The sequence below is a fragment of the Phymastichus coffea genome, unplaced genomic scaffold (assembly GCF_024137745.1).
Source record: "Phymastichus coffea isolate CEN01 unplaced genomic scaffold, Cenicafe_Pcof_1.1 PCOF00075, whole genome shotgun sequence".
Classification (NCBI taxonomy): domain Eukaryota; kingdom Metazoa; phylum Arthropoda; class Insecta; order Hymenoptera; family Eulophidae; genus Phymastichus; species Phymastichus coffea.
The window spans coordinates 1-277,500 of record NW_026706886.1 but is presented as its reverse complement, the minus strand read 5'-3'; the positions used below and the strand labels follow the sequence as shown (position 1 = coordinate 277,500).

The 277,500-nt window shown below is 38.7% G+C and overlaps 12 protein-coding genes across 51 annotated transcripts; 3 read left to right on the top strand and 9 right to left on the bottom strand.

Moving 5' to 3' along the window:
* Positions 1-46,179: 46,179 nt before the first annotated feature.
* Positions 46,180-48,662, bottom strand: LOC131668215 (seipin). Its single transcript, XM_058942181.1, has 5 exons — positions 47,979-48,662; positions 47,759-47,904; positions 47,402-47,604; positions 47,049-47,331; positions 46,180-46,961 (listed from the first exon to the last, which is right to left on the bottom strand). The coding sequence occupies exons 1-5, from the start codon at positions 48,200-48,202 to the stop codon at positions 46,792-46,794; spliced, it is 1,026 nt and encodes a 341-aa protein (XP_058798164.1). The 5' UTR covers positions 48,203-48,662; the 3' UTR covers positions 46,180-46,791.
* A 1,300-nt stretch (positions 48,663-49,962) lies between these two features.
* LOC131668204 (synaptogyrin) lies at positions 49,963-55,461 on the top strand. Its single transcript, XM_058942159.1, has 4 exons — positions 49,963-50,120; positions 51,440-51,666; positions 51,751-51,898; positions 52,007-55,461. The coding sequence occupies exons 1-4, from the start codon at positions 50,019-50,021 to the stop codon at positions 52,202-52,204; spliced, it is 675 nt and encodes a 224-aa protein (XP_058798142.1). The 5' UTR covers positions 49,963-50,018; the 3' UTR covers positions 52,205-55,461.
* A 274-nt stretch (positions 55,462-55,735) lies between these two features.
* LOC131668203 (DCN1-like protein 3) lies at positions 55,736-61,746 on the bottom strand. Its single transcript, XM_058942158.1, has 4 exons — positions 61,360-61,746; positions 60,279-60,439; positions 59,890-60,197; positions 55,736-59,786 (listed from the first exon to the last, which is right to left on the bottom strand). Exons 2-4 carry the CDS (start codon positions 60,355-60,357, stop codon positions 59,196-59,198), a joined length of 978 nt encoding a protein of 325 aa, XP_058798141.1. The 5' UTR covers positions 60,358-60,439; positions 61,360-61,746; the 3' UTR covers positions 55,736-59,195.
* A 535-nt stretch (positions 61,747-62,281) lies between these two features.
* LOC131668185 (lipid storage droplets surface-binding protein 2-like) lies at positions 62,282-65,039 on the bottom strand. The gene is made up of 4 exons (XM_058942124.1): positions 64,923-65,039; positions 63,353-63,703; positions 62,951-63,200; positions 62,282-62,870 (listed from the first exon to the last, which is right to left on the bottom strand). The coding sequence occupies exons 2-4, from the start codon at positions 63,683-63,685 to the stop codon at positions 62,596-62,598; spliced, it is 858 nt and encodes a 285-aa protein (XP_058798107.1). The 5' UTR covers positions 63,686-63,703; positions 64,923-65,039; the 3' UTR covers positions 62,282-62,595.
* A 1,506-nt stretch (positions 65,040-66,545) lies between these two features.
* On the bottom strand, positions 66,546-69,130 carry LOC131668186 (lipid storage droplets surface-binding protein 2-like). Of its 3 annotated transcripts, none has more exons than XM_058942125.1 (4): positions 68,973-69,130; positions 67,660-67,978; positions 67,281-67,527; positions 66,546-67,076 (listed from the first exon to the last, which is right to left on the bottom strand). In XM_058942125.1, exons 2-4 carry the CDS (start codon positions 67,957-67,959, stop codon positions 66,814-66,816), a joined length of 810 nt encoding a protein of 269 aa, XP_058798108.1. In that variant the 5' UTR covers positions 67,960-67,978; positions 68,973-69,130; the 3' UTR covers positions 66,546-66,813. The 3 variants fall into 3 exon arrangements, with proteins under 3 accessions (XP_058798108.1, XP_058798110.1, XP_058798109.1); XM_058942127.1 differs by having other exon boundaries at positions 67,660-68,024; positions 68,973-69,010; XM_058942126.1 differs by lacking the exon at positions 68,973-69,130 and adding an exon at positions 68,073-68,212.
* Positions 69,131-70,541: 1,411 nt separating this feature from the next.
* Positions 70,542-77,781, bottom strand: LOC131668184 (lipid storage droplets surface-binding protein 1). Of its 3 annotated transcripts, XM_058942123.1 has the most exons (9): positions 77,721-77,781; positions 77,495-77,630; positions 74,944-75,164; positions 73,993-74,190; positions 73,585-73,777; positions 73,280-73,464; positions 72,916-73,173; positions 71,339-71,437; positions 70,542-71,238 (listed from the first exon to the last, which is right to left on the bottom strand). In XM_058942123.1, exons 3-9 carry the CDS (start codon positions 75,070-75,072, stop codon positions 71,104-71,106), a joined length of 1,197 nt encoding a protein of 398 aa, XP_058798106.1. In that variant the 5' UTR covers positions 75,073-75,164; positions 77,495-77,630; positions 77,721-77,781; the 3' UTR covers positions 70,542-71,103. The 3 variants fall into 3 exon arrangements, with proteins under 3 accessions (XP_058798106.1, XP_058798104.1, XP_058798105.1); XM_058942121.1 differs by lacking the exons at positions 70,542-71,238; positions 71,339-71,437 and having other exon boundaries at positions 71,523-73,173; XM_058942122.1 differs by lacking the exons at positions 70,542-71,238; positions 71,339-71,437 and having other exon boundaries at positions 71,523-73,173; positions 73,280-73,461.
* A 2,010-nt stretch (positions 77,782-79,791) lies between these two features.
* LOC131668231 (calcium-activated potassium channel slowpoke) lies at positions 79,792-161,659 on the bottom strand. 27 transcript variants are annotated; one of them, XM_058942225.1, is made up of 28 exons: positions 160,815-161,659; positions 143,178-143,239; positions 141,771-141,800; positions 140,841-140,937; positions 139,837-140,100; positions 138,807-138,974; positions 121,308-121,399; positions 117,194-117,304; positions 113,912-114,017; positions 110,669-110,821; positions 110,014-110,169; positions 106,748-106,860; positions 103,846-104,001; positions 103,651-103,727; positions 97,004-97,054; positions 96,110-96,139; positions 92,106-92,168; positions 90,828-90,860; positions 90,616-90,754; positions 89,311-89,373; positions 87,766-88,162; positions 87,095-87,272; positions 86,951-87,016; positions 86,747-86,883; positions 86,562-86,674; positions 86,328-86,489; positions 85,437-85,530; positions 79,792-85,368 (listed from the first exon to the last, which is right to left on the bottom strand). In XM_058942225.1, the coding sequence occupies exons 1-28, from the start codon at positions 161,187-161,189 to the stop codon at positions 85,288-85,290; spliced, it is 3,567 nt and encodes a 1,188-aa protein (XP_058798208.1). In that variant the 5' UTR covers positions 161,190-161,659; the 3' UTR covers positions 79,792-85,287. The 27 variants fall into 27 exon arrangements, with proteins under 27 accessions (XP_058798208.1, XP_058798204.1, XP_058798210.1 ...); XM_058942221.1 differs by lacking the exons at positions 96,110-96,139; positions 121,308-121,399; positions 141,771-141,800 and adding exons at positions 94,353-94,373; positions 103,090-103,125; positions 132,550-132,641 and having other exon boundaries at positions 87,089-87,272; XM_058942227.1 differs by having other exon boundaries at positions 86,951-87,272; positions 160,815-161,075; positions 161,299-161,659.
* Positions 161,660-162,356: 697 nt separating this feature from the next.
* Positions 162,357-166,022, top strand: LOC131668248 (set1/Ash2 histone methyltransferase complex subunit ASH2). Of its 2 annotated transcripts, none has more exons than XM_058942267.1 (12): positions 162,357-162,469; positions 162,828-163,079; positions 163,275-163,436; positions 163,517-163,695; positions 163,770-163,942; positions 164,014-164,149; positions 164,548-164,756; positions 164,867-165,044; positions 165,102-165,246; positions 165,341-165,476; positions 165,548-165,799; positions 165,883-166,022. In XM_058942267.1, exons 2-12 carry the CDS (start codon positions 163,057-163,059, stop codon positions 165,985-165,987), a joined length of 1,698 nt encoding a protein of 565 aa, XP_058798250.1. In that variant the 5' UTR covers positions 162,357-162,469; positions 162,828-163,056; the 3' UTR covers positions 165,988-166,022. The 2 variants fall into 2 exon arrangements, with proteins under 2 accessions (XP_058798250.1, XP_058798249.1); XM_058942266.1 differs by having other exon boundaries at positions 164,014-164,188.
* Positions 166,023-166,259: 237 nt separating this feature from the next.
* Positions 166,260-167,256, bottom strand: LOC131668250 (DNA-binding transcriptional regulator BolA). Its single transcript, XM_058942274.1, has 4 exons — positions 166,998-167,256; positions 166,610-166,836; positions 166,472-166,540; positions 166,260-166,400 (listed from the first exon to the last, which is right to left on the bottom strand). The coding sequence occupies exons 1-4, from the start codon at positions 167,023-167,025 to the stop codon at positions 166,320-166,322; spliced, it is 405 nt and encodes a 134-aa protein (XP_058798257.1). The 5' UTR covers positions 167,026-167,256; the 3' UTR covers positions 166,260-166,319.
* Positions 167,257-167,762: 506 nt separating this feature from the next.
* On the bottom strand, positions 167,763-255,319 carry LOC131668249 (uncharacterized). 6 transcript variants are annotated; one of them, XM_058942268.1, is made up of 6 exons: positions 254,786-255,319; positions 205,207-205,266; positions 197,825-197,851; positions 181,114-181,207; positions 171,508-171,874; positions 167,763-170,021 (listed from the first exon to the last, which is right to left on the bottom strand). In XM_058942268.1, the coding sequence occupies exons 1-6, from the start codon at positions 254,883-254,885 to the stop codon at positions 169,851-169,853; spliced, it is 819 nt and encodes a 272-aa protein (XP_058798251.1). In that variant the 5' UTR covers positions 254,886-255,319; the 3' UTR covers positions 167,763-169,850. The 6 variants fall into 6 exon arrangements, with proteins under 6 accessions (XP_058798251.1, XP_058798252.1, XP_058798255.1 ...); XM_058942269.1 differs by lacking the exon at positions 254,786-255,319 and adding an exon at positions 232,387-232,679; XM_058942272.1 differs by lacking the exon at positions 254,786-255,319 and adding an exon at positions 207,600-207,636.
* A 6,434-nt stretch (positions 255,320-261,753) lies between these two features.
* On the top strand, positions 261,754-270,905 carry LOC131668230 (receptor-mediated endocytosis protein 6 homolog). Of its 4 annotated transcripts, none has more exons than XM_058942204.1 (17): positions 261,754-261,936; positions 262,027-262,581; positions 262,771-262,916; positions 263,139-263,804; positions 263,883-264,203; positions 264,289-264,688; positions 264,778-264,956; positions 265,032-265,185; positions 265,300-265,897; positions 265,971-266,053; positions 266,125-266,546; positions 266,703-267,189; positions 267,473-267,702; positions 267,821-268,077; positions 268,154-268,365; positions 268,584-268,969; positions 269,137-270,905. In XM_058942204.1, the coding sequence occupies exons 3-17, from the start codon at positions 262,785-262,787 to the stop codon at positions 269,266-269,268; spliced, it is 4,659 nt and encodes a 1,552-aa protein (XP_058798187.1). In that variant the 5' UTR covers positions 261,754-261,936; positions 262,027-262,581; positions 262,771-262,784; the 3' UTR covers positions 269,269-270,905. The 4 variants fall into 4 exon arrangements, with proteins under 4 accessions (XP_058798187.1, XP_058798185.1, XP_058798186.1 ...); XM_058942202.1 differs by having other exon boundaries at positions 267,803-268,077; XM_058942203.1 differs by having other exon boundaries at positions 265,285-265,897.
* Positions 270,906-271,941: 1,036 nt separating this feature from the next.
* LOC131668196 (calmodulin-like) lies at positions 271,942-276,074 on the bottom strand. The gene is given in 4 exon segments (XM_058942140.1): positions 271,942-275,380; positions 275,499-275,646; positions 275,648-275,742; positions 275,863-276,074. Coding segments are annotated over 4 exon segments (342 nt in total). The 5' UTR covers positions 275,933-276,074; the 3' UTR covers positions 271,942-275,351.
* Between the last annotated feature and the right edge of the window lie 1,426 nt (positions 276,075-277,500).

Here is a 277,500-nt window from a genome sequence, read left to right as displayed (position 1 = left end):
AAGCGGCTGTAATTTGGACATTCGACGAGGCAGCCGCAGATTTTTTTATTCGGAAACTCGCCGAGTAGCGCGCCGCGCGGCGCATAGTGCAAATTTCTGGCGCAGGAACTCGTCGCATCAGCGCGACCGCAACCTGTCTGTCCGCGGCGCGTCAGCAAGTGTCTCGCGAGTGACTGCTGCTGCCGCGGACCTAGCTCGCTCCCCCCTCTCCCTCTCTCTTCGCTAATGAATTTCCTGAACTGTTTTCGTGCGGCAGCCTCTAAGCACGGTACACGCTGCTTATATGTGCCAAGTAGTCCGGTGTTCGCCGAGAGCACGTAACTGTGGTTAGCTCGGCAGATTTCGGGTGTCTGCCAAACTGCCACGGCTAACTGCTTTCAAGTACTCAGTGACCAACGATATTGATAGAATCTTCTTCGGATCGCTCGATATTTATATTGATCATCGAAAAGCTCTACTCATGAATATTCGCAGTAATTAGTACTAAATGTTAATGTGAAATAAATCAATGCGATAAGAGAAAACGAGCAATGACGCATAACTATACGGTTCTCAAAATGTATTCAAACGCTATCTCGTTGGTGAGATCTTAAAAGCTCGTTATCGCGAAATCGACGGTAAATGTGCGTATCTGTCTGGGGCAGCGTGGCACCGAGCAGCAAAGCACCCCGTCGCGTTAATTCCGGTCTGGTGTACATGCAACAAAAGCAACTGCAACAATCTCTCTCTCTCTCTCTCTCTCTCTCGCTCTTCCGCTTTATGGCAGTCTAGAGAAATCATCTCCTTCACCGATAAGGAGCCGTACCATGATGTATACAATTGTACTCTGCAAGTGTGAGAATGAGATGAGAGGGTATCGATGTATACACAATATAGCAGACAATGCCCTCTCTTTCTCTCTCGCTACAACTCCTATCTCACGCGCGTACGATGCATATTCATTCGATGCTCGCTCCAGTTTTCAGTGCGGTAGGCTGTGTGTGTGTGTGTGTGTGTGTGTGTGTACACCTCGCTTACACCTCGATATGTAGCTGTCGCGTGAGTTCGTTGTCAACTGGGCCAACAAGAAACGTGCTGTCGTAATGGTGTGTTTGTATGTATATCGTTTGGCAAGATACTAAGAGCAAGATGAAGAAAGAAAAAAACAATTCTAGAGGAAGAAAAACTTCGACACGGAAAAGAAAATAGATAAAAAAAAGGGAAGGAGGAACGAGCGTAATTCGATATTGATCGTTGCAGCGAAGCATCCTCTTTGTCGGACGAATTGCCCTTATCGATCGTTCGGGCGCGCGCCGCGCCACTTACTCTGCAATTATAAGTCTCTCCGAATAAAGCCAAGCAAGAAGCGGCATTTCTTTAACCCCCTTCTGGGAATCTCCAAGCAGTCGTTTACACAGCTTTTTCGAACGATCGCGTGGCTCTTTCATCGCTCTTCTCTCTTTCTTTTTTTTATGTTTTGTTCTTCTCGGCACCAAACTGTCGTGCGTGCGCGCGTGTGTGTGTATTTGTGTGTTGGTATACAAGACGGTGGAGAGTAAATATGGGTAATTTGTTGAGCCTGAAGAAGCCTAAAGACTAGGTCTTCCGAGTGTTCACGCTACTCCGTGTTTGCCTTAGTTCGCGACAATGTTTTTGTTGCTTTTTAGTAGTGTACTTCGGAAATTTGAATGACCTACATTCTGTTTATCTTGATCGTGTTGTTTGAACAACTTCAATTATGCTATGGCCTTCGCTGAAACTTACGTAATCAGAAAAATAAGATTTTTAAACACTAGCATTCAAGGCTAATAACAGGTTTATATTATTTCCATATAAAGTAACTTTCTCGAATAAAGTTTTATAGCTGTATAATTTGTTCAAACTTGTAGAAGCTCCAAAAAAAATACTGTGGAAAAGCTTTCTATGTGCTAATATCTCCAACAATGTATAGAAATTTTAAAATTAATATAATTAACTAATGTTCTTCTGCATCAACCATTCCAATTTCTGAAGAATAATCTCCCGTGCTATTTACAGCAAGCTCATGAACTTCCAATGTTTTACGATATTTTCGAACGTTTTCATTTTCAATAAAAATTGAAAAATGACGTTAATCGATACATATTTATTTATGAAGTTAATTTCATTCTTATAATGCACACTTGAGGACTGAAGAAAATAACATTTCGATCTTTCATACGCTTTCTTTGGAATCAAATAATAATACAGGTCTGCAAAATAAAAGACTATTTTTACTCTAAGAATACCAGTAATGTACCCCAAAGGATTTTGATGCGCCTAACATGAATCTAGCCTCGAAATTGCTCGATCACGTTTCACTTTCAAGATATCTCAACTTCAAAGTACAAAAAACACGTTTTTCGACTGTATTTGAGATTTTACTACATCACATGAATTTTTTTCTAAAACGACCTATACCATCTAAAAGTACAACTCTTAACCTTCAAAATCCATTTCTCAGATTTAGAATATCTTTTTTTTTTCATCGAGATATCGTTAATTGAAATTAAGTATTTTAGTGCTATCTTAACATCGCAAGGGTGATTTTTTTATCTAAGCCGATACACCAGATCTTGCAGGTGACATTATAAGAATATATAAGGATTTTTTGAAAATCTGAAAAAATTAGATATATATTTTTTAGATTGATGAATTTAAATACATCATTTGCTTCATCCTACAAGGTTATATAGAGGTTAATTAAAGGACATTCAAGGATCAGACAAACAGGACAACAGGCTTAGATAAAGCAATGCGGTGTAGAGATACCACTAAAATACTTAACTTCAATTAACGATGTCTCGATAAAAAAAGAGATATTCTAAATCTAAAGAATGGATTTTGAGGGATAAAAGTTGTACTTTTAGATTATATGAGTCATTTTTAGAAAAAAAATTTTCTCACGATGTAGTTAAAACTCAAATATAGCCAAAAAACGTGTTTTTTGCACTTTTAGGTTAGAATATCTCGAAAGAGTGACGTGATAGAGCAATTTCAAGAACGGATTTGGGTTCAGCGCATCAAAATTCTTCGGGATATATTACTGGTATTCTTGGAAAAATTTCATGTTGAGCTGTGTAATTATTCAATCTGAAGATTTAATAAGCGAACTGGATAATTTATATAATGTACACGACAAATTTTCAAGTTTTCCCATATATCGCTAATAACATTCGATGGGCAATGCATGTAGAAGCACGTAAATTTGTAGACTGGCATAATTGTCGGCAGTCAGCAAAGATATATTTGGCGTAGGTAAAAAAAGCTTGGCGACGAAACCCCTATCATTTGTTTTGACAGCGACAATTTCCATAATCTATCGATATTTTACGACATGCGACAAGTTCGCCCTGGTTTTCTTTCTTGCTTGCCTTTTCTCTCTCTCTCTCTCTCTCTCTCTCTCTCTCTCTCTCTCTCTCTCTCTCTCTCTCTCTCTCTCTTTCTCTTTTGGCGTGTCGGTTTGAGAGAACGAAAAAAGAAGTTGCACTGTAAGACGTTCGAGCGTGCAACAATCACGCCTCGTTTTCTCTGTTGCCGGCGCTGCCGAGTAAATTCGAGCACAAATAACGAGAGCCATGAAAAGGGAGCAAGGCGATGAGGCGCGCAATGGTATAAATCCGAATATTAAAAAGGACGCCCGTCTTTTCGCAGCTTCTGCATAGTCGCGTATATGAAAGCCCAGGGGAAATCGCGTGCTCTTACCTCATTACGATTCATTATGCTGTCGCTTGTTTCGCTACTACGGCGCGCAATGCACACGAGCGCGCGTGCTCTCGCAGACGCCTCCTTTTTCCGTGGCGACGAACTCTCATTAAATACGAGGGGATCTGCACGCGAGTGGGTCAGCCCCGAGACCGGAGGAGATGCGACCTTTTATAGGAAAACTTCCTCTAGGCGCGTCTCGGCGCGTCTCGGCTCTGTTGATTTTACAAGAATCTCCGCGTGAAGGCCCTTAAAACGCCAAATTGCCCATAAAGATGACAGCTGCGCTGCGGACGCGGATTCTTTGCGCGCGCCAGAAGAATTTGCTGCCGCAATTTTAACGTCTTTCTGCGCGCGCTCGAGCCCCATGGAGAACAGCCTGCGATTACCGCAAGCGCAAAGGTGTGCGGCAAAGGGCTTAGCCGACTTTTTCCGTTTTCCCAGCAAGCTGAAGTCGCTTTGTCGCTGCAGCGCGACACACTTAAACTGATTTTCGACTAGCTTTGCAATACCCGGCCAAATTGATTCGCGTCACGCCTGCGAGTGCGTCATTAAATATTCATTTTAAGCGGAGCTCCGGTGCCACTGGAAATTCGAAAAAAGAAAGTTCATCGCCTGAATCGATTCGTTATATGAATCACTTCAAAAAGCTTCGTTAAAATTTTGATAATCCACGCGGAATACTGATTTATCTCGCCCGCGTCACATACATAATCCATTTTTAATACCCTATGTTTTACAAAATTCTTTTTTTGTTATATGTAATTCATTGACTTTACGAAATTTAAATTCAGCAGAAGTAAGCTATTTCGAGTCTCTCGAGATAGCTGGTTGTGATCGTAAAGTTGGCTATAGCGCTTCTGCGTTGGCTCTGAGCTAGAATCCCTCTAAAATAACTACAAATGACGTACTGCAGAGTTTCAAAGTAGACTACTGGCACTGTTCCAGAAAGTCTTCAAATCAAAGCTTCAAAAATGAATTAGGATTGTTATACTAAAAATTGATCTCTGACAAAAAGATTTATTTTCAATTTTACATTGATATTACTGATCGCACAAGAACATGAAAATAACCGTAGGCTATTTGTCTCGATGCAGAAAAACGAAAATTACCGTTGACATTCCATGAGAGTAGAAAAATTCTCTTTACGAATATTTCTGGGAGATCGACCATCTAAATAGCAAGACACAAAGTCAATACTGGAAACCATGGATAAAAAAGGAAAGAGAAGAAAACAACAGAGAGAGAGAGAGAGAGAGAGAGAGAGAGACGAACCCAAAGCAACCGCAAATTCCTCGGTCGTTCGGTCCTCTTGGTCTCTCTCTCTCTCTCTCTCTCTCTCTGGCGCGCGCGCTCGCCACTCTTGGCGCATGATAATGATGCACGTACTGACTTATACGCTCTTGGCTTGTCTCGTTTTATTTCGCGATGAATCTGCGGTAGCTGAAGGAATGTCGCGAACTCTAGACGTAGAGAGTATGAAAACGCGAGGGGAAAGGTGGCTAGCAAGAGGATGCATTTCACGCACGCAAGGCATTTTCGAATCTATCACTCTAGAAACCCGAGCACAAAGTTGAGTGCACTAGCTTTGTGAAATTTTGCCACGGTCGCTTTGAAAAAGGCTCGCCTAGAATACCTATTACGTCCCTGGCATTTCGTTGTGTTCGATAAACGAAGTACATGTATGCACATAATTCTATAACATCGTTATGAGCAATTCATAAAAGTTGGGAGAAGATCGTTTGCAGTGATAAAGCTTGTATAACGTTGAAATCGCGCAAGATTGCCTTTTTTTTTATTTTTTTAGAACATCTTAGATGAAAAATGCGGCAAGTGGAAACAGCCGGCTAGCGTCGGACTTGAATATGAGCGTCTCTCTCTCTCTCTCTTGCTCTCGCAACTATAAGACCTTGTGGCTCGCACCTGCCGCGCGTGCGAAAAGCCCTTGGCCAATTATCGAAGAAGGCTGAGCAGCTCTTTCTCTCTATCTCTCTCGTTTCGAATTCAACGCGTCCACGCAGTTGAAATTAAAAGGTCTCGGTACGAGAACAAAAAAGAAAACGAGAAGTTAGCTGAAAATTATCCCTCCTTTGCTTTTTTCTTCTATCGCGAGAGAATCTGGCGCCCAGAGAACTAACTTTTTAAAAAGTTGGCAGGCCGCCCTAACTGTGCGGCCCAACGACGACGACTACGGCAATCTGGTCTAAATTTTTTGGCTTTCTAGCTTTTGAAAAAATTATCGGCTTACCCGCTTGCTGACCCACTAAAAAAGTGAGCAGAATCAAAGCAAACAAATGAAAAAGTAAGCGAAGGCGAGCGAGGCAAAAAAAATGAAAGAAGAGAAAGTGAAGGCGAAGGGCGAATCGGATAATGAATGTGAGTGTGCGTGCATGTGTATATAAGGCGGACTATCCCACGGCTGGGGTGCAGCTGCAGCTTCATCGAGTATGCGACGATGCCAATCGCGGCAATACGCATGCCGCCGATATTTCTCTCAATTACGAGAAAGAAAGACTGTGTCAGCAAGAGAGAAAGAGACGAGATTTGAAATCTGCGACGTCATTAAGAATAATTTAAACCCGGCTCACGATTGATTTACCTGAGAAAACTAGTTAAACAGCCTTTCGTACGGGTTGCCAATGCGCGTTTTGCTGATACGCGATATTTATACGCAGCAGCATGACGTTACAATGAGATTTGCCAAAATCACGAGATACGTATCAAAAATATTTTCCGTAGAGTGAAGTTTTGACTTGAAATTAGTTTGGACGTTGTTACAATCCCATTAATTATATACACGTAGCTGCGATGTACTGAAAAGTATGAATGGAGATATCATAATTACACAAGATACTCGGAGTAAAAAACAAAGTTTTAGTTCGTTTGAATAGTAATAGAACATGTCAGCTCCATCTTGAATGAGTCTGCAGATAGCAGCCTTTCACACAAAACTAAGAATAAGGTTTCTTGTTAGTACTAATTCTACTGCAATTCGGACCAGAATCGAAACTGATAAGTGGACTATATTTGAATCTATTGCTTCAAAGAAACTAGAAATAATTTTCATTCAGCGTAATATATTAGCTACGATGATTTACTGCACGTCGAGACTAATGGAAAATCATATCATTGCTCTGCATCATGTGCAAGATTACCCCTGAAACATTCTTCGCGAGACGTGGACGTCTGCACGATATCACACGTTACTCCAAATGCATCAGCACGAGGGCGATTGACGTTCAGTTTCTCGCGGCTGTCATTGCAGTTCTATATAACCACAATCAGTCACCACCATTTTTTACAGTTTCTGGTTTGTGCGCGAACCAAGTAAAATATTGTATTGTTCAAAGCTTAAAACAACACAACAAAATTTATAGATATCAGCTGCAATTCAATGTCTATTTCGATCTCAGCAAGTTATAGCAAAAATCAAACATACGTATACGTACGCACCTACCAGAATCTCACGCACGCTATCCATGCGGAGACAAGACATTTGGCAGGCAGACATCGATATATTGGCTGTCGATGCAAAATTTAATGGCGATCGCAATAGCAGCAGCGGCATCGTCGTTGTCGTCGTCGTAGTCACAGTCGTCCCGTGGCCTCTGGGCTTCATGCGGCCACAATGGATTTACGCTGGCGCATAGCGCAATACACGTACTGCGCGTTCTCCGCCCGGCCACACGTCTAATAACAGGGGCCACTCTCCGATGCTATACGCGCACGCTTCGCTCATGGCGAGTAATTGAATTGTTTATGCGCGTTTGCACTGCCGACAGAGAGAAAGTTATGTATGTTCGTAGTTGCTGCTGCCTACGATCCATCTGTGACTGAATTACACCCATGTACTGGTACGGCTGCAAGCTCACGGGCACGATATCTGCTTAGCGTGCTAAAAATTAGCCAATACGCGCGCATGAGTGTTTCATTGAAAACCATATGCACACGCGAGGATCAAAGGTGTCGAGAAGTGCGTGCCTTGGTTAGTAACGGCTGCAATCGCGCCAAATCGATTGTCAAGACGACGCGAGTTTCTCACTCTTGGCTTATGATTGATCGTACTTAGTGCCCGAGGGCGTGTGTCGTTGACCGGCGCTTTTCTCACGATCAGCCGTGTATGCCTGCGCGGCAGCTGAACGTCGAAATGACATTGATAGGCCGCGAAGGGGAACAACAAAGACTTTGCCGTATTTTAATTAGTAGAAAAATGTTTTAAAGGGCAGGAAAGCGCACAGGCAACTCACGGGCAAACAGCGGAGAACCTTCCTTTCATAAAGCAGTATAGCGGCAGTTAACTTTTACGATAAAATTGTTTTCTAAAAGTGCCAGAAAATTATGAGGGCAATTTGCCACGAAGCGGGCAACCTGAAAGAAGTTGATTTGCAAAAGAAGCGAGCGAGCGAAATGAAATACCTCGGATTCTTTCTGCGTCTCGCAAATGTTTCGAAGCGCGAGGCTCAAAAAATCATATTACTTGAAGGCAGCGAGCAGCAAAATCGGAGTACAGGAATAATGAAGTGCACGCGAGCCCTGGGTTGAGGTAAAGTAGCGCGCAGTTTATACTATAGCTAATTTATACAGGATTTCGCGTACAGAGGTGCGTGCTCCTTAATTTTGCCCATGTTGTGGTATCACTTAGCCAACTACTTGCTGTACGTGGGTGTGCGTCTTGTTATGTATCCAGCGAGACCGGCAGCAGCAGCACGACGCCGTTGGGGATTTCGGTTGTTCAGTATAGCTTTACCTCCGAGACAATCGGCAAATATCGATCGAACATATACGTATATCGACAGAGCTATGTACCCTACGCTTAACATTTAATTAACACAAGTGACTACCTCCTTACACTACATGGCCTTCCCTTGTGTGCAACACCGCGGGCACCAGCTCCGATCTCAATTGAAGAGACCGAGTCTCCTGATGTGTATAAGCCGAATCACTCGCTAGATTTCATCGCTAATTCAAACTCAATCGGTTAAGGCTTACTGTATATAACGATTAAATAGACCTGCTGACGCTATCAATTACACGCACGCACCGCAACTTTCGTTCCCGCCTCCATTCATTCAGCGAGAGTCGACTGAGGAGGCCACTCTCGGAAAAATACCGCGGGAAACTTTGGTAATTCGATCAAACGGATCTTTCGATATCATCACTACTGAAGAGGAAAAGTTGGCGTTGGCAAGTGACACTGTCAATTGCAGATGATGCCATTCGTTCGCTCGCAAATATATCTTACCCCATCGATTTCACTGATTTTTTCACTATCCTTATCCCAAAGATAGATAGCATTTTGAGATTTTCATCAAATAATAACATTAATTTTAGACATCCGGTTTTCTCAGACAAGTTCTATTCGAAAATGAACTTTGTTATTGATGATCTCTGACAAAATAACAATATCGAGAATATCACCACAGCTAACCAATAGTTAACGTGAATTCCAGAATTAATATCATCCATAGAGCTGTTACAGCTTCCGGCATTAATATATTATAAAATTCAATTAGACATTTTCGAAAAAAGAAGTTATAAATTTCCCTCGACTCTCAGATCCCAACTCTTCTCTCAAAGTTCTAGAGTAGATTCCAAGCTAATAAAATTATAATTAACTTCGAACTCAGTATTCATACAAAGATCTAAATTAGTACGTCGTATGTAAAAGTGATTTTTCGTTAAGGCCAAAAATAGTTTGTGAATTTCCACCGAAAAAATTCAACGTTTGAAATCTATCTCTCGGAAACGCAAAAAAAAACGAATCGGACAAAATACCGACCAAAAAGAAATATCATTTTTCCGTTAAAAAATAATCCTCAAGCCAGCATAGAGAACAAAAAAAACTGTCCGAGAGCAGTCGAAATGGTAGCTTGTATGAAAGAGGCCCTATAGCGAGAGAGAGAGAGAGAGAGAGAGATACCTCCCGGCTGCTGCACTCGACAAGCCTCTCTTCTCTTTCGCGGCAGCTTCTCGCAGCAAAATCGGGAAGAAGCCGGACGTCTGTCGGATACCGGTTCTACCGCCGGTGGATACTCCTCCCTCCTCTCGCTCTCTCTCGTAATCCTCGGGCGCACATCTGCAGAGCGCATCGCCCCGGAGTGCACTTGGTGAAAAAAAAAGTTCTCGCCGCACGCTCTCCGCGCTCGTGAGAAAATTCATAAAATCGCGCTTGCACCGCCGCCAAGCCGATTAGGTTCTTTTTTCACTCCGTTTTTTGCTTTTTCCTTCTTCATCTCTCTCTCTCTCTCTCTCTCTCTCTCTCTCTCTCTCTCTCTCTCTCTCTCTCTCTCTCTCTTTCCGTGCTAACCAGCTAATCAGTGCTATTTTATTGGCAAGAGCTTGCGCGTGCGCGAAGGGGAGCAAACTAAATGAAATCGCTCTTGATTTTATGACTTTAGGCCTCGTAAAAGGCCTCACTTGATAGCAATTGTTAGAGAATAGAAAGAAGGGTATATGTAATAGATAGGAAAAAACACACGCATCGCATTTTCCAATTCAGTCGCGCGCGATGAAGGGGAATAAATCTTTCCCCCTCAGTCTCTTGCTCCTCCGTCGAAAAATCTCAACTAACGAGAATTTTTACGTTCCATCGCGCTTGAAAATAAAGTTGAGAGTCGCATAGGTATATCGGCGACCCATCGAAAATGAGGAATAGGCGGCGCCTATCTCTCTCGCTCTTTCTCCTCGTAGAAAGAAATATCTTGAATTTACATCTGGTAGGCCTTTAAGCGTCGGAACTTCCAAGTACAATTTGCATTCCTCATACGCTACGCTAGATTATCCACGACAGAGGGACAAAAAAAAACAGAAAATAAAAGTCTGTCCTGAATATTCGACAGCTTTTCCTTGAGTATTACTCTTTGTTTCTTTCTATTGCTTTTTCTTGCTCAGCAAACAGATTCGCGCTTGAATTTAGTTAAAGTTTCACTCGCGCGCCCAATCGAAATCACTTCAGTGGGGTCATCCTGCTATAAATTACTAAGAACTTTCTAAAGTTTCGTGAAAACCGATATTTGAATGAATTGAAATATCTTCAATTGTACTATATCCTTCCATCTGAATCCAATAAAAAAATTTTAAACTTTCGATTTTATACCTTTAAATAAATATTTCAATAAACGCTATTATTTTTAAATATCGACCACTAGAAACGTGGGTTATAGGTTTTTTGTGTCGCTCACTAAAATCTCGATATTTTTAAAAAGTTGGGTTATTGGGTTATATAGGTTATATGGGCGACTCTGGACGTGGAAATAAAACAAACACACGGCATAACGCGCAAAAATATGCGACCAAAATGTCTCTTGGTATACAGAAGCTCCGCAAAAAAAGAAACGTGGGCACTCAATCCAGCAGAACCATCTCTAAGGTGAAAAAATCTGGCAGCTCCCGTGGCACATTTGAATTTCAAATAACGAATCCTCCCTTAAACAACTCTTTCGTTGGGCGGCTAAAAATGTTCGGTAGCCATACATACCGACAGAATGTCGTGAGTTAGCGGGACAGGGGGGAGGGTAATAAAATAAGAACCTTGTGCTGCTGGCGGAAGCGTCAAATGAGAAGCGAGCGTTATTAAGCCATTAGTTCTTTGGTAAAAAAAGGAAGGTCCTTTCTCTCTCGGGACCTCTCACACCGACGTTTAAATTCCCATTACCTCAGCGAAAGTCTAATGCGCCGCGATGGGTAATCCCCATGCCAACGTTGTCGTCGCCATCGCATTGGCAGCTGATTGATAGCGTTAGCTGCCGCACGCTATCGCTGCGAATTTCGATCTGCGGCACACCAGCAAAAAATACAAGTGAACGGGATGAACTGCTGATGGGCAAGCGGAAGATAAGTACGAAAAGTCGTGAACTGAGTTGGCCGTTATTTTGGATTACCCTCGAGCTATGAATAAACATCGCCGAATCGTCATTTCTTCAAATTGTCCCGTTTTATAATTCATCAAAGTTTTGCGGCAAATTAATTAGGCAACGGTTGTACCAAGTTTTATCGGCGACAATTTCATTTTGAATAATTGCTTTTCTTCTTGATGCCTGTTAATTAGATTGTCGCGTTAACATTGGTAAATCCATCAGAAACTTGTTAATAGTTCTGCATTGAACTTTTTAAATAGACTGAGGTTGTTGCGCACCTCCCATTTCCCTTAATATTTCGATTAAGAGTACACGAAGATACAGTCAATTATAATAATTAACTTTAAATATTGATTTGAATATGCATCAATTAAACATACCCCTACATAGATTATCCATTTGCAAAAACCATAACGTATTATTAAACAATCTGTCGTATCAATTTAGTAACGGATAATTCCAATATCTCGAGTAACCCATAGTTCACACATACATCATATATGTATAAGAGTAGTCTTAATTTTACAAAATATAAATCAAACTTCAGCCTTTCTTATAGTAAAAAAATTAAGAGAAAATAGCAAATTCAATGTGCATTAAACTCGTAGACACTCATACGATTGAGATTACAAAGCTCGCCTGCTCAATGAAAGATCATTGTGACACTAATGAAATGAAAATAAATAACCAAACTAATTTTGCTCGTAAATGCAACTTAAAATGCATGTTGCGGAAAGAATTAATTTTTTGTGAAGAAGTCTTAAGATTCGACCTTACTTGCAATCAAATATTGAAAATCATGAAAAATCGGTTAAACAAAATTTAATCTCGATCGAAGATATGGACTTGAAGAAAACAGTCGAAAAACCGGATCGTAAATCTTCAAACGTAGTATAAGAATCAAGAAGGAAGATAATGAAAGAAAAAAAAACGAACAACCTTGCTGACGCGTTTGCTTTCACTGTTTGGAGTGTATAGACGCACTGTTGAAGAGAGTCGAGATTGGACACCTGTGCCCCACATCGATGGGCATGTATGCGTGTTATTTTATTTGTGTTTTTTTGCTTCATTCGGCCTCCGTTTTTAAATCCCATCGGCGCCCGGTAATTCATTCGTCATTTAAAGCGCCCTCGGCTGCAGGTGCAGGTGGTGGCGGCGGTGGCGGCGCATTATATGGGAGGCATGTAATTCCAAGCAGAGTGAGCGCCGGGGGAGGAGAGTAGCAACTCTCTGTCTATCTCTCTCTCTTTCTTTCTCTCTGTCTCTCTTTCTCTCTCGTCTCGTCGTCAGCGGGACAAAGATCGCTCCCCCTTTTCCCATATACAAAAGTGAGTGTATAGGAAAGAGATCGCTTGCCTCAAGCAGGTGGCTCTCTCTCTCTCTCGCTCTCTCTAATGCTCCTTTCACACTGAAACGCCGCGCCGCCCCGTTGCTCGTCACAGTTCATTACCCTGCGATGCTCCGACGGTGATTAGGATTATACTTCTGTGTGTGGCGTTCCCGCATTGACCGACTTTGTTATCCGCGCTAATTATGTATCTCATTTGAGTACTTTTTTAGGAAATGATATCCAACTTTGGAGGCCCGCAAACACACACCCGCGCACGTGTGGCATTAAAATATTGCTTTAAGTGCTTAAGATCAGATGCACAGTTTTTCGTCCTAATCGCTGTTCACACTCCGAAATTTGGTTTAGAAAGGAGTTTGAAACCATACTATAATTTAGTTATATCTACAGAATAGTTGAATAGCTCAGAGTCACGGAAAAACTTGGCTCACATGGTTGTTTCAATACATTTTCTTAAATTTTTATCTGAATATTTTCCAATAATTGTCGGCATTAAATATTTCATTATAAAAAACATTATTGTAGTTATACTCTTGACTTTTATTTCGATTGAAACTACTACTACTAATACATCAAAATTAAAATAGAACCATTATTTTAAAATGAAAATACCGTATAAAATGGCATGCTGATGAATGAAAAAAAAAAATAATCTACGGAAATTTCGTTGAATGGACATATGAAGGCAAGGCAGTGGAAAAATCACTGGCAGCGCCGCTCGTCAAAGATTTTATATCGTAAGAACTACGTCGATCGATAAAGCACGGATGAGCGATGTATGTATTTCCTAATCAGATGTATAAGCTGGGAAAAGAAAAGCTGTGAAGTCAGCGTGAAGGAGGGGAAAGGAGGGTAGGTAGAAAATTGAAAACGACAAAGATCGATAAAATGTGAAAAGAGCCTAAGTCATATGGGATATATATGAAATAGAGAGAATGAGGATCACTGGCCGGACACACTCGCGGCTGCACGTCCATCCTGCAGCCATAGGCGTTCGCTCGGCACAACTTGGAGAGCAAGTCTCAGTTGTGCAACCGGTTCCGCTCTCCCGTGGGGCTTGGCTGCTCGCGTATATGTGTATACAGGCACACTACACGACCGCAGTCAGCAGGATTCCCCTCTCCCCTCCCGCCCTCCTTGCGGCCACTCGAAGGAAAGTTGCAGGCAGCTTCCGCGATACTCCGCTCGCGCTCGCGCACACCTGTAAACACGTTGGATTTTTAGCCCTGCCGTGTGCAGCAGCAGCAGCAGGCCAGCAACAGCTCTCGGCTTCTCTCGGCAATGTTCGGGCACGCGAGAACCACGCGCATCAAGGTCGGGGCCGTCTACCTCGCTCGCGCGCCTATGCTTCGTCTCGCTCTCGCGAAAAACACGAAGAAAAAGGGTCGAGGCGGCCGGAGGGAGAGGGAATAATTGCGCGCTCGCGCCCAAGCAGCTCCAGGGCGAATGAGATTAAAAGGAGTCGAGGAAGCAGCCTCTTTATCTCTCCGCACACGCAGCTTGCAGCCTCGCGCAGAACTAATCGTCAAAATATATGTGCTAGGAGCTCCGCGCGCACACCTGCTCGATTTCGCCTCTCTCTCTCTCTCTCTCTCTCTCTCTCTCTCTCTCTCTCTCTCTCTCTCTCTCTCTCTCTCGCTCGCTCGCTCGTTCTGTGTGTAAGCCGCTCGGCTGATTATGTTACGGGGGTATTTTTTAATGAGCTACAGATGAGCCGATAGCTTGCACAAGCGCGCGTACACACACACACTCTATCTCTCTCACAAACGGGCGTGATTTTTCTTTTTTCATTTTACGAGATTGAGCTTACTGCGTGTGCCGCGAGTGGAAAGGGAAAAGGATTGAACCTCTGATCCTCGGTAATACTATATCAAAGGTTGTTTATCAAGGTTGAAGATGAAATTTTCTTGGAATATTATGTTCACTTGGAAGTTGAAAGTGTAAGTAGGTTCTATATATAGGAAAGCGCTAGCCTTCATAATAACACCAATTTAATTGAACTTTAATTAAAACTAAGAGAAATTTAATATATCATTGAAGGACGAAGAAAAGCTCTCTTGCAAAAGAAAAGAACTTTATTCAATCCTCAGCTTGCATAGACTTTAAGTAATACTTCGGCTTAATTAAGCTTCAGCTTAAAATTATTGATTAATTAACAGAAATTAATATCGCCAATTCGCTTGCACAATGGGAATGCTAACAAAATTATCCGCAGTAAAAGCAAACAATTCTTTTGTTCCTTCCTCGTAGCTAATTCCTTTCTAATTTTCTATCACTAGAGTATGAAAGAGAATCAAGCTCAAATTTATCCTCAACTCATAGAGATCCAACAATTCCATGATTTTTATCCCTATTATACTGTCGCACTAGTCGTCAAATTCACAAGGTGCGCACCAAATTAAAGTGGCGCACAAGCACCAGAAAACTTTTAAAAGTCTCCTAGTCTCTCCTGATTTATTTCGCGCACCGGGAGCGTGGGAATAAAGGGAATCGTGTAATTGAATGGCGAAAAGGACATCGGAGAAATAAAGCGCCAGTAAGCAGAGCTTGCGCGCTATCTCTTCTTTCTTACTCCCGCTCTTTCTGTTTTCGTTATTTATCGATGTGCGTCGCCGCGGATAATCGGCGGTGAAAGCATTGTTCATTGATCTCTTGCGCCGGGGGGACAAAAAAATGCTGTTGCTGAATTATGCCCTTGTTTCGAAGACATCTTTAAGTGGGATCACATATTCTTGTCAGAAATTTTCACGAGATTTATTAATGGTTCAAGTACGACAGAATTGAATAATGTACTTAATGAGCGAGTTAAAAAGACCCAGGATGTTTCATCTGCATAACAGCACTGTCAACCAGATTTTACGTGATTTTATCTGACTGGAATTCGCCAACCAAAAAGTCATTGAATTTGATGATTGATCAATAAAACATGATAAACTACTAAAAATGTATATTCCGTCCATGGACAAGTTTTTCTGCGATATTCTAAGAAACCCAATTCGCTACGCAGAGTCCTTGGGAAGAGAAAAATAAGACCTCCCAATTCTGTCGGTCGTCAAGTTGACCACGAGTTACTTGCTAATTTGGATTCCCTAAAAAAGGTCAGCAAGACTAATCTCCGTTGCTCTCTCCCTCTCTGACACTTACACACTCTGTTTATAGTGTTGACCAGCCAAAAATCGCGAAGAAGAAGTAGAAGAAGAAGAAGAAGCCAGGTGGGCCGAAGCGTATAATTTGTTTGATCCCCAATTCGGTCCGTAGTATAGGAACCACCGTGATTCCGTCCAATTATCGGTGGGGCTTCTACTCTCACCCTTTCTCTCGCAAAAAAGTTTTCGCTCTTAAGAAGAAGAAGAAGAAGAAGAAGAAGAAGAAGAAGAACTCGCCAAGTCAAGTTGATTTCCGGCCGTAGTATTCTATCGCTAATTTCAACAGCCGGTCAAGACTAGTAGGAACAAATTGATTTTTCGTTTTTAATTTAAGTTCCGCGACGCTGAGCCATGAATGGAATTCCTGCTCGCTCGCACTGCGTTTCTTTTTCCCCGTGAATGGACAGCGCCGCCCGCCGTCATCGTAGTTTCTTTTCCCCACCGCGCACCGCACACGGAAGTTAAATTACTTTCTCGTGAGATTTCGCTGTGGATCTTGCAGATATAATCGATTGTACTCGGCGGCGCACTAATCGCTCGACAAAAGGAATCGGCCGGCGATCGAACGTTCATCTCGCGACGGATGAATAATGGTGATACATTGTATTGGGTCGCGGAAACGTACAGAAAATGCACGTATGCATATCAGGTATCGCACGAGCGAGGCAATAAATTTGACGCGCTATTATCGTAAAGGGATCGCACGCGCGGCGAGCACGGCTTTATCCCGGGCGTACGCGTAAAAATTGCATTCATTTCCCGCGATTCTTTATGCCCCCGCGTATTCGTGCTCTCGCGATTCTATCCGTGTAGCCGTAAGGCTTAACAATACATTATACTTGCGGCTCACGCCTCAGATTTTAATGGATTTCGAAGACGCGAATGAAATAGCTCGTGGTTCCCGTGATATGCTTCTTACAACGTATATATAGCCGTGCTATACCTTTTCACTTGAATTATTCGATAATACTGCCACACATCTCTTAAACTATTCCGGGCCAACTACCTGCATCCTGTCTTTAACTGTGTAAGCCGCTGAATTTCTGTCGTCGTATATAAAAATGCGAAGGAGCTTTTCTTATGTTTGTGCTATGAAATTTGAAAAGTACTGATGAAAATAAACACCCATGAACGAATCGATGCAACCACTCACTTAATAATATTCAAGAAAATGTTTCTTCCCGCAAGCCGCACGAGCTTTTGTCAAATTTCAAAGGCTCTATGTCAATTGTATTGATTTCGAAACGCAAGTTCTACATAAACGCCAATATTATCTAACTCGCCGAGCTTTGCTCTCTCGTACGAGAAACAAGTGCAATTATATCGAAAATTATGTAACTGACTCAACCGTTCAACAATAAATGTGCGCGCGTACGGATTCTATCGATTATGTCGCAGTGAAGTTTCACAGTCGAAAGTTTTAACTGCTGGCAGAGCGAACCGATAGAGAAACAGTATCTGATAAAAAGAGCTCTCGCTAATCTGCACACGCGAGATCTCGTCACGTAAATTGCAGGGATATGCTTATAAGCGAGGGAGGAGAGAGAGAGAGAGAGAGCAAGATTTGCGTCGCTAACAGCCGCAGCAACAGCTTGCTCATAGCTCAACTGTCGCGAATTCCAATGGCGAGATCTTGGTGGTCTCTCTCGCCTGCACGCGCGGATATCTGCTGCATAGTTTTCTCTCTCTCACTGCTCGCAAATAAGCGACGCCCCGCGGAATATTGGCCTATTTCCTTGCTGCATTACTACACGAGCAAACACGATGTTTCCCTCTGTCCCGACAAAAAAATCGTTAAAGGAAGCGTGAAAGCTCTTATGCCAGGGAATGCCTAACTATTGATGGACAAGTTGAAGTTTTAAGCATTTTTCTTACACTCCGTGCGGTACTCAAAGGACGAAATAGGCAATTAAGAGAAAGCTATTCTAATTACACATGTCAGATAATTGGTATTGCAATTTGTTAAATTTCGAATGTAGTGATTGAAAAGTAGGAAAGTAGTTGAATTTGTCAATTTGAAAGATTCAAATTGTAATTATCGAGCAACTGATAGTCTACTATAAAGTTTTTCAAATTAGTGAAGAATCGTTGAGAATTAAAAAAATTTCCTCGAGTATAAAATGTCGATCAACTTCGAAAATTGTGCGAAATATCGCAAAGAACTGGTAAATTGTACTCGGCTTACCGCTCGATAAGCAATCGCGTTTATTGTTGCTGACAAATGGTAAATTGTTCATTTCCGTATGGCTAACGCATTTTTCGCACGCGTCGATTGCGGCTTAACGTGCCTGGACGAACGCTTTGTAAAATTAAAAAGCCAAAAAAGTTCCTCTCTCGAAACTCGTTGATTGGAAGGTAGTCGAGAAACTGACTGATAAAATTGCTATCTCTTTATCTCGCAAACAATGAGAGTCGATCGTACATTTCAATTCTGAAAGTATTCAATGATAAGAAAATAAAAACCCATTAAAAACATCATTCCGGGCTTTTGTTTGCAATTTAAAAAGCCAAGGGACACTTTGAACGCCAAAAAACTTGGGCAATGTAATTAGATGAGGTTCAGCCAAGGGAAAATTACTAGTTCAAAAGGCTAGGCTACAAAGCAGCTTAACGCTTTCTCTGGAGAAGTAAAAACATCAAAAGCTGCAGCGATTATGGAATTTCTCGATTTACGCCCAGAGCTACGTAACGTTGATGATTGTACTTTTGGCTAATTAAAGGCAGATCGATTTTGTCCTTCAACTTCAAACAATGTATCTGACGCATAACCCCGTGGTGAACGCCTATAATTAGAGGCCAGATCACTCCCATTTGGCTTTGAATATCCACACACGTTTCGCGCGTACCTGAAAATCGCGTTATTTGCTTCTTTTTTCTTCTTTACAACCTTTCTTCTCTTTGACCGATACTTTAGCCACTTTTTACACGCCGGACTGAATCCGCGCTTTGATGTTCTATATTTCAAATGGGACTTTTCCCTTTCCAGCAAGGAAAGAAAGAGGGAGAGAGAGAGAGAGAGAGTGAGTTCACATGAGGAAAAGTCAAGTCGAAGGGTTGCTGCTGCTGCAGTTGTGACGGAAATTGGAACTCTTTCATTTTTATACACGGACTCTTCAATTCGTAGCCGTCGCCTGTGCTCTACAAGAGGTGTTTTTTAAAGCGAGAAACGATATCCCTCGTACGCGAGAAATACGAATTTAATTCGCCCCTGAGAAAGTCTTGACGCGACTATATGTATATATAAAGAGGAGAGAAAAAGGAAAGAAAAGCGCATTAAAGGCACTCACGGAGAGGCCACACAGGATTATAATTTGTAGCGCACCTCCGTGGCGGTTGCCGCTGCGGTCGCTTCTTGGCAATTTCATGAATTGCCCCTTCCTATCCCGCATCGATGTATAGAGAGTGGGGGGCTCCGGGCGCGTGCGGGAAGAGAGCGCGAGGGCAGGGGAAAAAAAAGAGGAACTAACGCAGCGGACTCGCGTTTTAATGCAGTCGCGAGAAAATAATTTATCGGCCGGAGTGAGCGCGGTTCCGCGCTGGCATTGTTTCAAAAGGATAATGGGGCTGTGCGCGTGCGGGTTTTTTTTTTTCCTTTTCCTTTCTTCTTCTGCGGATAATTCGCGTTCACTGGTTAGCGCTCTGTCTCGGCTTTGCAGCGATCGCAGCGGCTGATTGCTGAATGTTTCATGGAAATCGGATTAAGCGGGGCCTCTCTCCGTCTCTCCGTGACATTCGTGTACATTTATACTTTTCTTTCGTCTGAATTATTGACGAAAGGGAAACCGGCGCACGACACAGCTCGCGCAATTCGCCGTGATAGAAATCGATGTTGAAAATTGCACCGCTGCAAGGTAAAGATCGCTTTCGCTTATGTTCGCGAATCGCAAAACTTGGAAATCGATCCTAAAGAATCGTTGGCGGTCAGTCCATTACGTAAAATGTGAGCGTGCGTGCGCGCTTACGGCAGCAACAGCGAAATTCTCGCAAGCAGCAAGAGCAGCAGCGGCGATAAAGTATGAAAGTAGCAGCGGGAGGCACATAACCCCGCTAGTCGATGGAAAAAAAAAAGTGCCAGGCATAAACACATATCTGCACGAACGTCCGAGCGAGTAGCAACAACAATAACGGCGTGGGATAATAAAGGCAGACTTTATACACATCCCAAAGCGCTGACCACGCCTAAAGAGCTTGCGCGCCTCTGCACGGCTTTTTACGAGGGAATATTAATGTCAATGCGAGCACGACGCCGCCGCGGGCAGTATCTTGCCTCCTCATCCTCCCTCCTTTCTCCTCTTCTCTTCTTCACCACTGATTCCGCTGCTGTTGCTGCCGCTGTCGCCGCTGCCGCTGCCGCTGCAAAGGAGAACAGGTTGTGCGCGCGCCTCTCTCTCTCGCTTTCTCTCTCTCTCTCTCTCTCTCTCTCTCTCTCTCTCTCTCTCTCTCTCTCTCTCTCTCTCTCTCTCTCTCTCTCTCCTTTGTTTCGGAATTAATGCCTCGAGGGGGCTAATTGAATTCGGCTGCTGCCGCTGTTGCGACTACAGCGACTGTGCTCTTCTCTCTTTTTTGCCCGTGAATTCTGAAAAGTCGCGTCCTTGACGGATACTTCCTCTCTTCCAATAAGCATCTCCTTTTTTTTGCTGGAGCGGCGAGTGCCTTTTGTACTCCGACCGGAAGTTTCTGACGAGATGTGCTTTGCTCTTTCGGTGTTACGCTGCAATTAAACAGATCGACTTTTAGCATGGCTTCGGTGCTTTTGCTGGAGGAATTTACCTCTCGATATAAATTATTGAAACGTTGCGCAAAATACGCTCGTAACGAATATTTTCGTATAAAGCTCGTCGAATCTTTAAGCGACGCATTAAAAATCAATATCATGCAAATACCCCACAGCGATGGCAGCGGCGTCGTTTCTAAAAAAACCGACGAGTCTAAAGGTGATTATTAATATCTAAGATGAAGTATTTCTCGGCGGATAGCTCTTTTTAATTTCTTTTTTATCTACTGTAGATGATGACCTTTTTTTCGTCAAAATAAATGGGTCCAACGAGTTTATATTTTTTTTTCCTCCAAATACCTAAGAATCTCCATCATCTTTCTGCTCCTCCCTCTCCGTCTCTCTCTCTCTCTCTCTCCTTCTCTCGAACTGTCGAAACCAGAGTATCAGTTAATACCAAATATAACGTAATAAGCACGGGCACGCGTTTCGCGAAGGCTGTCTGCGCGCGGCGTTCGAGCTGACGCGCACAAAGAGCTCTGAGCGAGCGAGAGAGAAAGCGAGATGCTCTACAGTCCAGCAGGCTGCTGCTGCGGCTGGGAAACAGCGTGAAACAGGTTCAAAGGCTAATTTATGTGCATTGATTAATAGAAATTCTGTTATAAGCCTAGCCTCCCTCTAAAACGCTATATACCAGCATATTTTCTTACTGTGCTTCATCTCCTCTACTCAGTTTCGTCTTTCCATCTTCTTTTTCTTCTTTTTATTTCTTCAAGAACGTTATGTGCACCTGCGTTCCTGATGGAGATCTCTTTATTGCTACGCCGCAAGCATTATATGTGTATACAGAAGAAAAAGTAACTCGAGTGTTTTTAACGAGCGTGCGAATATACAGTGGCGTATCATTTGCTGAAATATCGCGCTCGCACAAAAAACCAGAGTATTATTTTCGAATATAAAAATCGTGTGCGCGCGCTCCATTGAAAATTTTCAAAGATGAGCATTGCGCAATGAATACACGCTACTACGTAACGAAAAATGAAGAGGCGAAACTATTGTTAGGGATCTCTCCGGTCGGAGGTTTCTTCTCTCTCCTATTCATCGAATATTTAAAAACCCATAAAAGATACATGATACCAACAAAAGCGTATACTCGCGCAATGGAGTGATGGTCCTTTCTCTCTTTTTCCGTAGCTCCTCGTTCCGTTGTTTGCGCTATGTATACTCATCGGATTTTCGAAAAGTCGGTTGCATGCTTGGCCAACCTATGAATATCAGCATCAATTTGAAAAAATTTGCTAAATATTTAAAACAATACACTCGTTTCGCTACGGCTCTCGACAAAAAGCATGGCTTTAACAAATATTAAATTATTGTTATATCGATTAACTCACCAATGTGGTAGATCGCAAAAGGAGCTCAAATCTTATTTCTCCAAGCTAAATGCGCGTTCGCTCTTCAAAGATCTTCGAAAGAGCCGAAGAAGATAAATTAAGAAAAAGTTTTCCAAAATTATATGTTTCTCCGTAACTATATTTACTGTCTATTCTTTTAAAGCAGCCAAAAAAAAAATTTGAGAAACAGAAATTGATCCTTCTAAAAAAAAAGAATCACGTAGCGCGGATTCCAAGACGAGCCGCAGGTTAATTAGAGCACTCACGTGCCAACAGCCCTTGGTACCGCGTGAGAAAGGCAAGCGATGTCGATTCTGCTCATATCTCGCGGCTCCATTCTTGCCCCCATCAGCCAAATAGAATTCGACGGCAGTGTGCGCGCGAAAACTCATCTGCGCTATGCCGCGAGTGCGGCCTCGAATCCCGCTGATGTAACGGATAATGGTTAGTTTGGCATCGGGTGAGAGTAGAGGCCCTTTTGGCATTAATTCATCGTGGCATCGATCGTACGCCAGCCAATTCCCTCTCTCTCTCTCTCTCTCTCTCACTCTCTCCCGCGTGCTATTTGCCTCCCGAGAGCAAGCTACTCTCCTATACATGCATCTCGAGACGTACAGATAGGCTGTGCCGCACGCCGCAAATATTCGATATCGTGCATTAATTAGTCGATTGATGTTGACGGCCTTAATTGGCTCTCAGTGTAGCGCAGCAACAGTATCAGCATGCGGCGCTGAAAATTTTAGCAGCAGCAACAGCAGCTATACCTACCGTACCCGCTGCACACACCAAGGTGCATTACCCAATTTCCAAATTGCTTTTCATTCGTTTATACGTCGTGCAATTAGAAGAGATACAGCGCCAAAGCGTCGGAGTCAAATAGACGCGTCGTTCAACACTCTACGGGGGGCCTGTATTGATTGCTGAAATTCACACTGGCTTATTTGATCGTATGACGTTATATCGAACCTGTGGCTTATTACAACACGTGTCATTTGCGAATATCCCGGCTATCATCGTTTCGTATATACGCTCGGTTTTGTACGCATTATTTGAGGTCGAATTCGTAAATGCAGCTCGTGACGAACAAATATAGCGCGATTAGCCGCAACACTTGATCCACGCGACACACAAAATGGAAGTGTGCGCTTCTTTTGGACGGAGCATCATTCGTGAGCCGCGAAAGTTCCGACTCGTTTCCATGCCAATACCACCAGACTAAATCCGCTTACGTGGTATACGAGAACTTGTCTTGAAAAGGCTCACCCTCTTTCGTCGGCTATACAATGGGACGAGGAGCGCGCGCAACAAACGTCATTAGCCCAAAGCGGTTTCCTTTTCTCTGTTTGCTTGCTAATTATTTGCTCGCTTGTGCGCCCACTACTAGCTTCATACATCTTCTGAGTCTTTCTTCTAATGCTAGTTGCTTATTGCAAGAGAGTTATTATATGCATTGAGTTATACGTTGCCGAAGACGTGAGCGGACAATTAAGGCTATTGAATTTTCAACGGGATTGTGTTAAGAGCTTCTGCTAACGACCAAATTCTAAATACGATTATGCAGAACTTGGTTACGTGCCATAACTGTCAATGAATATTGATTCTAAGGCGATGCCGCAGCGCTATCGCTCGACAAACGCATGCTAAATCAGCAACCGCGCGCGGGCTTCGGCTAAAGAAACCAAATTTCGGCAGAGATTGAATTTTTTCATTTACCTTGACATACATGCAGCGTGTGTACCCACGAGTGCACGAACCTTTGCAACGCACCACCAGTCCCCCTTTGCTCCGGTGCAGCATCCCCCTTTCAACCTTTACCTCGACGCAAAAGTCGCTGCTGTGCGCGAGTAAACGTTTATTTAAAAGATATGATCTATGCCAGCCCGGTCAAGCCTTACGCTGCCGTAATCTGGGCCAAAGCATGTTTGTTCGTGGTAACGCGCGATCGGAGATTGCATTTAATGCACCGTCACCGTCTTTTTTTTTCCTTTTTTTTTTTTTTTTTTTATTTTATCTCTGCGCGCTCGCTCATTTTGCCTTCGACAGTGCACTCTCTCCCTCTCTTTTTTACTCCGCTGCCTTTCAGCTCGGCTTGATATTCCTTCGTTCTTTTTTCGCCTGCTTTTTTTATCGCCTCCCGAAGACTGCCGCGGTCTACATGAATGCGCGCCACTTCGTCGGTCATTGGGAGGCTTTTTTATACGTTCGTGCGAGATTGTTCTGCGCGTATTTGGGTAGTTGTCTCGAGACGGTGTAATCCGATTGAGTGAAACTTCTTATTACCGTAACTTTCTTTTTTAAGGTTGGTCGTTGCTTTATTGTACTATGCGAAAAAAGTATTTGAATATTATTTAATGATTATTACTGGTTTTAGACGATTGCAGTATGGATTTGTTTTCGTAATTTACCTACGATCAATTCATTTGACAACTGATTTTATTCGTCCTTAGAACGACGGACTTCGTAAATATATACTTTATCTGGCTTTCTCAATGACAATCCTGTAATGGAATTCATTAATAACCGCAGGAGAATAAGATATCCAATATTTTTCGCGGCACTACTATCACTTATAACGCTAATCATCGTCATATCCAACAACGGTGGCTTGGGAATCGACATACTTACATTTGGCACAAGGCCAACTTGGTGTACGTATCTTGCACAAACATAATCTATCCAGCTGAAGACCAAAATTGTAACTGCACTCAACTTCACTTTGATATAAGAAGTAATGCGATATTTCAAATTAAATAGCGCGCGGAATTGTTGTTATGAACGCTCGTTAAAGTCGGTGTTAACTTACATAGGCGCGTTGCGTAAATTCTCATTTGTAATTTTATTGTGAAAAATTTAATCTAAAGACTGTTCCTAGGACTATTCCTTAAAGAAAAATTCCTATTGATATTAATTCGGCATTGACAATTTTATCAGTCTACTCGCAAATCGAGATAAAGCTATTGACAAAATAACAGCTAATAAATCTTTAATCATCTTATTAACAACTCGATTTCCTAATAGTGGTCGAGTGCTCCGAACAAACTTCGCAGAATCCTGGATAAATTGAATGTCGAGCATGGAAAATCGATTATATACATAGAGTTGTAATTAAGCGTTTTCCCCGTCAGACTTTCTGTCGGTATAGTGGCGGAATTCAACAGTCTCACTCGAGCTGCTCTCGCACTTGCGTGAGTTTCTGCGCTGCACTCTTGTACGACGAGAAAGGAGAGCGATCATTAATTTGCGAGCTGAGGGGGCGAACGTGAATTCTCCTTTTGTAAAACTCCTCACCGAGGCCCCTTACACCAACTGAAAAGCCAGCTTTTCGTGATTCATTCGTCTTTTTTTGACGTTGCTGTCATCTGGTATACTACCCACTTATCCGCTGGTAATTAATTAATACTCTTTACGATTAATACCGTCTCTCACCCTCTCATGCGACTTTTTCACCTCCCCGATATAATTACGCGCCTTTTTATCTCCACTCGATGAATAGAGTCGAGAATTGCTCGTGAGAAATGAAGAAGAAACGTTGAAATCGCTGTTTGCTTTTGACAGATGATACTTTTGAGAAGGATTCAAGAGAAAACGAGAGACTTTCAAAATTTAATTAGCTACGTTTTTATTTGAAGGTATGAAGCTTTCCTTAGATGCAACGTAAATACCTAAGCTTCAAGGTATTTTGTAATGATAGGGCAAGATAAATCATTCGGCACTGTATTGATGTTTTGTTATTCTTCGACTATTGAATAAATTTTCAAACATTTAACGACGTAAATTCTGTTTATGCAGTACATATAATTATTTATTTACAATTAATTGTTACTATTTATTATTATTACTTATTTCCGAGAAGTTTAAAGCAGCAATGTTGCGGAATAAACTTTCGGAAAAAAATCACTTTACAATAAAAAGGGAACGTTCCTTTCAACAAGAAAGGCCTCGCGGTATTCAGGCTTACGAAGCGTATTCCATATATTCCATATAACAACGAGCCGACAATTTTCACAATTTGCGTCAGTCAAAATAGAACAAATTGCTTGAGCGCATACGCCGGCAACAATAGTCGCGTATTGCGCGCGAGAAGAATAAAAAATAAAAAAGAGACTGGTGGTACATGAAATATAATGCACGTGTAAACTCTTGGTATGCACGCGTGTGAAAGGCGACGTATAATAAACAAAATGTGCTGCGCGCTCGTGCGACACGGGAAAAATAATTTTCGAAAGCATAGAAAAGAAAAAAGAGAAAAGTGTAATTACTCGGAAAGCCATCCGCGATAGCGAGATGACGGTATAGGATATATACGAGCGATGGGCGCACGCATGGTGAAATATACTTAGGACGATGACGTGCCACATTGGCGACAATGGAGCTAGGCGCGAGCGTTCATATTTCACCGAGTAGAAATGTATATAACGTCATTGGTTTGACTACCTCTTTTTTGCGTATGGTCTACTCTTGCGCCGAGAGAGCCGCGAACGTGCGAATGTGAATGTATGTGAAATAGATTCGATGATTTTTTGAACGTGAAACAACGACTTTTTTTACGTGTCGATGGCGTTGCGGCGCAGCGTTCGGATTTTTTTTTTTTTTGTTAAAACTGCATGAAGTGCCATAAAAAGAGAGGCGATAGTGTATCAAAAATCTCGTAAAGCTAATAAAAAAGATTTATTGAAAAGTCCGTATATTGTCGCGCATGTAATCCAATGAATTCGTAGCTGTGCGTAAACGAGATTTAAATCGCCCAGCTACTTTTTTCTAATAATCGAGCGGAAAAATCCTCGTGGGATCAGTTTTTCGAGCGTGGGCTTAAATTTGTATGCGCGTGCTTCTCCCGAAAGTTTGGCTGGACGTGATTTACTGAATTGCAAAGTTTTTGTTAACTATAAGCGAAATGAAAGCAAAGTTCGTTCGAGACTTCTCGAATCGCACGGGAAATATAAATTTTGAGGGATAATTGCCAGATAGCGGAAGCAGCAATCTCCAAAAGAAAGAAAATACAAGATTAATTAGAAGAGAGCCAGATAGATGTACAATACACACGGATCAGTAAGTCAAACAGCGCGTTCGCGGAGATGAACAAAGAGCAGGAACGATTATACCACAATCATCATGGGCTAGACACTAAAAGCAATTGTGACAAGAATGAGTCTCCGAAGCGCCAATTACACATCAAATATGCAAGCGGAAGGTATAATTTATTCAGATGTAATTTCGCGTTACACCGTTCTCGCTCTGAATAATTCGGTTCCTCTATCCACGTATGCGGGACATAGAAATTCAGAGATAATCCTCCGCGGCATAATCAGAGCTTCTAATATCGTTCAGTATACACGATGAAAGCCATCGTTCGCTGGCAGCCAAAACGATAAAATGCACGACTGTCGTGCCAGAACGTTAATATAAATAATAGTACGTCGCAGTATCAGGTAGAGGTAAAAATATGGCGACGACGAATATGATTATGCACCGTGGCTCGTATTAAAAAGCAATAGGGTGCCTTTTTCTCCCCCCCCCCCATCCCTCTCACTCTCTCTCTCTCTTTCTCTCTCGTCATTAAAACCCACACGGAGGACGAGAGGCCTATTAATGAGAGACTGGAAAGACTGGAAAGTGCATACTGGAATTTCGCTCGCGTTTTTCCTCCGTTAATGCTCGCTGCTGCTTCTCGACGCGAGGAGAGTAGTGCATATCCGTGCGCGCGTGCGAGAAGGATCACACTTACCCGGGAATGTAGTAAGAAGGTGCCCGGTGGTGGGGGGAATAGCTGGCCGGATTCGATATAATGCTTGATTGCAAGCGCGCGCGCGTGCCCGAGCGAGCGCGACTTTTCTTTCTTTTTTCCCAGGTGCTCGCTTCTGCCCCGGAGCAGCCCTGCTGCTGCGGCTGCCGAGCGAGCCAATCACTGTACGCAGATATATCGAGGAAAGAAGATTTAATTATCCGCAATTATGAAATCATTATACGGACGGCGTCGGGTTCCCGTACGCGCCCGCGATCGCTTCCGCTCGACTTTCGTTTGTGGCCCAGTATATTTGTTCACTAGGGCATATAAATGTGCGTTTGCGTATAGCAAGCCAATCATGCGAGATACCGGCACCAAAGTGTTTGCATCGCGGGGATGCGATCGCGCGCGTATACAGGAGTAAAAATCTGCCGTCGCCGTATCACCGCGCGCTCGCAGAAGTAAAAGTGTCGCCGTGATGGCGCTTAATTGCACTGTATTTATGTCATTCGCACGTTCTAACGAATGTAGGACGAAGCTCCGCACTCAATTTTACCGCATGCAAAATATATATTGATGAATCTACGCGCGATGTAATGTCTCGATTTATGGTACTTATAACTTATTATTTATGGTATTTATCCAGATCGCGGACGATCGTTTCGACCGAAATAGAAAATAGCCGAGTGCATGTTGCAGATGATTATTGCGTAGAATTATTAATCCGCGCTACTTTCCGCGCGGCAATTATTTTTCAAGGCTGTACCGATGCCTATGTCTGATTGGAAAAGTAAAAATGATGTCCTTATTTTCGTGGCAAGCACTGGCTAACGGTAGCTTTACGAAAAATCAGCTTACATTACAAGAGTCATGATTTCATGTGTATTGCCGTAATACTGCACACGCCACCTCTGACTCGGCTCAAAATCGAGATCGGCGATAACGACTTCTTTGTATCGCAACGCTCCTTCGCTCTCTGTCTTAAAGGTAAAGGAGAAGAAAAAAGACAATTACACGGAGCACGAATTAATATCTTATACTCGGGATACATTAATTATCAATGATCGTTTTTCATGGTGAGCTTATACCATAGCTACGTATATGAGATAACTGATTCTGTTTTGTTGTTTCTCCGACGCTAGGCGAGGGCACACACACGCACACACAAAAGGAAACACGTATACGCATGTTACACGCCCCTTTTTAATTATGTAAAGCGGCTGCGTAATTGTAGGCGACTTTCTAAGCCATTAGACTGCCAACCACACTAGGATTTCATATGAGCGAACCGCGAGATTGAGACATGCATGTGCGTACACGCGACGATCGGGCGTTTGTGCTTACAGTTACGCGGGAATGATGGGGTGACATCTTATCGAGGATGTAATTTCGTTACAGGTATTAGCTTTCGCTGGCAATGCGATTGAGGTTCTCTCGAAAGATCCACTTAGCTATGCAACGTGCCGTATCAATTACACTGCCTTACGAATCATATCATTTTCTCGGCATCACCGCTGTCGTCGTCGTTGTCATCGTTTCTCCTTTTCTTTCTTTTCTCCTGCGTAAGAATGCAACGAATTCATCAGTAATTTGATCGTTCGTTTACTATCGCACTTAATTGAGCCCTGTATCCGTATGACTGCGGAAAATCGAAAGTCTTCTAGATCCATTTGATTCGGTGTGAGGTATGAACAGGAGAAAAAGCGAATGATTAACGAGCAACCTGTCTTATCCTTTCGTAATTTTTTATAAAAACTAGATAATAGCTTTAGAAATGCACAAGTCCGATGGAATCTGGCGTATCGAAATAATTATTATCGTGTAATTTAATTTTCCAATCGACACTCTTGTGCAAGCTGCTTGGAGAGAGATACACAGATAATAAGTAAATATCTTTTTCGATAAGTTTGAGTGTGAAAATTTCAAATAAATGAAACATCAACGTTTCGAAAACATCTCAAGATTTTCCTTATCAACTTTACAGCATCGATCGACATAATATATCGGAGAGCCCCGTAGAATTTCGAAAAAAAAAATAGCGGAAGGATTGGGCGAGGCAAGTTCTCGGGCAGTCTTGAAAAATTCAGAATTCAGCATGTAGTCGCGAGAAAGAGCGTCTGTTAGCACGTCGAATTTCCGTATTTCCGACGTCGTCGTCATCGTAGTCGGAGAGGAGTGCATTGAACCAGCTTGTCGCGCCAAAAGCATATGTACATGCATACGTAACGCGAGGAAAAGTTCTCTCTCTCTCACGAGCGATGGCGGCGGCAGCGCACAGTCGAATAATCAATCGAATTGTCGAGAGAGAGAGAGAGAGAGAGAGAGAGAGAGAGGGGCGAAATTCTCGAAGAAATTTATATTTTCCCCAAATCGAGCATCGAGGAGGTACAAAAATCCACGAGTGCCAGTGGAATTGGATCCTCTAGGCCGTCTGTATCCACGATATGAGATAAGCCGTCGAAGCGTGGCCAATAATGCTCTCTCTCTCTATCTCTTTCTCTCTTTTTTCTTCTGATCGTCGGCGCATAAAAATATCCTTTTTCCCTCCTGGCCGCCACACTGCCCGGGAAATATGACTCGAGCCAATTCCCAAACACGCAAAGCTCTTTCTCTCCCTTTCAAATTCAAATGCCGTAATAAGAGCGCCGCCTCGATGACGATCGAGTGTCCGATTGATTGATTTCTGTTTTGAATGTAGGCCCGATAGTCCCGGGTATGATTTTCCTTATTTCCCGTTGGAGTGCCCGTCGAGCTTCGGTTGAGACGCGCGCGCGCGCTCGTGACGTCGCCCGAGAGCAGGCGCGGCGCGGCCGAACATAAATAATTGAAATTAATTTAGCGCTCGAGGACGCTGTTGCGATCGTGCAAGCCAAATAATGAGGATAATCGCATGAATTATGATGCGGTACTCGCGGGGCGCGCCGCCAATCTTTCCTTTTTCAATGTGCTCCCCAGAGGTATCAGTCCTGCATACATATAATCAAGCCAAGAGAGTACGCCGTACGTACGATCTGGCGCTTCCGGACGCGACTCGCAAAACAAGTAACAGGTGCGAATAGGCGGATTTTTTTCCCACGCGCGCGCGCGCGCGCTCGTGCATCAAGAACAAAGCGGCCGGTGGTTTCGGTTCTATAAATACATAGTCGGTCATTACTCGGAGAACGCGAGCGAGAGAGCGCGCGCGCCACTGGCACCTGTCGTGTGGCTACGACGCAGGTAGAAGGAGAAGAGAGAGCGAGAGAGGATTTACGAGGCGCTTACGGAGAGAAGGAGAGGTACGCAGAGAGGGAGGCTGCTGTGCTCCGTGGCGCACGCCGCGAAGCTGCTGCTGCTAGCGAGGGAACCGGTCCAGGAATCCGGGGCCACGCTTACGATACAGTGGCTATCAACCTCCGTCTCACTCGCCTGCTTTCAGACTCGCCTAGTCATGTAGCCATAGTTATTATTTCTTATGAGTTTTCAGGCTGACCAGACGGAATTTCGAGTGGCTACCAGCAGCCCAATCATTTTTATCCACAAATTTTTTGAATGGAGACGGCCTGGCGATCTGTTTAGTGTGTTGGACGCGACAGCGCGATATTACCCGATTGACGTGATTCTAACTTTCATTAGCATACATTTCCAAAGTGGACGAGATTGTTTTATCTCTGACAAGGATACTTTTCTGATTTTGATCGATTAACTGTGTCGCTTCAGAATTGAGGCGAACACTGTATGCATACATTGCAACACAAGTGCCGCTTTTCAATGGCTCGACGTGGTATACGGAAACAATTCTTGCTGGCGATTGCAAAAATGAATTCGTTGTATAACCTTTCGAAATGAACGAAAATTCGAGGAAAAAATTGCTAATAAAAAGTACCTCGGCAAAAGTGCACATATCAGTTGGAAAAGTAAAAAGAAGAAGGAAACTCTTCGAATCCTCAAAAATGCAATCGACAGCATCTCAAGCCCGAGAATCCGATCGGCATCGACACAAAGTGATTCTTAAGAAAGTCATTGCTTGTGCGGAGAGAGGCGGCAGCACCAGCTGAAAGGTACATTTCACACAGCAAGAAGTAGCGGAGATCTCTGCCCCCCCCCTGCTTTCGTACAGTATACCTGTAGTCTCGAGCAAAAGGAGAAGAAGAAGACGAAAAAAAGAGAGCACGTGCGTGAGAGAGAGAGCAGGTTAGCTTCTCTCTATCTCTTCTCTCCGCGAGCTCCACTTCCACAGAGCGCCTGCTTACAAGCAGGTGGATTCAATTGCGAGTTATTTATGGGCTTTGTGCACCAGAGAAAGAAAGAGAGAGAGGAAGAAAGAGAGAGTGAGTGCGGAATCTTTTTTCGTGGAAGCGTTGCGATATATGTTGAGTTAATAGGGAAAAATGCGCTCTATTTTTTTCAAGCAACCGTTCTTCTCTTTTCTGATTACAATTTGGGATTCTTTATTTCTGTTTGCCGACCATAGATTTTAAAATCATCACAAGAGGTATACGATTATACGATTTATTATGCAGCACGGTCGAACGTAGATCATGACCATTTTTATAAGCATTATGACATGTGTCATAATGGTTATTCGATACATCTATACATCTATATTCATGAAGCTATCGATCATAACGTTTCCGTACGCGTAATAAATTTCTTCGGTTTGTCAAATCTCCTATACGAAGAACAATTAAAAGCGATTTCTATTTTTATCTTCTTTTGTTTAGTGTCGACAGCGTTACTTAATAATTAAATACACATAACGCATTGACGGAGTTTCCTGGAAAATTACAACCCTTCAAAAATGCGCTCACCTTTTTATAGCTCTGACTCTTTCTCTCTCACTCTCTCTCCTTCTCTTTATCGCGCATTTCCACGAAAAAGCTTCCCTCCTCGCGACTATTATTAAAAAAAAGGGAAAAGGCTTTTTTTCCGAGACACTTCATCAAACCAAGTGCAGCAGCACCGTCCATTAAATCTTCAATCTCCAGCTTTAAGAGGAATGCGATCGGCCGTAAATGCAAGTCGATTTGTATGTAGCCGAATGGACGAGCGCAATTAGTGGCTTAACGCCAATTTCGCGTCGGCGTCTCGCCAAGCTCTCGATTATTCCGCAGAGCGATTCCCCCCACTTCTCCCTCCTTCCATCGATCTATCTATACGCCTTTGTGTACGGCAGCGATGCATTACCAGAATGCGAGATACGTAACAAGAGAGAGAGAGTGAGAGAGAGAGAGAGAGAGAGAGAGAGGCCAACGTACTCCGACTGGATAAAATTGAATTGGGGTCGAAACTGACTGTTGATGCGACACATGGGCGTTAAGTTCATTTTTCGGATTTTGCAAAATTCATTTTTTTACTACATTATATTTGATTAAGTTACTAACTTGATTTTTCTTCCTTGAAAATCGTTCTCATGCATTTGAATTACATATTATAAAATGTAATTGACATTTCTACGGCACGAAATTCATGCGGCATACATCTCACGGTAGCTGATTGAACTTTTATTGAAACTTTGGTCGATATATTATTTCAAATAAACGTCATTATGACAGTAACATAATACAAATAATTAATTACTCTCGTAACCAAACCAGTGTTACATTTTTATAAGAAAATAAATTATGCATTTGTCAATTTACTACGTTTCAAGATTGTCATAATTAATACCTAGCCAATATATAAAGCAAAAATTGTATGAAATTATTATACCTCAAAACAAATAGAATTCTAATCCCCTTCTCCTACTCGCCTGGCTGGCACACTTCTAGTAAAAAAAATTTGCATGGACGCCCTTATTTAAAATGGTAAACGCCGCGCATCCATCTTGGAGTACCAGCCGTGGCGAAGTAGTAGCACTTCGACGTTCCTGAAAAAAAAAATAAAAAGAGAGAGAGAGAGAGAGAAAGAGGAGGGGAAGAGCAGAGAGCGAGAAGCTAAGCGAAGTCATAAAAAAATTGCTCGGGAAAGAAGATAGCGAGAGCAGCAACACGAGTGGTGGTAGCGGTAAGAGCAGATTCTCGCCCTAATAAAGACGCCTCGGCGAAACTCATTACGCGACCGCGGAATAAAGAATTTTATACGTAGCGTCAGCTTGTTGTGCGTATACATACACGGTTGCGCACCCCCTGGTCGCGCTGCCATAATATTATTCTAGTGGCTATTACCAGAGAAATAGAGAGAGAGAGAGAGAGAGAGAGAGAGAGAAGCTGCATAAGACAGCTTGATCCGGGGGGTCGCCCGTGTCATTTAGCTGGAGCTTTTTTATTATGCAGTTTTCATTTTCATATGGAGAGATAGCGAGTAGAGGGGATAGGGTGTACACAATGCCTTCTCTGCCGTGCTAGCAACGTCAGCAAACTTCCGCTTTTTACGCCCTTGGAACCATTGTTGTTTAATGAAAATTCATAAATTGGCGTCACTCCACCTGGCTTCCTCGAATTAATTCTAGCATAAACACTGCTTAATACTTTCTTCAAACTTTCATCCTATTACAACTTCTTGTATAATTTATTTTTTCATTCTTTTATTTTTTCCTTATTTAGTCTTAATTCACTTAACGAATTGTACCGTCTCCTACCACTTGCCTACAGTAATTATATTTTAACATATATTTATGCAAATTACTTTTCTATATATCACGCGTGACGTCAATTTATTCGGTTATGTCCCTGGATATATGTACGACAAATTTATCATTTGCATTGTAAACATTTTCAATTGATAACAGTAACGCAGCTAATTATTCTTCTCAATAAATATACACATTGTTAGGGACATTACAATGCCATTTGAATCGCCAAACGTTGGGGCTGTAATGGTCAATCATTCGCTTCAATGATCGTCAATGAAAATTCTCATAAAGTTCGATATGTGAGTAAGCTGCGGGGAATTAAGTAGTGGAAACCAGACGTCTCACACCGAGGGCTTGTAATAACATTGCAACTCTCTATCTCTTTCTTTCTTTTACTCATAGACATACACACGCGACGCAGGGGAGCTAACGCACAATTTCTAATAAAGTGTTACTCATGCAAATGAATTACAGTGGCGAGAGCTTTGCCTACAAAGCGCTCTATACATAGCAGGTGTGTGCATGCACATTTATCGACAAGCTCGTACCGTCGATGAATTTACACGTGACTTTGTGCTTTCGCATTCTTGTGTACCATATCCTCTGCGAACGTGCCACCACGAGGTCTAAGATAATTTAGATTTGCGCACGTAATGCCATCGAAATTGCCAACAATATGACGCTTGTAACTTCATCTCATTAAACTTTGTTGGATATATCTCGTGCCTTATCTTGTTTACAATTGCACGTTGGTTTTGATGCACATCTGCGTTCAACTGAGTGAAAATAATTTTACGTGGCTGTGAGGTTGATCTAGCCAAATATTTCAAGAATACAGTGCATTTTACGATCGTTTACGTGCATTATTCTTCTTTTTCTTTTTTTTTTAATGTTTTACACGCGTTGAATTCCTGATGATTTTGCATCAGCGTAATACCGCCACTAAAAGAGACAGTAAAAACTTTTGTGCTTAACTTTATAACTTTGCCGCGTAAACGGCTCACGTCGCAACCCTTCACCGCCCATGAAGCTTATTTCCCGAAACAATACATCGAGAGAGAGAGAGAGAGAGAGTCAGAGAGAGAAAAGCGTCTTTCGTAATGGGAACAAAGCGTCCGCGAATTTACGACATCAAAGCTCCGCCGAGAGAGGAAAGAACGTTCCGTCATTCGGAATAAAATCGCATTCTCTGTCTCTCTCCCTCTCCTTTCTATAAAACAGTCGGGTATCGTTATATAGATCCTGTGTCGCCTTGTAACGGTAGCGTGTGCAGCTTCGTTAACAAGACATACAGCAACCTTTTACAAAGTAAATTTAAGCTCACCACGCGCCTTTACAAGCAAATTAAGCGATTAATGCGCGTGAAGTGAATGTGAGGCAGATTTTTCTGTACAAATGGCTCGTAAAGGCATTCGTAAAATGTTTGTCGAGAACTTAGAAGGAGGGGGCGACGAGCGAAGAGGAAGAAAAAGAAGAAGACACTGAATTCATTATTTTTTCAGGTAGCGTACACGGGGGCTCGTTTTACGCCGCGATAAAGCATGAATTTATGCGGTGATAAAAAGTGCTCAGGAGAAGGATGCAACCTACCCGCCCCCTTTCGGAAGGTGAACCAACCAAGATGAAGATTACTCGCGAGCGCCTCTCTCTCTTTCTCGCACGCGCGTGTGTATATAGTCCTTTGAGGCTTTTTCGGCGAGTAGAGTGCAATTGAAATGCGATTCCAATCAAACCCTCCTCCTTCTCCTCTTAGACACAAAAGGCACGCGAAGTAAACTTAATCTCGAGCGGCGAATGTTTTCATTTTGCCGAAGATGCTGCGCGAAAGTTTCTCTGCGCGGCTCGACCCCAGAAAAAAAAAGAACAAGTAAGCAGCCTATGCAGGCTCGCTGCTCGGAACTGATTAAAACTTGAAAGCAGCGACACAACTATCCGAAAAAAGCTGGTAAAGTTTTCCAAACGAATTTCCTTTCCTGGTATCGGCTACTGTAAACTTATGTTATTGCAAGTGAAAAAGAAATATCCCCTATACTACTTGCGGTTTTCGTGCACCGAAATTTGGCTTATTAAAAATGTGCTTGCGTACCCGCGCACGTGTGTATGTGTGTTTGTTGACCTGCTGGCGTTGCTGATCGAATAGAGCAGCTGCCGGCGCGAATGAATTGCAACGTGCTGCTGGTGCAATTTTTCGCATGCGGGCTACAGACAGGAATTGAATTTCATGCAGTGATTGAAGAAAGTTGCCGACTGAAAATTTTTCCACGAGCTTTAATTTTTCTCGTACTATATTATATAGAGTTTACGGCAATCGTTTTTGATTTCGCGCGACTGATTTCAAACTTTACTAGCAAGCTTCCTGCATTGGCAGATATTGTTGGCAAGGTTGTCTGACTATACGCGGATGTAGCTACTTAATCGGAATTAATTCAAATTATTCGTATATTCAGCCATTTCCATAAATTTTTATCACGATGAAAATAGCAAAAAAATCAAATAATTAAATTAATTATTCAGTTTAATCTTAATAAGCATAACAGACTTATGTACATATAAGATCGTAATTTATAATAGTAACTTAATCGAGCAAAAGCAAACAACTTGCTCTCCAATCAATCATCATACAACCGTTAAGCAAACAGCGAGCGCGGCGAACGAACAGCCTATTTAAGAATACAAACGAATTTATTATAGATACGATAATTTTCAAAAGACTTCGTCCTAATATAGCTCGATCCATTAAAATTTCATCTTCGTCTAGCTGCTAAATGAGTTTCTTGAAGTTTCACTTTAACTTTCTTGTCAATACACCGACTGTCCTTATTTTTTTTTATCTTATGATTGCTTTAACAATTATCCGAAATGAATGAAACTTAATAATGAATGGTGAGTCATACGTTACTTTTTGAGAGCGTAGATAAACGTATAATAGTGAAATCATTTAATTTGAACGTCATATAACCTTTGTTAAAGAGATTGCTTAGTATATATATTACTGACATTTTCAGTTCAATGAGCGCATAGTTCATTAATGACTTTCCTTTTGCCAGAATATATTAATATGTTCCATGAGATTTTGTCTAAAATAACATGGAACATAATCTCTACAATACTTGATAACGAAAATTTTTAATAATCACAAATTTTTTCACGCCATAGATTACGCTTTTGCTGGAATTGTCGATATTAGGTAAAACGAGCTAGAGATCATTTGAGAATTGTTTTGTATATTAGGAAAAGGTAATAAATTGTCACTCAGTTGAGTAAATAACAGAAAAAAAGTCTTAAATTGATTTTGCATGCATTTTTTAAGTCATTCAAATAACCTATCAAACTTCATGAATCCAGTGTCAAAAGAGTAAATTTTCATGGACGTTTGAATCAATCAAATAAAATTAAGATTTTCAATTAAAAGAAGCCAACTCCGAAATTTCGTATGGATTAATGTTATTCGTACATTTTCGGGGAAATTAGTTTCGAATTAAATTTTAAAATACTAATGACGAGAGATAAAAAAAGAGAGCCTTTTTTGTGAAAATAAATCTTGTTTAATTCTGTATAGAATTTACTCGATTTAATTACTTTTTCTACGTGACCTCTAAATGAATTTCCGGCGTCATTAGTAGCTACTAGTCAAAGTTCAACCGGGCCGCTGTAATCAAAGACTGGCATTCGAAAAAAGAAGAAGGCGCGTATAGCGTTGACTTGTTTAGACGTGCACTTTGATAATAGTTGCGGGCAACTGAATAGTAGTACCAAATCCAATGCGCACGAAAATGTAGCTGTATGCTTGCAAATGAGCGTGTGGGCGTGTACACAGGTTGTTGTGTTTTTACAACTACTGGACGATAGGGATTAAACGCACCGCTGATCACACACGTCGGGCAAATAAAATAATTTTATTTAAAAGTGAAACTGAGCCCTCTATGCGCGCCCGCTCGCTTCGTTATCTCAACTGATTCATTACGATTAACTTAATGTACTTACATAGGAGGCTATCGTGACTAATGGCAAACCAATTCGTCAATTATACCAACTACATTTATTTTGCGTAAATAAATACTCGTGTACACGTGTTACTTTGAAGCTAAGTTTATTTTCTAACTCTTATAATGCCACTTATAAAGTTGTAACTTGTCACGCGTTCGCGAACGCGATAAAAGTTGATTTTGGATAAGCCCGGGGAGGAATAAATTATAGGTCCCCGTGAGCTAGCGCACAGCTTTTATCAGTTTCGTCTAGATATTCGAGACCTTTGAGGCAGCGCGACGGGTAAAATCGCGTAACTGGAAAATTCGAACTTTCATATCTGATCCCTCTCTTCTCTCTCTCGCTCTGTAACTTTACGGTTCTACTTTGAAAATACATTTTGTAGGCCCTTTGTAGAGAGACATCTCGCGACTCTCGCTCACTCGCACACACCAGGATCGAATTACTAGTGCATCCCAACTTTGACAGTGAAAAATCACGTTACTTTTATTTCGAAAAATTTGCCGTGTCTGAGTGAAGGCATTAGTCACTATCTAAGCGCGCTGGCTTTTTTTATACCTTGGAACACATTATATCCATTAGGCGATACGACAATGATAATAAATAGCTCTTTTGTTTTGCAATTTATCGGTAGAAAAATTTATCGGCCGCGAAAAAAAAAAACGAATTCCCAACAAACTGATTATTCCATGCAGTCGACATACAAATATTTTGCTTCCAAAGTTACTACACATTATGCGAAAGTAATATGAATCTCGCTGTCAGTTCTCATAAAAAAGAAATGCAAGTTCATCAAGAAACCGAGCATCGAACGTCGCTCAATCGCCCGTAAAAAAATATTTTTTTTGTATCCCGATCGTAAAAACTTGAACTTTTGCGATAAGAGCAGAATTTATGGAGGAGAGTGTCGTTTCAATATGCATATAATGCACCATATTGAATTATATTAGCCAGCAATAACGTTTTACGGCGAATTACGGGAAAAAAAGAATGTTTTTTGCTTAAAATCAGAGACTTTTTTTCGGTGAAGATATTTGGTATTTTTACATGTAAAAACATCGCAAAATATAATTAACATTCCAGCGACAACCGCTAATATAAATACCAGCTAAGAACTACATCCAGTCACGCGTGGAATCGTCGGATAGGCCTAGATAAAAAGGGAGAGCGACACATCAATCCATCTATGGAATTAACGTTTCTCTGATCAAACGTCGGCGCCGAAGATTAAGTCCTCGCGCAGATTTGGACGGGCCATTAAACGGGGCCGCGGACTTTATGGCGCGGTGAGGCATTAGCATGATCGCTCGATAAATTATCGTCTTGCCGCGAGCGAGCAGTTCTTCCCTCCTTCCCTCCTCCCGAAAATGCGTGGATTAGCCGACACTTATGTATATACACACTGTTCTATATGCCACACGGCCACCGTGAGTACACGAGTTGTTTACGAGCAGCCAACTTGCTTTGTGCTGATCCATTTGCGATCGAGTAAACTTTTCATTTGGGAATTACAAGCTCAATGTTTTATTTCGTCAACTTTGGAATATCGATTGGCAAGAATAACCACAAGTTTTCTTTTAATGATTTGTTGAAGTTATAAATTCGAGCTTTTGAGGTGCATATAAAAAAGTTTTACGATTTACTTAAACTAAACTACGTATACGTATTCGAGAGTTATTAAAAAAAATAAGGCAAGCAAGCAAACATGGAGTTTATGTATTTATATAATAAAACAAATATTTGTTCAGAGCAGTGGCGGCTTTAGGGCTCGTAAAAAGAAAAGGATGAGAAAGAGGAAGATCATAATGTTCCATCAGAAGAGAGGGAGGGGGAGGATGCAAATGGGTTGTATTGCGAACGATGCATAAACACGCGGGCATTTTATGAGCATCTATGGGATAGGCGCGCGAGCGGAAGATGCGCAACAGCTCTACCAGTCGAACGTATACACGCATAATAATAGCATGGCGATTTGGAGCTAATAGAACGCGCATAGGCTTGTATAGCGCCCTATCCAAGCTCGCCATACGGCCTGCAGAGAGTTTCGGAACGGGACGAACCCGTTAGCGAGAAACCCAATAGGCCCGTATCCATCTACACCGAGGTCGCGGCACACAAACTTATTCGCGCTTATCCCACCTGGCTTATGAGCTCTTGTCTGTGTGTGGAACAGCGCTGCGAAAATTTTTTTCTCTCTCGTCGGCGGGATTAAGATGTTGCGTGGAAACGATGTTTTTTTTTCCTCTCCTACTCTACCGCTGTGTTTGGCTTATCTCCGCTGTTGCGACATCGAGTTATGAGGCAAGAAATCACTGGGTGGGCTTTTTTCATTTGCTTTATTAACGGTGTTTCAGCAGTAGCTCGACTTATTGGCACTTTGACAGTCGAATTGTAGTTAATTAGATCTTTTTCTCGTTTATATTTTTTCGCAGCTTTCGAAACATTTTATTTTAATGTATGTACATTGCGTAGAATTGCCGTATATCTAGTTTTTCTCATTTTCATCGTCAGTTCTCTATCATTCAAGTCCAATGTGATTAGTGAATTTGTTAAAAGTCTTTAACCCTTAAAATGCTTTAAATATTTTAGGTGAGCTAGTGCCTCATTTTATATTTTTTTACAAATTGTCGTTTAATTAAAAACATTACAAAGACATTAATTTTTAAATTTATTAGTCGCGACGGGAGCATGAATAAATTTCATTTAGACGCGGGTTTTATAGAATGTTTCAGAGTTAATGAAGCGGCATCGTCAAAACTCACCGCAATGATTTATTCATACACAATATCGACTCGATTCATTAGAAATTAAGATACTCCTAACTATAATTTTTACAGATAATAATCAATAAAGACATTCAAATATTCAATTCCTGATCAGACCTCGATAAAAATTGATCAATCACCTTGTACCTTGATTTCCGTCTAATTTTTTAAGCTTACCAGTTAAAAGTTCAAAATCATCCCATCGTAAGTTACGAATTTGTGCGCGAATGAAAAACTGACCGTGCGGGTACACAACTAATTTATTTTCAGAAGAAATCGTATAATCATGTTAATTCCTTATCACGAATCAGAAGAACAGAGCATATCAGAATTTTTAATATATTCATAAAAACGATTCCAGTCGTCAGTTACCACAATGACATGATATCTCAAAATCTGACCTAAGACTAATCTTAATCTAACATGACAAATTTTATTAGGTAAAGCAAGTTATTCGTTATATGATATAATAACTAGTTTAAAACAAAAACAACGTTACTTGGAACATTGTGTATAAATTTGTTAACCAATTTCACGTTCAGCTCAAGCGTATAGTTGAAACGTATAGATCTCTAGGAATGGAATAGTATTAAACGTCCTTTGAAAAGTCCATCCTCCGAACTCGCCTCAGGGTCGTAAAAGGGAAAGGCGCTTGGGTCCTTTAGTCCGAAAGATCAGTCTGTATCCAAGAGACAACATCTAAGCTAAGTCGTAGTCGCTAAAGGAAATGCAATGTATAGCGCGAGTGTCTGCGATAAATAATAAAGTCTTAGTTCAATGTAATTCCTTTCAATTTTTCTATCATTCGAAATTCCACAAATCTATGGAAAATTCAATTTGAACTCAAGATTTGGAAAAAATTTTATTACATAGAATTTTATGAACAATGAAACACTAGATTAACCTCTTTTGATCCTCAATTAGATAAGGCTCGAGATCGTCAAAAAAGCATCAAACCTACCAATTATAGGCAGCTCACGAAAAATCCCCATCGATATTCCAAACATCCAGATACACGCGCATACGCATACACGCACGAAAAGTTCAAATTCCCAACAGACGAGGGAGAGGGAAGCTGCACAAGTTCGATCAACGTGATTTGAGGCTGGCAAACTCGAATTAAGATCCGATAACATCCAAGTTCTGCACGCATGACCGAGTCAAGCTATTTTCGCTGGCGTACGATATTCTTCTCCTTTTTCGTACCCCTTCCCTCCTTTTTTCAAGGCCCGACCGATCGAATGTCCTTAAGGCAGGCTATTTTACGAAAACTGCATGAGTTTTTTTTCTTATTTTTTTGCTTTGAGCGGCGCCACTCGTTGAAAACTTACGACGTGTCGAGCTGTGCGAAATTTTTAACGGCCTATCCTCTTACACAACTAAACTTTTTGTCGCTTTCCAGCAGCTCGCCGAATAACTATCACACTGTTATGTTAACTTTTTTTTCTTTTATCCGAAGGGAATGAAAGTTACGCGGGAAAAGATACACGGAACGCAACGAAAAAGATACTGTTATTATCGATGATGACTTCATTATACCGCGATTTGAGTGATAAGAATACCGCACGTTCTGATCGGATTTTTATGATTAAATTTGTTTTTTTCTCGTTGACTTGTGATGACACTACGTGTAGCTCCGTAATTGGACGTCTAATTAGCAGTTTCTATTTGATAGTATATTTTATAAAAAGGATTTCGCTGAATACACGCGTGAACCAAATAAAAGGGAAATAGAATGCTCGTAAAATAAATTACGCTAACAAGGTTCTAAAATATAAAATAACCGTTTATCGAGCTACTTAATTATCAAGCAGATAAGAAATTCAAGGAACACTTGGTTTTCTAGAAGTGAGACATAATCATCGAAACGAAATCTAACGGTAAAATCATATAATGGCAGACCATTTCTATGAGTACGAAGAAAATAATTTTCAACTACAACGTATAAGCTGAGAGAATGGTTTTCAGCAACAAATAATCAGAGTAAAAATCACAGATCCATCAGCATCACTGGGCATGGTTAGATGAATAGCGATTTCACCAACCATGCATTATGACCATTCAATATCCTCTCGTCGAACGTCGATAAGAAAAAAACTAAGACAACTAGCTCTCTCGTGCGCGCGTAATTACCGACGGAGAAAAATTTTTTTCTCTACTTCCTCTCCCGATGTACTTTTTTACTGCGAGCAAGCGCAAAGCCGCCAATTATGACCGATTTGAACCAGCACTATATACAGCTCATTACACACGGCTCGCGCGGAATATTCCGAGATATACTTTCACAGGAAGCACTCTCACAGCAGTGAGAGATCGAAGTATTAGGAAGGTGCGCGGCGGCGGCGTTTCTAACGGCATCACGCGGCTTCCGCGCGACAAAACGGTAAACGAAGCGCGCGGATTACGGAAAAGCCCCTTGTTAAATGGAATTGTTAATCCGGCGGGCTCGCCCAAGCATCTGCCCTTTTGTGTGCGAGCCTCCACTGTGCCCATTGTAGATGTATACGTATACCTATACGCGCGCCTTGTACTGGCAAGCATCCCTTCGAGCCTTCCTCGCTGCTTCTTTTTTAATTTATCCGTTCTCGACTTCCCCCCACCCCCCCCTCTTTTTCTCGGTTACGTGCTTGCTGAGACTTTTTTTCCGTCTCTTATGCATTCTCGGAGGCTTTTCTTCACGACGACCATCAACGTTGCTAATGCTGATTGAGTTTTTTGATTATTCATTCGGTGCTTTATTTCTTTTTTTCATAACGGCTCCCGACAAAGTTTTAATTACATTGAGAGCGTTACCTCGGTAAACGAGGATGTTCGAAAACGATTTCGCTTACATACTACAAATTGAATTTCGACATCATGGATAGCTATATATATATATATATATATATATATATATATATATATATACGTAGATATTGATTGACGTAACATTCGTACATACCATTTGGAATCCATACAGTATCATACGTGTTTCAGAAACCTCTCTGAATGAAGTTGTTTTTGCGAGGCGCTCTATCGTACATCTTTTACCGTGAACCACGGCATAGTTCTCTAAAAAATAGGATAGGGCCATAAATCTGGCTTTCGGCTATTCCGATCGATTTGCCATTCGAATTAAACAATTTTAATTTAAAAGGATGAGCCTCGGTTTGTAGGAGCTCATAAATACAAAGCGAAAAGGCGTGTCAACAATATCCCCAAAACATGGAGCATTTATGAGCCCCAGGGATATAAAGCGGTAAAGCACTTAGGTAATCGTAAAGAGGAACGAATCTCGAAATGAAAACAGTATAGATGCGCAAGAAGGGCGCAGGCGAAAACCTCGCTCGAGTGATTTGCTGCAATGCGAACCGCTCCGCTACAGTGTATTATTGTATGTTAATTACTTCACACGTGGTTGGTATAGCACGAAGAAGAATCTCTGCTGTCGGCATGACTGTTCTGCAGCAGCTCTTCGGAGAAAAACACGTGAGAGGGAGAAGGAGTAGCGATGGAACACCTGTCTGAATCTCGAGTAACGAGGCGCGCAGCCAGCCAAAGAAGGAAGAAACATGGGGCAGGAAGCCTTGGTCGATTTTTCGTTGAGTGGGGTTTCGTTCGGTCTATGGAGAAATATCTTTCAAGTGCGTTCACAGCTCAGATTTTTCTTCTTCTTCTTCTTCTTCTTCTTGGACTTTATGATGATTAAGCTGTTGACTTTAGGAACCGATGGTACTTCAGTGTGATTGGTGCAAGAAAAATCTGTTACGAACATAGGTATACATCTCATTTTTTTTTGTTTTTTTTGTTTCGTTTTTTTTTCGTAATTGTGCTGTATCATGCATCAAAATATTGATTTTTTATCTTTGAATTAAAATTAATTACGTTGAGCTTTTTATGTCATGCTACATCGTGAATCATAAAATTAATTTTATAATTATTTTTCACCACTAATTTGTGAATTTCATAGTGATGAATGTCTGAGTTACCGGCCGCCCATGTATAATTCCAAATAAAACTTGTATAAAATCAGTGAAATCATGCAATACTTTCAGGAGCAATTCAGCAAAGTGATTAATCATTTATAATTGTCTCGAAAACCAGAGTGACAAGACTATAATATGGCACGAGCAGCTTTTTACGCGGATATTCATGGCATTACATCAACACGATCAAGCAAAAAAATGATTCTTAATGCCGATTAGAAATCGTGCCCACATGCAGCTGCTACCTCTTGCCTATATTTTCCCAGTTGGTGATCGTCCATTTTTCATTCTAATTACCATCTCGGCCATCACCGCATTGGGCGCTTATCTCTCTTCCCTCTGTTAAACTCATATATAAACCATTAGTTTGCCAGAAGCGAGAACAAAAACCACATCGAAGGGTAACATATCGGTATCAAAAACAAAAGCCTCCTTCGCATATAATAACGCACAACGACGGCTGTTGGCGATAAAAGATCGAACTCCAATATATATATATATATATATATATATATATATATATATATACATATATATACCTATATACACTGTCCATCGGCATCCGTATGCGTGCGCTCGTTTTCTCTCTTTCTCTCTCTCTCTCTCATTCTCCCAAGCCGCCGCCTCACTCGCGTACAACCGGTTTCTGGATCGCGCAAGGATAAATAAATAAGGTTTCCTTTCGCTCAGCTTGTGTAGCCCTATACGTTTCTTTGTTAGGCGCAATCGACCGTGCACAACACATACACACACACACACGTATGCAAGGACTGAAAAATCGTATCCTTCCAAGAGAGGCATTACATACGTTGTGTGTGTGAGAATTCAGACCAACAAAGGATAGGTGCTACTATGTACTGGATATGACGATTAATTCACATTATTAAAAGCGAAAAGAGAGTCAACTAGTGAATTATTGTAATTTTTTTTACGACGTCGATTAAAGAAACGTAGATTATTCACATTTGATCATTGATTGTTTTATAATTTGTTTTTAGAGCGGACTAAATAAGTTTCGAATTGCATTTTGAAAAAATATATATTATACGAGGATTATCACAAAAATAGTTATCAAATTTTTCTGACAGAAAAAGAAACATACTATTTATAGATACAATATAAAAATTATAATAATTTAAAACTTATTAATCTTAAAACCTTTGCGACTTTATGCAAGAGTTTGACTTGTGTAATAAATTTTTAAGTATTACAAATCTAATCATTTTTGTTACATAGCTGTTGCAATTAAACTTTACTTGAGAACAAGTGAAACTTTCAAAATCTATTATACCATGATTCAAAAATTAATCATTCAATAAATGTCATCTTGTCTTAATATTTAATTTGTCATTTTGATATAAATTTATAGTTAAATTAAAAACCGAAAAAAATATAGTTTACTTGATCTGAAGTAATAACAACAACGCATTACTAAATACATAAATTGTAACAAATGTTTAAATGCTTTGCGAAATGTACAAAAATCTTCAGGTACTTTGAAAGATAAATATCACAAGATATCAATCTTATCAAGGATTGATTAACTAAAAATGCCATAGAAATTGATCCTCGTTCGCATAAACCTAGGTCTTTTCCCTTTTTTCTATACATTAGAAATAAGAATAATTGAAAAATATGTTCATTTGTTGAGTTCCTCTTTGGTTGATTCTGACATTAGTGATAATTCTTGAATATAACTAGATTTACTTAAGACAGGATCTGTTGAAGAGAGCGAAGGACTGTCATCTTGAGATTTTGGAATGTCTTCTAATAATGATGTGTCTTCAATAGAGGAAGTATCTGAAGTTGCTGCAACGTAGAATATTAGTTCAGAAAGAAATTTTATTTACAGAAATAACAATTTCATAAAATAGTACAATTTCAGTCATTATTTACCTGGAAATTTGAGATCTCTGTCTTCTTCCGAGGAGTCACCTTTTTCATAACTAAAGCTTTCATCGGCATTTTCTTCTTCACTAGCAAAATGTAAGTATGATAAAATACATACAAGTACTATGAAAAACAAGTTGGTACTAATGCCGACAATTGCTGACAAAATGGGCCAATGAAACATTAAATAGCGTAGGCCAGACAAGTGAGCATTGATCATTATGTTGGCTGAATAAAATTCAATATGCCTAGATTGAATCTCAACATAAATAAGTGTTACAGGATGACTCTACAAAAAAAGATTATTTTAATGATAACAGAAAAATAAATTATAAATTAAATAAATAATTTCTCCTAACTTGATCTTCTTCAAAATTTCCAAATAATTCTAGGATAATATTTTGTTTTTCTTCAGTACTACCAAAAATCATCATGGGTGAATAAGTAAGAGTAGTCAGCATGTGCAATAAAGTACTGCGATAATGTAACATGGCTGATCTGCACGCATGATCAACAAGTACTCCATCTCGACTGCGTAACTGCGCACAAACCATAAACATACCTACAAAATACAATCAAATAAATTTTGCTTATGAAATAGATTTCATCGAGAACAAAATTTATTTGTGATGATTATAAATAAATCAGGTTCAAAAATACAACATTCTATTCACGAAAGAAAGTTTTCATTAAGAAGAGTATTGAAATATCATTACCAAGCTCTTTATTGGCTGGAGATTCTGGCATTTCTAATTGCAAGTTTACTTTGTACGGCTGACCAACCATGAGTAACTGTTGCTTCTTTGTCAATTGTACATGAGCCGACGGAAAGCTACATACACCTCTCTCTTGATCACATGATCTATAAAAAAATATGTTACTTATTATAATGTATTGAGAGAAAAAGAAAATTAAATTAAAATTAAATAAACTTACTTAAATTGTAAATGTACAGGTCTTGAATAAGTCATACTTGGCATGTAGGCATAGTAAAATGCAGTATAAAGAAAAATTGATATCCATACTATGAGTATACCAGTTATTATAATCAATCCACCACGAAATACAGCATCTCTGGCCGATTGCACTCCTTGCGTCGTTTTTTTTTGCACAGTGAACCATTTTTCATGAACTTGTTGAATAAGACTTGAAATGAGCATGTTATAGCCGGCTTAATGGCAACGCCTTTGTAAAAATGTTCAGACAAATCTATTTGCCGGATCAAGCAACCGAGACTCCAGCATTAGATAAGATAATCTGTCAGTTTTCGTGAATTTATATAACTTTATAGTGAATTACATGATTTTAAGCATTGCTGATAATATGTATATCTACATTATTTCTGTTTACATATATTTAATGGTGACCTCTAATCATGTTTTGCATCGTATTTTTCATTTATGATTCTCATTACAATTTCTTACACATCTACCAGTACAGCTGATGTGAATTTTCACACTAATGCGTAATCATTCATTTAATTAGCTTGAATGTAATGAAAATAGTCATTGATAAATAAACTGACGCTTTAACCTCTACCAATTCCGAATTCACAAGATACCAAATTCACAAGGAGCTAAACCTAAGGTAGCAGCCGACCCTGCCGACCATACCAATTCCAAAGTGTGCTCCATTCGGTTGCCGCTCTCAGGGACCCTAGAAATTCCGGCACTAGATTTCTGAATGTTGGGTTGCGTCGGCTGCTCGACCAGTGCCGTATTCACCTTCAACTAAAAACCCACCGGTGCCACTGCTCGTACTTTTTTGGTAATAAATAAACATGACAATGTTATTTATTGTTGACAATTAAGATCACCTTCATCGATTCTGCAATTGAACTAGCCTGCTGCGTGTTCATTTTAGATAAGTGCTTACTCTGATTGAATGTATAACCTCAGAGTTTGTTATTTTATGTACCTGATAATTTAATTTTGATTTTATTACTTTGCGCGTAATTTATTTATTACAGGATTTAGGTGATTAAGTTTAACTTCAATTATGCACAAGAGCTGGCACTTATCTAAAATGAACACCAGCAGGCTAGTTCCATTGCCAAATCTACGCAGGTGATCTTAATTATCAATAATAAATAACATTGTCATGTTTATTTATCACCAAAAAAGTACGAGCAGTGGTACCGGCAAATTTTCAGTTGAAGGTGAATACGGCACTGGTCGAGCAGCCGACGGAACCCAAATATAAAAAAATTTAGTGCCGGAATTTCTAGAGTCCCTGAGAGCAATTTTTCCAGCGACATTGCTTGACAAGTGACAATACTGACGGAACACCATTGGCGCTCTTTTTTGAAATTATTTTCTAGACCAAAAGTATAAACTTTAAATTCATTTATAATGTCGTTAAAATTCCATAAAAATAAGCCATGAAGAGTTGTTATAAATTTGTGATATTCGATAAAGAAAAATATTATAAGAAAATTAAGGCATTAAATTATAAAAATATTGTTAAAGTATCGAACGAGCATGGCATTTTTGATACTTGAAAGTGATTGCATTTAGAGAAAGAAAACAATATACACTCTATAGAAAAGGAAACATGAATGTAAATTAGATTCTATAAACTCTTTAAACTCAGCACTCTTGTAGAATAAGACGTGTATGTATAGTATACCTGTATGGTTGATTTTTTGTCTATGCAAAATTAATAAAATCTATGAAGAAAATGAATTTAATTGAAAATCTTTTTCATACCATTCATGAAATGAATATCACGAAGAAGGATCTGAATGAACATCGTAAAATTAAAAACTGGCGCTTTAATGAAAATCGATCGGCAAGACAAACTGAGGAATAAAATAAAAGAAACAGAGCCTAGAAATTGGTAGACCTGTGGCATTATAAATGAGCGCGTGCGCTAAGATGCGCGTGTAGGCGCAGGATCGAAAGCTCCCTCTCTCGTGCAGAGCTTTCGAAAGTTACCGTGGGCTCACGTCGCGAGTAGAGTGTCAGTCGCGCTAAAATGGACGGTGGTGGAGCTTACGGAGGCGGCAAAGCCGGAGCCCCATTCGACCCTATCACTTTCGTACAAAGGCCCGCAGTTATCCTTCGAGGGTTATGTATCGTAAGTCTCTCAACCAGTTGACTTAATTAAGCGCTCACTACTAATTCACGCGATATCCGCCATTGCCTCTTTTTTGACAGCAAGCGAACTACACGCTGTGCCGCTCCCCCCTCCTACGTCTCTTTTTCTCCCGGATGGGGCTGTTCTCTATATTGATTTTCGTGTGGATTAGAGTGAGATGGACAAACACTTGCCCCCCTCCCCACCGTTTTCCCATAAATGGCCAAAGACGTAGACTCCAAATGAAAAAAGTTGAAAGAGGTATAGTACCGAGTTCGATCTGACAATTCGCCTCGCCCATAAGATTCAGGACGCGCTAGCCTAGTGCTCACGATCGACCGGCCGAGAGGATCCTTGAGTGCGCGTGAAGGGAGAGAGGGGTGGTAAGCTCTTTCGCGCGCGCAGCTTTATCGTTTTCTTTCTCTCTCCCTCGCTCACATCAAACGTCGAGGACACACAACCGTACGCTACTTTTCCATTTCTTTCCTTTCTCAACATACTTTAACAGTAACGCAGTGTTTGCATTACATCGGTATTTTGGGTCAGCCGTTGCGGAGGCCGATTTCTCACCTCATTGCCCATCGATTGATCGCGCGGTCCCTCATTTGGCCTTTGCTATTTTAGAGAAAAAAGAAAGAGAGAGAAAGAGAGAGAGGGAGAGAGAGAGAGAGTGAGAGAGATGGAGAGGCAAGGTCTTTTTAGTTGTGCCCCAACGCGACGAGGACATGTAAATTTGATGCTCCACATATTGTGCTGAGCTCGAGAAATATAGATGAGTTGTCAAGACATACTGCTTATACTTTTGATTGATTGCTATTTTTATAGTTAGAAACGTGGAATTATTAGGATTTTCCTTCCTTCGGAAACATTATAGTATACGTAGGTAGACGCGCGCTGACCTGAATAAAAAATGATAATTTTTACCAGACTTTCAAGATATTGATTAATGCCACTTGACTGGCAATGTAAAAAGATTAAGCTTATTCAGTGAACTATTTCAGGCTAGCTGTCAAGTATTGATTAAAATTCACATTTGAATGAACTGGATGAGTAGGCTTGTTAAGGAGCAGCTGTCAATTACATCTAATTGATGGATGATTTGCCGTGTCAATGTCCACCTGAATCAAAGACGTTACGCTCTCAAACAAAAGAGATGCTGATTTTCACTATTGATTTTCCGTTAACCTTTGTAAAGAAGGTTTTAAAAACATTTCTCTGAATAGCAATCCAAACTATTGAACTGTTGCAGTGTGGGAGTACTTTGAATTGGTGAAGAGTACTTTGAATACCGTGATAACATTTACGAATTTTTGTTTCAGCTGTTTGCAATCATTGTATTTGGCTGCATAAGTAGCAAAGGATACCGAGAAGAAAATGGAAGAGAAATTTGTCTATACAATAAAGAGTCAAGTTCACCTTGCAGCTATGGCACAGCAATTGGTGTGATTGCCTTCCTGGCGAGTATTGGCTTCCTGGCAGGCGAATACTTGTTCGAACAGATGTCCTCCGTGAAAACTCGAAAACATTATGTTCTTGGTGATCTGGGGTATGCACGACTTTCTAAAGCACTGTATACCGAAAGATACAGTGCACGTATAAATCTTACAACAAAAATGTTCTATATGTTCAGTTTCTCTGGATTCTGGGCTTTCCTTTACTTCGTTGGATTCTGCTACTTGTGGAGCTCGTGGAGCAGTGCTGAACGACCAAAGGATGGCGTTGGTGTAAATAATGTACAAGCTGCTATTGCATTCAGCTTCTTTTCTATCTTTACATGGGTACGTTCGAATTTTCATCTCCTGTTATATTTCATTCGTCTGCAATGTACGACCAACTGACACGACGCATTTAACAGCCAGTTGCATAACAATCATCGTTTATTACAGGCTGGTTGCGCTTGGTTCGCGTTCCAACGATTCAAGCAGGGAACCGACGCTGCGTTCGCTCCTAGTTACGAGGCTGACCCAACTGGAGGTCAAGGTTACACGAGCTATCCAGATGCTACCGATGCTGCTTATCAAGATCCTCCATTCAATCAACAACAACAAAGAGGTATGGGTGACTTCCAGGCTCCAGCTTACTAAAAAGGTCATCCATATAATGTCGTTATAAATAATATATATTCCAAGGCCACCACAGCGAACTAATAATGATAGGAGTTTATTTGTTAATTATACTTATCTGTTATCCTTACGTTTAATAACAATAGCAACAAACTGCAACACAAATCTCATGTACTGTCGCGTATCGTGATCTAAGAGAAGTATTAGTATTTTACATAAACTCGCTTGTTTCTCGCCATTTATCTTCCATCTCATCCATCTATATACAAAGAACGTTGTAGTTCAATACAGGCATGAGTAAGGTTTTCTTTACTAACCAGTATTAAAAAAAACTGTACTATACCTATATAGATATATATTCTTAGATTGATCAAACAATCTTATTTGTAACTGAACATTTCTATGCCTACTATTGAATGATTTTCGTCAAGATTCTTAATAAAATAATATTTAAGTTTTTTTCATTTATTTCAATGTTATTTTTCAATGAATATACCAATTTCTTTTTATTATTGAAGATTAACGATTATTCATGTCTTATTAAATTGCATATTAGCTGACACAAAGGCCTCTCATAAAGAGTTTACTCGTTCATAGCACTGAAACGCTCCTGTCGCTAATAGATCGTTATAAATATTTGGTCTAAAATTGAGTCTGCATAGGGAGACGCAATTTGAAATAAAAATCTACCTGTTGAACAATGGCAATGATTGTTAGCCACTTGCAAGTTGTACTTAAATGTGTGTGCAAGAAGAAAAAATAAGAGATAGAATGTCTTTAAAGCTAGATACGCGAGGCACTAAACAAAAACTACTACGACCATTTCTTTAGTTGATACAGGAGAATTAAGAACCATTCAGTATCATCAAAAAATTGATAATGATACGTGTATATTAATAATACATATTAGTACATGCACTGGCTATATATATATATATATATATATATATTTTATTGTCGTGACGTGTTCAAGATTTGAAAACGAGGCATATAAATTATAACACTACGTGATATTTAGAACGAATCAACGAAGTGGTCGTTATAAGTCTGCTTAAATAATAAAGTCCTGCATTGTTAAATAAGCGCCGATTAATGTATGTTTATTTATTTGTTTTAATTATACTTTTCGATTATTAATGAAAAATTATCGCGTTTCAAGCTATTGCTAAAAGAAATGTTTTATTTTGCGACAAAAAAAATAGATAAAAAACGATGTTACCAAATAATTATACAGTTAAGTAAATCTTTTGTTTGCAGTAAAATTTTTGTTGTAATTTTCTTTTCTAGATTAATTGCTATATTATGTTTACTATTTTTACTGCGTCAATGGATTATCTTATACAAGGTAAAAATATTCATAGTGTTAAAATTGTTTTGCTTGTATTGGCTTGTATTTTTACACAATATTCAATAATTAGTTCGTATTTGTTTGTGGCCACCAGGAATTCAAACCAGTTGGTGAATGAAATATACTTTATAGGTACAGTTTCCGAAAAACATATTGGTAACGAAAAAAATATTAAATATTCTTATGAAAAAGCAAGTGCTTCTAATTTGGTCTATTGATTATAAACGTGTATAGTATCATGAACGTAAAGAAGAAATAGCATTATAATCGTAAACCATTGAATTATCAAAGTTCTGACTTGAGTTGATTGAGTCAGCAAATAAATTTGAGAAATGATCAATAGAAATTCTTATTATGTTTTAAAAAATTAATGCTGAAGTCTGCTCTGGTAATCAAATTCTATTTGATAAATAAATGTACAAATTTAATGATAAAAAGTATTGGTGGTCGATAATAACAATAATAATATACGTTAACAGGTAAATTAGAAATTCTAAAGTTTCAAGTTCTAATTGATATAAAGAATATTTCAGATAAATATCTGAACAATTTCAATAAAAGAAAACTGTTTCCGAGTGCTCTTTGAATGATTCATCCTTGGATACAATTTAACACTGTAGATGCTTTAAGCTTTGAAAAACATTCGGAAATGAGTTCAGGTTTTAAAGGAAATCAATGATTTAAATTTAATCAAACAAAAATAATTTATATTGCAAATTTCGCGAGTCACTATAATGAAATGTTTGTGCCAGAGAGGAATTCGCCGCGACAATATGAACCTTTGAATCAGAAAAGCAACTGTATTTAAATTGCAATGAAAATTACTACTATAGTGTGTATAAAAAACAAAATTAAAACTTCTATTAAAATTATATAAGTAATTTATGAAGATTTAAAAAAAATATATATACTTACTAACGTAGCCAACCCGCATTTATTCTAGTTCTGTAAGAGATGCCCCTGTGCAGTGCAGAGATCTCAATGTTTACATACAAATCTAGTTTAATATATATATGAGTTATTGTATAATAATTGTAATTCACGTCGCATTATAATTTATAATCTATTCGAATTTGATTCTGAAAAAAAGCCACAGCTAAAATAACTTTTCACAACAAGCGTTTTTTTTTATTTTAATCAAAAGTCATTGGTTGTGGAGTCTCCATATTGACGAAGTGAAACATTTTTGTATCTTTTTATACAATTTATGTTGTACATACAGAAGCGCGTGCATTTATGAGATGCTAGTGTGTGCACTCGAATGACATTGTGGATTTGTTACATTTGTTTATTATACAATATGACATTTCATTGAGGCAGCAGTCCAATGAAAATGCCTTCTCTTTTTTGTAGACAATTTGAAGTATTTCATTTTTTACCACGCGAGCTTTATTTGCATTGGAAATGGAAATCATTATTATCAAATGTAAATAAAATCTACGATAAATGTCAAGGTAACCCATATCCATCCCATAAATGAAATCGAAGCTTCCGTAATCTTGATAAAGAAATGGGCTACGCTCGTAACACTGAAAAAATGGGTGTAAATTTCAAGCAATACGCGGAATTCCGAAGTTTAAAATCTGGATGCATGGATAGTTGTGTTATTTCATTACTTGTTCATACACTGTAAACATACCTTTTTTTAATCCTAACAATGAAACTGTATTATACATCGTAATGTCAGAACCTATCCTGAATTGCAAATAAATGTTATTATTTATTGTGTTAATGGTTCTGGTTTATCATTATCAAAACCTGAAAAATCTTAAGGTCGCCCTATAAATGTCTGTAGTACTTGAAAAGGAAGAAATTGTCATGGCATCACAGATTACATGTCTATAAATATTCAAGAAGAAGAAATTGAAATATTTGTTATAATGTATTTTTTCATTTTTATATGCTACAGACATATATAGAGAGAACTTGAAACTAAAGAATATTTTGAAAAATATCAAATAATCAACATTTACTGATTAAAGGACCAAAAAGGAGTTCAAGAATTGTAAAATTGCTTGTTAATGACAAATAAAAAATTGATAATTAAAATTCGATGTATTAAATTTTTTTAATTGCTAAGCCTAGTACAAAATGTCTACTAGCATAAGAAGTAATAAGAAAGAAGGAGACTTTGGAATAAAATTTTTTTACAAATACACAGATTTATTATATCATGTAATCAGTAAGCACACATCACTCTGTAGGCTTAATATTAACATTCCTCAGCTCGTTGGCACTTTCCTTTATAGCATGTAAATGTAAGTTCAATTGATGCTCCATTAAATATTTCGCATTTTTCCGTAACTTTCATCTCTACCCAATGAATTTTGCACGCAAAAAATCTGTTCAAGCTCAGTAAATACACGCGTTAATTGTTAACTTTAAGACATTTTTATGATATATTTACTATATTAATAGAGCTCTCTTTGCCGATACATTTCTTATCCATTTTTTGCATTCAGCATTATATTCTGTGATCATGAAGGCCACAAATATTTTGTAAAGAATCAATTACGACTATTTAGGAATTAGCTGACATGTCGATCTTACAAGATCATCTTGATTTTAAAGAGGCAATTTTCCGCAGTACGAATTTTTATGAACCCTAAATAATTTTTATATTTACATTACAAAAATCGCGCCTTCAATTTTATAGTTTTAGCTAAACCTAACTAAGATATTAAATTTTCAATTAAAATATTAAGATTTGCGAAAAATTCAATTGCAGTGAAAAATTAGATACCATGAAATTATTTAACAAAAATGTAAATTTCATTGCTTGATGCTGTGGAAATGAAAATTTAATATAATTGATTTGGAATTATTGAAAATTTTAATATTTTAAAAATAACATTTGTTGTGTTATTTCAAGAACTAGAAAGTGATAGGTTTTACATGTCATAAAATTTATAAACAGTACTGTACATTGGTGTACTTCATAACTCTAATATAATAATAGTCTAGACATAAATTAAAACAAATAATATCATTATAAGATTGCATAAAAATAATGTGACATCTTTCATATTGCAGTGCACATACTTAAATTTCTTAATATTATAAACTTATAACTAAGTTCAAATGAATAATATTGTCCGTATGTTAAAAATACTACGTTTAAAAACAAGCGGACAAATAAAAAAAGAATACAAAAACTTTCACCGTGCTCAAGCAGATTAAATTGATTAATAAGTCTAATTGTATTCAATACAATTAGAATATGTACATTGCTCGAAAAGCATATTTAATAAATTCAGGCAATTCCCTCGGTGAAAATTTGAGTTAATATTGCGTCTGTTCAGTGCTACATTCTAAAACACTGAAAATATCTATTTTGTCATTAATTCAGATGTACACATAATATATTTATCGTTATATTCTGTTATCACATGATTTTTCATTTATTAATAAATAGTTCATTATTCCATAGCCGAAAATTCGATAAATGATACGCATATACAAGTTAAAACTTTTCCATAATATACAAAATTTCGACAGTAGTCTTTTATAATCTAAAGCTTCATCATTTTCATCTTATTCATAGTTATATGTGAATGTGTACATCGTAACAATTTCAATAAAACGAAAAGATATTTATAAACTTCAGAGCGTAAACCACGTAAATTGATCGATCCCAATGTTAAATAATCGTGCGCATTCGGAATTTCTCAGTTAAGCTAAAATAAAGTTCAGTTATAATACTATACTTTTTCGATATTAAATGATATTATTATGTAATGTTGGCAAAAATTCTCATCACTCGAAGCAATACTATAATCCATACAAAATTTAATTTATTTAGACAGATGTTATTTAATGATAAGAAATGCATATCTAAATACTATTGTTACAAAAGAAAGCACTCCCTTACTGTTAAAAATGTGAGATCAAAATTGTAGCTAGAAAATTAAATTAAAATGAATCTGAGAGCTGAAATATTCAAAAAGATTTTTTTGGCTAGACACTGTATGTTTTACACATTTCTAAATCTTGCTTTAAGAAATTCAAATTTTCCAGTTACCTTTTCTGGCAGTATATAACATTTTTTTTCTTACTTGCTTTAAAATATCGGACGTTAAACATACGTTAGAAATAGAATGATTTTAGGTACATATGATTGTTAGTCATAATAAAGTGAAATCCAATTCCTACTAATAAAGTTAAAATCAACTAATTCATTAGTTAGCTGTAATACTATGAGCAAAAACCAGTTTAAGCATTATGAATTAAACTGATATATTGATAAATTTTACCTTGCAGATATTTGACATAAAATGAAAATTTTCAAATACTAATATTGTTATATACTATAAATAAATTGCCTACATTATAATTGATTTATAACCAATGATACAAATACATTATAAACGAGAAACATAATATTTTTTGAATAAACGTTTCTGTGAATTATTTTTGTGATTGAATATAATGATTTACATTCTTTCTTAAAATATATTACAGGAATCAATCAACTAATCGCGTTAGTCTTTTATATAAAATACCACAAATATCTGACTACTCTCTATACAGTTTGATCTAAATTTCCTTTCGTTTCTTCCATAACTATCTTACACTTAGAGACAATATGTGAATGATAGATAAGTTCGAGCATGTGTGTATCACAAGTTTAGATCAGTGTAGTGTACAATTAAATATCTGCACTGCTTTTGTCAATATACTTCTTTATACATAAATATTTATACACACACATATATGCCGTGATTGTATTCATTAAAACAACGTGGATACTTATTAAAAATTGGAAGTATTGAAACATCAGAGGAAAGACAGAAGATATAGGTTATAAAAAAGCCAAATCGCAACAAAATTACAAATTCTGTGTAAATCTATACTTTGATAAGGCATCAACAGATATTTTTAGAAGAAAAATATTTTGCACAGCTAAATATTTTTTACTAAAACTTTCACGTTTTACATATATATGTGTGTTTATATACTTTTACGCGCAAAATCTTTATATAAAATTTTGTATTAAAGTAAATTTACTCATAATCGCTACTCTCAATAAAACTTTTTTCTTAGTATTCTATTATAAGTTTTGTTATTTATAATGCTCTATATTAAATCAGCATCGGTACTACATTTTTCAAAATTAACTATTTAAGGACATATTGTCATTAATGAAAAGCTTTATGTAATAAACAAAAGTCAATTGTTAATATAATTATATCACGGTTATCAAATTGCTAAAAACTTCGTAACTTCACATTTAATAAAAAAATAATTCTAAGTAGAAAAAACAGAGATCGCAAGCTTATTTAAAAATTCATAAAAATTTTATTTGAAACTTGCACTTAAGTTTGAATGACTTTTGGACATTTTTACACTATTAGAGTTGAAAGACGAGCATAATTATATTTTGGGATATCATCAAATCTAATTGTTTAATCGATTGTAAATTTTGAATCTTCACAACAATAAAGTCTTAAATTTTTACATATTTAGCAACACAATCACTGGTAAAGTCTATACTCAGAATAACCAAACATTAATTATTTAATACTGATTAAAAGATTTGTTTTGCGTAAAATGATAATATTAAAAATTAAAGGTATTGATAAGATAACATCGTATTTTTCACTAAATGGTGTAAAAATTCCGACACAATAAAATAGAAGGTTTTTCTGAATAATCACAAGGTGATTAATCGTCGGCCGCCTTCATGAACTCGTCTTTAGTAATGTTCTGATTCATCTGATCATTTTCGTACTCAACAAAATCATCAAATAAACTTGGCCAAGCTTCTGCATCATCATAAGCTCCCAAATCATCACCTATGCTCTCAGCAAAATTCAGAAACATATTCCAAGTGTCTCTTGGGATACCTCTAACATGATGACATTCAAGAAACTTTAACCACCTTTGTAATAGTGGCGGTTCGCGAACCGTAAATACGAGTTTCCATAAAATAATAGCCATTTCCGCAGGTAAAATTCTTTGACCTGCGCTCACATCGAGTCCAAAACGAAATGTAAATCTATACAAATCCTTAAATAACTCGCCGTTTGTTGAAAGCTCTTGGACAATCTCAGGTAGCATAAGTTGAATGCTTCGAATGCTATCTACCTTCATAGATTTCAAGCCATTGATCCATTCCTGTCGTGTGAATTGGCACATTTGTTCTGCGTTCAATTTCCATGCAAATACCAGAATTTTAAAGTCATCTGGAGATAGTTGGAGATCCTGGCAAATCCGTTCTATTCCATCTGCTAATATAAGGTCCTCATTTGGTTCCTATAAAGTAAAACCATATAATTCGCGCCGAATAATTTATTTTTCTTCTAAAATACTTTTCAATTTTTTAGTCGCACAACTGAATCGTAGAAAATATGGTTACCTTATAATGATCAAACAACGCATTGAGTTTGATTTCAAAACGTTCTTTTAAATTTTTGGAGTCGTTGGTAAAGTTGACGCCAGGATTGGTTGTTGACCGCCCTAATGGTGGTATCCGAGAATAAAACCCTCGAGATAAACGTAGATTACCATGTACCATAGGAATGGTACCACAATTATCGGAACCCACGCCATTAAAAGTTGACATTGTAGTTATAGATGATTTTTTATTCCCATTAACGTGTGATTCTGTAGTTATATTATTTTGTCTGGTATGTTGAGGAAACAAGGTGCGTAATTCCATTGTTTCTAAAAAATATATTTATTTTACATTTTATTATTTCATTTAAATATTTTTAAATATATTTTATGTTAAGGATAAATTCATACCGTCTTTGTGCTCCAAAATAGGCGACTGATTAGTTGTTGGTGAAGGAGGCACCTTAAAACATAAAAAGCAGTTTCCCATTGATGCTGTCTATGTGCAATAATAACAGCAACTGTTCCTTGCATCAATAGATCAGTCTTGAATTGACAGTCTTTATCAACAACTGTAAATAATTAAGTATATTGTCAAATTAGTTAAAAGTATTGTAAAACTAATTAATTGAAAAATTTTTTTGGCTAAAAACTTCCAAAAATACTTGAAAAATATTCAAACACAAATGTTGTTATAAAAGAAATTTACTAAGAGCTAAATGGCATTTACAATAAATAAACAAAAAATCAAATACTCTTTACTCTGCAACAGCTTACTTTTATATCAATATATATGAAAATGAGGAGGTAGATTCAACTTAAAATACAAACATATATGTATTTTTAATCAATATTTATATAATATTGTAGTTTGTATAAAAAATTAATATTTTAGATGTATAAAGACAGTTAAAAGTATTTTACTACAGTCATTTTGAAAAACATAAATAATACAAGGATATTTAAAAAATTTTCAAATTTTTACTTATAGAAGTTTATGTTGTTATTACTCTAGCACTGAATCATACAATAGTCTAATATGCATGAAAAGACAATAAACTAAGTACAAATGGAAGTGATCACATATGGAAATTAAATTACTTAATAGGTACTTAGATCAGATAAATTATTCAGGCAATTATAAAAAAAATAATGAACAATAAAAATTGAACAATGTCATTGTCTATATTATTGCTTTAAAATGAATTTTTATTCACAAGTATGATAATGTCTAATACAATTATTGATCTTATTGTGGATCCATTTTATATCTAATACAATACATAGTATCTAATAATAATCTATTAAAGTAAAAATTGATATATGACTAAAGTAAGTGCAATAGCAATGGGATAGGTTAATAACAAAGTATTGAGCAAGCAAGTTGAAGCAAGATTATCATACTAAAAATTTACTAGATAAAATTCATTGCAAACGTAGCTGTAAAAAATATGAAAAAATATAGAGATAGCGTGAAAGATGAAAACAGTACCTTGTTGTTATGAAAGATATTGAAGCTAATGATGGTTCGGTAGCCTCGTTCAAGGCATCCCGGACGAAGCTTCGTCGTTGGAAACTGCATTAATGTGATTTCACGCTTCACTTTCCACGATAAAAAGAAAAAGGGCCGTCTTTTTGGCTTCGTCGTCGTGTAGATTCTGCCAGTCTGGCTCTACGCCATCAGCAGGTGTTGTACGAGCACTGCATACTCACTGTCATCATGATCATGATGGCCTTAGACCAAGGCAGTCAGCCTCTTTACTATCACTGCGTATAAATATGCCTTGGATTTTTTTTTACTTGTAAAAATACTCGCTAGTTTTTCGTAAACTAAGCTTAGAACGCGCGTCTTTGCCAACACTCACTAAATTTTTCCAATGAAAACACTCATCTTGGAGCTAGGGTCTATTACTATAAGTAGTGCTCACGTAGGTTGTGCTCCAAAATTATTAGCCATCTCTTTCTAACACGCGTTACAGCACTAACTGTATTCGTTTTGTCTCTCTCACTCTCGAACTAGGAGTGAGAGAAGGATAGTCGATAGAATATAGAGAAAAGAACGACCGACGCGCCACCATTGCATCTCAGGATTCTCAGGAAACACCAGATCGAGATCACCTGAAGCTGAACTATACTCGGTGCATGTGATAGTTCATGCTTCTTTGCGTTGCAGAATACAGCATTTAACTAAACTGTTAATTATGATGTATTTCCTGCACAGTAGCGACACTATTGAGAAATAAATATTTAAACTTCAGCGTTCAGTTCGTGCAGTAATATAACAATATTTAGTGTGAAAATTTTATTCGACGGTACATATATGTTATATTATAATAATATAATAAATCTAAAGTTCAAATATTTAATTCAAAGAATTATTCAATTATATAAAAGGTTTTTTCTTTTCAAAAATACATTTATTATAAATATTATGAAATATATTCATTAAAATCACATTAAATTACAAAAATTTTTAAGGTGATATATTTATAAAAAAATTTTCATAAAAAATATCCCACGTACTTTTAATAAAGTTGTCGCCTCCATCACACATTTGTAATTTAACAGTATTTGATTAGATAAGACTCTCAGCACAATTATAAAAAGTGATATAAACGAATATAAAAGTATATAAAAACGAGTAATATGGTAATTGATGACAATTTTTTTGTTCTTTAGTATTTTTTCTAAACAAATAGAAAATTTATAAAGTAAAATTATAGCGTTATTAGTTTTTTGGTTCGTTTTTTGCTTCGCTGTTAGAGCTACCATTTTCAGTCGCTGAACCAGTTGCTCCGTTTCCTGAAGCCTGTCCCAAGTTAATGAAGTTCGTCAAGTGAAGGATAGAGACAACACTAGATATATAATTTGCAACGTCTTCTTTCTTGATAGTCTTCAATTGCGCAGCTACGGAATGATAAACTCTGTTGGCGGTTTTGGTTGACAACTGACCTATAGTTTGAACAGCGTGTAACACTTTGTTCTCGTCAGCCGAGACTGGAGCTAAAAATTAAATAAAAATTACTTTTTAATCTGATAAGTCAACAATTAGTAAATTACAATAAACTAATTGCAATAATTACCTGGTTGAGCTTCTTCGCCTTCAACAGGAGGAAAATAATGATCCAGTAGACGACTCACGAGGACACTAGTGTTATCGACACCTTGTACTGCTAGAGCTCCGTAATGAGTACTGAGAATTTCATTAGCTTTGTTAACACTAGTTTCTTTCAATTGTTGCGCCTGAGTGGTTGCAGATTCTTTTGCTGCCAAAAGCTTCTCTATTGTCGGTTGAAGCGAACTGTTCATTACGTTTTTAGCAGCATCGTAAATCTATAACAAGAAAAATCAAAGTTATTAAATTAAATATATATTCATAGAATCCTTGAATTGTCTGGACTTTACTTTTTAATTCCTTCATTACAGCAAACTTAAATAAAAGTTAGTAAATTTCTACAATCCAAAATTAAAAGAAACGGACAAACCTGTTGAGGAGGTTGTTTAACAATCGGCACTTTCTGCTCGACAATGTCAAGACCCTGACAGAGCTTCTGATCGACGGTATTAATGGACCCCTCAAACTTTTTGGCTATTGGAGTAGCATATGGTACAGCCGTAGCCGTGGCGTAGTGCAGTCCAGCTTCTGCATAGTTGAGAGCCCAATTGATCAAGTGATGAGAGTCCTTGACGTACGAGTATATCGAGCCGGTCTTCTCGATGCCCGACTGCACTACTGGTATGTTCTTCACGCGGTCCAGCACCTCTAGTTGCGGTAATCCTGATTGCTCTTTCGATGGGCTTGTTGGTTGATCTGCCATTGTTACGATTTAAAGATCCTGGAAATAAAATTGAACCGGAAATGTTTTGATAGAATCCGTGAATATTTATAAGAAATAAAATTTTGTAATAAATTTAGTGTTAAATCAATCGATAATAAAATGACAAATTTTTAATGCATTATATAAGATTGAAATTAATGCCAAGTAATTAAAAAAAAAATAAAGTGCTATTTCCGTCACATATAAACGATAGTGAATTAAAGAAATATAACGGACCCTTGTAAACAAATTTAGCTTTACGCAGTAGATATCGAACCGTGCAAAGCTTTGAAAGATTTCTCGAGAAGTGAACCGATTCCAAATAGAAAATGTCATATAGATTTCAATGCACTGAAAACTGAGAGAAACCAATTTGAAAGTAAACTGACAATGAGAAATAGAAATTACTTGCAGTGAAAGATCAACTGTCGACTTGGCAGTTATATTATGAACTCGTGACCTATAGTCTAATTTTTTTTAATATATATTAACTTGTTAGCTGAACTTTTAAAAATAAATACGTGAAATACGTACTAAAAAGAAAAACATGTAAACTATCACGGTAATAATATAGTCGTATATTACGCTACTACAAATTATATAGAACCTCGCTTCACTCGGTCGGCAACATCACACGGTGCAAATCTATGCCTACTCTACTCTCGCGTTACTTGTTTTCCACACTTCTACGTAAATGTGTGATGTTACGCAGGCGACATAGGACTGCATTCACTGTCTAAAAATAAAGTGCCTCGTGTGCGCGCAATGCACTGTTTTGCGGAAAAGACGCATCGCGCAAGCACGAGATATTTTGTTTTCAGGTTGTTTATAATTCTGTACTCCCTACTAGAAGAGCGTACAGTCACCACTTTACGCGCAATGTGGAGAAAATATAATAAATGGCCGTATCGAAACTACTCATACCAATTTCATGATGCAATCCTTACTCCGATTCGCACAAAATAAATTAGATAATTTAAAATAACGACCGTTATAAATGCTTGTCACGTGGCTATACGAGTAGGTTATAATTATCAATAAAAGCTACTTCTCGTTCATCATCACCTTCAACTGTGAAAAAAACAACTTCATCTATACAACGTCGTGCGACGACGAGAAAATAAGCGTATTAACATCAAAATGCCGGTACGCAAATACACATGTTTTCCTGGCTCAATTTATTTCGAACTGTATTTCACTCCGTGGTGATATGATTGGAAAATGAGAGTTGAATTACCTTGCTATCAATTATTCACAAATTTTTTAGTAGCCTAGATGTTGCTTGTCACATGAAATGTTCTAGTACGTCTGCTTGAGTGAACTCTGAATAACTGAGCAACAGCCGCTGATCGCTTAAGTATATATATATATATATATGTGTGTGCGCATGGGTGTATGGGTGTGTGTGTGTGTGGTAACTACTATAAAAACTTCCCTCACTTCCTCAATATACAGTGCCGTACTTAGATTGGTAAGAGCCCACTTTAAATAAGTTGTTAAGCTAAAATTAATTTTATCATTTTTGCTTAAGTGGAAATATTATTCATAAAATTTAGCAGTCGTCTGTAGTTATAGTTAAGCTATTGTTAATAATAAGTTGTAGACCTAAAAATTTGATAAACGAGTTTTTTTACTTAATTAATTTAAAATCTTAACAGTTGTCGATTCAATAGTAACAATGTTTTCGAACTATAATTAAAATGCTCTTTAAATAATAAAAATTTATAGTAAAATTACAAAAGCGATACATACATCAAACATGATTTTAATATCTTATAACATTATAATTATAAATTAATAAAATAAAAAAAGAATATTTATAAAAATAATATTTTGTTGATCATTTTAACATTATATTTAATAAATAATGAAGATGGCTTTTATTTAGTCGGTCTTAACTATTTTTCCAGTTGTATCAATTATTTTTTTTAATTCGCAAGAAAATGAAAAAGTATTTATTGCACAGGTTATTGTGTTTGATGAAATTGCATAGACGGCACTGGATTGGAAGGTGACGTGGTGGTCGTCGCTTTGGAACTTATTACTCATCGGGACAAGGCTGAAATGACTAGCGGGTATAGAAAAAATATTGTGTAATCTTGCACGTAAATTGGTCAAAAACATCTTTCCAGATTCATTCATGATTATATAATGATTAATGACACAGATAGTGCATGGTGGAAAGTGCAAAGGTTAGAGCCACAATACCTTCGCAGTATTATACGAACTATATAGATCTCAGTATAAAACTCGTACATATATGTTCTTTTTTGTTCGGTAATGGTGATGGAAAGAGAGTACTTTCAATGTTCTTTCTTATTTCAGTAATATTTTTTTTACAAAAGAAATTTTCTAATGCTAAAGTGATATATAAATTGAAATTAATAAGTATAAGAAGCAGAAGATGTAAGGACGTAAAAACTATAAACATTTTTACAGTAATTTTATAAAAAAACATTTATTACGTTAACACAATTCTTACATGAATATGAATGTGAACTTATAATTTTTTTTGTTATAAATACGAAAATAGAGATTTTATAATCACGTTACATGGGTACATAAAATTTTTTTTGTTTTTCATGTCATAAACAGGCCAAAAACATTCAAACTTACAGAGAAAATTACATTTATAAAAAACATTTTTATGATCAACATAACAACACTCGACACTTAAAACATATAACAGATTAATATATTTGTATTATTTTTTAGTAAAGATACTACTTTACACATTATCGCCTAGACTCACAACAAATAAAGAACAATAGTAGAAATAACTCGTGAAAAAGAGTTGAACTATCACAAAAAATATACATAGAATAAAATACTATCAAAAATCTCTTTTTCGATTACTGAGCGTTTCAACGAGAGCGAAATCACCAGCGAATCGTGGTTCGTGTCTGGACTTGAAATAAGTGCTAGTACGTCTTTGCTCACCAGCCAACAAGAGCAACACAAAATGCACGACCACAAAAAGTACAAATGCAATGTCGAGGACGTACACGATGAGAAAATAATAAACCGAAGAAACTGGTCTTCGTGACTGCGTAGGATGATGATGAGGACGACGACGACGTTGATGATAATGAAGTACAGTATGATGATGAAAAATTTGATTTTGTCGATTATTGTTTGTGGTGGTGGACCGTTGTACTTGATACGGAACTCGACATCTCACTGGATGGCTTACAATTATAGTTGGCGTTGATGAAATTCGCCATCTGAAGAAACTCCACCAAGTTATTCAAATACTGACTAAGGTGATCTTTTTGCAGGATACGTAGGTGATGAACAACGTTGGTGAAAATACGTTTAGTCGCTTTGTTTGACAAACGACCAACTGTTTGTAGGGTAAATAGGAGTTTATCCCTTTCCATTGGCACTAATTCTGAAAATGGTTAAGTTATTATTAGTATTCATATGGACTTTCACTTTTTCTAATTGCTACAAGGTATATAAGCAAATATAAAATGTTGAATAGGTGAAATATAGGTTGGTAGTTTACTGTACTTAATTCTTTTTACTTAATTCAATAATTTTTAAAATAGAAATTTACATTAAGATGGAAGTTTTTTATTATCATTTGACGAACCTGGAAAATTCTCCTCGCCGATGGCTGGGAAGTACTTATCGATCAGCATCTCGACAAGGCAGACAGTGTTGTCAAGACTGGTTACTGCAGCAGTACCATAATGCGTACTGAGAATTTGATTTATTTTGTTCCAGCTGATGTCCTTAATGTTAGTAGCACGAGTAATCAGAAAATCATGTGCGAGAGAAATCGTCGTCAAAGCTGTTTCTAACTTTTCCATAGTGAAGATATACGACTTTTCCAAGATCTATAAAGTTCATTATTCGAAATTAGCATTAGTTAAATTGTAGTTAGGAAAAAATGTAATTTGCAGACAACAAAAACACGTATGATGAAACATCTATCAATGGCTGATAAATATATCATGTGTTAAGTTCACCATTTCAGGCTTCTCCTTGACAATGGGTATCTTCTCCTCAAACTTTTCCAATCCACGACAGAGAGTATTATCGACAAAGTGGATGGGAGTCTCGAGCTTCTTGGCGTAAGGTGCAGCTTTGCTCGAAGCCGAGCTAAGAGAAGATTCAGCAGTGCTAAGAGCCCAATGGACCAACTGATTGGAGTCCTTGAAACGGGTATACGTCGAGGTAGACTTATTGTAAGCTAACTCAATTACAGGTAACTCGAGTATTCGATGAAATACTTCCATTTGCGGTAGTTGGATTGATACTGTTGTCATTATCGCGGCTTGACTTTGGCTATGGAAAACGATGGTCAGCAATTGAGCTTGTGTATGTTGATTTTCTGATGATAACGACGTGATATATTTATCAATGACGCTTGTCTTCTTACCCCGTAAATTCTCTTATTGTGAGTAAACACGCGCATCGCGCTGTCTATCGAATATTTTCACTTTGTAACGACATTCTATTTTTCCAGGTTTAGGAATCGCGAGACTACAGATATACATGCACACATAAGTTCAGTAACTCGCGGGTGAAGCTATTAATATACATAGACAAATTCTCGGCTGTAACAATCAACCTATAACTTTTATGCGGTACAAAAACAGATTCGACTGAATATACAATGTAAACTAGAGATTTTTTATTCATTTTTAGACGTCGTTGGAGAAATACTGCTGAGAAAGTAGCGTCTGAAAATACGATAGAGCTATTTCGGCTTAACCTTTTACAGATATTATAACTTTATGAAGAATAAATTTTGACGCGTTATCATACGATAATATCGCATGACCTTACGAACATTTAATGATTGTAAGTCAAAGTTGATTAATCGTTATTATTTACTACGTTACAGCATCAAAAGTTCATCGATAAGTTGTATTTTTGAGTAAATAAGATTTCAGACACTGATTTACATTTAAGTACATTCAATATAGTGTAATCGCGAATGTTTATTGCACCAATATTTCAGTGTTTATCTCACCATCTAGGTCAACATTGATCGATAAAACGTTGATTATCTGCTTAAAATATTCCATCAATTGACAAAATCAACAAATTCGTCGAAGGCTTTCGTAAAACACGGTTATCGTCCAAAAATGAAACTCTTTTAGTCAAATAACAAATCAAAATATTCTCAAAATTTATCACAACAAGGAGCGCCGGCTGCTAATTTAACAATAAGTTTTTCCTCCCACCCTCCTATCCTGTTCTATAAAATGACGCACTAGAAATCAACCTTATCGTATTCAAAGGATTTCTTTAAATAAAAGGTCATAATACTCACAGAAAAAGAACTGCAAAAATTGTCGCTCCGATTTCTCTTCTTCTTCGCTTGGCGCATGAACCACACTAACTGATCAGCCTGAGTAAACACTTATAAGCGAACGTTTTGCTTGTTTCGGTCAACGAACGGTGGGAGAAGGAGAGAGTGACAAAGGCGACACTCGTTGGTTCAAAGTCCACACGGCGCTTGACACTCATTCGGCAGCGACACTTTCCGACAGTTGCACTGATAAGTGACTACTTTATTAATTTTCCGCGAATCAATGTAGGGGAAGCTTTCTCGTTTGATTCGAATTGTATTCAATTATTTGCCAGATAGTATTACAGTTGAGATGATATGCTGACAAAAGAAAAAACACGTGGTTAACCGCTGACTTTCCAGTTTTACAAAGGAGATATTATAGTTAGAAGTGTAATACTGATCGTTCATTGACTTGATATTTTTATTACATTATCAAATATACGTTATTGATTTATCGAACAAATTTTAATGGCGATCACATGTTTATTTGCATCTATGTTAATTTTTTCCACACGACCTCTGTCGGATTTTCATTATGTATATCATTAGATATTTTTTTTCAAATACTTCACTTTTAATAGTATTACAAATAATATCGAAATTCGCCTATTATACATTCTGTTCCAAAGTAATTATTTCTATATGTAAATCATATAAAAATCATAGATCATCCTAAACCCACATATTGACCGGTATCTATATAATTATAAGTAGATTCCATTTATCTCCCAGTTTAATTTATTAATATGGCTAAAGGAAAAGAAAAATTTTTCGAAGTGAAGTTTATTAAGAATTATGCCTGCAAAGATAATATCTATTATCTTGCTGTTTTCGCAACACAGTATAGAGATACATGACATGTAAAGTCATTCACTGGCGACATCAATTTGTCGCAGCACAAATCCAGACAAAATAAGAAAGAACCGAAGGAAAAGACGAAATAACAATTCCACTTGCAGCACGAACACGTGCGCGTTCTCTTATTTCCCTTTTTCTTTCCTCAACTCGTGGAGATCACAATGCACTTATCACGTATACCAAGCATGAAGCTCACATGCCATAGATTACGTATATATACAAATCTAGTATAAAATATATAACGCATTATCAGAATCTGGTCGTCTGGAAAAAATAGAATCACTCGGCAATTATAGTGATTCATTTCTCATTCTCCGTCTGTCTCATTCTCATTTTAATGATAAGCCACCTCGTCTGTGTCCGATAAACTTGTTGAACTGTTGTCATAGGCGAGGCGCCTCACGAACTATGTAGTTCTCACTAATACTATTACCTATTGACAGTCTAGGGTAAGTTTTAACTTTGAACTTGTTTATTTTTAGACAGGGACGTTTTATTCACTTGCAATAACTATTCGTAATTTTTGTTAACTACTTACTTATCAGAAAATCATCACCTATCTTAAAAAATGTTTTCAAATAACTTTAAAGCAGTCTGCACTATCCAAAGTAATCTTCAATTTCCATTGGGAAAAGGGTTCTTATAAACTATAATTAACAATACATTATCAATTTATTATAAACTATTTTATTAAGTTAATTTAAACTTTGATAACAATAAAAATTCCAAAGATACATGTAAAAAACATATAGTGTATATAGTAGAAATAGCAAAATATCACTTTTCCTTCAAACTTAGTCAAAAAAATTTTGAATATTTGTCACATGATTCACTTTGTTTTATCATATTACACTAATTAAAGAGGTATTTCAATCTTATCATTGATTTTTATTATCAAAGTCCAATATTTTGATCAGCCTTGAGACAATTTCATAAAGTAACATAATTGATTCACTTCTTGCAAAATAATTATTTACGGACACAACGTTAAATTAACTTTTGTTGCACAATGCGGATTCCCCTCTGCAAATCAATCATCTGCAAGAATGCCACGCATATATCAATTGTCTTTCTGATGATGACACAATAATATCAATTGAAACTTTAGCATATATATTTGACTTATGTCTCGATAATTAGTTTTTTGTTGAATTCGCCTCGACCAATGACAACTTCTTTGGTTGACATTCCGTCCGAAACTAATTGTGATTGTTCATTCAAGTCTGGCTATTGGAAAAATACTTATTACATGTTATTCAATCCCGTTAACAGGAGGGTTTATCGTGTTTGCCTTTTTTGTGTGATTGTTGTGATTCACTTGACGTATGGATGCTTTTACTCCTTTCTTAGATTTTGGACGACCAGCTAAATAGGCCGCTAACGCCTCCTACAAATTAATGCAGAAATGAATTAACATATTATATTTGTAAACTTTTCGGGAGTAACTTTAGATTCGCCTGTATATATTATAATAAGCGATAACTTACTAAATATTGATTTGTCGAAGAATTGAGTCTGCCAATAGCAATTCGCAAACCATTCATTTGCGCACTTGAGATATCGCGTTTTCCTGCATTCAATACCATCTGTAATATTGAATATCAAATCAAAAGAAATTTGAAACAATGCTGACCATATAATATTTTTAAAATGTTGTAAAAGTTGGAAATGACAAAACGTCTGATTTGTATGAAAATTGTTTATTAAGCAGTCACATAAAAAGTACATAAAAACAGTTAATAACCAAAACTTTAAGTATAATTTATATATACGTTATATGACGATATGTATTTGATGAACAATACTATAAAAATTGAGTTTGACGATAAACTGATATGCAATTATCACTTGAAATGATAAGAAAAACTTCAAAACTTTAGATCTCTTAATAAACAATTTTTCTACAATCACAGTTATACCTGGTTATGTTTCAAAATTTTACTGATTACATGTATAAGGTTATATTCATTGATGCAGAAAAAATTTATATGTTTCTTCGGCATTGTATCGTTCCAAAATATGGAGCAACTTTAAGATCATAGATTCTACGGATCTCTATCTTTGAATATAAAATCATCTACATAGCATGTTATCATATTTTGTAAAAAATAAAAATGATTGTATCACACAATGTATGACTTCATTATAATTCAAATTTTGATTGCAATATCAGAAACAGCTGGTTCCAATATCGACGGCACAGCGACATTCATACGACTTTTGATAGTCTTAATTGTAGCACACCCAGAAAACCCAACGTCTTCTTCATTTACCGTTAAAATTTACGTATATTATTCAATGTAAATAAAATATTAAAGCTTACTTACGAGATCTTGGTGATCTGAGTGTTTAATTCCCCTCGAGTAATACTAATATTACAATCAACGGTGTATATGATAAAGATTGCTTTTCACCAAATCAAATCAATGTTCTAAGTAAATGTCGACAATGAGAATAATCATGAATAATTTTACCAGGGAAATTATTGTTGCTGCCGAATTATTGGCAAAGGTTTAATTTTAGTGAAAAGAGGCATTCTTTTATCCACGTTGCTATTGACCTTCACTGGCAATATTGATTCTCCATTGTAAGCGATAGAGGTTTTAACTGGTATTTTCCTAACAGGTTTTTTAAAAACTGATGGGATCATTGCGCCATTATTTTTGGCGTTCAAAAAAAATTTGGAGCCAGCATTAGCCTCATTTGCTTCATTTGTATCATTGTCCTTGACTTCAATTGCATTAGCATCCTCATCATCATCCTCAGGGCTCAACTCCTCGATAAATGAAGACAATGATGATTTGGTATGGATTCGCGGCAACGAGACAATATTGATTTTAGCAATCAACGAGAGATAATTGCCAGTGAAGCCATTACCATCGATACCGGCACCGACGTTACACTTGTTACCAGTAGCGCAGACCCCGTTAGTTTGAAAATGAAGCTTGCGCCTCGGACGATCGCACGACTGACGACTGTCCGAGATAGCAATCAAGTGTTGACGGTACGAGCTCGTGGCTGATAATACATCTACAAGGATTCGGTAAATCGAGCGACTGGTAACCTTGAGGGCCTGCTCCGAGATGGTGATTAGTTGATGGTAGATCCTAATGAGGGTGCGGCCCAGACGACGCGGTGCTCGGGATGCCAAGTTTGCCGTACCATTCACCAAATGAACAATGCGACGTGCTGTCTCTCGCGTAAATAGAACCAACAACTGCTCCAGATTCGTCGGTCGGGCTTGATTCTCTGGTTCGGGAAGGCTCAGCGATGTCCACAGTTCTTTGGCCTTTTGCCACGCTAATTTTGGATCGGTTGCGATCTGAAAAAATTTTTTTCAATTGCAATCAATTCAACACTCGCGCCGTTTAATTGTCTTCTATCAATATATGCAATTTGAGAATATAAAGTTAACATTGGTGACTCACCAGTTCAACAACGTATAATAATACGTGAATGCATTCTGTTCCCTGTTCTTTGAGTGCTCGAGCTTCAGCTAATGTGCGACGAGTTAGCCTTCGCTGTAACTTTCGTGAAAATCTGGCGCCATGTTCGATTGTACGAACAGCTTTGTTGCCCGTCTCCTCAGGTTTGGCGGAGTCTGTGCAATCTACTGCGACAGTTGTAACATGCAAACATTTAAAAAGATACACACATGGAAGTATTCTATTAATTTTTTTCAATATGATAGAAAGTAACATTCTGATACTGGTACATAAATACAAAAGCTTACCTTCTGCACTTTTATCTGCAGGATCGGCTGGTAGATAGCGATCAACATATTGGTCAGCAACGTCAATGGCACCATTCAACCTATCGACGGCTGCGTTGGCTGCTTGGCTACCGATCAACTTTACGCTGTCTGCCCTTATCAAGACAGGCTTCACAAATTTATTGTTTACGTATTCTCGTGTGTTCCAGTACATCTGCAGAAATATTTATTTCTCTATCTTTTCAAATATTTTTATTTAAACATTTTTTTTTTTCATTTGGCTTAACATATTTCATCATTTTCTTTGCATATTATAACAAGATATTTTAAGGTTTAATTAGTTATTTTAGTTAAACTGTAAAATTCTGCAAGTAAAGCGTTGTAATAGAAGCCTAGTTACAATATAATAGGAAATTTTATGTTACTTACAAGATGTGGAGGAAGATGTATTGCTGGAACACGTTGCTCCACCATATCAATACCTTTGCACAATAGATGGTCAATTGTCATTATTGGCCCATTGAGTACGATCATTGCTGGCAACGCTGTTGCTGTTGCTGTTGCCATTGCTGATGCTAAAGAGGTCTCGGCCGTGTCAAGACCCCAATCTATTAAAGAATTTGAACGCTGTTGGACAAATAAAACAATAAAAAAAAAAGAATTATTATTGTATTTATTTTTTCTGTTATCTCCGGAACTCCATACATTTATTTCTTGGAATTCAGTATATTTGCTTTATGATTAAACAAATAAAGCTCTAAATGATACATACATACATACATACATACATACATACATACATACATACATACATACATACATACACACACACACATATATATAGCCAGTATATTTACACCATATTTGGATTATTCAATTTTATTCGGTTCATCAAATGGAATGAATTCTTCTTCATTACTCTCTCGTATCTTATACTGTTTGAACTTATCATTGAGTGAATATTTTTGAGCTTTATTATAAACTCTCAATTGAAAAGTATCAAATTATACAATCACTTGTGCATTAACTTTGTGTTTTTTACAAGTCAATGGCAAAATATGGAGTAGTAAGTTACTCGTAGCAGTATACGTACAGCAAACGTTGCATTATTCAAGCCACATGTGACGATAACGGTATTATTTTGATTATATTTATTGTTTTCGTTCGCTTTCTCGACCATATTATCGGGAAATTCACTCAAACTGCCACTTTACTGCTCATTACAACCGATAACGAGAGAGAGAGAGAGAGAGAGAGAGAGAGAGAGAGAGAGAGAGAGAGAGAGAGAGAGATACACAGTTTGCTCACATCATCGATAATAATATATAATTACATTCATAAATAATTATTAGGAAAAATTAAGAAAAAAGTAAACTGTACCTTGATCCTACGATAAACATTGCCGGCGATGTTGATACCACTTTCGACAATCGGTAGATTTGAGATCCTGGCGACAGACTCGAGCTGCAGCTCGGTGTGCCGTCTTTTGATGATGTTAGGCCGGGCCATGCCAGCACCACTAGATCCGAGTCTTCCTCGTCTTTCTCCGTGGCCAGCTCGCTGCACTCTTTATGCCTCGCGCTTCCGTTGCACCCGATGCACTGAAAAAGACAGACAGATATATACGCACATACGCTCCGTGATTCCGTTTATTTGATAGCGAGCGCTGCTCGCACTAATGGAAAAGAGGGAGACACAGAGAAACGCACAGACGACGAAACCAGCGTATAGCAAACTTTGCTTTTTGTGACTTTAACACTGAAATAGAACTAAGATGATGAGATTTAAGATGGGAATGACAAAACTGTGAATAATTTTAGATGACCTTTTTTAGTTTTCTTTCGACATTCTTGTTCAAATTGTGAAAAACCGATGACTAAAAGTCTAACGAAAATTCATATTACTCAGAAGTTCATGATAAACTTATAATGAATTTTATGGATTTTACATATATACTTTCATCTTACAAATAATTTTAATAAATTTATTTCATTCACGTGAAAAAACATTCAATAAATGATTTAGACGATTTTTGCATACATAATTTATTGCGTTCTCTTGGAGTAACAATCTGCAAGTGTATTTTGAACATTTGCTGCACAGAATAATGACGATACCAGTATCTAAATTTGAAGGAATCAGCGTTTGATAATGTTAAAATGTTTTGAAAATTTATTTTATTAATAAGCTATCTGTCATGTTTAAATACCTGTTGTTGAAAACTATGTACTACTATAATGCATTACTTCATAGAACTTGATTGTATATAACGTCAAGATCAAGCAATTAGCTTACACAGAAAAACATATAAATTTTTTTGATTAGTCGCATATCAACTTAGCGATTATATAAAAGTGTAGACATTCTGCGTTTTAAATGTCTGATAAAAGTCATAATATCAAAATGATATCAATGATTGCATCAGAGGCATTTGAGGATAATTCGATTGCCCAGACAATATAAAAAAAAGTATACGACAGCAATAGACGGAAGCATAAAATGCGTGCGGCAACACGTGTTTGCAGTCAGTAGACATATATTTGCATTCTGTGCGTCCATCCACAAGATGTACATCAAGAGAAAAGTTAGTGAGTCTGTGTGTTGGGGGGAGTGATGATAAGAAAGGTTATAATGTCATGCAGCAGGATATCGCTCGTCCAATGGTGGTTCGTGTCGAGGCTATATGTGCATATGCATATACATCCGAATATGTTTTTTTTTGGCGTTGTGACACATACTTACGATTAAGTTTCATTTGTTGTTTGATAAATTGAATTTGAGCATGTAATTGTTCCACATACAACGTTAATCAGGTTGTTATTGATGAGACTATTTATGATAATTATTAACATGAATACGACGACGATGACAAAGATAATGAATGCCAAAAAAAAAGCAGCTTAATCCATGGACACTGCGATAAGACTAATCACTTAGATACCTCAACTAAGGTGCAAAGTTCTTCGATGCATTATCTAATATCGATAAGGTTGCTCATTCAAATGTTAAAATTCGCAGCCGCTCGGCAGATTTCGACAAATTCCACACAATCAATTGCTTATCGCGTCTCATTAGCAGTGAATGTGTTCTTGTCTCTCAATAAAGATCGAAAAAACAAAGAAAGAAGAGACGATAATTCTAAACGGAAATTGATAACAATACCCGTTCTTTTTTGCGCTAATGGGGTAACACCATGATAGGGTACATTAATTAAACAACTAGATGATCAACAACAACAAAAATTCCACGGTACACAATCACGACAATAATTTTACTTTCGCTCTTTTCGTTTTTATCACACTTGATTAAGCAATCGATTAAGATTGCAGGAGAAAAAGAAAGCGATTACTGACAATTTAGAATATGGAAAATCAAAAATATTTGCAATAATACGTAGGAGATGGTAATTGTTTTTTGCACTTTTCTTTGTTAATTGACGATCGGTTGTTTAATGTTTTACGGCAAATTGTATTTAACAAGAGAATAATCATTCAACTCTAGACAATTATAGAATTTGTACAATCACTGTATTTGTATGAAGATAAAATCATCGATATTAATACATCTAATAGCGTAGTTGTATTGTTTTAAAATATATATTGTTTTAATGAAAATTAGAAACATTTATTATTTTAGCGGTGTCTTTAGGTTAATAATGATAAGTTTACGCATATTAAGATAACGCTAATAGAATGTTATGGATCATTTTTGCTCATCCTATCACAAACGGCGTCCACCTTAATATGAATTCGCTCTTATCATTCTCTACCAGTATTATATCGTGTCTAAATAGACATTATCTTTTTGTTCACTCGCGGTACCAACAATTCGCAAATTGAAAATAATAAAATTGAATAAAATAACAGCAAGTCTGATAAGCAAATGAATGAAAAGAACTGAAATCACTCACAACAATCGGAAAGTACATTACCCGTTGAAGAAGTGAATGCGTCCAGGAGGAGCAGAGTCCAATCGTGGTTACGCAAGAGCGTGCAGGCTTGCCACTGAAAAACACGTTGTCGACTACGCTTAGCGACCACGACGGCTGAGTATCTCATCTGCTTGACCTATGACACGTCGTGATTATTCGTTGTACTCTCTCTCTCTCTCTTTCTCTCTCTCACTCTCTCTCTCTCTCTTTCAGTTGGTACACTCACTTTTCTTAATTTCTTTTTCTCGACTCGTCTCGATTCGCGTCGCCGGACCTTCTGCTGCCGGCATGCAACTCACATTCGACACATTGACGCGCCTGCACGAACGGATCTCCCACCTTTTTCACGACTTTGCACTTTTCTTATACGTGCGTTGCCTCTGTATACTCACGTAATTGTGGCGACGAGCTCGCTGTATTTCAGGAGGTCTCTTTTAATTTTTTTATCGGTTGGCTTGGACGCTGACAGAGTTATTTATACGTAATCTCATTTTTATAACGTTCAAAACCTGATTTACGAGGTTCAACTGAGAATGCAAATTGTAATGTAACGTGAACAAAATACGTTTTGAAATTTCCTTTCACTTTTAAATATCAAGTTCCTGTATAAATATGCTTATACAACATTCAGCAATATTTTCTTTTCCTTATTAATTTATTCTTAATACCGAATATATATAATAATATTCTTAATACCGAATATATCAGTATTAATTACTAAAAATATCTTTTTGAATTATATTTATGTCTATGTATTGCCCAGCATATCATTTCAGAAACCAATATTAAACATATCAACCGTAATTATATTCATAAACTTTCCTGCTGATCTAATTAAACAGTTTGACCTCGAGTTAACTTTTGAAAATGTATCAATAATTGACATTATTTTTCTGTCTATCAATATAGTAGCTTGACAACAGTTAATTGTCACATGCTCGTAATGTAATTAATCCCGTGCTACATCTTGCGCGCGAGATATGTGTAGCCGAGAAATTATCTGTCACCGTACGGTAAACAATTTTCAATTACAGACGTTTTATACTGTATTAATAATTAAATGAATGAATAATAATCTATTCAAGTGTTAATACATCTTAAAGTGAAGCAATTATTTGCTACACCGAGCAAATGCATTGGAAAAATTGGCCATAGCGACGAAACGTATTATCCTCAAGTACACTAAAGCATTGGAGCATCGCCAACAAGTTTCCAGTTGAAGGATCAACTCCACGTGTGGCGCAGTCAAGTAGAAAGAACTTAAAGCTATCTGCGAACGGTTTCCACACTTGTTGATCTCCCGTCGACAGAGATAATTTTATTGCCCGTAAGACTTCCGATATGCATGCACACTTGCCTACTCTCTCTCAAAATACTGATTAGTAGTTCTTTATTTAGTGCCCGATTACAGTTTCATCCATTTGGAATTCATAAAAATTCAACGCTCGTTTTTCTTTGTACTTTAATGCGATTACTTTACGTTGTGATACATTAATTTATTTGTACTCATAACATCTATTGTTTACTTCATAGTTCTAATACTACTAATCGTTTTTTTTTATCAAACTAAAAGACTTATTTAAAAAATTAATGGCACATCTGTTTATTAATTATACGTTTCCTTAAAATATAATGTACAGTAATTATAAAAGGTGACCATTTTATTTCTGAATATCCTGAAACCACTAGGTTTAAAAAAATGCAATCAAGTTAAAAAAGTAAATCAAATTTTAAAAAAGTATAACAGTTGATGCTAATAAAATTTAGTATAGAATGAAAGTTTTAATTCTCGATTTCTTCATATTCTAATGAAACTATCGGAATAACATATGAAAACCTTCGACAAATATGAGCCTGTAAAATGCACGCACTCTTTACAGCGTAAAACACTCTGTAGATGTTTCTACGGAGCTAATATTAGGCTATATGTTTGGCAATGCAATAATTTTAGAAACAAAACATTACAAGCATTTTTTACAATAATGATTATTGTTGAAAAAGTCAACAACAAAATAAAAATTATAATAAATCATAATATCTTTACCAAAATAAGAAGCTTTTCCATTTCATCGTTGCCATTGGATGCATTCTTAGTTTTCGTTAAAAACGTTTAGTCTTAAAATCATGTGCTATTGACAAATTACGTGAAACACTATATATATATATATATATGTGTGTGTGTGTATATATATATATATATATATATATATATATATATATATATATATATATATATATATATATATATATATATAAAGGAAACAAATAACAAGAACAATAACTTTGTTTATTTTCACTTTTTTTCTCTTTATGTATATAATTATTTATATCATCAATTATAATGAATATAGTTATGTACAATATTGAATCTCATTCTTTAACAATAACATCAACAACATGATTAAACAACGTTCCTCATTGGTACACAAATTGTAAATGTACAGATAAAAAAGCATTAGATGAGGTTCAATGAGGCATATTAAAGGTGGCTCACGCTCTGCTCGCCTTTTTTATTATTCTTCACATATTAATCATTCATTGTGTTCCGTTACGTTATTTTAATCAGTTTTTTTTGTTCACACATTATAATAGCATTGAATCATTATTCTTTAATAACGTAGCGACATAAATCATTGCGTTACAATTAAATTTATCCCATTTTACAGCAAAATTTCACATTGTTTGTTACGCTTCTGTAAATTCTTATTTTATCGAAATAACATAAATCCGTAAATTTCCATAATTCCACTTTATTCTTAGTGTAATATGCGATCCACATACATGCAAAATACCCACCACGATCTACTTTAGTATCCACGTAGTATGCACAAGAGAATTCAATGGGATTAAAAGATGAATGAATCGATCTTAATTTGGTGCATGATATAATTAGTTAAAGAGAGTGCGTAAGTAACCCGTGCTTCGTCGTCACCGACAATCCCTCGGTTAGAATTTTTTTTCGTGTTTTTTTCTTTTGTTGTTTTTATTATTTTTTTATTTATTTATTCTTCTTTTTATATCAAATGATATTATCAGTCAAATGAAAGTTATGAATGCTGATTTCAGAGTATAAAATTGAGTATTAAAAATGAAGTGAATAATAGGAGAAATGAGCGTTATTTACATCATAATGATCGTTGGTAATGCAAAAAAGACATATGTTTAACATTGTTTAAAAATTATTTTTATTCAATGCAACAACTTGTATTTTTTTTATTTTTGCAATTACGTAAAATCCATTTATATATCATAAAAAAATCGATTGCTCGTTTGAGTAAACAAAGAAAGGATTCAAAATTCACCATGTAGGAATAACAAACAGAAATGAACAAAATGAAACGTTACATATTACTATCGACAGCATTCGCACATTTTTTTTAATTTTTTGTACATAGTTATTTAACGTCTCTTGCGCAATATACAACCATTACAAACGTAAATTTCGCACATATCTAAGCGAATACAAAAAAAACAATTAATATTCCTATGAACGAGTAGATTACCGAATTCTCGTGAGGGATCGTCGTGTGATGTATTGGGCGAAAACGCGATCTTTTCCTCTAACAAACTACACAAGGCTTTCACGATTGAATGATCAATTTGTACGAATTCTAATGCACGAATTTGTTTTTTTTATCTTTTTTCTTTTTTTTATCGTTTTTAATTATACTTTTATATCATCGAGGCGAGAGAGGTCAAAGCGATTTTACAGGAGTAGACGAGACAGGAAGAAAGAACAGTAAACGGATAAGTCGAGAGACGAATCTTTATATGTACGTTTATGTGTAGATCGACGATTTGCGCGACGCATTCTTTATTATTAAGTATGTGTAAGTGTGTGTGTGTGTGTGTGTGTATGATTTTATGAATGTTTAGGTATATCTAAAGATTACCTTGCGAAGGCTCGAGAAACTACGAGTTACGATCGATTTTGCAAAAATTTACTTAATTACCGTTACTTTATTTTACGATTCACGTAAATATATTTCAAGTCAGCAGTCTTTAGTTCCCCGATGGCTGCTCGGCGAATGGGTTGATGCTTATTTCTGATTCAGTTATATCTAGGCATCCATCGACAATGGAATTTCTTATTTGCAGTGAAAAATTTTTTGGTTGTAGTCTATTTTCTAAATGAACTATACATTTTAGTGTATAAAAATAATATAAAGCGTCGAGTCAATAAAATTGATCATTCAAAAGCATAAAATGTGCAACAACGAAAATTTCGAATTTTTTTCCCCTGCAAGTGAAAAAATTATTTCTAAAAGCTATAGTCTAATCTTCTAGAATGTCTAAATGAAATTTTAGAAAAATTTTGTAGGTCGAGACACGTCGAGGAACACACAGAAAATGACAAGGGCAAGACGGACTCTATGATTTTACATACAAGATAAATCTCTGATCAATTATTACTTAAAATAAAAGTTATTGTTGCGATTAACTACGTAAAAATGAAAGTTTATGATGAAAACTTGTTAATATTTGTCGAGTTATATCTACTAATATAATTTTCTTTGATCAATCACGGTATGTAAATTCATTAATATAGAGAGATTAAGATATATAAGTAGAGAGCTAGACCGAAGTTTTACTTATATAGATATATGAATCTCGACCGACCTCAAGATGATTATCATTTCACTTCTATCGCACGCTGGACCTCCTCGCCGCGATGTATTACAGCCGTGTGTACTTTTTTTACTTCATATCTTTGTCCCATGTGTGTAAATCTGTGAGTGTATAAGTATATAATTTCTGAAATATGTGGATCTGTGTGTAGAGGTATACAACTTTTATATGGTATACATTAAACAACACGAACTGCGGTGGCAGTGAACAGTGCACGTGGATATTGCAACAGCAGCAACAGCAGCGGCTTTTTTTAAATTCGCAATATACCATTTTGCTTTTTTATTAGATTTTTTTTAACGAGTTCGTTACGAATTCTCGTTATTTTTTTTGGTTTTTTTTTCATAAGATTTTCTATTGCGCAATTGTGATTGTTTATGCACCTTTGCTTTTCCATCCATTATCGTGTCCATCTGAGAGAGAAAATGACAATATAGAAATCGTGCAACATTTCTTATATATACCCTTAATCCTTCCAATGTTTATATTTTGAATGATTTTGATTAAAATTTCAACACTGATATATCGGTTTTTAAAAGTTGTTTTATAGTTTCGTTCATAGTTCTTAAAGACATTTATGATGTGAACGATTTATTATTTTATATCGATATTTATCAACAAGAGTTATAACCTATGTACATTAATAGTTAGTATTTTCTGCAGTAATCATATAATATTGCTAAAAATGAGCCATATTATTCATCAACAAAAAACCCATCTACATTGAAAAACTATTTAATCCGACAAAACCAAAATATTCTCATATTAACACATGATAAACTATTATGCGGGTATTTAACAACACGAGTACGTTACCGACGCTTTTAGATTTGAATTCACTACTTCAAATGAACAATATGTAATGAATAACATCGTTTTAATATCCAGATTATATTCAACAGTTATCGTCACAATTACTTTAGCTCAAAGCATAAAATAATCTCACTCTTGCAAGCGACTTTCAATACACTTCACTTTCTCTCTCATTACAGATTGGCTGACTATATCTTACTTGAACTACTTGTTATTACATGCGTTATTTACGTACTTGCGTTGCTTTATCGCTGCAGTTGTCGTGCGCAAAGTCCGATGTAGTCGTTTTTCATTACATTGCTTAGTTGTCGCAGCAGTCGCAACTGCTTGTGACTTTCGAAACACAAAAAATATTTAGTTCATATGAAGAAGCACTTTTTTCGTACTTGGACAGAAAATCTCAAATTAGAAATCAATAAGAAATTAGTAATGAAAGACGGCTACATCAGTTTCGCAGATAACACGCCGCTCGTTATTACAAATAGATCTGCTCGCGTGTTTCAAATATGTTAATTTTTTTTAAGTTTTTCATTTTAATCATTGTGTTTTTGGGGCTACACTTCGATTCGTGTCCTCTTCATACATGACTTAATTATTAAAGATATACGTATAATGCATCGTCGCATATTATAATGAATGTCCGTATATATACACACGTGAGTTTTCAAAAATATATAAAAGAGAGAGTGTCTATGTATACACATATATGTATATATATACGATGTGTGTGCATATATATGTATGCCGCATATATACCAATATACAACCGACTTGTTTGTCATTTTTTATACGCAAAATCGTGTGGAAAAGGGGTGTCTTTGCCTTATCGTTAGGGTTCATTTTATTCTCATCCCTCTTATTTATAATAATCATCTGTATATATAATATGTATATAGAACCTGTACAAAGTGCTTGATTGAGAGTCTTCATTTTGTCCTAAACAAGACACACGAGGTAAAGATTTATTTATTTTTATTTTTTTACGGTTTGCAGTCCCGCGTGCTTTTGCTAACGCGATTGTTATTATTTTTGTTGCTTGTTATTCTCTCGAAAAATTTTGCGCTTTTTATATATCTCTTTACTCTCATCTGTCGCACGCTTTTACGTATATATTATTTTTCCGTGTGGCTTTCACGGGCAGAATTATCTCTCGAGACTCGGAGGCATTCCGATGCTTCTTTTCGTTCGATTGATCGATCCCCCCCATTAATATTGGGTTCGTCCCGACCAATGGCCTAAGACGCCATCCTTTGCCGGGCTCACTTTGTCTCAAGGAACGCACTTCCTTGCTTATTTTCTTTAACAGTGACGATCGACGGCGTCTCTCGCAATCCTTCGATTCTCTGATCGGATTGTTTCTTTTGTTTATTTAATTTGTTATCGTTACTCAGTTGGTAGTTCGCTTGTGTCGCATTTATATATTGCCTTACCTAAGACGCGCTTATTTATAATATTTATATAATTTATACGACAAGCCGACGAGCCGCGCTTCGGAAAGCTGCGCGCTATCAATATAGCGAAACTCATAACATTTGCGCAAGCTACAACTATATTCCACCTTATATGATAGCATAGCATTACTTTATTAATCCTAAAGGACTCTAGCAAGTCCGAGTAAATCACAATGATGAAGAACCAAAAAAAATAGTAGTAGTCGCAGTAGCCCAATGCAATTTCCGAAGCAAATCGGATCGTCGGCCTTGTTCCTTGCGAAAGGTACACATGTACATACGTTAGATAGTGTCGGATTCGGATCTGCGTGTAGCAGCCCTCGGACCAATATAATCTTAAGTGCGATAGCGATCGGTTCGACGTGCCTGCATCCTTTTATCCTTTATGACCATGCGCGAGTTTTTGGTGTAAACTTCTATGGGTGTTGCGTTCATTTTCTATGTGTGTGCGCCTTGTCTCTTTCTCTCTCTTTACAATAAGGTTACAAGCGACGACATATAAAAGGGTTTTTTGTATGTTATTCTTGGTAGAGGAGCGAAAGAGATAGATAGATAGAGAGAGATAGAGGGGGGGGGGGGGGAGAGAAGGAGAGGAAAATCCATATAATAGGCCCATCTCCGTTAGGCATTGGCCGTACGTGCCCTCGTCGGGCCAGTGCCTGCATATGTGATGTATTCAGAATGCGATGGCTTTTTCGGATGTTGTGTTTCCATGGTTTTGTATTATCTCGAAATGATCGACGCAAAAGTGACGTTATGACAGGAAAACGGTCGGGGAGAGACGGGGCAGGGAAGATGGCACGAAACGCGATCGCAAGTCAGCGCTCTCGCTTGAGTGAGTGATTGCGCTGCTTAGATATACGAGTAGGGTCCGTCGGTGAGGGCGCTACACAGCAACAGTCAGGAGGCATCGTCTTTGCCACGCGCTCCACGGCTCGGTCTGTACTCGAGGCCTGGGTCGAATTGCATCAGGACAAAAACCTGCAAACGTTTCATTCGTCAGTCGGCGACGTTTCTTTTCCAGATATTCCGAACACCGATGTGCTTACCTGATCGGTCGGCAGCAACGTAAAGTCATCGGGAGGATTGGTAATGACGTATCGCTTCGAGGACGCTTCGCATGACGAGCTCGTATCGCGAAATCTACAAAAGACCATTGAAACAAACGTTAGTCTTAAAGTTTTCTCTTGACCAACCAAGCTTTTACACACAGACACACACATATCGTTTCTGATCTGTCCTAGTACAACAAAAAAGTTAAGCTATAAGCTGGAACTAAACAGATAAGTAGCTAAACTAAAAACTATGCGGCAGCAAACTAAAGGCTAATTTCTGGTATAATAGACATTGGTGAGAGAAAACAGGACATTGTGAGTTAGACAGAGAGTGTTAGATAGAATAGATATAGAGTTAGAGATAGATAGATAGATAGACAGATAGAGACAGAGAGGAAGAAAGACAGAGACAAAGACAGAGAGACAAAAAAAGTTTAAAAATGATATTTTTTGGATGGAGAAACTTACTGCGCGGTGGCTCACGACTTAAAAGTTTTTGCGTCAAACACTTTATACAATGTCAAACTTTCTTTTCTTTTTTTTTGCCAACAAAAAATAAACTCTTTTGTTTGTTCTCACTTGTGAATGCAAAAAACGCAAAAAATGCAAAAAGAGTGCGGCAAAAAATTAATAAAAATCATATGTAATAAATTATAGAGCAATTGTATAGAATAAATTGCGGCTTGAGAAGGAACAATATACAGTGGTGGCAAATGTAAATATAAATATAAGAATATAAGTAGTAGTAATAATATGTATATATATGCATATATATAATAAAAAAGAGACGACAGACGGCGAAGTGGGCCGTTGCGTTTATATTAATTTGAAAAAACGTTCAGGTAAAATCCAATAAATACCATCCAACGAAAGAAAGTCCGATACCTGTACCTGTATAGACCAATGCACAGCATTCCGTATGACTTTAATGCCGCGACAAAGAGGTCGCCGTACTTGCCGTTCTCGCCAAACTGAGCCAATGGCCCCTCGTATAATGATATTTGACCCACCCTGCACCTATCCCTATTCGCTAAACTGTCTGCGGTACTGCAACGACAAAGAAATCTCATTTCAGTCACTGAACCGTATAATAATGATTATCTAACAGCTTTCGTTTACCTATAACCACCCCTCAGTCCAGCTCCTTCAGCTAGAATCAACTCGAGTTCGGGCGTCGCACCACCAGTGATCAGGGATCGTATAAGAGTCAGTGCATTTTGGTTGAAGTAAGTCTGCAATAACACGTGTAACGATCAATAGTCACACCTGACGGAATTGAGTTTCTTAAAGTTTTGATCAAGTACCGTCGACATTAGAGAATCCAGCACGCTAACGGCGAAGGCAGTACCACAAGCAAACGGCTGTGTGAGGTAGAGCTCCGTGTCCGGGTCGTCATCGTCATCTTGATCGAGAAACTGAACGTTGCTATCGTTAACAAGTTCTGCAATGAATAAAAAGTCAGGTCATTAGCTTCGATTTTTCCATTACAAAATCACAAACTCACATACCCGTTATCATCGGCACGTTAGCTCCATAAACAGACCCTCTCCTTTGGAGTAACATGGGACTCCCAACTGCAAGCGGAAGCAAATGACAAATTTGAGTATGTTGAACTTTAGTAACGACGCTTAAAAAAGAAAGTAGACCTTGACTGAGCACGCCAATGGTGTCGTCAAACGTCATAGCCTTGATGTTGAGAGATGCGAGAATGGCCTCCTTGTCGGCGAGGGTGGGGTCATCGTTGCTAGGCACTTTTGCCGACAGGATACAACACATATCGCAAAGATTCACGTTCACGGCACGTAAGTCTGCTCTGCTCAGTGGAGAACCCTGCGTCATGCGCATCAATTTAGAATTACAATATGTTGCTGATAGTTTCGAAATAATTGAAAAGCTAATGGAGTCAAATTTTATGTTCTAACAATTGTAGTCAAATCTACATCATTTGAATTCACTTTCGATTCATCAATCTATAAACTTTACTTCAATGTAAATGTAAATGCCCAAACCCTGTATACAAATTTGCCTATTTCTACTGCATCTTATTTTCCACTTGAAGTATTCATGTTTCGAGAAATTCATGAAAATCATTGACGCAGTCTGGAACTCATGCCAAAGCTTAACATGGCATCAACGTAAATCCCTGACCGTCGCAAAGGGGGCAACGTTGTTACGAACGTAGCTTTACTCTAACCATCGGCAGAGCCATAAATAATTAATCCCCCAAGCCGAATCCAGCGTACGCTTTGACAATAGCAATGGAGGCGAGCTTATGCATGAAATATGTATGTGTGTACGTGGGTGGCGATGTGGTGGCACTTACGTTTAAGACCGAGATTTTGGGCAGATTCTGAAGCATCTTCCACTCGCGCCTAATGTAGTCCACCGAGCCGACTATCACAACGTGCTTAAGCTCGTGGTAATGGAAATTGGAAGCTCGCAACGGCATCACCAGATTCCTTAGTCCAATTAGAGGCGAGTCTGGATCAGCGAATAGACAGACGACAACGTGGCCGTTGAGAACCGTCATTGCCGCCTGATTACGATCCAGTATGCAGTCTTCGAGATTACGCGCCGGACTCCAATGGAACATCCCCGTCGAGTCGTACTTCATTTCCGTTTTCTCGAAGTCGAAATCCTTCGCTTGGTCGTCGGCAATACCCACTTGGACCGCATTGTTGTTCACACCACCCGAACCACCGGATGCTCGGTTCGTCGGCCTGCGTTTTGTTTTTTCGCGCAGGACGAGGAAAAAAATCCGTATTAGTTTAGTCATCGTTTCTCTTGTTAGAATTGAATTTTTTGCTTTGGAGATCCAGTCTAAACTTTTGGCTTAAAAAAAATGGTTGAGAATGGATCTGCTGGTGGTGTTACATGCACACACGCAAACACACATCAGATTCGGATTCAGGCGAACTATATTCATTTCTTGTTATAATGCTCCGATAAGTTACGATTTGTTATGTGGACAAGGTAGAATGCCAGATGGAACATGTGATCTTCTCCATTTTTAAATGTTAACATGTAACATCGAAATAATTCCGATCCATGACATTGAAAAGTATTGTTGAATCACGTCGAGTAATATGTTTCAACATTACTTTCCGCAAACACATCCATGGTGGATCATTATTAAAATATCGTGCATGTGAGATCACGATGTCATTTTTTATCACAGTTAACATTTGACGGCATATCTCTTGGTTAGTGGATGATGCAATATGGTTTTGTTAGTTAAATATTAGTTTAGTTATTTGTCCAAACTAATATACATCAAGCAGAAGCTACACTAATACAAAAGAGATTTGTAATCACTATACTACAATAATGAAAAGCTTACAAAATCAACGTCGATTTTATCAATGTTCGACAGACATGTAGCTACTCTACTGACATCATACAATAATGTCCAATTGTAAGTTTCGTTTAGGTGAATAAACGCTCTAGAAACTGCAGTTAGTATAAACTTTAATAAGTCAAACTACGCGTGTAGATATAAGATCGTGGAAAAAATGACGGATGGCGTCGGAAGTTTAAATTATCCTACTAATTAGAATTTCATCGGGGTGGTATCAGTGGAGAGAAGTCTGCTCTTTCGCGAGTACTCGCGGCCATTTACTAATGAAGTACATAAACTTGGCTACATTTTCCGTAGCTTTCAAATGAATTTGCCTCCGGCTCAAGCGCGAGCGTGTGGATTATAATTCCGTTAAGTGCACACAGACATACAGATTGGAAAGAGATATATCATAAGCGTATAGGCAAGCATAGATCACTAATCTACTAGGCATGCAAAAAAAGAAACTGTGTTGTTGTTGACTTTCGTTTGGTTCGTTTGTTACGACACGGCTTCGTTAAGTAAGCGTACATGAGTTTTTTCACTTCGTAGGCGAGATGGTAGCCGGCGTATACAGTCTCCTCCTGTTGCGGTCTGGAAAGGCAGAATGTCAACACACACGTTGGTTTTTTTTTCAGGCTCTCTATGTGCTGCTTCTTAGCTCTTAAATTGTCTTTGAATTTCTTTTTATTTTCTGTTTGCTTTTGAGAACAAGTTCTAGGCTACGTTTCATTGATTTCTGATTTTTCATTCAAAATTGATAAAGCGATGAATTGGACTTAGATTATACGATGAAAATGAATGGTTGGTTGACGATAAGTCATTGTAATCTAATTTGAACTTGCATGCACGTTTTTCAACCAGTAACTCGTAAAATTAAAAAAAAAAGTATAAACTGAACTTTCAACAAGAAAACTTGGAACGTTTGCAACGCATCACAAATCTAATTATTACAGAGAGTATAATGTATTTTATAAGAACAAGAATGCTTTATAATTCGTGTTTTATTATCTGCTTTTGCGATGATTTGCGTGAAAATGTTCTAAAACCTTACCAGTTTTATGCGAATCGTGCTTTTTTTTCTTAAATTAATGACAAATGATTATCATATCTGATCTTTCAATTTCAACAAGTAACGTTCCTAATATTACTCCGTTACAAGAAAAAAAAAAAGAGTAACACACAATCGATCAAAGACAATGATTACTCGCGTGCCGTAGAGTGACAGTATGCGAAAAATACGTGATGATAGTAAGGTGAGATGCAAGGTGCGATGGAAAGTGGTGACGAAAAATTGCTAAAATATTCCAAATTGTATTAGGACTTGCGAACAAGAAAATTTTTTCGTAAATGCTAGCGCGCGTTGATGACGACGCGTTTGCATTTCTAGTTATTTTTAAGTACTTTGTGTGTTCTTGACACGTCCTTTATCGTTAATGAAAATATGTTAATTAAATCATTTTGCACAATTTTTATTTAATTAAAAAGTAACCTAACAAAGAATTGTGACAAAAATCGGATGCATTATTCAGACACTTTTCAACGTACATTTTTATTTTAATTAAAAGAAATATTTATCAAATACTTTTTTAATAAAATGTAACTTGCAAAAAGTTCATATTTCATTTATTTCTCTTGTAAAAACTGCAATAATTTTCATCCCACAAAGCGTATAAACCTTTTGTGCGTGACGATGAGATGTAATAAAAAAACTACGAAAAAAAACTGGTGATGAAAGTCCGCGGTTGGTGAAAAATGGTAGGCATATAGTTATATCGGCGTATATAGTGTAGGCGATGCATTCATGATCGCGTATAGATGAATCGTAGAAAATACCTCTGATTGTATTGCGGCTGTTGAATGGGACTAGCGAGACCATCGGTCGATGTCCTATTGACGTTAGGCTTGACTTTATTGACCTGTTTGGTCGAGTTCATCGTCGTGATTCCCACAGAGTTGCGGTGATTACGCATAGCTATGTAACACGAAGAAAAAACAATGTCATTCGAAATAACCAACTCTGATCTTTTCGTTAACGAGCAACTTACCGTTAGGATCGTCACGATCGCGACTGATTTCACCTAGAACGTGAAAGTCAATTAGTGCCTATTGACAAAAAATTTTATTTGAAAAAAATAGTACGAGAATTTCGGAAAAATAAAAAACAAAGAAAAATAAAGTAGAATGAAAGTTTTATTTATAACCACACTGAGATTATAATCTACGTGTGGTAGGGAAACTCCCCCCGTATACTGCAACAATGCTCCATTAAAGTTGGTTGGCCCCTGTTCTTAGAATAAGGAAGCAAGCTTGCATATATCACGACCCATCGTTGTGCATGTGCTTCGTTTGCCGCATCCAACAGAGACGTATAACACACCTCGCTCTAGTTGGATTGCTTCATTAGAAAGCATCATCAGTGTTTAATTAGCTGAGAAATTTGAATATTTTCGACGCTAACTAGCCATCATAATTACTGTTGTGAACAAAAAACAGATGGCGAAAGTCACATCAAATTCATGATATCTTCCATTTTTTTATCATATGTGAGAAAGTAAATTGAGCATGCCACAGTAACGGGGAAAATTAGCTTTATATCCACTAAGACTTTTTATTATTGGTTTTTTTAAAAGAAATTATACACTTAACATTGTCTCTAAGGGATGTTAGAAAAAAAGTTTACATATCCATTTTAGCGAAGCACTTGATGAGAATAACTACATAGATAAATATTTTTAATTATAAATAACTATGCTAAAGGCTATGTTATAATTAAAAGTAACTATGATAACCAAACACTGACTGAAACAGTCTATTTATTAATGAAAAAGAATATTATGATCACTATAAACGTTAAAATTAAAAAAAAATATAAACTGGTAGTGATATGTTAAAGTGTGGATGATCGTGAGTTTAATGATTGCAGGAAGGGTTTGCTGTGAGGTTAAAAAGCATTAGATCGTTCAATACATTACGTTTTCTTTTTTTTTAACATTAAATATTCAACGCAGCTATTTATATCTGACGTTGTATGAAAAACTGCGTTGAATAAAACAAAAGTGAAAGCTTTTTTTTCATTTGACGTGACACACGCGATTTATATATATATATAAGCAGATCGAATCAGCCAACGGTGATGATATAACGATGGAAATGAATATTTTAGATTAAATAAAGATGAATGATAGAAAGCAACAGTGCCAATTATAAAAGACGCAAAAGTGAGGCAGATAAAGACAGAGAAATATATAATATATATATAGAGAGAGAGAGAGAGAGAGAAATTGCGAGACTGAAGCATGGTTTTGACTGAGGTGAAACTGTACCTCTCACGTGAACCATCTTGGGCAGTTCTGGCGGAGTGAATGTGGGGGGAGGATGGTGGTCGTCTGTAACAAATTACTACACATGTTAGCTACCCTAACTAGACAACCTAGCTGCCTAGGTTTTCACATTACATGTGCTACTTCATTACATCAACGCTGGTGCTATGCAAAATTTTTAATCTATCGGCTAGACCGCTACTAGCATATCACAAATAAAACTTTACTCAAACTCTTTTGAATTTCATTAAAACATTTGACTGCCAGAATATGTTGCTAGGAATACCATTCAAAAGGGCTTGATTTGATTCAATAACTAGTAATATAATGAGATCATATAACGATCTAAACATTAAACTATAATTACATAAATAACAACAATATAATATGAAATATAACAGAGCACACTGCGCATCCTTGATGCAAGTTCCACCACTTGGCTCGAGCTTTACCAAAACAATTAACTGTTTTCGTTTGCAGCAAATATTTGCCGCGGGTACAGCGTCGAACAAGTCTTTTACTCCCTTTGTAACCCGTACAGTCGCAGCCGTGTACTCTGCGTGAGCATGCAACGTGCATAAATTGAGGCGATTGGCGAATAGATCGAATTGCGCGAAAATTGAAATCGCACACACATAGAAACACAGTTAATCGATAACGTTGAAGTTTTTTTGCGTGCGGCTCCCAATTATCGCTTTCAATTTTCGCTTGTTCGCTTACCAATTGGCGATCCTATTTCGGTTACAGAACGTGATGGGAAGGGATGCTTTCATTAGCAGCTACATAAGATAAAATACGGTGTACTTTGCATGGCGACTTGCGCGTCAGTGAGTGCGCGTGATATATACTTATTCTGATTGTCTACTGCATTCTGATACAAGTCGCTGGTGATGATTGAGGCAGCGATAGTAAGAAAGGAAAAGAAACAATCGAGACGCAAAAAATTTCATGCCGTACATAAGCTGAAAATGTTTTTCTCTCTATTTGTGGCGCGACACCAATACAACTTGCTGAAACTTTTTTGGGGCAGGTAGGGAGATGAAACAAAATATAGAGTGCGGAAAGTATATAGATAGTGAAGATAGGTAAAGCAGCATAGTATAAGCAAGATACGATAGCACATAGAGTTAGAAGTAAGAAATTGCGCGGTATTATCGCATCGATAAGTCCTTTAACGTAGAAATATATACATATAGAAGAAAGCGAGAGAGAGAAAGAGAGAGGCAGAGAAAAATAGAAGTTCTGCGGTTGCGTGTCTCGATCGTCCAAGCCGCGCGAGAACAGACAGTTTATCATATTGCACCGAATATAAATTCTAAGTGGAAAGCTCTCTTGTCTCGAGTTCGTCGTATCATATATTTGCAGTAATGTGCACACACCAATGAAGCTTTCGCGATAAATATAGATTTTTTTTAAAAAAATATAAAAAACTAAAACCTCTCTGGAAAGATCAGTTATTGATATCAATAAAGTGAAAGCAAGAAAAAAATAATTTATAATAAAAGTATAATGATAACAATGGTGATTGCGTACAAACTCTCTCAACTGACTAAAGAAGCTCAGAAATAATAATAGAGGTATGAACGAAAAGTGAACAAAAATAAACAACAAAGAATTCAATAATATAATAAATTTATGCACGGTATACGAAAACGAAGCTACAATATAAGTCATGTGATAAGTACAAGAAAGCGCTTTTTAACGAAATATAAGACGATAAAGTCGTTGCCTACGGTGTTGTTTATAATATTTTTTACGAAAACACAAAGCAGCAGTTGAAAACAGTATGTCAAAATACTTTCGGTAGATGATAGTATATACCCCTACGAAACACCTAATTCATCAATGTAACAGCCTATGCAAGACGCCGAAAATTATATATATATATTGTTATATCGAATATATTACAATATATATTATAATTTTATCTAATGTATATGTGTGTGTATATATATATATATATATATATATATATATATATATATATATATATATATATATATATATATATATATTCGCATCTGATGTTAATAAAATATGAAGACTGCTTGTATAATATGGTTAAGTTAGCCTACAGTATTTCGAGTAATACGCCAGCGTTTGAAACATTATATAGGTTTGTGTACATATACGTAGATATAATTCGTCGTGTGTATATATATAGTTACATAACATAATATATACAAAAGTACTTTTAATAAATACATAGTACATATCCTGCAAAGAGAGAGGGTTGTGTTGCTGACTTACTTGGAAACGAGAAGTCGTCACCTGATAGATCGTGTGTGAAGGTGAGTCGGAGGAGAGCAAATAGAGAAGAGTGAGATAGACAGATACACAGACACATAGAGAAAGATGATTTTAGTAAATGACCTCATAAATACACTTTTCGACGTTGTTTAGATAGCTTTATGGTGTGTGTGTGTGTATGTGTATGTGTATACACACACACGCACATGTTTTGTATGTGATATGACCGTTTTGCGTGTACATTTGTATGTCAAAAAGGTAATGTCATGGGTTCATTAGCGATACCCCCTATCTTGTATACGTATATATCGGTGATATACAAATGCGTATTCATGAACGTGTTCTCGTGTATTATTATATTTATGTGGTTTATGGGATGAGATGCTGCAATTGTTATACCTTTTCTGTTGTGAAGACTAGCCCTTCTAATACTTGCAGAACTCAAGTAATATAATTATATATAAGTGCACACGTGCACTTTGCGTTGTATTTACGGGGCAATGATTTTTTCGTTTTCAGCGAATACTGATGTATAGTTAAATTAAAGAGACATTAAATGAACCGCTTTAAATATAAATAATTAGGTTAATGGATTTCGCCAGTACTTGTTCAAATTATATACACAGGGATAGTGGCCTAAGTTTATTATTAGTTGGTATTATTTTTTAATTTTTTGTATTTCAACGCGAAAATATTTACGAGTAAAATTATTTCTACCGAATACGACATGGTTTCTATATAATAACTAATACAGAATTACATATAAGAGTTATGAATATTTATATTCTTCGGATACTATTCTATGCAAGTACATTTACCACATCTGGTATTTTAAGTATACACTCATTATAATGTATATTCAAACAATTTTTCAATTAACAAAAATATTTAAAAATAAATATCAACATCAATGCAAGTTTCAGTAAACAATACACGCATACACTTATATCAATAAGAAACTTTATATCCATTAACAACATCTCAGTATTATCAACTGCATTAATATTTGGGTACGAATTACCAACATTTACCACTTAAGACACTTACAGACTTCCAAATATATATAGTATATAAAAGCTACATTCCTTACGACATCGATATATAGGTATACAAAATGACTGATATAAATCGTAGGTTGCAAGTAACCAGGAAAACATCACATCAATGGAAGTCTTTCAAAACACTAATGTATATTAGGTATATAGAAACTACTTCGGATATCCAATTAGAGTTTGTGAATGAAATTATTTTTTCATCAGTGCAAATCAAACTATCATGATCAGTTATGATAGATTATGAATTCGATATGCACTGACAATAATAAAATTTGGAAGACATATCACTTTTGTATGTTGCGCCTTTTCAATACCTATATTGAGTGATTTGTTTTAGTATTGATTTTTCCGCATGAACATGATATATTATTGAAATTAATGAAACATAAGGTGATTTTGAAGTGTGGGTGTATGAAAAAAGTATATACGCATAGCTAGATTAAAGTTACAGTGGATAACGTGAGAAAAAGTAAGTGAGTGAGACAAAAACATACAAAAGTTTTTTTAAATTTTCTTAAAGAATAATTCATCAGAAAAAATATTTTCACTGTAACTATAATCTGACAAGAATATCATTCCAGAAAAAGCAGATGCTGTAAAAGTTCCAGATTGACCATTTATTCCACAGGACAATGGTAACAATAACCAATGGAAATACGACAAACATATTCCATTCATTACAAGTCAAATGTGGTGACATACATCTGCTTTGTCTTCGATGGACATCAATTACTGTAATATTAATCATATAATTTAATTAAAAATTAAGATAATGATAGGGGTATAATGTGGGTTATTCTATGGATAGCGAGCACGTGAGAGATAAAAAGAGAGGGATGAATTAATGAATAGAGAGTAGTCTATTTACGTACTCGCTTGTGGGTAAATTTGGTCTTCGATCGAAAACTTTGGTTAACCCTCGCGAGCAAAAAGCCCTTTCATCCCTTCTTACTCTAGATTTCTTTTTTTATGACTTTTCGATTTCGCGTTTTAGTCTCTGAAAAAATTCGGATCATCGCACTTAAGTTCTCGCTCGATTAAATCTAGATTTTGTATCGTTTAAACGTCTGATTAATTTTTTTCCCCAGATTTAGATAAAACCAATGACTATACAACAATTTATTGCACTGCGTTTATCAGAGTGCCTAGACATAATCTGATATAGCTTCACTGTTGCTAATAACAAATCATTTGAGCGTGCTCTTTTTTCTATATTTACATTTAGGATGAACATCAATTTTCTGTGTAATTAATGTGCGAGTATAGAAATCGAAAATCAATATATCTATCTACTGAAAATAAATTAATCTAATAAGACATAATCGTTGTATTGACAATTGAAAGACCAAATGTGAACGTTAAAAGCGCGTCAATCTAAAAAGCAATATTTACAATATGTATCCGGCACAAATAAATGTATTTTCAGCGGTTTATCATTATAATCGAAGACCATTCTATGGGCGCTATTATGTATGTGCTTATATGTAAGTGGATCAGGATAATGAGAGACAGTTATAGATGAGCATGGTCAAATGGTATAATATTAACATTATCATAGATGAGAGACAATTCTATTTCTCGACGGGGGATACGTACTTGCTCTTCCGACCATTTGAACAGCCCGCACGCCTTTCCGGAATGTGGCCACTGCCCGACAGACAGGGAGAGAAGAAAGAATATCAGAGCTATTAGTTCTTCACATTTATTTCAACAAATCGACCCAGATGTAAGGGTCATTAAGCAAAAAATTCAGGGGGATTTTTCAGGGTAGCTCTGATTTTATTGTTATCTGTTTAAAGCCTATATATCATTATTCTGACCTCTATATCGACGCGTCTTCCAGCTACATTATCAGTTCGATAACTCACTTCTTGTAAGCACCATAAATTCTTTTATTGCAGTTAATTGTACTATTATTTTTCCCATTATCTAATCTATTAACAAGAATTGCATTAGAGAATGCATGTCGTTCAAGTTGAGCCTACTTTCAAGTTTAACTTTGTAGCCTACACTTTATATAAGAGGCCAATCGCATTGCAATCTGAACGATTTAGTAAATATAACTCATTTAGAATTGGAGCTTTGAGGTGACTACAGTCATCGAGATGGTTTACAAGAAAAATCGGAGAAACTCCATCAATATAATCAACACTGACACAAAATTACATTAATTCTAATAAAATATAAGAATTGATATGAGCTTACATTTCTTTTAAAAAATACTCTTGTAGAATCCAATACTGGTACAAAGATGAATATGGAATTAGGTTAACCTACAAATGTGGGTAATTTGTGACGTACAAGTGTCTTCTCATATATGAAATAGATGCTAATAGGATGTACAAATCCGAAAAGAAGACGATTTATTCGATGTGAGTATACGTGATGACGGTTTTGGCCTAGTCACTAATGATTAGTTGCCTTAAATGAAGTATATGCATTGATCTAGGTGAAATGCTTTGGTCTGTGTCTATGCCTCTAGTTTAGCAGGTTACGCGAAAAAATACCCTGATTACCAAAGACTTTGCTCGACTAATTTGACTAGAGCAGCAAGCTCGTAATGAACTCTCATTCAATTAACGTTTGCAGTAAATCAAAGTATTTTTTACGGGTTACTTTTTTTCCTTCGCATTACACATATAAAAAAAACGACGATAAAATTATCGATGATGGAAGGACGTTGAAAATGGAAGTAAACCCTGGGCATCAATTGAAGTACAATTTGCCGATCAACGCGAGCAGATGACTCTTTAGATTTGTCTAATAAATCAAGTTGAGATTAATCGGATTGATCGGCAGGGACAAGCGATTTTCCAGAGACAACATACACACATACAGACACATATATTGTGATCTATAGTGTGCGTACATACATATACAGTAGAGATCGCAATTTTAGCCAGAGAGATAGATTGGCCAAAATTCCGACCTGCAAATTCGCCAACGAGTCGCCAGGAATCATCTAGGGACTCGCGCTTCGTTTTTTGTTTTCCAGATGTATTTCATTTTGACGAAATATTCGTTCGTTTGCGCATTAACTTCATTACAAAAACTGACCTTTTAAAACGTGAGTTTGATCATCGACTTTCTTTTTTCAGTGATAAGAAATAAAGTTTAGCGAACTCATTAAAATAAAAAAAAGAAAGGTCGGATTTTGCTGCTGAAACAGAGTAACAATAGTTAGAGATTATTCGTTTATTATTGCATCAATGCGCATTAACATCAGCATGAACGCGTTTTCATTTCTCTTGCACAATTTTTAACTTCTACAGAGTAGACAATATGAATCTTGTACTGATTTGTATTTTCAACGTATGTTTAACGGAATAACTACATCACTAATGTATTTAAATATTATATGCGTGTAAATTTTGTCCATCAAAAAGCCACATTTGAAATGTATCAACTAAAAATTCAATATCAACATATAATTACCACTTAAATAAAACAATGAATAATAGTACTTCCAATGAACAAAAAAACAAATATATAAATATATCAATTTATTACGAATACGAAAGAAAATACAAAAACATTAACTGAAACACGGTAACATTATATAACGTGCGTGAACAATAATATGATGGAACTCTTCCAGTATTGCAAAGCTGTTGCGCTACGTATTGTTCTCATGTAATTCTGTTATTTCCTCTGTCACGTGAAATTAAAAATAAGAAAGAATAGTGTAAACGTATAATAAAAAACAATGCCAATTTTTAAGATTAAAAAGTATCTTTGGCTTGCTTGAATGGTAATATACATTAACAAAAATACATTGATTCCGCGAACGAATAATAGCGACGTTAATGCTGCATCGTGGCGATAGCCAAAAGCTTTCAATGGTTTACAGCTCCAACGAAAAAGCTCTTTTAAACGGTATAACATTTGTGTTCACATTGGGATCAAAAGGATTTCGGAAGTTGTTTTGAATACAATTTTTGCATGAGGACAATTGTGAAGAGGAGTCCGCGAAGTGGTGTAAAGATACAATATTTTTGAAGGAAGTATCCTTTGAGTTCACTGTTACATTTTGGCTGATCTTTTGCAAGTCACCGTTAAGTGACAATCAAAGAAAATCTTACATTCACTCTTTCTGGCTTCTGTCTCGAGAACTCCTCCAAAGAGAAAATAGGAAAAAAATTTATACACAGGCTGATTTACATTCACTTCATAAACTGAACTGTTAATTGAATGTGTAATATGTTACATAATCGAAAAGCAATCTGTTTATGTAAATTCAGCTTATATAACAAAGGAAAGGATTCGATAAGATATTGAAGACAAAGTGGATAAACTGTGTGTTAAAGCAGAGAACGGAAAATGGTCGTACCGTCGTAATATTGATGGAAGACGTTTGTCTTCACCATACCAGCTTGCATCATCATCATCCCCACATCTGCAAAAATCCAACGTTGAGGTATGTGCCCTTTGCTATGACCCAATCACATCGTTATATAGGGATAAAGGTATTATCAGATGACCTGAGTACACCTCAAATCAATAGTAACAATTCATTGTTTGGCTGAATTTCTTTATAGAAATATTTTAAACATTTTCCGTTTGTTTATACACATTTTTCATTTATGCTAGATTTATGTATAACTTTTAACAAAAATCTTTTAATGGTAATTAATAATAGCAGAACAATGGTTTTAATTCAATGTAAAAAAGTAATTTCAATATAATTTCATATATAATAAATTTAAATTCTTTTTTCCAAATTATTTTCCATTTTCTGAACGTGTTTTTGAGTCACTTTTACAAAATTGAAATTTCATATATACTTCCAATTTTAGATCAAATAAATATTATCTATTCACATACCACAAAAGTCTTAGATTAAAAGAAAAAAAAGTCTAAACAATTACAATATTGTCCCGAAGATGCAGTCGTTGGTATAAGGTAATAGAATGGAAGGAAGAGAGATAAGGATATGAAAGAGAGGTTAGTCTATTATACACTGATATTGTCGTCAAAGTTAAAGGGGAGCTTTCGCTGTTATTTGCTGGTTCCTTGTGCATTATTCCTGTTAGCCGTAGACACTTTCGTATTCCCATTCTAAGCATAAACACCGAGGAAGAGGTCAATCAATTTGAGAGGTATTGGAAAAACGTAGTAATTAACTGCATGCAGCATACAAATTTGGAGAGTTAAAGTTAAAATATAACGTGGACTTTGATTAGTATTACTCCTCGATGGCAAAATATATAGATTATAGTCACGTCAAACGCATATCGATATCTTCATCATTGTCGCTGTTGTCGCTGTTATTGCTGTCGCGTCAGTGCACATTACTCCCATAAGCAAACCGCCAGAAGCACTTTTCATCGTTAAATATTTCTATGAAAGGACGATATTAAGAAACTTGTGTAAAAACATTATTTTATGAATGACTGAATGAAGATTTTTTCACTAAAATTTTTTGTTCATTCAATATTGAAATATTTGTATCAACCTTTCGTATTGTTTTCGTTATCTGAAAATAATAATATTACTGAAAAACATTCTAACTGAGCACTGATAAGTGTATGAAAAGAAAAGTCCATGAGTTTTTCAATCAAAGCTTTTTTTCAATTTGCTGCAAAAATTAATTTGATAAAATAATTTCAGTGCTCAGTATACTGTATAATTATCAAAAGTGTCTCAAAAAATTATAATACATTTTGCTTGCCCAGGGTTTATGTCAGTGAGTTCAGTGAGTTGTATGTTTGTTACGTGTAACACAAAATATGTGCGTATTATTTGAAATATTTTCTCATTTTTACGCAGATTCTTTAGCCCAGTGATTAGATAGACTTTACATTCTGTAGTTTCTATTATAGATTTCTCCTACAATATTGCTAACTATATTCGTTCATACGTGAAGTAATATAGCCTTCTATTCAATTAGAAAGTGTCCATTCCATGGCCGTAGTAACATTTTGGAAACCTACTAAAAACCTAACGTTTACGTAAACGTTAACGTTTTGTAAACAAGGAATTTATTCTACACGTACTTACTTATAAATATTGAAACGTTTATAACATTACTCTTTGAACAGGAAATAGATCTTAAAAAAAGAATAGAGAAGAATTCTTAAAGTAGTTTGAGGTAAGTGAGCCGCGAAATGGGCGCTTATCGGACAATGTCCAAGTTGGAGAATATTAGTCGAATAGACTGGAAGAAAATGAAAAGAAATAACGTAACGCAGAAAATATATGGTTTCAAATAGTTGTGATGAAAATATTCATCGTTAACAGAAAGTTGAAAAATACAAACATAAATCATTGTAAAAATTTTAACCGTCTTGTCAATTTGGAAAGTAAGAAACTTCAACATATATTTAGAAAAACGAAGAATAACATGAAAAGAATAATCGTTTTTTTATACTGATCCGAAAATTACTTAATCGATAATCGATGCCACGTACCGAAATTAAATGCGCCACTGAAGCCGATTCGGTGGCAATGAGAAAAAAATATCGGTCACAAAAACCCATAACTATGTCATGCATGCTATGCGACGATAGAAAGACGCACAAAGAGCGGCAACATAAGGGAAAGAGAAGAGATAGTGAATCACTAGAGTGCAAATTAAATCGGTAAAGTCATGTCTTTTGGTATCAAAGAACGAACAAAATAAAAAATAAAATAGAACATTGGTCAGGTGGGCATGCGCCAGCTGACTGAAATCTCTAGGTTTTTAATAAAATATTTGAATATTTTTCAAGGGAATAGATATATTTAGAAAATACTAAAGTTACGTCAATCCATTTCTTGGTGTAAAACCAAAAGAATCTACTGAATTTGAAAAAAGATCTTGGAAAATATTCAAAACATTTTAGGAACATTTCAGGATTCCAGGGCCAGTGAAACGTGATCTCTCAAAGTGCCGCATATTTAACTTGGCAATTCGTGAAAGCAAATAACTAAAGTATTTGCTTTCGCGAAACATCGCATCATAACTATAGCTAATAACACTCTTTTAAATATAAATAACGTCATTGGAGTAGCATTCCAGTGATTTTTTAATTCTAATCTGAGTAATTGCCGGAAATAGAAAGAAAAGAATAAAAATAAAAGTAGAAGTATTAGAATTAAAGATTGAATAATGCAGAGCGCTTCATAACTAGCATCATGGCAATTAAAATCATGATAATCATTGCCACGACGAATGCAAAATGATTAATCAATATACATATCAAAATAGATACAAAAAAAAACTCTCATAGAAGGTGATATGAGCAAAAACGATTGCGAACTTCAAATGGTGTCTTGAATACGTAAAATATAGATGGAAGTAAGTAAAGCGACAGAGCGAGGATTCTGATGAGAAAAGGAAAAACAAAGGTAAAACAGCAATTCATCCAGACAAATGGTTAGTGGCGTTGATAGCAGCCTACTGAGAATAAAATTTCAATGTGGGTCCACAAGTAAGAAAGGGCGAGCGAAAAATAAAGGAGAATCTAACTGAAAGTAAATGGACCATCAGAATAACAACAATAAAATGAAAACTAAACGGCATATAAATTGGTGAGAGATGAAAGTTAAAAAAGTTTTTTGACCTAGTTAAAAGTTTTCATAGACGGCGAAACAGGAGAAAGAGAAATAGAGAAATAGAGAAAGATAGATAGAAAGATAGAGAAAAAAGTGAGAAGAATATAAAAGAAAAAGAGTTCAAGCGAGCGAGTGAGAGACGTTACCTAGGTCCCGGCCCCAGGAGCGCTGCTGCTGCCCCACTAGATCAATATATCACAACAATATTGTCACAACCATATCAGTTTTAATCATTCGTTGCAATTTAGTTTGCTTTTTTCACGGGGTATAAGTCTACTTTATTTGATTGTGATTTGTGCTCTCAATTGGACAAATCAGGGTTCAACATAACTAGATAGGACTAAGCTTTATTTAATCATTCGATTATTTTTTCTAAATTACTAATTAACTCTTGTTAGTTGTACTTTTTTCTATGTTAGATTACAAGCCATGTGCTCACTGAACTTATAATTTTCTTTGCTCGTTTTGTCGTATGAAATAAATTAAATTTTTTGAGAGTTTAAAATAATAATTTTGAAAAATGAACATATGGCTTTTTAACTATCGCTTGTTAACTTAATTTATTGACGCGTCGTACTCGAGCTAAATTTAATGGGGATCAGGGACAACTTAAATCAAATTGATTATTAGTTATGGCAGAGACATGACCAAACGGATCATCTTTTTTTAATCATCTCTTTTTAGTTGATATAGTTGGAAGGACTTACAGTTTTTGCATTTGCATTTCTTGATTAAAGTCTCGTCCTTGATGTCTTCGTGACAGGCTTTGCAGTAAAACCACGCACTGAATTGAAAGAAATATTTATTATTTCATGAATAAAACTAGTCATTTTTATGGAATTACGAAAATTACTAATAAAAATGCCCAATTATCCAATACACCATAAATCGCGTTAACATACCGCTTGACTTCGTCGGCCGATTGAGCAATAAAAAATCCCTGTGTGTTAGCAGCGATCTTGGCACCCCGTGGATTTATCGAAATCTTACTGTCGCTCGCTGCTTCTCCTTTGATTTCGATCGCCAAGAGCAACAGCTTAAGTTTCGTGAAGCACAACCTAGGGCGAAACCAAAACGTGATATCTTTGCTAATGGCATTGACCATCGATTCATTTTTAGTGTAAATTTTGTAGAAATACGTTTGATTGTTTATTTCCAGGTGTGAATATGCAAGTTTAAGCAAGAAAATCAGATTCGATATTTGATTATTGGGGTTTCAATTAATAATATAGTACGATAAAAATTTGCATCCCCAGTATAATAAATCTTATTTTCTTTTCATGTAAATTTAATATTTCTAAAATAAAGATCGTTTTTTAATAAATATTACTCTGTATAAAGTACAAAATTATTTTACCGTTAATTCCTGTGAAATTGCTAGTGGATAGTTATGTGAAGAAGTATACAGGAAACAATCATACATTAAAAAAACTAATGCTAGTCAGTAGTGCATTAATTTAATAAACATTCATTATGTAATTATGATAAAAATTATTGCAAGTTCTTAACATAAAAAATCAAATAAAAAAAAACATGTAATATCTAATGGAAATAATAATAAATAGCATTGGTTTATTGAATAAACAAAACTATAATATTGAATTGTTTAATGTACTTCTGACTAAAAATCAAATTGGGTGAAGTTATCAGAAAAGAGATTGGTAATATATATAATAGCTTAAAAATGAGGTGAAATAAATAAAGCTTCATATAAATATTAAATGTAAATTTTTTTCAGCACCAATCGCACAATGAAACTTTAATAATAATAATAGTAATAGTAATAATAATATTCAACCAAACTGAATTATGAAAACATATTATTATTAATTTTAATACTTTATTGTAATATTGATGCTGAAAAGCGATGAAAAACATGTATTAGTACATTAATGCAGACTCACAAATGAACACACGCATGCAAATATTTATGCAAGATCTCAGTCTCTAATGATTACAGCTTTTTTTGTATTTTGTTCTAAGCTACAAAAATATGAAAAACTAGTACATACACGCTGAAAATGAGGTAGTATAGGTTTTCGAATATACATCGGTATATTTTACAAAATTATCTACTACAAAAGTAATATAACATATTTTCGTAAGTATTGTTGAGATTATATTGTAAATAGTACAATCATAAGTAGGTACGCTTCCTCTAATAGGAAGTGAAGATATTTATGTCTGAAGAGAGTAAGTTATATAACAGAGCATATAAAACAAAATTCAAATAGAAGGACTTCTAAAACTTAAGGAACTCCCACACACGCAAACGGTAGATTTGTGAAAATATATAATAAAGAGACATAACTACAAAAATCTAAAAAAACTTTTCAAAAACGTTTGTTTGAAAGATAGTAAAAATGTGCTTGGAGAGTGCAAGAAAAAAAATTATCAAAAATAAGTGAAAATATTTTGATAATGAAATTTCACTATTTACGAATTATTTTAAGATAGCCCGTATTATAAATAACGAGATAATTTCTTACATATTACATAATGTTCTTGGTAATGAAGTAACCTAAAATTTACGAATAACTCACGAAGCTCCGTTTGCCTTTTAGCCGAACACGCACGAACAACAAAGCCATTCAAAACTAGTTCACAATTTAGAAACTGCGCCGGCGCGCAGAATGGCCGGACTTCGAACTATGTGTGTAAGCGCGCGCAGATAACTCGATGCTGCACTTTGACTATATATACGAGCCGTGCATGCTCGTTTTTGTCTGTGTGCGCTCGATCCGCAGTTTCCATTGACTTTCGCTCGTTCAATCGCCACCCTGATAGTTCCAGTAGAACAGGTACGGATACGGTAAGACAAACGGTGCTCATTTCAGTCCTACCTTTTATTCAAACGTATTAATTCTTGATAAGTTACATAAGCTTTGAAAAAAAGAAGTATTATTTCGAATGATCATATATGTTCGAAATACTAGAAAAGTGAAAGTATCACAGTTCTATTGAATGTTATAAGAAAATTCAGTTATTCACATTGGTTTATCGTAAATTGTGTACATCATTTTCTAGGGTTTGTGAACGGGAAATAATGTGCTTGATAAAAGATATAAATCTCGTAAATATGTGCAAAAACTATGATATAACACTCGTATACGCTAACAGGCCAAATTCATTCTAAAAAAATATTAGGAAATATAAATTCGTATACGAACGTTGAAAAATAAAAAAAAAAAAACAGAAAACAAAACAAAATAGATTTTCTCTACACTAAATGAAAAGAAGAAGAAAAAAATATGCTATTGGACGAGGACAGGATTATCTCTACATGGTACTGAACAGTCAGCAGACCGTAAAAAAACGAGGGGTTACACGTACAACAGACAAACAACAACAAAAATAGACAATAAACAAAACGGAAGAAAGATAGAAAGATATACAATGTTGTGTGTCATATTGTTTGATGACACAAAATGTGTCAAAATAGAGTTGTCGGAAGAAATGAGAAGAGGGAGAGAAATAAAACAGGAATTGAAGTCTTGACAAAGAGCTAAACGCACTCAACGAATGAATCGTTAATCGTTAAAAACTACTAAAAAAATACCCAAGTAGCAAAAAAGCTTAGCATTCCAGTAAAAAACAAAGAAAAAAGAAAAAGAAAATTCAAAACTAAAAAAGAATAATACTATAATTTGCTATTTTAGCAAATAACAATTCACTCACGTATAAACAGACTGACAAAGAAAAGTGACAGAAAGAAGAACGATTGGGGAAGGAGGGAAGACAGAGAGAGAAAAGTAGAGTAAAGTTTGCATGTGTGGCAGCCGGTATGGGCAGCGAGCAACTTACTCGCTAGCTTGGGGAAATGTCATCCCGGTAAAGGACGGGGACAGGGTTTCCGTGTACATCTCGCAGCCCGTGCCCTGCAGGTAATCGTTCTGCCACGCCTGAGTGTCCGGCGACTGAAACACCAACCAACCATGGTCTCCACGTCATCACCAACGTACGACACATTTTAAGAGAGATCAAGAGAAAAAAAAAGAAACATAACACAATGAAAATACCACCCAATTTCGTCTTTTTTCCCAGTCACGAGAAGAAACGAGAGGCTGACTCACAACTTCATTATTAAGAATGTAAAAACATGTTGTCGATTTACATCGAGAGAAAAATGTAGTGCTTTGACAAAAATATTATTCAACAAGTGTGTTGAAGTGCCTCTTCTCGTAGATGGGATATGTGAAAAATAGTTGTCGTGTGTTTCTTTTTTTTACATCAAAATATTGCAACCGTAAAAAATTTTGAAAAAAAAATACAATTCTGAAAAATATCTTCTTTTTATGTGACATTTTTGAAAAATAATGGTCTACTCGCTACAAAATACGAAACTACAAAAATTGTATTTTTCAGTAGTTTGTAGGTGTCTTCACATGTGCTTCAATTATTTAAAAAGAGTAAAGAACCTCTCAATTGGATAGAGAAACTGTGCTGACACGTACAAACTTGAAAATCTACATACCTACTGATATAAAATAAAAATATGTTGGAAAATATCTTTTACACGTATTTTTAAAATACATCAGAAAAAAAAATCGGTCATCCCTTTGTCGAGCAGCTGGGCGCCCCATCTGGAAAGTAAATTATGATCCTTCCAAATGTGAAAACATAAAAATAAAAAATTAAACACAAAACGGACGCTATGTTTTTCTTTCCTTTTGTCAAAATTCGTCTCGCAGAGATTAGTCTTTCAATAACTGAAGCCACTATGCGCTCTCGTCGATAATACGATTTCATTTGCCTCGAAATTCGAAAGTTGCCCCGCTACGTGCATACCCACCTTTGAGCCGTTAAACGGATAGAGAATGATGGGGGAAACTGATTAAGCTGGAATTGGGTCTCGAAACATACACTTCAAGGATAGTTCATAGCTTCGACTTGTTATTTTTAGTAGATTTTATCTTCTTACTGTCTGATTGAATATTTGTATACATTAATTAAAAACTATAATAAAATTTTCCTCATTTATAGTCTGAAAGTTATAACCTATTCGTTCAAAAGCATCAGACCTAAAATCAGCAGATCTTGCAATAAAATTAACGCATATTTGCTGATGTAACAGTTAAAATGATACGTGTGCTATTTTGAAATATTTAGTGAGCGTGTTTAATGTGAATTCTAATTTTTTTCATCAGCCTTATAGACAATCAATTAATTCATCAAAGTTTATGTTAAGATAACATTTTTTAAGCCTCTAAAAAATAACAGATATATATAGTTTTTATTAGCTTATTATCTGAAATAAGAATGGAGAGAAAGAGGAAAAAAATTAGAACGAAAATTTTTTCGATTTTGGCCACCAGAAAACGTGCTCACAGTAATGATTGACACTGAGTGATCTTCACAGAGACAGCAGCGGTTAATTCGACGGTTATTGATCATCACTGTTATATAAATTTCTATTTATATAACTATAATTAGCAAGTAAAGGTAAAAAAATAAAAAAAATAAAATAATTGACACTGTCAAAGTATCAGAAAAAAGTGAAATAGAGCACGACGAGACTGAAGCTGATGAGAGTGGTAATCACATCGATGAGGTGTTATATAGCTGGCACATAAACAATTGTCATATCTTATTTCCGCAAATAAATATAAATTTTATACATTGTTGACACGTTGAATACATACATACATACATACACACATACATTTATATATGTATGTGTGTATATATGTGTATAGGTATGTATCATACACGTAAGTTGATAAATAGAGATAGACAATTAAGGACACTGAGAAAAGAGTAATGATACGGAAATAGCTATAAAAAATATGTGTGGAGCTCAGTGAGGTATATTTAAAAGAGAGATAAAGAGACATTAGCAAGAAAGGCGGAAGCTTCATATATCCCTTTTCATCCGATTCAAGAGACTGACCCTTTACAAAAGTCGCGTCACTCATAATCTTTAACCGGACACTGCGCACTTACAGTGCAAACACTCGCGAAGATGAGAAAAGCTTTTTTTGTCAATGTTGCTGCACTGCTGCTGTTCACCTCACACGCGTTGAAGGCGTCCTCTTATTCATTGTACCGAGATTTTCTGTATTTATATGTCAGTGATGCACAACGTCACACAGGATAAGCGAAAATATCATTATATCTCTCGCATGTAAGTGAAAAATTATTTTCGAAAGCTTGCTCTTGTCAACATTTCTCACAAAAAAAGCAACAGTCATTCTTAAAAATAAATAAAAAAGAAAATTAGTAAAAGCGAGCTCTGTATTACTGCAGTCGAGTCTCTTAAATCGGTTAGTAGATATCATTGGTTAGTTATTTAGCAAGGCACGATTATTATTTGCTTTTTTTTGTTTGTTTTGCAAAATTGTTAATCACTATGAGATATTTTTTGTCTTTGAAACGTTTACTTGAGAATACGTTTAGATAAGAATGAAGTTTCTTAGCTTTGCTTATTACTTTTGCTTTGGAATGGTGTATGGCCAACTTACTCAGTGGCTTTGGCAAAAGGCATTCCGATGAAGGTAGGGCTCAGTGTCTCCGTGTACATCTCCATTCCGGTGCCGCGCAGGTAGTCATTCTGCCAAGCCTGCATTTACGGGCGACTCATACCAATTAAACAACTATTTTACACAATATTTGACGATCGCGCATATGCATGTATTGACTCGGAAGGTGGGCGGCATCCACACTGACTTGTGCCTCTTAATTATCTTTATCTTTTCGTCCCCTTTTATTCTCAAAGAAACTTTTTCATTAAAAAAAAGTATTTCTCTTTCTTTGAGAACAAAATATTTTTCCCCTATAATTTATAACTGCAAAAGTTGCTATTAAAAAACGTGTAAAACCAACAATTAAAAACTGTAGAAAAAAATACGACAAAATAGTGTACGTTAATGTATGATCCAGGTATGGAATTCTGAAAAAGTAAGCCTAACGTATAATAATAATGTGAATCATCACTGTGAACTTTAATGCCAATGTGATATTGGCCAAAAAGAATGTAAAAATAAAGGAAGTAGACACATGCATAGTTCATCATAACGTTACAAGAGATAATGATATAGACGCTATCAAATCAGCGAACGAGATTTACTGACCGTCTTGAAGGATCTCATAGCGAAGAGATTGGCCATCATCGTACTGAATCCTGGCGCCAAGCAGGACTGGGCGATGAAGCCAAGCTTTAATTCCGCTAGGCAAATTACGTCATCACCCTGCTTCCAGTCCCACGATGGAATGTTTAATAAATAGGCCTGTAATCGATGAACAACTTTAGTAAAATATTAATCGCCTTGTAAACTAATAATTACCATCAAATTTATACAGATTCAATATATATTACATCCTGGAAATGGTTACATTCTCGTTGATATGGGTATCACACTCAGTTGTAAATGTTGAAGTGGTCGATTGTATGATCTACCAATCTGACGAGAACAAGACTTTTCAGCTAAAAGAAAAACAAGCAACTTTTCTCCTGCAATGTTTTATCTACTAGATTCTGTCGGTCTTTACAAGCTTTTTATTATACACATAGCTGTAATTTATGTGCAATAAGAGCGTATGTCTTTTTTTTAATAAAAAGCTCAAAAAGATGGTTGACGAATTCTAGCCGAGAAACAATCACAATAGAAAATTCGATTGTTCTTCTTTCATGAAAAACCCTTTGCCCTCGTCAAAAAGATAAACTGTCCAATAGGTCACTTCGACATCATTATGTTCTCATTACTGAAATTACAAGTGGCATCTCACCTTATTGTGATATTGCATCAACTGAATGATAACACGTATATCATCCGAGTAGTTTTTGATAGAGATGACGCGCATAATGTTTGCCGCATCTTCAGCGTCTGGATCCTGGCAATATTTGTTGGCCAGGACCAAGCACGCGTCAGCTTCGTGAACCTAGAAAGTCAAGTCGTTTTTTTGCTCTGCCCTGCATATTCTTTCTTTTTCGTATGGAAAAGGCTTTGTGTGTTATATGTACATGGAGCAAGATATCAAATCGGGGACGTGTAAAAGGGCGGACTATGATCTGATAGATGAAGATATATAGGGTACCTCGTTTATTTTATTTTTGTACAGAGACTTGCGAATCTGAGTAGAGACCTTCATCACGAAACATTTGATTATTGTAGTTTTCTAAAGCTGTATGATGGAGGTCAAAAAAGTCTAAACTGTTTCCCGTTGAACGATTTTTTTTAAATTAATGGCAGTGTTAGTATAAACGTACTCATGCAACTTTGGCATATGGAAACATTAGTTCTTATCGATAATACAGAAAAAAGTAAGCTGAAACACCAAAGGCGCAGTTTAATAAGCTTCCGTTAAAAAAATAATTAATAGCGCATAGTAAATCTGTAGCATTTACATCGATAGCTTAGTTGTCATATTCTAAAAATGTTCTAAAATATTGTTCAGTATTTACAGCATGCGTTAAGTTTTTAAACAATAAAAAACGTATGAAATATCTACATATAGCGATACTATACATCACCAACTTCGTTCTATCCAATTCTCTCAAATCCTGATGAAAGACAAGCTTGTTGACGAATTATCACATAAGACTGGACTACTCTAGACAGATTAAGAAACACTTCAACCCTTGCCTTACTGAGTAAAAGAACCTTAATCAATCGAAAGACAAAATAAATTTGTCTTTTTCCAAGCTATCATACAGCATTCATTTTAGTGTAAGATAAAGTCTCACATCTTACTTTACTGTGTCTAAAATTGTAATTAAGTGCAAGAGTTAAATGTCAATTTTCTACATATAAACTGTCAAACAGAGAGGATAAACTTGAACAAGAGAGTGTAAGAAACAAGTAACTTGTGAGGAAGAAATCTTGACTCACTAAAAACAAAAAAGTCCCGACCGAAGTAGGGAAGATTAAAGCAAGAGAAAAAGAATGGGTAATATAATTTCCTAACAAGCGGTATTTCTTTTCAATGGTACAGAGACAGGTAATTCTGTAAAATAAGCTTCAACTTTGTATTCTCGAGTTGTATACATATATTAGAGAATAAAAAAAGTAAAAGGAAATGACTATTGTAGAGATCGCGAATCTACGCTAATTACTATCTTTTTCTAAAGCTTCCAATTATTAGGTACTTAAATTACCTCCAGCAGCAACGAACACGTTGTGAGTATGTAGCTGGGCGTAGGTGACACTTACCCACCTGATGTACTTTCTTCTTTTTATCTCCGCAACCATAGCTTTCTTGCCTTGATAGTGGTGATTTTCACACGGATTTCTTTCTCTATTATGTACTTTGTAAATTACGCCTCGGTGGCATTGTGGACATGGATGTGACGGTAAGGGTGAGAGTGTTTTTTGTTCACGAATTGAGTACAGATACTCGTGTCTTCTTATTCATTACATCACGGAGACAAAGTCAGTGTAGCTTCTTTAGTTTTCATAGTTCAATCACTTTTACATCGAAAACTCTGCTATCCAAACTTAAATACTAAATAGATATACACGACATCTCTTTTGTTTCCGTGAATGTAAAGTACACAATTAACTTCGAGTATGTACACGAGCGTGCGATACATATTGCAAAAACAAAGGGCCGAGCATACACACACCCATAGAGTGACGATGAATGAAGTTAAGCCGTATTTCGACGTGGTAAAACCAAAGAGAGTACAGGAAAAAAACAATATACTTTGCGCCTTTAATAATAATCAACGGTTCGATAGATCTTGAGGAGCAAAAAAATCGCGCATATGGATAAAGAGGCGAGAAAGAGAGTGTTCTCAAAGGAAAAGAAGAAAGTCTCGAGAGTGTCTTTGAGACGAGGACGCGGACCGATTATGACGGATATGATATTTTTATATCTTTATATATATATATATATATATATATAAAGAGAGAGAGAGAGAGGGGTGAGAGATCTAAACACAAAGAGATCTAAAGGCAGACTGGAAGATGACAGGGTCAGGAGTGTATGTAGGGCTTGAGAATTGAAATATACGCCAGTCGTCGTCTCGTTGACGACAACGACGCTTTCACTTCGTTGCCGATTAGAGTGTTAAGGATACTTGTACGATAGCGAACGAGACATTGGAAATAGCTAGTTTTTTATAATATCTACTCTTTTTATCTTGCATTATTTTTACGACAGTCTCGGTACTTGTTTTACTTTGAAAATATGAAACAAAGACTTCAGGCATTCTTACAACGAGATCTAGTGCAGTAATCGGTATTGAAAATTAAAAATTACTTAGATATTAGTGCTCTTTTGTTTTGAATAGTCACGCGAATTATCGATTAATAAAAAAAATTTTACTCCAATTCAAAATCAAAAAGTAGTCTTAGAATTTAAATTTGGAAGATTAAGGATTGATATGATTTGATATTTATCTTGATTGATTTAGTTGAAATAAAAAAACTAAAATGAGCAAAACAAAAAATATGTACAGTATTAAAACTGCAACAATTGGCAGGATACTGCAAATTGAATAATAGCAATGAATAATTATCACACGCATCATATCACAAATGCTTTTCAGACTGTGCTTAAAACTGTTACACAATGATAAAGAAGATGTCACAGTTACTGTTAAACACGTTAGAAAAATTAATTTTGACTACACTTATTTTTGTAATCTGTTTATACAATACGTAACTTTCACTGTGAGTCAAGTAAATTGATCTGATTCGGTTAATTATTATGCAACAATAAGTTTAATGTAAAAATAAACAATAACTGTGCACATCTGTCAACGAGCAGACAGGCGACAAAATTCCTCGACATCGTACCCCACAAATCCGTTAAACATAGTAACACTCGCATAATTTGTACGAAAAAGTAAATTATGAACGTCAATAATTATGAAAGACGGCTGTAACATAAAGAAAAGAAAAAGAAAAACAAAAACGGGTTACTTCGGCGGCAATTGTTAATTAGATAAAACTTGGCGTATTGTGAATGTAAAGATAGAGAGCGGAATACAATTGAGATTAGCGAAAGGAGATTATTTGTACTCACCTTGACCCGTTGAAGATCGATTGGGTTCATGATGGTGCCCTGAAAGAACTCCACGGTGGTGAAGTGCCGCTTGAATAGTCCCTCCAGCTCGAGGTCTGGTGGCTTCCTATATTTCATCGTACAGATATACATTCATCCGTTTAATTTAATTCGATAACCTTACTTTGCTTCTCATGCGCTCTCAGCTTCTTACGTATCATAGTCGCCCTCTTTCTCATTTATCTCTATAAAAATTCAGTACTTGAATGAATAAAAAAAAACAAGCGCTTGCTGCCATAATCTAATTCAAATATACTTGCTCTGAAAGTGTTATGGCACTGTGTTAAGTGGAGAAAGCTCGATAAATCAAGAAAAATATCACCGGTTAAAGTACAAAATACCCTAGCTTCGAAATTATTCCAGACAGGGACAAAAGGCAAGAAACTTTAACGCTGTCAGTTCTTGTTCAACACGCGGACAAGTATACCTCCATGCAGCGAAAAGTAGTGTAAGGCTTATCCTACTTAACCTATATACATATTTCATATCCTTTTCTTCCCAGCAAATAAAGAAGGCAAGCGCACTCGCTCTCTCCAAAACTTTCTTGCACTTCAAACAATGATATAAAGTAGCTGATTTCCTTTTGAGGTTGTAGCAGCACTACAGCTCGTTAAAATTGTAATCGGATCTACTTCCGCGTGATAAATCTTGCTTGTCTCCACGCAACACATAGCCACGTACATATATAATTCATAAATAAAACGTGTTGTAATCTAGTAATATAGTATCAATAATAATCATAATCATTGTATATATAATATATTGATAATAGAAAAAAAATAATACTACTTTGCAGGCCGAATTTTCGCCAGTCTCATATATAGCTCAATAAAGCAAATAATCCATGCATTTACTCGCAAACGCTTACTATTTCATCTATATACGCGTCACTGCCTTTTTCTCAGGCCCACGAAATTCTGCACGTATGTACACATGTGATGACATCTGCACGTGCGCGCGTATTTCCATCACATGCGCACACACGCATTTGATATGCATGAAGAGATGACGATGGCTCGACATGCCAAGTTGCCACTTTAACATCTCACAAGTTAGTTCTTGGAGAGAACTGCTGACTTGTTAGCCTATGAAATTTTCATTTATTATTCATGTCGCGAATTTCTCGTTAATATATTAGTTGTTGCCGGAGTACTTGAAAAAAAGGCACTGACGCGAAGCGCCGTCGTGATCGAGATTTATTGAAGAAAATGAATTACATATCGCTTTATATTTATACATGGTCAATCCAATTGTTAGGTGCTAAATTCATTTTTGGAAGTCTAATGTGAAATGAAATAAATTAGCGTCCTGTAATATTTAACCTACGTTGAATAACTAAATTAATGCTAAACCTATAGATATCTGTCGAATGCATATACATTGATGTCTATAGTAATTATAAAAAACGAGTATAATAAAAATAAATATACATATATAATAAATATAATAAAATAGTAATTATATAGTTTGAAAAACGCAAGCGTATAATTTTCTCACTACCTATGCAATACATTCTTATCGAAATAATAAAATGATGTATCATGTGTGTAACATTTACGAGAAAAGAAAAATGCGCTTCTATATGCAATAAGATAAAAAAACTGAATCATTAGTGTAAATACGTGTATAAACGTAATTAAAACTATATATATATATATATATATATATATATATATTTATTTATTTATATGTGCACATATCCCTATAGATAAGAATAACGATAAGAAACTATGCAAATAATAGAATAAAAGAAACAAATTAAGTAAAGACTAAAGAGTGAGGGGTTGATGTCTATAAACGACATTGCGAGTTTCTAGAAAGAAAGGAAAAAGAAATTAACCAATCGATCGGTCGTATATCGTATAACAAATGTGCGAGGAGGTAGTCTTGCCTCGGCTGTCGGAGGCATATCATTCATCGATCGGCTCGCCGTGTTATTCATTATCCACCTAGTCGAATGTGTCGGTAATGACCTACAAAGTATGTAGGCTGAGATGCGCGCGCGTGCTCGCGAGTTGGCATGTTGTGTGTGTGTGTGTGGGTGTATATGTGACTAAATAAGGAACAGGACGAACGGGTGATTTTTGTCTCATTATTTTTTCATCTTTCGCTGACGAAAAGTATTTTATCACTTGCAATTGTTCTTTTCTAGTGTTCTCCGCTACTGATTGAGAGATTTTGGAAAGTAACAAGAGAAATTGCGATGGAAAGAATATGGGTTGAGCTCGGAATGTAATTAACACTTTGTAAGTTATTGCTTTGGCTCGTGTCCAATCGCATGTCGATCTGCATTGGGCTTTAACAATCCTAAATCGACGGGAAATATATTTGCTACGATATTGGCTTTAAAATGGATTTATAAAGGACGCGAGAAATATTTTTTTTATCAGCGAATTTCATCGAGAATGTATGTGGAATTTAGTGTGCATGTGTGTATTTGCGTGTGAGGATTTTTGATGGAGACTCTTCAGGGTTCTCGAGGGTACCTTGACGCGCTCCAGATCCACGGCATTCATCATGGTGCCCTGAAAAAACTCCACGGTCGTGTAATGCCTTTTGAGGAGGCCCTCCAATTCGAGATCGGGCTCCTTCCTGTAATCACAGGCCAACGATCCTTTATACGACTGTCGTGTGTGATACTGCATTTTTTCCAATAACGAACTTTCTTTTCCTCGTATAGTCCTTATTTTCTCACATTTATCTCAAACGTAAATATACTTTTTTTGAGGAGTGTAATATGAAGAAAAATGATGTTACAGTAATGTTTTATGGTATTACAATAAAACAAAACTATGAATAGTGCAATCCAAAAATTCGAGAATGTAATTTGAATTTCACTTTCATTCTTTTGCAAAATTAATGCATGACAAAACAATACGATGATGATCTAACTGCTTTTAAAGAAGGATATTTACAATGGTAAAACATGTTAAAGGGTAACTATAATTTATTATTAATAATGAGCGTATCTGTATGAATTTTTATGATATTTTTTAGCCTAGCACATCTGTACAAGTCCTAGTAATATAATCTCGATATTTTATTCGTACGTTTCTATATTTACCTTATAGCTTGTAGCGAAATACTTACCTATTAGTTTCAAAACAACTTAATCTATACACTTTTTCATTTTGTAAATAATCTTGATTTATTGCAATCAAGATAACTTACAAGTGACGCTAAATTTTTACCTTTCTTCGAGGTTCTCCTAACTATATACAACATTACAGAAGACTAACGTACCTGTGTAAGAAAACCACCTCCACGTCGACATCTTCTCGGTCCTCATGTAAGAAATCCTTGAGGAAATGCGAGACGGACTCGTAAGTGATGTGGCCGCACACAACAATGTGTCTGACAAACACAAAATGTGTATTAGCTAGTGTTTCTTTATTTATTTATTTTTTTTTATTAACATCTATTTCTATTATATAAATTTTCAATTTGTTACACACTGATAAAAGAACCAATTTTGAAAAAAGTTACCAATAGTTATATCATAAAAACAAAAATGATACTTTACTACTTCAGAGATAGACAATTTTTAGTGCCTTTCATAATATTTTTTATTTCCGAAATCCAATATTGATGTCAATTAATAGATAGGTTATGAAAACAATTTATCATACAACAATTTGAAAGATTTGATACAAAATATAATAAAAAGATACATTCTAATTAAATAAAGAATACATTACAAATTGTTAAAATCAAAAGAACTAACCGAGTGTAACACAATATAATTTTATGTGTTATCGAAATTAGTCGTAGAAGATTAGTGATCTTTGATGAAACATTGGTTAAGAAACTTGAAAGCGAAATAAAGAAAAAGTAAAATAAACAGTTAGTAAAAGAATACACGAGAATTGGGACATCGATTTGCTACCATTTTAGTCTGCTCTCTCAAAACAAAAATAGAATTTATCGGCTTTTTCTTCATCAACTTAAAATATATATTTTCAAGTAATAGGCAGATTACTTGTTCTCTTCGACAAAATTGAAATATTCAAGTAAACCTGAAATTTTTTTCTATATATATTTTAATCCATCTATAACTAACTTACCGGGAAACGATAGGATATTTGGAGTGAGTCGTATTAGTATCGACTACTTGTTAATTGAACAATTAATGTAGCACCTAATACTCTATTCTATTCACATACAAATTAGTTTGGTGATTAATGTTAAAATTCAAACTATATATATATATATATATATATATATATATATATATATATATATATATTTATTTATTATATGTAAGATTAAAACAGACAAAAAACGTGATCCATATATAAGTGCAGGCTCGTTCTGGTGAATACGTAGTTCAAGCAGCTGTACATAATAAATTTAGTACTATTACTAAACAAATCTACGTAAATACTTCAAAATTACTACCTAAATTATAAAATTTATGGAAAATTTATCAACCGAATCGGCTAAGCTATTTATTATTGAAAAATCAGATAAACTCTAGCGTAAATCTACTTTTTTGGCGGATTCCTTAAATATACGTGAAAAAAGAACGAAAAATAGTGGATTTAGGGTGCTGGTATAATAATATAATTAGTTATAATTTTATATATCATATCATCTACCTTCTAAAAGTATGTAAAAATCAATTTATACGCTTGGCTTCGATATAATCAAAAAATTAAACAAAAAATGTCATACGCTTGTCATTCCATGCTGCCTGATCTACTTTATTGTGAATATTGTGTGTGCGCGAGTTACATCGTTGTTCACAACATTTTTCGGGCACGTGTTGAACGATCGTTCGGTATAGACGAAATAAGCGAAATAGTAAGAGAATGAATAGAAAAAAGTGTCACGGTCCGACGACGAAGTTGTGGACGGATTTGCTCGTTTAGTTAACGAGTCGGAAAAGTAGAAGCAAACGAGCCGGTAAAACAAAAAATTGAGATATGAAAGAACGGGAAGCGACGAAATACCCGTTGACACTTTTGAAAAATGCGAATACTTTCGCGCTTTACGCGACGGAAATAAAGAAGATAGAGATAGAAAGAACAGAGTGACAGGAACCCGAGATTATTATTGTGTTGTGTAGAAATGTATACGGAGAAACCCTCGTCAAACGCGGAAGTGTTAACCTAACCGTGTGTAAAATGTTATTGTATTCCTCCTTAGCTTATATCTGGTGATTTTTTTGCCTGATTTTCTTTTTATCTATTTTTTTTTCCTCTTTCCTCGTACAATATATTTTTTCTGTACACCGTTCGACCTGTCACAGATGGCGAACTCTGCTTGCGGTCATAGTGGAAGTCTGTTATCATTATTCTCGCCTACATACAACTCTGTGCGAGTATTGTAAAAAAAAGTTAAAAGAAACACACACAATGCTTTTCATATGTATATATAGACAAGAATAGAACAATATTGTGGTTGCGCTCTCGTTTGCGTTACCGTTACTTTTTATTTCTAGGTTTCTGTAACACTTCATTCGAAAACGGTTATAGTACTTGTGACGCGCGAATTCTTCGGTTATCGAGCTAACAATAATAATAGCTTATATCATGATACCGGCGTTATCCTGATTGATGTATGAGATAAAGTGCAGATCTGTACTTCAATATAATATACAACACGTAACATAAAGATATATAGTAATATATAGTAATGTAAAACAAATAATTTAATGTACAAGCCCTGTTAGTTGAGGATATTATTTCCCAAAAAAACTATATTCTCATAGTCATATAAGGATTTCCCACAAGCTATCAATAATGTAATGAAATACTGTCTAAAAAACATCAAGGTATTTTTATCTTCTGCCAAGAAACGCTGACGTAGTTACAACAATGTATAATAATAAAGATCGGCTGATGCATTCAATGTTGAGAGGTTATATTATTATTTTGTTACTTATGCAGGAAAGCATGCTTGGACATTAAAAGTTCCGTGCAACTCGTGGAGTAAATACCATTTTCAACTACTTGTCTCTCTTCAATTAAGAATACATTTTTATCGCGGCCAATGAATGAACGAGCGAATTTGAACATTCTATTCGATTGAATGCCAAATTTGATAGATCAGAGCGGTATTTGTTCCGAGTGCACATATACTTTACGTGTATTCATGAGTGTTTTAAATGTGTATGTGAGCGTGAATAAACAAGCGACACACCAGTGGATAATGTGGTTATTGGTACATCCGGTGAGTGATGGGATCAAGTTTATACATCAGCAAAAGTTTTCAAAAGGTGACTAGTGAAACGCCGGAGTCAGGCTCAAGGACTTGACACGTTGGCTTGTTGTAAGGTAGTATAATACCGCTGGAGAGATTTTGGATTGAGAATGCTCAAGCGGTGATTATACTAGCATGTAGCTATACACACTGGTTATGCGTATCAAAAGGCCCAATTCGTTAGCTGACTCATATTTACATAAATTATGAAAAATATAAAAACAACTACTTAAAAACAATAATCCTTGAGCCTATTGATTACGCCAGCTTTACTTGAGCTAATGGGAAGAAAGTTTGATAGCACATTTAATTATGGCATACTGTTAAAAATAATCCAATTTTCGACTATAAAACTTACATTATTAAGAATATATGTAATAACAATTTAATTTTCTTATTTTCAACAGTAAAATAGGAATTAAACAAATTCAGCAGAGTTTTACTAATGCCAAACTGGTGCACTTGTTGCTCATGAGTCGGCTCAATAAATTCAGTTTAAAAACGATGCTAACCGGCCACTATTAGATACGCAACACAGTTTAAAAAATCACAGTACTGGCAAACAAGTGATTTGTCGTTCGTATTTATATGGTAAAAAACGAAGTAATGTTTGATTTGGGTATAGGGATATGTGCAATGGATAGTGTCGAGGACGATGATGAGAGAAGTGTGAACACTTAAAATGAAGATGAAGAAGAAGATGAAGATGATGAAAATGATTAATATGATAAAGAGGTGGAGATGATGAAGATGACGTATGTTTTTTAATTCAATTCTTTATTATTTTTTAATAACAAAAAAGATATGCTACGTTAATATATAGTGTACTTAACAAATATATTTTCAAGAAAAGACACATCAGGCACACAAATAATGTTTCGATATACAGGACCAATGCCTAGACACGTGTTACGATCGTGTCTCGAGGTATACTTAGTTGGTGAATATTTATTTGTTAATAAACTGAAGTATACAAATGGAGAGCTAATAGAGAAAAGAATGACAATAAACAGAGAGATAGACAGAAAAAAACTCTGAAAAAACAAAGGAAACACAGGATGCGGATGTATACATAATTGAAACGTTTTCGTGACAATAAGGATTCATACGTAACTTGATGGGATAGCTATTTTGACTTTTTTTAGTGTCTCACCTGCGACCTCGCTCGTTCTTCAAAGTGCCGCCATACTTGTTTCGCGTCCCGATCAGGTCAATAATCTCGGGGATACAACTGGCGAATATGGCCTACACCACGTGATAGAAAAAACAGAATACAACACTCGCATCAATACACTTTACAGTGGGCATTATCGCTGCTTATTTATCTCATTATTAAATAAACTTTTTTTTCATTACTCATTGTCTTTTATCTTTGGTTTCTCATTCTTTTTATGTAAATCACATATTGTCACATATAATTTTATTTTTATTTTATTCATATTGCAATCTAATGGTCACGATTTTATTGAAACATAATATTGTGCTTATTAAAGGCCCTACAGGCCAAGAGTTCACAAGTCATGTTAAGTAGATAATAAACATGTTTCGCGGTGAACGACAGCAAGTTAGACAACAATCATCATTCATTAAAAAATCATTAATAAATTGACACGTGAAGTTAACGCGACAAATAATTTCCACTATATTCTCGCGGTTACTTTATTTTTCGCGACTCAGCAGCTACAAGGCAGCGCGGCAACTCATAGAGACACGATTAAACAGTGCTGTACCACTATGCGTGCCACGGCCCAACGACAGCTCTCGTGTGTGCTTGTGTTTATAGACATTATTCATTATGATAATCCAATTAAATATAGTATTGAATGAACAAAATTAAAAAGAAAAGTAAAGGAAAAAAATGAAGGATTTTTTTGCTTTTGTTACACAAAATCAAATTATATAGATAACAGCAATAAAGTTAGAGTCAAAACTGTAGCAGTAAATAAACGTTCTGACTGACGTTCAATAATAATAATAATAATAAAGAAATAACACAAGGGTCGTGAGTGGGGGTAACTTTTGAAATATCACTGATTAAGAAAAAAGTGGCTACGCCTAATCCTAATAACCTACATACTCAGCCTACACCTATGTTTGATTGAGTACGAAAGAGGGTAAACGGCGTGCTACACGTGCCAACACACGTTCTATTCCTATGGATGTTGCATAGGCGGGTTATACGGGTACACACGGTAGTACACAGTTTCAACTTGTCGTCGCACTCGTTAGCGTTTTTGCACTTTCTTTTTATCTCATATTTTTCAGAATTTCCTTTTCCCCAACTGCACTTTTCCTAAATCATTGCCTCCTTCCACTCCTATTCCTTTCGCTCGCCTCCTTTCCCTTTCCCGCGAATTACCGGAAGTATTTTCTGTGTTCCGAGTACCACCTCATTCTTTTTCATTTTATTTAAGAGGCACAGAAATTTTCTCTTTTGCAGCCACTTCACGCGAAATAAGCAGGTAAATGAAATATTGCACAGCCAACGCCCATGGAGGTTTATCTAAACTATTAATGTGTAGGTATGCGTTTGTGTGAATGTGAGGTACTTCACGGCGAGATAATTTTGAAGCGAAAATTTTTCCTAGCTTTTCGCTTTTCTATTGCCAGTACATTTCAGCCGGATCATACGATATCGAGGTGTTTTAGCGGGCAAATAGTTTTGACGAAAGTGTCTATTTATATCGAGTACATAACGTAATAGTAATAACAAGCGAATCGGTTAACGAACTAGAAATATAATCGAACTTTGAACGAATCGATCTTATTTCAGGACTTATAGATGGTTCGGTCTTTCGCAAAATTTACAACTTGTAGGTAACACGCGAGTTAGAGTTACCGCTGCTATCGGCTTATTTGCATGTTCATAATGTTTCGCAAAATAAAAAATTCTGCTAGAACAATCAAATTAATATAGTGGAACAATGTTTTCTTCAAAGAAAGAGAAATGTGTTTGCAAGTATATGCATAATGACCGTGTCATGCTAATCACAAACATCCGGGCAGAATTTATGTGCTTGGAAGCGAAGAATATGTAGAAAAATGGTAACAGAAATAAATAGAGGAAGAGAAAGAAACGTCAAGCGCGTCGAGTTTATGTCCCGACTGTGAAAGCTTAATATGTTACTTCCCTGACAATAGTATTTGCATAATTTTTCTGTATATATACATATGTACAGAGCGTTTAAATTGAAAAAAGATCATATGCGACTGGAACGACATAATACAGCTTTATTGTAATAATGGTAGATTGAAATATTAATATGCCACTAGTTGGACTAAAAATTATTAACTACTTTATCTTACGGTACGCAGAACGAACGCGGTAGGAAACTTTTTGTAACAATCAAATTTAGTAAAAATCAATTGTCTATACTACCTAGCATTTTTAAATATTTTAAAAATATTAAAATATTACTGACTATTATGAAAGGCTAAATATAATTTCAATAATTATGAACTAATTGCATTTTAAGTGTGCGAATTCTTCTTATACCAAAATCAATTTTATAACACTCTGTGGACGAATACTTTTAAGTACGCAACAATGAAATACTTACCTCTATTCATGAACTGGTAGCAAACATTTTAATTGTACAAGAAAATTAAAAATAATTTATTCAGACGTTTAGACTTGTAAATTATTATGAATGTCAATCGATTTGAAGACAATAACTTAATTACAAATTTTTAAGTATCGCTGCTTTATAAATATTTCATCAATATTTTTGTAATCTTCTGGATGATGTTTTTCAAATGCATTCATACAAAAGCGAGATTATTTCCACAGTGTTCGTTCATGCGTCTATCTAACTACTAATCTTTTCATTTATCGTCATAAGAATCATAATTAACAATATATATTAACTGAATTTTAAATATCGCTTCTAAGCCTGCACCCTAACTACTTTAAAATAAACAAAGAAAGTATTCAAAAATTATTATCTTTCTAACCTGCTTATATCGCACTACTAAATAGTTTAGTGTCGTGATCATGTGTATTCATGTGTGTAAATGCGCACTTGAATAATTCCGTACCGCAGGCAGTAGAAAAGTCAACGTATAGTCGGACGTCGCGTGTAGATTGACTTTGCAGCGTACGCCGAGTCACGTGTGTGTGTCGGTATATATGTGAAAACGAGAAGATGGATACGCGTAACCTGTTGAGGTAACTCGCGATTTGTCGTTGCTACACACAAGCATAAAAATGAACGAGATGTCGTCTATTAAATCCGTCATACCTAGCGCACACCATCAATTTCACATTCGCGGGAATGTGGTGCATGCTTTAGCATATATATATATATATATGTATTTATATATATAGAGAGAAAGAGATAGATAGAGAGAGAGAGAGAGAAAGAAAGAGAGAGAGGTTGTACTATGAACTATGGAAAAAAACGAAGACAGACAGATAGAGGAAACAGAGTTAATATAGATAGGCAGTCGAGAAGTAGAAATGTATACATATGAAAGAAAGGAAGTAGAAAATGTATAGAGCAGAGAGATAAACGCTTATTTTCGATATTATGCGATCAACTTTTTTTGGTAAAACTGCTTAACAAATAACCGAACTACGAATGTTTAGCTACGATTACGTTTGAAAAATTAAAAAAATAATTGATTTTCTATGACTACTGACTGGACATCATGACGAGTGTTTACGCAGACGCGTGCGCGGCATGCGAAGCGGATTTTGACAACTGTGATTCTACGTATACATGTGGCATTTGTTTTCGTGTTGGTTCCTCGATTGATAATAATTCATACGATGCTTGATTCAGCAGTGGAAATGAAAATTTATAACGAAAATTCGAATGATAATATTCGTAAATAGATTTTTGGAACAAAATAGATATTTTTTAAAGAAAGCTTTTCTATTATATAAAAAATATATATTTATAAATAAAATTGTAATAGCGTGTGTTCTGCGCAACGAAAAATTTAGCGTGCCAAAAATCTGATTATTATTTTGCGTGTTTAATAATGATATTAAATATGCCTCAATAAATCAAGATTTTGATAATCGTTCTACAGAGCACGTTTTTCAATATACACAACTGAAACTGTGTCTATGAGGAAATAAATTCGATAATTATGTTATGCCCACGTTTCACGTTTCACAGAAATGAAATTGTAAATATTAAAAATGTAACATTTCAGAGTAAACACGAAAGCATAAAAATTTGATTGTAAAAAAGCGAATTAATTGAAACAGAGAAGTGAAATTTTTATATTTATATAAAATTAAATTTATCCGCGCGAATTATGATAAAGATTACAGGAGTCAGTATAAATAAAGTTGAAGAAATCGTGGATATCATAGAAATAAAAAAGTATAGAGTAAAGAAGACATGTTAAGAAGAACTGAAAGAGAAAATAATGCAACGAGATATTGATTTAAGCAAATGAAACCTGTAGTAACAGATATAAATATAAATGCATCTTTGTAAAAATTCTGCACAATTCCACCATTACTAAATAACAAGTCCAGCTGAATTTCACGGTATACTCCAACTCGCGTTCGATCATACCTATACTGTGTTTGTGAGTGTATTGATCGCGTGATAATAACAAATACATATTCACGTCGTGAACACGTGATGTGTGTGTTTGTGTGGACGCTCAGTCTTTCGATTTTTAAAATAAATTCATTCGCAAGAAGGCGGTGATAATTTGCTGCTCCGTAAGCTTCAACACCAAAATAAACACGAAAATACGATGAAACGGTCATCTAGGTATGCGTGATGTACAAGTGTATTATATTCGTCATAACACGGCTCGGTGTGTGCTGTAGTGGTTCAATTTTTTTAATTTTCGCATCAAAATTCAAGCATAGTATCAGCGCGTGTACTGTATTTGTATATGTATATATATATGTATATTATATATATATATATATATATATATATATATATATATATATATATATATATATATATATATATATATATATATATATATATATATGTCCATGTCACTTTTTTCTTTGTAATATGCAATCCAACTAAACTGACTATGTATATATATAATTGGTAAAAAGGTGATAAAGTAAGCGGTGAGTCAACGCATGGGTTTCAAAATAGGGGGTTTTCTTCGGAGATAAAAGTACTTTCAATTGGAAGAAAACAAAAAACATAAATAACTCTTTTGATGCGATCATTCTAATGTACAATACACGGAGGAAGCTCTTTATGCTAGTCATAGAGTGAGTTTTAAGAATAGCAAATGTGGCAAACTTTGAACGATTTTAAACGACATTGGCTAACTTTATAAATAAAAATTACTAGAAAATTGATAACTGACATTTCGTTACGTTCAAAGCAAAATATGCATTTAACGACTGTGATGATGTGTACGAAATTAAATTGAACTCCGTTTCTACTATCAGTGGCGGACGATTCAGCCGAGGATTTGACGAGGATAAAACAATGACGTCGATGCGAAATTAAACGTTTTCACATTTCTGCAGAGCCCACACTACTATCTCTTTGCGCGAAATGGGTTACACGCTCGGCGACGCTACAGAATCATTTACGCGTCGTTATATCTCGTGACCCATAGAATACCCCTAGAATGAAAAATGCGGAGTTACACATCCCTCTATACTAGGTCTTCTTTATTTTTTTATTTTCCGTATTATTTTTTTCCATGCTTGACGTTCTTTTGTGTATATTTTTCTATCCTTTTCTTTGAAAACATAGTTGGAATGGAATATTCTACAAAAAAAATGCACGACGTTCCAATAACTTTGAAAAATGCATATTCAGTCAATTCTTTATATTTTAAAATAAAATAAGAACGAAAAATATATTGCTGTTTGCAAAATTAATCTTATCAAAGTCAACTTTTTACGCTTATTTGAAAGTTGTAATATAAAACGGCTCATACAATAAAATATCAATTTGAAAGCATCTTTAAGAAACTTTAAATGCAACAAATATTTCCAGCCACTTTGCTATTCGATTGCTCGCCTCTACCATTTGTGTATGCGGAACTACCAATGTAAAGGATCCAAGGAAAGCTATAAAAAGAATTTCAAAATAACAGTGTTACGTCATACATTATGGTACTAATTAAGAAAATAAAGTGGGTTTAGGGTTGTAAGTGATCTGCTTCTCAATCAATTTCATTAAGTATTAAAAAAAATAGAGATAGATAGAGGTAGAAAGATAAATAGATAGAGAATTAACGGCTATGTCATAGTCCGCCGGCGAGCGGCGGACATTGGATAATCATGGGGGGTACCTGCGTCCACGCTCGCGCTTGTACTGGCCACCGTACTTGCAACGGTTCGCGGCAAGCTCCGTGATCTCGGGTATCCAGCTGGCGAACACCGCCTACACATCCCACAATCACATCCAACGCAGTCAGATTTTTGTCATTATTAATTTTGGTTTTTGATTTTTTTTTTTTTGCATTATCAAACGAAGATTCACACCCCTAACGGCTTTCTGCTTATTTCATAAATGTTTTCTTTCTTACGTGTACTTATAATCATTTTTATTCTGTTCTAACTACTTAATATAGGTCTGTCCTGTGTGTATGTGCCGCTTACTTTCGTGAACACGCTTTCGTTCTACTCTTTCATGTTTTGTTCATATTTTTGTTCTACGTATAGTGGTGTGCACGATGTATGCTAATGCACAGTGGCACACGTATATATGCGGGTTTCCTTTTAAAGTAGGTTGCAGTTCAAGATACGTATGTAGTTAAACGAAAAAAACAAACCAAAGATACAAAAAAGAAAAAAAAACCAATTAAATTTTGCTTGCTCTTGCTAATCCGTTCAGGAGAAAAGTAAAAGATAAATGAGGAGTGATTCCGTGTCACTTAACATAAGCACACATCGTCCCAAATAAGAACTTTTATTTCTTTTTGGTTCTCTCTTCCAAATCTATATGCATTATGAAAAATTCGTGTGTTGCTGCTGCTGCACTTGCTTGCGCGCTCGCTCGCGAAGTGTTTATTTTCTCTGAATATATACGTAATATGCATAATAGTGGATTCGTGCAACGCGCCAGGGGGCTTTTTCGGTCCGACGCGTACTATTTGTCAATTTATTACAGGCTTACAGAGAGAAATAAGCTAATACGCGAGAATAATGGTTACGTGGCTACTTCTATTTATCCTGTCCTTTCGTGTAATTTACTCGAAAATCGCTTTCTTTTTCTCATCGCGTTACCACAGAACATTTTGATACGATACCGTGATATAGAAAAGTACAAATAAAAAAACGTTTTTTCTATATTTTATTAGTTTCTGGAGTAATGCAGTTGAAATTTTTATATAAAAGAAAAAAAAGAAATAGCTACACATTGAAGAAATATATTATTATTGAAACAATCTAATCTACTTTTTAATCTAATAGAGATGTTCTGATTTATAATGACAGTGTAATTGTCCAAAATTCGTACGTGGATAGAGATATGTTTGAAAAATCAAATATCTTTTTACAGAAAAATTTGCTTGTTTTTTTATGTTTCCATTTGCCTTTGTGACCGTTGTAGTCAAAGAACAAAATTATAAAGTTTAAACTGAGAAAATTATAAGGAGGATGCCCACGGGTGTAGATGCCGCCAATCGCAAGCGCACATCCAGACCAAGCCGTGTCAATGTTCAATGTTGGGCGCCAATTTACGAAAGTAGCAGGTTCATTTTATTCCAGGGAAAAAACGAAAAAGACGGCCATAGTGGAATGTTTACGAAACACTGCGTTCTTGCTGCACTCGTACACACTGGCAGATATGTTCCCAATAAAAAATTGACTGTTTTTCTTAAAGAAAGACAGAAGATGTAAGAATGCACCAGTCACAGTGGATGGAAAACTTCTCACTGCTCCATAGCTCTGTCAACTTTGCCCCCGAACAAAGCTAACCCAAAATTCCGAAGCACTTTGGCGTCCAGGACGCGATTGGAACTACTGCACGACTCCGTAAAGATTGTGCGCTGGCGAGCGACGGCTTTGTGAAGAAAACAGAAAAACTTTAATTCGTGATGTATCCAGTATTTGCTTCAGTTATATCGAGTGCTGATTTATGCTTAAATCTGGAAAAATCGTCTGCATAAATCGTTCGTCGGGGTTGAAAAGAAAGGAACGTCGTGCGTTTCCTCTTTCCTAAACGTCATCGTCAGGACGCAGTGAGGGATGAAGTCAAAAAACAAAACAAAAACAAGGTTATCAACATGGTCGTCGTTTAGTGATATAGTGTCTGCAAAAAAAGGAACGCACACACACTCCACAGGCAGCAAAAGAAAAAGGTATATTATTATGTACAATACATAAATACCGTTAAGAAACCAAAGGCACACTGGTTACCTGGACAAGTCCGAGGCATAATGCCGTGCAATAGCCGTTGCTAAGAGATCGGCTGACCCTGATAGTTCTAGCATAGATCGTGTCTCGATATGTATACGTGGCTTGCATTTGCCCGCGGCGTATGTGTGTGTGCGGGTGTGTCTATTTGTACCTACATATCTACGCGTGCGAATCGCAGCTGAATGATTTCGCTTAAAATGAGCTGGTATGATCGATAATTTGACCGCCGATTCATTGTTAAACTCCACTGTCACATACCTACGCTCCGCAATGTATTGTACGTATGCTGCTGTTGTTGATCTCTCGTGTTAACTGCAGGTGGCAGTTGGAAAAATGCGCGTTTTTTTTTGCCTTTCTTTCATCCACTTTTCATCTGACAGAGCATTCAATTACCTAGCCCAATTAAAACAAACTTGGTTGTCTTTGTTGAACAATCAAGAGAAAGTCAACTGTTCAAGTTTCCGCTACTTAAAAGAATAAGTTGTAATACTTAAAAGAATAAGAAATCTTTTGTACCGCGGAATATCTGCAATCGTGCAGTGTGAAAGTTGTTGTTGTTTGCTTGTTGTTGATGTGCTGTATTGCTAATGAATACGCCTACGATGTTTGAGCAGCAGACTAAATTGGTTACATACTCGGGGAGCAAGGGTAGGGGCGGGAAGGACTACGTTAGCGTTTGCGTGCATTTGTGTTGGTATGGATGTTTGGATGTATGTAAGCAAGCGCGCCGGCTCAACGCTCGCAAAACACCGGACAGAGACGCTACACGACATTTCTAGCTTTTTCTTCGATGCTTTTACGAGCGCTTAGACTTTTTTATCTCTTCAGCCGAACGTGTATGTGTGGATGCTGTGTTCAAGTTGACTACGTTGTGTGCTTGCAATGATTGCTGGTTTCTCTTAGAAAAATATGTAGATATAAATAATTTGATAAATATTTGTAAATTTTATCGGAATATTTATAACTAAGTAATATAATTAAACATTTAGATGTATACACGTAAATATAATGATTATAATATAAATAAGTTGAAAATATTTTTTTTTGTTCTTTGTTCAATTAATGTCAACTTTTATATTTAGAATAATAAATAATACCGGAAAAAGCTTATAAAGAAACATATACTAAATAACCTTTTCTTATAATAAAATTTATTCATGCAAAAACTAGGAGGAATTGAAGCTAGTACTGTATAATTGAAATCTAGGGTTGAGTATTGCACGTGAATAAGTGAACTCAATGCCGTAAAAGATCGCCGTGATATTTACGACCACGACTCGGCCAAAAGAAAATTCCACACTGTTCGAGTCCATTAATGCAGCGTCCTGAAAGGTCCTTCAAGTTTACCCAAGAGAAGCGTAATCCAAGAACTTCGAAATCGCGCGTCGAGATAATGATGCAACTTTGCGCGCCCCACGCTCTTATAGACAAAATAAGAGACTTTACTTTCATTGTGCATTTTACGCGACATTTGCTGCGAGCTTCAGTTCTTTTATATGCTGATTAAATTCTAACATCGTTACGCCGATTAAATGCTTTACATCTTCACGCTTTTCAATTTCAATGATTATCTCAGAACTAATATTAAAATTTATAGTCATCGACGGACATCCATTTTCAGTAGTATAAGTCAAAATCCAATCAGACATGTAATCACAACAAAAGGGATCATTGTCATCTAGAAATGTAATTTTCGTTTCTTCGTCGTTGCAAGACACTCCATCTTTATTGAGCACTCAAACTAGAATAGCTCGAGCGGCCCTTCCACAATCTCGTCGGCTCGTTCCTTATTGACGCACCGTAGGAAAATACGAAAAGGCAACTGTCCTGGAGAAAACTGCTGAGAAGCTTTTTGAAATTGCTTTCCCTTCGGAAAATAGTCCGGAACAATTGACAATCGGCAGTATTGGCTAGTCGCTCACGAATACGTCGATAATTCGGTTGGGCAATTTGCATGATAGCGTTGCGCACTTTCGACGGAGCAGCTGCGAACGCGCACACGTCCAAATCAATAGCAGCGACACCGACCGAGAAGCGCATGCACTCGCTTCCAGCAATACTAAAGACGAGAGCCTTTATCTATCCTAGTAGCGAAACTACGAACAGCTTATCGTTTAATCCCTTCTCCAGCACTGTAATTATATTTTTATTCGAGTAGTTTCAATTTGTACGAAATGCAATCATAGATTTTTACGGGCAATGTTCGGCTATATGGTACATCGAGAGTTTTTTGCTACATGTTAAAATTGAAGAACAATCAAGAGCTAATTGTCAGTGAAATCTATTTGTAAAGCGGTCCCGAGCTGATTCTATTTCTCTTCTGTAAAAACTTACGCTACAGTCCTACATGACCCGTCGTGTAACCAGCGTAAACTCTAATGTTAGGAGGATACCAATGTTGCTTTCAGTGCACCTCGTGCGTATACACACAGCTTCGTGATATAAACAAAATATCAGGATGCTATATTTCTCTAACTGAATAGAATAATTGAAATGTGAAATTTCATTCACATAGTTCACGTGCAATCCCAAAGCAGAATAATAATAATAATGAATCCTTGAATAAAAACAATAAAATAAAAACTATCGAGCTGCGTTCATTTCATTCAAGCAGCGATGGAAAAAAAAAGTTTACCGAACTCAATGCAGTGAAAGGGGATAAAAAAAAGGTCTTACACGCGGCACAGCGTATAGATTTTTAATGCGAATGCCGCAGCTAATGTAGCGCTCATTTATAAAAGCGTAAAGTCGGTCATTGCAGATATGCTAGCAGACCTGTGTGTCTAGTAATTTTTCTTACCAACTGGGCGAATTGTCTTTGTCGTATATATGTGTAGGTGTAAATGTTTAACGGTTTTGTTTTCAAAGAATAAGTAAAATATAATTGCAACAACTGGAAATTAACAGTTTCGTTGGATAATCTTGAGCAAGCAAACTTTTATGATATGAAGATGAAAGCATCGATTTTTATTGTATTAGTAATAATAAAATTCGTCAAGACAAAATGAAAAATTTGATTACTCAAGGCCGGTAATTGTTCACATATAAGTTTGAGTATTGAGTATGACAATAATACCTCTTTCCATGTTCCCGCTTGTATTCGCCGCTGTACTTGGACCTATTGCCTACAAGCTCTATTATCTCGGGTATGCTACTAGCAAACATGGCCTGCAAATACAAAACGATAAACTGAAAAGAAAAGGGGGAGAGAAAGAAGGAGGAAGCCGATTATGGCAGAAACCATCGTTTTGTTGCTCTCCCTACGATCACTATACTCTGCTGAATAATAACAACGCCAGATATGCATAATATATAATACGTACGTTTTTCCTTACTCGACTCGGTTTTCGTTAGAGATGCCTCGAGAGAGATAAAAACATAAATTTTTTTCATGCGAAAATTTCTTTTATCTTTATACACTGAGAGATAGATGGCTTTTTGATAAATTAATAAAACTAAATTAAAGACGAAAAATTATTTAAATGACACATAGAGTAATATTCAAATATTATTTTTATAATTTCTTTTTATTAAAAGAATTGGAAATATTAAGAAAATTAGAAGTAAAAAATTGATCTGAATGAGAAAGATAAAACAATAAACGGAATCAACGTCGATTATGAAGCAATGAATGCCGATTTACCATAACGCTCTCTGATACAAAAAAAAGATGAGAGAAAGAGAAAAAGAGATAAAAAGAGACACAAGAGTATGTGTGTGAAAATTGCGTTAATAGAGAGCGCCAAGAATCGCACAATGTGCGCATCGAGCGGCTGGCGAAATTCAATCACAAATAAGCGCACACAACGTCGGTGGCGATTTATTAGTACCAAACGCATCCACTCTCGTCACGAAACGGTGAGCAGATGCGTGTAGGCATACATCTCGATAGATATTTATGGCCGCTGCTCTGATACGATTAATATCGAATCGTTATAACATGACACAGGCATTATGAATTTTTTCGCGATAAATATTATTACTGAGGTACCATGAAAAAGAAGAAATAAGAAAAGATATCTTATCCACATAGACATTGAGAAAGGTTTATTCAGCGAAAAATATAGCGGGAAAAAAGCACCAAATATTATTTTTTCAACATATGACAGTGAGATATTGACTAACAATAGGCTGCGAAGCGTTGGCAAAAATATCAAAGCGGTAAAAAAAATCACTAATTTTTCTTTATTCTGCGTGCATTGCATTTTTGTCAATTTATAACATCTTAGATGATATATAAAAAGTCAAACGTCATAGTAAAGTATGATTAAATCTTTTTTTTTTTAATAGTTTGAGAAAACTTTTATTTTATCATAAGAAACACTGTATTTGAATATAAAATTAATAAACATAAGAATCATGCAACGTATACGATAAAAATTAAAAATCATGCTAAGTCAAAATGAGTTTTAATTTCTGTAACGTGATTAATAAATTATCATTGTTACTGCATACCATAGTACGATTATCAAAGTGATATAACACACATAAAATGTAGAAGTATTATTCATAATTTTCCTAAGATGGTGTATAAATTGTTTATATTACGTGTACGTGATGAAAGGAAAAGAAATCCCAGTCGTCGTTAAGGACGGAAAAAGTTAATTTCGCAAATGAAACTCAGGCCGCGTCTTGGGAGTAATTAACTTTGACTCATCGAATCAGAGATTACTCGTCGACGTCGTCGCTTCGTTAGTTCCTAATTCAAAACTCCTCCATTTCCCGTGAACTACATTCTTCGTCAACCAGTGTTAAGAAAACGCACATTTTTTTCACCTGCAGTTTTTTCTTTAGTATGTTCGTGTAAATATGCAAATGTGTTAAACCGTACCTATAACTGTAGAGTGTAAGATTGAGTTACTTCGTTAAATACGATTTTCGCAATTAGCACAGATGTCACCCGTGAGATATCGAGTAGATTTACACCGATGAATGTTACTTTTAATGGTGCTATCGTAATAACAGTAGCAGTAGTAGTATGAGTGGAGTGCAACTGGATCGTAATAAAGCTCGTTTTACTCAGCAGTCAATCATCAATCGTACGTTTAATTTATGTAAAGTGGGTGTTCTATTGTGCCCTTTTTAGAGTAAAAAACGTGTGTAGTACTTAACAGATGATTTATATAATCAATAGATCAGTCTTTTCTTTAGAATTGTCCAACAGTTCATGGACTCGAGATCGACGAGACGCAGTCGTAGTGTAAAATAATTCTTTTCAAGCCAAACCAAGTTAGAAGCATTCAAGTTTTGAGTCTGGGAGCAGTTATTGTCTTCTTAATTATTTTATAAAACTAAGACAAGACTTTAATGTAATTCAGGCAAGAATACTGCAGCGACACAGTTCGCAGAAAACACAGACACATAAATAGTGGAATAAAATCAAGATCAAGCTCGCTCACAAATTGTACAGCTTCTCATTAAGAAAGTTATTTTAATTATACTGTTCATTCAAATGCATGCTACACTTTTATTTCTGAATGTAGCAACGACTACTACCGGTTTAAACTATTTATTCGTACATTAGTAATTATCGTATATAAACGTGTAAAATGGTGTTGTTATGGCAGTGAAAATGCAATTGGCCTCGACAACTCAGCGCGCCAAACGCACCAAATTTTATTGCTAAAGTTAGGAAGGTTTTGAGTGTAGCAATTTCTCATTCGCTCAAGATATAATCCGTTTAGAAAACTTCGTATCTGAGCTGACGAGGCTAGAATGCAATCAAAAAGTCACTTGGTTACGTGTTATTAAATTTCTTGATGACTTTACAATTAATATCTAAATTGTTCTTTGATCATGTAAGTTTTCAGAGAAACGAGAAGGATTTTCTTATATACCAGCCACAAACTATATGGTAATCTCTTCCAACCTCATTATTGCCTGACTCAACGTTTGCCAAGCCAACGAAATGACTGCGAGTTGACTTTGCATATAAGACTGATATTCTATATTTTGCATTCGCAGTTCCGCGGGCATGACGATCGAATTCTCAAACGATCCCTAAGAATAGTTCACGATATTTTTAGCTAATGAGGCGCGTGATAATTTCCTCGGCAAATAATTGCCGACGAAATTTTATTAGCAAACTGCTTAGTTATACATTGCAATTATATGACTAGGAAATTTCCATGACTCGGGTCCAAAGTATTTGACGAAAACAGTCTTAAAAATAGAAAATGAATTTTAATTAAATAGTGACATCATAAAATTATAATGAGAAATTAACATTCAGAATATCACATCGACTGTTAAAAATGATATATTCGATAAATAACTCTCTTAAAATACGCTATACTAAAAAGAAATTGTTCATGGCTGGTATATATACACGTTAAGTAAAAGATGATAGTAAGCATTATGCGCCGGAGTTGTCCATAGCAAAGAGATGCTTCAAGCGTTCTTGAAGAGATTGATGAAAAGAAAGAAGTATTGAAAAAGGGAGGAGCACAAGTATACAAAAACTTCATACAGATACACACCGTATATAGCGCTTACACATAAGCCTGTTATCAAAAGTAAAGAAGTAGAAAAAGAACAACGCACTCAAAAAAAAAATTATTATTAATATTTGCAATTGGAATAAAAAAAGTTAAAATACACGTCAAAATGTGTCTTTCCATGTATTAATGGATGCCAAATGATGTTGTAATCATTATTAAAGAAAAAGTGAGAAAATAAATCATTCGTGGCTTTAGGAGATAGGAAGGTATATAGTAAAATGTCTCATGTATATATTGTGAAGTATTGATAGAAAAAATAAGAAGGCATTCATATACCTGCGAGCTGTGAAGGTATTGTTCTAGGTATAAATATATTTATTGAAAGATACAGAAAAAGAAAACAGAGAAAGAGCTAGGAAAGAGAGAGAGAGAGAAAGAGAGAGAGAGAGAGAGAGAGAGAGAGAAGGAAGAGAGAGTGAGGCGTGTGTGTATAGAGAGGAATGTAACATGTAGATTCAGTATTATATACATATAGAAGAGATGACAAGGCTGTCCCGTATTCGGATGCATTTCATCGCGCCGAGAGCCAGCCAATATGAAAAACAAGTAGCCCCATAAACGACTCGAACGATGCTAATCACGCGCAGTTACGTATCAAGCTTTTCCCGTATTGAATTTCAAAATTTATCGGCACGTGTGTGCAGGCGTACAGCTTCAATGCAAAAAAGGCAAAAGGCATCATTGGTGCAACCGAAAATCGCAAAGCATGTAATAGCATATCGAGAGCAACAATCTGCAGGCACGGAAAGTGGCAGTGTATATCTCGCGCGACGATCACGTGATTCTGACTCAACAAAACAAAAAAAAAAGAAAAAAAAAAGAAGAGGAAGAAGAAGGGTTACATACGAAATGCTTCACGTAGCACAAACTTCTCGCGTGTGAGCTGGATCGCAGCCAGAAACGAGAGCATCGAGTGGCGCTGTGCCATGTCGTTTTGCGTTATCGATGCGTCTTTCAGAGACCGGGATTTCTCGTTCTTTTCTTTTTCTACAATTTTTTTGCCTATTCCCGCCGAGAAAGATGTCCTCTTATTTACTTCGGCTCGGCGCTTTTCAAGTGTGCTGATTTTTTTCTTAAAATTTCGTGCCGCTTTTTTCGAATGCAGACACGTCAACGTTTACGAGTATTTTTTATTAAAATCTACACGCAAATTCCGCGATAGTTTCAACTTTTTTGAGAATGCCGAATACGGAACAGCCTCATAAAAAAATCACCTACCGCGACCGCATAAAGGTTATTGATGTTTAATTAAGGCACAGGTAGCCAGTGATGAATAGTTATTGTCTCTTCTAAATGAGTACGAGGGACAAAAAAATATGAAAAAAAATTATGTGCAAAAAGTCGGCTGTATCAGAACACTACAATATCATCTTGAAATCAATAACAAAAATAATAATAAATAAAATTATTCGAAAAATACCATTTTATTTTCACATTTGACAAATTAAAAATAAAAAAAAATAAGGGAATAAAGAATTTTTCGTACATGTGACGCACCTAAAGCACGCGACATTGTACGCGATAATGTGTCGCAAAGGAGGAAACAAATTGAAGCATTTATCGCGAGAACTGACGCGCGCGCGATTGTCATTTAGATATGCGGGACAGGGTAGCAGCACGGGATTCGAGGTGATTTTTTTTCGTTGACGCCAACTTCTTAATTTTATTTCTCGTCAACTAGAAAGAACGTTTCGGCTATCACTACATGTATCAGAGTATAGAGTGAAGCTTTATATCGATAGGTTTCTTTTTTTTTCTTATTTGCTTACGTTACTTTAACTATCTTCAAGCTTTGACCTATTAATCGTCAAACATCCGTAGAAGATTCGTCTTCTCAACATTGCAAATTCAAGAGAAACGAATGTAAACAGTACAAATTTTATGCACGGATAAGAAGGAAGCTTTTACGGGCACTCGACGTCGTTTATTGGCTACACAGGAGCGCAACGTTTCGCAGAAATATTTTTTACGAGGCATCTATAAATTTTGGGGTAGAAACGTTGCGCTTAAGCTGTCGCTCGAACGGCCATCTCTTAAACATCTAATATCGGGAATCTTGCCAATAAAGAAGTTTCGTTATACACGTCCCCCGACCACAAACTATAAAGAAAAGGAACAAAAAAAGTGGGACATGAGACGGTCCAAATTTTCGTACAGGCGTTCGAACGAGAGCTACTCGTATTGGCCTGCGTGCACCCGGGCTCGAGAAGCTTTTTTCCTTCTACAATGGGGCAAGTGCAGTCGAGCACGCGCGCACACAGCCGCATGTCGTGTAATTGCAACTTTCGTTAGGCATTGATTTATTGAATTGGAAGAAGCACGTGATTTTTAGCAATTACCGACTGTTTTGAGTTACGGTCGAACATGTAAAGCAAGTCTTTGTTATTTGTGAATTTTTCCAACTCTGGTGTTTATCATTATCTTCGAAATGAGATATTCTTTGAAAGGACGCATTGAGCGTAGATCGATCGATAAGCATTAACAGTTTTACAGACTATTCGTACATGTTCAATGAATAATTGCTCGGCAAGACTCGAAGATAAATGCAACTTGGACAGTCAGTTGGAAAAGCAATTTGCAAATTGTAATTGAAAGAAGCCGAGCAATTAACCGTAAAACGTGAGCGTAAACGCATTGTCTCGAGAACACATCTCAAGTGTCTAAACTGGAGATGCGTGCACGCATTTGTTCGTTTGGTCGTCGTTGGCTTTGTTTCTTTGTCTTGCGGCTAGAGTGGACTAGGCGATTTCGACGAGAGTAGTTAGAATAGAAGTTATGTCAAATAAAAGTGAAGTGAAAAGTAGAGAAATGCATTAGAATGAGGTGGGCTTACCAAGCCGACGAGTAGAAAAAATACTAGGAATGTGCGGCCGAGTACTGTCTGGCAGTAGACGTCGCCGTAGCCCACCGTTGACATCGTCACGATGAGGAAGTACACGCAGGTCCAGTACGACAGCTGTTGCGGGTTGGCAAAGTCGAATGGGTCCCCTGAGTTTTCGAGCTGCACGTGTGAGATACGTGCGCGCGATCGACGGACGGTTTACAAACAAAAACAAACAAAAAGAAAACGCCACGAAAACATCAGTTAACCAACATTGTTCTTTGCGAGTGTCCTCCTAATGCGGCTCGCTTTTTCTGCCGGCCTGTTTGCTTCTGTGCGTACGCACATGCGCATTTCTTTCGCTCGCATTGCTAAGGTGTGCGTTGGGAAATTGTCGTAATCTAGACTAGCAGGAAGCTCTAGAAGCTGTTTGCAAGAACGAATGACAATCGTCTACCACGACAGCTAGTAGTACCGATCGCGACGGAACTATGAGAGTGCGAACAACTACCCTCTAGTTAAAAACAAAGAGACTACTGTCTAGAAATGTATTATACAGTGGAGCTTTGCAAGTCCCACGCGACGTTTTAGCAATGCAAGGACATTGTTTTGTTTCCAATGAACGTGCCCTGGGTGAGGCGAGCCAGCCAATTTCGCCGATAAATTTTTCAGCTCGGCCAGAAATTGCCAGAGCGAAGTTTTTTAACGATTGGAAAAGTCGAGAAAGAGAGCGAGAGCCAATATTTGACACCGAACATGGCCACACATTTGTTCACGCGAAATTCGAGATATTTCCGCTTGGCAACAGCAAGCACTTTTTCCGCTGTCGGCGATTGATCGACCGACCGGCGTGCGCGAATTTCAACTTTTTTTCCAGCCTCCCCGGCAGCAAATGAAAAAAAATTAGTTTGAAAGCTGGCTCTGATAAATATTAGCTCTCCACCGAGGGCACGCTCGTTGCTTTTATCTGTTATCTGGAAGTAAGCTCTTGTTAAGAAGGTTACAGAACGAGGGTAGACGAGAATAAGATGCGTGTACGTACCAAATGAATGATACCAGCAGCGGTCAACCAGACGGAGATGAAGATGGAGACGAGTTGGGCGAGGCGAATGGAGCTCGATGTCTTAAGAATGTTTAGGTATTGGAGGATATCAGGGACCGTCATCAGTCTAAGGGCTCGGAGGAACCTCAGTCCGATCCACGTCCGATCCAGGTAGATCGAGACGAAAGACGGTGGTATCGTAAAGTAGTCCACGAACGAATACATCTCCAGCATGAACCACAGCTTGTCACTGGCGGCGATAAACTTTACGCCAACACACACCAACACTCGCATTAACGCCATGTCCCTACTAAATCCTCGCTATCTAACTTCCAACGCACAGATTTTCTATGTATTTTTTTTCTTTATTTGGAGACAATGCTACGCGTAACTCGAGTTTCAAAAGTCCAAATTATATAAGTGCCTTCCTTTCTAATGAAGAAGTATTTCTTATTATGCGGTCACAAGTCCACAATAACTAGTACTTTATTCTCCTGGAGCATTGCTACTTTTCTTCCGAATTAATTAACAAAGTTCGCTCATTATCAACGTAAGCGAGATTATTTTTACTTTAGTTTTTACTTCTGAGTTTGACTACAAAGGATTTGCTTAACTTTATCAAGCTAATAAGTCGCGAGAAATTCGCTTTCGCGAATGCTTTAAAAGATAAATTCAAAAAAATTCGATATCAGAATAGAAATGAAGCTCATTGAAAGCTTGAATAATAAAAGGCGAGAGCATATTTCCAATATTAGCATTTGAAATATTTAATAAAGTCTAGGTTCAGCCACCGGAACGAATTATCTTCGAGTTTCATATATAACAACGCGAGTGTAAATTGAAACCAAACATTTTTTAGCTTCTAGGTTAGCGGACTGTAAAATAAAACAAACCAGCTCGCTCGGCGCCAGATTGCGCAGCATTTTCTTCGTGGAAACGCAACAACAAAAATTGCACGCTCCGACGGGCAATAAAGCGTGGTTTTGATATACATGTATACTCACGCGTATAAAAAAGTAGACCATAAAAAATATATTGAAAGCTAAGTCTATCTGCTGAGTAATGTTTTCGCTCCACTTCTGGCAACGCTCCACCACATCGCTGCAACATAAAACACACGCGACATTTTTTTTCGTCGATTAGCCGACCCATGATGGCAGTCTTCTGTTGTCTTTTGCCGAGGGGATTGTTATGCTAGATGATATAGGTTTGACGGAGAACGGATTCGATAACGTTGTTTTAAATAACATGAACACAGTAACGATTACGTTATTCGTAATTTTTTTATAATCAACTTATCTTTCACGAGAAATTATGAATAATCCTATCGTTCATTTTTTCCATAATTTAAAACAACTTTACAAAATTCTGCTTCAATATCGCTTCGTCTTTCTTTTTTCGTGTATGCGATATTGTTAACTTCTTGCTTCATTCGTATTTACTGTAACAAATGCATTTCCAACGCGTACAGTCTGTTATTTCATACGAATGTTCGCTGATATTGTTAGTGTCTGTGTAATATTGTATCAAGTGTGACACTGTTAATAATTTGCACCTTGGTAAAAATTATTATCGAATTATCACGAATATCTAACCGTTTTCGGGAAAGCTGACTCGGTACTTAACGTTAATATGCTCTAACAGATTGCTAAAATTTCGGAACTCTCGTTCGTGTACCAAGCAATTTATTACTTTGATTATAGTATTTTGCCGTACAAACTAATGACGTAAATGTATATGCCACTGTTTAAAAAAAAATGCAAAAAGAATAAATAATCTCTCGATATAAAAGAGTACTACTTGGAAATTGCTTTTGCGCTAATGCTTAAAAATACACGACAATACACGCTACACCCTTTAACTGTATTACAATTGGGTTAGCTAGTAACATCGACATAGTCCGCAATCAAAAACTTTTTGTGTGAAGTACTTACCCAGAATAAGGTAAATTGTCGTTGACTGGACTAAAATAAAATAAGAAATAAAAATAAACATAAATTATATTTTATCGGTCACCGACAAGAGAATAGCATAAATAAAAACAAATACTCTTTTTCAACTTCACAAAGTAACAGAACAAAAAAATCTCACGACAAAGCACATAATAAATCTTGACGATGAGGTAAAGCAAGGAAAAAACAAACAATGTCGTATGCACGCATACAAAATAAATTGCATCTCGTGCTTTGAAGCAAAACCAACAGCTTTTTCGTGGAAGCACGCGTACACCGTGTATTTTTTTTTATTTCCGATATAAATAGTCGAGAAGAAACGTAGGTAGATCGACTCGGTCGTGCAGTAATAAAGATAAAGAAAGAGTCGAGCGCGTGTACTCGACTGGAAATACGACGGGACAGATGCACACAATGCCACTTCGATTTTAATGATCGAACGACGCGCGTGAAAGTGAAGAAAACGTGTCAGCTAGAACATGCTGTTACTTTCAGATCTCTTCAAATTGCTCGTTAACAACGCCGAGGTTGTCAACAAATCGAATTATTTTTCTCTGTTTACTTTTTTTCTTTCGAGTACGTGCACGTAACTTGCAATTCACGTGCTTTAAAAAATCGCTAGCGCGGGATCCCGGCGGGACACACAGAAAAACATGTCTCCACGTGCTGTTATTCTAATTTCAATATTCTCTTCGAGTGATCAGTACGTTTGGTGTGTTTGTGCGGTAAGTGTTGCGTTGATAATTGACTGCGATCGATGAGAAAAAGTACAATTGAAAATGCAAAATTATGTGAATTGGTGAGAATTGACTTTCTTGACGACAGAACAAATTTCAAGAGAAGCACATTAGTCAAGGAAGAAACAAGTGAGCGAGAGATAAGGAGAGCGAGAGAGAAAAGCATAGCGGTAGTTGCCTCAAGGAACGCATAATCCGACTCGCGTGCGCGTAATTCAGGCAGGCGAGCGCGCATGTATATGTGTCGATTTGCACGTGCTAACAATTGAATTGCTCGGAGAAGGAAGGAGGTGGGTTAGAAGAGGTGTCGCGTAAAATGTACTCGATTAATGGCACATGGTACAAGCCCTGCATATACATCACTACTACTGCATAATCTCTCTCTCTCTCCCTCTCTCTCTCTCTCTCTCTCTCTCTCTCTCTCTCTCTACAAGAATGATGTCGCAACGAATATAAAGATTTGCAATTCAAGTGTTCTTGTGTGTGCGTGGTATATATATATGGTGTGTATATTTATATTGTACATATATATATATATATATATATATATATATATATATACATGTGGCAGTGTTTTGCAAAAGTGTGAAGATTTTTTAATCTCTCATTTTGAAAAGCAATGGGAAACCGATCTTTTAAAGTTATGACTTACGTGGAGGCATCGATGAAGTATATTATAAGCGATGCTATGCTAAGGATGAAAACTAGCACCACCTGTAACAGAAAGAAAAGCCTTTTAGTGCTGTACTTCGCTTCGTTGCTAATAACTATAATAATTAAATTTCGATTATAATAATGCAATTTCGATCGATAAATTCCACGTTTTCACTTGAGCCGCGTCTGACAGGACAATTATTCAGATACTGTCGCGCGCGAGCGTACATCAAAAGAACGAATAATCCGAAAAAGACAGAAAACAAGGAAAAACGCGCGAGGAAGATAATAAATCAGTAAACGCTATAAAAGCGCGTGATAAATTTATCTTGCAGTCTAAATTCAACGATATACGCCTGACAGTCGCTTGGATAACGTTAAACTACGAAATAATCGAAAGTGGCATTATTCGCCAATATTTCGAGTGCGTTCAAGAAATGTCTGTCGGTATCGTGAACAATCACTGACTAAAATAGATAACGAAAGCATCAGCAGAGTAATTACAGTGAGGGTGGCGGAGGAGGGGGACAATAAGTATCTTGTTGAGTCTAGCAACCCTGTAAACTGTGTTTAATCGTGAAGGGAATTGAGTAAAGTGCCAAGGATGATCCCTTACCTAAAAACAAAAGCTTATCTCTGAAAGTCGCGCAATATCATCCTTGGCGATAAATAGCAAGCCCTTGTATACCGCGCTCGCAAAAAAAAATCTAAGATATCCCTGACGTCGTATCCTCTTGCGATATATAAAATTGCGTTTACAGTCCCGACCGTGCGCCTATTATCTTTTATTCCATGCGAGGCCTGTAAGGGGGCATCCCTTATTTTGACCAAGGCTGTGCGATAAGAATGGACATCCTTGACGAGACGCTGGCTTTATTTTACTTTTCGTGGTGAAATTTGAGAAATAATATTATGTCGAAATCCGATAAACGTCAACTTCCGCTCATTCACAGAAATATTTATATGAGTTGGTTACTGCACTAGAGAGAGAGAGAGGTAGAAGAAAATATGAAAGAAACGTCTGGTTTGAAACGTCATAGAATGTAATAATAGCTAAGGTACCGAGGTGAGAGTTGGTATTCGGAAGCCATACTAAAAATAAACCGTCAATTGATGAGCCTTCTCATAACCCAGCAAACCGTTTCTCCAGATTTGCCTGAAATCTATTTTCATTCGTCAATGAACAATCGAATAATAACAATCTGTTTACGTCGCGACAAAAAAAAAAGTGGAGTTTCGACGCACGCGGTTTCTTCGTCCCCGACCTCGGCCCTGCGAATGCACGCACGGCGCGTAGCGAGAGCGCATTGCAAAATCATTCTCTTAAAGCGCGCGCGTTCTCGGCGACATACCGGTATTCTTGGCGCTCGGCTCCTCATGAGAATGATACTAAAAATAAGCGCCGCGCCAAAATAGCCGGCAGATGTGTGCGTGCGCGTCTGTGGTGAAGCCGCTACCGCCGCGCTACCGCGAGGTCGTCGAGTTTATCGTCGCGTTCAAGCGAATCTCACTCACTAGTGTTTATAGGTCACTTCAAGATTGCACGCCGAGATTCGTTCTTTTCTTTTTTTTTTTCACCGATGTCAATGGACAACGAAACGATCGCTTTCCTTCGATCGTCGCGGTTTTTCAGCTTCGATAAACCTTTTCGTTCGCCGTTTCAGTTGGGGTTGCGGCGCAAGATTCGCGCGCACTATGTTAATTGACTTGGATCGACTGTGTCGTCGCGCTTGACGCGCTGATATTATTATTTTAAATGTTGGCCAGAGAGAGCTATTTTAAAAATAATAAATTACTAGACGAATTTAGATCTTTTTCCCAAGAGTGTAAGCGCTTACAACCGCATGATTTAGTCTGCAAGTGCGAATGTGAGATTAAAAAGAAACTCGTACTCTTTCTGATGAATGTTTAGAAACAAGATTTACTTCAGATTTTATCGACGAAATGAACGAACGCACGTACAATGTTACATCGTTGAGTTCGTGACAAAATGAACAGTTGACAATGATCGAAATGAATTTTGACGATGATAAAGTTTTCTTGAAAATCAAACAGTTTTCATTCGATAAGTCTTTGTTACGGCAAGCAATCTATAGGCAGAGCGTCTGCTAAATCTGTTAAGGCGTGGCGTACACGCACACACGAACACACGAGTCATTGTATTTTTAACCCGTAAGGGTGCCGAAAAGTAGCGGCAGCAGTAACAGCACCTGAGACTCAACGATCGATGGTTCAGGGTCAGGGCTGTGAGCTGCTCTCTGTGTCTTTCTCTCTGCAGCTGCGAGAAACAAAAACATATACCACTAAACTCATTGAAACGACATCGATTGCGGCTAATTTTCGAACAAATGACTTTCCTGTATTTGTTCTTTTCGTTTTTCTAAGAGTTTCGAGGAAATTGGTTTGTAATTGCAAGTTCCACCGATAGATTTACGAGCTTTACGATCTAATTGCGGTAGAGTTTGATTGAGTGTAGCGAGGGAATGTTTGATTATATAGGAAATGGATCTGAACATGAATTATTCGAAACTGTCTTCGGCCTCGTAATGGGACATTCAAAAGTAAGTCGTATCACTCACTTCCATTACGAATGAATATTAGTATCAAAGTTTCTTGTATCCTAAGAACAAAAGTTTACAGCGTCATTTAAAATGTTAATTCGTAGGTCCATTCTAATTTTTTATTTATCGATGCCCATCACTAACAAACTTTGACTTTCATTTTCGTCCCTCCATACGTTCTGCACATTAAATTATCCGGGTTAATATTTAACCTTATACGCCCTTAAAGACTTCACGATGATAAACGCGTTTTATGGTTGTGGGGTGATGAGGTGTCAGGCCCTTACTAACGATCGTCCGTAAACATTGCTAAACTTGAAATTCATTTCGGTGGCAATTCGTTAAGAAAAACCTAACGCAAAGCGAAAGAAGAACGTAATGTAAGAAGAGAGCAACAACAAGAAAAAAAACTCGGTCGGTGTCGTGCGATCGATCACCGAGGTTTTACGAGCTCCTCTTTTTCTTTGATTGCGCTAGAGACGAGCGAATAAAGCGCGACTTGGTGGCAAATAGACCGAAGTACCCTTCTTCGACAAAAATGAAACGGTTTGTGTGTGTATGTCGTCCGTTCAGCGCTGAGCTGGTAACTGGAAAGGACGCTTGTAAACACGCTTCTGCAAGTAGTTTTATCGTGCTTGCGATCGTTCACTTTTCTTGAGCATTGAACGGATCTCATTTCTCCGATGCAATCTTTGCGGCACGCGTAGTCTTGGTAAGAGAAAATAAAAGCGGAAAGAGGAAAACTCGAAAATCGAAGGAATCTCCACCCGTAAGAGGGCGCCGTTGTCACTGCGCACACGCGCATAACCAGAGAGAGAGAGAGAGAGAGAGAGAGAGAGAGAGAGAGAGAGAGAGCCAAGAAGGCGTTAATAAGTAAAGCGCCTCGGCTTGTGCATTGCTGTCAGATCGATTTCACCGCGACCCTGTTTCTGTACTCCGTATACTTGCTATGTATGGGGATGGACATTCGATTTTTGTGAATAGCTGTCTGCAGGGACCAAGTTTACTCGAGCTTTCAACACTTTCTTCGAGAGAATTTTGAAAAAAATTCTGGTAATATAGTTTGTCGTATTTCAAGAAATGTTTATACCGTTGAAGGCAAAAAACTAGCCTTGCAAGTGAAAACGCATAGCCTAAAATATTTCGATGCAATAAAAATGGTTCATCAGAACTCGCTTTTGCCCGTTATCCATAACAGAAAAAATAGAAAAAAAAATTCGCGCACAGCAATGTCGCTCTGCATCTTGAAAGCAAACTACGAGGCATGTGCAAAAGTTTTCAATGAGATAGTACGCCGCGCGCTTGGAATTCGTTTCGACGTTTCCTCGCGTACCTTTCAAGCACTTTTGTACTTTTGCGCTTAAGATATTTCTTCGAGAAGTTGTCATATTTTCGTCGGGAATGAAAAATATCGTGTTTATTCTATTGCCCGATGCAGCTGTAAATGACAAACAATTGAATTGAAATTGAAGTAACTCTAAAGTAGAACAGAACGTTATCTTGTAAGGAAGCTTTAATTCCAGTTTATCCCGTCTATAAGCTAACGGTCTTGAAAAACTATGACGGTACTGTAATCTCATTACAAAGCTTGGCTGAGCTTTATTACAATTTTCGCGGGCAGGTTTACGAGGACGAGCTCGGTTGTGACCCTTCTCCCTTCCTCGGACAAAAAAATTATTTTATCTCATCCACATTGAAATCGGCCGGCTAATGATTTCAACCCGCTCAGATACGGATGAAAGTGGCGAGTATCGCGTGCGCTAACGAGCAAAAAAAAAGCAGCGAAGAAAAGAACACGTCTAAAATGTTTTAAGGTTGAAACGCTTGGCGCCTAAGATAATGAGATACAAACATAGAGAGAGAGAGAGAGAGAGAGAGAGAGAGAGAGAGAGAGAGAGAGAGAGAGAGAGAGAGAGGGAGAGAACGCTTCGCAATGTTTTACAATAGGGAAACGTTTACGTGGAACAAGTAGTGTGCTGAGCGATACACTACAGTGCAGCGTCGTGCGCAGGTATATAGTGGAATGTGCCCCTGCCGACGTGTTATATGCACGGGCCATATGTGGGTTACTGGGTTATCGCGCGCACGGCTCTTAGTACTATTGCGCGTGCGCACGATTGATTCATGAGTTTTGGCTTCTGGCGACGACGACGACGTCGACGTCGCCCCAGCGAGAGAGAGAGTGACGTTTTCATTGGCTACCGAGCAGAGTTATGGGTCTGTTTGTCGGCGCTAAGTAGATGGCATTGCGACTTTTCGGATTCACTTTAATTAAAAAGCCTGCTTCTCGCCTCGTTCCCTGCGCCTCGGAAATGCTTTCTCTCCAAATGCCCCGAGTTTTCTGCTGATTACTTTGCTTCGACAACTTTCAGTTTTCATTTTTTTTTCTTTCAAACGTGAAGGCATGCTAATTATGATTTCGAGCTGCAAATTACTTGCTGTTATGTAGCCACTTGTCATTTTTTATTTGTCTCTGCTAGTTATGAGCGATTACGTGATTAAAAAACGCTTTCTAAGTACTTTTTAGAAATACATTGGCCAGAGCCATTCGCGCATGAAAGATATTGTGAAATTGTAAGATGCAGCTTGTCGCAATCGAAGCGATTGAAAAATCTAGCAATCGCGAAAATCGGCAAACTAAGTGCCACAAAGCCTCCCTGCAGATATCGTCCGCTGAAGCGAGAGCGTAAACGATGAAAAAATGGCAGCAAGCGCGAAACAAAAGCCTAAACATCGGCCAGCACGGATAAGCATTGAATCGAGCAGCAGCAGGCGCAGCTGAAGCAAGCAGCCCGGGGATAATTGATCAACGTACGTGCTTGCCTGTCGAGAGATGACTAGATGAGAAACGTCGTGCTCGTCGTCGATATTACGCCTACAGTCGCACAGTGCCAGCAAGATATAGCTCTTTGGAGGGATACGACGCGAACGTAAACCAGTATGTACATACGAGTATTATATGGGTTTGCAAAATATACATCTTAGGCGCAACGGGCAAGCTCTGTTACGGGCAGTCTATTATACGGGTCGCTTGATACCTTGAATTAACTTACTCCTTTGTGCCACGTTGATGTTACAACGTGATTAGTCACTATGATAAGATTGTACTTCGCCAGAGGAAGTCTTTCACTCTCTGCTCCCTCCGCGGATCCAGGTAATTTTACTCAACATATTATAGCGCAGAGGGAAACATTTTCGGACTTCTTTGTCGCAATCTGCGAGGTGAAAACTCGATTTTCTCGTGAGAACGGTATAAAACAAACTCTTACTCTCAACCGTAACTCGTCTAACTTTCTCGCGCGCAATCAAGCAAGGATTTCGACTGCTATCTCGCCGAGTTGCTGCCGAACTCGTTTTAAATGGCTAAATAAATTATATGGCCACTGCAATTCTCTCCGCAGCGTCATGAAGTAGTAATAGCCAAGTCACGCACCGACTGTTGCAGTGTACCCGCAGGAAATCTCGAACATTCACCCCTTCTCTCTCGCTCTCTCTCTCTCTCTCTCTCTCTCTCTCTCTCTCTCTCTCTCTCTCTCTCTCTCGCTGTATCGGCCGTGTGAAAATTTGATGACAACGGCGCATGCGCGCGCGAACTCTGCTTTATTTATAATACAACTGCCACCCGTGCAGCAGCAACTCGCATGGCAATACAGAAAAATAGAAAGAGCCTCGACGATAAATGGAACGGCCCAAGTTCACATCCTGCATTATTCAGAGTGCACACGCCTTTTTTTTCTTTTCTCTTTGATATTGTGGGCTTTGTTGCCCGAATTCATCGTCTTCTTTTGTTTCTTCAATGCAATCCACCAAATTCGATTTGAAAATTGAAATGCTCGTAGATTCAAGCTCTTTTATGATTTATTCATCGACTAAACCTCAATCAAAAGTTTAACCAGAGTTAGAGTCTCGTTTTGACAGGCATCTCATCGAGTTTCGTCGATGAAATTTGACTTTGGAACACTATCATTGTCAATCCTTAAAGCTCCATTAGAAAAAAGTATGTGACGATTCCTCAGACTCCGAGGAAAAACTTTCGAACGCTTGCTTTATATCGATCGTCTATTAGGAGAAGCTACTTTATGTATCCACGCATCCATGACCTTCATACCTCAACATTAATAAAGAAGAAAGTTCGTAAGAGCAGAGTTTCGTTGAAATATATATAGCAAGGCACGCGACACGCACGCCGTCTAACTTTAATAAAATGCCAACAAGCTTATAAAGCTCTATTTACACGTGTAGCGACCGTAGCAACGCTTTTGACATACGCTCGATTCCACGCTCGCTCCGGCTAAATTTAAGCGTGCCATCTCGTGTCTATGCGTTACAGCAGCGATCGACTTACAGTATATTGGCGTAGCTCGTAATGATTTGTATAAAGAGACAAAATAGACAAGTTTTTGTTTTCAATCTCACAAAAGCTTGCCAATTTTTCGGAGTATGACAAAATGGCGAATATTTTATCGACGCCATGACTGATAGACACTTCTAATTTGTTGTTGAGACTGAAATAAAAGAAAAAGTCTAATTTTTAATTAACAACTTTCTCGAAAAAATGTTAATTAAAAATGTTCTACTCAAAATCGAAACTTTGAAATTTAACTGCAGAGGAGGATTTGCCGAGAATAAACGACACTTTGTAAACTAAACTTCAAACTTGATGCTAATTCCGAAACGAAGTTTTCGAGCGAGAGAAGGATTAAATCAATTAATACTTCTCAATTGCGCAATGAAAAATTCTCAGGGTAAAAACTTAGCTCCAGCGTTCAATTATCCACCAAGGTAGAGAGAGAGAGAGAGAGAGAGAGAGAGAGAGAGAGAGAGAGAGAGAGAGAGAGAGAGAGAGAAAATAAAACAATCTCTCGTAAATTCAAAAAGAACTTGGCCAAAGTACTAGCCAAATAAGCAAAAAGCCATGCGGTGCTCACTGTGGGTTTATAAACTCCGGGAAGATCAAAAGTCAATGGCGTGGGGCAATAAACCGACGGTTTATATTCATTCGGCTATGGTTTCATAAATATCTTTTTATGAGATTTTCATTTCAGCTCGTGCATCTGTTTGAGAATATTCAAGAGTCAAGTGTTTTATTTGTTTTCAAGTTTTAAGTACTTAATCATTGCAAGCGGTAAGTTGAACTGAAAGCTTCATTCAAGAAACGCGTTGACAACTGTTTAATCAAGATAGACTTTTGCCCTCGAAAACAATGAGCAAACTAGTCCAATCAGTGAGTGCGGATCATACCTCAACGTTACGGATGCGCACGCCCCCGTAAAAAGTCCACAACGCGTGCATGCGAGGCAATGAATTCTAACAATACGCGTCTGTTTTTCTAAGCAGGCGCGCAGGCGTGTCGTTATTACGTAGAACGATCAAGTGATTATATCGTACTGCCTGAGTTATAGACTCTTCGCCGCGCGCGCGGCAAAACAAACTGGGCTAGTTTACCGTGGCCGGCGCGCAGCGCTTTGCTCTCAATTAATCTTTTCTGATCGCGAGAAAGTAGGCGATAAAGTATCCCCTGTGTTTTCTTTCTCATACACTTCTGAAAGTCTGAAAGTTATGTGCTTTTCATAGGCGTTGCGTAAACAAGCTCATCGAACTAAGCTCGTTAATGCGATAAAAAGCTTCGGCGCTTTTGAAAACTCGTTAAAAATTTATATCAATAAATTTTCTAATTATGAACTTGCAATCTTTCAAAAACAATAAGCACGATGATTAATAGCACAAATAAAAGCTCGCAAGTACATTTACAAGCACGGAAGAAAAATTGATGACGACAGGTCAAGTTTACCCACGCGCTGTAAGCAAAAAAAGAGAAAAACAAGAAGGGAGGGAAAAAAACGTACCCGAGAAAAAGCAAAAAGAAGAAGAAAATTAGAAGAGAGAGAAAGCGAGAGGGAGAGAGAGAATTCAAGTTCGACGCGTAAGAAAATTTTCTGACGATAGCGGTGCTTCGGCTCGGATGAGACAAGAAGATTGTCTGGAGACAAATCAACAGACAAATCACAAGCTGAGAAACCCAAAACATTGCTTTTCCTCCCTCCGTAACCGTAGTTTTATGCTAGTATGTATAATATTTATGTAGGTGTACACATACGTCGTGTGGCGCCAGCTTGAGAGACAATACAAACGCCCAGCCACACGAGCTGGTCAAGAGGGTGGATCGGCCTCGACGGAAGAGCGATGAACTCCCGAAACTTAGGTTGTGTATGTGTATGTGTGTGTGAGCGCGCGCGCTCACGCGTATGTTATAATGTACGAGCATCCGCACTTGTTATTAGAACACATACAACAACGCGCCCAACGACGACGAGCTTTTTGTCTTTGTCTTTATAGACTGTCGCTACTTCTCGGCACGAAGAACGATCGTTTACTCTTTGTATAAAGGCTATACGTGATGCTAATACGGAGACGTATTCTTTTCATTTTGTCTATAGAATTTCGTTTTTGTTTATAGAAAAACTTGTTTAGCTCTGGCAAATAAGTGATTCCATTGTTCTATTTCAAACAAAAAAAATGTATGGTAATGCTGAAGAAAATTCGCAAAAAAGTAAAAACAGCAGCAGTCTTAAGCGATGCGAAGAGATTGCCAAGTAGAAAATGCCGATTATGGTCAGACTGGTCTATGCTTGTTTTCTCCCGCTACAATCAAGTCCTACACGATATTATTGTGGTAGGCTGAATAAATTTACATCAAGAGAGTTGTTTTTTCGTGCAAACTATGCATCGGTACTCAAACAAGAAGTAAAAAATCGGGAAACACATTACACTGCTTTTCTTTTCAACGCGCACCTTCGCTAATCTTACGTTACGGATGCCGCTCGATATCCTTCTCCCTTCTGTATTCCGAGCCACTGAACTAGTTCTCAAAACTAATCTCGTAGTATCGTGCCACCTAATTCCCAGTCAATTGGAGTCGTGCAATTAAGCGTAACAAAGAAAAGAATTTTTTTTAATTCAATCCCGTGATTTCGTAAACTCGACGCGAGGTAGGAGCAATCCCAAATCAAATGTTTTTATTCTCGATACGTGTGAGAGTGCCTGGACGTGCTGTGAATCAAAAATTTCATGTAAACGTACTTTCACGGTTTGGATGACTTACAACACTGGTTGTGCGCCAAGGTATAGAGAAACAAATTAAATTCGTCTCTTTTCCGTCACTTATTGAATAAAATTGAAAGTAAATATATTAGCCAGCGAAAAATTCCCTTTGAACCCAGTGATTACGTTCAAAAAATAGGACAGCAGGACAAAGCTCGGCTTACAAACGAAGGTAATTTATCGATGTAACGCGATATTAAGGGAAACGGGCTTTGGCACAGGGGAAAATCGTGTCAGAGCTGCGGCAAATGGAGGAGAATAGTTACTATCCGAAGGTAAATGCAATTGTCTCCTTTCTCTGCGGTGCACACATACACAGACATGCATATACATACACGCGTGCGCGCATGCACGAACGAGCCGAAGCAGACATGACAAATCTGTTACATTCTTGGAAATGGAAACTGGCCACAAGCCAAGGGCCTGCTAACGACTTTTCTCTCGGAATATGATCTACGCCCTTGGTTATCTCTTTTTTCTTTTGCTCCGTTCGTCCTTTGACTTCCTGGCTCGTTTTCTCTGAGTTAGAGCCTTTTAGTAACACCTCGCTTGGCACTTCCCACTGTCAATTACTGCAAAGTGCTCGATGCTTTAAAAAGAGAGAGAGAAACGAAGTTTCTTTACGTTCCTTTCGGATGCTGTGCTAGAAAGTGCTTCTTGCATAGATATAATCAAATTAGTTTGATCACTAAGAAAAGTTGTGAACCATATAAGCACGCAATGTGATGAAACTATAATTGATCCTATCAAGGATACGAAGAACAAAACTAATAAATTACAAAGTCGGATAACACAATTTAAATCAGAAAGTTTCCATTATTATACTCGCACACATATAGAGAGAGAAAGAGAGAGAACGAGCAGGCAACTAACAAAAAGGAAAGAAATGAAGCGAGAAATAAAGTTTCCCTAACTTTGTCCTCTGCTGAAATAAAATTACACAGCCGACGATCATATGCTTTTTTTTCCTTCTATTTTTCTTCCGAGTGTCGGTAACTGACGTTTTCCCCTTCTCGAGTTAATAACTGTATAAATAAAAATTAGCTACCTCTCTTGGTTTCGAACTCTACGATGACATTCCAGAATTCATAATTATGCGGCGACGCTCTAATTTATGGCACTTGAAAATTTATCACTCTATAGTACAAGTTTCTTGGAAAAAACGTTTTGCCGAAAAATAGATTTGTCGTGTGATTTGGCGGTTCCTCCGTTTGACAGCAATTTTCAGATCAATTGATCGCGGTCTTACGTTGCATTTGCGAGAGAGGAAAAAACTAATGTGTAATACAGCGCGCACGTCAAGTGAATACTACGAATGCCAGGATGACAATTCACGTAAAGTCCCGTATTTATGTCAAGCCAATTGAATACGTATGTGCAGTGAAATTCGTGCGCGTAACACACGTGAGCAGCGTGCGTACAGTCGACGCTGTAATTCAATATTATACTGTCACCGTTGCAGCGCGACTGATTTTATATCGCGACGGATTGCTTTTCGATACTTCGCAGTCAGCCAGCAGGTTCGTGGTAATAAGAGTCCACGGTAAATAAATAGACTGGCGTCTCGCGCGCTGGGAAATAAGAAAGCGCAAACGCGAAAGGGTCAAGCGTGAAATGTTAAAGCTTTGACGCTTCACACCCGGAGTCTGGAAAATCGCTTATAATGCAGATGTCCGTCCAAAAGCGTCCGAGCGATGAATGTTTGAAGGCGTATCCGACACCTTCTACGTGTTCCTCGAAATAAAAGCATCGAGGCCGCAAGAAAGATCGAGGTACGAAAACACGGTCGCACAGCTCGCAGCATTATTAAATATGCACGACTGATCGATATTGCAGTGCGCAGAGACGTGGATATATACGTGCGAGCGCCACCGGAAGAATATTTGGCTATTATGTAGGTCGATATACGTATTTGCGCATTGTCGCGATATATCGATTACAAGTCCTAAAAGCGGCGCGACCGCCTTAATGAATCGCACCCTCCTCGTGGGCGCGGGTCGAAACGGAGCTTGCGCCATGCGGATATTAATTTTCACAGAAGCGCTTTTATTGAATTTTAATGGCTGTTCAGTAGCTACGCGCGCCTGGGATATTGAAGGAAGGAGATGGCTTTCAGACGATGTTTTACCCGGTAATTACACTGTTCGTCTGCGACTATTCTTGTCGAGGCGAGGCGACTTGAATGAGATTCAATCTGATGTTACGTTTGCTTCTCGCAAGTCGACATGACTCATCATTACTTTTGTGGAATTTACACTTTTTTGCGTAAATATTAATGATTCGATAATGATATTCATCGCTGTCATTCCACCTTCTTCACGGAAAAACGTTGCGGTCGACCGATGCCTTTGAGAAATCGGTTCTGAACTGAACCACTTCACCTCTTCATAAGCTTATCTGATTAAACAAGCAATAACAGCTTCGTTTCATTTTTGTAACGACAAGTTCGTAAAAAAATTGTAAGCTCAACAGGTTATAGTCGACTGCAAAAACATACAGCCGTACGAATTGGCATTCTAAAAATCAATCATCGCCGAATATGTGTAGAATTTATCGTTGCCGAGACTCGAAAGAAAAACCTTGATTTATGCATCATGTACGCGCGTACATGGTATGCCATGTAGATTATTTATCCTGGAATAATTTACATTTCTATGAAGTTTATGACACTTGCAGTTCATTCTACAAGACGACTGGACTTTTATCTTGCCACTCGTAAAATTTCTTTGTGGGTTATCGCGAATGGTGTACTAAGAACTTTTACACGAATGACTTTGGATCGTTGCTTATTTTCCTCCTCTTTCTTTATGACGCTATTTCAATTCGCAATTTTGCTTTAAATAATGCCGTCAAATTTGAGTGTCTGACGCACGCTGTAAAAGAAGAAATTATTGAAACTTACGTTGCCATTCGGCGGGTGCATAATTAATGCCTTTCCTTCTTCGTCGGCACTTGGCAAGATTGAAGGAAAAACACTAAATGCGTCAGAAATCGTAAATGAGGATCCAACGTATGCGCGAATAATATTAAAAGAGCATAAATTTGCGCATGACGATATACACAAAAAAATATTACAGGCGCTGAGCTAGGCTACAATGGAATTCTCAAGTTTACATCACCTCATTAAACATTCCTCTCTATATCGCACACATACACGCTACAATAACAATTTACAAGAGATATTGCTTTTTCTCATTAAAAGGAAACCGCATATATCTCACAAATGTCTTTATCTGTACGACGAGCTCAAGGAAAAGCTTCATTCTCGCAATGAAACTAGTGTCAAGAAGAAGAAAATCCGTCGAAGTATTTTAGGGAATTAATAATGAGCAAGGGGAAACTATTCGAGATGACTAATCGACCAAGCCCATTGGAAATTTTCGACTCGCTGGCCGTGATATCCGTTCTCGCGAAATTGGCCGGAGAGCCCGGCGGATTGCCATTAATTCCCCTCCGGCAATTTTCAAGAGCGTGTGTATGTGTGTGTGTGTGTGGGGCGGAGAAGGGGGTGGTAGGCTATTGAGATGCTCGTTCACGCGAGCCTTTGCTTCATTTCCGACGCGACATACCATTTTTGACGCGTGTTGGATTTTTATCGCACGATATTTTTGACTTATCTGCATTTGCAAACGTCCCGAAAAGGATGCTTGGCGCTGATTGGCACTCGTGAAAGGAAATGCATTCGGAAAGCGAGATTGTTTCGTTAACAATAGCCAATAAAACTCGCGGCAATAAGAATAAATCTGGTCATTAAAAAGAAGAAAGCGAAGGGGCACATTTGTCATTGAATCTCTTTGAGATAGCAAATTTTCGGCTTTATAATAAGGACGAGAGGCTCTCATCGTTTTCTACAGATGTGCAGCAGCGCAACAAAGCGACATTCGTATTTTGACGCGAGAAAGCGGCAGATGCGTGCTACCGGGAGGAAATTCAATTTCAGCCTCGAGTGTCCTTTATGCGACACGGCGCTTCAACGGCTTCGATGGCGTTGGGTTACGTCCCTCGGCAGATGTAACCTTCCCCGTGCTTTTAAAATATAGGACTGCGCGAAAACGAGGTTGGTATGCAGAAAGAAAGCGAGAGAGAGAGAGTAGGGAGGGGGAAGGGGTGGCGGAAAAAGAACACGAACGATCTATTTATCCGTAATGGAAGGTAAATAAGCGCGCGCAGCGGCGAATAATAATAGAAGAATGCAAAGCAGTCGACTAGGCTATCCGTCTCATAGCACTACATAATTAGCAGCTAATTACGGCTTCATTAGGCATTCCCTAGCGGCGTCGCAGCTCCAATCACGCTCCTTTTTCGCAGCGATGAAAGCAATTGTCTGCAGTGCCGTTACAGATAAAGGAACCAGCGCAGAAACTGGGTTGGGCGCTCTACAACTCGGCGCCGACTTTTCACGTGAACTGCCAGCGTGGATTTTACTCGGCGAGACCAAACTTTACCGGCTGAAATATGCATGCGCGTGATCGATAGCAAATTCAATCGTTGGCTTGATTGCGAGCTTGTAAACTGGACGCCCAGCTACGTGGCAAATTGGCCCAAATCGAGCTGGACTTTCCCCTGCTCCGCATCCCCTTCGGATGATCGTCAGGCGTAAAAATTAAGGCGAGCGAGTCTGCCGCAGTGAATTACAGGAGGCGTCGCCGCACGCGAATCGACACAAGCGCGAGCAGTTTATCGTTTGACAAGCCTGTCGATCGCGAAAATCCAGCGACTTGATTTTGGCCAAAAGCAGACCGAAAATTCGTTAGAAAATTGACCTTTGACATCGAAACTCGGGCTCGCGTGTGCCAAGTGTTGATGCGCAAGCGACGCAGCGAGCATGCAATATCTGGCAATAAGCCGACTCGCCGTTCAGCCCCGACTTTGCAAGAGAGCGAGAGAACGTCGGGGATACGTTTTTGTGAAATTTGACTTTGCTCTCGCGCGCGACAATAGTCGCCGTCGCTAGACTCGGCGATAAATCGTTAATGGATCGCACGGCGATTGTCTGCGACTCAGTTTTATTGTCGCGCTGGGCACCAGCTGCGCGTCTCCTCTTTGGATCGCTTCTGACAAATTGAATTGACGCAAAAGCGGGCAAACGACGGCTCGTGGGCAGAGTGTGCGTAGTCGCGCCTATAATAGAAAGTAGAGTAGCAGGCTAGTCCCCGATAAATATTTATGTTTTGCTTGGCGGCGCGTGCGTGCGTGCGACTCGTTCCTTTTTCTCTCTCCTCTTCGGTTAATTAATGTCGGTCGGCGAGAAGAAGGCGCGGAATAAATTCGCAGGAATATCCCTTATAACGAGGCAGAACCTGACGGGACACACGCTTGACCCAATTACTCAGGGGCTGGCCTCTTCTTTTTTTCTTTTTTTTCTTTTTTTCCCATTTTTATGCAACGCTTCGATTAGCGCGTTGAGAGCTTCAGCGGATTAAGCCTATAGGCGACTCAAGCACTAAGGGGTTTCTCTCATTGTGTGCAGGTAATTCAAGTCGATCGTGGATTAACGCTTCATTGAATGGCGCGTGCTTGTGTGTATAGCCGCGCGCGATAGAGTGTCTGACTGACTCTTCTGCGGTACAGCGAGAGCGAAAAATGTGTGCAAAGTTGGTGCGCGGCAAGATGATTTACTAACCGGGAGAAAGAGCGGATGCTCAAATTTGTGATAAATAGTGCGCTACGGACGCGTAGAAACGCGAAATACCAGCTCGCCAGAGCTCTTCGGCAAGGGATAAAACTTTCCTCTTTTTTTCTCGCGCGCGCGCTTCTTTCCGGACGCGCGAGGGAGAAAGAGACTTCTGCCAAAGTGTTCAATTTACGCGCCAATAAATTCTCACCGATATAGGTGAACGTATACGTACATATATAACAGAGGGATCAAGCTTCCGAGGAGGTCATACGTGGAAAATTCGCGCTCGAATTTGAATAAAACCCTTGGTACTGTATAAAATGGACGTCGCATCACAAAGGAAGGAGGAAACGAGCTGCACTTTTGTATTCTAAACGTGCAACGCGAAAAATAAAATGATCCTGCAGTTTTTCGACGAACAAATTTTGGTGAATGAACGGTCGAAAAAACAGTTTGACGTTTATTGTCAACGTCTTCCGTATTATCGCAGGCGAATAAAAAATAATGTATTCAAGTGTACTCGCGGTACGGAAATTTTTATGTGCTGCCCATTCCAAACGGCGTTAAGTGTTGAAGAAGGTACATAAACAACCCTTGACACGAATTTTCGCGAACCCCATTCTAAATAGTGAACCAGTGAGATGCGCTGAGACACAGGCTACGTGCAATTGGCGGCAGGCGCGAGATCGTAAACAGCGAATTAACGGTGCACGACTATACATCATCGAGGGCATGCAATAGAGCTAGATTGCCCGTAATTTCGACGATCGCAATCTAATTGCAAGGCGCGTACGCGAAATTCGACGATTAACCAGCCGCCTACCGATGTACCTATGCAAAAATAAGGGACGCGCCCTCGCAAGCTCTCGCGCACGCACTCGCAGCGGAGGAAAGTGGGTGCGTATACGTATATACGAGCTACACGGTACATAATGAAGAAAAGAGCAGAGAGTGAGAGAGAGAGTGAGCGGTCCCTCGCGCGCGCTTCGCCTGCGCAGAAACTAGGTCATCGCCGCACCAGTTTCGCTCCCTCGTGCTGCTGCTGCTTTGTGTGTATGAAGAAAACTCGCGCACGCGCAAATTCAACGACCAAAGCTTTTTTTAATTTTGTGTGTGTGTGTGTGTGTATCTCTCTCTCTCTCTCTCTCTCTCCCTCTCTATCTATCTATCGCGCTTCATCTTCTCTCTTCTTTTTTGTCGATTTTTTCCGAACTCTCGGTACAGGAGAGGAAACGAGAGGATGATGCACTTTCAGTGTTGAGTGGATAGTCGAGGGATTTTGTTGTTGACAATGGAAGATGCTAGAAGTATTGTTAATTGACTTTTTTGGTGCGGATACGATTGCGATCGAAAATTTGAAGATTTGTTGCTTTTCTTTTCAGGTTTGGACACACGAAAAATTATATTGTTGAGCTTTAAGTGAAAGTAACAGCGTCGTTCTCGATTTTTGTTCGTACGAGTGAACATTGAATCGCATCGACATTCGATAAACAGAAATTTCGCGAAGAAAGAAAAATACAGCAGGAAAAAATTGTATATCGAAAGATTACAGGCAATAAACGAAGGCCTCGGCAATCTACTAGAAGGGATGCCTTGACCCTACGAAGACATCGTTTCGAAAATGCGGCCTATGAAGTGGCGCGCAATCAGCGAATTCGCGAGCCTTTAATAATCAAGTACTCGTCCATAGGTCTCTCTACATGCTACCTTCTAAACGCGCACATGGAATTAAAAATTTCCTCGATGAGATATTTTTTTCCGCGTCAAAATTCACATTCCACAAATGAACTTGGAAGCGATTTCATTCAAGTTTGCTTGTTCGACGTCGCGATGTCGTCGTGATGTAAAAAATCGGCGAAAAGGAAGGTTAAATTTAGAGTCGCGCTCCACTTTTCTCGCTCGCGTTAGCGTCTATAACACGCACCTGGCGTGTTTACGTTTAAGGTATATCGTTATTTGGCGCGCGTCGGCGAAGTGATAATCTCCTTAAGCATCGATGACGACAAGCGCCTCCGCGGGCCACGTAAACAGTCGAGCGGTACCTGCGCGAAGCGAGGCGACACGCGGAAGTGACGGGGCGACGTAGGTTGGGATGGTTGGCAGGAGCAGGCGGCAGCGCGGAGAAGCAGTAGCAGGACGGGAAAGAGCGAGAGAGTGAGAGAGAGAAAGAGAGAGAGAGAGAGAGCGCGAGAGGGGGAGGGGGCAGGGGAAGAAGCCCCGAAGGCGAGGCGGTCGACTGGCACGGTGACTAGGCGCTGCTGTCGCCTGCAAATAGCGCGCTGGCGAGAGCTCGCGGGGCAGAAGCACGCCGTGGCGTTTGTTTACGGCGAGGTGGTAGCAAGCGGAGCGGACTCACGAGAATGCGCCCAGTGGTGGTCTGTCCGGATATGAGCTCGCCCGCCCAGTCCTTGGCCTCGGTCATGAAGGTGCCCTCGAACTCCTTGCCCTGCTGGCGGCCCTGCTGCTTCTGCTCCTTGGTCTGCTTGGGGTCATTGGGCGAGAACTCGGGCTCCTTGCGGCAGCAGAGGAACGCCGCGGCGCGCCACAGCAGCACGATCAGGAGGCCCGCGAGGAAGGTGAAGATGCTCGACAGCAGGAAGCACCACCAGCGCCTCACCTTCAGGCAGTCCTCGTCCATCCCGGGAGGCTGCTCCGACGCCATCCCGGCCGCGGCCGCCGCCGCCGCAGCCGCCGCCGCGGCGGCAGCGTCCTCGCTGCACGCCGAGGCCATACTCCGCCTGGGGCTCGCTCGAGCCCTGCTCGCCCGCGAGCGCCGCCCGCTGCGCCGGCGGCCCTCGGCCGCGGCGGCCCGCCTCCTCCGCCTCCTCGACGCGACTCACCACCGCCGCCAGCTGCAGCACCGACGACATTCACCGGCCGCAGCCACGGCAGCTTGGCTTCGGCTGGGCCCGCGACTGCCGGGGGGCGCCGCCTCCTTCCGCCGCGACTGCCTCGACTGCTACTGCTTTCCGCCCCAGGCCCGGCCGGACCAGCCGATCCTCTCTCATAATCGGGCCCTCGTCTGCGCCTTGCTCTTCGCCACCGGCGCTCTCGCTGACCTACTTGCGGGGATGCCTTCGACACTGACTGCCAAGCTCTGCCCGCGCCCGCGCGCACTGTCGGCCCGCGGCCGCTCGCACAAGCACACTCTCGTCGGGCCGCCGCGTCGAGCGTCACCGAGCCTCACCGAGCCTCACCGAGCCTCACCGAGCCTCACCGAGCCTCACCGAGTCTCACGGAGTCTCACCGAGCGTCGCCACGGCCGAGCCTCGCTGCCTCGTCCGCCCGACAGTCGTCGACGACAACAACAACAACAACAACAACAACAACAACAATAATAACAACGGCGACGACGACGACGACGATTGTCCGTCCCCGACGACGACGACGACGACGACGGTCCCGTCGCTTGAGCGGCACTGCCGCCGCCACGAGCACCAGCAGCGCCAGCCAGCAGCAGCGGCGCGCGCACCAGCTCTCTCGCTCGCTCCCTCCCTGCCGCCCTCCCGCTTACTCCCTCTCGCTCGCTCCGGTACCCGCTACCAGACAATCAATACCGCAAGCCAATAAGCGAGCTTTTCCTGACGTAGTCGCCAAGCGACCAGTCTACGCTATGCCGCCTCCCCCTCCGCCCGCTAAGCCTATCGATCCGCGGCAACCCGCGCTCCGCTCTCTTTCCGAACTCTCTCGCCTGTCCGACGATTACTCGTCCCTAGCGTGAGAGGGGCATCGCTGCTATTCCTGTCTTTCTCGCCACGACCGCGACCACGACGACGACCGCGACGGTTCTGCGCCACGGGGAGCAGCAGCTGACCTCCCCACCGCCGCTCTGCCCAGAGCGCGACGAGCTTGCAAGCTTTGCGCCGAGCTGCCTGCCGAGCTGGCCCTTTATTTTCTCATTTTTCCTTCGCAATAACGCCACGCGCCTCTCATTCACATCTGCGCGCTTTCGTTCTCGATCATCTGTATATGGCGTCACGAGTTTTCTGCTGCGTTAATGCCACCTTAGACGTAAATACCATTTTTTTCTACCTACTGAGGAGTTTCTCTCCATGACAATTTCAGACTCTATTTCTGTCTTTCGCTGTCGTTAGGGCTTTTCTAAATATCGTTTCTGCATGAGAAACAATTACCATGAAATTTAATTTAGTTGGCGTTTGTCGGTAAACAAGGTTCGTAATTGTCGTACATTGTGTATTGTTTATTTTATGCATTGCTTATCCGCATTATTTAAACCGTACTTAACATTGCCATTGAACAAAGTATATAGAATTGTTATGATTATGAAAACTGAAAATTTCATGGAATTTAATAGTTAGTGTATTAATGATTTAGTTGATACTTTACTATGGTCTTTTTCTTTGAGAAGGATATTTAGGTGTAGTTCAAATACCAACAATTTGAAAATGCCGCGCGTGGCAGCACTGTACGACACCGGCATCGAGGCTCTACGCGCTGCTAGCGCTCGTCACGACTCGCATGTCGCGGGCCGCGGCTCGATTCACATTCGACGACGCAACGCTGCGAGCTGATCTTTGTCGTTTCACGCTCTTGTCGTTTGTCGTGCACAACTTTGTTTACAATTTTTTAGCTCCAAAATGTCAGTTGGAAAAGAAGAGAGGTAAATAATTGTTTATTTATTTACAAGATTCTGTAACGAATCTCACACGATTTTATTTCATGATAATATCAAATATGGAATATATCAATTATAAAACAATTTCAGACAGTGAAAAAGAATTTTTTGGAGGTTATAATGTTATTACTTCTAGACTTTTTAATACCATTTTAAATGAGATGTTCATTTATTTTATAGTACAACGCCAGAGGCTACGGAAAATTCACAAAACAGCACTGCGGATGAGAAAGAAAATGAAAAAGCTGAAGAGAAACCAAAAATTGATGTCAACAAACCAGAAGAAGCAACTGAAAAAACAAATGGACGGACAACTGCTGTCGAAATAGGCAATTGTTATTGGTAAATCATCAAATCACTAACTCTATTGAGCATTATGAAGATGAATCATGAGTAATTTATGAGTAAGTTTACTTTTACAGCGGTAAAGATAGAAATTTAAACCTTGCAGAATTACTCTGCGCAAGTTGCACAAGATGGTTTCATGAATCTTGCATTGGTTACCAATTGGGAAAACTTGTACCTTTTATGACAAACTATGTTTTTATGTGTAAAAATTGCTCACAAACTGGACTTGAAAGTTTCAAAAAGAGCCAAGCACGTAAGATATTAAGATTCTATGATTTTTATCAACTGACTCAGACAATGATTGAGATAATTATGTATAATTTACAGAATTTCCTCAAATGTGTGTTACTGCAATTGCCAATTTGATGCAGATTTGTCAGAAAGAAAATAATAATAGATTACTGTTTCATAAAGATAAAGATATAATACCATTTATTGAGATGCATTGGGAAAGTATCACTACCATGCCTCGTAGAGTAACACAGTCATGGCATTCTAGGGTAAATCATAATTTCTAGCATTTTAAAAATTAAATAATAAATGTATGATAAAGTAATAAGTGTTTTTTCAGATTTTCAAAGCTTTAACAAAAGATCTTGGAACTCTTTTTATAACAGAAGAAAATCAAATTGAAGGATCACTGTATGGACTAATAAACTCTGATTTGTTTACAATTAAACCTAATTATGAAGCTATGATAAAAGGAGGTACGTTAAAAGTAACTGAAATGGGAGTACAACAAGTTGGTATGTACAAACATTAAGAAATATGCCCTTGCTTGAACAAGAATTGCAATTCCTTCAAGACTAACACATTATTTTATCAGCTTAGTCATATATATTTACGTCTATCAATAATTATCACATAATTAATAACGTAACTAACCACGTTTTCAGTAACACAATAGATGATTGTACAAAAATTAATGTTATTTTTGCACATGGGCACTTACAATATTCATTGCTAGTGTATCATATTAATGGTTCACTCATTCACTTATTTTTAGAACTATATAATATATACCAATCCTTGCTGTGCTTTAATATTTCGCTATTTTAATTAAAATTGGTACTTTTCAATACTTATTTCAATTCAACATTGATAGTACCAATGGCTGGTGGAATAAGAGGACGTAATGCCAAAAGAAAATTTCCTGGAGAAGGAACTGGAGCTGGTGCAGGTAAAAAGGGTAGAGGCTCAGACTTGGTGGTTCCAAAGTTACCTGCCCATGGATATCCACTGGAACATCCTTGGAACAAAGACGGTTACAGGTACATTTTAGCAGAACCTGATCCACATGCACCTTTTAGACAAGTAAGTTAGTCATCACAATTTGTTTTCATCATATATTCATATATTTATTATTTATTTGTAGTCTATATTTTATACAAATTTGAATCTTAAGAATAATTTTTTATGTACAGGAATTTGACGAGAGCAGTGACTGGGCAGGTAAACCTATTCCAGGATGGTTATATAGACCTTTGAGTCCAAGTTCGGTTCTTCTTGCTCTACATGACAGAGCTCCACAGTTAAAGGTGTCAGAAGATCGATTAGCTGTTACTGGCGATAAAGGATATTGCATGATTAGGGCTACACATTGTAAGTCACTGATCATTTTTAAAATTGTAACTTAATTAAAATATTTTATATGAACAGCGGTATGTAGAGGAACATGGTACTGGGAAGCTGCTATAGAAGAAATGCCTGAAGGTTCTGCAACCAGACTTGGCTGGGGTCAAGAATATGCCAATCTACAAGCGCCTCTAGGATATGATAAATTCGGTTACTCGTGGCGATCTCGGTAAGAATTTATTGTAAAATTAAGTTCCTACATCTTATTCATGAGTTAATAAATTATTTATGAAAAATTTACGAAAAAATTATGATAATTTTAGAAAAGGCACACGTTTTCATGAAAGCAGAGGAAAGCATTATAGTAATGGATATGGAGAAGGAGATATATTAGGATTTCTTGTAATTTTACCAGATATTCATAGTCCAACCCATATTCCTAATACTTATAAAGATCGGGTAAGCTTTTGAAAAATTATAACTGATGATAAAAGCAATCTATTTTAAGTTAATTATTATTTTAATTACAGCCTTTAGTAAAGTTTAAAAGTCACTTATATTATGAAGAAAAAGATTCAGTTCCTGATGCTATAAGAGCATTAAAGCCTCTTATGGGCAGCAAAATCATATACTACAAAAATGGAGTACCTCAGGGTGAGGCATTTGTAAATATTTATAATGGTGCTTACTATCCGAGTATTTCAATACATAAGTCAGCCACTGTCTCTGTCAATTTTGGACCAAATTTCAAGCACCCTCCCAAAGACGTTAATTTTAGAGGAGTAAGTGTTTTTAAAACGTTTTCTTTAATTTTACTAGCTTTCAAAATTCTTTGGAAATTCTATAATACAAACTATATTTTTAGTTGTACGAAAAAGCAGAAGAAGCTATAGCCGAGCAATGCATGGCAGATATGCTATATTTTACAGAGAACGAAGGAAAATTAAGATTAGATACTTTTGCATTATGACATTAGTGGCCTTTTTTTGTTTGATTTTATTTTTATTTGTTCAGGCTACAAAAAAGATATTACATCATAACTTAAAACTTCATGATTAGTTTCACATATTAGTTTTTTATTTGCAAAAAAAATTGAATTTATTGTTATTTTATAATAAATTTTTTAAGTAACAATGTAAAAAGTTGTATTTAGTACATTAAATTTTTTATATTTAGATATGTGATATAACGGTATGTTCTTTTGAAAATACACGACGTTGAATTGTAAACTATTACTTCTGAAAAAATTTGACTTTACATTTTCAAAAGATAATTGTATATGTAAAAACAAATTTTTATAAATTATTGTCCAAATCCACCTTTGCATTGTGGAGTGGGTGTGATATTTTTATGGCTTTCGTACCATTCAATTGGTGTTTTTGCCTACAAAGAAAATTAATAAATAAAAAATGTAATCAAACATGACTATGATATAAACTGAATAATTTACGTACTATAATTGAAAGAGCATGAATTCCAGTTTGTAACTCATTTTCAAGTACCTCGTAAATCATTCGATGTCGCTATATAATAAAAAATTTTTATACATAAATCAAGATTTGTTTTACAATTTATTATCATGGTTAATTTACCTTAATAATAGGTACATCTGTGAATAGCTCTGATATGACTATAACTTTAAAATGTGTTTCTGAGTCTGCAGGGACATTATGCTTGTGAGATTCGTTGATGATATCTAGATGTTCAGGTGAAAATGCTAGATTCAACTTACTATTTAATGCACTTGTAAACATTGAACATTTTTTAGTCGGTGATTTAAACATATTGCGAAAAAACAATTGTGTACTGAATTGATAACCTGTAATATGTAAATAATGAGTTTTTTTAATATAAATGCATTAAAAATTATTGATTGATTATAAGATTTTATAGGATTGCTAGACGACACTTATACTGAGTAAAAATTATTTTGGATTGATTGCAGTCATTTCAAAATTGGTACTTTTGCTTTCTACTAACCTGAAAATCTTTGGAACACCTTTAACATTTACCAATTGTCTCGTTAAATAGTACGTTAAAGAATACTAAAAATTATAGGTAACTTTGAAGTAATTAATTGACCTTAGACTACCTTCTATTATTTGTTTTTGTACAATTTGAAAACGACTATAAAAACTGCAGAAAATAGACTCCTTTATCTTTCTTTATTTTAGTAAAAGACTAAAAGATGGCGATGGTTTAGATGTTTTTGTCGTCTACTCTTATCAGAGACTCGCATGCATGTAGGTATGTATAGACGCACGCGCACGCGCGCAATCTGGGCGACGCCGAGAGTCTATCACGCATCTTTTACTCTCATGTTTAATACTAAGAGATACATTGAAAGCAAAATAAAATACTCTTCATCATTATTCCCGTTCTCATACGCTTCTTTTTTTTTCATTTTTTTAACGGATTCTTCTTTAGAGTCTGTGCAATAGGTTAAGTGTCAATTTCAAATTGATGAAATATGAATAATACTTTTTTATTGAACAAAAAATTAAGTCTGTAAATACATTTACAGTTAAAATTTACAGTCTGTAAATTTAAATAAATTTTATTCTTAAATCAAGCATAATAATTTTTTCTCATAAATGTTTTCAGGGTCATAAAAAATAAAAAGAACAATCTGAAGAACGTTGAGTACATTTTAAGAATTTTATACCGTTGACAGATTTTTCGAATAATATGCAAATACAAATAAAATTGTGGAGATAGGTATAACATATATAATATAACGATGTATACGTTTGGAATACTTTATTTGATATTGTTGCATTAGAACATTGGATATGAAAGAATAAAAAGCTGCGTAAATGTTTTTCTTTTCTATGTATGGTACAAGTCCTTTGAAAATTTCGTTATTATTATAAAGTGACTAGGAAATAAAAGAGCGCAGCTTTGATCTATCTATTGTAAATCACTTTTTCACATAAACCGACGGCTTTTGAAGCCTCGTTCTTATTACATTAAACAGATATGTTTTTAGGCACATCGTTGGTCTTCATTCGTTACAATAAAACGCATCGCTGTTTCGATTCGCAATTTTATTTTTGTTTCTATTTTTCTTGTTCATAAATCATTATGCCACTAGCAGATCTCGATAAAAACGAAGACAAGCAAAAGAAGAAAAAAATGATTAATTAGTCAACATATGTTTCGGGAGACGATTACCGGTTGGTCGAGTATGTAAGCTTTTTGTAACACATCGATGGAGTTATTCTTTTATTATTTCCTGAAACGCTAACTTTCGAGGAGTGGTCACGAGCAATAATTTAACCAGCGCGACAAGTTCAATCTCTTTGGGCAATGAGCGCAATGAAAATTTGTTATTTCTCGTTCAATGTCACTGTCCCAAAGTAGTTTGTTTCTTCTCGATAGCACCATTGAAAGTCAGTACAAAAAATACTTTGTTAAAAAAATAGATACTATTCGTGAGTTTTATTTTTTATTCTGAAACAACAATCATATGAAAAATATTCATCTAAAAATAGTGTTAATCTCAATAATCAACGACTTGAAATAGAGAAAAATAATAAATAATAATCATTTCTAGTAAAGCTTTTCAACGGTGCTCTTGTGCACGTAATGGTGATAGTCAACGAAATTCTTTTTATCGTCAAATACAACCGATAGATCTACGTAACAACATAATACAACAATTCAACTAAAATACCATTTCGACGGAGATTGGTTAGTATATAGTGTAAGCTCAATGTGAGCTATCGTACCGAGTTAAAGAGAGTCTCAAGTCAATCCCGTTGAATTCATCGTTGTCGGCAATATCGTCGCAGGACACTTAATCATCATCATCACCATCATCATCATCATCATCATCATTATCATCATCATCATCATCATCATCCACTATTGATCCCTGTGACGATAGCCAAGTAGATAAAAGGACCAACAATTCTATTCGCTTATAAATGTACAATCAAGACTTACAAAAGAAAAGACAGAAAATAGAAGAGTTGAAGAGGAAAAGTATGAGTGAAAGATACGTGATACGCGCCTTATTGCTTTCGCTTTTACAAATATCTATGTACAAAGATCGTGGTGAGCCGTAGCTGCCGAGACTTAACTAAGAGTCTAACAATTGACGAGAAAACAATCTCTCGTTTGACATTCGTCGAGAAATATACTGATATCCCACGCACACATAGACGCACGCACACACGCACAATCTGGAAGGGCAACGCCGAGAGTCCATCGCTAATCTTTTTCTCTCATGTTTAATACTAAAAGATACCCCGAAGGCAAAATAAAATACTCTTCATCATCACTATCGTTCTCGTGCGCTTCTTTCTTTTTTATTTATTTCTTTTTTTTAGGAGAGAGGGGGGCTCCGCGTTAAAGACGTACACCTATGCCGTATACACCCTTTAACCACGATCAGTCTCATGAAGGCTTCGATTAATTCTTTCAATTTTTCTACGTAGTCGCGCGTAGCGTCGTCTTTTTTTATCAATTTCTCTTATGACGTCTCGCCTAATAATGTTTTGCTGGTTTTCATCCTCATCGTTCCTCGCATCGCTCGAGTCTTGCAAGTAATTATAATTTTGAACTAGTCATATAATCGAAATTTGAAGTCAAAACCATGACGAACGAACGAGCGAATGAACAATGGCTAACGACGTCGACGCGGAAGGCACTCACGTGTTTGTTGGTGTTTTTCATATTTTTGATATCATCGGCGTTGCGGATCGTCCAGATCTTCTCGCGGCAACATATAAACATTCGTAGTGTTCATTCGCAAAAGAAATCTTAAATAGAGCGGACGCTGCTGACGCATACTTAATTAAAACAAACAAGTTGATAAACGCTGTAATCTTAATAAACGTAGATGGTCTTGAGCTGATCCTTGAGTTCTGGCGGTATAGCGCAGCTCTCGTTTTCCGGCTTCCTTTTCACCAGGCGACGCCAGCGTCCACCCAAGTTCTTACGAAAACTCTTTCCAAAGCCTTGCCTGTCCGCCGACTGTAGCCCGTGTACTAGTGTGTCCTGCAACGATAAAGCAAATTGGTCGTTATTCTCGCGCTCGGCAAGGATTGCACACGCTGGTTCGGCGGAAAACTGGACTGCCGGGTCAGGGGGGGGGGGGGGGTCGCACGCGAAGCCGTGAATCAATGAGAGCCGGCGGCGCGATGCGCACCCAGGGAGCGAGAAGCTCTATAGCTCTGCACGAGTGCAGCAGCAACAGCAGCAGCTAACCCCCGGAAGCGTGAGAGAGGCAGGGCCCGTTTTCGTGATCGATAAAGCCGCTGGCGAGGCGTGCCAGTGTATAAGCGTGCGCTCGCTCGGCGCCGCCTCTCATTTTGGTCATTGAACTGCCTTGCCTTGCTGTAGAGGTGTGTATAGGTCGCGTCTGTCGCGTCGCTCCCTCTGTTCCGTTATAGCCATGCCCCGCCGCTTGTCTCTCGCTCGCCGAGCGAATTTTTCGTTTTATTTTGCCTTTTTTTTCCCTTATCCTCTCCGTTCCCGCGCCAAGCGAATCCTTGTTTTTGTCTTTTTCTTTCCTCCGGCTCCTCGAACACGCACGCGGCTTGAAAATAGACTGACGCGCTCTCTAAAATAAGCCTAAGCGTGGATGCAGTGCGAAGGAAAAGAAACGGAATCGCGCGTGTGCGTGCGCCGGCTGTTGCCAAGGGAAAAGGCACGCCAGACAGAGACAGGCCTATTTTCCCCCACATCGCATTCCAGACGCACGCACACAGCCGCGCGCCCGTAGCACGAACGGCAGGCAGAAAGAAAGTTTTCGAATGCGCCCGGCTAATTTGACGTGTGTGCGTACCGGTCGAGCAGGCGAGCGCGAGAACTCTTTTTGCATAAGCTTCTTGTGAAACGCGAACGGCCAAAGTAAAGGAAAATAAGACTGCGAAGTCTCGCTTCTTTCATTTTTCCCTTCTGTTTTTCCTTTTTTCTTTTCTTTCTTTCAAGCCGGACCCGCGCGATCGATCAGGGCCAAATGCTCTAATGTGCCTCTCGCTGACGCGCGCGCCCCTGTGAGCGCAAGTAGAGCGTGAAACCATGCCGTAACGACGCGCCATGCACTGTTCCGTTGCCGCTGCCGAAGAGCTGAGCTTATCGCGCACGGCACCCGCATAGATGTGACACGGCAAAGACCGGACTCCACGAGGACGAGGCAAGGCTTGCGGACAAAGCTCGTAAAGCTCGCGAGCAGGAGGATAAAGACCGACCGGAGTAGAGTTCGACGTCGAAGGCGTGCGCGACAGCCAGTGCCCTCGGGCCGATACACTGCCATCGACTCGAATTTTCGCTTGAAAAATTCAAACGAGGAACGCGGTGCAGAGTAAGCACGAGCCTCGCTTCGCCGCTCCCCGGTCACGAGGCACGATAAAGCGAGCGAATAAGTGCAAGAACGCGCGCGCCTCTGTGCGAGACAAAAGTGAGGGAAGAGACCGGGAGAGAGAGAGAGAGAGAGAGAGAAAGAGAGAGAGAGAAAGAGAGAGAGAGAGAGAGGACGCACCTGATCATTGTACAACGTGTACTGAGGCGGGGGCGTGTTGGGCGGTGGATAAGGCGGCGGGAACTGCCAGATGAACTGCTCGGCGGCGCCGGTGTTGGTGGTGTAGACCATGGTGGTGCCAGCGGCGTTCTCCAGCGCAGCAGCGACGATGGTCGACGCGGCCGACTTGTCGTTGCAGCACGAGTCGACGGTGGTCGTGCTGCTAGACATCGCCCGATTGACGATGCCCACGCTGTTGTTGTTGTTGCAGCTGGACTGCGTACTCGCGGCGTCGGGCGCCATCATGTTGATCGGCGGGCACTGCACTTGCTCCGGGTGTACCTGGTTCGGCTGGTGATGCTGGCTGTCCTCCCGCTTGCGCAGTTTGCTACGGACAAGCCGTATCGCTATCATGGTGCCGTTGCTGCCCACCATCCTCTTGCACTTCAGGTACAACCTCGTGAGTTTCTTTGCCGCGTTGGCCGGAATTTTGACGGCTTGCTCTGGTGCGATCAGCGAGTTCGGGGCACGCTGTCGAAGCGCACACCAAACTCCTTTCGCTCTTTGTCGCGAACGGGAAACTGACGTCACTCAACCGGGATAGCCCCGAGCGCAGCTTTTTCGACGACGAGTGTCGATCGGCGATCGCGCGGATATTCAATGCGGCCCTCGGCCCGATTCTAACTGATTTCCATTCTGGCGAGCACTCGCTTCCTCGACAGAGCGGCGGCCTTCGTTCGGCGACACAGTTCACAAAATCACAGCTTGGGTTTCACAGGACACACTCTCTTTTCGGTTGCGGTCGCCGCGCTCGGCCCCTTTGACTAGATACCCTACTACTCCAGCTCGCGAACACGCTCTTTTCTCGATGAGTTTGCCTTTGGCGGTGAGTTGGCGTGGCGCGAGCGGGCGCTCATCTCCGTCTGAAACGGCCGCCGAGCTTGCCGGCCCCTTTATAGCCGTGCCCTGACGTCACGCGCCGACGCGTGCTGCTGCTGTAGTTCCCCACCAACGGCTCCGCGATATTACATTACACATATATAACTGCCGCCGCGCCAGTGTGGTATATACGCGCCAGCGGAAAACCGATGGCTTATTTTTCCTTCGCGTTCGAGATTTTCAGTTCTGCCATTTCGTATTTTGACGAGACACAGTCATTTTGACGTTTTCTTTTCTTTTTTATTTTTCTCTTTAAGTATCGAGATTTGCGAGATTTGCAAGGTGATCGATGTGGATTCCAGTGTTGACCGAGAGCTTTTTTCGCATTACGGTATTGGAGCGAAGTCAAAAGCGATTTGAATTAAGTGTGCCTGGAAAACTTCATTAACTCACGTTCGTTCATTAGCTCTCGAGTGATGTTGTTAATGCAATTAACATATAAAGGCTTTCTCAAAAATGGATAATTTACAAGTGATGTCACGCTAGTCTCATCGGTGTTTACCGCTCGTAAGACATTTATTTTAGCTCGAATTCGTTTCCGGATTGACGATATTAAATAACATAATATTCGGTTGTTTATCGTAAACTGTCGTACACTTTTGAACGAAGATGAGTTTGAAAATGAACTGGAAGCCAATTCTTCGCAGCGAACGACCTAACTCAATGTAATTCTTATTTTCCTTCGCACGATGAGCCTATCTTTCTCTGTTTGATTTGTATTTCCCAACAGCGCGAACTCATCCAAGTGCGCGCACGTGCTCGCAAGTCCCAAAATTTACACAAGCTTAGCATTATCCGACGTTAATTAATCCGATTACATACATCAAAATTTATAGAGGAAGCAAGATCGTTGGCTTCCTTTCGTGCTCGTTCTCGTTTTATACCTTCGTTTCTCGTCGCTTCTTTGTATAATTGTCCCGAGACGTGCACAGGCAGGATCGAATCGCGTCAAGTTTTTTCACGTGACACGCACCGATAGGATTAGTTTGTGAGTTTCGCGAAAAGCGACTTTCTTTGTCGATTCGATGTTGTATTTCGGGCGATTTTTTCGTCTCGATGACTTCAGACCAGTCCACTCGATTTGGTCGTTCTGAGAAATCGTATATTTGATTTATTTTCGTGGTCGCCTATTAATATGCAATAAACGAAACTGGCGCTCAATTGGCGCGCAACTATAGCCTCGCGAAAAGTTTTTTGATCGCGGCTGGTTAGCCTGTCCAACTTTTCAACAAAGGCGCTCCTAATAAAAGCTCGGCACAAGCTCAGCGCGCCCAGTCGTATAATTGAAAAATCAATGATTTAACGAAGGTGAATTCAATTTGCCACGCTCCGCAACTATAGGCGCTCGTCTCTGCAGCCCGATAGTGATGCCCCATTACGTTCGACTTGTTCCGTGAAAGAGATCTGCATATGGCGCAGTGTGGCGATCGATGCTGGGCTAGTTGCTTCGCAACGTAACCTGCTTTTCAAGTTTATGTAAAGGGACCGTCTACGCGTAATATCAATCGTGCATTAATGAAAGCGCAATGTAATATTTCACTCAGCCTGTCTCGCCATTTCCCGGCGCGACAATGAAATTTAACGTAATCCATTCAACAATTGGTACAGAAACGCTAATGAACGGAGATTGTCGTAGGCTAACGATGCGACAATGTCCATTTCACGGACGAATAATACTTTTCGTAACGAGCTTCACTGGCGTCAGATGGCCTTCAATTCATTGGCAATTGATACTAACGATTTCTTTAAAATGCCGACACGACGGGCATTCATTTCCAGGAAGATGATGAGGCGCGTTCTCTTTAGCCTCGCTCGCTCGAAACTAATCAGAAGAAGCTTGCGAGCTTTCGCACTAGGCGTAAAATAGGTGCACGTCAGCTGCGCGAAAATGACAAAATAAAAGAAATGTAGATGCGTTCGACGGGAGAGTGTTCTCCTGTGCAATGGACGAGAAAAAAAGATACGGTCCCACGGCTTAAGGAACATTTCCAAGAACAACGTTGAGGTCGTTCATCCTTGATGTTCAAGGACCGATTTCTTTTTTTTGCTTGCGTGACTCTCGCGCGGACATCTACGCAAAGTATAATCTACCTGCTCTACTCGTGACGCCGAAAGCGCGCTCTTGATAGAATAAGCGTTTCCCGCCGTGCGAAGGGTTATCAAACGGCGCTCTTGATGCTGCCACCGTTGCGCTCAATTACATCTTCTCTCTTATTATCTCTTTGCCGACAATCAGCGACGCTCACGATGACGCGAGTACTGACGCGATACGATGCGCCGCGCAAATCCCGTAGCCGTTGCGCAACGGAGGGGCTGATTTTTTTTTTTCCTCTTTCTGCGACGAGCATTGGTTTTCGATGTCCGAGTCGTCAATCGATGACCGGCCGACGACGCCTTACGTAACGACCAGTCCAGTACTCGCGCGTGGATACAAGGAAAAACTCGCCATCGGCGTGCTAATTTCAATCGATTCCTTGTCAAAATCTTTACGGAGAGGTTGAACGACCGACGCGCAAATTTTTCACGCTCGTCAATTCGGATGCGTGAGAATGTAGCCGCGCGAGACCTGGAGCTCGAAGCCCGACTACTCGCCGATTTTCCACGCGAAAGCTCGTCGTCGCCGCGCCAGTGAGTCCGCTCGTCCTTTGTGCCGGCGCGACGAGGAATCGCCGCTTTTACTACTATTCGCGATAGCCAGAAGCCAGCTTGCGCACGAAATACACGCGCTCTTTTCGGTGCCGCGGCGCACACGCGGAAGCGCGGGATCGCGAGCCAAGCGCGCGACGGTGAAAATAGCGCCCGAAATTATTGTCGGCGCTGACCAGCGCCCAAATAGAATAGAGAATAGAGAGAGAGAGAGAGTGAAACGACGTTGTACGTGCTATGAGCACTGCTAGACTTTTTCGCTAAACTGCGCAAGACCTGCCAAGTGGGAGAGAAAGCGCGCCAATGGCCGTGAAAATTGGCTCATGCGTCAATCGTCCTACACTTCCGCGGATTTTTTACAAAATTTTTATTTTTCAACTACGCGTGATTTTCACGCTATGTCTTCTTATGTAAAAATATCTTTCGTAGTCGCGTGTTTGTATCAATTCGTATGTCATATCATGCGAATGATCGGATTTTCTTAGTACTTGAAACTCGTGAATGAATTGTAGTTTTTAATCCCGATGGACTCGCGTTGATATTGCATAATCGTTCAAAAGTAACGTGACTGATCTAATTCTCGGAAAAAGTCTTGAGATAATGTCCGTCGAAACGCTGTTAAATACTTGGACGAATGGCGAGCTGAAATAACGAATATTAATAAATTATTGGTGCGCACTCTATCGCACATGAGCCCGATACAATTATAATACTCAAGGACCTTTACGCGCAAAAACAATAAATTTATTCGCGTACGTTTCATGGTATGGTTCGCTCGTACGATTCATCCGCCGTGTAACAACAACAATAACAACACAGACGAACCTAAGTATCGTGAGCGAGCTGATCAGCAGAGATGAGTTGAAACATTGCAGATACGTAACATTTTTCCGACGAGTTTCTCTCCTTTCGTAGAAAAAGTAATCTTCCATTTTCCTCGATCGTCAGAAGTTGATTGATTCTCGCGAGCGACCACTCCATATTTCTGAACCCTCCTAAGTTAAAAAAAGCAAGTGCATATGGCAGGCTGTTTGCTTCCTCTGCACTACTCGCTTACGCGGGGCATATCATTGTGGATTTCCAGATCGCGTTACACCCGCATTAAACATACGCGATAGCGCTTTTTTATTTGTCCAATCGCGTGAATGGCGATGTACAGTTCGTATTCATTTCCGTCGGAAAGGAAAAAAGAATTGTAATTACAGTCGCGCGTTCCACGACTAAAAATATCAAAAGTTGAATGATAATCGATCGAGCGAGCGATTAAGCGACACTTCCGTGTCGATATATATGTATATCCACATATAACGAGTTCGCTTGATAAATTCAATAGCTTTCTTATTATTATAGAAGCGCGTGTGCGGGAGAAGGTTCAAGGAGAATTCAACTCTCTCTGTCTCTCTGCTTTGCTAGCAGATTTTCATCGTGCGTCAGCTCTCGGCTCCTCGAGTTTTCACGCGACTCCACGTGCGCGCGCTCCATATCTAAAAAAGTGCCCGGCCAAGCGAATTTTCGTAGGCATTCGATGACGATGTGTGATTTCGCACCAAAGGCTAGTAATAATTGTCGAATGACGCTCGCGCGAGGCCAGAATTTGTCGCATGTGTGTCAAGTGACATCTCCCTATCACCAAACGCAATAATAGCATCTTTATTTATTAAACGGCGTGTGCGTGAATGAATGTTGTGCGCAAGCAAGTGACATCTTCCGACAACGGATTTTGTTTTATCTTTTGCGGGAATTCATATTATTCATATGATCGATTCCGCGCTCCAATTGAGCACATGGAGATAAAGAGTGCAACAATACAATCATCCTTCGTTGCATCACTTGTGTATGGATAAGCTTTTATCTCCGTACACGGCGGTGCGCTCATCCTGTTATTATTAATAGCGTAGGTCTTTCCACCATGTTGCTGAAATTATTCGCGGGCAAGCTCAAAAATATGGAATATTCCCAATAAACGAAAAAAGAAAAATGAGTAGTAAGCGCAAAGAAACGCCGTGCGCACTTTCCTCCGAGATTAGCTACGTAACGGTCGTAGTCCGTGGCGTTTTCCGTGGAGCCCAGAGATCGAGCTTTTGAGCAAGAGTGGCGCGTGAATTTGTCGAGTAAACGTACATGTGCGAAAACTCGTGAGCGATAACAGATTATCTCGGACACGTTACTTTTTTCGAAACCAATGAGTTTTCTCCATAGTCATCTTCGAAATAGACAACATCATTCGCATTTCTCGCTTTTTTTTTCGACAGCCAACTGTGTCCACATTGAAAGCCAACGGCACGTGGCAAGAAGAGTAAAATAAAAACAAATAAAACTCGTTCAAGGAGCCATTTGGAAATGAAGTCATTCACGGTGTAATACAACGAATGACACATACGTTCACGCTTTGCAAGTGCACGCGTAGGTGTTTGCGTGACTAAGCCGTGCGGAGAGTACGCGGAGTATCGGGGCGCCTATAAGCGGAGAGGGCAATCGGCGCCAGTTTATACCGGGTGTGAAATCGATTGTACGAAGGCTCGAGCTCACGCACGTGGGCTTCTTTTTTTCGGCTGTTTTCGAAAAAAGAACATTCTGTGTATCTTTTCATTCAGAAAACTAAATAGATAAGACGTCCAAAAGTACTTTATCGGAATTTTCATTTGCGAAATTTCGCCATCCAGACGCCCAGCTTTCTATCTAGAGCGGATATTAAATAAGGAAACATTCGACAACGAAATTTCGAGCTCCTTTCGTTGCGTTACTTTAATCAGATTCACAAAAGGCTGGGGAATCACGCGATTACGGGGAACTTGCGTGATGTTGTTTTTTTCTTATGTTGTTCTCTTTTTCGAGCAAGTAATCTTAACAATTGCGTCGTTATGATGAATTCGAGTGCGCGCGGGGAAATTGACTTCGTCATATAAATTAATATTTTTATCTTACTGTACTAAAGGTGCTATTTTGCGTGGGTAATAACAAAAATTTGTAGGGCTTACGAATAGAAGTTTGCTGAAAGCTTGCAAGCACGTGAATTTAGAATCACGTGCAGTCGTTCGAGAAATTCTATTTAATTGCATATTATTGTAATTTTATTACAACAGGCAAATTTACAGAGAGTTTCTCTCTCTCTCTCTCTCTCTCTCTCTCTCTATTGTCGCTTTGTACGTCTTTAATTTCCTTAATTTGCGTCGTCGCTGTCGTCGTCGTCATCGTCGTATGATTCATTGCGTAAGTTTCTTTACATTACTCAATTTTGCTCTCTTTTTGCGGAATATCCATTCTAACTTCAATTTTACTTATCGGTGCAGCTTTCACTGTACTTTTCGCCCGTATATGCAACATAACAACTGAGATGTTTCGAGAGTAATAAAAGACAAGCTTGTTATATTCGACGATTGGACAAGTGGTGTTAAAAATTGATTACCGTAAATGTACGAGAGAGAAAGGTTCGTATAATGTTTATTAATCAATACTATGAAAAATATTGCGTACAAAATGCAATGTTCAATGAAATCAATTCATCATCACCTTTTAGAGAGTCTCATGCAATATATCTTGTGCTTTGGATTTACGTCAGCCAACCTATTCTCTGTCCCGCTCAATGAAACAAATGTCCTCAAACAAAACACGAGTCGCAGTAAAACGTATATTCTCGAAAATGTCAAGCAAACGGCGACGACAATAACGCAAATTACATAATCGTCTGGTTTTGCCAGAAGTTTTTTGAAAAACGCAAAAAAGAAAAAAATAAGGAGAAGAAAACGCGATTCTGTGTGCTGCGTAGATATTGGCGTTTGGTAAGCGTCAAGGATGTATTTCAAGCAGACGAGTAGGGTAAACGAACTCGAGTGATTATTTTTAGGGAGAGAGAGGGAGTGAAAGAGAATGGTCGAACGCTGTGTTGCGAACATTCTAAAAAGCCCATGAACGCGCGTTGAGCCTGCTAAACGTATCCTTACGTTGACAGATCATCCCTGAGCTTCTCTCTCTTCTTAAATTAATATAATCTAGATGTTACACATACTCTAAAGTTACACATACTCTAAAGATGTTACACAAACTAAAGTTTACAAAGCGGGAATTTGAAGATAGATTTTCATTATCATTGCTTGTTCGCAATAGACGTTATCGTGAGGAAGTTCGATTTAATCTAGCCCTGATTCGCATCTTCGATTTCTGACACAAAAGCATCTTTGGCGAAAACTATTTCAAGCACTAGCTGCGCGGAGATCTATGAAATTTGCAATTGACTTTTATAGATGCGGAAGTGTCGCAAATGTATACAGCTAGAGCGAATGGATCTAGCCTTCGAGAATTTAAAATTAGCCTGTTCAGCGCACGCGCCGTACTTTTTTTTCTCTCCTTTACTTTATTGGCAACGCTTTTACGATGATCCTCGCGAGAGCTGCTTTGTTGCTTTTATGGGTTCCGCGATGCCATTGCGCTTTCGAGCGATTCCTAATAAAGTTTCATCGAGTGTCAATGTCGGCGCAGAAAGAACGAAAGTAGAGTTTTTAACGAAGAGCGGCGATGCAATTAGTTCATTTGTAAGCTCCTTGCACTATTTTCCCGACCCTCATTGAACATCCGAGCTTTATATCATTTCTACCGGAACACTTAATCTCGCGGAAACAACTTTCTCTGTACGGATTAACGTCATATGTAACAACACCACATAATCCACCTTAAGAAAAATAGGATTAAAGGCCGATATCAGGTAATCACATAAATAAGGCGAGCCACCGAACGCGTCGCGCTAGAAGAGCCGATCGAGATATACGATGGAAGAGTTACGCCACGACAGATAATTAATCCGACTGAAGGGAAGGAAAGGAAAATTTGCCGCCTCTTATTTAATTACCAAGCGTTCAATTATTGTTGCACACGGGTCGGCACGTGACACCGCGAAAATTGCCGTTAAACGCTCTGATGCGGCAGACGTTTACATTGCTAAGTTTTCGTTCCCCACTGTACTTCGCTGATTTATACGTTTATACGTTACCCGCGAAGCCCAACAAATACATGTTACACAATAAATCGATCCCTTTTTTTTCTTCTTTTGCAGCTGATCGAGGATTATGAAACAGTAATCCACGCGACTACATAACGCGCGCGTTACGAGAAGTAACGAGATACATCAAATCGTTGAGTCGTGCCCTTTTCATTGTCACGGTTAATTGCGGCAGTCGGTATGCGTCAAACGAAAAAAAAATGAGAGGCATTGCGGGATCCTCGTTCTTTTTATAGAATTAACGGATTAATACAGCGCTTGTATATCACCAATTCCCCATTGGCATAACCCTAAAGTGTACTTCGCCGAACACAACGTAACACACGATCATCAACACCTCGTTTCTATCAGGCAAATAATGCTCTTGTACCATTAATTGAGTGCGTTTCAATTGGCATACTTGTCGCTCGTTTCGAGTGCTCGCAAGAAAGAGAACGACGAAGAATGGAAATCGCCGTCGCAAATGAAAATTTCACGTTTCGCATGTCGAAGGCTCACGAGGTTGCTTATCTTGAAGTTGGAAGGACAATTTAGCTTTGATTGTATATATCAAGCACGACTTGGCGCTTGCCAGCATTCGCGAGAGATGGTCGCAATGTGACTTGACTCTTTCGTCATGCCATCGCGCATCGGCAATGTCTCTTTCGTGCCGTTGCATTTGTACGTTTCCAACAGAATGCCTCGGCGACTTTTGCAAAAGAGTTCGTTACGACGGTGAGTTTATGAAATATTAACGAGATATTCAAGTCACGTTGGCCAGTGTTCGCAGTTGCTTTTTACGCTGCGCTTTGCAATGAGAAAGAAAAACTATGCGTTCTAAACAATCCTGTTTGTTCGTTATTGCATAGAAAGTCATTCAAACCCTATTGTGTGTAATCTAATAACTAACGTTTTCTTTCTTCATCTCCAACACGCAGCGTTACAATGAAAAAACGTAGAGAGCTCATCTGAGTTTGGCTAGTCGACATTGACAAGGTGAGCTGTCTATGTACAAATTGCGCAAAAGGATGCGCACGAAACGTGCAGTGACAAAGGTGTCGAAAGCTTACCTGATCGTGACGGCGAGGAGGACGATTATCACGCCGACAAGGACCATGGCGATGAGGACGCCGCATATCATGTACACGCTGTCGGCCGGTGGATCTGCAACAAACACGCGCCAATCAGCCAATTAGAAATCGCTCCGATTGCCAAGGAGATAAGTGCCGGAAGGTGAACATTAATTCTTTTTGTTTTGCCTTCAAACGCGTTAGCGTTAAGGAGGTGCGCTTCTTTTTCAGCTGGATAGCGGCACTTGGCCGGCTGCTGCGCGTCGATCAACCGATAAACGTTGACGCCTCGAGGGCTCGCTTCGGTCGACGTCGCGAAATTCGAACTTGGATGCGTCGCTCGGTCTCAAGCGCGTCAGTAGCCTTGCCACTGTAATTGCAGCCGGCTTTTGCGCAAGCGATGCGGCTGCTGCGACGAAAACACGAGCGCACCGATACGTCGGAGGACTCGATGTGCGAGAAACATGGGATAACAGAAAAAGAATCCTACGGCGGCGCCGCGCATTGTGGGGAGCTCTTCGGCCTTGGTGGTCTCTCGCCGTGTATGATCTGTCGTGCGAACCATTTTCCTTCCATCGCGCCGTCAAGCCGCTTTGGGCGAGTTATCTCGTGCCACGCTTGCTCCGAGCTTCGCTTGCTCCTTAGTTCCTTTAGTTTTCCTTTAGCGTTGGATGTTTCGTCGAGGAAACGCGCGTAATTCAATTCATTCCGAGTACACGCCAGTCCAAGTCAATTCGTCAAACTATTTGGCGATCGAACCCACCGTCCGCTTTTTGCGCTCCTCATTCATACGTGGCTCGTTTGATAATCGCCGCAACTGCGCCGTTATTGCAATATATTTTTAGCCGTTGTGGCGTGTGTGTAAACGTCACACACGGCAATCGAAGAGTGACGCTCGATAAAAAATTGACGCTAATCACTTATCGACTGCGCCGCAGCGATCGGTCAATTAAGTTGTACATCGACGTCGTTGTCCTGGCGTATCGAAGTTTTCATGGCGTGCATGACTACCTGTGTATCGAGGCCGTTAAATCGCTATCGTCTTTTATGTGTGCCGATCAGGCGGCTAATGTATCGGAATGACGTCAGATTTTTACAACGCAAAAAGACAATCGCTTCGTTAATCGATCGATTATAACCACAGAAAAAAATAAAACACACGATTCACCTTGCGAAAATAGGAGCAACTTGCTGATAACCGTTGCTCGCGAGAAGTGTATGTTTACCCATACAGAAGCGGTAAAAAAGAACCGTTCGGCCCTCGCACACATACATACGGAAGAAAATAAGTAGGCTGTCACGCGCGCCAACTTTTCGGCGAGCAGAGAGTCGACGCTATACTTTCCTCGTTTGGCTTTTCGGGATAAGGCTACTGTACGTACGCTCACGGCCTGCTCTGTAACAGAATCCTTGCGAGCGTTTCGTGTCATCGGCCAAGTGGAAAGAGACGTTACTAAACTAACACTTTCACTCTTTAGCGCCCACGTCTGTACACGACGCACGCTTGCGTGGCATCGATTGCAACGAACTCTTGTTGTTAATCTTGCCTTTGATAAAACGGTAAAAGTTCGACTGCGTCAGCTTCACAGCCGAGAGTTGATTAATTCTATTTCGACTACTTTTTATTGGGAACGCTTAGGCGCGCCGAGTTTCATAGAAACTATTCGCCAATAGGTTCGAAAAACTTTCATTGGCCCAAAATCGCAATGGACCACACACGCAGACCTTCTCGGAAAAAAAAAAAAAAAAAAAAATAGTGGCAGCACTCTTTTTTTGGTAAGCATTCGACTTTCGCGGCTCCGCCGTGTGTGTGCCCGTGCCCGACATACATCGAGGCAAGAAAGTTTTACGCGGGTGTCGCAAGGACATGCTCACAAACGCAAGCGGAAGATCTTTATTTTTTTGTTTCGAGTTGGAGGCACGCGCCGCGAGCTTTTGGAGCATCTCTCTCCAATGACCTGTTCGCAGTTGAGTTTTTTTCTCTTCTTCTGACACGAGACGTTCGTTGAAAGCGGATTAAAAGAGCATTGCAGATAGACGAGAGAGGGAGAGAATAAGCGCGCGCGCGATTCGTTTCGGCTCTGCGGAGCTTTTGACGTTAATTGAGTTTCTTCGCGCGTCGGAAGTTTCTCCGAGGTTCTCATCTCGCTTGCTACACCTTCCGACACAAAGTAGATTTACATCAGCGAGTTGCATAACTCTTTTGTGGGGTTTACATAGTGAACGTTGTTTGAAAGAAGTTCATTTATGCGATAAAAAAAAAGTGTTGCCACTCGCGCGGGAATTTAGTTGAAAAAGCAATCTGATCGGTGGGTAACAATCGATTTTGTTTAGAGTTAAAGTTAAAAACAAGGAAGATAATTTGGTCTCGTCTTATTTCTAAAAAGATAGCGTTGGATATCGGGTTAATCAATACAGAACTTTCATTTTGAAAAAAAAAAAGAAACAAGCAGATCTTAAAAATCCTAACGTGATCGTTATCTCGTCGCACTAGCCCCGCTCTCTTTTTTCCTTCTTTATTATTAACTTTATCGCGCCTCGGTATTTATACACGATGTATGGCATTGAAGCTCGTCATAGATTTTTTCTCCTTTGTTTTTCACCGAGAGAGCGAGCTTCTTGTTGATGAAAGCTCAATGCGCATACACAAGTCCAAGGAAACGAGAAAGTTGAGGAGTTTCCTTTTTTTAAACTTCAATAACAGCTGCTGGCTTTTATTGAAACCGAAGGATATATATTTCTTAATGAAAGCCAATTCAGTGATACGTGGACAATGACATTCGCGATTATATCAATGAGGATATCGATCAAACAATGTGAACAATTTTAATTGGTAACGTATATCGAGATTTGTCGCATAGATGATTATGGAACGATTTAATGGGAATTACGAGAAAATATTGACGGATATACGGTTATATACGGTGACAATCGATTCCGCCTGTTCTTCTTACTCTATCAGTCTATAAGTACGCAAGTAATCGGCTATAATTAAATGAACGGTCAGTAAGTGGTAATTCACATCGTATTCTTTATTTCGTGGAGTACTCTTCAAAAGCTTTCGATATATAGATTTGTACTCGGAAAAGGTACAATGTGAGTCAGCTCATATTATTTCGAAGCTGATTGAATTCAGATTGTTCTTATTAGTTTATTCAGAATGCGAAATTACCTGATGGCTAATCAATGAATGCACTCAATCATTTGATTACGAGTCGGCTCGTAGCGAATTTATGAAAATTGGCGCGCGCCTATGATTCCGAGAAAAATCACTCGAGCCGGTAATACCCAAATGTACTGGTTGCAACCGAATGTAGCTTGCAGGTGAGGTCATCACTTTGGTAATGTTGTATCTCTCGCTTTATCTCTCGATTTACTATTGGATAATACAAAAGTCACGTTTATAAATAACTCTGAACGCACCTGACAATTAGCTGTCATCTCGAGATATCGCGGCCGTTCAATCAGCTACTTTCAGTGCTTCGTAGCTTTCATCCAGCTGTAAGCTACGTAGACGGCAACAAACGATCGAGAAAGAGAGAGAGAGGGGCCACCTGCGAAACATAATGCTCACGCATATGCACACAAGAAAGCGAATCGCAGCAGCAGCAGCAGCAGCAGCAGCAGCGCAGCTGAACCGATTGATCTGTTATTCGACGATTGCGTTGCTCTCTTTTAGCTCGTTGCGAGGCGACCGCAAGTGGAGCAATGATGTACGTATTGCGAGCGCTAACGGCTCGTTTCGCATGAATTGTGCTGCGTATGGGAGAAATTCGCGCTTAGAAGTGCCTACAGAGTGAGCATCGTTCTTTGATGTTTAGTGTCGCCGTGATTCTGTAGCCGCGCGATCTCTCGGTTTTTGCGACATTCACATTTGGGGAACGAATCGCAACCGCTCGCGACGGCAGCCCAAGGAGTGCACGAGCGAAATTCGCATAGCCCTCGTTTCCCGACAACTAGCGATGCCCGCGATCGCCAAACGCGATATACATGCGTTTCGAGAAAGTGCGCAGCAGCAGCAGCGTCTAAGCTGCAAAGCTTGGCGCACATGAAAAACGAGAGCACGCGGGAGCGAACAAAGCGCATCCGCGTCCAGTGCTGCAGAAGAAGTCGAAGGGGCTAACGAACTAATGACCATTCCCGGCGAAGGTCAGGCGGAAAAAGTCGTCGGCCTTTCAGGTTCGACGACATACACACACAGACACACACAGACACACACGCAGCAGCAGCAGAAGCAGCAGCAGGGATGAAAGCAAGTTCGCCAGAAGGAAGGGAATAAAAAACATCAGCTACGACTTTAGAGCCGTTGCACACCTGCCGAGGCCTCTCGCTCTCTCTCTCTCTCTCTCGGTTATTTTAGATTCCGTCCGTTCCTCTTCTTTTTCGTTTTCTTCTGATTCGCTCGCTGGCCTGGTCTTAGCGGAGCGTTTAGAGGGTCGACGATCGCTAAATTCTCTTCCAGGAAGTCTGCCCCCTACTTCCGTGGAATGTTTTCGGCTGAGTCCGCCAACTTCTCTCAGTTCTAACTTACTTCGTTAGTTAGTTTTCCGATCACTCAATTAGCCGAGCATCAATGACGCGAATGCCGACTGACCATTTTCTTAGCATTCACAACAACGACAACGCAAAAGAAGAAAGTCTCTACTTGTCAATTGATTCAATTTCGAGATGATGAATGATACTAAACGTGCCTTGAAAACCTTGATGGCGGTTATACCAAAGCGCGACCATTTTAACAAAACGGTCAGATCGTTTGAAATTTATCTGCGCGCTCGCTCGCAATTCATCACAATTGCCGCCGATGAACAATGACATTTCTTCGAAGTTTACATAATGTCGCTGCTGCCGCGTGCCACTGCTGGCTGTCAAATATATGCCACGGCACCGAATTACCAGTTAGAGCTCAAGGTTCGCCAGGCACATGTGCCTGTGAACGTACGGAAGAAATTTCAGTTTTCTCGACCTACTTTTTCTCTCTCCGATCATTTGGAATTGATCGGCAACACGTGTTTTAAAGTGGTAGAAAGCAACGTTTTCGATATGTTTCTGTCGATCGTGATTTTTTTTTCCACGCGACAGACGGCAGAGATCGAGTTAGAACTGGTTCCTCAGCAGACAAAAAATGAGAAAAAAAAAGCTGGAGAAGCTAGACACGCCTAGTCATTCATCTTTCTTGTCGCGGCTGTTAGTGGAGAACGAACGAGCGAACTTTCGAAAAAAAACTGTCTATTGTTCGAATATCGGAGAACGTAGCTGATTATTTAGCCAATACTATTTCGGTACTTGTGCAAGCTTTATTGTTTCGTTAGTCTAACCTCGTTTATATACTTCGTGTCTCAATTTAGCCTCTCACTTCCGCTTCGCACTCAACTTTTATCAGACCAAACAAAAGAAACAAAAAAAATTACCGCGATTTATCTCGAAAAAATTCAACAGACTTTGCACTTGGTAATCGCTAATTGAACGAGTACCTCGCGCGATTAACAGCCAGCTATGCAGGCGCATTATTGTCAATCGATGAGTCGTCGATCGCACATCCCTTTTTTCGCGAAGTTGAGGTCGTCGATGCAACGCGATTGTTCGCGCGCGGCGCACTATGCCCAGGTGACGAGAGGGAGAGGAGACCTCGTGTGGCGCAACCATCGTTTTATTTTGCTTTCTGAGGTCGTCGCGTAATCGTTGCGTGCCGCTCCGCGCAGCTTGCGCTTTGCCTGCAGAACCGTGGAAGCGCATCAACAGACGCTCTCGCTTTCTACGCACGAGCTGCACATGCGAACCCGTGCCATGACCAAATATTTTGCGCGTTCGGGCCATTTGTCCGCCTCAACTGCCAACTTGCCCGGCACGAAGAAACCACGCGCTCAAGCTTCTGTCCGAATCCACCAGCCTACAGAGCCGTTGATGCACGGACGTTTCCGCGTGTGACGTCCGACCGAACGTGAACATTCCATGTCAAGGTGACATTTGCTGCTTTTCTCGACGGCGCTCGTATGGGGCCAAACTTCAGGAACTGCTTGGTTCTCTTCGGGCTGGTCATTTGATAAATTACAATGGCCATGAACAAAAAATGATGGGATGTATTTGCGGCGCGGGCGTTTGCGATAACATAGCTTCGGTCGCGAGTGAAATGTATCGTTGCCTCGGCACAACGGGGCTCTGACGTGTAGCCTCATCGACTCGACACACTAAAAATATTCGTCTCATCTGGCGAGCGTCTACTTCTCTGCTGTCGTCCCATTATTATTAGCTGCAACGTTGTATAATTACTAAGGACTTCGCGAGAGCTCGCCACCTATAGTTCAACAGTTGGCGCGAGGAATCCGAGACGTAGCTTGCACGTTGGTCAACGAAACGCTCGTGTATACATCGCTCCAACAAAGTTTGTTTTGATTTCGAGCGCGCGAGCACAGTCTGCGGTTAATCTTTCGCGTGAGTTTCGCGTTGATTCGATTTTAATATCGGTATAATCAAATAATATGCACCTGCAATTAATCATTCGCGCAACGCTGCTAAAAAAAGAAAGATCTCGACGTGAGATGTAGTCGACAGCTAGTTTAAATCATTCAAAGTTACGCTGCGTGAGTGTAATATTTTTTTTTACTAAATCATTAACAAAGTAACGTCGTATTAATATGAAAATGCTGCTTGAAAGTGGTAGAGAGACAAAGACCGTTAGAGTTTCCAAGGCCAGCAAACGACTCGACTGCCGCCGCTGGCTCTCGCTACTTCGCGATAACGAGGTGAAAATAAATACTCCGCTCGATTAACGGTTGGTATGGTATTACGTTATGGCGTGATTTATTACTTTTCTCGCTCGGATATGTATACATGACATTATCATTCGCAGAATCTAACCATAACGTCTCCTGCAGACGTAAACGTTTTTCGAGTAAAGGAGCTTGAAAAATATGCCACCCTCCCGTGAAATGGCTACGGGCAACGTAGACGTAATGGAGTTTTGCCAATTCGCGACACCCTTTTAACGAGGCACAGTTCCTCATGATTAGGCAATCGCACGGATTTGTGCATTTTGCATTTTGCATTTTCTCGCTAACACACACTCGCGAGAGGATCACGAGCGAAGCGCGTGCCGCTAAATAGAGAGAGAGGGAGAGAGAGAGAGAGAGAGAGAGAGAGAGAGCTTGAATTTTGCAATTTTCGCTGGATTGTGTTACTGACTAAATGAGCTTTTCTTCCTTGATGTGACGTCAACTGAATCGTCTGACCTGGTTAAATTTCAACGGAACGAGGAGGTAAATTAAATTTTCAGAGTGTCACGTTTTGTCGCCCGCTTCGAAATAAAAACGCGTCGCGTTAGATCACACATTCATTATAGCGGTGACTCACTGAATGGTTTTCTAAATTCCAGATTGAACCACTTTCATTGACTTCTAATACATGTTTAGTTTGATACTTAATTTCAATCAGTCAACTTTTCCTCGTGCCACGCAAACACAAAGAGTAGCTTCATAAAAAGCAATTAGCGCGTGCGATTCAGCGCATTAACGCGTGCATCGATATTGCTGCACATAAAGAAGGACAGAAAAACGCGAACGACGATTTTTTCATCGACGACGCAAGCAACTCGAGCTTTTTTTTGTTTTTCTTGTATTCCTTCCGTCCAAGGAAAATGAAAAGCCCACGCATCATCCGGTAAACCCAACTGAAGCCCACTGTGGATCGGGTAAGGAAAGCTCGACCTCGATCTTCTCCCCATCCGTTTAGCGTGGGAGCGCGCCTCCTCGCAGACGTTAAGTCCCGCGAATGCACGACAGCGTGTTGCGCCCGAGCTCAAGAAAAATGTGCTTTTGGGGGGCAGGCCGTGAAAGTAGGCCAGCACGTATAGACGCCGAGGAAAACCGCGATTGTGCATAAGGCATCAGTCGATGCTTTCGCGTTCTCCTAACCTGTGTTCGATGCAGCAAACTTGTTTATCTAGGCAGAAATATCGTGTCTCCGAGCACGTATACACCTTTTTCTCTTCATTTGCAAGCCATTTGCAAGCCTCGATTGCGTGGCATAATACGATGGCAAGGATGGAGAATTCTAGGTTTCCTTCAAGACGCGTGCTTTCGACGACGAGGATGGCTAAATTCGGCACATGCGCAAGACAATTTATTTGTTTCTTAACTGTATTAACTATAGAATTTGTTTTTAGAGGTGCCAAGGACAAATAAGTGGATCGGCGTTAACGCTGTTGTTCTTCGCGAGCGCAGCGTCGGAGAGGGAAAGCGACGGCTTGCAAATAAATCTGGCAGCGCGTAAGCGAATGAGCGAGGAATCGGTCAGAGTTGAAGAAAGAAAGTAGGTCGCTATAGGGAGGATGCGAGCAGACAATCGCGCGAGTACGAATTCGCACTGAAAGTAGACGACGAGGATGCACAGCACAAAAAGAAACCGTTCCGAGACACACTTGTCGTCGGCTGAAAATAGAACGCACGAAGGCTTCCCAGAGGTAAACAAGCTGGAGGTGCAGCAACTTTTCCATGCGCGTTCGAGTGCTGCCCGTCTCTGCCGGGGTACAGCCGGGGTATCCGTGGCAACAGCAGCCGCCCCTCAGTCAGCCCAGCCACCGTCGCGCGCCACGAACGGAAATTCGAAAATGCAGCCCTCGCCCTTTCAGCCTTGCCTTGCCGTCGATTCGCGGCTAACATCGATTGTTCGCCACCCCTGCAACCGCGCGCAGCGTTACATATGTAGGCCACCGCGGAGGCGAATTTAGGTTGTAGGAGGGCTAAAAGTAGATCGTGCTCGGGCCAAAAATATAGCTGCTTATGATCAGCGAGAAGTTTCAGATGGATTCGCAGGAAACAGCTGCGAGAGCAAAGTGCATCTTGCGAATTTTGCGCTGGACGCGACAGGCCTGCTAGACGAAAAATGGGCGTTGAGTATCGACAATTCGTCGCGCGCTTTGTCGATTGGCACGCCGGACGCAGATGCGCGACGTCGATTTTAATTGAACGTCCGAGGGAGGCGGCTGTTCGCAACGAGCGCGCGAGCGGAAAATTTCGTAGGCGGCACAATAGAGAAACGACGACGCCCTACACGCACCGCCGTGTTCCATTCTTAGCACATCGGCAATAGCCCGGTAAACGAAAGCCATCGAAAGAATCGCAAGGACAGCATGCGTCAACAGTTGCGTTGAGCACGTGATCAGCCGTTTGCCAAAGGGAAACCCTCCCTTGGCGCGGAAACTTTACTCCGAATAAGAAAGTTTCCATGCTGGGAGCGAAGAAGCCGGCGGTTCGACTGCGCGCACGCATGTAGTGGTCGCGTGGCGGCCGAGAGCCACCCTTGGGCTATCGTAGCGACACGTGCTTCGGCGGCCTCGAGGCACAATGAACTTTTGGAAACCACGCTCGCGATAAGTCGCGTTGCACTCAGCGGTGAATGTGATTAGGAAGCCACGGGGGCTAATAATAAACTTGCCAGACTCGCCTGAGCTGCAACATATGCGATCGCAGTAAACTCGCAGCCACGATGCCAGCTATCAGATATCAACTTGCGGTTTCTTGCTCTCGAGAGAACGTAAGCGGCTGCTCGAAAGGTACCTTTTTGCGTCAGCGTTAGCCTCGCTGATAAAGCGTATATATGCATCGACGGGAAATTGTGGGAGCCCGACCATGACACCACGTGCTCGTAGACAATTCCAACCTGGCGTGTTATTGATAGCTTCTCTTTCGGAAAGAACGAAACGGAAAAGCCTTCGACGTTCGTAACGTCACGTACAGTAATAACCAAGGATATATGTGTATTCAATTAATTATCAGTTGATAAGCTTTCCGTCATCTCTCGAAAGTCACGCAATAAGCCCTTTACGCGACGAGAATAAAATGCTTTTCCCCCGATATCCATCAAATCAGAGTGTTTATATACGAGGCTCGTCCAATAAGACCGTGACTTCTCAGAAGATATGTTATCATAATGTGTTTCGTACTTTAAGAGAGTCCCATCTAGTATGAGTGCATGTACAACTACTTGAATTTTATTTTATATTGCATTTACAAAATCATGAAAATTGAAGAAGAGCTCAGGAAAAATTATGGAGACTTCCACATCAAAACTGATTTACTGAATTTCATTGCGGCTGTAAAAATACAAGTGATGATGAGCGTCCTGGTCGTCCAAAAAAGGAGTCAAGAATTTATCGATAAATTTCATGATATTGTACTCGTCGATCGTCTACTAAAAGTGCATCAAATTACTTAGACTCTGAATATTTTCAATTATTTCAGTGTGATACACATGGAACATTTTTCATGAATGATTGGGCTCGAGGAAGCTGTCTGCAAGGCGGGTACCGTGCTTACTCACAATTGATAAGAAGCGAGCATGTTTCAATGCCATCCAAAGGAGTTTGCGACGTTACGTTACTGTTAATGAAACGTGGATTCATTATCATACGCGAAAACCTGCGCCGAATAAAGCAAAGACGGTACGATCATTCGAAAAATTCATGGCTATCGTATTTTTGGAAACCAACTCATGTAATAATAATTGATTACCTACATACAAGAAAAAATATCATAAGAGAATATTATAACGTCTCATTTGATGGAAAATAACAGTTCCTTTTCATCACGATAATGCACCGATTCGCAAGAATTCCATTGCGACCGCCAAATTATTTGATTTATGAAGAGGTAATTACTGCGACAAGTGAATATTTCGAGGAATTTTATAAAAATGACATTACAGAGGGCAAAAAAAACTTGAACGCCGATGTAATAAATGTATAGAGTTAAAAGTAGACTATGTTGAAAAATGAATTGGAAGTATTTAAATAGTGTTTTTCATTTCAAAGTCACGGACTTATTAAACGTCCCTCGTATTTATTTATATATATCATCAGCAGTGTTCTTGTACCCCTTCATCACTTGCACGGAGCAATCACCTCTCCGCAAGAAGAAGACTTGCCTACCTTGGCTCGTGCAGGGTGAAGAAAAAAGCAAAGAAGGCACATCTTCGCCCGTGCAGTGGCTCGGTTTTCTATAAATAGCGAAGGAGGAGTGACCGAGCAAGCCGATAGATTAGCTGTTGCGAGGACGAAAATAGACTGTGTTTTATCGTGTTATCGTCGTCTCGTATCGAGGTAAAAGTTTATATATAGCGTGTGCCATATTAACGTTATATTAATGGATGCCCGGCGAAGGTGCAGTGTCCATTTCTGTCGTTTCCTCGGTGGAATACCGACAATTCAATTAAGCGCCACTGCATTGTCCGTTTATTTTCGTAGATGGTCGTGGACTATTCATAAGTCGCCACCTGCGTTTCCACTCACCTTCGCTTTATAATTGTATTGCCGTAATTATTTTTGGCCTGACGCAGGTGCGCTAAAGCTCTGGATTCAACGTGGCTGCGATGATATTAATGGACGCGAACGAACGGTTGACAGGTCACGTTGAGAACCAGAGGATGCTATTTATGTGACCGTTTTACTGAAATAACAGTGTTGCTCTGGTTTATTAATCAGATTCGGTTGCAGATTATCACTGCTGGTTACGAATTTTACAATTTTGAGCGACTCTTGTAGACACTTTTTCGAATACTCGCGCTCGGTAAGAAGGCGTACATCTGTTTTCGCCAGTGCGATGGAATTTTTTTTGTTAGATAAAACTTTATCGTCTCTCGCGGGATAATTCGAAAGTCTTTTGACGTTTTCTTTTTTTGTTGTTGTTGTCAAATTCGATGATAGAGCAAGCAAACAGCGATGATAATATTTCTCTATCTTTGGTTCGATAACACGACCTTTCTCGACGATGTAACACCATTGCCGTGAGACACGTAATCAGGGATATACATTAGCTAGTTTGATAGATTTAAGGAAAGAAAAGAAATTGTCAGCTGATAATTGCATGAGCAAAATCGGCAACGATCATGTATTCAATGGTTGAGAGTAAAAAAAATTTAATAATTACGCGTCAATGAACAAATTATCGTTCTCTTTGCGGTTTACAATAGTTTTAGTTTAATCATGAAAATGTATCGGATTAGATTTGATTGCTGTACTTTTGAAATACAACTGATGAATTTTCCGAAACGCACTCGTTCTCGGTTCAATGCCTTGCTTTGCGTCACCAAAAGCACGACTCTCCGCGATTAGGCAAGGCCAATAGCGCTTTTGCTTCGTGTACAAACAACAAATTGTGACAATGGGCTTCGTGCGAATTTCTTTTTTACTTGATTGCATCGTCTGAGATTGATATCGTAATATTTGCGACCGATCGAAAGGGTTTTTCTTTGCTTCTGCATGAACTTGAAAGCTCGATTACTTTGATATAGATTAATTAATTTGTTATTGGAAGCTTCCGATTGCGTGAATATTTCAAAAACGAACGTTCAAAGGTGTACGTTTAAAACATTGGATGGAACTAAATCGACTGATTGGTCAACGTTAAAAGTAGGAATTTGAAAATAATATGCATTACATAAACCAATATGAAAGAAGCAACATTTTTGTCACCCATGATAATAATATCTTTGAAAATAAAATAATTTTATCGTGTCTTCACGAAGAAATGAATAGCGTGGCTTATTATATGTGAATTAAAGGTAAGTGTCAAATCAATAGATAACTATAATATAAATAACATTTTCTTAATCCCACAGTTGTCTATCGCAGCAGCTTAATCACGGCTAATTGCAAAAGCTGTCACAACATCAACTCGACTAATATTAATTAGCTCGATATCCGCGCACACGTAAAATTTTTCCGATACACATTACATGCGGTGAATTGTCAATTAAACGCTTCGGATTATGACATACTTATGCGCATATATGACGTAAGACTTGCATAACGCTGCATGAAATCGATGATTGAAAAACTCGTTAACCCTCTTCCTCCCCCCTTGCCCCTCCCCTTCCCCTCGAAAAACATTGCTTGCGTGTTAATAAATGCTAATAAACTAACGCCTTGAACTTACAATTCGCGTTGGAAGGAATGAAAATCTTATCGAGGCAAGTGTGCCACGACCTTGTCGAGGCCCTTGAAATCCATAACCGATTTACATGGGCTCTCCCGCATGTATGTGCGTGACATTAGCAATTCATTGTCGTGCCACTTGCGAGCGATAGAAAAACAAAGAAAATTTCCTCGGCCGATACACGCGCAAGCTTGAAAGCTATAATCTCGCGCGAGAGGGCTTGATATTGTTATGAAACTAGCTTAACAGAACATTCCAGCAGTTTTTATGCAGGTGTATATAGCTCTGATGCATCGAAGTTTCTGTCGAGTTATCTCGCCATAATCTCGCATTTAATTTAATCAGCATTGAATAAAAAATGCGACGTTAAAAACAACTCGTCGTACGAATTTTTCTCATCTAATCGACGTTGTACAAGATACGCGGCAAATTCCATTCTGCATACTAAGAAAAACTCGACTATTTACAGGCTTCTTTTGTAATATAATTTAGCAGCCTTACCGGACATCGCCTGTCTATTACTTCCCTCCGCGAACCGTTTATAATGTAGTTCGCAGCAGAAGCTCGCGCGTGGATGTTCGCGGCGACCTTGAAATTCGAGAAACACACGTCATTTCCTGACAGACGGCTAGGTGAAAAAAATCTCGTGACGTTACTGACGTCAGTCGACGCGAGACCCATCTGCGAGCAGTCGTAAAATATCATCTCGCGGAGATGCGCAAGCGCGCGAGCTTTTTCGATGCGGCTGGATAATAATCGACTGCACTTGCAAATGCGCGCCTGAAAATTTTCATGTCTACGTCTGCGTTCGAGTCTTTCCTTGAAATGTCCATTAAGATATTGCACGAGTTTGCTGGCGGGTCTAATCGCGAGAATTCAGCCATTGCCGAGCATCAGAATTCTATTTCGAAGCTCACTCGAGATTCCTCATCACCAGGCTGTGCGAAGATGATCAAAATTTATTTGTTGAAGAAACTTCATATCTCGAACAGACGAGAGAGAGAGACGCTTTAATTTCCTAGCTTTTTTTGTATTAAGCTATCATGCATATGCACAGTGTAATCAGACGTGATTAGACATTTAAAATACATTAGAAAATCAGATAATTATTTGCAAAACTGCACGACTCTCTCGCACGAGTGCATCCAGAATCATTACGTCATCACCAGCAAGTGTAGATTATATTTTTTTGTCGCTTCTTCTCGCCACACTTTGCGCGCTCAACAATAAAGCGAAACATATTTGCATTTTAATCGATTGCCTTCGAAGATTATCTTTTGTCCTCTATCGCCTGGCTACGTGAATATCGCTTGAATCATATGAAAGAAGCGAGCAAATCCACCTGCTTATCGACCGCAAATCATTGATTTTCCACAACTTGTCGATTTCGCGCTTTATAATCTTGTTTTTTTTTTTGCTTTTCATGCGTAACCAATTCTCTAATGGAATTGATTCGACCTTTATGTACCCGACGAATCGGAGTTCACAATAAGAAGCTGATATCTTCCACAAGTGAAAATTCAAAAAGAAAAGCGACAATATTGTTGTTGATTGTTCTAGACAGGTGCCGCACGTCGCCTTCATAACAACTGGCTAATTGCCCGAATATTCATCAGCCTAATCGCTTAGCACGTGTCCCTGATGGCGTTGGCGATAAGCGTGCTTTTTTCTTAGAGACGGTCCATTTGCACTGTATTGATCGTCGCGTGAAAAAAAATAATAATAATAATGAAAATTACGCGAGTCTGACGCGAAGCTTTTAAATCGATAATCGTCGTTGGCGCCGATATTATCGGATTTAAATATTTGCACATTGCGGCGCCCGCGGGGAAAGGCTCACTAATGAGCAGCAAGATATATAGTCATTAGTTGCATCAATATCCTGCGCCGGAGTGGTGACACACACATCTTCTCTCTACACGCTAAGCGGATTCTGACGCGAGCTTTTACACAATGCATTTGCCGATCGAACGATTTGCTTTTTGTGTATGGCTTTACTGGAATCCGTTCCGGCTCCTTGATCTTTCCACGTTGCGCACTTCAAATGAATAATACTTCGAATCTCCTGCTTGACGCTAAAGCTGCTTATTCAATTCAAAAATGAGTTTGATCCTTACTCTTAATCTTGATGAGTACTACAATCTAACCGGAACAAATGTCTTCAGTAACAAGCTTTCAAATTGGTCTTAATCTCATAATTTTGTTCTCGACATCGACGTGCCATACACTCGAACCAGTAAGAAAAGGCAGAGAAAACAATGGTTAGGAGTGCGCGTGCTCGCGCAAGCTCGACTCAAGGTAATCATCGAGGAAAAAAGAAGGGAGATGAAATATTTATGAGCCGTCGATGCAGATTAGATAAAAAAACAGAAGTGTGTGCGCGGCTCACGTGCGATCGCCGTCATGCGTGTCGCTTTCTCCGATTCACGTGGAATTAAGATGCTCCGAGCCGCAACTCGAGCAGGTCAACCAGTTCAAAAGGGTGCACGTGCAAGTCAAAAGTCAACGCTCCGGTGTGGCTTTTCATCGCGCGCACGCGCATGCGAAACTTGAGATTCGATTGAGAATGCCACTTGGGAAACGGAAACTCCAGCACGCCAGGTAAGAGAAAAGCTCCGCGCGAATGCGTCTGCGATTGAATTCGCTCAATGGAAGGTCTCGACTTTGAGAAAAAAAGGAAGCAAGGTCGAGCGACTAAAATTATTATTTCTAGTTAAGCATAGTATAAACATACGACACCCACGCAAGATAAGAGCTATCTTACGAAGTGATTCATTAACAAGACGCTCAAAATGTAAAAGTGCGCATACTGCAAATGCATGTATCCTATAGACTTGGATGACGGATACTCTGATGCCCATTTATGTCTCTAAAGCCAAACCATTGCTTAAGACCCTCTTTGACGTTTTCTCAACCCCCCCCCCCCCTTTAATCTCAGCCACTATCTTATAAACAAATCAAAACTGTGCCACTGCGCATTATTTTGAACGGAAAGATAAACAAAGCACGCGCGAAGTCACGGAAACGAACGGGGGTGGTGGCGATCGCATACTCGGCAGAAAAATCGGCGCTCGCCATTCATTTCTGACGCGCGTGGGCTTGTGTAACGCGATCGCGCGCGAACAATGACTGTTTTCTTTTTATTTATTTATTTATTTATTTTTTTAGCTCGTTCCTTCGCGTCTTTGGCGAGCTGCGCGAGACTCGAAAGGAGATTGCGCACACGCGCGAAATTTTCAAACTAGCGTAGCCAGAGCTTTCGTACAAGGAAAGCAAAAGCTGGCCTTCGGTAAACACGCATGAAAACGCCACCAGCTGCTTGCGGTTTATTTGAATTGGGAGGGAAGTAAAAGGACTTTCCGTTTTGTGAATATAATTAGACCTGAAATTTAGGACGAACGGGGAAAGACTACGGTTATATGGGCATTTTGCATGCAAGCTTTTTAATAAACGGTAGAGCTCGCTTCTTTGATTGCTGCCATGACACGTGTGCGTCGAATAATACTTGTTTCTGTGTACTCGCGCATCACGCTATCGTCATCCATATCAATTAATATCATAACATGCACCCATCGTCGATACGATATACATAGACTAAAAATAGGCCCCTTACACCGTTAAATTGCGTAATGAAATGAAATGTGAGTCATAGAGAGTTAGTTGCTAGAAAACCATGTATATAGATGTTTGTCGTACATATACACGAGGTGTGTTATAGCGTATACAGGCGATCGATGAGTGATATAATGGTTAGTCGTAATCTTTTGTCTCAGGAAAAGACTCACCGAGATGCGACAACGATTGCAAGGAATCTGTAACAAGTAAAAAATATGGTTAATTGTGGCTGAAAGTCAAAACACAGGCAAAGTCGAGGTGGGGCTGCGTCACAGCGTTAACGACGATCGCGCGTATGCATACGGCGTCACCGTTGCTTCAAGCTCAGGCATCGATCGCTTTCAAGCAGCAAGCAACGCTATATTCTCGAAAATCATTAGATTCCTATAAATACGTACGATTCTCGAAGTCGATTTCTTTGTCGCTATACCTTACAAAACTCTTCCATTACGTCTGTTCGGCTATTTTTCACGTGTAACAGTATGGAGAAGAGGTCTTTATATATCGTGTGCTTACATTGCGCACAAGGATAATTAAAGTTATCGAAAACGAAGCTCTTAGTCACTGGCCGTGGCTAAACTACGTCTTGGATTAGTTTGGTGAAGCGCATTTCATTGACTTTCGTCGGACACTTTCACGTTTGCTCTACTGTCTTCCCGTCAAATATACAACAGCTCTAAGGTCTTCTGCGTAAAACTCGATATTCCTCAACACTTGTCAACTTTTCATAATGTTTACATTAGCAAACTTGATCAATTTAACGGCGCTGTTCGGCGTCTCACTCGACTATGCCGCGCAATCACTCGTGAATGACTATCTTTTCTTTGAATGATTTTGCGCGAGTAACGCTGAACTCAGTGCCGTTCGATTGATTCTACGTACGGCTTGAGAATAACAAGTTGATGCATCCCCCGGCCAAGACAAGTACACGGAAGCGAGTGCTCAATGACGTGCCCGAGCTTCTTCAAATACGAGACAATCAATCGCAGCACGGAACAATAATCCAAGCGATTCTCCTCACTGTCCGCGTCGCGTTATAACAATCCAGGCCAGTGTGTGCGCGTGCATGCGTGTCTGTTTGTGTGTAGTGGGTTAAAATAGTATGGCAACGGCAGAGCAGCGGCACCGACTATTAGGGTGGGCCTCGACGGCCTCGTCGACGGCGGCATGTGTGACGCACGGCCGACTTCTCTTTCCTCTCGTGCCCTGCGCATGCATTCCGAGGGCGCTCTACTTTGGGCAGACTGGGTCAACCGCGCCGCGCGAGCTTGCGAGCCGGCCGAACGCTCGTAGGACGCCTTGTCTCTCGGCTAGACGCCTCTCTCCTGGCTTTGTCTCTCTCTCTCTCTCTCTCTCTCTCTCTCTCGATAAGAAGTTATACTTTGCTTTCGCGTCGCGCGCCTGCTATTGTTTCTGGGCATGGCCTCGTCGTTTTCACATTTTTATGGCAGCTTTTACAATTGTCGTGCGCGCCGCGTTCGACGATAATTTTAACTACCGCGCGCGCAGTGCGCCATCGTTTTTAGTTCGCTTGCTCCGGAATATATTTTCGTCGCCACATCGAGCTTATTTTTAATTTAACTACCGACGAGGAAATAATTATTGCACTTCTTCCTACGCGCAGACGCAACGAGTCCGCTGCAGTATGCATTCTTGGGATCGCAAGTATTTACATTCGATTTATTCGTTTGTTTATTTGTGGCTCGGAGCTACTTCCTATTATTTTTTTTTGGGGTCAGGGAGCCTTCGAATAAATTTCACCAGCCTTTTGCCCAAGTCATTAAAGTGTGTTGGCCACACGGTCCATTATACGTTTTTTCTGCTGAATATCTGACATAACTGGTCGCGTGTTATGCTTGACAAATTCTAGACATTCGTTGGCGGCATGAATCACAACAAGAAAAAAAAACTGACGAGCCGTGTAACAGATTGCATATTTGTGGTTTCCCTTTCGACTTCTTCTCACACACATCATCGCTTGCATGTGAGTTACGTGTCGTTGAGTAACGTTTTCAGCTGAATATTTGAAAAATTCTTGGCATCGTTACCTAAAGCCCTGCGAGTTTTCAACGTGCAAGTCGATTCTTGTCATTACACGTGAGCATCGTACGCCTCTCGTCAAAGCAAGTGAACGCATCGCAAGAATTTTGAAAATTTGCGAGGAAAAGCCAGCAGAATTGTAGAAATGTCGATTAATCGAACAAAGAAGAAGAAAGGAAAACAAAATCGTAGACAGTTCTTCTCTGCACTATGAGTTGCGATAACCTCTGAAAACGAGTGCACGCCAAGGTCCATAGGTTTGCAGCGCACGTGTGCGTCGCCGACAATCTGGACACTTCACCGCCGTGCATTTGAAATAGAACTATTATTTTTGCAGCTCTCTCTCTCTCACTCTCATCTTTACCTAAATGACTCATTTATTTTTAGATGGGTAGCTTCGTATTATCTGTTTTTTGAGCCAATTGAACTTTAAAGAGATAAATAAATGACCGGCGCCGACGAAGACAGAAATAAAGTTTATGACGACGATGACCCGAAGGCCAAGTAATCATGTTTCTGTCGGCAATTCATTCCGGAATTCCAAATTATCGTAATTAGGTTTTTTCACTATCCCCTTTGGATAATTACGACTTATGCAATATTAACAAAATTGGCGCGGCAAGCTCACGACGAACTACATAGTCTTCGCAGTTCTGAAAGCAACTAGTATTGCTCTATTTCTTTATTTATTTTAATAACCTGTTTTTTCTTTTTTTTCACCTGGCTTTAGCGTGAGTGATGAGCTGAGTACACAACAATATTCGAGAAGAATCTTTCTCGTGATCCGCGTTACATAAGCTGATAACAAAAGGCGACGAGATTTAACGATCTACAGTTTGAATTGTAAATTTTTAAAAAAATAGCTCGTTAAATAAATGTTCAAGCGCAAACAAGTGCCGGCGATAAACCAATGCTTAAGAAAACAAACTTTCCGCAGCTAGAGTAACGAAAAAGAAACAAGAAAAGAAAATCGGAAAGCAACAACTCGCGCGCGAGAAATGCGAAAATATCGCTTACACTGAGACCGTTGGGGGTCGTTGCGTCACGACAAATGATCTTTGCAAGTGACCCTTGATAAGAACCTGTTATACGTAGAGAAAGCTAACGAACTCGTCTAACCGAAGCAATAAAATCTTCCAGACAAAAACAATCAAGGGGATACGGCGACGCGTCGAAATTTCGCAAATTGGCGAGACACATTTGGCAGCCTTGTTTCTTCGCGACTGATCAAAATTTATTAGCCGATGATTTATATATAGGTTCGAGCGCGAAGCTCGCTCTTTTGTAAGCAGAGAGCTACGCGTGCGAAACCTCGTGATTTTACGCTGATACTTTCACGGCGCACGGTGTTTCGTGTAGTTTTGCAAGCGACGCACATGCATACGTGCAACAAAAAAGCGGTATAGAGCTTGCGAGGTTGAGTCCTTGACAATGTACATGGATGAAGTGCAATGTCGCGGTCGCATGAGCTGCGGTCGATAACCGTCATCTAAAGTACACACGTACACGTCAATGTGAATCGGTAGCGGCCATTCGCGAAAATTCCTTGACCGAATCGCTCGATATGTTACCTGCACATCATGGTAATTACGCGCGGCGCTTACTTTACCTGCTTTACTTGGTTATTGTTTTCCTTATTTCTTTCGGACATTCCGACATTTATTACCGAAAATCCTGCTGCGATGATATTGCGATGATATTTGGAACAAGTAGGGCATTAAAAATTTGTGTGTCACTCGAAACCAAATATTTAATAATCGAATTGAAAAAAATAATACTTAGATCAGAAAAATCGAACGCACTGTTTGCGATGCTATCGACAGGTGAAAAATATTAAAAGTATTTTTAACCCAGCAATTTTCTTAATGGTGATTTTGATCGATACAGCGTCATAACGTAGCGAGCTACGTCAATGAGATTATTGTATAATTATAATTGATGAAGAACCATTAACATTGGATGGCAAACTCAGTGCTTGGGTACCTATATCAGAAGAAACATTACAACGGAGCAAGAAGCCTTCGAATACTCTTGATACGCGACATCGACCACGAATAATATTTGCTACAGAGAAATTCTCGAATAATCCGCTGGAAATTTGTTTGCAGCTCGCAAATATTTGAAGCTTCACGAGCTTTGCCGCGCGTTGACAAATAACATTCCGCAGGCCGTTCGTCTATCGATCGACGGTGCATTTCACACGATTTGATACGCTGCCAATCAGATACCTTTTGCGACTAAACAATCGTCGCGCCGTCATCAAACATTGAAAGGGGATAAACAGAGGATATCGATGAATCGCTGACGTTGAGCTTTTCCCTGCGAGCATTCATAATTCAAAAATCCGCTGATCAAAAGCGCACGCGAGAGAGACGAGTTTTGCGCGCTCGTCGTCATCGCGTAGCCGGTCGAAGCGCGACCTTGTATCATAGGAGAATGTTCGACCTCCAGGTAAATCATATAAGAAGTTACTCCGTGGCACTTGTCGATTAGTTTCGTTGTTCTCCTCTTTCTTTTTTTTTATTTCCCGTGACGTTTTGAGGAAGTGGAAATTTTGACCAAAATAGCGCAGCCCTCGCAATGTTTTGCGTTTTCGACTAAATTTAACATTCCGACATCGATGTAAATCCTGCCTGATAGAGGCAAGATACGATCGCGGATTGTTTTTATTATAGTCGTAGAGTATCTACGTCACGAGACGCCTAAATATTCCGTCTACAAGCGTCATGTGAATTTCCGAGGATAACTGGATTACTGCGCTTTCGATGTCAATATCGGTTCAATGATGTTTCACGGCTGATCAAATGATTTTCAAATCGTTCTAGGCTATTTGGAAATACGCAAGGCAGTCTGTAATGTTCGGGATCGTTGCTTGGCAAGGCAACTCGGAGAGTGCGTGAGAAAGAGAGAGAGAGAGAGAGAGAGAGAGAGTCCGACACACGGTAAGGATCGGGCGGCGGTAGAAGTCTCTAATTTGGCGCGTCTGGGCTTATGCGTCGGCGCTCTTCTTCTCCCTGTGATGCGTCGGTGAATATGCGCGGAGGACATTCCCAAACCGAAATGGAAAGGCCACGTGGCCCCACGCATCGAGGAGAGAGGAGCATCGCTGGGAAGAGCGTGCGCGCGCCAATTTAGAGGACCGTACGAAAGACAAGCGGCTAATCGACCGAAAGGGGATGTGGCATGAGGTCATAGGCAGCAATGGCTCTTGATGATGGCGGGAAATATTCAATGTCGCGCGTATGTACGTGTGCGCGCGGCGTCTAAAGCGACTTGTTGCTAGGCGCGTGCGATCTCTTGCTCTCCTCGAGGCCACCAACCGTTACGGCGCACATACACACATAATAAGTGTCAGCTACTCCACGGAGCCAGAAAGAAAGAGAGAGAGAGAGAGAGAGAGAGAGACCCAACAAAGGACCATTGTTGCTGGAAGATCTTGGCAGCAAACTGCATGCAGTCTCCTTCGTCTTTTTCTACGTGGACTTTTGGCAAAGCTCCTCGGCACACTGCTCGTGATGGTTAATCCAACGCGCTTTTTGTTCGCTCGTCTAAAAACCAAAAACATCACTTGGCCGTGAGCGAGCTTCTTTCTTCTCCTTTTGTCACGCTACACACGAGAAATGTACAGCTGGCACAAATGGATACGCATGCGGGTGTGACATTACCATAACGTAATTGCCCGAATCTCGTGGTCGCGTCATTCATCCTGGTGCCGGTGCCACGAGGAACAGCGTCCGGATTCGCCTTCTCTTTTGACGGTAAAATGCGTTAACCGAACTGCGCACATGGTTATTTATAATCGATCGACTCTGTGCGCGCGTATGTTTTTCCGGGGAGCTTGCTGCAGCACGGTCAATGGTGTTTCATCGTTGTCGCGGCTCTATCGTTGATTGCCTCGGAGGAGGCACGATTGCGACAAATCTTGCACGTCGACTGCATCTTCATTCGATCGAGCGTTTCGTTACTGCAAACACACCCTGATGCTGGCTAAATGATGCCATTGTTCCGTTCCCGCTCAAGTGACAAACAACAATTAACCTTTGATTATCTTCGTCGTCGCCAACTGGAGCTGCGTCGAAAACAAGCAAAAACTTCACAAGTCGCTCCATTAATCTCGTCTCATCATAACGCACGCTTACGCATACGTGCGCCTAAATATACACACTCAGACACATTGAGAATCGTGGGACAAGAGTCACGCGGACTCGCGAATTCAGGAAGCAGCTGCGTGCCACGCGAGGGTTAATCACCAATTGAACCGCGCTCAAGCTTGATATTGATGTATGTGCGTGTGTGCGCGCGTGTACGTGTATATCTTTGTATATGAATACTCGCTATCTACTCTTTCTTTCCTTTTTTAGGGGGACACGTACATATGCACGCGGAAAAAAATCCCTAGTGCTTTATTCGCCAACGCAAGCGTAAGATGATATAGTACTATATATTCCTTTTTCTCTTTCGACGCGGCTTTTCGTACATATAGAGATAAGAGACAACTGATGTTATGCTTCGCTCGCGCGCTTCTCTAAATTGGAAAAAATTAATAAAAATGATACTCGCTCGTCAAGAGAGTTTAGCACAGCGGGACATTAGTTTTACAAGAGAGCTTCGATATTTCGTGCAAAGGCTACGCCAATATTGTTGGTATTCCAACTAAAAGTGAGTTCATATGCAAAAAAATATTGATATACGCTAGATTAAGTTATTTTATTCAATGAAAAATTGTACATAATTATCCGACAAATCTGAAGCTATTAAGGCTAAATGAATTATTTAAATATTTTGTTATGCAGTTAAAAAAATCGATTGTAGTTCCAAAAGATAACGATGGACTGTTTAGCTTCGATGTGGTTTGTACGTGATCGGTAAAGCACTTCGTTTCGTTTCGTTTTAATGGCTGTGGGTACCTGAGGACTCCGATGCGCCACAATTCAAATTTGAGGGTAAAGCACTGAAGTGACACCTGTCAGGTAGATATTTACGGGCGACAGGTGTCGCAACGGGTAATCGGCACCAGATAAGCGCTGCTTTTATCACTGCAGGTAACAGGTGGTTGTCAGTCGTTGAAGTAGCAGTCTGTTTTATCGTCTCTCACGTTCAACTGCAGGGATATTTGAAGTACGACTCCATATATGGTATAAACTTATATTGAGTTATCTGTTTTACCGATCACGGGTAAACCGATTTTTAAAATTTGATACTATGTCAGTGGTCATTATAATTAACATTCATGCTACAAGTACTATCACGAATACTTTTGTCGCGTCCATTCCGTCAATTCTTTCATTCACTGATAAAATAACAAAGAGTATATAAAAAGCGCGCAAGCCGATAGTAAGATGCATTTTTTATTTAATTGTTGCATTCATTAACGAATTATTCGATAAAGAAACTTATTTCCTATAAGTCATGCAGTTAGAGTAAGTAAATGATAAAGTTTCATTTTTAAAACACGCGTTTATCCTTAGTTTTTCTATGTTCTAATTAAAAACAAGAATAAAAAGTTACTCACTCGTATCATTTTCTGGTGATTGAATACCTTCTCCTACATCCTCAGACGCAGTAGATAGCGCTACAACAAACAATTAATTGATTATTATTACCTATACACTAAAATATGTCACTCGTTACTTTCAAGCAAATATTTTTTATTTTACACAATGTTTGAAATATAAAGAAAATATAAACAATGTTCTTCGATAGGCGTTTGAAGAATCAGATTACTCGATATTACTACAAAATAAAGATACAATAAGAACCATAAAAATTACAAATATGCTATTTTAATATAATATGCCAAAATTGATGATAAAGATTAGACATCTCCTTATCCAGGTTTGAAAAATCAACCGTCTACATCAGTAGCAAGTATGTGCGTGACATAACTGATAACGCACAGCTGAACACGCATTGTCAACGAAAGCTCATGCGATAAAGGAGAATAATGTATAGTAGCTTTTGATTTTTTAAATAAAAGAAAAGAAATTTGTAAAAGACCGATGCCTAAATTGTTCAAAAACAATCTTGAACGAGAACCAAATTTCCTATGTACTTACGTATAACAAGTAATGTGTACAAAATTGTTTATCTCTAATTTTGAATTGACGTAGTGAAGAATCGTGCATTATTGATTCGATAAATATAAATATGATAATGTATAGATCATCAATATATTAACTTATACATTTTATCTTGCAGATTTTATATAGATGAATGACCGTTTATATAGATAAATAACGCATTTTTTATTAATCAGATTATCTTAAGGAATAGTGAATGACCGAGCTATTCGTAATTCAAAACTGGATGAGAATAATGTAATATTCAAGGTATGTCGGTAAGTGTCGGTAACCTTATATGTATTTTATATGGACCCACCACTTTCTAGTAATGAAATTGATTCGAGCAAAAAATTACTCATACAAGTACCTATATACGTAAAAGTGAAATCATACCAAAAATCTCTATTAAGGCATTTCGATATTGAAACTCATTTTTTTGTATTTTCCTGGTGATGACTGTACAAACTTCAAGAACAACATACGATAATTTGTCGGTAAAAAATATATATCGAAAAATGATTTAAATAAAACAAATTAGAGAAAATTAGATTTATTATAGGTAATCCTGTAAAAGGGTGGTCGAAGTTTTACAAATTAATTCTTAATGATATTAAAATCTTAACAAAATGAACTCTATTATTCAGGCAAATATTGTATTCATTTCAGAAAAATCTTCATTAGTGTATATTGCTTTATTTTCCCAAGATGTTTAAGTAGATATTATAATATCATAATTTTCTACTTCTACTCTTATCAAATTTTTCTGCCATTTGCGAAAAATACTACCGACTAAATTCGTAGTTCAAATAAATGCTTGTCCGTATTAGCATTTGTGCGTCAATATATTTAGCGAGTAATGTGATAGCCAAAAAATAAATTACTGGATATATATTTCATTCAGATAAGAGCATCTTAAACATCGCCAATACTGTATCAAATGAATTACATAAATTAATTGAAGGATAAGACGTCGATAAAATCAACGCTGTATAAAACAGTATGATAAATCAGCGTAGTTTATGACAATCTCATTTAATTTTGAAGTCTAGCAATAAATTATCCGAGTACAATATTTTTTGAAAAAGGAGATAATAATTCGTGTTATGAATATAAATGGTGATTTTATTAATTTGTAAATTATAAATTAAAGTTTTAAGAAAGTAACAATAATTTATAATGTTATAGCGGCTGTTCGTTAGTTCTTTATTTATCACAGAAATTAATAATCGCTGAACAATATTCCTACAACATTTATATCAATGTTCGATCGATTGTTGAGAAAACATTAGCAATTTTCTTTTCAAGAGAGTATCACAAACGGAAATATGCACAAGTGCGTTATCGGTCGGTAGCAACATTGCTCGAATTCCTAGCGCGGTACAAATCCACAAGTTTATTTAATAAGAATACATTGCATCGAGAAGTATGCTAATTAAATAAATATTTTATGAATCACTGACTAGTTGTTGAAGAATCATGAGATGCTGTTTAGCATTCTAGAAAAAAACTATTTTAAAAGTAAAATTATAAATAAGTTTATCATCTTGTTCGTCGATGACGTTGAACGCTTTTCCAAGAAAGCCGTTCTTGAACAGTTTAATTATCAGTTTGACAGATTTTTCTAATTTAATAAATTATTATTTCAAAGTAATGAACTTTGTTGTGTAATAAACGTCAAAAAATTAAAATTTTGCTAAAATAACTATACTTTCGGTAGACAGCTGTTGAGTACTTGGATTTTCGTTAACTAACCTTGAAATACCCTAAGAAAATTCATACAAAATTGATAGGTGCGCCGAGAGAATTACGATGCAAATAAGCTTTAGTAACATTGTTTACTTACAAACAACACTGGTAACAGTCATTTTTTCGTATGCCTTGGATTTGACGCAGCTCTCAGATTGAAATAACTGTCGATGTTATGTATCAGAAAGGTCGCGCTGGAACCACGCACGTCAGAAGTGAAAACTCAGTACAGGCAGAAAATGACTGACACGACGCACAGGCAACGGCGTTCCGACAACTACTGACTGTCCGGCGAGATTTATGGGGTAGGTGGAGTCGCTTACCTAGCTAAGCAGAGTGAAACTTTTCGGTACAATTTGGCAACATCGTGTCACGTGAAAATTAACGCGCAGACACGACGCCATAAGGCTTTTCCACGTCATATTTCACGTAAATTTCGCTCGTATTTTATGAGAAAAGCGGATTAGATCGAGATCGTTATTCCACAAGAGAAGCGGTTACCACACGGCTGCAGAGTTTTCTCAGGTGCAACCGTATAGCTATACGCGCCATGTTTACTTGCATAGGGAAATTTCAAAGTCGCGTCACAACAACTTCGGACGAGGCAAGCGTTGCTGACTACACTTAGTTCGACAGGTATTGAGCTGCTCGTGGACGCATTCATGCCTCTTATATCTTCATCCTTGTGCGCGCGTGTGTGTTGGTTAGATAAGGTGCTGAGTATTAATAGTACATTTTGGTACTAGTGCGAAAACGTTTACAGCCTCGTGTGGACGTTTGCGTCCGAGCGAACCGAGAGTGAAGAGGCCGCACGAGGCTAAAATAACTTTCTTGCGCATGAGTTTTACTTTATTATTCGATACAATGGGTGCGAAACTACATTTTGAGAAGCATGCTCGACTCCTCTAGCGTTCGTAGAGTCGAGTGTCGAAAAATACCATACGATACATGTTCGGGAAAGAGATTGTCGTGTCGTGTGGCGTTTACGCCCAAGCGAGACGGGGTTGAAAGTCTACTTTCCCGCACTTGTATCGTAATGTACTAATGCAGGTATTACGGAATATTTTCACTCAGATTCATCGATTTTAGTCGTCTGTCGGACTAAACTGGATAAATCGAGATAACGATCTTTCTTTCTCTTCTTCCTCTCTATAGAGATTATTTTACCCCTGTTTACGATTCCATTTTTCTTGCATGCATTGTCACAAGCGACTTGATAGCCAATGTTTACGTCAGCTTTTTCTTCTTTTTACAAATCGACACGCAGCAGACACCTTGTACCGATTGTTTTGAAGGATTTTTTCAACACGTAAGCTTCCATTTATTTATTATCGATAAGCAATCAATGACACTAGCAATTGAGAAACCACACGTGCAGTAGTTGTAAATAAGCCTTACTTTTGCGAATGTTTATATCCCCTACGACGAGACGCACATTCCGTGACGGCGATAACGTGAGACGATGACTATAACCGATAAGGATATGATGAATTGCGATTATTTCGGGGATTCGTTAATTTGTAATTTGTTTTATATCAACGGATACGCTGCGATGACCGATCGAGTCTTACTTTCGACAAAAACTGAGTTGCGTAAGAGAGATCGACGATCACTTATATTCAAAGGTGCTTGTACTTTTTGATGCCGATTATAAAATTTCAAATTTCATGATGACAAGCATTCTGTTATTCTGTAATACTTCTGTAAAGTTATTCACATGTACAAACTTCTAATGTATTCTTGACTTTCATTAATTTTTGTTGGATCAAAATTATCAAGTAACAATGAATCAAACCTATTCGTTATCAATAATTATACATGCAACAGTGATAAGTGATTTTTAATTTAATTATCTAAGAGGCTTCTGTTCAGACGCTCAAACACTTTCAAACAAATAAAATATTAATACAAATTTTGTTTTTAAAATTCTTTGTATGATTTATTAAGAAATGATGACGCTATTTTGATCCTATCGTACGTCTACTATTGAAATACTTGATTAACAGTATAAATCTAAGAAACTAAGAAATCTAAGAACAGTATCATGAGAAACAATGTTTCGATCTATTGAAACAATTCTCCTTTTCAATCATAATTAAATCAATGCGATCAATCTTTAATTTCTACTTCACACGGCCATGATAACGCGAGCGTACGTATACAGTCAGTGCACGAGCCCCCGAGTCTACAATCAGCAATGGATAAATAAAACTGAAAAAAAATGAAAATGGTTGCATTATAAGTATAGATGATGAGTTGAAGAACTCGCACACGCTGATAAGGGAGGAAAAGTAAGTTTTCATGTCAGCGGGTCATTGTTGCAGAGCTGCTCCACTAACAACGTCGCCGTTGGCAATAAAAGGATAGAACGCGTTCGTTTTTTCAGTAAAAATATGTCACCTAAGAGAGAGATAGAGAAAGAGAGAGAAAGAGAGGAAGTTCAATCGATCTTCGTAGTGGCTTTCAAGTACATGCGTCAGTGTCAATCGTTATCGATTTGCCATTTCTAATAACCGACTTGTTTACATGATAAAAAAGTTATAGTTTTGAAAACTATATCTTTTTTATTTGACTAATACTTTATTTTTATTTCGCTACGATTTTTGTAAAGTGCGCAGACCATGAAAGACAAGTAGTTTTAACTGTCGTATGATTACAGAAAGATGAACTGCAACACCATGTCATTTGTATTAAAATTATTTTTATCTCAAAAGTAGGCTAGAATAATAAATATCAGCATGATTCAGAAACTCATACGAGTCGGTAAAATACAAGAACAAAAATTAATTTTACGATATGAAGTGCTCAGGTATTTAAATGCAGTTTTTAATGAACATCGAGTTCCATGATTAACAAAAAAAAAAATTACGATATTTCATTATAGTGATTTTTTTCTCCTCAGCAAGGCCTTTCGTAAACATTTGCCGAGCATATCATAACTGTAATATTCAATATCAGCTTTGTCATTGCATAGACAAAAAATAATCAGTTTTTATCATTTATCCGAATTTACGAAATTATTATTATTTTCAATCAGTATAGCGCCCTGTCAGTCCTTATCAGTAGTGTAAAATTAGAGCGAGAAAAGAAGAAAATAAACGAAAATAAGATGCAATTCGTAAAATTATAGTGATGCATTGCGCAAGATCCTCGCTTAGACGTTTATATTATCAGGTGCGCGCACTTGACGTAGTTTCGCCGCGCGCATGATTGTTACTTACTTGGCCGTCGTGGTAGCCTTATACCAAACAAGGAGTCGTGTCACTCGAAAATTTTTTTCTCCTTTTTTTTATAAAAGTGTCGAAGTGGAATATGTTTTGATCGATGATAAATTGGCAATTTAATATACGCGAGCGATAGACGGTCATGGAAAATGTGTTTTACAATGAGGTAAGGGTTAATAATCGACATCGCAAAAAGAAGTTTTCACAAAAACGCTATATTTTATGGCAAATCTTAATTAAAAGTTATATGTTTCGTTAGAATTAAGTGGAGCTTTAAGGGAGGTGAAAAGAAAATTTCGGCGCTCTTCTGGATTATATCATCACATAACTAAGGAAAAAAATGCTTATATGTTGTATTCTATTTAATTCCACAGTATTTTCGACGCATTAACCATTTTTTCGTAAATATTCACGCGATTGAAGTTTTTTTTTCTTCTTTATAACACATTTAAAATCCTTAAAAATGGTTGTGATTTTTCCACAACGAACAAGATACAGTAGATTAATATGTTTTTATGAATATGTACGAGTCCAACATTATTGAAATTGTAGGTTGAAGGTATAGATAACAAGATATAGATCGCTCAATTTGAATGTCAAGTGTCATCGATAAAGCAACCCTCAATGGAGTTAACCGGATGAACAAATGTCTCACGATTTAATTCTTTTGAAACGTGTAATTGGGTTGGGTTAGCTTGATTTTTAAATCTAAAATATCCCTTAGAGATTATTTTCGATCACATGAATTTCCGAAGTAAAAAGTTCTTTAATTGGATGAGCAAAACTATCGAGACGTGATGCCAGAAAAAGAAGTTTACTTATTCATCTGTCAAAACAAATATTTATTCCAGCGAGCCACTGCTCCACGTTGTAATTTCCATATCCACGTTGCGATTGATTTCTTCGCACACGAAGATTTTCCCCACAAGTATTAAGACAACGTGGATACTTGGCATCGACCACGAACTTGATCGTCGCGTGCGCTTTTGCTTCGCTTTGGAAATCGGCCAATGTCGCCACAACGCAAAAGTTTCAGCAATATATGTGTATTTCGAAGCAGGCATCTTTAGTTTGTGAAATGTCAGAAAAAGAAAAAAAGTGAATAAAACAAAAATAGAAGAAAGAAGTAACCCGTGACGCAGGTTGGCAACTAGAGGTATTTTTAGCGAATCACAATTGTATGGAAATATGATTTTAATGCTTGTTTAATTCTTTTTCTTCGGGAAATTTGGGGTGCCATTTATTTTGAAAAAAATTGTAAGGACAAAGTGCCGATCAACTATAAAAATCTATAGAAAGATTCCACTGATATTTAATCTGAAATGATTTTGTTCTTTGCACAGCTGTGATATACTCGTATATAGTCCATTGATAAATTTATGTAATTCCTTCTTGAAGTTGCGACAAATTTATCCGTTTAGCTTATATAACCGTAGGTCGATTTTTCTTTTTCTTTTTTACTTGCACTTGTGTTTTTTACTCGAGAATCCATTATATTCGTCTTTTTTGCTGCTTACCTTTATCTTACACAATTCCTTGCGTGTATATTGTTCGAGAACGATGACAAATCACAAATGGGACTAATTTTCTCGATCGGTGCAAGCAGTACACGAATTCTCCTCAATTGCGTTTTATTAGAAATACAGATATTTTTTTTGCAGTTTTGTTATTGACGACTAGACCGTTTTATTTCATTTTAATTTTTCCTTGACACTGGTCATGGTTTGACGTAACGTCACATTTATTCCTGTTAAATTGACGACAATTTTGCAGTATTCTCATGCAATCATTTATTAATGCTAATTATTAGCGCCAGAAATGCTATTTTATACTTTACGACTCAAATGCAAACAATGATACTTCTTAAAAATAAAGACAAGGCTGTACTTTCACGCAAGACGTCAAAGTCTTGGCATGTAGCTTAAAGTTGTAAACGTATTACCACCGCTGTCGCGTCCCAAATTGTTGTTCAAAGTCATAAAAAGAGTCCTGCACGTGTGTAAAAGCTGTAAAAGAATGGTCTTTATATTGTGGCTTAGAGCATCAAAGAAACTAAACTCAAATTCTTTAAGCTTACGCATGTTTTCTTGCTCGTAGTTTTGCGTAGATTATTACTCTTCTTGAGTAACGGAGCTCAAGAATTTCACAGAGGAGTTACCGATAGAATGCTTCGCAACGATTTTCATGCTAATAATAAAGGTAGCATTTGTATTTACTTTGCAGATTTTCTTCCATTATAGTATCGTTAGCGATTTCAATATTAACAGGTTTTCTTCTCTTTCGTCGTGTTAGAGAATTTTCTAGAAGCTGTAGATGCACGTACTTTAAGTTTAAGGCAAATAATTATTCAAACCGGATAAATAAAGCCGAACAATAAAATAGAAATAATTGCTGGATGTGGAAAATCCAAAAATATTATGTAGTTTTCCATGAAGAAGCTTCGTAATGCCATGTTGTGTAAATATGCAATAAAACCAAGCCGAAAAGTCGTAAAGCTATTATACGAGGATCATCTAAAAAACTAGAAAGAGCAAAGCAAACATCGCAGTCCATTAACACTCACGGTCATCAGACAGGTCACCCACGTGTCTCCGTCACTAATACGAAACCTAATTAACTAAAATCATCCATAATTCTATCACTCTGACTTGAATTTTGATCGCAAAAGCACAGGCTTTCGCAAAGAAGCATTTGTGTGCCAAGAAAAGAAGTATCGAGCTAACGGTATTTTCACGAATATTGGCTCTCACTGCCAACGTAAATCAATGCAAAATATTGATAGAAACGTCCCGTGACGATTTTTGCCGCCGGGGAGCAACCTGTAGCACATCGCTACGTAGTTCGACACCGTCGCATCATAATTTCACGGGACGATAAATCTTTCCCTGCTGACGTAAGTTTTTGTGTATCGGTAGCCAAATGTTTCAATATGTTGTATGAAATGATGTAACGCTATAAGTTGCTGCTGTTAAGGTTATGGTGATTTGTATTGTGCAAAATTTTCAATTATATTTTGATATTGTATAAAAATGACGAATGAAACTTGTGACGACAAATAATGAAAGTCAAAGTTATGGCAGCACCAATAAGTAAATAAGTAATTTATCTGTTAAATCAAATATGTTATATGAGAAATTTTAATCATAAATTAGTTCACATTATTTGCTTCCGTGAGACGACAATTTTAATAAACGAAACACTTTTAAAAAATATCCAGAATCACCAGAATCCCAAAAATAAAAGACAGTACACACGATACCAAACCAAGTACACGCATCAGTCTGAAGTCCGTCCACTCGTTTTATTCGGAAAATCAAAAATAAACGTAGCTCGCAAAGTGCGGGTGTATTTAGTGTTTTGGAGTTAAGCCAGACATTTGCTAGACGCTTCTGCACGTCGAACACAACTATAGCCGTGACAGTGGTAACGAAAATCGCAAACCTATCGAATTTCAATTATTAAGTGGTAGCAAACTTTAGATGAAGCAAACTCAAAAATATATATGAAATTTATTGTAAGTTAATTTTAGCTTGTGTGCCTGACATAGTGTTTCGATCAAAGGTACATTAAATTATAGTCATTTTACCGTTGATAAAATTTAAAAGATTTTTATAAATTTCTTATTCTAAATATCAGAAGATTACATATATATAACATGATACTATTAGTTTTATTTTCGAAAAACTGCCGATGATTTATTGATCAAACAATTGTAGAAATTAGAAAGTTCTTCTTACACATCTTAATTAAGTTTAAATATTTTCTGACGCTAGTGTTTGAAAATTTCACACATCTCGAAATATTAAATAACTCTATGAAGTAAGCCCCATATCTTTTTTCGAATTCCTACTTAACTAGGTATAAACGAACATAAATAGGTAATTCATAATAAATCATTGATTGTTTATAATCAGAAATTTTAAATAAATGGCATATAAATGGTAGCAGTTGTTTTTTCCACACATTTATCATCGCAACGAAAACTTACAATGGAATGTTAGCTCATGAAATTTTACTTTGAATTCAGTATGGTAATAAAATCTTACAATGGAGTGGTAACTCAAGGAGTTTCACTCAGAATCATCGTACAGTTCAGCAAACATTCATTAATAACACATCTAATCACTTGAAACAATGTTTTAACAAGCGATTCAGCCATTCCAAGGTAATTTTCTTTAATTACCTTTTCTCGTTATAGGAAGATGAAGCACAAGGTTTATGGTACCATATAACTCATTTCAATAAAAGTCGTAAGGCTTTTCATAAGCTTACCTTTTTGAATAAAATATAGATTACTTTTGAGATTCACTGATATAAAAAAGGCTCTTAAAGTTGTACCAGACTAATTAAGATGAATAAAAAAAATTATTTGGCCTGGAAATATACACTTACCTCAAAGTATTCAGATAATTTCACAATATTATTGTCATGTTAATCCGTCAAAGCTGTACACTCCTTTTATAATTATTATTGCTTTATTGAGCATCATAATGCTCAATCAACAACACGAGTTGCACACATGTAAATATTGTTTTCTCTCGAAACAATTATTTATTGATATTGGCTTATACCGATACGCTGTAACGGTTCAGCAGTCCAGCATCAGATAAGCTTGTGATAAAGAAACAATGGAAAAAATACATCTGCGCGTCGTATGAAGTCAAATAATTTGACAATTTCCAGAGAGATATTTTTTTAATAAAACGAAAAAAGTAATTCAATCAAAAGTGATTGATCCCGATCCTCGATATCAGACAATTATAAACAATCTTTCAACAGACTAAATAGTAAGTCTTTAATAAACAAATGACGTTATTATTTCAAATCGAAAATAAATGATCCTTAAAACTACAACCACAGTAACTGCACAATACAGCTCTCAGTAACCAAATAAAAGACAGTGTGCATAACAAAGTGGCAAATAAAACACAGATCCAAGTGATGCAGACGTAATTGAAGGAAAATTTCGCTGTCTCACAAAAGCCGCAGCCAATGACAAGGCGAAACAGATCGATCCAGATAGAAACGGAGAGCGTCCTTATAAACTCTTCTTTCAAATGAAGCAATGTTAAAGATGCAAAAAATCTTCCACCGTTGCACTTCCTCCTTTGTTCGCATTCATACGTACGGCGCAGTTTCATTGACGAGGGCGTGAACGCTCGCTATACATACGTTTCTTTGCCTTTATTCTTTTATCTTGTTTTTTGCGCACGGAAATATTTAACGATGTTTTGTTTGTCGAATGTCAAAATAAATTGCTTTCCTTGACGCTTAAACGACGACATATCCGATATTTTGGACCAACACGGAGAAAAGCACACGTGACGAATGACCAACGACACACGATGACAGTGAACGAATAATAATGAATAATTCAGTGAAAGTGAAACTCGTCTACACGTGATTCCATATGGTCCGGCAGTTGAGTGCGCTTGGAAATATGGCTTTTAGCAGGAACAATGTTTATTTTAGTTATCTTAGAACGATCATTCTTAGAAAATAAAAATACAATCGAGCAGGTTTAATAAAAAAGTAAGTCCGTCTCTTTATTTTTTGGGAAAAGAATTGCAAACATTACAAGGTGATCGAAATTACACGAGCATCTTCGAGTGAGGTATTTCAACATTGACGCTAAACTTTAATCTTACTCGGCGTGAGTAGAAGCAATAACGAAGTAAAAGCTAGCGGGAGAAAGCAAAAAACTACCAAAGAGTAAATACATATAGAGACACCAATGAATTTAGGTTTCTTTTTTTCTCTTACGGGAAATTTATTTTAAAGATAGAGCTTCTTTTCAACAAGGCTGAGCTTTGTGTCTGGCCTTGCAAAGCAAGTACTTGAGTAATTCGTCGCGTAAAGAACTATCACACGAGTGACATTAAGCTTGGATCGTAAAAAAAAAGTAGACTAATGACTCATACATGTTCGTGCATGTAATTAAAAGCTCTCAAACCTCTGGCTAAATTAGCTTTGCTTGGAGCTACATGACAAAGATTTTTTTATAAGTAACTTTTTACTCGTTTGCGATAGCGGCCAATAAACATTTTACTAGTGGTAGAAAAAAATTTAGTGAAACATTTCGAAAAATGTAAATTGCGTTACTGTAATTAGTATCATTTAGATTAATAATACATTTTATACGCAGAAAAATCTCAATTTTCGCAATTAAAACAGCCAACTGCCGATGTGCGTGACAATGTTCAGATTAAAATGTTACACGAAACAGTATCACGTAAAAACGAAAAATTCGTCAAAAAAGTACGTATTTAGTCATCGCAACGGAAAATATAATAAACCTATGTGCACGAGTGCGCAAAATGTCATTACATACTGCCTATAAATTAATGATCGGAGTAGACGTTAGCGGACAAGGTCGACTGTCACAGAGAGGAGAACCTTCGGAAAGGTCGATATATCTTTGACTTATCAGTCGGAGCACGTTACTCCCTTTCACCTTCATGTTTCCTATTACATTTCACTTTTATTTATGCACACGATGTTTTTTTGTTTTATCCATTCATGCTTACTCAATGAATTATGCGGATATACCATGTGAAACGATATTAATAAATTCTGCAGAGAAAAGACGGGATGAAGATTCGAACGAAACTCATCGATTACGTTTTTATTATATCTAATGGTGATGAACTATGCGATTGATTGCTTTAGTGTTAACATCACTGACAATTTATTTTTTCATTTTGCGGTTATACCCGTTCTGTTTTATGACTCATTTAGAGGGCCGTAAAATGGGCAATAGAATTTATTTTCAGATAACTTTATCTTTCAAAGCCATCGGGTATTTTCAATTGTGATTTTGAAATCTTCAAAACAAAACTATTTTTGGTGTATGCAACAATAACATTTATCGAAGGATCGACTATCAACTTAGAAAACAAAATCAACATTGAACAGTGTAGGTCTTAACTCAGAGTTTACAATACGAATCAGTAAAGCAATTTTTAAACTCACCTGAAACAGAAACAAATCAAATTAACTACCTATTCAAGTCCTAACTCTACATGAATGTTTATAATAAATCTCAAATGTTTCTAATGTGTTATTTTAAAATAAAATCCTTAACTTGTTTCTTTTGTTTTTTTTTAAATCTTAAATTGAAAAAAATTTTCATAATACATTTCGTTTAATCGTGATAGAATTGTATCAGAGAAATTTGTACGAACTGCCAAGATCTGCCGAAATCCGGTTGATCTATAAATGGTCACACACAAATTTGCTTAGGTGTCTTCTGGCACATTGATGGCAATAGCCGACGTATTTCTACTTGTACATTATTTTTGTTGAACCGTAGATTCACGTTTCCAAAGCAAGTCCAGATATAGGTTATCTGTTTCTACAAAAAATAATAAACAATTCACACAATCGTATAATTTCAGTTTCCACGATTTGTTTAAGAGTGATTTATAATTAGTCATGCTGCAATTATTTTTAATAATGTTAATAGATTTTCAAAAAGCTTGGACTAATCGAAGTAATAGTTCTAATAATATTTCTAATACTGGATTGTATGCTGTTTTCGTTATATTTTAAAATTGTATTCTGAGTCTTATATTCAAAACGTCCAAGAGTATCATTAAAATAGTGAATACTTATAAAACATGCAAAGTTCATAAGTTCATAAGTTATTCTAAGATAAATAGATAATTTTTTCTTATTATACAAATTTACAAAGGTCGCTGGTAACGTTTAAGTGTGAACGTTTAATTTATAAATTAAGTAAAAGAACAAAAGAAAAAGATCTTGTAATACCATTTTAAAGTGATTAAACATACACCTAATTACTGTTTCTCGATTAGATGAAAACGTTTTTATCTGATAGACCAAGATAATTTATTAAGAAAGTAATCATGGCAAATCAAGTAAAGCTTGGTTATCTTATACTCAGATAGAAATGTACAGTTGAAAAACTGACGAAATTTTCTTAAAAGAACTTTACTATTTTTATTTACCACGAAGAACTGACAGCGAATTAATCAAGAATATATTTGCTCCTTATGTTATTTTACAATTATTTCACATTGATTGTATACTCTCGTATAATAAAATTGCGACTAATGTGGACTTTTTATATTAAAGGGCAAAGAAGTTTGACAATACGAGTTGTGAAACTGTTGTTATACAATAAAACTTTGCATGAATTATAAAAAATATCGAAAAATGACGGAGTCCCTTCCGAAAATTCAAAAACTGTATAATATCAAATTGGATCTGTTATAATTTAACGAAACATATAAATTTAAAAGAAAGAATATAGCAGTTTATCTAAATATTCAATAGTCGTGTCATAAGGTTAGAGATGATAAGAATGCTTAATTTTGTAACGAAACCTTTTTTTAGCTATTCAAGTTACTTTATTTTCACATCTGTTATAATCGTAAGTTTTTTTTATTTAAACAGATGTGCTTACACAGCTTGTTTGCAAATTATTCGCAAATAGTGTTGAGTATTGTGATAATCGCACAATCGGCAAATCATGACAAGAACGTTCATTGGAAAAATGGAAAAATATTACTAAAATAAATATGATTTTTCTGTATGTCAACGAAACAATAGTCTTGAAATATAAAGTCAATTATTATGCATAGATTTTTCACCATTAATAATATAAGTTAATAGGTAGACGTGTAATTTTTTATTTACTTTATTAACGTAGTTAAATATTTAATGAAATTATAATGCGTGTATTACTCTGTTATTCTGTGCTAATTATAGCACCTATCAAGATGAATCTGAATGAACTGCGCAATAAGATTAAACGCGAACTCGTAATATCTCATTCGAATAAAACGTAAAATAATAGTTTTAAAACAAAATATACAATTATTTTGTAGTTTTCCGTTTGCTACATAGCACGTTTTATAACAATTTATGAACAAATGATTGCTGTAAAAAAATATACGATTGATTTTTCAGTTTTTGTTCCATTCTCATGTTAATAATGATTTGATTAGCATTTTGGATCTCAAAATTTTTATTTTCCATGTAAATTAACTGGGCAATAACATATATCGATCTCATTTAAAAGCATTTATATCGTTTAGACAAAAAGCATACTAACAAAATCATAATTAGTAAATTTACATTCTAAAAGAAACATTAGAAAATTGTCAATAAGCAATAATCTCTTTTGAACATACCAGTTTGGATTAAGTACATATGGCATTGTAAAAGTGGGTGAACCCGTTTACAGTCGCATGATTTTTCTTAAACAAACGTCTTTTCTCGTGACGTCTTCGTGGAACCAGTCACACACGCCACGGAATAATGCCACTCGACTAGTTCCGGCAGACAACGCGTGATGGAGGATAGATACAAAGAAACGAAACTACAAGTCTACTTTTTACAATGTAGGTTTCACGTGCACATTCGATTTTTCCCTCGATTTTTGCCATTACTTTTCAATTCACTTAAAGAATCAGCGATTTGAATACTACCAAAATAAAGAGAATTTATTTCGCGAAAACTAATGGGAAATCAAAGTTTAAATAACTTTTTGTTTGTCTGCCTATGAAACTATTTTGACTTTCAAAATTTATTAGGTAGAGCTATAAGATAAGATATGTGAACGTAGCTATCGTCATTAACTGTGACTAATTGTTATCAAAAATTTAAGTAGGTATCAGTTCATACCCATCGGGAATTTTTATGAAGCTGAAGCACTTTTGAAATGACATCATAAACTTGAGTATAAATAAGTATTATAGTTCACTTTTACTGAAAATATTTGATAAAAAAAGCAATTCTTGTATGTTATACAATGCCCTTGCAATACAAAAGATAATGAGGTGAATTTCACAAAATTTAGTAACGTTCCATGCGCAAATGAAATTATTCGCCGAGAGAATCGCACATACACGTCAAATGACTGGTTTCCGTCGCATTTTCATGCAGCAATTGTGTATAAGACTGTCACGCAATTACACCATGAAATATATAGACATTAACTCTTCAGTACGAACATGATGTATAACAGACACCCACACCAAAGGTCAGGTGATCAACAGTTGCAATCTTTTTGTATTTATTAACTACTGTATCTTTATATTTGGACTATGGATACATTACATTAAAAATACATTAGTTATGTATATCTATATATAAAAATTGTGTAAGTAAAATAAAGAAATTCATTATTCTCGAAAATAATCCATCTGAACCCAAAATGTATCTGGAACAAACACTGTTTCCACAGAAACTTGTTGTCACCTAAATAAATATCTAATCTATCAACCTCCATTAATGAATGACAAATGGATTTTACAGTTTCATCGAAAGTCGATGTGAAACCGAAAAAAGATGCCCGCATTTGGTCACTTACTTCATTGATCCGATTCTTTGACATCAACTCCACAACAGACACAACGTCTACGTCACGAGACGTCTTTCATTATCTCGTCATCAATGTTCTGAGTGTGACGACACGTGTGCGGCATCAAGTTGCAAGCTCGCTTCTCGATGATGTCTTTCGTCGAGGCAGTGACGTCACTCTGCTATTCTTTCCTTCTTTTATGTAAGCCTTCTGGTTCTACCTCTCTTCTTCTTTTTCTTTTATGAGCGAGCCACGCTAATATAGAGAAGCGGCAAGCGAAGCAAGCAAATAAAGCGTCAAACGCGCTCAGCGTGAAATGAACGCAGCACGGTCGTTTACTCTGCTCGCAGAGCTAGCGATAAAGAAGAATAGTTATTTTCAGTTTAGGCGCCGTAAGCAGCTTTTTACGTGCAGAGCGTGCTCAATGTAGAAAGTTGTTCAGTAGAGTGGAGGGGGCTCCTGGACTATAATAACTCATTATAGTCCAGGAGCCTGGTTCCTTCGACGTAAAGTAGATTCTTGTATCGCGTGGTGTTTACGCCCGAGCGAAGCGAGAGTGGAAAGGCACACGAGACAAGAATCTACTTTCCCGTACTTGAACCGTAATGTACTATATTACGTCGAAGGACTTGTATAGAAAACTTCCGTGTAGAGCCTACATGGAAGTTTTTCGTATTACGGGAGATTTTCAATCATAATCTTATAATTAGGTGAGGGTTAAAAAATTGATTATTAAAAATTTTGAACGTATCTTGGGCTATGCCACGTTGTATTACGTCTGGGGACTTGCTGAAGGGGAAGGGGCCAGATCATCCTCAGCCGCTGCGTGTCCTTGGGCGCTCCACTGCTTCCTTCTTCAAAACGTTCCTCGAAGTAATACAACGTGATATAGCCCAAGATACATTATTAATTATTTAAGCATCAGCAGCGTATTGCGAGCCATTACACCGGAGGAGAAAATGTTTTCAGCGTGGAATAGTATGAAGGCCAAGGCAGCGAGTGTAGCGAGCGCCGAGGCTTTTATATCCCACGATGCAAGCATTTTCTTCTCCCGTATGAAGTCGTTCGTTGTGCTTTAAATTTAAAACTTTTTTCATAGCTGGCAAGGTTGTATGCGGGCTTTTAGATACCGAGAAAGCGGTGAGTAAATGAGTTTTTCACTTCTAGTGTAATAGCGCTATTATATTAAGAGGAGGCAGGAAAGGGGATTCATTGCCCTGGAGGATGACTTACCCTCCAGAAAAACTTTCACTTACCGCATGGGGTGTAAATTAGCTAAACGAATAGTACTCGTAGTTTTGCTTTGACGCGGCAAAGACATGGTTTTGACAGTACACGTTTGTGCCAGCCGGTGAAAGTTTCACTGGAGAGTGGTCATCCTCCAGTGTAATGAATCCCCTCTTGTGTCTCCTCCTAGTATATAATAGCGCTATTACACTAGAAGTGAAAAACTCATTTACTCACCGCTTTCTCGGTATCTAAAAACCCGCATACAACCTTGCCAGATATACCGACCGAATATGCTCTGTTTCTAAAAACCCAAATACGGTGTGCAATGAAAATAACTAATTTAACCCTCTACTGGTTATGAAATTATGATTGACAATCTTCCGTAATACGAAAAACTTCCATGCAGAGCCCTCTACAGGGAAGTTTTCTGTACTAGTCGTTCGTTGTGCTATTACGTTGAGGAGTCAGACTCCTGGACTATAATGAGTTATAGTCCAAAAGCCTCCTCTACTGTTTTGAACAATTTTTTACGCTGAGCACGCTCTACGCGTAAAAAGCTGCTTACGAGCGCCTAAACTGGAAAAGAATGCATTGATTAAACAAGGGAAGATTTGCCGGTTCTTCGACGCAAATCTACCGCTTTCGTTTTATTTCCCAAGCGCAACACTATAGTAAACGTAGAAATCGTGCAAGGGCTCGCGCTCTCACTGTAAGGACGCGCAGGTAGTCGAGCCTCGGCGAAAGAAGAGAGCACGGGGAAAAGCCACAGGGATTGAGATCGTCGATTGAGGAAACGGACAGGGTAGTCCGGCACGGGCCCCATCTGCAGCACACAGGTTCGACGTGCCATGGGTCGCATTAATTGCTGTCGTGACAAGTCCCCATGGCCGTCCTTCATTTTCACGTAGGCACGTCCCGGCGCTCAGTACAAAAACACTTTAATAACAATCGGCGCTTAAATCTGCGATAGCTTTTAATCCTCATTGATGTACAGCGTTTAGGAACAGATTCACCGACGATCTATTGCAAGCGAGAGTGCGCGTCGTTGGCAAAAGCGTAAAGCGCAAATAACTGAGTATAAATTGTAGCAGTCCGAGGAACTCTATCAATTAGCAAGTGAGATAACGAAGGGCTGTTGGAGGAACGCGTAACCTGTTCAAACTCATAGGGGGAAATTACTAGGTTCAAGTTGCGCCAGCGTATATCGTTGCCGTGAAGCCGTGTTGACCTCGCGGAAAGTTTAGCGTCCATGCATGTTACCTTTTACGGAAAAGGAAGGCTTCGAATCGAGACCTTTAGTCCGGAGGCTGACAACGAGAGAGAAAGAGAGCGGAAAGGGAGACGGAACTGTACGTGCCACGGCAAGGCCCAACGAAGGCGTTGGTTTCGGAAAAATCCGCAAAGGCGGCGGCAAGAGGGGAGCGCTCGGGGCTTCGTCTTGACCTTGGGCTTGAACGGGCAAGTAAGCGGTCCTCTTTTATTATAAGATACGCGGCCTGCGCTAGTGTCTAATACCATTGTGTAAACCAGGTAATTTATGTCGGTGTCATTACCCGAGTTATTGAACTTGGGATAAAAATTGAAATTGAAAATTCTAATAAAATTATTTCTCCATTTCTCAACTCCATTCCTTACACTAAAATATCAAGACACGCATTGTTTTATCATTAGTATCCAGCTTTACAGCAGGATAATCAATACGACATTCGCATTCAATCGGCGATGCCATAAAGCATTATTGAATAGTCACGATTTTGAACGGCGTACACTCATCATTGCGAATAAATAGTATTTTTCCATCAAACTAAAGTCTGAAAATAGGACACGACGAGCGAAATGGAAGAACAAGAATAATGTTCTGGCCAATATCCCTAGAGCCTCTTGCAGTAGTCTAATCATGAAAAAAGGCAAGGGCGGTGATAGGGAATAGGTTGCGTGCTTCGTAGTAGTAATGACATCTATTTAACGTATTGTGAACCTGTATGCTGTACGAAACAAAAGAATTGAGAAAGGCGAAGTCGGCACGTGTTGCCCTCTGTTCTGATCTATCACGTATCAGTGTTCATTGGTTATCGAGTGACGTTGCGCGAATAGCTTTGTTATTCTTTGACATATTGTCCGAGAATTGGCACTTTTCAACTGCTCGCAAATAAAATAATTACAATTAAGATGGTAACATAATTATAAGAGGATTCTCTGAAAAAAACGTATATTACAGTGGATACAATAAAAAAATTGTAAAAGCATTGTTATGTTCAAGAATACTGGAAAACAAAAACAACAGGAAACGTGAGCATTTTGATTTTGCAGACATTTATGAATGACTAAATCACAAAGTATTCATCGCCGTCTGCCATCTCCGTTTCTTTGTATTTCAGAGATAAGTAAGATTTTCAGTGTCAAAAGAATTACGATATTACGATAATCGTCAGTCGCACAATTGTCACGAATAAGCCGTGCACAATCACTCGCTTCACGTAGGCTCCACAGTCAACTTTTTCTAATGAATATATTTGAAAACAATAATTAGCATGCCACTCAATTATCGAAACCGACAAAATAATTACGTACTTTTCTATTATCTCTCATCTAAATGACTCAATTACAATTTATTAAAATAATTAATATTACGATATCCTTGTACTTTAGTGTCAGGTTGGTCAAAAAACGTCAAAATGCCGTTTCATGCAAAAAAAGAATTAGTCGTCCCTCTGTACTTCTGTCACTGAAAAGCATACGAATCCAGTCATTGTAGATGCTGGAGAATGGATACTCGCTCGCGCGCGCGCGCGGGCTCCCACAGGTACAATAAAAACCGCAAGAGCGAACCGAACAAATATGCCGGTAAGCGCTCTCTCATTGTTGATTGCGTTGTTCAAACATTTAAAAAAAATTCCTCTTCCTTTTATTCGTCAGCGTACTCAAACAGTTCTTTAAAAGCTCGGCGATACGTTTCGTCGCTTCGGCACCGGACGCGTCCTTAATGCTCTAGCTTGATGTTTCATGAAAAGGAAATTTTTAAGCGTCATTGTTTCACGAAAATAACGTAGCACTACTCGAGCAGAAAAGTAAACGAAGAAAACATCAACGTAACATAAGAATAACGCACCAGGAATGGGCCGAAGAACCGATACCTGTATTACATGTACTTCCGAGTCGACGACCTTGCGCCGGAAACGTCACTCTCGATTCAACGCGGCCTTGAACTTGCACCCATGCGCGAGTAGGCAATTTTCGACAGATATTCACTCTCTCAGGATCAAGGTTTTGCGTAATCGAGTGTTATTACATGACGGTCGCTCGACGCTCGACGAGCATTGTACCACCGGATTCTTAATGACGGCTCCGCGATTATGCTTCGCTTTATTCTTTTCCCTCGCATTGTATCTGTAGATTGTCAGGACTCGCGCGTCCTTGCTGGCTCTCTTTATTTTTATTCGTAATTGCTAGTCGTTGAGGAAACGATTAAGCTATTAATAAACTGCAGTTTAAAAAGTTATATGCCTGTATTCTTCAAAACAGAGATACTCGGGTGCCTCGGAGGTATAAATTTGCTAAGCGCAAAAATGTACATTTTTCTTCTGCTTCTTCGGCATCAGCAAACGTAAATAAATAGTTTTCTTTGTTTTGGTATCGCACATACGCACAACAAGCAGATCGACTGTGTCCCTCTGAAATATAGGTTTACAGCTCAATTAACTCGTAAGTAAGGATAAAAAAATAGACGCGAAGCCTGCTGCCTTGTCAGATGTAACGAGGTAGTGCAATCGTTCGCGTGTGTATGCGCTGGACTTCCTCGCACGCGTAACCTCGCCGCACTCCGAACCCATCAACAGCAGCAGCAGCAGCAACAGCAGCGATCAATCCGAAAAATCCGCGCGCGGCCAAGGTCGTTTGATCCCCGACGAGATCGCAGAAGTATTTGCATTTTTCTTTTGCAGCTCGTGAGAGAAAGATAGCGAGACGCGATTGTACGCCATGACAATTTGATTAGTGCAGAAACTTTACGTTTCCGAGCTTGCGGCCTGGAGTTGCGCAAGCGCGCAAGTTTTTTCGTGGCCGTCGAGAAGCATTTACGTGCTATTCAATTATTACAATGCTCGGATGAACAAATTTTTCTTTTCACAAATCTCAAGCTGAAAAGACACGTGATTTCTCAGAAGTGATCTTTGTATGTAAAGTAGCACATTAGTGACATCTGAATACGAAGAGGCATTTAATCAGCTAATGAGATTTGCTGCTTGGTCGAGAGTGAAGCTTCTTTGCACGCAAAAGATTCGAATTGCGAACAGCGCGCGTTTTCTCACTCGGACGTCAACGAAAAAGCGTCGCTTCGAATCGATTTTCTCAGATAACCAAAGTGGAAGCAACATTCAATATAAACATTAATATTTCGCACGTACACGCGTACGAGAAGATCCTTTCTTAGATTGGCTGAGTCAACGCGCTTTGAGGCGCGCGCTACGAGTGCACTCGTACGCATCTGGACGCGATACGCGCGGTCGCGCCAATTTTCGCCACGACGTATTATAGTACGTGTCTCGGGGTTAAATGAACGGGAGGAATTGACTGCTCAGAGCGCCGCTTGAATTTTCGAGAGGCTAATTCAATTAGATACTCGCTCTACTACTGTTTTCTTCGCGTTAATTCGAATTCGTCGATTTCACTGAATGCCGAAAGTGCGAGTATACGTGTCAGTTGCCCAATCGAGTGCCGCACTGCTTATCAGGAAAACAGGTCGTCGTGCGCAAATTAATTGACTGAACAACCATTAAGGCCAGGATAGAGCTGCGCACGCGTGCTAGCAATATACGTTATTGTAATGCAGCTGCGAATAAAATCGACGCCGATAAGTAGAGCAAAGAAGATAAGAGTCGTCGTATAAGTCGCGAGCTCGCGAAATGCAAACATTCACGTGAGAAATTAACGAGTGCGCGAGCGTCGTCGTTGTCGAGTTGTCGAACGAGTGATTGAAAAATACCATTTTTTTCTCCCTCTTCCAAATTGACGTGTATCATTTTCCCAGATGATCAATGTCTATCGCGTGAGTTGAACTTGAAAGAGAAAAAAAATGACAAGATATAATTGATATTTCGATGATCTAGTCAATAATTTTCTTGTTTCAAAAGCATGGCTAATAAATTGAAAGGACGTTAGGAATAATAACGTAGAGCAGCACGTTGACAGGATAAAATCGACACGAGTCACGCAAGGTATTGTAAATCCGCGAAACGAGTGTTAGAAGTAATTAAGGTACAGCGTCATTGCAGCTTATTTGTACTCATTGCGAAACTCTGCTCTTCTCGAAATTTCGTTTGTAGAGACAACTACGTAACCAAATAACAGAAAGTTAGCCCGCCTCCCAACAATCGACGATTGTGAGCTCAAGGCGCTCGGCAAGCGTTGACTACGTCGATCATCGACAAACATCGAATTTGATCTCTCTCGCGAAAGGAAAAGTACAACTTTTGCAGCGTGCAGAAAAGACCACATGTCTAAAATTATGAGATTGCGCAATGCATTAAAGGGAAACGAGAACGGAGCGATCGAGTGTATAGATTTACGCCTCGAGTGAGGAGTATATACCATCACGGAAGAGAGATAAAAACTTTGTGTATTGTATCTAAGCACTTCCCAATCAAGATTTAGCGTGACGCGTGCCGAAACGAATTTTACCGCGCAATTGTTACTTCGTTGGTTTTTTTTTTTCGTTTTCGTAAAGTTTCCCGCTCATTTTGCAGTTGCCTGTTTTGCAGAATGATCGTTTGAAAACGATCACGTAGATGAGTATCTCGTGAGACCGGAAAATAACGTATTATTTTGCACGCGAAATATTTATTCGTAGGAGAAAACAATTCAGTGAATGAAACTGATCAATTGAACGTCGATGACCTGGTGAGGTCACGGTCACCTCTCGAAAGGACTTCCAGCTTACACGTAGGAGTAGACAGATACGATATTTTCAAAAGGTTCCATGACGTCTTTCACTGCGTTCGATCCAGTCCATTTGGAACAACAAAACAAGACGAAATTGAACTTCGAAAAGCCGTGGTGCAGGTCGTCAAAGCGTTCGTTACTCGACCGCAATAATGACGATGCTCCACTGGCGTGATCCCGAAACGGCCGTATCGCGTCGTTTGCGTATACAATGTTGATTTGATTCGTGTGGACTCTGGCGCTTGCCCGCGGCAATCATCAACAGCACAAGTGTGATTTTATGTTTCAAGCAGAGATACGAGTGATGAAGTGAATATTTAATAATTGTCGCGTTAAGTTCGTTTCTATTGATTGGATAAGAGCAGTTATTAACTTGATGAAATTCTGTAATAACCAGATGGGTACCTTGTAATATACAATGTATCAAACAGTTTTGATTCACCGATAAGCATACGTAAGCAGCATCAATGTACTATTTCCATCGGGCTATTGGTGCTTGCAGACGAGTACGCGCTGTAAGAGACAAAGAGAGCGATGTAAAAGTGAAGTAAAGAAAATAGCGAAAGTAACTCGGATATAAACAGCAGGTGACAGACTTTTCCGAGGCGTATGCAAATGAAAGACAGATTGCACGTAACCATGAACGTGAAGTTGTTCGGCGACACGTGCTTGCATTCTCCAGGTACGAGTATACGGGTCGCATAAAAGGACGAGGAGCAAGGCGCGCGCAAGATTCAGTTAGATTGCGACAAGCCAAGGGCGCAACGAGCATCGCGGATAATTTTCTTCCGGGCGGGAAGCGTTTCGCCGACGAAAGAGAATGCATTTCTTTTTTCTCATTCTTTTGCGCGCAAGCAGCGCTAATTCTGAAAAAATGCGAGATTAGACAAGCCGACCTTGCTTTTTCTTGTACGCTCGCCAACGCCGAAAGTGCAGTCGGTCGCCGAGCCGAGGCCTGTCGGACATTTGATAAATACGCAGGAAATACAAGGTGTTTTGTGAAACGAATCGCGTGTCGCGTTAACGACAACGTAATACCAAAAACAAGCGGATTGTGGCTTGCCGCACGCGCATAACAAACACGCGTGAGAGGAATTACGCATATTTGCTCGATGATGATGCTACCGTCACTCGAAATTGAATTATTTGTTTCTCTCCTGCTTCTCGTAAATGGCGCGATCAATTGAGACGTAAGTTGCATCAGTCTGTCGTGTGACCGTTTCGACGAGCTTACACGCGTGGATTTTTCTTTTCGATTACTGCGCCGCGCCAAAATAAGTTGAATGATTGGTGATAAGTTTCCGGAAAATTGACGATACAAACTGACACGTCGGGAATGTTAAGCGGATACATTATTCATTGAGAGTTATCGTCTTACGATTGCGTCAACCAGCGGACAAAATTCATTGATGAGTTGTAAGAAATTCATTCGAATGGAAAATCTAGTAGAAGTGAAGGTGAAATAATGGATTTCACATTTTCCGTGTACTGTAAACAAAGGTATTAAATTGATATTTGAAAAGAGAGATAAGTAATTTACTATAATGATCGGCTCCCCTCCGTTGTCAAAGACAAGCTGTCGGCTCGTCGTCCGAAAAAGAGAAGAACAAAAGAATTGCTCAAGAAGAGTTGAAACAAGGACGGAGTCCGTACGTGCTTACACTTTCCAAATAGAAATTCATCCCAAAAACCTTGCCTTGTCGAAACGAAAGGGCAAAAATGCATTCCGACCTCGTGTGTGCATGCACGTAAACGACGCAAGCACGCATAGCCGAATGGGCGCAGACAATCGTTTCTTCGAAGGCTGCAAGCCGATTTAATAACAGTAATGATGGAAACGGCGGCGCATCTTCTCGCTCGCAAGCTACTTCGGGCGCGCATGAGGAAGCTACATAGGAGCGAAGGCCAAAGCGCGCCGCCGAAATTATCCGCTGGAATGTATTGTCCTTTTTTGCCTGGCGGCCACCAGCAAAGTGCCGCGCATGCTATCGGTCGTTTATACCAGCTCACGCGAGTGTATTTGTTTTAGCGAAGCGAAGAGCGGATCGCCAAAGGGAAATTTAATGCAATTTTTGTTCTAGATATTTAAAATAATATATTTCGTACGTTAATTACGGTTGTTTCTTTCCACTTTCAGAGCGATCGTTACGAAAAAATCACCAGATAATTTTGGATATCAAGCACAGTTGTAAAGTAATGACAGTTTACGAAAAAAAATTTGAAAAATGTTATCAATCCAATTAATCCTCGTAATCGATAATAAAAAAAAGTTGTGTACCGAAGTGCGATAATCACTTTCATATCTGCAGAAGATGCAGTTTTTCGAAGGTTTTTGGCCCTTCACCCGGACCACGTTGACGTACGATATTACGCCTTTCATTTGGAAGTCGAAAGACTTTGCCGCACATGTTTGTTGCGGTAAGGAAACCTGTTTCATTATATAGTCGGGCGCCCTCTGATCAGTATAGATACGCGGAATACATTTTGGTAAACGAAAAAAAAACAGACAGGATCATTCATCTCGTTGATCGGTCTACGTCTTGGCACCGTCACGCGATTCGATTTTGAATGGATTTTCAACGAGAAAGAAACGTACATTGAACTGGCCCGTTGGCGATGTGGACGTTGAGCACACTCTTCTAAAAGGAATATGAAATATTTTTCGTAGTGTTGTCCAGCCATTTCAACGGAGAACTAATTTGTAATGGTTATGAGCTTTTAAGTATTTAAAATTTTGCTTCTTTATCGGCATTTCTTTATCAACAGACTTTTTTCCCTATTTCTTCATTTATTCTTTATTCTTTAATGAACGTAATTTACGATTCATTAATCTTGATTGAGATCTTCAAGAAAAAAGGTATTTCATGCTGTATATATATTTTAATAGTGATCTGATAATTTCAGGTCGTTGAATCCACAATAACGAAGAAAAAAAAAGAATTTTTAGTAATAGGCGCAAGACTATTGTAACTGGAAGGCACTATGAAAAAAATAATAAAAAGCGACGATCGATCGATAAATCTGTATAAATAAGCATTGAATGCTACGCACAAACTGTCTGTGTACTTTGAATTTGAACTGATATATAAAAATATTACAGCATCGAGAAAGAGAGAGAATCTGATCCATATTAACGCTAAGCTTTTCGTGCGATAAATTACATCCATCAGTTCCGCACTAAGAGAGACAATCAAGTATGAAAATCAATACGAATATATAAGAGCGATAGCAATAAAACACCGGGTTACAGAGAAGAATTATTATTTGACGCATCTACAACTTCAACAAAACCTCTGTGTATGCGTGTGTGTGTGTCTTCCTCCTCTTTTCCGTGCAAAATCATAATTCTACCGGCGTTGTTGCATAACAAAATTACATTTTTCACGATAGTTGCGCGCGCGGAAAAGTCTTGGCGAAGCATCTCTCCGGGTAATTAAAAGTGGAGATTGTTTCAATCGCAAAATCAATGCTTTTTTTCGAGAATACGTTATCGAAATGACTTTGCGTTATTTAGGAATCTGTTCGTTCGTAGCTTTTCTTCCATCTTTTTCGAGCACGTCGCAAGCGCCGAGGTTATGACGTGCAGAAAAAAAAATTGCTCATTTACCGCTTTTCACAATTTTTGTCCGGCGGACATACGTCCGTCATTGTTGAGGTTACATTTCTTTAGATTATTTGATTGTATAATAATATAATTCGTTCTTGAACTACATTATCTTTACAAGTAATTAATTATATACTGTCGGGACATCTGACTAAGCGTAATTTATTATTAATCTTTTCCTACGTTTGTGAAAACTTCGATGAAACTAATTTCCCATAGTTTTACATTCCATTGTATTTTCATGCCCGCTACCACTGAATTTCTGTTGATTCATGTGATAAATAAACAATGTCGTCCTGGAAAATGACGAAATGTTAATTAAAAATGAATTCCATTGAATGAAATGTATTTGTTCAATGTAGTTGTATAATTTTAAAGATTGACGTAATGAAACAAATTTATTCGACGGGGTGACTGGATTTAATATTATCGGAAGCACCAAAATTCTTCTAAATATTCTAATTCGCTATGTTGAATGCTACCCACATCCATATTTCAAACCCCAAATGAAACGAAAAAAACCATTTGAATGATGTATTCAAAAATACGAAAAACTCACCCTGTCCGTCGATAACGTATTTGTCTTTAGGATCCATACTAACGTACTCGGTCACAACGCTAGCACTGGTCTTCAAACTCATGTTACAACTTTGCACTCACTTCAGGAAAACAAGTAAAATTGTCAACGCACTCCAGAAACAAAACCAAGGGGGAAAAATCACAAAAGCGCCTCTGCCCGGCAGAAACGTTATAAGAATAGATCTGCTGTAAAATCGCTTATCAGCGATGGGGGCCACCTTGAAGAATAAGCATACCGGCGGCGTTCGTCGTCAGAGAGCGGGACTCCGGATGACAATGCGCCTCGCGGCCTCAACACTCAGTGATATGTATTCCCGCGCGCGCGCGCGCGCGCGAGAGAGAGACGTCTGTCGGCAAAAGAGCAGCGAAGAGAGGGGGGTATAAGCGCAAGATACGCGCTCTCTCGCAACAGCGGCGGGAGAAGCGCACAGGTGTGTGTATCGGGCGCTCGATGCTCCAGACTCGCAGTCGCCGGCTGGCGACCGATCTGTAAAGTACAGCGCGCCGACAGTCGCACCTCGATTGTCGTCACGCTCGTTTCTCCAAAGAAAACCAACGGCGGCGCGCAGCCGAAACCGAGCGACGATTCGCGAGGCCAATTCGTGCTCTCACTAAGAATAGTCGATGGTCTCGTTAGTCAGAGTTCGATCGATCGAAGGTTCGCAAGACAAAGGCGGCGAGTCGCACATCACTGCTCGAAATTTTCGCCTCGCACCTGTCCGGCCGAACTCGTGCACGGCGTCAAAGCTGCTCCGATCGGCGTTTGCCTTGCCATCAGCTGTTCGGCGTGGAATCGCTAACGAGCAGCGCTCCGCGTTGTCTCGCGCGGCTCGGGCTCGAAAATCGAGAGCCCGCGTGCACTTGGCAGCGTCTCCGGCGAACTGCGAGACGACGGCGGCAATACGCTTGCCGTCTCGTCGCTTTCGCGAAAATAATCGCGCACCACGCGTCTGACGTATATTTCTATCCACTGAGCGTATCTCGCACAGTTGTGTAAACACCCGCGAATGTCGTTGTCTTTCGGCTCGGATCAACGATGAAGATCAGTCATTGTCGCGAGCGCGGAACGTTGAATGAGCTCAGGTATGGAGCCGCAGAGCTTGGCAGCATGTCCTTTAGCGCGCGCAGGTCTAGTTGCGGTCGAGTTGCGCGGTAGCTGGAGGGGCGCCAAAGAGTGGGGCGTGTGTTTGCTAAAACATATGGGAATAGTATACGAGTGAAGCACCTTCGACTGATTAAATTTTCAGGGTTGCGCGGCTTCGACAAAAATTAGCGGCCGAGGGTGTGTGGAGGCATGAGAGTAAATATGCATTTCTTTGTGACGCATAGAGGTCGAATGGCGAATGTTGGTTTGACCAATTGTTTTGGGGGATGACAAGTTCACTGTGTATGCATGTCTGACCAGGCTCGGCTGCTTTCTACTTAGTCGCGTGTGCAAATCGAACTTGACATGAAAACTTTTAGTTTTTCCTTTTTTAAACGCATAATTATCTTACTTTTGTAATAACGTTTCTGAGAGTTTTTTCTTCTATTTTTAATGCTTAAATCTCACTGAAATTAGAGCAAGGGTAAATTTCTGGTTTGCTATATATGAGAACGATCTCATTTATTTTTATTTGTGTTGATTGACGTTTGTTCTTCCCTCTTTGCATAAAGATTATTAAATTTAAATAGAATATGCATAAATTTATTTAAATATACAATACATTTGTGGCCACATATGAAGGGGGCGGGGGGGGGGGGGGTACATATACCAATATGGTAAGCAAAATATTAAATAATGCTGTGCATCGATAAAAATGAATGAAACATTGCGAGCTTTCAGTTTGGTAAATTTATAGCTGTCTACAAATTGTCTCTGAGAATCAAGAAGAAAGCAATCTTTTCACTTCTTAATGCATTTTCACTCGCTGCAAAAGGGTCGGAATCTGCAAGTCGCGTGGCGAATCTCCCAATTCTCCGCTCGCAATCAATCACCTTCGACGTGTACTTTCTAAAATGTGTACTAATTAGAGAATGGTCAAGAAAACCGGAATCAATTATATGGAAACGGGTTCTTACAACGCGATAACATATTTCGACCGTATTCTTTTTTCTATACCGATGCACATTAGTAGAACCTGTTTTTTTACTGATGTCAACAACGATACGCCACGTGTATCGTCAGCTGAGCGCGTAAAAATTAATCGTTGGTTAGAGTATCATTTTTATGTTATATATAATAAAGCGTCAAGATGATGAGACTCGTTTTCTCATGATTAAGTGGAACGATAGATATCAATCTATGTCCGAAACAGGCAATTTGGATATTAACATTAGGGTCTTCCCTCTCATCATTCCGAATATATACCAACAACGATAAATGCTAAGGGCGGGTGCAGGCCAGACGTTTTTTCAACTCGTCCGACCTACTTACACGCCTCGAGAAATTTAGTAACCTTGAAATATTCCGACAGCCATTTTATGAATGCGAAATCAATCGTCTAATGCTATTTACTTGCAATTAAAACTTTCAAGCCTTGATGTAACAATTGCCACTTTGGTCAGATTCCAATACACAAATCATTCTTGAGTAGATGCTCGCCTATTCGAATGATGAACAATTTTAGTCAACTATTTTAATAAGCAACCTACGATGAAATAAAATTATTGAAAGTGCCTCCGCATGAATGATGCATGGTGACTTTGATCATTGAATTCGCAGAATAGTATTGAGCGATCCGAAATCATAATAATTATTCAATAAAATATAGTTCAATGCGAATCATATTAATTTAGATAAACGTCAGTTCGATTAGTTAAAAATAAAAAAAGTTCAATAAAAAATAATTTCAAATTGTTCGGCTACGAAGTCGTTTGATTGGAAATCTAAAGTCTTCATAAAACGTTACAAAATACACGAACTTAGGTTCTTGTAATATAACAATAATCCATGCGAGAAATCATAGCCAAAATGTAATTAAAAAATAAAATTTCATTTATTTAATTTTCTCGCGACATCAACCATAAAAATGCAATAAAGTTCCAGTCACGAAAAGGAACATGCAGAGTTGAGTCGTAATCCTTCGACTTGAACACGAGTAAAAAAAAGAAAAAAGAAAAAACCACCGAAGTTGAATTAATCAGAACGGAGGACGACGGGTGCGACCTTATCCTTCACGGAGGCCAAAGAGCGTCGATAACTAGGCGCGCCGTCGCTGCCCAACCCAACCCCTTTGGGAGTAGCTTGCAATTCTAATCCTATACGCGACATCCGACTCGAGATCTATATTTTTAGAGTTATAAGTAGTAATTTGCTTTCTCTCTCTCTCTCTCTCTCTCTCTCTCTCACGTACACACAACCACGCACGCACAAAACTCTTTTTTCTTTAAGATGGAAGGTAATTTTTGGCGGGTGTGATTTATTGAGGGATAAACAACCAAAATGTTAATGAATTATTTTGTTAAGGAGGTGTTCACATATGTATACGAAGAGAAGGTTGGATTAAGTGATTGAAGCATTGTATGATGGATGGAATATTTTTTCTAGATGATTAATTTCGCGCGTCTGTAAAGCCCCGAAATTAAGACGCACACGCGTGAATTTAACAATTTGACACTCGAGTAGATAATGAAATAATTTTCGCAGTGAAAAACCACACGAAATCAGTGAACAATGCGAATCAATATTATCAAGAAGAAAAAACAAAAAAACATTAATCGCGAATATACATCTCGCTGTCATAGCAGATGATTGCATTCACAGCAGTTGCGTCCCTTCCATTCGCTTCTATACCAATCGATGAACCTTGAACGTGTTACTCGCGTAAATATCAATATTTTTGTCTGCGGTCGCCATCGGTCAATATACTCTTCTTTTGTATTCTTTGTCGCGCGCCGCTTCCTTTTCTACATTATTTATTGAGCTACCGATTTGGCGGATTTCAGACGTTTCTAACCGTCAATGCAACTATTATGAATTTCATAAATCAATTGAATTCCTTTAAAAAGATTTTTTTTCGAAGATTATCATTTACAAAACAAATACAAACGAAATAACATTGAATGCTACCTCGACAAAACTTTGTACTACGCGAAATGATGTAATTTTTTTCCGGCTGGCCGTAACTGTTTTTAAATTCAAATGAGGAAGAAAAATCGTTGATGAAGGAATGACAAAAAGACTAAGATAATTGTCCGCGGTCGGTGAAACTTTGTGACTCGGCTTGTATCGGTGTCCTTCTGCGATCTGCTACTGGTCAGAGCTAACCGAGGTGAAGACAAAAGTCGTAACGGCATTGTTCGCTCTGCTGCTTACGATAAAAACTGTCCTGATGCTAGCCGGAAGGTCAACGCTTTATCAGGATAATAAAGACCGACTTCTCTCCCTCTCGCTCGCTTGCATTCTTTTTCTTCTTGCAAATGGTATTACGATGGGGCAAAAAAGAAACATATATAGGGACGATTACGATAAACAGATTTTTGTGACTCGATGCTACTTTTAATCTCGCTCCCGAGCGAGAAATTCTACGACTTTATTGCGATCACGATGTCGCGGAAACGAGAGCGTGTGCCGAAATTTCTGTTTTGAAAAAGAAAAAACCTTCGTCAAGATTGTCGTAAATTACAATTGCAAGCGATAAAGCAGGCTTCTGAAATACCGTTTGAATAATTGACAATAAAAATGACACTGCGCATTTTACGGCGATATTTTAACTGTCTTCGTGCAATAAACAATCGCACGGCACCAAATGGCAATTATTCTCGTGTTTTTTTTTTTTTTTCGCGCAAAAAGGGTTACATAAATGCGTTTCATTATTTTACAACTAACAGTAAATCACGGTAAAGAAAGAAATTGAATGTTTGCGCGCAGCAGCACGTGACAATGTTAAAAGGCCTACTTAGTGCTGTGACGAGTTCAATTCGAAATAAATTTAACAAGTAGCGAGCGCGTGACGACGCGCTCATCTAATTTTGAGACATTAATGAATCTGCTCCTACGTGACCTCGTGGCTTTCTTTCCGTCACGTGAGAAAGATATACGTATTAAGTACACGTATCCGCTCGTGTCCATCATAAACAAACCGAGTGCAGCCACTGTATATTGCCTTTTATTTAGGTGGGTTGGAAGGTATTTAGGTGTTAAAAAACTATTTATAAGTTACAGAAACAGCAGTCGATTTGCATGCAACATTATTATAATTTGTCATATGTTTTCTTTAACCTCAAGGTAGACGATGTGTATGTAAATAATTACCATTCAGAATCACATGGTATTTTCCATTCGTACAGTGAATATGAAATTCTAGAATGTTCACCTAACGTTTCTTTTTGGTAGGCTTCCAATGCTTTTCATCGCTCGCCAAAGAATGAAAATTGATTACAATTTATCCATCTTCGTATTTCAAAAGCATCAAAACATTGCACAGTCCTTATTGATAAGAATATCGATATAAAACGAAGCGCGGAATTGTATACCGGAACAAAATTGGAGTCAAGATTCGAGTATAACAAGTGTGAGATTAGTAATTAAATGGTCCTAATAAAACACTCAAACAGTTCGTCAACGAGGTGACATTAATAGATACGAGTCACTGGCAAGTTTACAATGTCTCGACGTTTTATCATGTGAACGTCAATACACCAGGATTTGCCGTGCCAATTTATGCATTTTAGCGAAAAAAACATCGTATGACTTGAAGGTATAATCTGAACAATAAGTCTGAATTACATTGATAAACTCACGTGTGTGTTTACGAAAGGAAACTGCGCACGAGGACAATGTTTTTTCCACAGTTTATTCCATTTAACACTTACCTGAAAATGAAAAAAAATGTTACGTTAGATAAAAGTATACTTTTTTTAAAAATAGTTAAAAGTAACACGATCACTCGACTTGTAAAATGTTGTTGATAATTTAAAGTAATTTACAAACAATAAATTGAAGTAGTGAACCCACATTTTCCGTCTTTGTATAATTTTGCGAAAATGACATTCAAAATAGTTATCTTGTTGTAAGATAATGTTAGTAGTTATATTACAAACACTTTTTGTAGCGTGCACCTACACAGTCAAGAGAATAGACCCGGAAACACATTTAATGTGTTTTATGCCTCACGAAAATTGTCAACTTACGTTGTTGTAGAATGAAAAATTTTTAATAAAGGCATTGGATTTTTTCAATAACATTTGAAGCTCTAGATTATTATATAAACAATATTTTATTATCAATAAAAGATCTAATTATTGTAACGGAATAAGCAATTTGACATGTTGTTTTATAAAACAACTGTAAACACTTTTAAGCAGAACAATTTTTTGGTTTGAATTTAGAAATTATAAGCATGCAACCTACATATAATATTAATCTGTATCTACTTATATATATAGCTATAGATTACTATGATATATTTACTTCAAAATATATAAATATCCATGGTTATATCTTGATATGTAAAAAAATGCCTTAGTAGACATGGTCTTATCTTTAAAGCAAAGCTCTAATAATACCTTTTCCCGGATGAGCCTTCATAATATCATACAACCGCAACTATACAATTGACTGTAAAAGTTGTAGTCAATTATTCTACACATGCAAACACAGTATCGGTCATCGCCATTCAAACATGCTTTTTTTTATTTGAAAAGATGTTTTTCACTTTTTCCGACACAAGTATTAGGTTCCTTAGTATTGAATAACAGCTTCATGTGGATTTATATTACGATTGCGTAAACGTTCACTCAATCCGATATACGTATAAGTACCGTCATCGCTAAATTCCTCTACAATGTTATTTCTCTATAGTCGAACATCGCTACAGTTTATGATTTTGTTGTTACGTTCGACGTATAAATAAACGATAAATATTGTTACAACATTCATCGATAATCCATTTGGAAAATGCATTTTGAAAAATGCTAAAGTAAGCGCACATTAAAATCGATACAAGTCATGCGAAAGATACTCGTGAATTCGTTCGCGTTTTTCTGAAAGCTACGACTGACCCTCAAACAATGAGAGAGCAAAAAACACTCGCATAATTTTTCATCAAGCCATTCGGCGGTAATAATTATCAGCCATAATCACAACCATTATCGTGGCAAAATGGAAAACAAATCGGCAATTATCGAATAAGCGAGCACATAACACCCGACGCGAGTCCTTTTTTTCTTTCCTGCCGTTCGTCGCGCGCATAATTTAAGAATCGCGCGAGCGAGACACACCTTCGTATACGATTGAAGCTGCAGGGGCGTGACATACATATCGTTCGACGACGATTAGTTTTATTGGCCGACGAGCCTCCTCGAGGAAAAATGAATTCGTAATAAGAAAAACAAACATACAAACAAACTCGTTAGCGCGAGGTTGACGGAATTCATAATAACGCGATAATCTCGGCCGCTACATTTCGTTGTCTAACTGGGATTCTCATCTGGGCCGCTGAGTTAAGATAATAGGTTTCGCAGGAAGCATGCGAATACTTGAGTCGAACGAACTCTGGAAAGAGTGGCAGATGATAAACACGATAAATTGACAATATAACAGCTATGCAAGCTGAAGAGAGAGAGTTAGAGAGAGAGAGAGAGAGAGAGAGAGAGAGAGAGAGAGAGAGGAGAGACTAAGTTGGAAAAAACTTGGATGGTATTAGGCGGCCTTCACCTTGCCATCGCGGGAGCGTCTGTTATTGCGCGCGCGTGTCGGAGAGATCGATGCACTTGTTTGCACCGCGCGCTTACGCCAGGCGCGAAATTCTCGAGGGCTTTGTGTTTGACTAGTTAATTTTCTTTACCAACTTTTAGTGCTCTTCCAATCATCGACGCCACTATTCATCTTTTCTTTTTTACGCGCCTCGAGCGTCAATGGTAACCTTTGTCGCACGTTTCTTATTGGAATCATTTGGTCAATGAAAACTCCGTGCTGTTCTGTTATTTCACAATGAGTTAGGAATTAGAGTGGTGGCTTCTCGGTTCAAAGTTCCACGCATGAGAATCTTAACGTAGAGTAGAAGTATGCCAAATCAATTGAAGCCATAATATAATAGTGGTAAAAAGTTCAACGGTCTAAGCGAATAAGAAAAATAGAACAATATCGTTTAAAAATAAAATGTTTTTTTTTTTTTTAATTTTAGGAAAATTTCTAATTAATTTCTAGTTAACAAAGCAAGTGACATCCTTAATCTGAAATATTTTATGGACAATTTTTTTTCATAAATGTAATACCTTCTAAACAAAGAATAATCAGAGCTATATTTGTCGAGAAATAGAATTCTGTTACGTCAGCAATATTTAATAGGCGTATAATAACATCTATTATAAAGAAAAATCTGTAACATCCTTCGTTTAGTAAAAAAAAATATCGACATAACTTTCCAAGCCCAGAGCATAGAAAATGAACAAAAACAAAAAAAATAGGTCGCTTGAAAAGTGCATTTGTATTAAGGAATGTCCAAATGGCCGCGACTGCACAAATATTTTACGTTGTACAGCGGCGATTGTGCAACGAGAACACAAAAGTGCGCCCACGGCAATTGGACGTGTGTGCAATAAAACACAATTTTTTTTTTCAAGCCGATGCCTATCGCAACTTCGTAATCAGCCTCCCTCCCCCCTCATACATTTTAATATACAAGTAAGCGAAAAAATAAGCATAAACCACGCACGTGCTAATGGAGGCGCGTCTCGTTGCGGAAAATACGAGGTACAATCGTCGTCAACATTTTTATTACGCTCAATGACTTTTCGCCTTAATTTATCGTCCGCGTCGAGCTGCATGCAATTCACGATTATATTATCATTCTTATTCTTTTCAAATCTAGGAAAGACGAGATGAGTCGGACGCTAGTTAGCGCGCGTATAATGTGAAATTGCGTAAGCCGCGCACGTCTCGTAATTTGATCGGCGATTGTCGATAGTAGATGGCAAAAAGAGAGCGCCAGATATGGATCTCGCGACGATAAAACGAATTTTCCAGTTGAAAACACGTTGAGTGGACGATTGAACGACGTTGTAGGAAAGCACGAGGTTTCCGAAACGAACGGGCATGCGATTCATTGCAAGGAAGAAAAAGTTTATAAATGATTGTCGCGCGTCGCGACATTTTTCTTCGCGCGAAAATGCCTCTGATCCTGATTCGAATGCACGTGCCGCGATCAAAGTCCCTCGTTAAGAAACAATTTGCAAATAGTTTATCAATTGCGCGCGTCAGCCGCGCGGCGCGACAATTTTATGACGGAACAGCAATAGGAACCTCGGCAAGGACGTTTCAAAAGTCGCGCGGCTCGTCGGCTATCTCGCGCGACAGATAAGTGCTATTACATTGAATTACAACTACGATGATAAGGCCGTCTGCCTTACATTGTACGAGCGCGCGCGAATCGCGAGTAAAGGATTTGTTTGGCTCGAGACTTCTTTCGCGTCGATATTTACATATTTACGCCGTCGACCGTGCGCCGATCGAAAGATTCATTCGAAATATGACAAGAGGACGGCAAGAGAGAAAACCTGTTACGGTTTCTTCAATGCCACCTCGCTTTTTACAGTTTCATCGATGTGGCTTTTCTTTTTAACGCAGATTGCGGTAAACTCGATTTTGCCGGCTATTCATAATGCGCTGATTATGCCGCTGCAGTTTGAATAATTTTTTTCTAATAATAACTACGTATATCTGGCTGCACGTGTGAGTTAGGTTGCCGTGTAACCAGTTAATCGCAATCTTCGTACACGTGCCGCTGCGAGACGAAACAAGCGAAGCTATTATAACGCGATAATCCCGGAAAAAATTCAATTGCATGCACTCTTCTTTGAGTCATCCACGGTGCGCGGTAAAAAATTTTCATAATAACCGCAACTGCAAAACTCAATCAAGTCGTAGTCGTGCCTCGGAAGCTTCGACCGTTATGCTTTTCCACGAACAGGCGCGACTTGACATTTATCAAAAACGCAATCCATCGCACGCTTCTGGATTATATAAGTTTTCGGAAAGATACGCAGTGCCTTGACGAATCTTGGACTGTTCGACTATTCCACCCGCTCCTTTGGCCGTTTTTATGTTACCAAGCGGAAACAAAGTTGCGTGGGAACAGAAGAGAACGAGACAATAGTGATTTACGTGCTTTGGATGTCTATAGTAGTTTGCATATTACACCTCGCAAGAATCTAATGATAGACTCAAATTGCTCGCTGATCTAATTGCGATCGATGACTGTTTCAATGCTTCATGCATCTCCGTTCGCGTTTCACGCCCACTTGCGTTCAAATTAGAGTCTTCAAAAAAAAAAGATCGACAAGTTATTCCGACCCAAGGAAATTCATCATTTGCATAATTGAACGGCGTAAAAGATCGAGGAGACGACAGATTCTGAGCGTGACAATATAAATTCGTCAGTGCGCAGTAAGGAAAGACTCGGACGTCGCGTCGTCAATATTGAAGCTTGAGTTTAGTGGGCCTTCGAAAATTCGAAGCTCGTTTTGTTCAGCCTCGGCGATTGTTTGCGCGACGCGCATGACGTCAACGGACCCAGATACAAACCACGCCAAAAGTAACACCTGATTTACAGGCTAGTTCGAGTTGTAAATACTACATGAGCCAGCGCTCACTTCGCGTATTCGTTTCAGTCTACTATTCGGTCTACTGCTACTGAGCGTAGCGTTAAATAATTGACAATCGCGCGAAGACGCGCTTCCTCACTACAACTGCAAATCATTGGTTTCGACGCACAGATAAGGCGGTTTCATTGGCCATGAACACTTTTCAACCGGAATCTGGTTAATTAAGTGGAATAGTTTGCGATTTTCTTTTCTTCATCTGCGCAAGTAATTTGCACAGAATTAAACTCGTTAGCGGCACACTCTTGTACAGATCGACGCACAGACATGCAAGTTGAGGCAACCTGCCATCTGTTCGATAGTAGCTAAGAAACGTTCAAACATTTTTGGTGCAACTCGACGATACGTTAGTATCGCCAGCTCGCTTCACTTCGGAGCATCTGCCCGTTCCGCTTTTGAATCGCTGAAAAATTTGTTGGATCAGCGCGTCCGACTGCGCGAAGACGTCTAACGCGGCGGCTTGTACAAGTGCTTCGGTAAATTTCTGGTCCGTCAAAACTGGTCGTAAGGAGAGTGGGCAGCTGGCGGAGAGGGCGGCCGCGCGTACCAGTGTCGCCGAAGAAAAGCTTAGAGCGCTTCAATTGGCAAATTGGCTAAATTGGATTATTGGCTTGTTGGCGCGCGTATGTGCGCGCCATTGTTTCTATCGAGCGCGCGCGAGAAGCAACGCGTCGTCGTCGTCGTCGTCGTCGTCGTCGTCGTCGTCGTCGTCGTTGTTGTCGTCTCTGGAACATCTGCGTGGGAGCGCGTCGGAGAGCGTGTCAGGGTCGGTTGTTCACTTTTGCGCCTCACGTTCGTGCTGCTGCATGCATTCCGTTGCGACCTCATCCACGTGTCACCAGTCTTTTTGCAGTCTACACCGGCTCATTGTACGCATTCCTTTTTTTCTCTCGCCTCCTCTTTTGTTGATTTTTTTTCTTTTTGTTCGCGTCATTGAGGTCCCGCGTATATGTGCGCTTGAGAAACCGGCGTGCAAGAGAAATTTAAGTATCGTAAAATTGCTTTTTCTTTGTTTTTTGTTCAAATAATACATCAAGTTTGGAGAGAAAAAGCGTTACGTAAAGAGCATTTCTCGCGACTTTGTGCACGAGAAACATACAAGAGAAAATAAAGAATCGAGCGTGTTGCCACACGACAACGACAGCTTTGACAAGTCTAATTCGTATTCAAGAGTAGGGAATTGCATTCAAGGTAAAACTGATGCTGCGCTGAAGTGAGAAGGGATAAAATTGAGAGTAACGTAATTGAAATGAAAAAAATGATCTTTGACGGAAGGACGAAATTGAAATCACATGTGAGAAAATTAATTGGCAAATTCAACAGAAGAGTAGCGGCCCTGCACGCATATTATTGTCTCGATTGGTCTCAATAAGTCGCGGTGTGTCGCCACTTAGTGTAAGTGCTTAATGTATAGGGTGAGCTCAAACTACCTTCATATGCGCGCGCGCAACACCTTTCGAAATGAAATATCGTCGTAAGGCTAAGTTGCGCTCGTTATGGTGATATTCTCTCACTTGTCGCCGTTCGCCGATCAATCGCTCGCTTATTACGCCTTCAATTTCAGATTGAAACTGAACTTCTACAATTTTACAAAGTAATGCTTGCAATAATGAGTATTGCAATGATCATGATTAATGAGGGCTTACTCAAAAATCATCAAGAATAATCAATTCGTATACTTGCAGCAGCATAAATGCGACATGCACGACGTCATTCGAAACAATCGCGAGAACGTTCCATTGTCCAGGTCACCCGTTACGTGTGTGAGCGCGCGCCGCGTCCATCTTCGCACTTGCGAGCGAGAGGTGCTTCAATTGGGCGCTGCAAATAAGGGTGAGTAGTCACGTAGAGGTTTACGTCACTCGAATCCTATTTTTCTCTCCTGGCTTCCAGAACGTTCTCGGATCATTCACAAGCATTTCGCTCGCGAATCGTGATTTCTTATATTTTTATCTTTTCCAATTTATTTTTTGACTTTCGTCGCGCACTTTTTTATATACGTTTCACGGACTTTTGCAAATTGTTGAAGCTGTCGAGCCTTCAACTTGTACGCTTGACAAGGATTACGTGCCGAGCGATGTTTATCTACGTAAGCAAGGTAAAATTTCATGCAATTGTTTGCGCGAGTTACAAAACTCCGTGTCATGCGTTTTGCATAGAAAACTGCTTGATACTGGCTCGGCACTTAAACTAGCCACGAGGAAAAAAAGCGTGGTGACCATGAGGAAGCTACGCGGAAGCGAATGCGGTTTTAGTGTGGTTTCCCCTCCCTTCTTTTTATAAAGAACTTGTAAATCAAAGTTGCCGCTCAAGGCTACACTCGGAGCCCCCAAGGATTACAGTGCGTCACCGCGCAATAAATTTCGTGCGATTTGGATTATTTGTACTCGTTGCGCACAACGGACCGTTAACTGCTAACGACGTTCCCATAATGCGTGCATTTAACACGCGAAAATTAACGGCTGCATTCTCGATTCCAGTTCAGTAAGACGCCAAAAAACTCTCGATCGGATCACTTTCCATTATGGCCGGGAAGATTTCGTTGTTGTGTTCCCGTGTTAATCGGTGTTTTGCCAAATGCTACAATCAAACGATATCATTTCTAGAACCGTTTATAATTTATGCAATGTTTGAATGGGATTATCGCTGAGAGGGTTCTCTTATTCTATTTTCGGCTGCTTCTATTGAGTCACATGTACCGTACGTGAAACTTGCCAATGATGTGTAATGATAAGAGTTATTTTGAAAGACACTTTATGTTTGGACAATCGGTGGAAAAAATTCGTATTCCATGTTTCGTCAATATTCTACGGTTTCGCCGCGATTGGTGAAATCGACCAGCGATGGGCGACGGATCGCATTCCAGGGTTCGCATCATTCAACCTGCAATCGCAATTTTTCCAATTATTACGAATTTCAAACTGCGCCGTTTTTTATCCGGAAAGTGAGTCACGCGGACGGGCAATTAGAGTCGACGCGTCACTTTTGAAATCTTGCACCGTACGGCTGATTTCATGACAATGTAACTTGCGTTTCCGTGAGTGGAAAATAAGCATCGATCAAGAACAAATGAGGTATAACTGAAGCCTTGAGCTCATCCAGCAGTTTAATTCTAATTTATTTGTTGGCTGGAGAGATCAGGCTTTATTAACGAAATAGCGAAACATCCGCGCACAAGACGCAAGCTTTCAATCCAATCCCATCGACATGAACGGACATAGGTGAAGCCTTAGTTTGGACTTTGCAAAATCACACCAGACGAGAAAAAGAAAAAGAAAGAACGCGCAGGCAGATCACGTCGGCATTGACACAACGATTCGAGTTATACGCGGAGTTCGATGACACTTATTCTCGCGATGATGTTCGAAATTACCTAACCCCCCGGGGACACGCGACAACGGGTGAGCTTTCACTTTTACGATATCCCCCACGCGTACAAGTATTTCACGCGCTCATTAGCACACATTCGACGACTCTCTGCTTTTCGGCTGCGATTAATCATTTATCTCTTTCCTCCTCGTAGCATCGAAACCGTAATCGATCAGCGGCTATCGAACCATCTTCGCTGGGCGTCCGCGCTAATGCTTCTCTTAACGACCAATTTGTTCTCGTTTTCGTCATTATCTCCAGGCTTTCTCCTAATGAAACTACTCGTAGTCGTCGTCGTCGTCGTCGTCCTCGTTGCAACGTACGTTCAAGGAGACCCATGGCTGTGCTCTCGGCTTCGGGCTTCACGAATAATAATGAACCACTCACCAGAGGCTAAATCCGTAGCCTATTGATTATTTACATAATTAGTCTTCGTCGGCTCGCAAGTCCGCGCAGCAATCGAGACACCAGTCAATTACAACGATCGAAGCTCGTAAAGCAGCAGCGTCCGCCGGACAAAGTGAAAATGAACGAGGCTAGAATCTGAGCATGGACGTGGTGCGCGTAACCCTCGGCGATTCATTAATAACCGGCGGATCGCGCAATCAAGTTTTCCTCTGCGCTTGAAATTTCAAAAGCTGCCGGTGCTGCCGCCGCTGCTGCTGGCCAGATCGCCAGTAGAATGCTAATTGAAAGTTACAGCGGGGCGTCGTGCGCAAGCTGCACCCGATAGCGACACTGCAGATGTGGCAACCACGAGAGAAACGCCGTCGCGATCGCTTCACACTGAAAATTAAATGGGCTCGGCCTAGATTCGCCGAAAATGGACCCCGAGATAATGGCGCTGAAACACAACAAAGTGGATACATACGTAATACATACCGAGAAACAAGTTGCCCCCCTCCCGCCCTCCCTCGTGAGCTCGATGAGACCGAGAATAACAGGTAAATAAAGTCGTAAGTGGGAAACTTCCACTGTCCCAAATGTTAATGTGTATATGTGAGCTTATGCTTTTACAAATATATTTTAATAATGAACTTTGCCGATATAGAATCTATTTTAAGATAAACGTAGAGGCCGCTGCCGCGGCTTTGTACGCGTATTACTTTATCTATCAACGTCCACGCGACAAAGGATATTTAGCATTCTCGACTCTTATCATCGATAAAAGTTTCCTAGTAACAGTGCGCTTTTACGAACACATCTTTAGACTCCAATCGCCAACTGTCTTATTGCCATTTTGTCAGGCTCGCTCAAGAGACAACGACACTTTCCGCGCGGTAAACAGTTTCATTTATCACCTGAGAAAACGACTTATTTTCTTTTTTTCTTGAAAGACTGTCGATTTTTCCTAAATGCAAATTTATCATTCTGCTTCCTATGCTTAAACAGCAAAAAACGTTACGCAATAAGTATGACAAAAAAAAGTCTCTTCATCCTTTCTAAAATTATTCGATAGATTTATGCGCAAATTTATACATGTATAAACATAAAGAATAAATAATTCGAGGACACATCAAATATCACGAAAAAAGAACGAACTAAGAATAATAACCGCCGGTGGTTGCCCATAAAAAGGCACCGAAATCAGCATTTTCATCGCGTAGAGGGTATCGCGTCTTTTTTCCGCGTCATGTGCCTGCAAATATTCTAATACCAATTTAACCTACGAGTTTTTTTCGCCATTCATATACCGGAATTGAAGAAGATAAATCATTTTGAAGTTGAAATTGAAAGTGCCAAGTGAACTCTTATCGATCATCGTTTGTTTAACGGATTTTTCGTAAACGCTGTATTGATAGTTGGCCGTTAACTCACGTACATTCGCGATCAATGTTTGGGTTTATGTAAGCGTGACGAAGTGATGCAACGAACTAGATTATAAGCTCGAGTTTCGATGAACTGGAATATCTCTCAAATGAAATCTGAGATTTTCAAGACCATTAGCGTAATGCTCTTAAATAACCGTCGCGAGAGCCTCTGTCGAAAATTAGACCCTGGAAGAGCATACGCGTAACTTTGTCACAACCGCGACCTTCCAAACACTCGATATAAAACTGAGAGCTATATGCGTACACAGTTGATTAACCATTATCTACGGTTCGTTAACGAATTCCGATCACGTATGCCTCCACACCATAACTTCCCGTAGACGTGCATCGAATCATTCGGACGAGGAACTTGTTGTCTGCATTCAGGGTCGATATGCTTTCAGGGTCGACGACTCCGACTGATAAGAGTGAACAAGGATTATATGTTTTTTACGACCGAAGGAGCTGAAAATAAATGTTCATGCTTTACGCGCAAAACTATTCCGTTTGTACAGCTGATGCTTCCATACGAAAGAAGGAATTTAATGACGCAACGCTCCAATAATGATGACTCGGAATTAATTTGCTTCGATAACATCGTTCCTTCAAAACAAGATCGAGTATTTGTAAGGTTCGAAACGACGCTACGAATGTTTCGAGTACGTTTACTCCGACCGGACGCGACTTGATCTACTGAACAATGGAAACTGTCGGTGTCGCATCATTAGAAATCCCTGCAGAATAAAAACGCACATCCGTCTAGAAAAGACATACCAAAAAGCGAGTTGGCAGCGCGCGATCGCTTTCGCTTGGTCGGCATTTCCCAAGTTGGAAGCAGCCGGCGTTGACCCACATAATCCTCGCAGACCGCACGTCGTCGTCGCTGAGCTTGCTCTCGCTTTATTGGCTATGAACGAAGCAGGTGGGGAATCCATCAATCTATGTATCCTCGAAAGTATCAATTACTCGTGATAGCCATTTGTAATTACAAAGTTGTGCGTGTAATGTTGTTATTAAAAGAGAAAAAATCGATGCATAAGAGGTGGAATAATTACAAGCTCGCAATATTTGGGCAATTCATGAGAGGATTCATAACGATATGGAAACGCATTTATTATGAAGTTTTTTTAGAACGCGAGTCGAAAACAACCCAATTTCTGCGATATTGACGGATGTGAAACCGCTCGACCAATTAATTATTTCTTCTTAATTGCCGGATTACACGTGAGATATCTCAAGTCTTCTTTTCGTTCTCAGTTTTTCATTTGTAAAGGCCAATGAACCTGCTTGTTAATTTTAAGAGGCAAAGTAAAAATCGCCGATTATTCATCTCGAAAACCGCATAATTTTTAAATCGATTACTGAATTCGCGTAAACTCATCGCAGTCCAAGATAAAATAATCGATTTGTTTATTCAAATCACTCGCGATTTACATGTACAAAAATAAAAAGAATGCGTCGCGCGAAAGTTACATAACTACGGCGACCGGATTTGTCGCGCTTGTATGATCACACAGTTGAATTACCACGGAGAAACTTCGACGACTCCGCGTACGGGCGATCAATGATCGATGTTCGGTGGATGGAATTCCACGATAACAGTCGCGGGCGACGAGCACATCTATGCCAAGGATACCAGTACCTGACTTTTTTTCGAGCCGGCTTTTTAATTTTGGCGAGATGTTGTACGTGTGTCATGCGATTTTTGCGAAACTGTACGCGACATTGATAAACGCGCGTTCACACTGGTGCGACAATATACGAGAGATCGCCACATTTCGAGATGTATTTTACCGTTGCTGCCGACCTGCGAGGCCAGATTTACGTCTTTTTACGCCTTTATTTTTGATTATTTATGTTTTACGCCTTTAATGTGTTTCCTTCAGTTTTCAATAATATTTTCCTTGCTCGTACAAGCAGATGCAAATAGCAACTCATCATCCGCGTAAAAAGAAATGCATATTTTTCTCGCGCTCCACCGATCGCAAAGAGCTGCCCGACTAATCTTTACAGCACTAGCCATTTTCACCGAACGATCTCACGCATGCGATCGCACGTGCGCCTGAATAAGGAATAAAAGAAGATACTAAAAATACCCGGCTATTGGAGTGTGTATTATCGGACAAACTCACCGCACATCTGACTCAGTGCATATAACTGCAGTCAGTTCAGTCTACAAATAGCTCGTTAGCTTCTGCACAAAGGCAATTAAGACCTACTTTCCTCTCTGTGAACGTGCAAGATCCTGTCGACCGTCTTTAAGTCAAAAATTTACGTCCACTCGATACACACCTTCGCGTACATCTGACGCGCGCCATTATAAGTCGGAAGCGAGCCTCCGTGCTTCTTAGTATCGTAGTCACGAGCAAACCCGACGATGTTATCGTAATTACGTGCTGCTTTCAACGTTCCTTCTTCACCGTTCAATGATCGGGCCGTGTTTTGGGACCGACAAAAAAAGGTAATCGAGAGAAAGTATCATCCTATCCTTCACTTTTCTTTTTATCGACGTGAACCAAAGAAATGATTGGGAGAAAAGAAATTATGTTGCGCTTTTGTGATCGTTGTGAAACAGTCCTCCCGCGTGTGTGAACGTAAATTGCGTAACGAAATTTTGCTTACTCTTTTTTGTATTCCTGTACTGGACCTCACTGAGTTTAGTCATTAGTCACTAGTGCTTTGTAGGATGCCTGTACATAACGTCCGACCTATGACTAACGAAAAAGAAAAAAAGGTGCGCGCGGCGCTAATAAGATCAAGGATTACGACAGCACGTAGGATGACTTCAAGAAAGGAAAATACGCGCGTACCAGAAACAAGTGCTCGCGCGCGCTAGAACAACCTAATAAAGTGAAATTGTGTATAATTTTGTTTATGTCTGAGGCAAGTCGAAAAAAAAAATACACTTTGTTCGCGAGAACTTTACATTGTTTTATCCCCTTTTTATCCCGTACCATTTTCGTAGCTTCTATTGGAAAATTAAACAAAACATTCGCATATTTAATTCAATCAAATTTTTTATCGACTGTACATTTTTACGTTTTCTAATGCTATCAACGTTCCTTTTTTATACGTCAAATAAATTGCTACAACAAAAGATTCCTTCAACGGAATTGCAGACATCAAAACGAATCGCTACTATTTACAGCAGTTGCTTCAAATTCGCACAATCAATTCACACCGATTGTTCAAAAAAAAAACCTATTTTTACTTTCCAAAGTACATCCGAAAAAAAGCAACACCAATGCAAATTAACAGAAAAAGAAAGAAACACAAAGAGTCGGGCGATCGGTAACCTCGATCGATCGGGACGTGCAAGTGACGAACGGTATCCAAATTCTGATGCAAACTAGTAACATTAGTATGCAGTTCGAGCTTTAATTGGAATTTGCCGGCTCCTATAACATGCAGCTGCGTATACATACGTACGATGATTCGCGGGGAAGGGGGAGGGGGAGCTTGCTTTTCTGGTTGACCTGTAGCTGTCAGGGAAGGTGTTGGTAAAAAAGGGCCCGATCAAGACGTTATGTACTCTCGAACTTGCGTAAATCTCGATTTAACTTTAAATATTGTATTTGGATTCGCCGCTTTAAAAACTCGTAATTTTGCGTCGATCGGTTCGGCGAAATCAAGGTTGAAAATTTTATCGCCAACTTAAAAGGAGCGCACACGTGTAGCGAATTAGAAGTGCATTTTGCGAGGACTTATATATATACAAAAGTTTGTACTGTAAAGGCTAACAAACGAACAGCAAACACACACGCACAGTAGCCGAGCGTGAAAATCCGGTTTTCGGTAATTGCAAAATTAAAAAAAAACGATACTCGCGATAACGCGCTTAGGCTCGCCATAATTCACTGTCGGAACATGTAAATCGCTTCATGAAAAAAAATGACGTTTGTAATAGCATACAAACTATCGTATACCTATCACTCGCCTCTCCCTTTTGCGGGCTTTCATCAATTTCGCAACCGGCGAAGCTTTGGAATATTTCGGGTGTATAGAAAAGACCATTACCAACAAGTTCGAAACGGTATGGGTGTATTATACAATCGGTTTATTGCGCAAACGATAATTTTGCACGCGTGTTATTCATGCGCTTGCAAAGCACTCAAATCATATATATACGTGTACAATGTGATTTGCGTAGACTGTAACTTCTCCTTTCGCTTGTAGTTTTGGGCGCTGGAGTTTAGTGAACTAAAGTCAATGCACTCTTTTCGAATTTTGCGCGGGAGAGTGATGCCGTTTCGACGCCGACTATATTTCGCCCTACGTCTATTGTCGTAGCGATGCGCCTGAAATCTGCGAATTGCGTAAATTCCCATTTCTCTTCGCTCGTTCATTAACAAACACTTTAATGCCGATCGATTTGATTTTGCAGTTTGGTACACAGAATTGCTGTGCCATATCTTTCAATGATTCGAACGATTCGTTGCGGAAATAAACAAGTGAACGATCATTCAAATGCCTAAAGCATGAAATGCGACAGCGCGTTCGACGCTTTGAATTGCTCATCGGCTAAGGACACGCATCCTTCTAATAAAAAGAAAAGCATCAATAGCGAATCGCATCGCGACGAGTATATTTTAATTCGCAGCGAAGCAAAGAGAGGAAAAAGAAACGAAAGAAACGAAAGAAACGAAAGAAACGAAGAAAATGCAATTTTGCGCTGACGGCGCGCAAAGAACTAGTTATTTGGTGATTGAGCACGCGCGCGTGCGTACGCACTTCGCGCGCCAGATACACGCAATTAAACGGAGCAGCAAGTATTCATCGCGCGCTCGCTCGTATTGCACAATCTCGCCTGCTTCTCGGCTCGCGCGCGGCTGCACAATGAAATCGTATCGGAGGAAATGGCGGTGCAATAAAAGCCTGCGCCCCGAAATTTCGCAAGCGTCGAGATATCGAACGTTGCTATCGAAGCCTAATGAGCGCTCTCCGTGTGCGCAAAAGTCGTGCCGAACGCGCGAATTTCTCTGGAAACGCGGGCTCATCGAGGCAGGAACGCGAGGCGCCGCGAAGCTCGACTCGAGATGGCAACGACGACGAGCGTCAAGATCGATTGTTTGCGCGCGCACGAACGTCGTACCGATAAAATACAAATAAATCTCCTCGATCTGACCGTGCGATCGAGTGCCATCTCCCGCTTCTTTGCCCTCGCGAACTTGGCGAATTTCGGCTGCGCGAAGCGTGATCGGGTATGGGCGCGTGCGCTTCGCAGCCAAATCGTTTTCTTTTCTGTTTGCATTTCAAATCGAAGCGTGCCTCCAGCTTTCAGTCTCCAGTCATTCCATTTGACATTTACTTTTTTTTCGATGGCTTTTCCAATGGTACATAGTTACAGCGTGTACGTCAATTACGAAGGCTTGAGAATTTAGTGTATCGTAAAATAAATTTCATTTAGAAAGTTATTATATATCACAGGCCATTCTCTATTTTACTGCACTTCACGACGAAACTCAATATTACAATCACTTTGTATTGCACTCACAGCTCTCATAATCAAGGCGCAGAAAAAGGACGTTTCTTACCAACAAGCGAGAAACGTTAAATTTCAAATAGAAAAATACATACACTTTAACGATCTGTAAGCATCTCGTCCGCGACTCTAACAATACTCGTGTTATTTCAGTTATTACTCGAGCGCGAGAAGAGGCCGGTAAAAAAAGGGAGAAACCGGCGCAGGAAAAGAGAAAAAAGACGCCAAGAGAGGAGGAGAGTTGAACGCGGAGATAGCGCAGGGTGGCGAGTTGTGCGAGGCGATGCAAATATCCGCATGTGCACACGCGAGGACGCAATTGACGAGCGACGGCCACCTGGGAGTTTCATTCACAAAACTACGTAATCGCTACTACGCCGCCGTAAACAATAATGCGATAACTTTCGAGGCAGCCGCGCCGATTTCAGTGCGACGATCGATGCTGTTTCCTCTAAGCTGAGATACCTGGCGCGCTCGCAGTTACGCGACTACAACTTCTCTCCGAGCGCGTAGAAAGTTTTTTCTCTCTCTTTCTGCGCTCGTCCGCGAGCGCAATGCGGCGGCTTTCGAGGAAACGCGACCCAACGGAATACAAATATTGGCACTATCCGAAAGCCAGGCTTTTTTACGTCCCGATCGAGCAGCTCGCGAGCAACTCGGCGCATCGAAATCCCTCGTCCCCTTTCATTTTTCTCGTCGGATATTCGTGCAGCAAAGTCGACGCCGACGAGAACGCGCGGCTTATTTGCACGTTCGCTTGCGCAAACATTTCACTTTTCGAAAAAACAATCTCGCGCATCTACGCGCCGGTCGTCCTTCTTCCAGAGATGCGAGATCTCGGCACGGCTAGCGAGCAACGAGGTCGTAAACCTGCGCGCGCGCGGGCATCCTTCGCACTCCGCGGCGCGGCGGCGAATTCAACGCGTACGCCTCGGTCACTGATCTCTCAGACGGACCACCAGCTCTTCGTTGGCCGTCCCTGCGGAAGCCCAATTTTCGGAGCCGGCTATTCTTAGGCGCGGCCACCGCCGCAAACGGTAAACAGAAGTATCAGCGCTAGAACGGCGCAGTTCGGCCAACTACGGACCGACGCTCGCGCGAAACCGGCTGTGAAAACGGGCGCGATCACTCACCGTCTCTTCCTCGAGCGCCGAGGTGCTGCTGCAACTGATGCAGGTGCTGGTAGTAGTGATGATGGTGCAGTATGCACTCGAGATCGCTGCAGTTGAGCATTGCTGCGAGCGCGCCGCGCACTGATTCTCTCGACGACCAGGCTCCAGTCAACTGTCGCAAGAACGACGACGACGACGACTGTCAGAGTCGCACCGTGGGCCGCGGATCAGCCCGCGGCGCATCGCGGCGCACTCGACCAGCACGCTGCGTCTGCTCGCTCCCCGGCGGAGGCCAATTCGGCGGCTGCGCTGCGCGCGCGCTTGCGTCTCCGTGGCAACTGCGCCAGCTCTCGGGCCAAACTGTCAAACGCGAAAGCGGCCTTTCGAGCAGCGACGGCGCCGCGCCGCGCGCAAGGACTCGCGCCACGAGCGGCCGATCGCCGCCGCGCTTTCCCTTTCGCGCGCGACGGCGCGAGGAGAAAGAAGCTCCGGCTGGGCAGCGCCGCGGCAAAAGCTCAGTCCGGGCGTTCGCCGGCGCGAGCCGCTGCTTGCACAGCGACAGCTCGGTATGCGACTGTTGCGCTCGCGAGTGTGGGTCACTGGCTTTCCAGCTCCGGCGGCCGGCCACGCCGAGCGCTCCTCTCGCGGTCGCCGATCACGTGCTCTCTCGCTCTCGCCACCGTATGCCGGCGCACCGACGCGCACGGCGCGCGGCGCGGGCTCTTTCTCTGACGCAAGAGCTTTTACGGCTCGCGCGCGGGCCTGTGCGCGGAGGCCACGGCCGAGCTGCGCCTCCCCGGCGAAAAAGGCCGCCGCGCCAAGGCCGACGTACGCGCGCCAAGGCCGCGCACTGCGTCGCCCGACATTGACCCTCCCGGCCGCCGAGGGCTCGCGGCGAGCCGCTGCGTTTCGCGCCGGTCGAGCCTTCGCGACCGCCCCTCCCCCTCGCCCGACCGCCAGTTCTGTTGCGTAATTCGCGTGACGCGAGAGTTAGAAAGAGGACTTTCGTTCGCGACGGCGGAATTTCACCTGCACATAAAAACATAATGCGCTTTTCTTTTCTCCTCGATCGTTAAAAATTGCGATGGAAAGAAAAGAAAAACAATCTCTTGGAATCCATCAACGAAGCACGAGAAAGCACGGTGCCTCGAAAAAAAGGGGGGAACTAACGCGTCAATGTCGCGTGGAAGTGCGAGCGAAAGTAGAGGCCCGATTCTTCCGCTCGGTCTTTCGTGTGTCGATGTATACGCGCCATATATAATTGGTCGTGGCCAAAGTCATGAAACATACATCAACTCGAAAGTACTTCTCGGGAAAAACCTTTCTCCGAAAGATTTCCAGCTGAACATTGTTTTGGTGATGTAGTTGGTTGGTTTCGACCGGTTTCTACGTTTCATTACGACTGCAGATGAGTCTTCTTTCATGGTCGTGCTTGTTTTGCAATTAACGAGTTTTTCCTAGTTAATTGTGCCAAAGTAAAAAAAAATTTACCGAAGTATTATTGTTCAAGCGTGATTTATTAACAACTGTAATTTCGAAACAAAATTATCTTTTCAGCTCTCAGGCAGTTAAATTCGGTAACATTTCCATAGTTCAAGCTTCATTTTCAGATAAAAAAGGCTTCATACGTGCAATTTTCCTTGTTCTATCCATTCGAAAAACGAGCAGCTATCGACGAAAATAGTTTTATAATACGAGGAGGAAAAAATGTTACTACACTAACGACGTTTTTAATGTTTTCGTGATTAAGTGTCTGAGAGGAAATTCAGCGGATAGTCTTCGACGTTATAACGACCATACGTTAGGATCTTTTTTCTTTTCGTGAAATGTCAATTTCACTACGTCAACTGCACAGTGGACTCGAAAAATGCTTTTGAAAATGTTAAAGAGCCAAGTTCTATGAAGAAATATTTCAGTGTGTCGAGGTGTTGAATGCACAACGGCTTGTAGTTTGAAGCTGGCGGGAAAAAGAAGAGATTATGTCGTGTTACTTCCGAAATTTTTATAATTTATCGCACACTTAGAAAATTATGCATATTGCGAAAGTTTCTTTTTATACAATGAACGCTGTAAAATTATTTTAGCTATAATGAACCAAAATATGAGTAAGTCTTCGATGGTATCGTTATCAAGGTATCAATTGAAAAACAAAATAGGTAATCAATCTACAGCTACTTGGGTGCTGTTTTAATCAATTTGCTACCGCTGCGTTTACGCGGAAACTTGGCATGATTTAGGTACTCGATGCACGCGCACACTCTGAAGTTCTCTTTCGAATCGAAAAGAAGATACAAGCTCGTCCTTGAAATAACAAAACGAAATAACACTTTTTTTCCAACGACTTTTTTGATCGACGATGAAAATCGGATTGTTCGCGGCGTATCGCGCACTGAAGAGTTTTTGACGAGAGCTCGTTTTGTAGGTGCAACTTACATAGCACTGATTTACGTGCAGTAGTGCCATTTTACGGGCTCGTTAAAAACACAATAACGATGCCCGGCTTTTTTCTTTGGACTGTTAGAAAACGTAAGGCACAACAGTCGAATTGCACGAGCAAATGTATTCGATAAGCGGCCGCGCTTATAATTGGAATTTAAAGTTTTTATAATCGGATGTCGCTTATAAAACTTTCAGATTCGAGTTTCTGAATACGAGTTTTCTAATTCTATGCATACGTCGAACTTTCAATCATTTCCGGTATATTTCTTCTGTGAGCTGGACCGATATATTCATAAATATTCAAGAAGCGCAACGTACTCAGACGAAAGTCGTCAATTCAAACGTCAAGGCTTTGGGTGTTGTGATCAATTTGAATATTGCATACATACATACACTTTTTCGATTAATAATTTTAAAAATTATATTGTAACCCGGTTTCGCAGCAAAATCGCGATTTAAACTTTCCAAAGCACCAGATCAAAATCTAAAATTCATCAATGATTTTTCTCAAAATAAATAAAATACGACGTAAAAAGACCATTGTGCACTGATGCACGCATAAAACCAGTTCTCCGATCGGTTTCGACGCAAGCGTATGCAATCAAGGTATATGCATGGAAAACTTGCGCCACACAAAGGTTCCGATTCTTGGCGTCAAGAGTTCCACCCCGCAAAATTAAATTGAAAAACTAGACGTCCTCGCGAGGTGCCAGACGCGTACATCAATGATAAATTTTACTTCCTCCCTTTCTCTTCGTGCTTTGCGTCACGAGTAGCGTGCATTTCGTAATTGTAAGTATTGCCTGGTTGATTTTTAACGCGGGACCTTTGCACTTTTTGCGAGAGCAAGGACAGCTGTCAATAAGAACTTCCGGTTTCATACTTTCGGCGACTGGCTTCTCTTTCGTGGAGAAAAATTTGCCAACAATTTATTAAGTTCATGCAATTTTGTTGAATTTTCCCAAGTACTTGAGCTTGATTGGATCGAGAAAACGAACACAATGATTTTTATTTTTACACTTGTCTTTAATACTTTAATCCTCGGCAGTTGTAATCAGAAGTCGTACACTTTATTAGAGTCGTTGTTTTCCAATCGCATCGAAAGACATGGCGCGTGAAGCAAGCGTTTATTGAATAAGGAAAGCACGAGTTACAATCACGATTAATATCAAATGCTGATTGATCGAATTTACTGCACGACTGCAGGCGGCGATAAACAACTAAATGGTGAAAAAATTGGATTACCGACGGAGAACACGCTTTCAATTATATTTAGTTGATTAACTGCTGTGTCGAACAAACAGATCGTTATTGAAAGGAAATCTATGTTACAAGTTACCCAGTGACAGCCATAAAACGTGTTCCGCCATAATAGACGAATCAATCAGACGAACATGGAGTCAATGAGATAGCGATCGCCGGAACTAAATATACATTCACAAGCAAAAAAGCCTATACTGATTCTTCATAATATTCATTATAACGAGAATCTAGTAATTAAAATCGACCGTGGCACAGTTTCCATCGACAATTTCGATTAGATCGCGTCGAGATTAAAGGTCACGCGAATCGATTGCGTCGAAAAAAATGTATTTACAAAAATCTGATCCGATCAAAATCGATAAAATCGAAAGGATTCTATTTATACTCGATTTCATCTTGATCCATGATTTTTTCTCCTTCTAGTGTATGATGCGTTCCGTATGTTGACAGATTTAGAATATATTTAAAATGGGTTTTTTAATATTTTTGATAGAGTTATGTTTTTTTTTACAAGTTATGACGAAATTTGACCATGTGAAACATTTTGTAAGCGTGGATCAATGACTTACAAGGACCACTACTCAACTGTCGAAATAAATATATCTGTTGATATGTATTTGGCGACTTGTCCAAGGTATTCTTTAATAAAATGTCACGTGGCTAAAATACTATGATGATATTGCTTTGAACACTTAAAGATATGAAGCAAAAAACTAACTTCTCAAATGTTCTCAATATTCTATTCGCATCGTTCTACTTCCCAGCGGCGCACGCAATACGAAATCTCAAAAATTTTCCAAGCATCCAGCACTTTTCGTAACGATAACACCGACTATATCGCCGCAAAGCCTCAAGGCATAATTGAAAATGATTGCCATCCTTATGACTGAAGTATGCGGTGTCCACACTCTTTGAAATGTCCCATGTTACCATTTCGTCGCAAAACACGCTCGTACACATTGGCTCTTGAATAACTTATTTATGTACCGATATCAAGGACGAGTTCTTTATAGTTATTCGACGTCCATAAAACTTTGCGTTTTCTACGTCACAAAAAAAGTATCCGTAAGTACGTTTCGGCGATAAATAATGATTTTTAACGCTTACAAAGTTGCTTTGTCGTGTAATCGCGTACAGTTCTTTGCACAAAATTAGAGACTTTGATTAGGCACTGACTCTGTATTAAAAAGATTTACTGTTAGCGTTAGCGCCAAAGCGCAGAAAATAATGGTGATATTAATTAGAATCTCAAAACCCTGAGAGAACTAAAAAATCTTTATTCTCCAATATCGTTAAAAATATCAAAGCTCCTTGAAATTTTGTCGTGAATCAAGATAATTGATACCACGTATACAGTATTTGCGTACAAGCAACATTATCGTTAAGTTTTTCGATTGACGCAAAAGAAAGAAATATAAACATTCTGATTTATATCTGTAATATTGAGTTGTTCTTTTAAAGTAAATAAATATTCCTTGGGTTAAAACGTCAAAAGAGTTCGAAGTATAAAACCTGAGAGAGCGGAAGAATATGGGCAAATTTTTCTCGGTGAAGAAGGTTGTATACCAGCACGCCAAAGCGAGATTCTTGTCAAAAAGTCAATGATAAAAGTTAATGCCACGCATCATTCGAGTACATCGCTCTTTCGCCCCTCAAAAATTACTTTTATGAACTTCCGCGTGATCTCGCTAATGCCGAGTTCTCCTTCCTTTCGGCAATGACCCACATCACACGTGTACACCTTTGATATATGGGCTCGTACTTTTGCTTGCCAGATGAATCTCTGTTGACATTATTTCTCTCAATTCTTTGTTATTCTCATTCTGATGATTTCATTTTTCGCTTAAGTATTTTGCCTCAGAGAAACCTGATCCTCGAGAGAGAAAACTCTCGTAACAATGAATCAACGTTAAAAAAAACAATAACATGAGTTTAAAGAAAATAACGATTTTTACGTGTAGAAATATTAAGATGTAGACGAAAAAATTGCTTGATAAACTTCTGATCTTTAAATGCTTTCAGATGACTTATCAGTATTAGAAACACATAGATACAATAGTAGTTGGTATCAATTTAATATTTGTTAAATTATCATAAATTTTTAAGTTTTCATTTTACTTTTCAAAGTATTCAAAAATCATGAAAATTATTACAGATTTTAATTCTTATTGATACACATTTTTTCATACTAACTTGTGTCAGTCACAATGCAACCACAAGCATTTTCAATGAACAATAAAACTAAAAGACAAAGAGAAGTACTCTGCAAGATTTGTATATTTATGTATGGAATAATAAATTGATTTCTCTTTGTAATATAAGCTAACAAAGACATATTCATAAGATAAATAAGAGACTTAACTACTTACAGCTTTATTGTATCATCACAATGAGTATTTGGTACATTGATTGATTTTAATTGTTTATAACCATATTTTCCTCCGTAAACTTAAAATAAAGATTATTTTCCCTTACAAAAACCATTTTTTCTCTTCCGTTTACATCACAGTTCTGTGCATAACCCAATCACGAAGAAATCAATCGATTTTTCAGTTCACTGTTATCAAATAATAAAATATTTTTAACACTTTAATTGTTGTTCAACCACTAATAATACTATAAGCTTGCAATAAGCACACCAGTATTGAAGTACACTTGAATTAATGTTTATTTTGAACTTATAGTTGGAAAAACATATGTATCCATCGACAAGAGCGGCCGCCATCATAACAACTGCCGGAAATTGGCTAATTCTATGCCATCTAGTTGTGAAAATAGATACTTAATTTTTAAGTTTGATATTTATTACAGTTACATAAACAATAACAAAGATAATCAAATAAAGCTATAGTAAGCTCTGCAAAAGAAGCTCATAGCAAGAGTATATTTTACATAACGGAAAAGCACATTCGAAAACGAACTACGCATAAGCTTAAATAGTTTGTGCTAGGTATTTTTATTGACATTTATTTCTCAAGTTAATAATTAAACTAATTACAATTATCGTGTCATTCAATAATTCATGAATAATCTAGATACCAAGTTCGATGGCTTTTGTCAGCTTTTTATTCTAATAATAGATTAAAAACAATGTTCGATGTACATTTTCAATAGCAATAAAAAAGTGACATAATTACATTCGAGCACGTGACATTGAAAGAGCCAGCATAATATATATCTATATCGAATATATACGTCAGGAGAAAAAAAAAACTGCAAACTATGCGAGTACCTGCCGCCTAGTTAGCGCTCGAATCAGTGTCTCTTTTGTTGCGCGTGTACGCGTACGTACACGCGACAATCTTCCAATTCATCTCCTTTCGGAGGTGTTGCTTTGCTGTCTCTCACGCGTATATCCCCACTAAGTGGCTATAAGCCACCGCAATATAGTTTTGACAATTCGACATGTTGTAAGCCAGTTGTACACCAGTGGCGAAGTGCTATAAAGTCCTGGACGACAGCCTCTATAAGTAATTAATCTGTGTCGTGTTTTCACAAAGTTTTCGATTTCTCATAGTTGCATCGTCATATCTGTCGCTTTTTATTTTTTCTGATTTTAGGGACGCACGATTGCGCAAATCCTGGGCAGGGAGGACACCAGCTGACTTAATTTTCTATCATGCGCTATCACTAATATTTCTGGAAAAACCCAAGCGAATGACGATAAACATTCGACAAATATTTTACTGTTTGTGAAGTTATTACTGAACAGTAAGGCACGCCACTGCAGTTTTATACAAGCCATTTGATATTTAACACCTGTGTGCATTTTTTTCTACTTATATCTGACAAGGAGACTGAGATTCAACTTGATCTTAGTTCAAAGTGTAAGAGTCATCGTAGATAAGCATTAAGATTGTTCTTACCTCGTTCATACACAATAGTCATGAGCTGATTATCAATCAAAGAGATTTTATTCAGTGTACCACCAAAAAATATGCTTTTGTCAATCAAGATGATAATGCACTACTATTTTCACTATTCCATTTTTGAATCCAATATACAATAGCACTGTTAGAAGCAACTTCCAGATTTTTCGTCTTATCTCTTAGAATTTTGGTTATGGGTAGAGAATAAAAACATTACATTCAGCAATCAGATGCAAATCATATAAGGTGAGTGAAATCCACCTGGATCTTTCATTATGTCCATAATAATAAATTTCTAGTAGGATGTGACCTCTATTTTATACAACCTTGTGTATATTCAGTCTGATATTTTCAAAATTTTATAAATAATATTATTACAAAGTATGAATCATTTTTGGAGATATGTTGTCTAACTTAAAATTAATATTATTTCAGATATATACAATACAATGTCTTCTGTAAACAGTGTTGAATCTTTGGGAACATTACAGTGGGATATGATTGAATTAGCTGGCCATCTTCGCCAAGAAAGATTATTTGTGAATTCAGAACAATTAAATTTGCAATCTTTGAATGAAAAAGTGAGTTATTGTAATTTTTAGTAATTAATATTGTATTGCACGATGTTTAAAAATAAGAGGTAAGGTTAGAATAGAATTGCTATCAGTACGTCTGCAATGGCATTTGATAAACACGAGATACATTGAAATTATAGAACATTATTATTCCTTAGTGAAACTGAACAAAACTAAATTATTCAATCACGATGATTTTCAAAACATTCAATAAATATATTTCTACAGGTACTTCACTTATCATCAGAATTATCACAACAAGCATGGATTACCGCTCAACAAAGAGTGAATTTAAACAGATTGATAGTGGCCAGGCCAGACTGTACTCCAGCTTCTTGCTGTCAAAGAGCAAATACTTTAGAAAATTCTAGATTTACTGATGCATTTAAGCAATTACGTTACCAATCTTGCATAGCATATGGAGAATTCCTGTCTACTCTTAGATCATTACCAAAACTTCTTGCTTCATGTTTAGTCGAAGGGGACAAAATTGTGCCAGAGATGATGCAAAATGTTGTACAGTCATTGGCAAGTGGATTGTATGGTAGTTGTTTGTTATCAGAGGATAAAATTTTAGTATTAAAACTATTAAGACATTTAATGTTTCTACAAGTTGTTCCGTCAGACAATCCTAGAAGATTATTAAGGCATGGTACCTGTGCTTTCTCAAGATTTTATTCTGTATTTCATGAAAGTCTTTTTTCTGCCAAGTTATTCTTAACTGCTGCTTTGAATGGTCCAATAATGCAATTACTTATGGAAGACGAAATGTTTCTTGATATTGATCCAGATAAAGCACCAATAAGATTCCCTCCCAGCGAAAGATTGAAAAAATTTGGTAAAGAAGGTACTGCAGAGTATCAAACGAAATTACAACGGTATAGGCAGTGGACAGTAAGTATTTTCATTCAAATATACTTATCAACATTCAATAAATAAAAAATATTTTCTATAAATCTTTAATAATTTCAGGTGAGTTCATTAGTGCGCATAACTCAAAGATTTATCATCAGCATCCGCGAGAATATGCACTGCTTTCCGACGTGCGTTTGCTGGTTGGTACGCCAAATGGCTGGATTGCTTAACAAAAACGGCAATGTCGATCCTAAAGAAATTCATGCTATGTGCACTGACCTTGTGTTCACTTACTTCATCTGTCCCGCAATTGTTAATCCAGAACCCTATGGGATCACTGACGCCCCTATCAGTTACGTTGCCCGATTTAATTTGATACAAGTTGGTCAGATTCTGCAGATGCTTTCGTTAATCAAATATCAAAGCCCGGATCCTAAGGTATCCTATCGATTTCATCAATTTTCTGTATTTAAAACGCCTGTAGAAGCCTGTAAAAATAATCAATCTTTTTATTCTATTGCAGACAATGGATCTTTATCGTAAATTCGAGAAAGACTCAGTATCATCCATGTTGGATGTAATATTAGACGGCGCGATGGACGATTTGGAGGAAGAACCAAGCATAATTGACGCAAACAAGTTGCAAGGTCTGTCGAGATCAGCAGCTCTGTTCACGGAAAGCGAGCTTAACAATTTGGTCACGTTCCTACAGTCTGTCAACAGTGTAGCTGCTGCTAACTTAACCTCCAGGGAAGAAGTTGGTAGCAGTAATGACGTTATGCCTCCAGTAGAGGTAGCCTTTGATTATAAGCAACTTGGCGAAATGCTACAGCAATTGCCTTCAAGTGTTTTTAACGCTAGCAAAACAACGAATAACGTTTCGCCTGAAACACCCAACAAGCGGAGTGGTTTACTTGGCAAAGGTACTTTGAAAAATGGAAAAAATACATGTTCACATTAACACAGATAAAGGGATGATCGTATATATTTCATTGATGTCTGTTGATTGCAGTTAATCGAGGACGAGGAATCAGGGTCCACGGAAACAATTCCGTATCTGATGCGGGTGATGACGTAAATGGAGCCTCAGGGCCGGAAGACGATATGTCTGATAAAACTCCGCTGGAAGTTCTGATAATACCTTTTGAGCATGGCACCGGGGAATCTGTTGGACTATTAAGCGAACAAAAAGTATAATTTACATTACGATGGTTTTTAACTATACTTAGTCTATTGACCATTTGACGTACCCCATTATCATTGCAGGTTTTATGCATGCACAATAACATCAGTAATCGATCAATGACAATAAATTTTACTGAAAGATTGAGCAATGATCATAACCGTAGCCGAGAGACTAACGGTGATAGAATAGAGACTCAAGAAAAACGAACTCGCTTTTCTTTATCTCATGATGAAGGTATGTTTTGCATTTGAAATCTACTTACACTTATAGCTCGTAAAATGAAATGACAATTAATTCCAAAACGAAGCATTTATATGCATAAATTAAATAAAGGAAATTTATTTTTAGTACTCTTTGAAGGATCAATCGGCAATACGTCAGATAATTTGGAAGCCGTGTCCGAAGCAGCATCAAATCACAGTGTAGCATCATCGTTAGAAATGGAAAATGAAGATCAAAATGATAATCTCTCAGACATGATCTCTGCAAATGTTTCTGGTCGAGGAACACCAAATATTTCAGGTCGAGATACTCCGTCGTCACAGATAACCGAAGGTGACGAAGGTAGAAATGGCGTGGACAATCGACAGCTTGATCTTACACCGCCAACGATCTCCAATAAACAACAACAGAGTCGATCCGAGATCGATGATAAATTTTGCAAGTTCGAAATCAAAAAGCTTATGGAGGGTGATGAAACGATATCTTTAGTTTCGGACACATGGTCAACGGACGTTTTGGCATCTGACAGTGAATTCGTGGAACAACAAGAACGTTTTTTAGTCTTACCACCCGTGGAACAGCCACCACCACTTATCTCAGAGCCTCCACAGACAAATCATGATGTTAGCGAAACGGCTTCGGAAGCTTGGAGTACTGACGTATTGGCAAGTGATTCTGAGAGAATGACTGAGGTTGATACAGATGACACTGCAAGTGTTGCAAGGTATTTATAGTTTTTTATTTGCGAGCTATTCCAAAAATTGACAATAGTATTAAAAATTATATTTGTTTTATAGATCTGACGACACGGCGAGATCAGAAATCGAAAGTCGCGGAGAACCAGAAGGTGGAGAGGATACACCACCACCAGTTAATCAAAGTAAATGCTATTCTTAATATGATTTACTATTACGAAATGATTCCAAAACCGTTTACTTTTGATTTTTTCAGTATCAGAAAACTCAACGCAATTTTTCCAGCCACGTGACGATGCCTTACCACGTTCAATAGTAACAGTACCGTCCTCGCCAACAACGCCACTTTCTCCATCGAATGTAATTGGTTGCGGTGGGGCCAAATCAGATTACACACGTAGCACAGTGGAGTATGTGGACAATAATGCCAACAGTATTAGCAATGCCTCGTTTGTGAAGTCGACAGTCGAAGACGGATTAGTCCATTTGATTAATAATCTGCAGATTGGGATGAAAACCGCTGGAAACAGACCAGATTCTGATGTAGCCAATGCTGATACAGATGGGTCAGCTTTGCTGTTAGCTAGTCATATGAATGCGCCAGCCTTGATGCTAGCTAATCTTATGAATGAACCAACTGTGACTAGTCAGAAGCTACCTAATGGCGATGTCAAAACAGTACGTTGATTAGATACTGTGAAAGCTTTCAAATGCAAATTCATACGGTTTTCGTAAACTTGAAATTTTTTTAATTTATTTATTGATCAGCCAAGCGAATAAAAACAACCTGTTTTAATTTGAATTACTGATAAATAATATAATTTATTTAAACAGGGACTTGGAGAATTAACGAGCAACGGTGATATAGTAGTACGTCTCAGTACCGCTTCTCTTACCTCGAGCAGCAGTTCAGGTTCAGAGCCTCGAATAGTCAAAACCACCAATCAATCTTCCGAGATAAACTCCCAATTGACAAATAACAGAACAAGCAATTGTAATAGCTCTAACGATGTAGCAGACAGTGCGATCAGTAGTCCGAAACCTTCGAGCTCCACGGGTGCTATACCCAAGAGCATCAGTTTCGATATGACTGCTGAACGCGGTGACAAAGAGATGCTTGATGATGATCAAAAGGGCAAACGTGGTTTTTTCGGTAAATTGAAATTATCGTTGAGAAACCGTAGAGGAAAATCTATTAGACATCCTGAGTACGAGAGAGGACTTTCGGATGCTGGCAACGATGTGAGTACTGGAGAAGGAAGGCACAGGCTGAGGAGAATTATGTCCGAGGATGTTACTTCTACTTGTAGTACAAATAGTGGTAAGTACTTATTCCAAATTTTCAAATATTTTATTTAAAAAAAATTGAATTGAAATTTTTTAAAGAATTCAAACTTTGTACTAAGCTAAGCCGATTAGCTATGTTGAAAGATAGTTTTTAAATAAATTAATTTCAAGGTATCTCACTGATATTGATAGATAAATTGGTTAATAAAAAATTGGACGAAAAGAGTTTAGCATGAAAAGAATTTTTAATGGAATATGCTAAAGAAAGACGTGCTTTGTAATGACAAAAATAAATATACTCAAAAACTTTATTGCAGATACTACGGATGATATATTAGCAAAGTACCGAAGGAAACCGAGTGCCAACAGCGATACAGCATCAGTCGAGAGTACACAATCGCGAACTAAAGAAGTGGAGGATGAGAGGCTTTTTATCGATCCCAACAATGTCGAGATGTCTTTTGCCTTCGCCGATGCCAAGAGGAAACTGCGAATGGTTTTAAGTACCGCGGATCTACAGCACGTTCCATGGACAAACGTCTCCGAGGTGAATTGCTCGAAACGATATTATTCATGAACATTTTATAAAGTGTAGAGTAGTTTCTTTACGAAGATGGAGAAGGATAATGCTTAAATGTTTAAATTAGATGATGTTTTCCGCGCAGCGAAATTCATGGATACAGAAGGAAAATGAATTAGTAGCTTTCTTACAACTTCAATTGGCTGAGGCAATAAATCTACAAGATCGAGCGTTGATCGCTCACCTACATGAGACTCTACGCTGCGTTAGATTATTCAACGAAGATGGTTGTAGAAAACTATTCAAGTCTCTTGGTGAAGATTATCAAAAACGTTCACCTTATATCGCCTACTTGATTAGGTGTCGACAGGGTTTGCTGTCTACTATCGCACATCTGGAAAGGTACGTATTATTTGTAATAAAGTTACTAGAAATCAGATTAACCGGAAAATAACTGGTTTGCAATTATGTTTTACAGACTAGGAGAACGAGTAAAGTGTGATCGCGAAGCTGTGAATAGTCATTTAGTGTTGGTGTGCGTTAGAGTGTTTTTAGAGAAGCGAGAAATGCATCTTCAGAGGTTCATCGAGGAATTCAAAAAATTGACTGTGGCAGACGAGAAACAAGATCTAGTGAACAACTTCTTGAACAGATTGCACACGGAAATGGAAAATGATCCGATCTGGCAAGGTATGCTATTGTTATGTTTAAACTATATTATACTTTGATAAAAACTTGAAGTAATTTTTTTTTCAATTATCGAAATGTAAATAAGAAAATCGATTCGAGTGAAAAAGAATTAAAGCTTATAAAAATAGAAATGTCAATTATCTTGAAAACACATTCTAATGACCGTAACAAAAGAAAATATCTTTGGGTTAATAGTAACAATTAAATCTATTAAATAGTTGCAAGTAACAACCAAATAGATCTGGCAAGAACAATAGTGGAACGAACGTTGATGGCGACAGTCTATCAAAATGCAATGTATCCAAACGGCGACGGTGATCTTCATAGAGACCACGTATTCTACGAGCACATTCGCAAGCTTGCTAAAATCGTCACTCCAAACCACAAAGATTTGCGCATCCCAAAGATCTATCATTACGAGTGTCCTTGGCCGTGGGCGCAAGCGGAATTGACAGTAATTTCCGCTTATAAGACGCCTCGCGATAAGTTGCAGTGTGTTTTCCGTTGTGCTACTACCATCATGAATTTATTATCGATGGCTTCCGAACGTGGAATTCCTGCTGCTGATGATCTTATTCCTGTGCTCGTTTATGTCATCATCAAGGTGAGAAATACTAGTGTATATATGCACTGCCTTTGCGGCTTTAGCTATATAAAATCAAACGGATTTGTCGATTTCACGAAAGATTCGTATTACAATGGCTTTACGATGAGCTTTAGAAACGCTTCATGGAGACCGATGACTGGAGAAATTGAATTTTATTTTTACAGACTAATCCACCGGCGCTTTTGTCCACTATACAATACGTCAACAGCTTCTACGGAAACAGACTCGAAGGCGAGGAGCAGTATTGGTGGACACAATTTTGCTCAGCGATCGAGTTCATCAAGACCATGGAATAATAATATTTTTCATATGCATAATTATGTTTATATACATAATTATAATTAACATTACCAATTATTACCATAGCTATTTTGTGAAAAAGGTCGAAGCACTTGTATTGATGCAAAGTATGATGATCATATTGGAAGGGAGTATTATATTATATTATATATATATATATATATATATGGATAAGCCCCTATTGTTCCCTCAGGCGCACCCATATTTGCCCCTTTTGCCATTTTTTGCTCCTCCTGTTGCCCCTTTTTTTTAATTATGTAATAAAAGTTTAATGCATTCATTACTGATAGTATAAGCGGGATCAAGTAGGTTGGATAGCACCACCAATCTGCTATACAGCAGTCACGTATCATCGACGCCGTTCAGGGATGGTCTTAACATACTGTACTGATGTTAAGACGTTATAATAAATCTAATACCATTCAATTTAGAGTGATAGTACTACTACTACAAAGGTATCCTAATTTCCCGATTAGTAATTTTTATACGATAATTGTTCGGAATTGATGGTTGTTTCAAAAATATATTGATATAATTGTATAATAATGGGAATATGTTTAGAAATTTTAATATTAGTTTATTGAGTATTATCGAAATATATTTTTCAAAAGTATTGAGATCAAAACAGTTCTCTTATACCAGTGCTACTAAAAGTGATAAATAGTAAATAGTAAACCGTGAATTACTAAAACACCAGATTTTGAATATATAGACATAGTGCAATGTTAATTTTTAAATTCATTTTTTACGACAACCGTTTTTTGAGATTCCAACGCCCTCATATGCAAATTTTTTACAAACAATTCGTTTGAATACTTCATTCTTATTAGTTAATTTTCATAAAAGATAAAAGCTCATATTTAGTAGTTTGTGCGGTGTCTTATTAATACTTTGAAACTTAAAATAATAAATAAAAGCATATTCAGATCCATTACTAACCAATATATAATATAATATAAAATTAGTGTTGGTCAGTTTTTGTAATGCTTATTTGTCAAACGGGGGGTTCGCGCGCTAAGCGCGCGGGGGGCAGAGCCCCCTATTATATGTGTGTGTATGTATACACACACACGTACATATATACATATACATATATATAATATGAAAAATTGTTTTTAATACGTTTTAAAAGATATATACAAAATTTTGTAATTTAAAAATTATTTACAGAGAAGAAGAAAAAATGTGTTGTTTTTATTTTATTTGTTTTCTTTGTTTAATGATTCTATAATAATATAATGTTCAAAGTAAATAAAGAATTATTAAAGTAAAAATTAAGTTAAGAAAATCAACCAAACATTCAACGATTCTATACGTATGCGGCGAAAGAAAATAAAAATATGAATATTGTAATTAAATAGTGATATGTAGAAAAGGCAACAGGGAAAGAATTTATGTAATTAAATTTAAAAATAATAGATAAGTTGCAGTTAATTTAATATCAATACTAATGTAATAAATAGCTTGTGCATAGTATTCCTCACGTTGGACAACTGAGAAGAAAAATGGAATTTCTATTCCACACGAAAAATAAATAAAAAAAAGGGTGATTATATTTTCTTGTATAGCCCTTTAATGATCTTACAATATTATAAAAGAAAAAAATTTTAAGCAATAATAAAATAAGAAACAATTTTCTAAAATAAAAGTGGTTTTGTTAAACATTCGATAGGAATCTGTCGGAAGCCCAAAACAATATCTGGCAAAAGCGAAACGTCAAATTTCAACAACGTATAATTAGACTCGATGCTTCGATGTATTTTCGTCCTAGGAAAACTTTTGACTGCTGAGTTTATAAATATTTTATACTGGCATTTACTCGAGGGAAACATACTTTCTCCGCAAATTCAAAGCGTATACACAACAATGAAAATTTCTCTCGCGTGATGAATATGAAAACACCAAGTTAAAAACGTCTCGAGAAAAAGGAGGGAAAAAGATCGCCGGTGTTGATTTTAGATGAGAGGTTTTAGCTGGGCAGCGAACGCATCAACGATGGCTCGAAACTGCATTAACGTTATTGCCTTCATGGACATTCATTTCGCCAGTGGCAAGCAGCGAGTGCTAGCTCGAACATCGATCGAATAGCATCAGCGCCACGGCCTATATATATACTTGCGCTCTCCGAGCGAGAGAAACGAATGCCGCAGGCAATTTTTCGCTGATAATGAGATTTCTCGCACCCTCGAATTTTGAAAGGCGCCCGCTTGCACGTATAAGCACCGCGAGGAACTTTCTCCGCATGTGTCATCGCTAAACTCTTCTTCGCTACCGTTGATCTTCCATGGATGAGAACTAAAAATAAACATTACTCAATCGAGAAAAATACCGAGGTAGATAAAACTCAACAAACCGGCACCAATTGCAGAGATAATCACTCGAGGTTTCAGGCAAGATCAAATTCGTTCGAAGCGAAAAAACGCGAAAGCAGACAGCTGCTGGCATTAAGTGTATCGTGTGCTGCGAGTAAGTGCTCGTAAAATAATAAGAGAATTGGCCAATAAAATCCTCGTGTTTGCAGTGATTGACGTATTGTGTGTAACATAAATGTACTCCTGAAAAAAAATGTATAACACAAAAAGGGCTGGTAAGGCGCGGTTCGCTTTACAGATCCCTGTATCTTGAGTCATCTTCAAAAGTTGATTCGTTTGATTTTGTCTTTTGTTTTGAAATCGATAAGAGTGCCATGTGCTTTATTGAAAGATTCATCATTCGCCATACATAATTGTTGATAATCGCCGAAATATATTGAATGTTAGTATATAAAGGAGCATTCGCTAAGGAAAGAAACAACATATCTTGTGACCTAAAAATGACGATACATTTATTTTCCTTTTCTCATGTATTTTTTTTTTCCAATGAATCAATGCAATCTAGGTCACCAGAAATACAAGAACGTTCTCATGATCATTTTTTATTGTTTTTTTGTATCATCACCATCATTATCACCTCAGCATATCATCTCATCATAATCATCACTATCAACTTTTTTGTTTTTTAAATAATAATTTTAATAGTAATTAATAAGTTATGAGTAATAATAATAGTAATAATAACTAAAAATAATAATTATAGTAATAATAATAAAGGACTATGGAGGAATTCCTGTTCATTAAATTTAATTATATATAATATATATTACATATATATTATGACTGAATCACCGACACAATTGATGTAATTTTTTGTAATCTTTCGGTGTGTTATGTTACTCTGCTTGCTCGCATTCATTTAATTGTTCTTTGTTTTATAATATTTATTATTTTGTTTAAGTAAACGACGTGTTTACAGGCATCCCATCGCAGGACGCTCATAAATTGCACGCGCAAGTCTTTCATCGTTTAAATAATCCGCCTTGCATTCGTCAACTCTGGCATGCCTAGGAAGTACGCAAATCGATTTTTCTATCTTTTTTTCAAACTGTTATGTTTTTATTTTCATGCTCGTGGTTTGTTATTTTGAAATCTATCTTACTTTCGCTCTCTTTCGCTCGCTCACTCTCTCTCTCTCTCTCGTTCAATATTATCCCTTTTTCTCCCTCGCAGTCGCAACGACAGTCGCTCACACGTCCATCGTTCTTCTTTCTCCACTCTTACAATCCGGTTTCGTGATTTTACGAAAAGTGGTGTCGACGTTATTATTTCTTTTGAACTGTGTTGCTTTGATCCGTTACTTATTTTTCCCCTTAAACTTTGTTTAAATACACACGGTTTTAATAATAATAATAATAATCATAATAATAGTAATAATTATAATCTTAATCATTCTCTCATATCGAAGAAAAAACAACGACGCGAAGGAAGCGAACATACGCGATAATCGCGTACCCCTCACTGCTTAGTTTTATTTTCATTTATTTAGAATATTCGAGAAAAACCTTCAATACTTAGGAATGCCGAGGGTTCGATTCTAGATATCTTTGTTTTCCCGTTAACTTTATATACGAAATTACCGCTATCTAAGTTTCGATCGAAGAAGTGAAAGAAACGATTGTTTTTTTAATTATAACAGATACGTGAAGGCAACCGACAGACAAGATTTGCGAGCCGAGTGCTTTTTTACCTTTTGAATTTGCATTAAACTCGAACGAGCTCGATGGAACTATGTATTTGAGACATGGAAACATTTGTTGCTCACCATTAAGAAAAAAAAGACAAGTCGAGATCAAGAATAAATAAGGAGCTTAATCTTTTCGATGTTTTCATGTTTCTTATCGTATTTCTTGTTCATTTTTCTCATTTTAAATTTATATGCATGAAAAAATGCGACGCCTTCATATGCAGCGCAGAAGTTCACATATAAATTATTTGATAGCTCTATCAAACTCCTTCAGGCTTAGCACTGCTGCTCTTCACTTTAAAACTTTTTCTTGTAATAGTTCGTCGATACGATACTTTGTATTTTTTTTACATTTCTCAGCGTGATTTTACTTATATAAATTAAATTACCAGACACTACACACTTTACTTTAGGATATCGTTATGAAATATCGAGCGAATCCGTTTTTTGCGAAAAAAAATTTTATTTATTTTTTTAAATATCCACTTTGTTTTAAAGTTTATTACTCAAGAGATCTTATGTAACCAGCATTACAACATTGCATGTGATATCAGACAAATAAATCGAATGACAAGAGCATTTTACAAAAACGCAAAAATGTCTTCTAATTACTCTAATTGACTGAAATCAATGAGCGTGTGACACAGTAATCGAAAAATTCTTTTTTAGCGTGCATAAAACATCAATCGAAATTTGTTCAACGTTTAAGTTTTTTATTATTTAATATAATTACTTTTGTTTTTGTCGTAATTACAATTTCTTTTTTATCTCTTAAGAGTTCTCTTTTTTTTTACTAGCGTGAGGTGAGAAAAAGAGTAAAAGAGATTTCGAAAAGCTCGTATGTATAGCAATAATAACAGTAATGGGAGGACTTAATCCTAATTTATTTCAATATGCATTATATTTATTTAAAAAATTACACTGCCTTTGAACAAAATTTGATGAATTTGTCACAAATAAGATTTCATCCACCTCTTTGCTTTTTTCTTTACACAACCCGTGTGTTTTTCAAATTTTTTCTATTTTTTTCAATGCTTCGAATATCAATGCCATACTTTTATTTGTTTTTGTTCACTTGACTCTGTAATGAAAGTGACGTATAGTCAGCCTTCAACTGGGAAAGCGCATCAAACTTTATTCAAAGAAACGTGAAGAAAAAATTCTACTATACTATATTTTCTCTTTTTTGTATTTTTTTGTATTTTCATTTAAATAACGATTTCACTTGACACGCCGCTTCCTTTAAGCCTTTCCCCTTTTTGTGATTGTTTCGTCAGAAAAGGTTTGGGTGAATTTTGAAGAATGAGCGAAGTGGAAATCGAATGTGAGTTGGAGTTTTCGGAAAGGAAAGCGAAGAGATGCAGTTTTGTTATTTTTTTTTCATCGTAAAATTGTTGTTTTTTGTTGTTGTTGTTGTTGCGTGCCCTCGTGCGATACACATAGACATCGAATTGAATTTGTTGCTTGAAAAGTTTTCTATTTTCTTGTTTCCGTAAAATGGTTTGCAAATAAAAGCATTTACTAATCACGGCGCATTGTCGCATTAACAGGTGCGCGCGCGCTCGCGCGCACTTGCCAATGAAAAAAATGGCTGATTATATGTGTGTATATATATATATATTTAAACTGTTGCTTCAATATTATTTTGCTTTGTTTTGTTAAACGATTACTTATTTTTTTGTTTTGCTGGTAGACTCTGAATTAAATAATCATAATTGCCCTTATTACTTATCGTAAAAACGACGATTAATACATGTCGAACGGGACATTAACATCTCGTGTCTCAAGATTCCTTTGCATCCTGATACCAAAGACTTATTTCTTTATCTTTTTTATTCCTTTTGTTATTTCACTTTTTTGGTTGAGACGTTTTGCAATGGTATTTTTTGTATACTTTTTTTTGTTTGTTTTTAAAATCGCTTGATTTCCTTCATGTATATATTTTTTTGTTTATAAGTTTAAATCTTTAGTACGTCAACACCACTCTAAGTCGCGAGTTTTCCCAAGCACAACAGTTGATTCACTTTGATGTCATCATTGTGACGAATTCTGCAACAGAGAACATGAAAAGGCTTGGGTGAGTCATGTAACTCGACGATTATTGAAGTTAAGCTAGCCGCGCGCCGCTGACAGGAGAATTGCGCAAGAGTAATCATGCGTGGCGTACCTTCGTAATTAACCTGGCCATCGCCGTCGATATCCGCCTCCCGGATCATTTCGTCGACCTCCTCGTCGGTGAGCTTCTCGCCGAGATTTGTCATGACGTGTCTGAGCTCGGCCGCCGAGATGAAGCCATTGCCGTCCTTGTCGAACACCCCTGAAGGCCTCCCTGATCTCCTCCTCGCTGTCCGTATCCTTCATTTTGCGCGCCATCATGGTCAAGAACTCGGGGAAGTCGATTGTGCCGTTGCCTGCACGTACACGTGTAAGCAGAGCGCAGCGGCGCCATTAATGCAAAGTTATTCATCGGCTAATTTCGACGATCGATAGAAATCGGTCGCGGGCAGAATGAATAATGAACGAGCACCAACCGTCAGCGTCGACCTCGTTGATCATATCCTGGAGCTCGGCCTCTGTGGGGTTCTGTCCTAGGGATCTCATGACGGTGCCGAGCTCCTTGGTGGTGATGGTGCCGTCGCCGTCCTTGTCGAACAGCGAGAAGGCCTCCTTGAACTCGGCGATCTGCTCTTCCGTCAGCTGGTCAGCCTGCAAGCAAGGAGCAATGTCGCAAGAAGCGCCGCAGACGTGGAGGCCTCGCTAGGTCATTCGATCTCGTTTGGTTTGAGGTGCGCGCAACCACTTGGCCAATTGAATAAACTCGCCTGGCTGCTCTCGCAGGTATTTGCAAGCGCAAGCCTTTTCAACTCGTTCGAGCCCATTGCCGCGCTCGCCTGCGCTCATTTAATTACGCGCTCGCGCTCTCGCCGCCTCGCGCGAGAGCCTGCCCAGCGACGAGCAGCCGCGCCAGCGGGACGCGAAAAAGCGCATTTCTGCCTTTTGTGCGGCCGACGCCAGCGAGCGAGGGAAGAAAGACGCGACCTAGAAAATCTCTCCAGCCAGACAAGCGCCCCGATATCGATCGGTCCAGAGCAGCCACCGCCGCTCTCTCTCTCTCTCTCTCGTCTCTCTCTCTCTCTCTCTCTCTCTCTCGCTCCTCTCTCTCTCTCTCTCTCGCTCTCTCTCTCTCTCTCTCTCTCTCTCTCAGTTCGCCACTTTTCTCGCGCGCCAGCCGGGAGAGCAAAAAAATGAAAAAAACAACTGCCTCGCATCCGCCGAGCAGATAACGGGCTACAAGCTCGACGCTGGCGCGCATCAATATGCGTCGCTTTCTTTTGTTCTGGCTTCGTGCGTCAGCTGATCAGAAAAGAGACAGAATGAGTGAGTGCGCGTGAGAGAGAGAGAGAGAGAGAGAGAGAGGAGGAGAGAGAGAGAGAAGAGGAGAGAGAGAGAGAGAGAGAACAATCACGTCTGACATAATTCGCGGCGATAACGAGTCGCTCCTGCGAGCGGCGCCGTATCGTCCGAACCCGGCGGGTAATCGATGCGCGCTAATTCGCTCGGGAGAGGGTCGACAGGGCACAGGACGCGCGTGCTGCGTTGCCCTCGCCAGTATGGATTTAGGGTGGGGTTATCGCGTCAAACGCTGAAACCCGCGCGAATCGTCGCGATGCTCGCTAACCAAGTCGGGCCGACAGTTGTGTGTAGTCGGAAGGGGTGCCCGTCCAAATCAATTGCGGATGCTCGACAAACTATCCCACTCCCGAGTGGCTGGCAAATCGTCCGTCGAGCGTGCTCCACGCGCACCGTGCGTCGAGCTGAACGTCGCCCGTTTCTCGCGCACTTCGACTTTTTCCTCAGCGGACCAGGGATCGCGAGATAAAGCGTGTCGGTGTACAACGTGCGATCACCATCGACGCGGAGAGGTGCATCGAGTGAAGAAAGGCTCTCGAGCGGCAAGTAATGACGCTTATTCGACTAATGGAGGGTGAATGGAACTTTGTTGTCCGCGTCCGGGGCACGAGAGTATTATCCTCAACTTTTTCCAAGTACACTGATCGCACTCCCACAGCTAATGGAAACACGTATTGTTGTAACTTCAAAGTGACAATGATTTTCTCTCTGCTCCACGTGAGGGTTGTTACAATATCCGAGCGAATTTATCTCGGTTG

Bases quoted from the DNA above. Each gene is read 5' to 3' on its own strand.
- LOC131668215 (XM_058942181.1), bottom strand. From the start codon at position 48,202: ATGCTCATTTCAAGTCTTATTCAACAAGTTCATGAAAAATGGTTCACT. The intron at 47,905-47,978 runs GTAAGTTTATTT...ATTTTTTTATAG, and splicing joins CCTGTACATTTACAATTTAA to ATCATGTGATCAAGAGAGAG. The intron at 47,605-47,758 runs GTAATGATATTT...TGTATTTTGTAG, and splicing joins TCCAGCCAATAAAGAGCTTG to GTATGTTTATGGTTTGTGCG.
- LOC131668204 (XM_058942159.1), top strand. From the start codon at position 50,019: ATGGACGGTGGTGGAGCTTACGGAGGCGGCAAAGCCGGAGCCCCATTC. The intron at 51,667-51,750 runs GTATGCACGACT...CTATATGTTCAG, and splicing joins TATGTTCTTGGTGATCTGGG to TTTCTCTGGATTCTGGGCTT. The intron at 51,899-52,006 runs GTACGTTCGAAT...CGTTTATTACAG, and splicing joins TCTTTTCTATCTTTACATGG to GCTGGTTGCGCTTGGTTCGC.
- LOC131668203 (XM_058942158.1), bottom strand. From the start codon at position 60,357: ATGGGAAACTGCTTTTTATGTTTTAAGGTGCCTCCTTCACCAACAACT. The intron at 60,198-60,278 runs GTATGAATTTAT...TATATTTTTTAG, and splicing joins TATTTTGGAGCACAAAGACG to AAACAATGGAATTACGCACC. The intron at 59,787-59,889 runs GTAACCATATTT...TTTACTTTATAG, and splicing joins CGTTGTTTGATCATTATAAG to GAACCAAATGAGGACCTTAT.
- LOC131668185 (XM_058942124.1), bottom strand. From the start codon at position 63,685: ATGGCAGATCAACCAACAAGCCCATCGAAAGAGCAATCAGGATTACCG. The intron at 63,201-63,352 runs GTTTGTCCGTTT...TTCTTGTTATAG, and splicing joins TTAAACAACCTCCTCAACAG to ATTTACGATGCTGCTAAAAA. The intron at 62,871-62,950 runs GTAATTATTGCA...TTTAATTTTTAG, and splicing joins AGGCGAAGAAGCTCAACCAG to CTCCAGTCTCGGCTGACGAG.
- LOC131668186 (XM_058942125.1), bottom strand. From the start codon at position 67,959: ATGACAACAGTATCAATCCAACTACCGCAAATGGAAGTATTTCATCGA. The intron at 67,528-67,659 runs GTGAACTTAACA...TGAACTTTATAG, and splicing joins TCAAGGAGAAGCCTGAAATG to ATCTTGGAAAAGTCGTATAT. The intron at 67,077-67,280 runs GTTCGTCAAATG...AACCATTTTCAG, and splicing joins CGGCGAGGAGAATTTTCCAG to AATTAGTGCCAATGGAAAGG.
- LOC131668184 (XM_058942121.1), bottom strand. From the start codon at position 75,072: ATGGCCCGGCCTAACATCATCAAAAGACGGCACACCGAGCTGCAGCTC. The intron at 73,778-73,992 runs GTAAGTAACATA...ATATTTCTGCAG, and splicing joins TACATCTTCCTCCACATCTT to ATGTACTGGAACACACGAGA. The intron at 73,174-73,279 runs GTGAGTCACCAA...AAATTTTTTCAG, and splicing joins TATTATACGTTGTTGAACTG to ATCGCAACCGATCCAAAATT.
- LOC131668231 (XM_058942208.1), bottom strand. From the start codon at position 161,189: ATGGCCTCGGCGTGCAGCGAGGACGCTGCCGCCGCGGCGGCGGCTGCG. The intron at 89,374-90,615 runs GTATTTTCTACG...CTGCCTTTCCAG, and splicing joins CAGCCGCAATACAATCAGAG to ACCGCAACAGGAGGAGACTG. The intron at 87,273-87,765 runs GTAAGTGCCACC...CGCATGACGCAG, and splicing joins CCAAAATCTCGGTCTTAAAC to GGTTCTCCACTGAGCAGAGC.
- LOC131668248 (XM_058942266.1), top strand. From the start codon at position 163,057: ATGTCAGTTGGAAAAGAAGAGAG. The intron at 165,045-165,101 runs GTAAGTCACTGA...TTATATGAACAG, and splicing joins CATGATTAGGGCTACACATT to CGGTATGTAGAGGAACATGG. The intron at 165,477-165,547 runs GTAAGCTTTTGA...TTTTAATTACAG, and splicing joins CTAATACTTATAAAGATCGG to CCTTTAGTAAAGTTTAAAAG.
- LOC131668250 (XM_058942274.1), bottom strand. From the start codon at position 167,025: ATGTTAAAGGTGTTCCAAAGATTTTCAG. The intron at 166,541-166,609 runs GTAAATTAACCA...TTTATTATATAG, and splicing joins CAGATGTACCTATTATTAAG to CGACATCGAATGATTTACGA. The intron at 166,401-166,471 runs GTACGTAAATTA...TTTTCTTTGTAG, and splicing joins TTCATGCTCTTTCAATTATA to GCAAAAACACCAATTGAATG.
- LOC131668249 (XM_058942268.1), bottom strand. From the start codon at position 254,885: ATGCTCAACTGCAGCGATCTCGAGTGCATACTGCACCATCATCACTAC. The intron at 197,852-205,206 runs GTGAGTAACTTT...TACTTGTTACAG, and splicing joins ATCACCAGAAAATGATACGA to ATTCCTTGCAATCGTTGTCG. The intron at 170,022-171,507 runs GTGCGTCCTCTC...TTATCGTTGCAG, and splicing joins ACACGTTGTACAATGATCAG to GACACACTAGTACACGGGCT.
- LOC131668230 (XM_058942201.1), top strand. From the start codon at position 262,785: ATGTCTTCTGTAAACAGTGTTGAATCTTTGGGAACATTACAGTGGGAT. The intron at 264,204-264,288 runs GTATCCTATCGA...ATTCTATTGCAG, and splicing joins ATCAAAGCCCGGATCCTAAG to ACAATGGATCTTTATCGTAA. The intron at 268,078-268,153 runs GTACGTATTATT...TATGTTTTACAG, and splicing joins ACTATCGCACATCTGGAAAG to ACTAGGAGAACGAGTAAAGT.